Source organism: Somniosus microcephalus, chromosome 14 (genome assembly GCF_052327205.1).
Source record: "Somniosus microcephalus isolate GS21.2 chromosome 14, FLI_Smic_1.0, whole genome shotgun sequence".
NCBI classification, from domain to species: Eukaryota; Metazoa; Chordata; class Chondrichthyes; order Squaliformes; family Somniosidae; genus Somniosus; species Somniosus microcephalus.
The window spans coordinates 95,273,942-95,533,560 of record NC_141000.1 but is presented as its reverse complement, the minus strand read 5'-3'; the positions used below and the strand labels follow the sequence as shown (position 1 = coordinate 95,533,560).

Below are 259,619 nucleotides of genomic sequence, written 5' to 3'. Positions count from 1 at the left end.
ATGTAAATATTTCTTAGGGAGTCAAGTGAAGTTTTAGTTTAGAAAAGTTTAATTTTCTCCCTTCAGAACAGGTATATTAAGCAAGGCTGGGGTGGGTTATACTATCTTTGGTTGATTTACCTGCGCCAAAATAGTGCTGGTTGAAACAATAGCCACACCAGCAATTGGCATCATGCCAATGTGAATTCAATTGCATGCTGCTATAAGCTGTTAGTGGTTTGTACACAAAAAGTCCCTGTGCTACCCACCATACCTATGTGTTAGTTGCTACAACTGCCTTTTTCCATGCTCTGTATCCCATTCTTTCTGCCAAACTGACCCCATTTCATTCTTAACAAAAGGTGTCTGTCAATAAGCTGGCATGGACTAGTTGGGCCGAATGGCCTGTTTCTGTGCTGTATATTCTAAGTAATTCAATAAGTAACTCTGAAAACTGCAAATCACAATGTTATTAATCTCTATCTTTCTCTCAGATATTTTAGTCAGCTATTATAATCTTTGAAGAATCTTATTGTGGGACTGCTTCCAATTGTGATCATTGCACTTCTCCCTGCACAATTGTTACGGTATTAGTTACTGATTAAGGGGTATATTTTCTTCCTTTTAATTATTAATAATCCTATTTCTGTAGATATTAATAACTGCTAATCAAAATGATTGGAAGTGCAATTATTCTGTGGCTAATTTTCTGAGACACCTATTCAAAAATGGGAAAGAACATATGCATGTACATCTGTAGTAATACTCCTTTCAGTTTCTCAAGTAGTTTAACAGGCATAACTGATGAAAAGTCTGATAATACAGCCTTGAAGTGTAAAAAGCTTGCATTTAATGGTTCCTTGAAATGTAGAAAATGCCACAAAGCTCAGTCTTCACAAACAGGAAGTTAAGGCAGTTCCAGGCCCCAAAACACAGCAGGCCTGAATGTCCGGGGAGGGGGCACAGTAGCCTGTGACCTTCGCCGATGACTCCGCCAAAGTTTGCGGAGTCAGGAGAGATCCCATTTTGCATGGTAATGACAGGCACCCATGCCACCAGGGTTTGCATCAAGGGCACCCACCTACAAAAGAGACTGGAAAGTCTGGCTGAAGAGTGGCCGGTGCGGGGTGGGGGGCTGCCGGTGTACCGGGTCCCCTCCAGAAACATTAAAAAGCTGCCTCCTGTGGATGCCTTTGTAAAGGGTCCATGAGGAAAGGGTATGGCAGTTTATGTCAGGCCCCTCCAAGAGCCAGAAAAGCAAGAACTCCTGACAGAGGGAGAACCCAACCCGGACCATTCACCCCAACAGGCCATGCCTGAAACTGCAGTGCAAGACCAGCATATCTGAGTCTCGGCCTAATTTGTGGTCTTTTGGAGGACTCCCTCTGAGTGTACCGGAATAGCCTCAGATTTTCCGCCCCAGTGTATATTCTCCCGGCTTAGGAGATGAGAAGCAACAGCTGATAAGAAATGCACTTTTCTTCTTCCGCACTATGATATTTAAATGCTAAGTCTCCCTCCCCTTGTCTGCCCTGTTTCCACCACTGATTTAATATGGGGACAACCAAGGAAAAAGGGAAAATGGATTTAAAAAGAAAGAAAGATTTGCATTTATATAGCGCCCAGACATCTCAAAGCGCTTTCCAGTCAATGAAGTACTTTTGAAGTGGAGTCACTGTTGTAGTGTGGGAAACGCGGCAGCCAATTTGTGCACAGCAAGCTCTCACAAACAGCAATGTGATAATGGCCAGATAATCTGTTATTGTTGGTTGAGGGATAAATATTGGCCAGGACACCGGGGATAACTCCCCCGCTCTTCTTCGAAATAATGCCATGGGATCTTTTATGTCCACCTGAGAGAGCAGACGGGGCCTCAGTTTAACGTCTCATCCAAAAGACGGCACCTCCGACAGTGCAGCACTCCCTCAGCATGTCACTGGAATGTCAGCCTAGCTTTATATGCTCAAATCCCTGGAGTGGGATTTGAACCCACTAACCTTCTGACTCAGAGGCGAGTGTGCTACCCACTGAGCCACAGCTGACACTTAAAACAAATCGTAAGCCTTGGAAGGAAAAGTTGTCATTTAAATATCACAACGTTAGAGGACTGAAATTAAGCAACAGCTGGTAGGAATGAACTCCAGACACATACATCTTGTAACCCAGCAGAGTAGGGCATTTGCCACAGGTGAGTCATGGGGTCCCCACTGAGAAGCAGCAACGTGATACTGTACTTGCTCCTTCCATTTAGGTAACATTCAGAAAGAGCAGAAGGTTAAAAAGTACAGAACATGCATCTTGCAATCTCACCAAGGGAAAGCACTGAGGAAGCAAACATTGATGCAGGGACACATATATGGAATGGTGAGTTAAGATGGTTGGAGCTTCATTGGAATGCTTTGTGATCATTTATTGGTAAGAAGTAACATATGACTGTTGGTGTTGGGGGAAAACATATAGATATGGTAGTGAAGGCAGACTGGATTTGACCAGCATGTTGGGACCAGGAGAGGCCCATAAGACTGCTCCTGCAGGGGCACTGGGGCTGCTTTTAATTAAAGTCTCATCAATCATTCTTTGGCACACCAAACTGCTTGGTCTTGCATTCACTGGGGCCACTCCCCCTTCCTTCTCTTTCACTTCCTTCTTCTCTTTGTAGGTTATCTTCCACCTTCCAGTATTTCTGGCTGCATGGGTTCCATTTGTCCAGTAGCAAAGTTGTGCAGAACACAGCAGACACAAATGTGATTGTAGAGTAGGGCCCCACCTGATCTGTCCAAATCAGCACCGCGATGATAAACTCCAGAAAAATCTGGTTGGAGGCACGACCCCTCAATATGTGTTCTTTTGTCCTCAGTTTTACATCTGTCCCGATTTTTATTTTTCTTGAAGTCAATGGAAATAAAAATTGGGAGAGATATAAAACAGTGCGTCGATTCGCTATCACCCATTTTACACTATCGCACAAAGTCATCATCTAGCCCATCGGTGATCGGGAGTGGCAGGGATCGGGGATTGGGACTAGGAGTGGTGATCAAGAATCAAGGGTTAGGAGCGGGGGAAATCGGGGGTCGAGGGCCGGGAGCGGTGGAGATCGGGGCCGAGAGTAGGGGTCGGCAGTGGGGCAGATTGAGTGTTGGGGCGGGGTGTGGGGCAGATCAGGGTCCGGGAATGGGCGGAGGTTGGGGCCAGGAGCAGGGGTCAGCGGTGGGAGTGGGGGAGATTGGGGGTTGGGGCCAGGAGCAGGGGTCAGGGGCGGGTGTGGGGGAGATTGGGGGTTGGGGCTAGGAGCAGGGGTCAGCGGTGGGAGTGGGGGAGATTGGGGGTTGAGGCCAGGAGCAGGGGTCAGGGGCGGGTGTGGGTGAGATTGGGGGTCGGGGCTGGGATCGGGGAGATTGGGGGTCGGGGCTGGGATCGGGGAGATTGGGGGTTGGGGCCAGGAGCAGGGGTCAGGGGCGGGTGTGGGGGAGATTGGGGGTTGGGGCTAGGAGCAGGGGTCAGCGGTGGGAGTGGGGGAGATTGGGGGTTGAGGCCAGGAGCAGGGGTCAGGGGCGGGTGTGGGTGAGATTGGGGGTCGGGGCTGGGATCGGGGAGATTGGGGGTCGGGGCTGGGATCGGGGAGATTGGGGGTCGGGGCTGGGAGCGGGTTGATTGGGGGTTGGGCTGGGAGCGGGGGAGATTGGGGGTCGGGAGCGGGGGAGATTGGGGGTCGGGGCCGGGAGCGGGGAAGATTGGGGGTCGGGGCTGGGAGCGGGGGAGATTGGGGGTCGGGGCTGGGAGCGGGGGAGATTGGGGGTCGGGGCCGGGAGCGGGGAAGATTGGGGGTTGGGCCGGGAGTGGGGGAGATTGGGGGTCGGGGCTGGGATCGGGGAGATTGGGGGTCGGGGCTGGGAGTGGGGGAGATTGGGGGTTGGGGCTGGGAGCGGGGGAGATTGGGGGTCCGGGCTGGGAGCGGGGGAGATTGGGGGTCGGGGCTGGGAGTGGGGGAGATTGTGGGTTGGGGCCGGGAGCGGGGGAGATTGGGGGTCGGGGCCGGGAGCGGGGGAGATTGGGGGTCGGGGCCAGGAGCGGGGGAGATTGGGGGTTGGGGCTGGGAGTGGGGGAGATTGCGGGTTAGGGCTGGGAGCGGGGGAGATTGGGGGTTGGGGCTGGGAGCGGGGGAGATTGTGGGTTGGGGCTGGGAGCGGGGGAGATTGGGGGTTGGGGCTGGGAGTGGGGGAGATTGGGGGTTGGGCCTGGAGCGGGGGAGATTGGGGGTTGGGCCTGGAGCGGGGGAGATTGGGGTTTGGGCCGGGAGCGGGGGAGATTGGGGGTTGGGGCTGGGAGCGGGGGAGATTGGGGGTCGAGGCTGGGAGCGGGGGAGATTGGGGGTCGGGGCCAGGAGCGGGGGAGATTGGGGGTCGGGGCTGGGAGTAGAGATTAGGGTTTGGGCCGGGAGCGGGGGAGATTGGGGGTCGGGGCCAGGAGCGGGGGAGATTGGGGGTCGGGGCTGGGAGTAGAGATTAGGGTTTGGGCCGGGAGCGGGGGAGATTGGGGGTCGGGGCCAGGAGCGGGGGAGATTGGGGGTCGGGGCTGGGAGCGGGGGAGATTGGGGGTCGGGGCCAGGAGCGGGGGAGATTGGGGGTTGGGGCCAGGAGCGGGGGAGATTGGGGGTTGGGCCGGGAGCGGGGGCGATTGGGGGTCGGGGCCGGGAGCGGGGGAGATTGGGGGTCGGGGCCGGGAGTGGGGGAGATTGGGGGTCGGGGCCGGGAGCGGGGGAGATTGGGGGTTGGGGCTGGGAGTAGAGATTAGGGTTTGGGCCGGGAGCGGGGGAGATTGGGGGTCGGGGCCGGGAGCGGGGGAGATTGGGGGTCGGGGCCAGGAGCGGGGGAGATTGGGGGTCGGGGCCGGGAGCGGGGGAGATTGGGGGTCGGGGCCAGGAGCGGGGGAGATTGGGGGTCGGGGCTGGGAGCGGGGGAGATTGGGGGTCGGGGCCGGGAGCGGGGGAGATTGGGGGTCAGGGCCGGGAGCGGGGGAGATTGGGGGTTGGGCCTGGAGCGGGGGAGATTGGGGGTCGGGGCTGGGAGTAGAGATTAGGGTTTGGGCCGGGAGCGGGGGAGATTGGGGGTTGGGGCTGGGAGTGGAGGGGATTAGGGGTTGGGCCTGGAGCGGGGGAGATTGGGGGTCAGGGCCGGGAGCGGGGGAGATTGGGGGTTGGGCCTGGAGCGGGGGAGATTGGGGGTCGGGGCTGGGAGCGGGGGAGATTGGGGGTCGGGGCCGGGAGCGGGGGAGATTGGGGGTCGGGGCTGGGAGCGGGGGAGATTGGGGGTCGGGGCTGGGAGTGGGGGAGATTGGGGGTCGGGGCCGGGAGCGGGGGAGATTGGGGGTCGGGGCCGGGAGCGGGGGAGATTGGGGGTCAGGGCCGGGAGCGGGGGAGATTGGGGGTTGGGCCTGGAGCGGGGGAGATTGGGGGTCGGGGCTGGGAGTAGAGATTAGGGTTTGGGCCGGGAGCGGGGGAGATTGGGGGTTGGGGCTGGGAGTGGAGGGGATTAGGGGTTGGGCCTGGAGCGGGGGAGATTGGGGGTCAGGGCCGGGAGCGGGGGAGATTGGGGGTTGGGCCTGGAGCGGGGGAGATTGGGGGTCGGGGCTGGGAGCGGGGGAGATTGGGGGTCGGGGCCGGGAGCGGGGGAGATTGGGGGTCGGGGCTGGGAGCGGGGGAGATTGGGGGTCGGGGCTGGGAGTGGGGGAGATTGGGGGTCGGGGCCGGGAGCGGGGGAGATTGGGGGTCGGGGCCGGGAGCGGGGGAGATTGGGGGTCGGGACCGGGAGCGGGGGAGATTGGGGGTCGGGGCCGGGAGCGGGGGAGATTGGGAGTTGGGGCTGGGAGTGGAGGGGATTAGGGGTTGGGCCTGGAGCGGGGGAGATTGGGGGTCGGGGCTGGGAGCGGGGGAGATTGGGGTTTGGGCCGGGAGCGGGGGAGATTGGGGGTCGGGAGCGGGGGAGATTGGGGGTCGAGGCTGGGAGCGGGGGAGATTGGGGGTCGAGGCCGGGAGCGGGGTAGATTGGGGGTCAGGGCCGGGAGCGGGGGAGATTGGGAGTCGGGGCTGGGAGTAGAGATTAGGGTTTGGGCCGGGAGCGGGGGAGATTGGGGGTCGGGGCTGGGAGCGGGGGAGATTGGGAGTTGGGGCTGGGAGTGGAGGGGATTAGGGATTGGGCCTGGAGTGGGGGAGATTGGGGGTCGGGGCTGGGAGCGGGGGAGATTGGGGTTTGGGCCGGGAGCGGGGGAGATTGGGGGTCGGGAGCGGGGGAGATTGGGGGTCGAGGCTGGGAGCGGGGGAGATTGGGGGTCGAGGCCGGGAGCGGGGGAGATTGGGGGTCAGGGCCGGGAGCGGGGGAGATTGGGAGTCGGGGCTGGGAGTAGAGATTAGGGTTTGGGCCGGGAGCGGGGGAGATTGGGGGTCAGGGCCGGGAGCGGGGGAGATTGGGGGTTGGGGCTGGGAGTGGAGGGGATTAGGGGTTGGGCCTGGAGCGGGGGAGATTGGGGGTTGGGCATGGAGCGGGGGAGATTGGGGGTCAGGGCCGGGAGCGGGGGAGATTGGGGGTTGGGGCTGGGAGCAGAGATTAGGGTTTGGGCCTGGAGCGGGGGAGATTAGGGGTTGGGCCAGGAGTAGAGGCGATTTGGGGTCAGGGCTGGGAGTAGGGGTGGTTGGGGTCAGGTCCATTAAAATGAATGGTCAGAAAATGACAAGCAGTGCACGCCCATTTTTCTGATTTGCACTGTTAGGCTCCCCACTAGTAGTGCAACCTTATAACATTTCTCCATTGCTTCTTCCAGGTGTATAATTAAGTTGTGGGGTCAGGTTGAGCTGGGACATGAGAAGGATGGAAATTGACAGCTGTCAATGTTTTATGCAGAATTTGTTCATCCCAGTTTGGCATAAAAATAAAGCAAAAAAGGTGACTCAACCGTGGCTAACAAGGGAAATTAGGGATAGCATAAGATCCAAGGAGAGGGCATATAAATTGGCCAGAAAAAGCAGTAAACCTGAGGATTGGGAGCAGTTTAGGATTCAACAAAGTAGGACAACGGGATTAATTAAGAAGGGGAAAATAGAATATGAAAGTAAGCTTTCAGGGAACATAAAAACTGACTGTAAAAGCTTTTATAGATATGTGAAGAGAAAAAGATTGGTGAAGTCAAGCGTAGGTCCCTTGCAGTCAGAATCGGGGGAATTTATAATGGGGAACAAAGAAATAGCAGACCAATTAAATACATATATTGGTTCTGTCTTCACAAAGGAGGACACAAATAACCTCCCAGAGATGTCGGGGCACATAGGGTCTGATGAAAGGGGGAAACTGAAAGAAATCAGTATTTGTAGGGAAATGGTGTTAGGGAAATTGATGGGATTGAAGGCCGATAAATCCCCAGGGCCTGATAATCTACATCCTAGGGTACTTAAGGAAGTGGCCCTAGAAATAGTAGATGCATTGCTGATCATCTTCCAACATTCGATGGAATCTGGAACAATACCCATGGATTGGAGGGTAGCTAATGTTACCCCACTATTCAAAAAAGGTGGTGGAGAGAAAATGGGGAATTACAGACCAGTAAGCCTGACATCGGTAGTGGGGAAAATGCTAGAGTCCATTATAAAAGATGTAATAGCAGAGCACTTGGAAAACAGTGACAGGATCGGACAAAGTCAACATGGATTTACAAAAGGTAAATCGTGCTTGACTAATCTACTGGAATTTTTTGAGGATGTAACTGGTAAAATAGATAAGGGAGAACCAGTGGATGTGGTGTATTTGGACTTTCAGAAGGTATTCGATAAGGTCCCGCATAAGAGATTAGCGTGTAAAGTTAAGGCACATGGGATTGGGGGCAAGGTATTGACTTGGATAGAGAACTGGTTGGCAGACAGAAAGCAAAGAGTTGGAATAAACGGGTCTTTTTCCGAGTGGCAGGCAGTGACTAGTAGGGTACCGCAGGGATCGGTCCTTGGACCCCAGCTATTCACTATATATATTAATGATCTAGACAAGGGAACTAGATGTAATATCTCCAAATTTGCAGACAACACAATGCTGGGTGGGCGTGTGTGCTGTGAGGAGGATGCCGAGAAACTCCAGGATGACTTGGATAGGTTGGGTGATTGGGCAGAAGCATGGCAGATGCAATATAACGTGGATAAATGTGAGGTTATCCACTTTGGTGGAAAAAACAGGAAGGCAGATTATTATCTGAATGGCAATAGATTGGGAGAAGGGGAAATGCAACGAGACCTGGGTGTCCTTGTGCACCAGTCGCTGAAGGTAAGCATGCAGGTGCAGCAGGCGGTTAAGAAGGAAAATGGTATGTTGGCCTTCGTAGCGAGAGGGTTTGAGTACAGGAACAAGGATGTCTTACTGCAGTTGTACAGGGCCTTGGTGAGACCACATCTTGAGTATTGTGTGCAGTTCTGGTCACCTTATCTGAGGAAGGATGGTCTTGCCATTGAAGGAGTTCAGCGAAGATTCACCAGGCTGATACCTGGGATGGCAGGAATGACATATGAGGAGAGATTGGGTCGATTGGGCTTATACTCGCTGGAGTTTAGAAGAATGAGAGGGGATCTCATTGAAACTTATAAAATTCTGACAGGACTGGACAGACTAGATGCAAGAAGGATGTTCCCGATGGTCAGGGAGTCCAGAACTAGGGGTCATAGTCTAAGGATAAGGGGTAAGCCCTTTAGGACAGAGATGAGGAGGAATTTCTTCACCCAGAGAGTGGCGAACCTGTGGAATTCTCTACCACAGAAGGCAGTTGAGGCCAGTTCATTGAATATATTCAAGGAGTTGGATATATTTCTTAAGGCTAAAGGGATCAAGGGATATGGGGAGAAAGCAGGGACAGGGTACTAAATTTGGATGATCAGCCATAATCGCATTGAATGGCGGAGCGGGCTCGAGGGGCCGAATGGCCTACTCCTGCTCCTATCTTCTATGTTTCTATGTTTCTATGCAAACTTGCACAGACAACAGAAAATGAACTGCACGCTGTGGAAGTACAGTTTCTCACTTAGACATAAAATGGCTTCCTGGGCATAGAATAAAATTCATTTAAACTTTAAATGGCCAACAGCATGATTCACTAATCGTGTTTCAAGGGAACGAGACAATTTAGGAATGCTACATACGTACTCCTTGTCTGTGATAAGCGTAACAAGGAGCCTCAATTACCAAACAAACAGCCAAGGACATGATAAGGTAAACATCGGCCCACAGGCCCAGTTGGTACAGGGAGAGAACAGAGGGAACAGAGAGATCCCATAATAAAGGATTAGTTAATCTTGTCCCAAGGTATTTCTGTTCGTTATTCTAACGCAGCCCAGAATACGTTGTTTCAATAATTCGCAAGGTCTGTGCCTTTGTAATCAGTTATGATTCAATACTATGTCATGTGGCATAGAAAGCCTGTTTTGCTTCTGTACTGTATAAATATGTTACAACTTCTGTATTACTTTGAAGAGGTCTGATGTAGCCCTTGACTACACAACCCTTCCCTTGCAAGCAAATAAAGCCTGTCTTTAACGATACTTTGTGTTTAAGAGTCTTACTCGGGAGTCGAGACTTCGACAACGCACATAACTATAAACTGTGACTTTTCCCTAAATTTACAATTAACACCGGACAAATATAATTTAAAAATAAAACCTTTATGCCATGCAGATCCGGAATGTTTCAGGTTCGATCTACAATATGTTCAGTAGTTAGCTCGGTAACCCCGCAAACCGTGACTGCAGTCTGTACCGCCTGCAGGATGCATTGCAGCAACTTGTCAAGGCTTCTTCAGCTGCATCTCCACCACCTAGAAGGACAAAGGACAGTAGGTGCATGGAAACCTCCAAATTTCCTTCCAAGTCACACACCACCCTGACTTGGAAATATATTGGCCGTTCCTTCATCGTCGCTGGGTCAAAATCCTGGAACTCCCTCCCTAACAGCACTGTGGGAGTACCTTCACCACACGGACTGCAGCGGTTCAAGAAAAAGTCCCACCACCAACTTCTCAAGTGCAACTAGGAATGGGCAATAAATGCCAGCTTTGCCAGTGATGCCCACATCCTGAAGAATGATGTAGAAAAGAGCTGATCACAGTAGGCGTAGTGTGGGACGGGCGTTGCAGTGATCTCAGCGCTTCTGGTTTAGGGAGAGATAGACCAGCTAGGGCTTTCACTTCTATCCAATAACCCCAGCTGGAAGTGCGTGCGTGCGTGTGGATGTCAGCTGAGGACAGGATCAGGCTTAGCTGTGACATCCCCTGTGTCTGAATAGCTTGCTGTCACTCACCGGATTGACACCTGAATAAATTGACCCTTGGGTGAGATACCAGGGGCAATCTACACCAGGAAATAGGCAACACTTTCAGAGGTTGTGAGAAAACTGGTGAGAGAAAAGTGTATCGTATTTTCAGCTGTCTCCTGGGCCAGTGAAAAGCATCAGCCAACAGGTAGGAAGCTTAAAATATGCCAGCAAACATATGTACCCGTTTATCATTGCAGTAAAGCCCCTGCTTTGTAGGAAGTTTGGGGGATTTAAACACTGTTCTCAGGAGTGCATTCTCTGCCTGCTGCTACAGTACAAACATCTTAACATTCCAGCTCCTCTGAACTTAATCACTTTCACGTTGGCAGAGGGTAGTATGACCTTTTGAACTTCCATTGATGTATAGCTTAAAGCTACCATTTCTTTTGGTGAGGGGGTGAGGGGGGGGTGGATTTCAATTTGGTCTGCAGCATATTGTCCTTATTTTATTACAGTTGGCACAACATTTTTTGGCTTGAATCACAAAGATGAAGCAAATAAAGTTTTGCTTTTCATTAAGTAGCCATTAGAACCAGCAAAATAACCTACAATAGCTGAATACTCAGCAATAGCGAGCAAAGACCATCTATCATACAAATAGCCAGGCAATTACTTGATGTACAACCACAAATGGTTCACTGTAGAGTCACGGAATATCTAATCCGGGGAAGTAATGTAACAGTAAACTGTAAAATGTAAGTATTTACTGCAGCACGATTAAATATGATGGATTTTTAACTTAAAACCAAGAACCAAATAATTTTTCACAATGTCGGATGGTGTGAACAGATATCAGGCTTTTATGGAAAAAAAATCACACAAATGTTACTAGGCAAAATCAGTGCAGCTTTTTACAAGATAAAAACAATCCTTTTACATGCCACTAAATGGAAAATGTTTCATTGAATCACCACAACACTGTCTGGCTGCTTGGATACACACACCACATTGTATATCAAAGCAGAGTGGGAATGCCATTGAATGAGTGCAGGAAAAAATATTGGAATTCTAAATAGATGGGTGCAGGAATCATGCACCGACACAAAAAAGAACTGAACGAGGTTGTGCTCCACAAATATACTTTCTTGCAAACAAGTGAGGGTCTCCCATAGTTTTCCACTTCAGCCCTTTTAAACTTCCCGGACCTGGAGGCTGCTTCATCCAAGATTGCCAGGGTCTACGCAGTGGGCTCCTCTACACTCCTGACCTTGCAGGGCATACTCCCCAGACATGCGTTCCTGCTCGGGTAGCAAGCTCCGTTTGTAAGCAGCCCCTGTAAGGTCTGATTATCCATGTGCTGCAGCAGGGCTGAGAACTGTGCTGCTCCTCCAGCCAGTGGGTGTCTGGTCTTGAGCTGCCTACACTATTTGCTCATCCTTACCTGTGCACTATGAATCATTCTGTGTTTCCTCCTCAACCTTGCTGTCTAACTCCTCCAGAATCCATGTACTGTAGCTGTTTATTGAAGGTTATAGCCTCACAATCTGATAGCCCTTCCCATTGTGTGATACGGCCAAAGGTAGTCCAGGGCTTCACTGATTGAAACCATTTTACCTTGAGCCCTTCATCCGCCACATATATAAGCTGATTTTAACCCCCACTCCCCCCTCCCCTGGTGTGAACGGTGCAGAGTTAAAGTAGCCTCTTTGGTTGCCCTGCACCCTTTTTCAGCATTTTATGAACATAAGAACATAAGAAATAGGAGCAGGAGTAGGCCATTCGGCCCCTCGAGCCTGCTCTGCCATTCAATAAGATCATGGCTGATCTGATCTTGGCCTCAACTCCACTTTCCCTACGCTCCCCATAACCCTTGACTCCTGGGTAGCTCAAAATCTTATCAATCTCAGTCTTGAATATACTCAATGACTCCGCCTCCACAGCTCTCTGGAGTAGAGAATTCCAAAGATTCACGACCCTCTGAGAGAAGAAATTCCTCCTCGTCTCCATTTTAAATGGGCGACCCCTTATTCTGAAATGTCTGTGGCTGCGTGTCAGGTGCCCATCCCAGGCAAGTTGGTATCTGAGACCTCCTGGGGACTCTCAGCTGCAGGTCACTACATCACAGAATTATTCGCTGCCTGGATTCCCCGGAGTGTTTCCAGACCGTGACCTTGGTTGCATTACAAACCTTTAGTCAAGTGTTTCTTATTATGGGAACCGTTTTAGCTTCTATTTTCTGGATTCAAGAAGACTTGGCGGAGGAGGAGCAGCAGCCTCAGCAAGTGCCAATCGCCAGCGGCTGGCTGTCTCAGAATATACCAGGTGAGGGGGGCTATGCGCAGGAGGCCATACCCAGCACACAGGGCCGACAGACCAAGACTCACCGTCCCGGACCTAACTGAGGAGCAGTGAAGGAGAAGGCTGTGCTTCTCCAGGTAGGCTGTCACAGATCTCTGCAACCTCCGATGGCACAACCTGCTGCTTGATGGGCATGGCGGGGCGGGGGGGGGTTATGTCCTGCCAGTGGCCCTCCAGGTCACCACAGTCCTCAATTTTTACACCACTGGATCCTTTCAGTCTGCAACAGGGAAGTATCTCGCAGTTGGCAGTTCACAGCTGGATGAAGCAGGTGATTGACGTGCTATGTGCCAGGGCCGGCCAGTACATCACCTACGCCACTGACCTCAGAAGTCAACAGGACAGAGCTCGTCGCTTTGTGGCAGTTGATGGCTCCCCTTGCGTGAAGGCAGTGATTGACTGTGCTTACGTGGTCATCAGGGCACTGGAACACAAGCCAGCCACATTAATCAACAGAAGATTGTATCACTCTATCAATGTACAACTATCACTCTATCAATGTACAACTATCACTCTATCAATGTACAACTATCACTCTATCAATGTACAACTATCACTCTATCAATGTACAACTATCACTCTATCAATGTACAACTATCACTCTATCGATGTACAACTATCACTCTATCTATGTACAACTATCACTTTATCGATGTACAACTATCACTCTATCGATGTACAACTATCACTCTATCAATGTACAACTATCACTCTATCGATGTACAACTATCACTCTATCGATGTACAGCTATCACTCTATCAATGTACAACTATCACTCTATCAATGTACAACTATCACTCTATCGATGTACAACTATCACTTTATCGATGTACAACTATCACTCTATCGATGTACAACTATCACTCTATCAATGTACAACTATCACTCTATCAATGTACAACTATCACTCTATCAATGTACAACTATCACTCTATCAATGTACAACTATCACTCTATCAATGTACAACTATCACTCTATCGATGTACAACTATCACTCTATCTATGTACAACTATCACTTTATCGATGTACAACTATCACTCTATCAATGTACAACTATCACTCTATCGATGTACAACTATCACTCTATCGATGTACAACTATCACTCTATCGATGTACAACTATCACTCTATCGATGTACAACTATCACTCTATCGATGTACAACTATCACTCTATCGATGTACAACTATCACTCTATCGATGTACAACTATCACTCGATCGATGTACAACTATCACTCTATCGATGTACAACTATCACTCTATCAATGTACAACTATCACTCTATCCATGTACAACTATCACTCTATCCATGTACAACTATCACTCTATCGATGTACAACTATCACTCTATCGATGTACAGCTATCACTCTATCGATGTACAGCTATCACTCTATCAATGTACAACTATCACTCTATCGATGTACAACTATCACTCTATCGATGTACAGCTATCACTCTATCAATGTACAACTATCACTCTATCGATGTACAACTATCACTCTATCGATGTACAGCTATCACTCTATCAATGTACAACTATCACTCTATCAATGTACAACTATCACTCTATCGATGTACAGCTATCACTCTATCAATGTACAACTATCACTCTATCAATGTACAACTATCACTCTATCAATGTACAACTATCACTCTATCAATGTACAGCTTTCACTCCATCAATGTACAACTATCACTCTATCGATGTACAACTATCACTCTATCGATGTACAACTATCACTCTATCGATGTACAACTATCACTCTATCGATGTACAACTATCACTCTATCGATGTACAACTATCACTCTATCAGTGTACAACTATCACTCTATCAATGTACAGCTATCACTCTATCAATGTACAACTATCACTCTATCAATGTACAACTATCACTCTATCAGTGTACAACTATCACTCTATCAATGTACAACTATCACTCTATCAATGTACAACTATCACTCTATCAATGTACAACTCTCACTCTTCAATGTACAACTATCACTCTATCAGTGTACAACTCTCACTCTATCAATGTACAACTATCACTCTATCAATGTACAACTATCACTCTTCAATGTACAACTATCACTCTATCGATGTACAGCTAGACGCTGATCACAGGAACAACATCATGCAGGTTTATGCAAGGTATCCAGGGAGGTTAAATGATGCTTTTATTCTCAGACTCTCCACCCCACTATTCGATCCTAGGAGGAGTGTGACAGGATGGCTGCTGGGGTCAAGGGATACCCCTTGCAGACCCGGCTGATGACACCCCTGTCCAACCCCACCACACTCGAGCAGCACTGATACAATCGAAGCCAGGGCACAACCGGGATTCTTATAGAGCAGACAATTGGACTGCTCAAGCAGAGGCTGAAACATCTGGACTGCTCGTGGGGGGGTTCTCTGCAATTTGCCCCAAATAAGAGTGTCACACTTCGTTGTGCTCTGCTGTATATTGCACAACACTGCATTGCAGTAGACCTGCCTCTGGAGGAGGAAGAGCAGCAGCAGCAGTTGTCATCAGATGAGGAAGACCAGGAGGAAGGAGGGGAAGCAGCAGAGGAAGGGGGGCCTCATCAGGGCCTTGCAGCAAGAGATGTCAGAGATCAGCACATAGCTCAGTAATTCCACTGAGCCTGTTACACCCCTGCCTTGGGAACTTAGGCAGAACCCCTCTGCATAACAGTCCTTGATACATTCTTCACCACTCCCTTCATCCTGTATTGAGGAGCATTCAAACTATTCAGGCAAAGTCTCGATTTATGACATTCTAACCATTCGGACTCAGAAGATGCTACTAAACCACTCTGCAGACCAAAGTCCCAAAGACGATCAATTTAATGCCAAACATAATAAATACCTTCCGTTCATTTCTCATCCAGGTGATAAACCCATAATGCTTCTTTAAAAAAGGTTTCATAACTCCACTGCTCCTATGACGTGCTCCCCTCATGTGTCGACCCATGAGATGCACAATGGCTGGTGACTTCTGAATGCTTTTGAACCTGTGAGGGCTTAGCCGCAAGTTGCTGGAACTGGGCTACTGTTGGAGCCGTCTGACCCAGCTGTCCCGATGGCAGCATGGTGGCTACTGGTTGGGGGGTGGGGGGAGTGGGGGTGGCGGGGAGAATGTGCAGATGTGCTGACATCCTGAGAGAGGCCAACAGGTACTGCACCCATAGCACCACTGCCACTCCCTTGGATTCATCATTTCCAGTCATCTACGGGAAAGCAGATTGCAGATAACCGACCCCTCCAAAGCCCCTATCCCTTCCCTCCATTGTTGTTGAATATAAGATGAAAGTACAGGATGGAACTTCACTTTAAGGGCAGTTCGCCTCGCCCCGCTTCCCCAAACGCACGATACCTGCCCCGAATTAAAATTAGCCCTTTAATTCCAGATCTCAGCCAGGATATGTCATGAGGTGCTGAGCAGAAGGCAGGTAACTGTAAGGAAGGAGGGAACATTGGAGATAGAGTGCTAGTCAGCACCTCTCGTGTATTTAGTAGCACAGATTTCAGTGCAGCCTTGGGAGAGACCTGGCAACAGGTTGCATGGATGCCTTCTTGGCCACTGATAGCGGTGAAGGAAGGTCCAAGGTAGGAAACGGGGAGAAGATTCTTATTTAAAGAAGTAAATAACCATATAATCAATATATTTTCTAAAGCTATTTTTGGAAACCATACAAATTTCTAGTTTCATTTTATTGTATAGCCAATAAAATCTCTCCTGTGTGCATTTCATAAATGAAGAACACATGAAACAAATGTTTAGCAGACTCCACCATTTATTTTTAAAGTTGAACTAAACTTAAGTGGTAAAATAGGTACTTTTAATTACTGTATGTATTTCTCAGCTGTTTCTTATTCTATTGGTTAAAGCACACTGTGCTCACTTACTTGGGTTACTCTTATGTCTAGTCCCTGCTAAGAATTATGCACAAATTAACTAACTGACAACTTGTTTACTATGTAAAGCCCATGTGATTTCCCCCCCATTGTTTCAATGAGCGCGATGGCACATGGAGAATTGGCTTACACAGGAAGTATGATGTCAAATTATATCACTTGCCCATTTAAACGGCACCTAATTATCCAGAATTCTCCAATAACTGGCAAAATTCAGGAGTAGGTTTTGAGGCTTCCGTATACTGTATAATTGCGGCTGTGTAACTGGGGATCTCGTATCTTTTGCCGTATAACCATGGCTCCTGCACCTCTGGTTGTGTAACCGGGTCCCCTGTACCTGTGCTACAGGGCTCCAGCACTTCTGGCTGTGCTACGGAGCTCCAGCACTTCTGGCTGTGCTATGGAGCTCCAGCACTTCTGGCTGTGCTACGGGGCTCCAACACTTCTGGCTGTGCTACGGAGCTCCAACACTTCTGGCTGTGCTACAGAGCTCCAGCACTTCTGGCTGTGCTATGGGGCTCTCGTACCTTGGGCCATTGTCACTCCATGTCCCTTCTTCCTTATCCGGAATTTTTAATCAACCGGCACCATCCCGGTCCCGTCAGTGCCGGATACCAAAGAGTTTCCTGTAACAGAAAAAAACAATTCTAGTAGTCTTCAACTACTAAGCATATTAATAAATATTCTAACAATGTTTAAGAATAATGTAATTGTACCTTTAGAATTGTCCATAATAATATAATCTGGTACAGGGAATACTTCATTGGGATTTGACAAAGACTGTGATCTCCAGCTTAGGCAGGCAGTTAGTCATTACTGAAATACACATGCACAAAGATACCACAGGAATGTATTACTGTACAACTGTACCATCAAAATGCAGCCAATTTGGTTGAGAATGATACTGAACTGGAAACCTAATCTTAGTTGATTCCTTTAGACTTTAGCCTTTATCTACCACAGGATTTCTACCCATATTTCCCACAACTCTTTGTTTGAATCTCTCCAATCAGGTTTCTATCCCAGCTACAGCACTGAAATAACCCTAATCAAAGTCACAGATGACATCCTCTGTGACATGGACCATGGTGCATTAACCCCCCTCGTCCTCCTCAACCTCTCTGCAGTCTTTGACACGATCGACCACATCATTTTTCTCCAACACCTCTCCTCCATTGTCCAACTCAATGGGATTGCCCTCATTTGGTTCCACTCTTACTGATCTCATCGTAGCCATAGCATGTGCGGCAATGGCTTCTCTTCCTGTCCCCGCACAATTACCTCTGAAGTCCCCCAAAGATCTGTCCTTGGCCTCCTCTTCCTCATCTACATGCTGCCCCTTGACAACATCATCCAAAGACATGGGGTCAGCTTCCATTTGTAGGCTGGCGACAGCCAGCTCTATCTCTCTCTTAAAGTTGAAGTGGAACATTTATATTTGAGAGTGAGGGAATGGCAGAGATTCTTAATATTTGCATCAGTGTTTACAGAACAAGGTGAAAGTGAATGTGGAACCATCAGAGTACCTGAGGAGGATTTTGGAGACACTGAGGTAGATTTTGACTTTGTGCAATAGCTAATATGGGTGATAGCGAATCGGCAGCATTACACATAGGTTGGATTGTGTTCCAAGAAAGTAGCACATCTACTCTGACGTGTGTTACAGTTGACTTGAAACATAGGGCTAGAAATTCATCATAGCCCAGGAATGGGCAGTAAAATGAGAAAAGCTGAAGAATTAGCGCCAGGCGCTAATGCTTTAGACTGCACGCAAAATTCATTCTCACTGCTCAATGAAATGATTGGGGTGCTAAATCAAGTCTTAAAGTCCTAGCTCAATGGTGTTACACTCAAAGGGTGGACCAATATCTGGTGCAGTCTAATCTCAACTCATCATTGCCACAGGCTTTTCCCAGTACTTAAAGGGGAGGTTCATTGATACTGCAGCACCTCATTCTCAGCATTGCTGGCTGTGCAGCTGCCTCAGCAAGGAGAAGCACAACAAGGAGAAGGAGCCGGAGGACTGAAACAGGTGTGCTCATGGCAGATCCACCTCAGTCGGGTGGTCAGGGTGATTGAATGCTTCAACAAATGCTACATACCACCATCTGTACCACAGTCTTCACACATTGCCCAAAGCACCACACCCCCAGCGCTCACCCACCAACAATCTCTACCTACCAACACTCACACCCACATCTCACACCTTGCAGACAATTACAGCTATTCAACTATGGCAGGCACAAAGGTTATTAGAATGAATATGATATGTGTGATATGTTTATGCATAAATTTAATAATGGAGTTTGCAATATTTTGTGGTCTCTCTCATTTCACCTTGGCACCCAGGAGGATGCTGTGATATGGCACGGCACAGGGATGGTATGATGGGCATGTGGTGAGCAAAAGGGATCTGGGGTTTAAGTCATCCTGGTGTGAGGCTGGGGGTCTGTTTGGAGGAGGTGACAGAGTTCTGTGACCACCACCGTGGTGATGCGGAGCCATCTAATACACCGCTCCTCGCTTAACTGAAGGTAGGAGAAGTGCTCTCGGAATACCCTCGGAGGGTAAGGCCTCCTGTTGAGAGCCCTGATGGCCCTCTTCCTCCCTCTGGCCACATGTTCCAGTCTTTCTCGCTGCCTCCGCTCCATCTGCCGTAGATCCTAGAGGGCCAGGTAGACTGCCAGTACAGCCCCCATTAATGTAAGCCAAGTGTAGCACTTTGATATTTTTAAAGAATATATGTAACTACTTTTTAGTTACCACAACACTCCTGATACAAAAGAACCTTAAAATTCCTGAATTAAACTGTTGCACAATGTCAAACTGACAAGAAAGCACTGAAACTCCACTAACCTGACAACTGCGACTCATTACTCATGATCCCTTTAAATAACATCCCTGGAGCCGGCTTCCATCTGCTTGACGCCTTCTCTCTCTGTCAATATCTGGTTGAGGTGCTAAGGTAGGTGGCGAAAAATCAGTTTTGCAGATTGGGCGTCCAGTGTGCGTTGCATGCTCACTGATGTCACGATCTGCCTGGCATTGTAGTTGCTCGTGGTACCTCATACCGGCGGCACAATGGGGGGAACCAGCTTTGCCCTGCTGCTGGTGCTAACAGGAGGCGCGAACCAACTGAATTTTTCCCCCCTACTCTCTAGCCCGTGTGTTATTCATAGTGAGAATTAGTGGAACAGTTTAATTCAATCTTTTTTTTGCAACTGACAGATGTCATTGGTGGCAGACACTCATTGACAACATGCTGCCATAATTGAATTAATTGATGTAAATATAATATTGGGTTTTATTGTAGCGTTTGTTGCAGTGAACTCTCATATCAGTACACTGCCTCCATCTAGTGGTCATTGTGCAAAAAGCATTTTTACTTTGATTATCCTATTTGATGCCATAATATAGTTCTAATAAGTGACTGTCTCCTGGGTGCACCTTTTGTTTGTGATTATAATACCATAAAAGTTTTTCACCTATTCAAAATTAAAGGTAGTTAAGGTACACCTTTCTAGTTTCAGGATTTATAAAGATTTTGAAAAGATTCGACAGATACAGGTAGGAATATGTATTCACACAAAAGCAAAATACTGCAGATGCTGGAAATCTGAAATAGAAACAGGAAATGCTGGAAATACTCAGCAGGTCAGGCAGCTTCTGTGGAGAGAGAAACAGAGTTAACGTTTTAGGTCGATGACCTTTCGTCATCATGTCCTGTCTAATGCAGATTTCCAAAACAATTAGCAGCAGAAGGGAATAAAGCAGATTTATTTTCATAATATGAAAAGTGAACTTCATTCAATATATTTCAATCAAATCTATTTCTAGTGTGATTTCACAGAGTCACCAATATAATTCTGCTGAATCCCTGGGAAGGAGTTGCCCTTGTGGCACTGGGAGTGTAGAGAGGATTATCTTCATCAAAACGTGTTGGACAAACTATTTGACTCAATAGAAAGTAAAATCGAGCAGGGTGTAAAATGGACGGGCCGATCCAATCCCGTCGGAGCGATTTGGGTGTCCTTGTACACGAATCACAGAAAGTTAACATGCAGGTACAGCAAGCAATTAGCCTTTATTGCAAGGGGGTTGGAGTAAGGATGTCTTACTGCAATGATATAGGGTTTTGGTGAGACCACGCCTGGAGTACTGTGTACAGTTTTGGCAGCACTGCTAACGCCTCCTGCGAAATTCAGTGGGAGGTTAGCAGTGGCGGGAGCCAGTAGCACCCCGCAGCGCTGCGCCTCTGGCGATGACGTCATCGCCGTGCGCAGCGCCCCGCTTGAGCTCCGGCCGCAAGCTTCGGGCGCGCCCCTGACCTACCGCCGGACGATATGTCCGACAGGGTCAGGGTGCCGTTTTTGCAGCTGCGGCGGCGCTAATTAAAGGGCAGGTGCCGGGCGGCCATTTTTTTTGGGCCGCCTGCCAGCACCTGCCCCCTTCTGCTTCTTTATGTGGGGTACCGGCCGTGATCGGTCAGCCCGGCACTCCTCTTGAGTGCCGGACTGTTTTCCCAGCACCCCGCTCCCCGGTGGTCCAGCAGGGCCCTGGTGCGCGCAGCGCTAGGTCCCTCCCCTTTAATCAGGTGAGGGAGGCCTGTAATACCGTGACGCTACGTGCCAATGCGCATGGCGCGGTTGCACGTAGTGCCATGATATTAAACGGTAGTGTCCCAGGAAGGAGGGGGAGCGCTTCCAGTAGCACCCCGCCCCCTGCTTGGGTCGCTACCACTCAATTTAAGGCGCGGGTGTGCTAATTTTTTCATGGTGCTAATGGGAGCGCTCCCCCTCCTTCCTGGGGCGCTACCATTCAATATCACGGCGCTACGCGCAACCGCCCCAAAGGGGGCGCAACCAAATTTTTCCCCCTTGGTTTCCTTACCTAAAGACAAATATACTTACCTTAGAGGGGATGCAACGAAGGTTCACTAGATTGATTCCTGGGATGAGAGGATTGTCCTATGAGGAGAGATTGAGTCGAATGCGTCTATATTCTCTGGCGTTTAGAAAGAAAGACTTGTATTTATATAGCGCCTTTCACATCAGGATGTCCCAAAGTGCTTTACAGCCAATTAAGTACTTGTAAAGTGTAGTCACTGTTGTAATGTAGGAAACATAGAAGAATGAGAGGTGATCTCTGTGAAACATATAAAATTCTTAGAGGGCTTCACAGGGTAAATGCTGAGAGGCTGTTTCCCCTGGCTGGAGAGTCTAGAACTAGGGGTCATAGTCTCAGGATAAGGGGCCGGCCATTTAGGACTGAGATGAGGAGAAATTTCTTCACTTAGAGGGTGGTGAACCTGTGGAATTCTCTGCCTCAGAGAGCTGTGGATGCTCAGTCATTGAGTATATTTAAGACAGAGATCCATAGATTTTTGGGCACTAAGGGAATCAAGGGATTTTTAAAAATTTGTTTATGGGATGTGAGCGTCGCTGGCAAGGCCAGCATTTATTGTTCATCCCTAATTGCCCTTGAGAAGGTGGCGGAGAGCCGCCTTCTTGAACCGCTGCAGTCCGTGTGGTGAAGGTGCTCCCACAGTGCTGTTAGGGAGGGAGTTCCAGGATTTTGACCCAGCGACGATGAAGGATCGGCGATATACTTCTAAGTCAGGATGTTGTGTGACCTGGAGGGGAACTTGGAGGTGGTGGTGTTCCCATGCGCCTGCTGCCCTTATCCTTCTAGGTAGTAGAGGTCGCGGTTTTGGGAGGTGCTGCCGAAGAAGCCTTGGCGAGTTGCTGCAGTGCATCTTGTAGATGGTACACACTGCAGCCACGGTATGCCAGTGGTGGAGGGAGTGAATGTTTAAGGTGGTGAATGGGGTGCCAATCAAGCGGGCTGCTTTGTCTTGGATGGTGTCGAGCTTCTTGAGTGTTGTTGGAGCTGCACTCATCCAGGCAAGTGGGGAGTATTCCATCACACTCCTTACTTGTGCCTTGCAGATGGTGGAAAGGCTTTGGGGAGTCAGGAGGTGAGACATTTGCTGCAAAATACCTAGCCTCTGACCTGTTCCTGTTGCCACAGTATTTATGTGGCTGGTCCAGTTAAGTTTCTGGTTAATGGTGACCCTCAGGATGTTGATGGTGGGGGAATTGGCGATGGTAATGCTGTTGAATGTCATGGGGCGGTGTTTAGATTCTCACTTGTTGGAGATGGTCATTGCCTGGGACTTGTGTGGCGTGAATGTTACCTGCCATTTATCAGCCCAAGCCTGAACGTCATCATGGTCTTGTTACATGCGGGCATGGACTGTTTCTTTATCTGAGGAGTTGTGAATGGCACTGAACACTGTGCAGTCATCGGCGAACATCCCCATTTCTGACCTTATGCTGGAGGGAAAGTCATTGATGAAGCAGCTGAAGACGGTTGGGCCATTGAGGAACTCCTGCAGCGATGTCCTGGGGCCACACTCGGTAAAATGCTGCCTTGATGTCTAGGGCAGTCACTCTCACCTCACCTCTGGAATACAGCTCCTTTGTCCATGTTTGGACCAAGGCTGTAATGAGGTTGAGAGCAGAGTGGTCTTTGCGGAACCCAAACTGGGCATCAGTGTGCAGGTTATCGGTGAGTAAGTGCCGCTTGATAGCACTGTTGATGACACCTTCCATCACTTTGCTGATGATTGAGAGTAGACTGATGGGGCGGTATTTGGCCGGATTGGATTTGTCCTGCTTTTTGTGGACAGGACATACCTGGGCAGTTTTCCACATTGTCGGATAGATGCCAGTGATATAGCCGTACTGGAACAGCATGGCTAGAGACGCAGCTAGTTCTGGAGCACAAGTCTTCAGCACGATAGCCAGGATGTTGTCAGGGCCCATAGCCTTTGCTGTATCCAGTGCGCTGAGCCGTTTGTTGATATCACGTGGAGTGAATCGAATTGGCTGAAGACTGGCTTCTGTGATGGTGGGGACCTCAGGAGTAGGCCAATATGGATCATCCACTCGACATTTCTGGCTGAAGATGGTTGCAAACGCTTCAGCCTTGTCTTTTGCACTCACATGCTGGGCTCCCCCATCATTGAGGATGATGATATTCATGGAGCCTCCTCCTCCCGTTAGTTGTTTAATGGTCCACCACCATTCACGACTGGATGTGACAGGACTACAGAGCTTTGATCTGATCCGTTGATTGTGGGATCGCTTAGCCCTGTCTATAGCAAACTGCTTCTGCTTTTTAGCATGCATGTAGCCCTGTGTTGCAGCTTCCCCAGCTTGGCACCTCATTTTTAGGTAGGCCTGGTGCTGCTCCTGGCATGCTCTTCTACACTCTGCTCAGACAAGGAGGAACGCGATGGACACATACAGACACTGAAAGATGCCCTCGTAAGAACGGGACATGACGCTCGACTCATCGATCGACAGTTCCGACGGGCCACAGCAAAAAATCGCATAGACCTCCTCAGAAGACAAACACGGGACACAACCAACAGAGTACCCTTCGTCGTCCAGTACTTCCCCGGAGTGGAGAAACGACGGCATGTTCTTCGCAGCCTTCAACGTGTCATCGATGACGACGAACACCTCGCTAAGGCCATCCCCACGCCTCCACTACTCACCTTCAAACAGCCGCCTAACCTCAAGCAGACCATCGTTCGCAGCAAATTACCCAGCTTTCAGGAGAACAGCGACCGCGACACCACACAACCCTGCCATGGCAACCTCTGCAAGACATGTCAGATCATCAACACAGATACCATCATCACACATGAGGACACCACCCACCAGGTACATGGTACATACTCATGTGACTCGGCCAACGTTACCTTCCTCATACGTTGCAGGAAAGGATGCCCCGGAGCATGGTACATCGGCGAGACCATGCAGACACTGCGACAACGGATGAACGGACACCGCGCAACAATCGCCAGGCAGGAGTGTTCCCTCCCAGTCGGGGAACACTTCAGCAGTCAAGGACATTCAGCCTCCAATCTTCGGGTAAGCATTCTCCAAGGCGGCCTTCGAGACACACGACAACGCAAAATCATCGAGCAGAAACTGATAGCCAAGTTCCGCACTCATGAGGATGGCCTCAACCGCGATCTTGGGTTCATGTCACACTACATGTAACCCCACCTGACGTAGGGTCACCCAGACTCGAGTCGTCGTTGGTTTGTTCTCTCTACACAGATGCGGCCGGACCTGCTGTGATTTCCAGCAAAAAAAAATGTTTTTTTGTCTGTTTTTGTTTTTCATACAGACCCCAGCATCTGCAACATTTGACCCCTTGTGACCCCACCTCATTGTTCTTTGATGTAATGTTTTCCTGACTAACCTGTTTGGACACCATTCACACCTTTGATCGCTGTGATTATCTCTCTGCCGAGGTGTGATAAATGGCAGTTAGAAAGATTACCTGTAAACATCTGGCATTATTCTCTGACTATATAAGCCGTGTCTTTATGCATCTCTCCACTTCACCTGACGAAGGAGCAGCGCTCCGAAAGCTTGTGATTTCAAATAAAACTGTTGGACTATAACCTGGTGTTGTGTGACTTCTTACATTTGTACACTCCTTATTGAACTAGGGTTGGTCCCCCGGCTTGATGGTAATGGTAGAGTGAGGGATATGCCGGGCCATGAGGTTACAGATTGTGGTGGAATACAATTCTGCTGCTGCTGATGGTCCACAGCGCCTCATGTTCTGAATCTATCCCATTTAGCATGGTGGTAGTGCCACACAGCACGATGGAGGGTGTCCTCAGTGTGAAGAAGGGATTTCATCTCCACAATGACTGTGCGGTGGTCACTGTTGGATCCGTGGTTCAGTGGATATGCTGTTATTAAATAATCACACGGATGCTGTACATTAACAATAAACAGGTCTTTACTGGAGGAGGGTAGTCTCAAGACTGGGGGTACAGAGGCATGCGCAAAGCTTATATACCGGTGTGGTCACTGCCGGCACTACAGTATACAGGAGCTGTAAAAGTATCACAGAATCACAGAAACCCCACAGTGCAGATAGAGGCCATTTCGGCCCATCGAGCCTGCACCAACACATACCCCACCCGATCCCCGTAACCCCACGTATTTAATCCCCCTAACACTAAGGGTCAATTTATCATAGCCAAATCAACCTAACCCGCACATCTTTGGACTGTGGGAGGAAACCGGAGCACCCGGAGGAAAAGGCACATACACTACAATTCCTCCCCTTTTAGATTAGTAGTACCCCTAATATTCAAATAACAATTAACATTTCAACATGTACATTAAACAACAGAAGTCCATTTATAGATTCAGTCTTTGGGGCGGCTTCCTGACCCTTTCGGGATAGCGCCTTTCCGGAGGTTCTTGTTCTTGGTGCAGAGGCGATCCTGACCCCTTTTCATCGGGTAGTTCATCGGGTTCCACTGCTACTGGGTCTGAAGTAGATGCTACCGGTATGTCGGGTTCATCCCCAGGTACTCGAGACATGGGGTTGACGCGTTCCTGTGACGCTAAGATCTGATCGACGTGGCATCTCACAATGTTCTCCCCGACATCCACTGTGTACATTAATGGCCCCTGCCTTGTACATATCGTTCCGGGTTGCCATTTCTCTGTTCGATAGTCACGGGCCAAGACTGGTTGCCCTACATTGAAGCTCCTTGTCGGCTTCTCATTGATGTGCTGGAATTGTTTGTCCCCAACATTTCTTCGCACATTTGGTCTGAGCAAGTCCAGACGAGATCTCAACCTTCGGTTAAAGAACATCATGGCCGGGGTCTGGTTGGTAACTGCATGTGTCGCGTTTCGGTAGGCTAATAAGAAATTGTCCATCTTATGCTGTAGTGGAATTTCATCGTCGCACATGGCCTTTATCGCCTTCTTAAAGGTTTGTACGAACCTCTCAGCCAATCCATTTGTGGCTGGATGATACGGGGCGGATGTGTAATGCCTTACCCCATTCCTTCTCATAAATTTTTGGAACTCGTCGGACACAAACTGTGGTCCATTATCAGAGCAAATCTGCTCTGGCAAACCGTTTCTGGCAAATATGGTCCGTAGGACTGCAATCGTTTTCTCTGTAGTGGTTGAAGACATTTTTATCACCTCAGGCCACTTTGAATGAGCATCCACTGCTATTAAGAACATTGAGTCCATGAATGGACCAGCAAAATCAATATGCACCCGTTGCCATGGAGAGGAGGGCCACTCCCATGGGTGTAGAGGGACATGTGGTGGTGCATTTTGGACCTACTGGCATCCTAAGCAGCTCTTAGTTAGGTCTTCGATTTGTTGATCGATTCCCGGCCACCACACATAAGCCCTAGCAAGACTTTTCATTTTCACTCCCCCCAGATGACCTTCATGTAGCTCATTTAGCACTCTCTCCCTTAACTTGGGTGGAATCACCACTCTGGATCCACGCATCACTGTCCCCTGGCATACTGACAGCTGTTCTCTTCTGGATGAGAATGCTGGCAACAGTGAGTCGCCATATGTTGGCCATCCCCTCACCGTCAATTCATATACCCGCGACAGCGTCGGATCATTGCGGGTCTCCTTCTCTATATCCGCGTTTGTTACTGGCAATCGTTCAATTATTGACGAATAAAATATCTCGATAGGGTCCACTGCTGGTGCTTCCTCCACAGTAGGCAGTGGCAGGCGCGATAGCCCATCAGCGTTCCCATGCTGTTTCGTGCCTTTATATTCCATTTCATATTGATTCGCCCCTAGAAACAGGGACCATCTTTGTAACCGCTGTGCAGTCATCACTGGAATGCCCTTCTTAGGATTAAAGATGGAGACAAGTGGTTGGTGGTCAGTCAGCAAGGTGAACTTCTGCCCATGCAGATAGTGGTTGAATTTTTTTACTCCCCATACTAGGCTGAGGGCCTCCCTGTCAATCTGGGCATAGTTCCGCTCGGCTGAGGTTAGTGACCGAGACGCAAAGGCTACTGGCCTCTCCAACCCGTCTGGGAATTTGTGCGACAGCACCGCTCCAATACCATAGGGTGATGCATCACATGCCAAATGAATTGGTAGTGCTGGGTTGAAATGGGCCAACACCTCTTTTGATGTGATCAATTCTTTACACTTCTGGAAAGCTCGTCTACGTTCGTCATCGCACTTCCATGGTACCCCTGTTTGCAGTAGGGTGTTCAGTGGGTGTAATACCATAGACAAATTTGGTAAGAACTTGTGGTAGTAGTTTACCAGCCCGAGGAACGACCTCAGTTGTGACACATTTTCCGGTGCTGGAGCCTTGACTACTGCCTCAATCTTGTCAGGGGACTTATGTAACCCCTCTTCATCGATGACGTGGCCACAATACGAGATCTGTTTCTGGAAAAACTCGCACTTGTGGCGATTAGCTCGTAGCCCATACTCCTTTAATCTGGTGAGCACCTTCTCCAAGTTGGCGAGGTGATCACCGTCATTTTCGCCCATGACCAAGATGTCGTCCAAATAACACTGGGTCCCTGGAATCCCTTGCAGGACCTGATCCATCGCCCTTTGCCAGATAGCCAGAGCCGAGGCTACTCCAAACACCATCCGGTTGTATTGATAGAGACCTTTATGAGTGTTGATCGTAAGGTATTGTTTCGAAGTTTCTTCTACCTCCATTTGCAAGTACGCCTGGGCTAGATCAATTTTGGTGAAGCGTTTACCTCCAGATAGCGAGGCGAAAATATCCTCAATTCGTGGAAGCGGATATTGTACCGTGTGAAGGACTGGGTTCACTGTCACCTTAAAATCCCCACAGATGCGGACCTTCTTTGGTTCCCCAGGCGTATTACTCAACGACCTCTTCATTGCAGGAACGATGGGTGTAGCCCACTCGCCCCAGTCCACTTTGGACAGTAATCCTGAACGTTCCAACCTTTCCAGCTCTGCTTCAACAGCTGGTCTGATCGCATAAGGCACTGGTCTGGCCTTCAGAAACTTTGGGCTTGCATTTTCCTCTATTTTAATCATTACTGTTATTCCTTTTAGTGTTCCTAGTCCCTCCTGGAACACTTCTTTTGCGTCAGTTAGCATTTTTGACAGTCGTCCAGGTGTGACGTCGTCATCCTTTTTGGCCTCAACCTTCAGTGCCTGTATGGAATGCCAATCTAATTGTATCTTCCGGATCCATTCACGTCCTAGCAGTGGTGGTCCTCCATCTGGCAATACATATATATCCATTTTAGGTATTTCCTGGCCTTTATATGTCACTTTCACCCTTAGTTTTCCTTTGGGGTAGACTTTTTGCCCCGTATACATCTTCAAGACAATCTCTGTAGCTTTCAAGAGTATGTGTGAAAATAGCCACTTGTAGTCTCTTTGATTTATGACTGTTAGAGCTGACCCTGTGTCCAATTCCATTTTCACTTGGACTCCGTCTATCTTGAGTGTAACCCAGATAGTCTGGTGATCCTCCATTTCTGTTACCTTATGTAGTTTCAGACAACCCAGCTCCTTGCTTCCGGAGTCTGTCACTTTTCTGTTCGTCTGAACCACTGTCCATCACCTGGTGTACCTTTTTGTACTTCTCCTGTGGAGATTTCTTACTGTTGGTTTTCTTCCCAGACCTGCAGACTCTTGCTATGTGTCCTGCTTTCCCACACTGTCTGCACACTTGGTCCTTGAACCAACAATCTTTCTGGTCATGTGTTGTTCTGCCGCAGCGATAGCACTTCCCTGTTCCATAGGGTGCCATATTCTTGCGGTCTCCGTTGTATCTCTGCAGCGCCCCTTGCGGCTGCTTCGTGTGATACTGCCATATTGAAAGCTTTGTCCAGCGTAAGGTCCTTTTCTGATAGAAGCCGTTTCTGGGTTCCTTCACTTTGTAGCCCACACACAAACTTGTCCCTTAACGTGTCTGCTAGTCCCGCTCCAAACTGGCAGTATCTCGATAGCTTGCGTAGTTCCGTTAGGTACTCAGCATTGCTTTCGTCTTTGTGTTGGTTCCTTTTATGGAACTTAAATCGTTCTGCTATCAGCAGTGGTGTGGGGTTTAAGTGGTCCTGTAGGATTTCTACTATGCTTTCAAAATTCTTGTTTACCGGCTTCTCTGGGGTTATTAGATTTCGCAGTAACCCATAAGTTTTTGCACCCATGGAATTTAACAGAACCAGTGCTTTATTAGCATCTGGCACTTCATTCGCCCTGCAGTACACCTCAATATGTTCCACATATGTCGCCCAATCTTCGACTTCATTGTCGAACGTAGAGATACTGCCACTCTTCGGCATCCCTGGGTGTGAGTTAACTGTCAAAAATGGCGCCTCCCGCGCTTCTCCTTCTTCTCCGCTGGCACAAAATGGCGTCTCCCGCGCTTTCCTTCCTTCCCGCGCTCGCCCTTCTTCTCCGCTGCGGCTTCTAAAAATGGCGTCTCCCGCGCTCTTCCTTCTTCTCCGCGGCTCAATGGCATCTCCCGCGCTCCCCTTTCTTCGCCCCGCGGACCCTGTTCAGCCCGTGAGCCCTGGCTGTGCTCTGCGCGTTCTTCTTTTTATATTTTTCAACGCCGCTCAGTCTAGAACCCGGCTGTTTCTTTACCCTCTCTCTCTCCGGTTTGTTTTCTTTTTCTCGACGCCGCTCGGTGCTCAACCCCCGGCTGCGCCCTGCGCTCTTCACCCTCTGTCTTACCCCGCCGGCGCTGCTTGGCTTTCTCTCCGCCGTCGGTCGGCTCCAGCCGCCGCTGCTCGGGAAGGGTCTGCGCTGGACCTGTCGTCGGTCTCTTGCTGCTTGTCGTGGCTGGGGAACCAAGCCCGGCTCACCACAGCCTCCCCTGCGAAGTTCAATCTCTGCCTGACTGCTGGGCGGTTGCTCGTGGTCGACGCCCGTGTTCCTGGCCTCGACTATTTAAATTTTTTTTTTTATGTTGCAGGTAGATTCGAATTGACACTCGTCGCCACTGTTGGATCCGTGGTTCAGTGGATATGCTGTTTAAATAATCACACGGATGCTGTACATTAACAATAAACAGGTCTTTACTGGAGGAGGGTAGTCTCAAGACTGGGGGTACAGAGGCATGCGCAAAGCTTATATACCGGTGTGGTCACTGCCGGTACTACAGTATACAGGAGCTGTAAAAGTAGTTCTGACTTAAAGGCACATACACTACAGTCACTGCTACCAATACTGTCATGGACAGATGCATCTGTGATAGGTAGATTGGTGAGGACGAGGTCAAGTAGGTTTTTTCCTTGTGTTGGTTCTCTCACCACCTGCCACAGGCCCAGACTGGTAGCTATGTCCTTCAGGAATCGGCCAGCTCGGTCAGTAGTGGTGCTACCGAGCCACTCTTGGTGATAGACATTGAAGTCTCCCACGGAGTACATCCTGTGCTCTTGCTATTCTCCATGCTTCTTCCAATTGATGTTCAACAGGGAGGGGTACTGATTCATCATCTGAGGGAGGGCGGTAGGCGGTAATCAACAGGAGGTTTTCTTGCCCATGCTTGACCTGAAGCCATGGAACTTAATGAGATCCGGAGTCAATGTTGAGGACTCCCAGGGTCCCTCCTTCCTGACTGTATACCACTGTGCCGCCAGCTCTGGTGGGCCTGTCCTGCTGGTGGGGCAGGACATACCGAGGGATGGTGATGAAGGAGTTTGGGACATTGGCTGAAAGGTATGATTCTGTGAGTATGATTCTGTCAGGCTGTTGTTTGACTAGTCTGTGGGACACCTCTCCCAATTTTGGCACAAGTCCCCAGATGTTGGTGAGGAGGACTTTGCAGGGTCGACTGGGCTGGGTGTGCCATTGCCTTTTCCGTAGCCGGTGCCGAGGTCGATGCCGGGTGATCCGTCTGGTTTTATTCTTATTATTGTGCTTCGTAGCGGTTTGTTCCAACTGAGTGGCTTGCTAGGCCATTTCAGAGGGCAGTTAATAGTCAATCACATTGCTGTGGGACTAGTGTGTGAAAATGGAGTTGATGTAGAAGTTTAGCCATGGTCTTACTAAATGATGGAGCAGGCTCAAGGGGCCATATAGCCTACTCCAGCTCTTATTTCTTATGTCAGGTTCAAACCACTCATCTAGCACTTAGCACCTCTTTTCCCCTCTGCTCCGAATTCCCACTCTCACCAAATTCCCATTGCCAATCTGTTTAGCAAGCCACTGCGTTTAGTAGATTCTCCCAGCTCTGTGCACATATATTCAGAGTATATTTATATCTATTCATTTAAATATAGTTACATGAGTGGACAGTAAAGATTTTTCAACGTTTGGTCTTTTTCTTTGTTTTTACAAACTAGAATCAGCATTATCTTTGCCGACCATAAGGGATAATTCAAAGTTGTCCTGCCATCCAGTGGTAGGACGGAGCAATTGCAAGTATTGAAGCACTTACCATAAGCAAGCACTTCCTTTACTAGAAAGCAGTTCCGTTTATAGGACACCATTGCTCCAATGTGCAATTATCATCGTGGAAATTAAAATAAAAAATCTGTACACATGAACGTTCAAGTTTTGCTTGTACATAAGTCAGCAGTGCATTCAAATTCACCCACGTGAGTTTGTGCATGATAGTCTTTATGGCTTATAATTAGGGATACACCAACTTTGCAGACAATGTCCAATTTTATTTGCATGCTAATAAGAACTAAAAGAACCAGGTCTTAGGTATCTGCTTAAGCTCGCGATATTGACCAGTCATTTTGCGGTGGGGCTAAACACTACAGCCACGATCTCCTGTGTCAGTCGAGCGTGCAACGCCCCGGTAGCACGCGGACCGGATAGTGAGTCGTACCTTAGTGCCTGCCGCTAGGAACGACAGGTAGAGGGGAACGTTTTCAAGTCGGGAAGGGGCTGGGGGAGCGCTATTTAAAGGTGGGCGCTTCCTGCCTTTTCTTGTTGGCAAAATTTTTGGTGCATGCAGGTTGCGAGGGAGAGAGACGTCTGGAAAGATTTAACGCTATCCTAATGAGTTTTGGCCCTCAGTGCCACTTTTGAGGTTCCTAAGCGCCGAGCTCTTTCCCTGGGCCTATCCATTAGTGCTTCCAACACAATTGCTTTAGAGGTCTCTCCAGGCTGAGATTCAAGGCTGCAATGAGCAGGAAGTGGCTGGCCAGCAAGATGGCCCCTCCCCTTTAAGAACTGGACGGCGCCAGTCTGTCTGGCTTCCATGGTAACTGACATCGCCTGAGCTTTGGTAGCGTTCTGGGGTAGCGACTCGCTCCCTGACGTTTGCGCCTTAAGAGAGGTGTGTAGTGCGTGACTTAGCGCTCAAATCACCTCCATGGGCGATAGAGGCGAATTTTGCGGTTGGAGGTGATAATTAGCGCCGGGCGCTAAATTTTGCGCCCGGCCGATATTAGCGCCCCAAATGGGCGATACCGAATTTTTCCCCCTTTAAATCCGTCACAGAAAAATTGCATCTGGATTCTCCTGCCAAAAATTTGGCAGTACTCATGATAAAGGCCTGCCAGAAGCTCATTCCGCCACATTTAAATGAGGTCAAGAGGCTATCGCAAACATCTCTGCCCCTATTCCCCTCCGTTTCCACCTCAACCCTTCCCCGACAAATAATTATTGTCACTCTATCAGTGGCAGCAAGAGCTGCTGCAAGGTATCCCCGAGGCACATACCTCATCGAGGAGGGCATTCTGTGTACTGCTACTGAAGGTTGGTGTTTCTCTGCCTGCATAGCAATCATTTGATACTTTGGGGGTTCAGTCAGGCCTTTTGCTGCTACATTTAATCAGCTCTGCTCATAGTACTCCTTCGCACTCTAGACATGCGTTTCTCAATGGCATTATCTTTATTTTGATGTTATGAGGAAGATGGACACATGGAAGAGACTAGCGTGGAGGCTCTTAGTCGGGCTTTACCTCGAGATCTCTTCCCTACATGTAGACCCTCACTCACCAGTATCCACAGACCAAGAAGGTCTGAGCTTCCGGTCGCCTGTCACTTTAATTCACCGCTTCACTCCCACTCTGATCTCTCTGTCCTCGGGCTATTGCATTGTTCCAATGAAGCTCAACGTAAGCTCGAGGAACAGCACCTCATCTTTCGATTGGGCACTTTGCAGCCTGCCAGACTCAACATTGAGTTCAACAATTTCAGATAATTATCCCTGCCCCCATTTTTCATGCAGTATGATTTTTGCCATTCCCATTTGCAACGTTTTATCTTTCCTGCCTCTTACAAAAGTACAGGGTGTTCTTTCAATTCCTTCCTCCCCTCCTAAACACCCCCCCCCCGCATCTCTGCACCTGCTTAATGGCCCAGAAATTAGGCTCGGGGGCTTGCCGCGCGTGCAAGCCCCCGATGTGCACTTACCCGGCGCGCCGGCCGTTCTGCTCCCGGGACGCGTGGAATTCCTTTTTTCAGATGATGACTCCCGGGCAGCGTCTGACGTCACGCCGCCCAGGAGTGCAGCCAGCGTGAAGCACCCAGCGCGGAGTGTAAGTGAGACACGCCCCGTGAGGTCTCATTACCATAGGACACGCCCCCAATCTTTCTCACAAGCTGCAAAGCATTTTTACATGCAGAGCAGCATTATAAATAGGTTCTTTGTATTTTTATGAATCTTTTGGTAACTTTTATAAACTTTTAAATACTTTTACATTATTTTTAAGAATCTGAAGTAGTTTTAAACAGAATTAAAGCAATTTAAAGAGTTATAAAAGCCCTGAAAGCATTTTTTTCATTCAATTTATTTAATTAGCAACGTGAAATGGCTGGAATGAGCACAATTCACGTCATTAAAAGAACTCACAATTTAACTGACGATGACCTCAGCAATCTCCTCAACGAGGTGGAGGCGCAGCGCCTGCGCATCATTGGGAATGAGAACTCCAAGGCGCTGTGAAAAGGACAGATGATAGCTTGGTCTTTCAAGTGGCAGCATAGGGCTCCAATCACGGGGAGGGAAAAGGCGCAGGAAATGTATGGGTGTCACCTTGTGCGTGGAATGGGCCTTTGGCGTAGCAGTAAGCATCCCCGCCGCTGAGCCAGAATGAGTAGGGTTTCGAACCCCACTCCAGACAGTCCCGGCAAGTGGAGTGGGAGCTCCGACTATAAATTCTGGCTGGACATCCAGCGGGATACTTGCGTCCGTGGGTGTGGGTGGCCCCCCCCCACCTCGTATGGGTTGTGGGAGCCCGTAAAACCCTCCCGCCATAGGACTAACCACCCTAATGGCTGGTATGAAGATGGTTACGGTCACGGAAGGAGTGTTAACGTGGCCAGAAATCCTTCCACCACTTCATACAGTTCCCCAAAGGGAACAGTGTGATGACACGTACGACGATGACCTCTTGCGCAATGCACCTCCTTGGACCCTCAGTCGCAGATGCGAGGGGGCAAATCGTTCAATTGTTAAATTTTTCATTTTATTGACATGTAAAATGTTGTGTTTGCTGTTTTCATTGAAATGTTTATTTGTGACTGAAAGGATATGTAACCTTTTCCTTTAAACAGTGCAGCCTGTAGTCACTTTGAAAAAAATTTGCAACTTTTATTGGAGCCAAAGTATTTTTACAACAACTGTTTGAAAATTAGAACATAGCTAGTTTCCACCTTGAATGTCTTTATTGCACTAAGAAACCAGAAAAAGTCAATTTAAACTGTTAACACATTCTTTTCTGAACTATTCATGTTTACAAATGTTTGAAAAGTAGGAAATAGCTGTTGTGTATGTACCTTTAAGAGAGAACTGCTTTTATACTGTAGTACTGGCAGTGACCACACCTGTATATAAAGCAGTAGCAGGCTTCTGTACTTAAGTTCCAGCATACCCTCTGTTCAGTAAACACCTCTTATTACCGTTCTCCTGCAGTCCGTGTGTTATTGATACGCGGACACTACAGTGGCGATGAGCAGGTTCGAACTCACCTGCAGTACTGCATCACATCACGGGGATCCATCCCTGGGAAGAAGCTTCTTGGAGGTCAAAGCCAGAGCAACGGGCGTCGACCGTGGGCAACCGCCCAGTGATCCATCAGAGTCCAGAGAACCGCAGGGGAAGCTGTGGAGAGCTGGGCCTGGTTCTTCAGTCAAGGTGTCCCAGCAAATCGGGCTGGTAGCAGGTAGTGCGCTGACCCTTCCCGGACTGCGGCGGGCTAGAGCTCGAGCGAGCGGCTCTGTAAGGGGGCCGAGCAGCGTCGTCGGGAAGAAAAAGAGAGAGAGAGGGTGGAGCGCACAGGGCGCGGCCGGTGCTCAAGAGTCGGGCAGCGTTGAAAAAAAAAGGGGAAGGAAAGAGACGCGCAGAAAGCCGCGGGGCGCCGCCATTACCTGTTAGAACACGAGGAGCAGCATTGGCAGCAGGGGGAAGAAGGAAAAGCGCGGGAGGCGCCATTTTAATCCATTGGGGAAGAAGGAAAAGCGCAGGAGGCGCCATTTTAAACCACCCAAGATGCCGAAGAGTGGCAGCATCACTGTTTTCGATAACGAAATAGAAGGCTGGACCACGTATGTGGAAAGAATTGAAGTGTACTGCAGGGCAAATGAGGTGGCCGCTGAAAAGAAGGCGTCGGTATTATTAAATTTGATGGGTGCGAGAACGTACGGCCTATTGCAAAATTTAATTACCCCAGCTAAACCAATGGAGAAAAGTTTTGAAGAGATTGTCAATATCTTACAGGAACATCTAAACCCTACACTGCTGCTGATAGCAGAAAGATTCAAGTTCCATAAACGAAACCAGCACAAAGACGAGAGTAATGCTAACTATCTTACGGAACTACGCAAGTTATCGACACACTGCCAGTTCGGAGCAGGACTGGCAGATACCTTAAGGGATAAGTTTGTCTGCGGGCTCCAGAGTGAAGGAACCCAGAAATGACTACTTTCGGAAAAGGACCTTACGCTAGAAAAGGCTTTCAGCGTTGCAGTATCCTACGAAGCAGCAGCACGGGGAGCTGCGGAAATACAACAGAAACCGCAAGAATATAGCACCAATGAAATGGCATATGGAGCAGAAAAGTGCTATCGCTGCGGCAGAACAACCCACGACCAGAAGGATTGCTGGGCTAAGGACAAAGTATGCAGGCAATGTGGAAAAATGGGACACATAGCACGAGTCTGCAGGTCGGGAAAGAAAACCAACACTAAAAGAACTACTAAGGAAAAGTACAAGAAAGTACAAAAGATGACGGACAGTAGTTCAGAAGACCAGAAGAGTGATAATGACTCCGGGAGCAGGGGACTAAGTTGTCTAAAGCTACACAACGTGATCGCAAAGGAGGATCACCGAACCATTTGGGTCACCCTCATGATAGCAGGGTCCCAAGTAAAGATGGAGTTGGACACAGGATCAGCCCTAACAGTCATGAATCGACGAGACTACGAGCGGCTATTCTCACACATTCCCTTGAAGGATACGTCCATTGTCTTGAAGACATATACGGGGCAAAAAGTCTACCACAGAGGAAAAATAAGGGTGCCTGTTAAATACAACGGCAAGGAAACACAGGAACTGTATCTATATATACTACAAGATGGAGGACCACCATTATTGGGACGTGAATGGATCCGAAAAATACAATTGGATTGGCATTCCATTCAGGCGCTAACTGTGGCTGACAAAAAAGATGACGACACCACACCTGGACGACTGTCAAAAATTCTAACTGATGCGAAAGAGGTGTTCCAGCAAGGACTTGGGACTCTAAAAGGCGTAACGGCAACGATAAAAATTGAAGATAATGCAAACCCAAAATTTTTTAAGGCCAGACTGCTACCGTATGTGATCCGCCCAGCCGTCGAAGCAGAGCTGGAGAGTCTGGAGCGTTCGGGTGTGCTGTCCAAGGTGGACTGGAGCGAGTGGGCCACACCCATCGTTCCTGTAATGAAGAAATCATTGAGCAGCACGCCTGGGGAACCGAAGAAGGTTCGCATCTGTGGGGACTTTAAGGTAACTGTGAACCCAGTCCTTCACACAGTACAATATCCACTTCCGCAGATAGAAGGTATTTTCGCCTCACTATCTGGGGGGAAACGCTTTACGAAGATTGATCTGGCCCAAGCGTATCTACAAATGGCGGTAGATGAATCATCTAGAAAATACCTCACGACAAACACTCACAAAGGTCTTTACCAGTACAACCGACTGGTATTCGGGGTAGCATCAGCTCCGGCTATTTGGCAGAGGGCGATGGAACAAGTCCTGCAAGGGATCTCGGGGACCCAGTGTTATTTGGACGACATCCTGGTTACGGGCGGAAATGACAGTGAACACCTTGCCAACCTGGAGCAGGTGCTCACTAGATTACAAGAATATGGACTACGAGCCAACTGCCCCAAATGCGAGTTTTTCAGGAAACAAATCTCGTATTGTGGCCACGTGATTGATGAAGAGGGGTTACATAAGTCCCCAGACAAGATTGAGGCAGTAGTCAAGGCTCCAGCACCGGAAAATGTGTCACAACTGAGGTCGTTCCTCGGGTTGGTGAACTACTACGATAAGTTCTTGCCGAATTTGTCTACAATTCTGCACCCGCTGAACACCCTGCTGCAAACTGGAGTAGCATGGAAATGGAGTGATGAGTGTAAGCGTGCCTTTCAGAAATGTAAATGGGTAATCACTTCAAAAGAAGTATTGGCTCACTACAATCCATCACTACCGATTCGGTTGGCATGTGATGCGTCTCCCTATGGCATTGGAGCGGTGCTGTCGCACAAATTCCTTGACGGTTCAGAGAGGCCAATAGCCTTTGCGTCACGCTCGTTAACATCAGCTGAGCGTAACTACGCCCAGATTGACAGGGAGGCCCTCAGCCTGGTGTGGGGGGTGAAGAAGTTCAATCACTATCTGCACGGGCAGAAATTCACCTTACTGACTGATCACCAGCCTCTTGTCTCCATTTTTAACCCAAAGAAGGGCGTTCCGGTGATGATGGCGCAACGGCTGCAAAGATGGTCCCTTTTTCTAGGGGCACATCAATACGACATAGAGTATAAGAGCACGAAACAGCATGGAAATGCTGATGGGCTGTCGCGCCTGCCGCTGCCTACGGTGGGGGAAGCACCTGCAGTGGACCCTGTTGAGATATTCCATTCGACCACAGTCGAATGTCTACCTGTTACAAACTCAAGTATAGAGAAGGAAACCCGAAATGACCCGACACTCTCTCGGGCCTATGATTTGACGGTGAAGGGATGGCCAGCACATGGTGACTCACTGTTGCCAGCATTCTCGTCAAGGAGAGAACAGCTGTCAGTGTGCCGGGGGACCTTGATGTGTGGATCCCGAGTGGTAATTCCACCCAAGTTGAGAGAAAGAGTGCTCAATGAGCTTCATGAGGGTCATCTGGGAGGGGTAAAAATGAAGAGCCTAGCCAGGGCGTTTGTGTGGTGGCCGGGAATCGATAAAGAAATCGAGGAAATGACCAAGAGATGCACAGGATGCCAGAAAGTCCAAAACGCTCCATCACAGGCCCCGCTATACCCATGGGAGTGGCCCTCATCTCCATGGCAACGGGTACACATTGATTTTGCTGGTCCATTTATGGACTCAATGTTTTTAATCGCCGTGGATGCACATTCGAAATGGCCAGAGGTCATCAACATGTCCTCCACCACCATGGAGAAAACTATTGCAGTCCTACGGACCATCTTCGCCAGGAATGGCTTGCCAGAACAGATTTGCTCCGACAATGGACCACAGTTTGTGTCCGAGGATTTCCGGAGGTTTTTGAGGAATAATGGGGTAAAGCATTACACATCCGCCCCATATCATCCAGCCACAAATGGATTGGCTGAGAGGTTTGTTCAAACCTTTAAAAAAGCAATAAAGGTGATGTATAATGACAACATACCACTGCAACACAAGGTGGATAATTTCTTGTTCGCTTACCGAAATGCGACACATGCAGTCACCAACCAAGCTCCAGCCATGATGTTCTTTAACCGCGGGTTAAGATGTCGCCTGGACTGCTCAAACCAAACATAAGACGAGATGTTGAGAATAAGCAATTCCAGCACATCAATGAAAAGCCAACCAGGAGCTTCAAGATAGGGCAACCAGTCTTGGCCCGCGACTACCGAACAGAAAAATGGCAGCCAGGAACGATATGCACATGGCAGGGACCACTAATGTACACAGTGGACGTTGGAGAGAGCTTCGTGAGACGCCATGCTGACCAGATTCTAGAGTCACAGGAACAAGTCAAACCCATACCACGAGCATGCGCACCTGGTGATGAACCCGAAGTACAGATTGCGTCTACCTCAGAATCAGTGGTATTGGAAGCTGACGAACCAACCAATGACAATGAGCCAGAATCGACTCCGCCGCAAGAACAGGATACTCGAGAAAGGCGCTATCCAGACAGGATCAGGAAGCCTCCTCAAAGACTGAATTTATAAATGATTACTTTCAGCTGATGTATATAGTACAAAGAAAATTGTAATTGTAATTAGTTATTATTCAATTGTTAAATGAATGTTATGTACTGTTTATCTAAAAGGGGAGGAATTGTTGTGTATGTACCTTTAAGAGAGAACTGCTTTTATACTGTAGTACCGGCAGTGACCACACCTGTATATAAAGCAGTAGCAGGCTTCTGCACTTTCAGTTCCAGCATACCCTCTGTTCAGTAAACACCTCTTATTACCGTTCTCCTGCAGTCCGTGTGTTATTGATACGCGGACACTACAATAGCTAGTTAACATTTAAAAGTTATAAACTATCTACATCAAAACTGACCCTGATAACTGTTTTATGATGCAATAAAAGGTCACTGTTTCACCTTAATATGTGTCTGCTTCTGTCTTTGCCTTGCGGGGGGAGGGGTAGGTACAAGGCGACACTACCTCGTGAAGGTGTTGTCTACCAGCAGTTCCCGAGCAGCCTTATTTTCGGCAACACTTGGCTCCACCCCATGAGGCCTGGCAACATGCACATTGCCATCGCCTTCATCCTCCATTTCAACAGGCAGCTGTTCTGCAGTGTTAAGGGTCAGTCCTTCCTGCAGGGCAAGGTTGTGCAAAGCACAACAGGCCAGCACAATCCTTGCCACTTTCTGGTGAGAGTACTGCAAGGTCCCCCCTGACCTATCCAGGCACCGGAAGCGTGATTTCAGAAGTCCTATTGTCCTCTCCACCACTTGACGTGTGGACACGTGTGCACGGTTGTATCTCTCCTGAGACTGATTGTTGGTCTTGCGGTAGGGGGTCATCAGCCATGGTCTTAGCGGGTAGCCCTTGTCGCCCAATATCCATGCGGTTCCTGTAGGCAATTTGCTGAGAGCATCATACAATTTAGAGTTACGGAGGACGAAGGAGTCATGATTACTTCCCCGGTGCCCTGCATTCACGTTTAGGATCCTGAGGTGCGCATCACATAATATCATTACATTCAATGAATGATACCCCTTCCTGTTTATGTATGTCACAGGTGCATCCATTGGTGCCTTCAATGCAATGTGGGTTCCAGCGACGGCCCCAATCACTTTGGGGAATCCAGCAATGCGATGAAATGCTAAGGCCATCTCCTTTTGATGTCGAGTGGACAAGTCATACTTAATGAAATCTGAAAGCCTATGGCAAATGGCTTCTGTGACCTGGTGAATGCAGACCCTCGCAGCATTCTTGGAGATGTTGCTTATGTCACCGGTGCCTGCTTGAAATGACCCACTTGCAAAGAAGTTCAATGCTGTGGTTACCTTCATGTTCACTGACAAGGCAGTGCGGGTCTTCGAGCGTGGTTCCAGGTCTGCCTTCAACATGTCACATAGTCGGCCAATTGCCTCTTTACTGAAGCGCAGCCTCCTGACACACAACTCCTCTGACAGCATCTCAAATGATCACCTCTCCCTGTACACGCTGTGGGGTGGGTAGTTGTTCCTTCTGATCAGGAGACGGTTATGGTTCCTCACTCTTCTACGTTGTTCCCTGGCGTTCCGATTTCTTTGAAGCAAAACCACACAGAGCATCACGGCAACATTTCTATAAGAGGGCATGTTTCTCGCTCACAGGACTCCTCTTTACACAGACGTACCTGTAAGGAGGAAATGGAAATAGTTGTTACAGTTATTTTACTAAACTGAGTGGCTATAAAATCAACTCGGCCTATGCCAGGAAACATGCTTTAACGGCTTGCGAACACGTCTTACCCGCCTGATGAATATCACAGGCCGAGATCCTTTTCCAATAACTTACATTTTCAGAAAGTCATCATTACATACATACATTCATCCACATACTGAAAGGAATACATACATAAATGCACATCCTTCAAGGAATATATACAGACATACATACAATCATACATACATACTTACTAAAAATAAGATATATTACTGATGAAAAGTTCATTTTTTAAGCATTTTATTCATTTTTAAACAGTCATTTTCACATTTAATAAACACATCAAATTCAATTAGGCCTTGCACACAGCCACAATTGCTCCTTATACCTACATTACTCAAAACCCGTTTAAAAAAAAAAATTAAAGTTTAAAACTTACCTCACACTTTCTTAAAATAACTTTCCTCCCTTTCCCAACCAAAAATGTGCCGTTCAGAAGCTCCACTGATGAAATACTTCTTCCTCCGGAGCTTCTCGGGGGCTTTACTCATCCTTTTTTTATGTGTAAAATGTGTGGACTAACCCTCACTCAAACCATTCATGAAAATGCTGAAGTTTACTGCGCACGCGCTGCCTGAAACGACGCACGCGTTCCGCCTCTTAACCCCTTGGTTCCGAGGACAGGAAATGCCGGTTTTCAGCGTATGCGCTGTGCATCCTGAAAACCGGCACTTCCATCGGGCCCACGCGTGAGTACCCCGTCCGTACTCACGCGTTGGGACCCGAATTACTGGGCCAATATTTATTACATCTCCAGCTTTTTCCAGTTCTGATGAAGGGTCCCAGACCTGAAACGTTAACTCTGTTTCTCTCTCCATAGATGCTGCCTGGCCTGCTGAGTATTTCCAGCATTTTCTGTTGTTATTCCAAGAAGGTCTCACTTAGGCATCCCCGCAGAGGGAGTACAAGAAAGAGAGGAAGTGGAACAAGAGAGCATAACTGATAACCTATCACCTAAAATAAATGAATATTGACTCACAAAATAAGTTAGTTTGGATGGAACAGAATACATTTTCTGCATTCACCTCTATAATGAAGAAGATCTACATGATGGCTTGATCGAGACTTCATACATAGCACCGCTTAATTGAACAATTTTTTCCTTTAGTATACTGGAATGTTTCTTTTCTTTTCTCTCATTTTAAAATGTTTTTGAGTAATCAGTTTTATTTTTTTCTCTTATACCTCTGTGAATTGTCTTGGGGCATTTTTCTACATTAAAGGCTGTCCTCCTCCATGACTTACCCGTGCTGGCGCCCGTGTCTCGGGTGTGCAGGCAAGTTGATTTGTTTTTGCTCTGGGAGGAGAGTGAGTGTAACATTACAGGCTGGATTTTTCCTCAGGAAAACTGACCATTTCCAGGTGACCCCAGCGTGAAGAATGTAGAAGAGTGTGGTGATTGTGCTTGTGGTTATAACACCATAAAGGTTTTTCATTCTCAGTAGCCATAAGCAAGTTAATCACATTGCAATGAGCCGGAGGAGCAGGCGGGGAGGACTAACCATTCCTCCCACTTTATTATTCTCAATGAACACCGGTTAGGTGCCCATTTATAGCCAAAAGAAACAGGAGAAACCTGTGGAAATTCATTCCCTGGGATATAATAAGATTATTGACTGAGATGTTGCTTTGGCATCAAGGGCACATTAGAAACCTCTTGGGATTTGCCCAAAGCACAGAGCTGCGGCCTGATTAGTAATAGTTATTGTTTCACATTTCAGTTGACCAAGTTATGGATGTGGCTTGCATCAGTACTTTATATACCCGTTGCAAAATTCCTCTCTCTCCCATAAAGTAAGTTAAGGAGCGGGACTAGCTGAAGTGCTCTTGCAGAGAGCCGGCACGGGCTTGACGGGCCGAATGGCCTCCTTCTGTGCTGTAACCATTCTATGATTCTATGAAATGATATTTCAGCATACCTTTACATGCTATGTTCCAATTCTTAGGCTCTCATCCTTGGTATGATTGTTTTATGCTCCCAGCAGCTCACTAACCATTATATTGCAAACAAGACTAGATCAGCTCTATCACTGCTTAAGTTCACAACCTTGACTCCTGCTCCTAACCAGATATTCTTCAAGCTCTTTATTTTGAGAACAAGTTACAACACGAACTGCAGATTTATATAAATGCTGGGCTGCCAGTCATCTTCCTGCCCAGTCAGTCTGCATTTGCTGTGTGGTGGAGAGGAACAGGGTACTGTAATATAATTGTATAATGGGGAAATCAAGAAAACAAATTAAATATTTACAGAAACTTTTCTGACATGAATAAATAGGAATTGATGTAAATACATGCATTATTTCAAACGCTACAGAGCAATAGAATTCTAAATTTGCAGTGGAATGACTGCTTCATTACTGTCTAGACAGATGGCTGCCACATTGTGCATGTTACAGACAGATTAATATCCTTGCCATTTGCTTTCTTTCATTATTTAATTTTCTCATACAGAGTTCAGCTCACATGGAAATAGCTTTAACAAAGAGACCAATATCATTCCTACAACATGACATAAATAACCTGACATGCCCAGCTTCTCAGAGCATGACCCAGTCAAAGGTGAGCCTTGTTTTTCATTTCTTGATAAACAGTTCTTAGTAATTACAACTTTAATGAGGTATGATCTGGCAACGAGAAAACTTTTGCTTTTCTTACGTTTTTAGAATTTCTGCAAAGTCTCTGGAATGAAGGCACGGACCCTGAAACCGAATAAAATTTAAGGTGTAGATTAGAAAATAGATGCGTAGCAATGTTACCACTTCTGACTGTATGGGCAGGATTTTCATTGGGCCGTGTAGGCGGGATTGGAGGCGTGTGTGGGGGTTAAAATCCCAAAATCAGGGGGGCACGAACCCATCCTGCCCCTAACCCGCTTGCATGCCAGTTTCAAAGGAGGCGGGTACCCGCCCTGCACTGGGACCCGCCTCCCCGAGGCGGGAAGGGGATTAGTGCCAATTAACTGCCTGTTAACAGGTAGTTAACAGGCAGTTTTTAGCCTAATCCCTATTTTCATTGTTGAAATGTGGGATTCCCGACGGCTCCAAACCACGCCAAGTTAGCGAGGCGGGCCGTCGGGATGAAGGGCTTGGAGGGGTCGAGATGTCCAGTGTTCAGGTGAGTGATGGGTGCATGAGTGCAGAAGTAAGTGTGTTTGGTCTGTGTAAAGTGTTTAAAGAAGTTCTACTAACCTTTACTTACCTTTACAGCCTTCCTTCCTTCAGGTCTCGGGAGTCCCTCATCTCACCGGCACAGAAAGCAGAATGGCCACCAGCTGTCAAAATCTGCAGCCTCTGCTTTCTGTTCCGGGGAGATCTCTAAATCATCCTGAGAGGAAGGAATTAACCTGGAGTACAGATTGTCAGTGTTTGACAGCTTCAAACAGCTGTGAAACGCTGATATTTCATCTGTCAAAAGGTCTTGACAGATGAAATATCAATCTGTGACATCACCTGTTGCCGGGTGGCCTTAATTGGCCTGCTGAGCCCGCTGGGCGGACTCAACAAGGTCAATCAAGTCAAAATCGCGTGGGTTGGCTAGAACCCGATAGAGGCGGGACTACAACCCCAAAAGTTGTAGTCCCGCCTCCTATCCGACTCCTCAATGAAAATCCAGCCCAATAAGTCTAGAAATGATTTTTGAGGATATTAGCAGATAAACGCCTGATGCGGTTAAATGACATTTCACCGTCTACTATTTTAACGCAGGCGTTCACACCTCAGACAGAGGAATGTATAATGAACATGTTAAGTGTTTACCTGCTAAGATTGGTAATTTCGAGGTTTATGTTGTTGAAAAGATGAATGTTATCTCTAGCTATTTTCCTATTGGAGTGAAGAATTCCTGTGTGCCAGCAGCTGGGCTGTTGTTTCTTTGTTTTGGAATTAACATGAGGCCGCTTCTCCTTCCTCTTTCCTCCAAATCCAGACAACCATTAGCAAATCCAATGGAATGCCCATGCTGAGTAGTGTGTTTGCAGCTGCAGGGGACAAGCTGATGGGTAGCACGAATGTCAAGTTTGGAGGCTTGCACCAAAGGAGCACTGAACTGCAGAAATACAACTGCGGGGAACAGAAGAAATATAGAGGAATGATAGGAACATTGGGGCAGGAGTAGACTGCCCTGCCCCTCGAGTCTGTTCCGCCATTCGGTTAGATCATGGCTGATCAGTGTCTCGCCTCTAGCTGCCTGCCAAAAATCCCGCTGGCCAACTTCCCGCCAGGAATGGAAGAGAAATCCGACGGAAGCAGCAGAAAATTGCACGGGCCAGAGGCAGTCCACCGATATCAGGTAGATGGCAGTATCGGCTTTGGGGGCTCTCTCGTGACAAGGGTTGGGGGGGGGGGAAATCCACAGCAGGGGAAGCCTAAGCTTTCCTTGTGGGGCCCGGAGGAGCACTTCTAATTGTAATGTATATACCTTTAAGGGGGGGACTATGTTTTACAGCTCATGTATACTGCAGTACCGGCAGTGACCACACCTGTATATAACACTGAATAGTAATCTGTACAGATCAGTTGCAGTTTGAGCCACGTTGAGTAAACACCTGTTGTACCGTTCTCCGCAGTCCGTTTCTTATTATACACGGATGTAACATTGGCGACGAGGCAGGTTCAAACCTACCTGCAACTCTGCATCACCTCCCGGGGATTCGATCCTGGAGATCAGTGGATTGGAGGTCAAGGCCAGAGACTCGGGCGTCGACCACGGTCAACCGCCCAGTCATCCAGCAGAGACTCGAGAATTGCAGGGGAGGCTGTCGAGAGCCAGGCTTGGCTTTCCAGTCGAGGTGGTCCAGCGAAACGGGCTGGCAACAGGTAGTGCGCAGACCCTTCCCGGATGGCGGCGGGCTAGAGCCCGACCGAGCGGCACAGCAAAGGGCCGAGCAGCGTCGATGGGGAGAGAGAGAGAGGGCAGAGCGCATAGGGCGCAGCCGGAGTTCAGGGGCCGAGCAGCATCGGAGAGAGGGAGAGAGAGACCCGCAGAAACCCGCGAGGCGCCGCCATTGCCACGAGGACCGCCAAGAGCGGCGTTGGCAGCAGCGCAGGAGAAGCGCGCGAAACCTACAGGGCGCTGCCATTGCCACGAGAACCGCCGGGAGCGGCGTCGGCAGCAGCGGGGGAGGAAGGAAAGCGCGGGAGATGCCATTTTAAGCCATTGGGAGACGCCATTTTAAACCACACCCAAAATGCCGAAGAGTGGCAGTATCACCGCATTTGACAATGAAGTCGAAGATTGAATATGTCGAAAGAATAGAGGTGTACTGCAAGGCAAATGAGGTGTTAGATGACAAGAAAGCGTCGGTATTGTTAAATTTAATGGGTGCAAAGACATATGGTTTATTACGAAATCTAGTAACCCCAACGAAGCCAATGGAAAAGAGTTTTGAAGACATAGTAACGATACTAAAGGAACATTTAAACCCCACACCGCTGCTGATAGCAGAAAGATTAAAGTTTCACAAACGGAACCAGCATAAGGATGAAAGCAATGCTGATTATTTAACAGAACTGCGCAAACTATCGAAACACTGCCAGTTTGGAGTGGGACTGGCAGATACCTTAAGGGACAAGTTTGTGTGTGGGCTTCAAAGTGAAGGAACCCAGAAACGGCTTTTATCTGAAAAGGACCTTACGCTGGAAAAGGCTTTCAGCATTGCGGTATCATATGAAGCAGCAGCACGGGGCGCTGCAGAGATACAACAGAGACCACAAGAATATGGCACAAACGAAATGTCATATGGAACAGAGAAGTGCTATCGCTGCGGCAGAACAACACACGACCAGAATGATTGCTGGTTCAAAGACAAAGTGTGCAGACAGTGTGGAAAAGTAGGACACATAGCACGAGTCTGCAGGTCGGGAAAGAAAACCAGCAATAAGAAACCGACCAAAAGGGAAGTACAAGAAGGTACATAAGATAACGGAGAATAGTTCAGACGAACAAAAGAGTGATAACGACTCCGAAAGCAGGGAACTGAGTTGTCTGAAACTACATAATGTGATCACAACGGAGGATCACCGAACCATTTGGGTCACTCTCAAGATAGCAGGAGTCCAGGTAAAGATGGAATTGGACACAGGATCAGCTCTAACAGTCATAAACCGACGGGACTATGAGCGGCTATTCTCACACATACCCTTGAGAGACACAAAAATTATTTTGAAGATGTACACGGGGCAAAAAGTCTACCCCAAAGGAAAAATAAGGGTGACCGTTATATATAACGGTAAGGAAACACCAAAACTAGACCTGTATGTATTGCAAGATGGAGGACCACCATTACTGGGACGTGAATGGATCCGGAAAATACAACTGGATTGGCATTCCATACAGGCACTGACTGTGGCTGACAAAAAGGATGACGACGTCACACCTGGGCGACTGTCAAAGATCCTAACTGACGCGAAAGAAGTGTTCCAGCAAGGACTCGGAACACTAAAAGGCATGACAGCGATGATTAAAATTGAAGAAAACGCAAGCCCAAAATTTTTTAAGGCCAGACCAGTACCTTATGCGATCCGCCCAGCCGTCGAAGCAGAGCTGGAGAGCCTGGAACGTTCAGGTGTACTGTCCAAGGTAGACTGGAGTGAGTGGGCTACACCCATCGTCCCTGTGATGAAAAAGTCATTGAGCAGCATGCCTGGGGAACCAAGGAAGGTTCGCATCTGTGGGGACTTTAAGGTAACAGTGAACCCAGTCCTTCACACCGTACAATATCCACTTCCGCGGATTGAAGATATTTTCGCCTCGCTATCTGGAGGGAAACGCTTCACTAAGATTGATCTGGCCCAGGCGTATCTGCAAATGGAGGTAGAAGAAGCATCAAAAAAAATACCTCACAATCAACACCCATAAAGGTCTCTACCAATACAACCGGCTGGTATTCGGGGTAGCATCAGCTCCGGCTATTTGGCAGAGGGCAATAGAACAAGTCCTGCAAGGGATCCCAGGGACCCAGTGTTATTTGGACGACATCCTGGTCACGGGCGAAAATGACAGTGATCACCTTGCCAACCTGGAGCAGGTACTCACCAGATTGCAGGAATATGGGCTCCGAGCTAACCGCCCTAAATGCGAGTTTTTTAGAAAACAGATCTCGTATTGTGGCCACGTTATCGATAAAGAGGGGTTACATAAGTCCCCAGAGAAGATTGAGGCAGTCAAGGCTCCAGCACCGGAAAATGTGTCACAACTGAGGTCGTTCCTCGGGCTGGTAAACTACTACCATAAGTTATTGCCAAATTTGTCTACAATACTACACCCACTGAACACCCTACTGCAAACTGGGGTACCATGGAAGTGGAATGACGAATGTAGACGAGCTTTCCAGAAGAGCAAAACACTAATCACATCGAAAGAGGTATTGGCCCATTACAACCCAGCATTACCAATTCGGTTGGCATGTGATGCGTCACCCTACGGCATTGGAGCGGTGCTGTCGCACAAATTCTTGGACGGCTCAGAGAGGCCAATAGCCTTTGCGTCATGATCACTAACCTCAGCCGAGCGTAACTATGCCCAGATTGACAGGGAGGCACTCAGCCTAGTGTGGGGAGTGAAAAAGTTCAATCACTATCTGCATGGGCAGAAATTCACCTTGCTGACTGATCACCAGCCTCTTGTCTCCATTTTTAATCCGAAGAAGGGCGTTCCGGTGATGACTGCGCAACGACTACAAAGATGGTCACTTTTTCTAGGGGCGCACCACTATGAGATTGAATATAAGGGCACGAAACAGCATGGAAATGCTGATGGGCTATCACGCCTGCCACTGCCTACTGCGGAGGAAGCACCAGCAGTGGATCCTGTCGAAATATTCCATTCGACTATAGTTGAATACCTACCGGTAACTAACGCTTGTATCGAAAAGGAAACCCAAAATGACCCGACACTGTCTCGGGTATATGATTTGATGGTGAAGGGATGGCCAGCACATGGCGACTCACTGTTGCCAGCATTCTCGACAAGGAGAGAACAGCTGTCAGTGTGCCTGGGGACCTTGATGTGTGGATCCCGAGTGGTAATTCCACCCAAGTTAAGGGATAGAGTGCTCAATGAGCTTCATGAGGGTCATCTGGGAGGGGTAAAAATGAAAAGCCTAGCCAGGGCTTATGTGTGGTGGCCGGGAATCGATAAACAAATCGAGGACCTGACCAAGAGCTGCTCAGGATGCCAGAAAGTCCAAAATGCACCACCACAGGCCCCTCTACACCCATGGGAGTGGCCCTCATCTCCATGGCAACGGGTGCATATTGATTTTGCTGGTCCATTCATGGACTCAATGTTTTTAATAGTCGTGGATGCGCACTCGAAATGGCCTGAGGTCATCAAAATGTCCTCCACAACCACGGAGAAAGCTATTGCAGTCTTACAGACCATTTTTGCCAGGAATGGCTTGCCAGAACAGATTTGCTCCAACAATGGACCACAGTTTGTGTCCGAAGAGTTCCGGAGGTTCTTGAAAAAGAATGGGGTAAGGCATTACACATCCGCCCCGTATCATCCAGCCACAAATGGATTGGCTGAGAGGTTCGTACAAACCTTTAAGAAGGCAATAAAGGCTATGTACAATGACAACATTCCGCTGCAGCACAAGGTGGACAATTTCCTGTTCGCCTACCGGAATGCGACACATGCAGTCACCAACCAGGCCCCGGCCATGATGTTCTTTAACCGAAGGTTAAGATCTCGCCTGGATTTGCTCAGACCAAACGTACGAAGAGATGTTGAGAGTAAGCAATTCCAGCACATCCATGAGAAGCCAACAAGGAGCTTCAATGTAGGGCAACCAGTCTTGGCCCCCGACTACCGAACAGAAAAATGGCAGCCAGGAACGATATGCACACGGCAGGGCCCACTAATGTACACAGTGGACGTTGGGGAGAGCATCGTGAGACGCCGTGCTGACCAGATCCTAGAGTCACAGGAACATGTCAACCCCATGCCTCGCCCATACGTACCTGGTGATGAACCCGACGTACAGGTCGCATCTACCCCAGAAACAGTAGCATCGGAAGCTGATGAACCAACCGACGACAGGGGGCCAGAATCGCCTCCGCACCAAGAGCAAGACACTCGGGAAAGGCGCTATCCAGAAAGGATCAGGAAGCCTCCCCAAAGACTGAATATATAAATAGACTATTTTCAGCTAATGTTGCATGTTAAAGTGTTAATTGTAATTAGTTTGATATTTAATTGTTAAATGAGTGTTATGGTACTGTTAATCTAAAAGGGGAGGAATTGTAATGTATATACCTTTAAGGGGGGGACTATGTTTTACAGCTCATGTATACTGCAGTACCGGCAGTGACCACACCTGTATATAACACTGAGTAGTAATCTGTACAGATCAGTTGCAGTTTGAGCCACGTTGAGTAAACACCTGTTGTACCGTTCTCCGCAGTCCGTTTCTTATTATACACGGACGTAACACTGGTTCCACAAGGAAAACATAAAATGTAAAAGGTCTTACCTTTTTGGGCCTCCTCTGGCCCCGGCTCCTCTTCCTGCTATTTTCCACCTGGCCTGTAAGTCACAGCGGCATCACCACTCAGGTCACCTGTTCAAATTACAGTCTGGTCCCGATGACATCATCAGAACTCGGCATGCATTTGTAAAGAGGGACTCTGCCGGCTTTGGGCGGGTGGTCTTGTTGCCTGCTCAGCAGGATCCTGGTGACTTTCCGGTGGGTAAGTAACCTGGGCAATTTTAACTGCCCACCCGTCCAGTTTCCACTGGGCAGGTAGGGTTAAAATCGCCCGTCAAGTGTCAGATATCAGTCAAGCTAGCTTTAAATAATATATTTCCGGAGCAAATAGCTTGGTGACCTCCCAACACCCTTTTTACGTGCATGCTCAGCAAATCAGGAGCTGCCCTGCAGAAACCCACAGGGAAACATATATAATGAATTAACATAATTTTGTAGCCATTATTGAGGCCATTGCACAATAGAAGCGCTGCCTCAAAAACCGCCAAAACTTTTCCTCTCCCAGAATGGTTAAGTGCCAAATGCCAAATGTGCAGAGGCCTACCCATCCGATTCCACGGGCATTGCATACTGCTGCGAAGGCAATATGTAATCGTTTTCCACCGTCATGATCTCATACAGAAGGCACATCGGCCCTGGAACTCTGGCTGTTCTGATGTACTCCTGCTGCAACTTCAACAGAAGTCCGCTAGAATGGCCGGAAACTAGGCCTGGGCCTAGATATGTTGGGTCCAGGCCTTCTGCTGAAGTATCCAGGATGGCCTGTTGGGGGCCGAGTACCCGGCACACCAAACATGGCCATTGACTTAAGGCGGGTGGGCGGGTAGGAGCGGGGGTTTGCTGCTGCCAGGGTGAAGATTTCCTATGTCAGGAGCTCTCACACCCTGGGGCTTTAATGGGACTCGGCATATGGTCGGTGGAATAGGCCTGGTCAGACCAAGTGCACCTCCCCAACAACCGATGATTGTGTGGCCCACCCAGTGTCCAGACAGGATTAGAAAAGGAGACTGCAGGGTACAGCTTTTTTCTGGGGTGGAAGGAGAGCACCTCCCCTGTCTCGGTCACCTCCGATGTAGTTTCAAGCCCGGTTGCTGTGGGCACCCAAATGCACCTCTAGTGGCACAGGCATGCACCAAGGCTATTCAAAACAGGGGACCTGCTTTCAACCCAGCAATCTTTGGTGGGTTCCACAGCAGAGGTCCTAGGTGGGCACATCTTGGCATTTAAACCCCATGGATTTTCGGGGCAATTCATATTAGATTGATAAGGATTAACACTTCTTCATGATAAAGCTGCACCTACAGACAAATATGTTGTTCCTTGATCCTAGTTTAATGTAATTTGGCTATGACTGTGCTACATTATTATTCCAATCCACCACAATTATTTTTCACAATAATTAAGCAGTGAATTAAGCTAACCTGACCATAATGACATTTAGGATTTCCCCATGATTTAAGAAGAACTTAGTAGGGCTTGACAAACCAGTGTCGTTACCTGGAAATACATTAGAGTAGCTATTTAGAGGGCAGGATTTTCATTGGGCTGTGGAGGCGGGATTGGAGGTGTGTGGGGGGTTAAAATCGTGAAATGGGGGGGCATGAACCCACCCCGCCCCAACCCGCCTCCATGCCAGTTTCAAAGGAGGAGGGTACCCGACCCGCACTGGGACCCGCCTCCCCGAGGCGGGAAGGGGATTAATGCTAATTAACTGCCTGTTAACAGGTAGTTAACAGGCAGTTTTTAGCCTAATCCCTATTTTCATTGGTGAAATGTGGGATTCCCGACGGCTCCAAACCACGCCAAGTTAACGAGGCGGGCTGTCGGGATGAAGGGCTTGGAGGGGTCGAGATGTCCAGTGTTCAGGTGAGTGATAGGTGCATGAGTGCAGAGGTAAGTGTGTTTGGTGTGTTTAAAGTGTTTAAAGAAGTTTTACTTACATGTACTTACCTTTACAGCCTTCCTTCCTTCAGGTCCCGGGAGTCCCTCATCTCACCGGCACAGAAAGCAGAATGGCTGCGATCTGTCAAAAATTGCAGCATTCAGCTTTCTGTTCCGAGGAGATCTCTAAATCATCCTGAGAGGAAGGAATTAACTTGGAGTACAGATTGTCAGTGTTTGACAGCTTCAAACAGCTGCCGAACGCTGATATTTCATCTGTCAAAAGGTCTTGACAGATGAAATATCAATCTGTGACGTCACTTGTTGCCGGGTGGCCCTTAATTGGCCTGCTGAGCCCGCTGGGCGGGCTCAACAAGGTCAATCAAGTCAAAATCGCGTGGGTTGGCTAGAACTCGATGGAGGCGGAACTACAACCCCGAAAGTTGTAGTCCCGCCTCTTACCCGACTCCTCAATGAAAATCCAGCCCAGAGTGTTTGAGCTCCTCACTGAATCCATTGCTAACAGCATGCGTGCCGAGACCCTCCCAATTATCTTTAGGACACTGGCCGCATGTTATCAGATTATGGTAGAATGCTTTGTGGTTGAAGACTTTGGCTGACTGATTCCAGAGATGATGATCTGCTCTGATCGTATCTGTTCTCTTTTGGATTTTATCTTCTTTGAGTTTAAGCTTATCATTGTGTCAAATCAGGACATGAGCTAGAAAGTATTGAATTTCCTGCCCAAAGCACATACCTGATATATCAGACAGAACAGGAAACCACTAGAGGTTCCAATAAAATCAAACGGTTTATAACAACTTGGGTGTAACTGAAATGTTTTAGACTCTAAAGCCAATTTTTATGTCAGAATAAAAACTATTTCTTCCAACTTACCATTAGTTTAAACTGTTTCATTATGCTTCCCAAGAAGCAGCCACTGCCACTTCAAAGAATCATAGAATGGTTACAGCACAGAAGGAGGCCATTTGGCCAATCGAGCCCGTGCCGGCTCTCTGCAAGAGCACCTCAGCTAGTCCCACTCCCCTGCTCTTTGCCCGTAGCCCTGCAATTTTTTTCTTTCAGGTGCTTATCCAATTCCATTTTGAAAGCCATGATTGAATCTGCCTCCACCACCCTTTCAGCCAGTGCATTTCAGATCCAAACCACTTGCTGCGCAAAAAAGCTTTTGCTCATGTTGCCTTTGGTTCTTCTGCCAATCACCTTAAATCTGTGTCCTCTGGTTCTCGACCCTTGTGCCAATGGGAACAGTTTCTCTCTATCTACTCTGTCTCGACCGCTCATGATTTTGAACACCTCTATCAAATCTCCTTTCAACCTTCTCTGCTCTAAGGAGAACAACCCCAGCTTCTCCAGTCTATCCACGTAACAGAAGTCCCACATCCCTGGCACCATTCTTGTGAATCTTTTCTGCATCCTCTCTAAGGCCTTCACAGCCTTCCTAAAGTGCGGCGCCCAGAATTGGACACAATAATCCAGTTGAGGCCGAACCAGTGTTTTATAAAGGTTCATCATAACTTCTTTGCTTTTGTACTCAAAGGCTGAGATCTTACCTGAGGAGGCGCGTTGGGGGTGGGACTGCTGGTTTCTGGGTTCTAGTCCCGCCCCCAGCGACGTCTGATGACCTGACGCTATTTTCCCTTGATTGACCTTGTTAAGCCCACCCTGCGGGCTTGCTGGCCAATTAAGGGAAAGCTGATGTCAGATGACGTCAGTGCATGACGCTTCATCTGCCGGTTTTGTTAAAGTGACAGGCACCATAATTTTTTGACAGATGAATTGTCAGTGTTTGACAGCATTGAGGTGCTGTTGAACACTGACAGTCACTGTCCAAAGTTGAACCCTTGCACCAAGGCTCACCAATGACTCTCTCCTTAGGAGAAAACAGATGGCAGCAGCATGTGAGAGTGCAGAAGCCATCTGTCAATTCTTCCGAACAGATGAGGCTTCATAGAAACATCAAATTTTGTCACCTGCAGAAACATATAAACAAAATAAAAATATTTCTCACTACATTCTCTCACCTGTCATACTTACCTGTGCAACATTGCACCCATCACACTACCTCTGCAGCTGTCATTTGCACACTTACACAGCAGCAGACCCACAGTTCGCCTCGCTGACCCTGGCAGGGTTCCCCGATGTCAGGAAGCCCGCATCAGCAGGCATAAAATGGTGAAAAGCCTCTTAACTGCCTGTTAACTACCTGTTAACAGGCAGTTAATTGGCTCTAATCCCCTTCCCGCCGCTAGTAGACGGGTCCCTGCGCAAGTTGGGGATCCGCCTCCCGTGAAAGATGGTTCGGAGGCGGGTTGGGAGCAGGGTTGGGACCTGCTCCCAATTTTTCCCATTTTCCCACCAGTCCCGCCTCCTCGGGGCTGGGAAAATCCAGCCCTGTGCCTCTATTTATGAAGCCCAGTATCCCGTAAGTTTTTTTAACCGCTTTCTCAATCTGCCTGCCACCTTCAATGATTTGTGCACATATACCTCCATTTCTCTCTGTTCATTCACCCCCTTTAGAATTGTACCCTTTAGTTTATATTGCCTCTCCTCGATCAGGCCATCTTAGACTGGGTATTACGTAACGAGAAAGGATTAATTAGCAATCTTGTTGTACGAGACCCTTTGGGTCGGAGCGATCATAATATGATCGAATTCTTCATTAAGATGGAGAATGAAGTAGTTGACTCAGAGACTAGGGTCCTGAATTTAAATAAAGGAAACTACGATGGTCTGAGGCGCGAATTAGGTAGGATTGATTGGGGACTGTCACTCAAAGGGTTAACGGTGGATAGGCAATGGCAAACATTCAAAGACCGCATGGATGAACTACAGAATTTGTTCATTCCAGTTTGGCATAAAAATAAAACAAAAAAGGTGACTCAACTGTGGCTAATGAGGGAAATTAGGGATAGCATAAGATCCAAGGAGAGGACATATAAATTGGCCAGAAAAAGCAGTAATCCAGAGGATTGGGAGCAATTTAGGATTCAACAAAGGAGGACAAAGGGATTAATTAAGAAAGGGAAAATAGAATATGAGAGTAAGCTTGCAGGGAACATAAAAACTGACTGTAAAAGCTTTTATAGATATGTGAAGAGAAAAAGATTGGTGAAGTCAAGCGTAGGTCCCTTGCAGTCAGAATCTGGGGAATTTATAATGGGGAACAAAGAAATGGCAGACCAATTAAATACATATTTTGGTTCTGTCTTCACAAAGGAGGACACAAATAACCTCCCAGAAATGTTGGGGAACATAGGGTCTGATGAAAGGGAGGAACTGAAAGAAATCAGTATTTGTAGGGAAATGGTGTTAGGGAAATTGATGGGATTGAAGGCCGATAAATCCCCAGGGCCTGATAATCTACATCCTAGGGTACTTAAGGAAGTGGCCCTAGAAATAGTAGATGCATTGCTGATCATCTTCCAACATTCGATGGAATCTGGAACAGTACCCATGGATTGGAGGGTAGCTAATGTTACCCCACTATTCAAAAAAGGTGGTAGAGAGAAAACGGGGAATTACAGACCGGTAAGCCTGACATCGGTAGTGGGGAAAATGCTAGAGTCCATTATAAAAGATGTAATAGCAGATCACTTGGAAAACAGTGACAGGATCGGACAAAGTCAACATGGATTTACAAAAGGTAAATCGTGCTTGACTAATCTACTGAAATTTTTTGAGGAAGTAACGACTAAAATAGATAAGGGAGAACCAGTGGATGTGGTGTATTTGGACTTTCAGAAGGCTTTCGATAAGGTCCCACATAAGAGATTAGCGTGTAAAGTTAAGGCACATGGGATTGGGGGCAAGGTATTGACTTGGATAGAGAACTGGTTGGCAGATAGAAAGCAAAGAGTTGGAATAAACGGGTCTTTTTCCAAGTGGCAGGCAGTGACTAGTGGGGTAACGCAGGGATCGGTCCTTGGACCCCAGCTATTCACAATATATATTAATGATCTTGACAAGGGAACTAGATGTAATATCTCCAAATTTGCAGATGACACAAAGCTGGGTGGACGTGTGTGCTGTGAGGAGGATGCCAGGAAACTACAGGATGATTTGGACAGGTTGGGTGATTGGGCAGAAGCATGGCAGATGCAATATAACGTGGATAAATGTGAGGTTATTCACTTTCGTGTCAAAAACAGGAAGGCAGATTATTATCTGAATGGCAATAGATTGGGAGAAGGGGAAGTGCAACGAGACCTGGGTGTCCTTGTGCACCAGTCACTGAAGGTAAGCATGCAGGTGCAGCAGGCGGTTAAGAAGGCAAATGGTATGTTGGCCTTCATAGCGAGAGGGTTTGAGTACAGGAACAAGGATGTCTTGCTACAGTTGTACAGAGCCTTGGTGAGACCACATCTTGAGTATTGTGTGCAGTTTTGGTCACCTTATCTGAGGAAGGATATTCTTGCCATGGAAGGAGTTCAGCGAAGATTCACCAGGCTGATACCTGGGATGGCAGGAATGACGTATGAGGAGAGATTGGGTCGATTGGGCTTGTACTCGCTGGAGTTTAGAAGAATGAGAGGGGATCTCATCGAAACTTATAAAATTCTGGCAGGACTGGACAGACTAGATGCAGGGAGGATGTTCCCGATGGTTGGGGAATCCAGAACCAGGGGTCACAGTCTAAGGATAAGGGGTAGGCCTTTTAGGACAGAAATGAGGAGGAATTTCTTCACCCAGAGAGTGGTGAGCCTGTGGAATTCTCTACCACAGAAGGCAGTAGAGGCCAATTCATTAAATATATTCAAGAAGGAGCTGGATATATTTCTTAAGGCTAAAGGGATCAAGGGGTATGGGAAGAAAGCAGGTACCGGGTACTGAACTTGGATGATCAGCCATGATCGCATTGAGTGGCGGAGCAGGCTCGAGGGGCTGAATGGCCTACTCCTGCTCCTATCTTCTATGTTTCTATGTTTCCTACCAAAATGTATCACTTTGCACTTTTCTGCATTAAATTTCATCTGCCACGTGTCTGCCCATTCCACCAGCCTGTCTATGTCCCCTTGAAGCCTATCACTATCCTCCGCACTGTTCATTATACTTCCAAGTTTTGTGTCATCTGCAAATTTTGAAATTGTGCCCTGTACACCCAAGTCTAAGTCATTAATATATATCAAGAAAAGCAGCGGTACTAGTACCGACCCCTGGGGAACACCATTGTGCAACTTCATCCAGTCCAATAAACAACCGTTCACCACTACTCTTAGCCAATTTCTTATCCATGCTGCCACTGTCCCTTTTATTCCATGTATTCAACTTTGCTGGCAAGCCTATTATGTGGCACTTTATCAAATGCCTTCTGGAAGTCCATGTACACCACATCAACTGCATTGCCCTCATCAACCCTCTCTGTTACCTCATCAAAAAACTCAATCAAGTTAGTTAAACACGATTTGCCTTTAACAAATCCGTGCTGGCTTTCCTTAATTAATCCACACTGTTTGGTCTCTTATCAGCCCTTCCCCTCCTCTTACTACCCATTTATAATTTTATATGCCTATAGAAGACTTTGGATTCCCTTTTATGTTAGCTGCCAGTTTATTCTCATACTCTCTCTTTGCCCCTTTTATTTCATTTTTCATGTCCCCTCTGAACTTTCTATATTCAGCCTAGTTTTCACTTGTATTCTCCACCTGACACCTGTCATATGCACCCTTTTTTTGCTTCATCTTACTCTCTATCTCATCCAGGGAGCTCTGGCTTTGGTTACCCTACCTTTCCCCTTTGTGGGAATGTACCTCGATAGTACCCTAACCATCTCCTCTTTAAAGGCAGCCCATTGTTTGATTACAGCTTTCCCTGCCAATCTTTGATTCCAATTTACTCGGACCAGATCCATTTTCAACTAATTGAAATTGGCCTTCCTCCAATTAAATATTTTTACTCTAGATTGCTCCCTGTCCTTTTCCATAGCTAATCTAAGCCTTATGATACTGTGATCACTGTTACCTAAATGTTCCCCTACTGACACTTGCTCCACTTGACCCACCTCATTCCCCAGAACCAGATCCAACAATGGGCCGGAAACATACTGATCAAGAAAGTTCTCATGAACACACTTCAGAAATTCTTCCCCCTCTCTGCCCTTTACACTTTTACTATCCCAGTCTATAATAGGATAGTTGAAGTCCCCCATTATCACTACTCTATAGTTCTTGCACCTCTCTGTAATTTCCCTGCAAATTTGCTTCTCTATATCCTTCCCACTAATTGGCAGCCTATAGAATACACCTAGTAATGTAATGGCACCTCTATTGTTTCTCAACTCTAACCAAAAAGATTCTGTCCTTGACCCCTCCAGGACATCCTCTCTCTCCAGTACTGTAATATTCTCCTTAATAATCAATACTGCCACCCCACCTCCTTTCTTTCCTTCCCTATCTTTCCTGAACACCTTATATCCAGGAATATTTAGTACCCACTCCTGCCCTTTTTTGAGCCAGGTCTTCGTTATTGCCACAACATCATATTCTCATGTGTCTATTTGCGACTGCAGCTCGCCACACTTTGTGCATTCACACACATGCACTGTAAACCTATCTTAGACCTCCTTGTATTCTCTCTTAGTCTGACCCCACCTAAGCAATTAGGAAAGCAAATGGTATGTTAGCTTTTTTACAAAGGGATTAGAGTATAAGAGTAAGGAAGTCTTCATACAATTATACAGGGCATTGGTGAGGCCACTGGAGTACTGTGTACAGTTCTGGTTGTGGTAAACCACTGTTATACCTGCCTGTGTGGGTGTTTGTATTCCACTGTGTACATGTCTGTACATGCCTCGGCTGACTCCTCCCACGAGTCCAGGTATAAAGGTGACTGCTCCACAGTCCCTCTGTATTCTGGACTGGTCGACCACTCGAGGCACACCTTCATTCTCTTGTTAATAAAAGCCTGTTAGTTACTCGCTTAACCTCAGTCTTTTGAGTAATTGATAGCGCATCAATTTTATTAACAAGATTTTTTTATAATGGAGAAGATCCTCACACCAGCATGCCTGGACTTAGACCATCGGGAGGTGGACGCATCCACCAAGTTTGCTCACTGGCTTAAGTGCTTTGAAAGATTCCTGATCGCCTCCGCTGCAACGGTCAAATCGGATGAGGACAAACTGGATGTCCTGACCTCCAAAGTGAACCACCGAGCGTACTCGGTCATCCAGGACGCGACCTCGTACACGGCTGCTCTCAAGCTCCTCAAGGACCAGTACACGCGCCCAGTGAACGAGGTGTACGCCAGGCACCTCCTGGGGAGTCGTAAACAACAACCTGGGGAATCGACCGACTGCAGGGCCAAAGCCACCCCGAACCCCAGCAGCGCCACGTGTGGGCCGTGCGGGCCGCCATCTTGGGCCTCCCCAGCCATGTGCGAACCACCAGAACAGCAGCCATTTTGGACGCCTCCAGCCACATGGGGATCATGGACGCCGCCATCTTGGACGCCAGCCGGGACGCAGCAGGCCCCCAACACCGCCTCATCTGATACCCGCAGCGACACACCGACCCCTACGTTGGCCTCCGTTACGCTGGACCAAGCAAGACCGCACCAACTGGCCCGGTCCACAATGGACATTAAGGTAAATGGTCACGAAACAACCTGCCTTTTTGACTCTGGGAGCACGGAGAGCTTCATCCACCCCGACACGGTGCGGCGTTGCTCTCTCCCAGTCCTGCCTGCGCACCAGCGGATTTCTATGGCCTCCGAGTCCCAGTCGGCGGACATTGGCAGCTACTGCGTGGTGACACTCTTAGTAGATGGGACTGTGTACGATAATTTTAAACTTCTGGTCCTGCCCCACCTCTGCGCTGCCGTTCTACTGGGGTTAGATTTTCAGTGCCACCTTAAAAGTGTTACGATGGCGTACGGTGGACCCCTCCCCCCACTCACAGTCCGCAGCCAGCAGCTTCCAAACTGCCCACCGCGCACCAGGTGCAACCTCTCCACACTCAGAGTCACCCCCCCCCCCCCCACTGTTTGCTAACCTCACCCCCGACTGTAAGCCCATCGCCACAAAGAGCAGGCGATACAGTGCCGGGGACAGGGTTTTCATTAAAACCGAAGTGGAGCGGCTCCTGAAGGAGGGGATTATTGAGGGCAGCACCAGCCCCTGGCGAGCCCAGGTTGTGGTCGTTAAGACCAGCGAGAAGCAGCGCCTGGCCATCGACTACAGCCAGACAATAAATCGCTACACCCTGCTGGATGCTTACCCACTCCCCCGCATAGCTGATATGGTCAACCAGATCGCGCAGTACCGCGTCTTCTCTACCATTGACCTGATATCAGCGTACCACCAGCTCCCTATCCGCCCTGAGGACCGCCAGTATACTGCCTTTGAGGCAAACGGCCGCCTCTATCACTTCCTTAGGGTTCCCTTTGGCGTCACCAACGGGGTCTCCGTCTTCCAAAGGGAGATGGACCGGATGGTCGATCAAAATGCGTTGCAGGCCACTTTCCCATATCTGGACAATGTGACCATCTGCGGCCATGACTTGCAGGACCATGACGCAAACCTCGAAAAATTCCTCTGCACCGCCCAACTCCTGAACCTGACGTATAACAAGGAGAAGTGCATATTCCGCACAACCCGCCTCGCCATCCTTGGCTGTGTTGTGGAACACGGAGTCATCGGTCCCGACCCCGACCGGATGCGTCCCCTTATGGAACTCCCACTGCCCCACTGCCTCAAGGCCCTGAAGAGGTGCCTAGGGTTTTTCTCCTATTACGCCCAGTGGGTCCCCTACTATGCGGACAAGGCCCGTCCGCTGATCAAGTCCACCTCTTTTCCCTTGACGGCAGAGGCCCGCTTAGCCTTCCACCGTATCAAGGAAGACATTGCCAAAGCCACCATGCACGCAGTGGACGAATCCATCCCCTTCCAGGTGGAAAGCGACGCATCCGACTTTGCCCTGGCCGCTACCCTTAATCAGGCGGGGAGACCCGTGGCCTTCTTTTCACGAACCCTCCAGGGCCCGGAGACCAGACACTCCACTGTTGAGAAGGAGGCCCAGGCTATTGTGGAGGCTGTGCGTCATTGGAGGCACTACCTGGCCGGAAAACGATTTACCCTGCTCACTGACCAGCGTTCAGTTGCTTTTATGTTTAACAACAAGCAGAGGGGCAAAATCAAAAACGACAAGATCTTGAGGTGGAGAATCGAATTTTCCACCTACAATTACGAGATCTTGTACCGGCCCGGGAAGCTCAATGAACCCCCGGATGCTCTATCGCGTGGCACCTGCGCCAGCGCGCGGATCGATAGACTGCGGGCCCTCCACAATGACCTCTGCCACCCGGGGGTCACCAGGTTCTTCCACTTCATCAAGGCCCGCAACCTGCTTTACTCCATTGAGGAGGTCAGGACCATGACCAGGAACTGCCAAGTCTGCGCTGAGTGCAAACCGCACTTTTATAGACCAGACAGGGCTCACCTGATAAAAGCCACTCGCCCCTTCGAGCGCCTGAGCGTTGATTTTAAAGGGCCTCTCCCCTCCTCCGACCGCAATGTGTACTTCCTCAACATTATTGACCAGTACTCCCGTTTCCCGTTCGCCATCCCCTGTCAGGACATGACCAGTGCCACGGTCATTAAATGTCTGAACGACCTCTTCACCCTGTTCGGTTTCCCCAGCTATATCCATAGCGACCGGGGCTCATCGTTTATGAGCGACGAACTCCGCCAGTACCTGCTCGCTAGGGGTATTGCCACAAGCAGGACCACCAGTTACAACCCCCGGGGGAACGGACAGGTGGAAAGAGAGAATGCGACAGTTTGGAAGGCCGCCCTGCTAGCCTTAATGTCTAGGGGCCTTCCGACCTCCCGCTGGCAGGATGTGCTCCCCGATGCGCTCCACTCTATTCGGTCACTGCTCTGCACTGCCACTAATGCCACCCCTCATGAGAAAATGTTTGTCTTCCCAAGGAAGTCCACATCGGGGACATCGCTACCGCCATGGCTGACGTCCCCAGGGCCGGTCCTACTGAGAAGATACGTGAGGACCCATAAAACAGACCCCCTGGTCGAGAGGGTCGACCTCCTCCACGCCAACCCCCAGTATGCTTACATTGCATACCCGGACGGGCGGGAGGACACAGTCTCCATACGAGACCTCGCACCCTCGGGGGCCCCAGTAACCCACTACCCACTACCACCCCCCCCACGATCCAATATCCAACCCCAGCAGACGGCACGCCTGTGCCCCGCGACCCGCTCGACACCCACGAGGACTACACACCAGTGCCCCAGCCTACGCGGGACTCGACGCCGGAAGCTTCACTACCCCTGCTGTCGCCACGTCGATCACAGTGGCAGACAAGACCTCTGGAGAGACTCCAATACACAAACTTTTAATACACTTCACCCCGCCGGACTCATTTTTAAACAAGGGGTGAATGTGGTAAACCACTGTTATACCTGCCTGTGTGGGTGTTTGTATTCCACTGTGTACATGTCTGTACATGCCTCGGCTGACTCCTCCCACGAGTCCAGGTATAAAGGTGACTGCTCCACAGTCCCTCTGTATTCTGGACTGGTCGACCACTCGAGGCACACCTTCATTCTCTTGTTAATAAAAGCCTGTTAGTTACTCGCTTAACCTCAGTCTTTTGAGTAATTGATAGCGCATCACTGGTCTCCCTACCTAAGGAAAAACATACTTGCCTTAGAGGGCGTGCAACAAAGGTTCACTAGACTGGTTCCTGGGATGAGGGGATTGCCCTATGAGGAGAGATTGAGTAGACTAGGCCTACATTCCTTAGAGTTTAGAAGAATGAGAGGTGATCTAATTGAAACATATAAAATTCTTCAGGGGCTTGACAGGGTTAATGCTGAGAAAATGTTTCCCCTGGATGGGGAGTCTAGAACACGGGGTCACAGTGTCAGAATAAGGGGTCGGCCATTTAGGACTGAGATGAGGAGAAATTTCTTCACTCAAAGGGTTGTGAATCTTTGGAATTCTCTACCCCAGAGAGCTGTGGATGCCCAGTCATTGAGTATATTCAAGACAGAGGTCAATCATTTTTTGGGAACTAAGGGAATTAAGGGTTAAGAGGATAGTGCGGGAAGGTGGAGTTGAGGTAGAAGATCAGCCATCACCTTGTTGAATGGCGGAGCAGGCTCGAAGGGCCAAATGGCCTACTCCTGTTCCTAATTCTTATGTTCTTAATACCATACTATTTCTTACTCTAGTGCTATCTGTCTCTTCCAATCCTGTGTGCACCTTGTTTCTCCTTTCTAATGCTACATCCTGGTGCCCATCCCCCTTCTAGAGCTGCCTATCCTCAAACTTCATCACCAACTTCATCGTAGCATCTTATCCTGCAAGCACCTGCACAGACACACTGGGCGCAAAATTCGGACCCTGAGCACCCATTTTTTTGGTGCTACAAGTGCCGTTTTGGTTCCAAAATGGCATCTGCGGTGCACACTTGTGGGGTGAATTGCGGCAGATGCCATATTTGTGAAGGCGTTAGTGTACACGCAGAGAACGTCCACTGGAAGTTGCAGAGTAGGCAGATCATAACGTCAATCAGCGCGCAATGCTGATTTGACACCAGCAGTGCCATTTTGGAGCTCAATGTTCCAGCCAATATCCTCTCTTAACCTCGCACAGCTGAACAAGTGTTCAGCAGCAGGAAGGACAGCCCACCAGCGCTATTTAAAGGGATCATCACCTACTTGCAGGTTAGTTGCTGAGTCTACAAGTGTTTGATGCTTTCTATAGTTGTTTAAAGTTGCTAAAGTCTACAGGGTAGGGTGTGGTGTGGCAGGTGCTGAAGGACTTTTTGCTGATTTCAAGGCTTCTGCACAAACCACTTGCTGCCAGAATGGGTGCACTAGTAGGCATTCCCCTTGGAATACAGCATGACTTGGAGAATGAATAGAGGGCACGCAGAGCAGAACAAGCTGCTGGAAGAGGGTGGAGGAGGAGAGGCAGAAGGGCTCTCAGCAGGAGACCATATCCACCCAGGATGTTCAGGGAGCAATTTTCCTACCTCAGTGAGGAACAATGGGGGCGATTTTCCCAATGGAGGCGGGTTTCGGTTTGGGTGGGTTCCAAACCCGCCTCCACTGAGAGGTGGGAAAAATTTGCGATTTTCCTCTAATTGGCTAGTTGATTTCAGAGGTGTGGGTTCCCCTGGGCCAATTAGTGTTTTGGGACTGAAACTCGCCTCTGCTGATGTCATTTATCCAGCTTCATTTAAGGGCTGCTTGCTGCCTTGGCTCATTCCACTGGTTTTTAGTCGATGCTGCACCACCTCCAAGCTGTTATCTCCTTGAAGAATGGCCAGCTCCAAGGCAAGGGCCTCCCCGAGCTTCTCAGATGAGTCGCTGGGTATGCTGGTTGAGGGGGGCGATAGCTAGCAGGGAGGTGCTCTTCCCCTTATCTGGGAGGAAGAGGCCTCCCAAAGAAATCAAGGCTGTGTGGGTCCAGCTGGCAAGGGATATAACCTCAAGATCTGTGTGCAGATTGGGTGATTGTTTCTGTTTATTGATGAAATGCCATCCCTGTGGGAATGTATTAAAATTAAGTGATGGCAAACTGTTGGCGTGATGGCATCTGTTATTTTGGCTTAGGCAGCTCCACATTGTGGGCTCCGCGACACTTGCGTGGTCAGGTTGGTGGTCAGATTGAAAAGAGGCCAGAAAGTCATGTTCTTTGTCTATCATGTGTTAAGAAGGAGCCAAGCACATGTGCCATAATGGGCAACCTATGTAAATCTGGCCAGGATGAGTGCATTCCTTGCACGATGTGCTTCCATGTGCTGGCGCCTCCTGCCCTGTGCAGCATCAGATGGGTGAGCAGGAGGTTGGGGCTCCTGCTGCTGTTGCTGCTGAGCTGCCTGGTTCTGCTGCTGCCGTGGCTGTTCCTCGTCTGAATCGGAGGTCCATGGTGAAAGGAAATAAATGGTTCCCATGCTGCTGGCAGATACCGCCGTTGGGGAAGTGCTCAGTCCAAGCGGATGAGGGTCTTCCAAGGAGGTCCCACAGTTGAGAGATAGAAGCTGCAGCACCTCCGACTTCGGTAGGCCTGCTAAAGGTGCTGAAAGACCTTTGGAACCAAAGTTCTGCCACCTACAACTGCTCCCTGATGAAAGCTCCGTTTTAATGCTGGAGCTGCAGCTGTGAGGAGGTCACCCACTAGTCAACCCGCCAGGATTAGCTGGCGTGGTTTAGGAGGGTCGTGCAACATGCTGAAAATGTGGTAAAATAACAAAGGCCTGTCCAAATAGGATTATAGAGGCTCTTAACTACTATTTAAGGGTCTTAACTACTTCTCCCGACTGATGGAGGTGGGACTGAATCACACCCATCAAACCCGCCTCTGGCAAAATTGCGCGGCGGCGGGTTCCGAACCCGCCCTCAGTTTTTGCCATATTGCCAACTGTCCCACCTCCAAACCCACTTCCTTGGGGCTGGGAAAATCGCCCCCAATGTGTGAGACGTCTGTGCTTCAGTAAGGACGTCCCCACTGAAATCTCCCACCTGCTGCAGCCACAACTGCAGCCTCAGAGCAGGGCAAGGACCGCATTGCCAGTAACTGTGCAGGCGACCATGACCATGAACCTTTATGCATCTGGCTCCTTCCAGGCTGGAGCTCGAGTCTGTCCACTGTTGCTCTCTATTCCAAGACAGCTAACTACATTTCATTCTCTCTTGCCAGAGACCAGCAGGTGGAGCGAGAACACGGCTTTGCTAGGGTTGCAGTCTTCCCCATGGTGCAGGGCGCCATTGGCTACACGCACATCACTTTGTGGCCGCCGCATGTCAACTCTGTCATGTACCGGAACCAAAAGGGATTCCACTCCCTCAACATCCAGCTGGTGTGCGACCAGAGGCAGCGAATCATGCAGGTCAATGCCCGATATATTAGCAGCAGTCATGATGCTTTCAGTCTGTGGCAGTCCGCTGTGGCAGTTGCATTTTTGGCAAATCAAACCAATTGAGCGACAAGGGCTATCTGCTGACGACATGGGTGATGATTGCGGTGTGCAATCCACGCACACATGCGCAGCATGCATACAATGAAAGCCATGCTGCCACACGAAATGTGATAGAGCAGACCATTGGCGTGCTGAAACAACGCTTCTGCCGCCTGGACCGCTCTGGAGGAGTCCTGCAGTACTCGGCAGAGCAGGTGCCAAGATTCGTGGTGCTCTGCTGCACGCTGCGCAACCTCGCTATCATGAGGGCATAGCCCTTGCCTCCAGCTGAGGAGTAGGAGCAGGAGGAGGAGGAGGAAGAGGAAGGGAGGAGGTAGTCTTGACAGTCCCTCTCTGCCCGGACTGTTCATGATGAACTCATCCGAGTGCAATACAAGTAACAGGCACCCCAACTCCGCACTCACCAACAGTCCAAGACCTTACCTTGCCTCTGTCATTGACCATCACAGCATCCGCTTGGGCATAATGCAAAAATAAAGCCACCACAAAATAAATATTCTAAAACAAATTTATAAATGCAATCATGCCTTATTACATACAAAAGTCAGCTAATCAGCCTTGTGCATTCCCTTAGTGCCTGTCTTCCATGTGCCTTTGCCTGTCCTAGTGCTCCTACGCAGTGCTACCCCAGTGGTTGCAGCATGGCTGGTGGAAGGCTGCTGAGTTTCAGTGGAGGAGACTGCATATGGGCTTGGAGGATGACCTCGAGCAGCTCTGGGCCTAGAAGGCCCGGCTTCAGACTGTTCCATCTTGGCATGGGTGGCAGCAGTCTAGGCTGGCTGCAGTCTAGGCTGGCTGGCTGACAGGCAACAGCAAGGGCATAGGCAGAGTGGCAGTGGTGGTAGGACGAATGCTGTCACTCAGAGAGGACAGCAGGTTCATGCTCCATGGAGCCACTGCCATGCCCCTGGGGCAGCGCCTCAGCAATCCTATTAATCTGTTGGAGGACAGATTGCCGGACTGCTGCGACACCGTGCAAGCCCCTTTGAACACTATAATCCACAGCCATGATGACAGCAGTCTGAGCTTCCACTGCAGCACCCAGATGTTGGGTGGCTGCTGCTTGATCTGCAATGGAAGCTGAGCCACCAGCCATCAGACGTTGCATCATGGTTGGGTCCATAAGTGCGCTAATGGAGTTGGCCACCACTTCCATGCTTGAAAGGACGGGTTCCAAGCTCTGTGCAAAACCCTGTGCCAAGTTGGTGTTGGACCCCTCCATGCTCCTCGACATTGCAAGTGGGGTTTCTGGCAGGCCTCCCAATACACCAAGCATTTCATTGTGCATATTCATCAGCCTACTTCTGTGGCCTGCCCCATCAAAGCCCTCATCTGAGTCCTCGGTAGCAGAAATCGTGTGCGACCTTGCTCTCCGGCGAGCTGGCACCTGCGCTATCCTTGCCCCCTGCCCTTTGCCCTGGCCACTCATGCTCAGGGTCTCACCAAGTTCAGACCCCACCTCTATTCTATCCTCTAAATTACATGCAGTAGCAGTATCTGAGCTGGTGGCTGCGAGTGTGAAATTGAGTGATGGTGCGTCCTCATCATTACTATCTTCTTGTTGTTCCTCCACTGACTGGCCAGGTTGCACTTCTTGGGTATCTGAAAGGAGAAAGGAACAAGGGTAAGGTTGTGGTGAGGGGAGGGGGGGAAAGTAAGTGGTGCATGCTTACACCACCTGCAGCTTGTAAGTCAGAAGAGATTGTGGGATGAGGAGGAAGTGGGATGTGAGAAGGAAGATTAGGTATGAGGATACTGTCATCCTCAATTGATTCAGACCCACCGCTGGCCATGGGCTCAGCAATGCCCATCTCCTCCATGGGGGTTAGGACATGCAGACACGTCTGGTTGGCTCCTGCTGCCTCCAGTTGTGCGGCACCTTGTCCTGCAAGGGAGAAGGGAATGTGTCAGTAAGTGTCATGCAATCTGTTTGGGTGATGTGGCTGTCATGGTTGACTAGCTGGTAGTGTGTGCAGTGCTGAGTGTGTGAGGTAGAGGTGAAGCATATGAATGTTAGGTATGAGTCGTGATTGCTAGAGATTGTTGGTAGGTGAGTGATGGGGGTGTGGTGATTTGAGCAGTATGTGAGGCTAGTGGTGCAGTTGGTGGGATATGACATTTGAAGATTCATTCACTGAACTTAACCACTCGTGTGAGGTCATTGAACTTCTTACGGTACTGCATCCATGTCCTCGGGGGCATGACTCCTGGCATTGACCTCTGCATTTATCTGCTCCCACTGCCTTCTGACTGTGTGACTGAAGAGCCTTCTTCCCCCCTGTGGAACAGGACACCTCTCCTCCTTTCCACCTCCTCCACCAAGGCCCCCAGTGCAGCGTCCGAGAACCTTGGAGCCTGAGCTCTCCCCTTTTGTGTCATTCCTCACTCTTTCCCAGATCAGAATCTCTTCAACCACGGCTCCCAGCACCTGCTGCAGCCACAATGCACCTCCCCTTTAAGAGGTGCAGGCTAGCTTTAACTGGGGCTAGCCGCTCACGGTATTGGCCCCCTGCTCATGCATCCAGCCAATGAATAGCATGGTTAATGCTGGCTGGACGCTAAAATCATTCAAATTTAAAATCACAAAATTGGTGTGCTGCCTGCATCGGAATCAACGAGCGTGGATTAATCGCTCATCGCAATCTCCGCGTCTGTTTTCGGCGGCTATCAAATTTAACGGCCTCTCACACACTTAGTGAGTCAGAAGGGTTGTCACTGGGTGAAGCCAGGAAGAATCTCTAAGGACATTGGTGGCCTCCAGTGTGGCTGCAATCACTGTTTCCATTGTGCTGTGTTGTGTTCTTCTTGCTCTGGCTGGGCAGCTGGCTATCCTGTTCCCCATCCTCTCCTTTCTGGGCACCATCCTCATGTTGTGGGGATGCAGGTGCTTCCTCCCTTCCTGTCATCAGCATCATCATTTTCGGGTTCCAGAAGCAGCAAGCCTTCCTCCATGGCAAAGTTATGAAGCACAGAACATACTTCAATGATCCTGGAGGTTCTGGCTGGGATGTATTGCAGTGCTTCACCAAATTTATCCAGGTGCATAAAATGAGACTTCAGGATGCCATGTTCTCTCCATCTGTCTGTGGCAGCCTCACTGGAATCAGTTGTGAGTGGAAGGGTTAGTCCTGGTCACCAATTAACCATCTTGATACATGGCTTTGGGCCATGAGGGCTGGAATGGTGGATTGTCGCATTCTGGGAGAGTCATGGCAGCTTGCGGGTATCTGGTGTATATGTGTAGGATCATGTGATTAACATCGCACACTATCTACATGTTGATGGAAGGAAAGCCCTTTCTGTTCATAAAATAGTGGGGGTTTTCATAGTTGGCTTTGAGTGGCATATGAATTCAATCAATTGCTCCCTTCACTTGTGGGAAGCCAGCCAGCCTATGGAACTGGATAGCTCTCTCTCTCTTTGCTTCTCTGAATTTATTGGGAAGGAAATGAATTGTGCAGGCTCTCCTGAAGAGAGCATCAGTGACCTTGATTCTGCAGCGGTGAGCTGCTGACTGTCTAATGTGACACAGGTCATCTGATATCACCTGGAAGGATCCAGATGTAAAGAAGTTAAGTTAGTGGTGACCTAGACTAGTACAGATAATGCTGTTCTCCTTGTGGAAATAGGATGCACCTATTTGGCCAGTACTTGGCATATTTCTTCAATTGCCCCAGGGAGGAGAATCACAGCTTTCTGAGGCACAGACATTTAGAGGAGTCGAAGTAAGACCATCTTGGTGACTATCTGTCCATATGTAGGGAAGAGATGCCTTTTATGATGTCTGAATCTAAGAGCTATTAATCTGGCCTCTTGCATATCCTCTACCTCTTAATAATACAAAAATAAAGGCAACCTCAAAGGGAAATCCATGTCTAGAGTGCTAAGCACTTTGAGCCGAGCGAAGTAATAGTTACTATGCAGGCAAAGAAGCACCAACACTTAGTATGAGCACACAAAATGACCTCCTCCAAATTGTATCCACCTCAGGGATACCTGCTGCTGCCTCTACCACCATATTTATAGTGGCATTCATTATTTGGGAGGGGGAGGGGTGGGTGAATAGAGGGGAGTGGGCCAGAAGGGCTGAGCATATGCCCATGATCCTATTTACATTGGATCGTAAGCACTTCTAGCAGATCTTAAGGGAACTGTTGTTTTTTTGGGAGGAGAACGCAGGTGCACTTTTTCGGGGCAGATTTGAGGCAGTTCATTCTGCTCTCCCGCCGCACTAAATCCGCCCCCAAAACAGGCGGCAACTCAGTGTAGAATTCCTGCCCACCCCACATTTATGCTGCCGTCTGCTTGGCAGAATAACGTCAAGTATTCTTCTTTTCTTAACATTTATTATATATTTTAGTTTGAGTATGTAGATATGTCAGCAATCTAGGGCTGGACTTTATATCCTTCCATGTCTCTTGGTAGACTTGTTCTAGAAACACAGACATGTATTCACTCTTTAGCTCTGTTTTGTTTTAATTTCTTTACCTTGATGACTTGTCAGAAAAATTAAATCTTAAGAGAATGATACGGGAATATGTGCTTACATTGAAACCCAATTGAGGTCCTAGGTCATATGCATTGAAGGAGAAAACCTAAAGAGATGAATTCACTGTCTAATATTACAGAAAATGCCTTGCTGTCTGGGTTGGACCTATCACTCTGTGTAATCAGGTGGCTTATATATTTAAGAAGTCTGAAATGAAATGACATGGTAGATTTTTTAGAAGAAAGTGCCTCTTGTCAGAGTGTTGATGCACCATAATTAAATAGCTGCAGGGCATCTGTACCAGAAGAAAAGGAGCTTGAATCCAACAGAAGCTATTAGGTTGGTGCAATTCCTGTTAAATGTTATGTTATTTATACATGTTGTCATTGGACGTAAAAGAGTATCTAAACATTAGGCAATGCCTGTATCAGAAATTTGGCATACAGTCATACATAATGTGGTGTATTTACACAGTGTGATTTAAGGATCTGAGTGCACACAGTCAGTGTAAAGTCTGTAGGTATTATGGCGAATTAATACACAGACTACAAGAGTAACTTTAACAGGACTTTACTATTCGAAGGTCAGGGCGAATCTGCCCAATAAATCCTGACACAGCACTTATATATACGGTGTGGTCACCGTCGGTATTACAGTATACAGCAGCCAAGATAAAGTAGTGCCACACCTAAAATAGTTCTCTTAAAGGTGGACGTTACATACAATAGTTCTCTTAAATGTAGAACAGTTACATACACTACAATCCTCCCTTTTTAGCTTACAACATACTTATTCCCCATTAACATAACATCATAACATATATACAACTTATGCAAAACAGTTCACAGATTCAGTCTCTCTGGAGGCTTTCTGACTCTGTCCGGATAACGCCTCGGTGGTGTAGTAGTTTTCGGCGGGGTAGTAGGCTCTTCTGGCAAGGTCGATTCGGCTTGAAGGACAGTGTCAGGTTCATCTGATTCCAGTATTACCAGATCGGAGGTAGGTGCTCTGGGTATCTCTGCTTCAACATTAGCCGTGTAAGGTTGTGGAGTAGGTTGGTCCTTTGTGGATGACCCTATGATCTGGTCAACATGGCGCCTTATTATGCTGTCACCAATGTCCACGGTATACATCAGCGGCCCTAGCCTTTTCCCAATAGTTCCAGGCTGCCATTTCTCGGTACGGTAGTCCCGGGCCAAAACTTGTTGACCTATCTGAAAGGATCTAGTTGGCCTTTCATTCATGCCCTGAAATTGCCGGTTCTCTACGTCCCTTCTGACGTTTGGCTTAATCAAATCCAGCCGGCATCTTAGTCTTCTATTGAAAAACATCATGGCGGGAGTTTGGTTTGTGACCGCATGTGTTGCATTCCTGTACGCCAACAAGAAGTTATCTACCTTATGTTGTAGGTTGATGTCTTCATTACCCATGGCCTTTATGGCCTTCTTGAAGGTCTGGACAAACCTTTCAGCTAATCCATTGGTGGCGGGATGGTATGGGGCTGACGTGTAGTGCTTGACCCCATTCCTTTTTAAGAACTTCCTGAATTCTTCGGACACAAATTGCGGTCCATTATCAGAACAGATCTGTTCCGGCAGCCCATTCCTGGCAAATATGGTCCTTAATACTGTGATGGTTTTTTCCGTGGTGGTGGAGGACATCTTTATTACCTCCGGCCACTTGGAGTGTGCATCCACCGCGATTAGAAACATTGAGTCCATAAATGGACCAGCAAAGTCGACGTGTACCCTTTGCCAAGGAGATGAGGGCCACTCCCATGGATGCAGAGGAGCTTGTGGTGGCGCGTTTTGGACCTTCTGGCATCCTAGACAGCTCTTGGTTATTTCTTCGATGTCTCCATCAATACCTGGCCACCACACAAACACTCTTGCTAGGTTCTTCATTTTCACTCCACCCAGATGCCCCTCGTGAAGCTCCTTTAGCACCTTATGCTGAAGTTTGGGTGGAATCACCACTCTAGATCCACACATCAAGGTTCCTCGGCACACTGACAGCTGTTCTTTTCTTTGCGAAAATGCGGGCAGCGTTGGTTCGCCATGTGCTGGCCATCCCTCCACTGTTAAATCGTAGACTCGTGAGAGAGTCGGATCATTTCTTGTTTCATTTTCGATCATCGAATTTGTTACTGGTAGACATTCCACTATGGATGAGTGGAACATCTCTACCGGGTCCACTGTAGCCGCCTCTTCTACTACTGGCAACGGTAGGCGCGATAACCCATCAGCATTTCCATGCTGTTTGGACCTTTTGTATTCGATGTCATATTGGTGTGCCCCAAGTAACACGGACCACCTCTGTAGCCTTTGCGCTGTCATAGTGGAAACAGCCTTGTTAGGGTTGAATATGGACACCAACGGCTGGTGGTCTGTCAGTAATGTGAACTTCTTGCCCTGCAGGTAATGATTGAATTTCTTTACTCCCCACACAAGGCTGAGGGCCTCCCTATCTATCTGGGCATAATTTCGCTCAGCGGAGGTCAATGATGGGGACGCAAATGCGACTGGCCTTTCCGAGCCATTTGGTAACTTGTGTGAAAGTACTGCTCCAATTCCATAAGGGGAAGCATCACAAGCTAGACAAAGAGGTAATGATGGGTTGAAATGAGCCAACACTTCCTCAGAGGTAATCAACGCCTTGCTTCTGCGAAAGGCCTTCTTACAGTCCTCGCTCCACTTCCATGGTACTTCTTTCCGCAACAGAGCATTCAGCGGATGCAGCACCGTGGATAGATTTGGCAGAAACTTGTGGTAATAATTAATCAACCCCAGAAATGATCTCAACTGTGATACATTTTCCGGAGCGGGGGCCTTCACGACAGCTTCTATCTTGTCAGGTGACTTGTGCAGCCCCTCTTGGTCAATGACATGACCGCAGTACGAGATCCGTTTCTGGAAGAACTCGCATTTCTGGCGATTAACTCAAAGGCCATATTCCTTCAACCTGGTGAGCACCAGTTTCAAATTTGCGAGGTGTTCCTCCTCGTCCTCTCCTGTAATCAGGATATCGTCCAAGTAACACTGAGTGCTTGGAATACCCTGTAAGACCTGCTCCATGTCCCTCTGCCAAATTGCTGGAGCCGAAGCTACTCCAAAAACCAGTCTATTATAACGATACAAGCCTCTGTGCGTGTTGATTGTGAGATACTGGCGCGACTCTTCCTCGACTTCCATTTGTAAGTATGCTTGTGCCAGGTCTATCTTGGTGAAGTGTTTCCCGCCAGACAATGAAGCAAAGATATCCTCAATCCGCGGAAGCGGGTATTGTACCGTGTGAAGCACCGGATTAACTGTGATCTTGAAGTCTCCGCAGATGCGGACCTTTCCCGGTCCCCCTGGCTTGTTACTTGATGAAGACTTCATGACGGGAACAATGGGCGTGGCCCACTCACTCCAGTCCACCTTAGACAGTACCCCTGAATGTTCAAGCTCTTCCAGTTCTGCCTCCACAGCAGGTCGTATCGCGTAAGGTACCGATCTGGCTTTGAAAAATTTTGGGCTTGCATGTTCTGCAATCTTGATTTTTGCTTTAATTCCTCTCAGTGTTCCCAGTCCTTGCTGGAATACCTCTTTAGCTTCGTCCAATATTCTGGACAACCGTTCAGGTTTGACATCTTCCTTTCCGGAATCTACCGTCATTGTGTTTAGTGAATGCCAGTCTATCTTTATTTTCCTGATCCACTCCCGTCCCAGAAGTGGTGGACCTCCCTTGGGCAGCACATACATGTCCATCCCTTGGTGACCTTTGTCCTTGTATCTCACCTTGACTTTTATCTTTCCGATGGGGTATACTTTGTGCCCCGTGTATGTCTGCAATACTATCTCCGTATCCCGTAGGGGAATATGTTTGAATAACTTTTTGTAATCTTGCTTATTCATGACCGTCAACACCGATCCGGTGTCCACTTCCATCTTCACTTGGACTTTTGCAATCTGTAGTGTGACCCAGATAGTTTGTCGGTCAGCTTCTTTACTCACATTGTGAATCCTCAGACTACCCAGTTCCTTGCTGTTGGAGTCTGAGTCCGAATTCTGTTCATCTGGACTCTTCCCAGTCACCTTATGTACCTTTCTGTACTTCTTCTGCGGTGACATATTATTGCTGGTCTTCTTTCCTGACCGGCATACCTTAGCTATGTGACCAAGCTTGCCACATTTTCTACATTCCTGGTTTTTAAACCAGCATTGGTTCTGGCCGTGTGTTGTCTTCCCACAACGATGACATTTCGTTGTACCCGAAGTCATTTGATCCACACTGAGTACCGCTGTCTTCCGCTGCATTTCCGCCGTGCCTCTCGTTGCGGCTTCGTGCGATGCTGCAATAAGGACAGCCTTATCAAGTGTAAGATCGTTCTCTTCGAGCAGTCGTTTTTGTGTTCCTTCCTTCGACATCCCGCACACGAACTTGTCTCTCAGTGCCTCTGTCAGATTTACCCCAAACTGACAGTATTTTGCTAGCCTACGCAGTTCAACCAGGTACTCCGCGTTGCTTTCCTCTTTTCGTTGCGTTCTCACGTAAAATTTAGATCGTTCCGCTAACATCAGCGGTGCGGGGTTAAAATGATCCTTCAGGACAGCAACAATATTAGCGAAAGACTGATCCGTCGGTTTAGCTGGTGATAGAAGATGCTTCAATAACCCGTATGTCTTCGCACCCATTGAGTTTAGTAAGGTTAGAGCTTTGTCATAATTTGCTATCTTATTGACCTTACAATATATCTCGATGCGTTCTACATACGTGGCCCAATCTTCCACATCGGAATCGAAACCGTTGATGTTACTACGCTTAGGCATCTTCACACTCTTCCTGAGAAACAACAACGAAATATTTCTTTAACTTTTTTTTTCTCAAAATGGCGGTTTCCCGCGCTTGTCTTCTTTCCCCGCCCACTTTCAAAATGGCGGTTTCCCGCTTCTGTCTTCTTCCCCGCCTACTGGCGGCTTCCCGCGTTTCTTCCCCTGGCGGGAGGGGTAAGCATTTCCCTCGGGCGACGACCGCTGGCTTTCGGGGTTCGCAGCCTGCGCGTCGGCTTCAGTGCGTTCCTTGTTCCCTTTTCTCGGCAGGGCAACCAGCGCTGGGTACAACCCGTTGATGGCGAACAGTTTCAGCCGCTGGGCTGGATCTCGCTCAGTCTCCCTCGCTCGGGCTCTGTCTCTCCCGCTCGCTCGGGCTCTGTCTCTCCCTCAGCGGCTTCCAATCGCGCCTCCCAGCCCTCTCACAGTCTGGTGCTTTCCTCCCCGGCTGCGGCTGAGTTCACCGCGGTTTATTTATTTTTATATCTTCCCGCGCCTTACGATCCCGGTCGCAGCGCCTCGTGGCCTCGGTAGCTGCCCGGCCTTTTTCGCCGGTCGCGGTCTAGCTGTCTCACAACGCCGTTGCGTCTCCCAGCCCGCTTGTACCGCGGCTTCCGTGCTCCACGCTGCCCCAGTCTCAGCGCCTCTGGGCCCGACTTCTGTCCGGCTCCTTTCCCCCGACCGTGGTCGAGTTCACCGCCCTTATCCTCCGTTTATTTTTTTATTTTCCCTTCACTCACAGTCACCGTGGCCGACTTGCTTCTCGTGCTGATCGGCTCACTCACCACCGTGGCAGAAGGGACAATCAGTGCCTGTTGCTGATGGAAGGCTTCGTGTCTGAATTCTTTCTTCTTCCTTGCTCTGCAGACTCGAGTTTTCTCTCAGCAGAACGACGAGGGCGGGTGCCTCTTCTCGACGCTCGTTAACGGCTTCGGAAGTATTGTTGCCGCAGGGTAAGATCGAACTCGTCGCCACTGTAAAGTCTGTAGGTATTATGGCGAATTAATACACAGACTACAAAAGTAACTTTAACAGGACTTTACTATTCGAAGGTCAGGGCGAATCTGCCCAATAAATCCTGACACAGCACTTATATATGCGGTGTGGTCACCGTCGGTATTAGAGTATACAGCAGCCAAGATAAAGTAGTGCCACACCTAAAATAGTTCTCTTAAAGGTGGACGTTACATACAATAGTTCTCTTAAAGGTAGAACAGTTACATACACTACAGTCAGCAGACACAGACATTCTTTACAGTGTCCTCCAATCAATAAGCTGACCCCTATTGACTCGTTCACATAATTAGTGTGATTCCAGCACAGGTCAAACATGAAAAAAATCTCTTGTAGTAAAGGCGGGAAGATGCATGGCTCCAATGTGAATTTTTTGAATGTCGTGGAAAACCAAATTCCTTATGGAAGCCTCTTGAGGACAGTCTCTACGCCATTTACCTCTTCCTAGTTTTATTTTTTGCTACATAATGATAGTAAACAGTGCACTAGTTTAAGCCTGCTAATTGTAAGTCCCACATGTGTACGATGATATGATTTAGGTTTCAATTTCAGTCCAAATGGAGAGAGAGGTCAAGCAAGTGATCAATTTTTTAAAAACTGCTTAGAATGGTAATATTTCTGACTTGTCAATTCTCCAGATCCACAACAATGATAATGACTTCTGAGAGTGCTAGCACTGTCACAGTTCCTTGACATCTACCTTACATTTATTAATTTTGTCCTTCCCTCTTTCTGCACCCAGTGTTAATTAATGAATTATGTGAATTTTTGCTTGTCCCTTCAGTCAGTCACTTACAGTTACATTCTTCAAAGAAAATAATGAGGCTATTAGTAAACATAAATTTCCTACTACCAATTTTACCTGAACATTGTCCTGCATCACTTTCACTCTTTCAACTTTCTTGCAATCCTAAACCGTTTGGTCTACAATTATTACATCTAGTATGACTGCAACCTTGGTCCTCTGCTTCTTACACTATTTATAAATGATATTTAGAAAAGTACTTCTTATTATAAAATAAGAACATAAGAACATAAGAAATAGGAGCAGGAGTAGGCCATACGGCCCCTCGGGCCTGCTCCGCCATTCATTAGGATCATGGCTGATCTGAATCTAGACTCACGTCCACTTCCCTGCCCTCTCCCCGTAACCCCTAATTCCCTTATCTGCTAGGAAAATGTCTATCTCCATTTAAAATTTATTTAATGTTGCAGCTTCCACAGCTCTCTGGGGTAGCAAATTCCATAGATTTACTACCCTCTGAGTTTTGATGTTTTGATGATGTCTTGTTTTGCACACTTTGTACAAAAATAATAAATTGCAGGACAACGGAGTGTTACAGTTTAAACTCTTTTAATGAAGCATCAGGTCTGTAAACTTTCATATAGCACCATGTGGACAAGATGGAGTCTGGACCCCTGGGTCTTCTAAACAATAGCAGTCCTTACAGATGCCTGCAGGCCAATGACAACTCAGCATGTGATCACATGTGAATATAATAGGTATTCCTTACAGATGCCTGCGGGCCAACGATAATTCAGTATGCAAATGTTACATCCCCTTTCTTTTAAAAGAAAAATATTATGCATTACTTTTGAACCTTTCTTCGACATAATGTTCTCAGTAGCATCAAAATATAAGTAAACTCAACATTTAACTAGCACTGAAAACATCTCAATGTTTCAATAACTATGTACAGTTTTTTTAGGGCAGCGATCCGCCTTCACCCTTTGACAGTTCACAAGTCAAGGATAACTCTATTGTGCAGCGGCGGCAGTAGTCTAGCTGACCTGTCATAGTATCTCTTTTGGTGTTGCTGTCTCTGTACACGTTTTGCATGCACTTGCTTGCAGCTGACGACCTCTGGCTGCAGCTGCTGGTTGGTGCTTGGAAGGATTGAGCGAAGTCTGCGGCTCATCAACAGCTGTGCTGGTGACTTGAAGTTGTCAACCGAGTGTTGCGGTACTCAAGGAGACTGATGTAGGGGTCTCTTTTGTCCGCTTTGGCTTGGTCCATGAGTGCCTTTGCAATCTGGACAGTTTTTTTAGCAAGGCCATTACTTTGAGGGTAATGTGGGCTTGATGTGACATGTGTGAAATCCCATGCCTTGGCAAACGACTCGAACTCTTTCGATTTGTATTGGGGGCCATTGTCTGAGACTAAAGTCTCTACAATGCCATGCCTGGCAAAGGCTGCCTTTAGCTTGTGGATCACAGCTGCAGATGTGGTGCTGTGAAGCTTGTCCAATTCAAAAAATCTGCTGTAATAATCAACAGTCTCTATGTAGTCCTCGTTGTTCCATGTGAACAGATCCGTTGCAGCGACCTGCCAGGGCCTGTCTGGGATACGGTGAGGTATCATGGGCTCTTTGACATTTGATGGGCAGCGTTCTAGACAAATGGAACATTTTCCGACAATGTCCTCAATGTGTTTGCACATTCCGGGCCAAAACATAATGTCACGTGCTCTTTGTTTGCATTTTTCCATGCCCATATGTCCAGCATGAATTTTTGTCAACATCTCTTCTCTGAGACTGGTAGGAATTATGATTTTCTCCCCTTTGAAGATGATTCCGTTGATTTTTGACAGTTCGTCTCTGTGGTTCCAGAATTCAGATATGCTCTGAGGGCCTTTCCTCCTTTCCTCAGGCCATCCTTCATGTATGACTTTGCTCAGCAGTGTGAGTTGTGCATCTTTCTCTGTTTCTGCTCGGATCTCCTTCAGCTTTGAGTCACTCACAGGTAAGCTGTTGTACACCATGTGCACCTGCACATCCATGCCTTCACTGAGGCTGCTGTCCTGGTAGCTAAGAGACTTTCTGGCGAGCGTGTCTGCGACAGGAATGTCTTTGCCTGGACGGTGAATGATTGTGAAGTCATACTTCTGTAGCTGAAGGATCATTCTCTGTAGCCTTGGTGGGGCTGTGGCTAGTGGTTTCCTCATGATTGACTCGAGGGGCTTGTGGTCGGATTCCACAATGACTTGTCGGCCATAGAGGTACTGGTGGAAACGCTTACATCCAAACAGAATTGCATATAGCTCTTTCTCGATTTGAGCATAGTTGATTTCACTATCTGTGAGAGATCTGGAAGCGTAGCGGATGGGCCTTCCTTCTTGCAGTAATACTGCGCCTAGTCCGTACTTTGATGCGTCCACTTGTAGTCTGAGCTCTTTGTTGGGGTCGAAGTAGGCAAGAACTGGTCCTGGTTCTCTGGTGATTAGGTCTTTCATTTTCTGAAATGCTGTGTCGTGTTGTTTGTCCCACAGGAACTCATTGGATTGTTTGAGCAACTGACGCATAGGTGCGTTGATTTCGGAGAGGCTCGGGGCAAACTTGGCTAAGTAGTTAACCATGCCTAGTACTGTCTCTAGCTCTGCGCGGTTCTTTGGCGGCGCCATCTTCTTGATGGCGGAGATTTTCTCTGGATCCAGCTTAATGCCATCAGTTGAGAGGCGATGCCCGAAATAACTGATCTCGGTGGATCCGATTATGCTTTTCTCGGGGTTGAGCCGGATACCTTTCTCCCGTGATCTTCGTAGCATTGCACGGAGGTTCCTGTCATGTTCCTCTCTATTCCTGCCATAGATAAGGATGTCGTCTATGATTGCGACTACTCCGTCGAGGCCGTCATAGGTTTCGTCGATCTTCCGCTGGAATTCATCCTGAGCTGAGATAAGACCAAATGGTAAACACAGAAATCGGTAGCGTCCAAATGGTGTGTTGAACGTTGTTAGCTTAGATGACTCTTCTGTGAGCTTGATATTCCAGTATCCTGATCGTGCGTCCATTACACTGAAGTAACGTGCTCCCACTAGCTTGGGTGTGATGTCATCTAGCATTGGTAGAGGGTAGTGAGGGCGTTTGATAGCCTTGTTCAAATCTCTGGGGTCGAGACAGACTCTGAGCTTGCCTGTACGTAGTTTCTCAACCACTACTAACTCGTTGACCCACTCTGTCGGTTCTGTTTCTCGGACGATGATTTCTTTATGCTCCATGCTCTGCAGCTCCTCCTTCAGGCGACTACGTAGAGCAAGGGGTATCCTTCTCGGTGGGCAAACCACAGGGGTTGCTGCTGGGTCAAGGTGAATAGTGCATTCACCTGGGAATAGTCCGATCCCTTTGAAAACGTCAGCAAACTCCTCCATGACTGTCTGCTTCTCAACTGGTGCTGTCAATGATAGCACTAGCTTGACGAGGTCCATGTCTAAACATGCCTTTAGACCTAGCACTGGAGGTGCTTGAGTGTCAATAATGTAAAAGTCCAACATCATGTCGCTTTCTTTGTACTTGCATTTCATCACGCATGTGCCTTTTACATTGAGCTGCTCACCCCCATAGCCGGTCAGTCTGTGTGAGGTGGGCTGTAGCTCACACTCATCCTTCAAGCTGTGATACTCAATCAGAGGAATTACGTTAACCTGAGATCCAGTGTCTAGTTTAAACTTAAGCTCTTTGCCCTGTTTTCCTATCTCAATATCGGCATAGGCTTGCTCAGTCCCTGAAATCTGTTTTTTCTGTGACACAGAATCAATAAACAGTTCCTCTGCATTTGGCTCTCTATCTGGCATTTGGCCATCACTCACTGTGTGTACTGCTTTTATGAAAACAGTCCTGCAGACTTTAGCAAAGTGGTTCCGTTCACCACATTTAGCACATTGCCTTCCTTTGGCAGGGCAGTACTTCTTTTCTCCATGCCAGTTGTTTCCACAATATCCACAGTTTTTGAAGCGTTTTATGTCTGTGTCGCCCATTTTTAGAACTCTCTCTGTTCTTTCTGTTCTGAAACACGCTCTCTGGGCAGTGTTCTTTGGTGTGTGTCTATTGACTGCATGCACTGTCTGTTCACGCGAACTGCTCGTGGCGCCGGTTATGGTTTTCAACTGTGCTTGGGCTATCTCGTGCGATCTAGCTATGTCCATAGCTTTGTCCAGCGTTAGCCCGGACCCAACATTCAAAAGTTTCTCTCTCACTTTAACTGAATGTATTCCAAACACGATACGGCCTCTGACCATCTCATCTTTATCTGCATATACACAGTCTTTTACCAGGAGTTTTAACTCAGTCACAAACTGTTCAAACGACTCACTAGCTCCTTGTACTTTCTCCTGAAACTTGTACCTAGCGAATATCGTATTTGTCTTGGGCATCACATATGCTTCAAAACAGTCAAAATAACTTTTCAATACCTTTGCTTCATCTGCGGTGAGAGACCATGTGTTAAAAATGTCTCTCCCTTTTTCTCCGATCCACAGGAGTAGGTAGCTGCATCTTTCTTCCTCCCCTTTACTTTTCAGTGGACCCGAGAACATTAACTCCACGTGTTGCTTGAACTTGCTCCATTCTCTAGCTAAGTTCAAAGATTCCCAATCCATTCAAGGTAAGGGAGCTCCAACGGTGTCCATTTCAAATCCCTGTTCTGACACCATGTCTTGTTTTGCACACTTTGTACAAAAATAATAAATTGCAGGACAACGGAGTGTTACAGTTTAAACTCTTTTAATGAAGCATCAGGTCTGTAAACTTTCATATAGCACCATGTGGACAAGATGGAGTCCTGACCCCTGGGCCTTCTAAACAATAGCAGTCCTTACAGATGCCTGCAGGCCAATGACAACTCAGCATGTGATCACATGTGAATATAATAGGTATTCCTTACAGATGCCTGCGGGCCAATGATAATTCAGTATGTAAATGTTACAGATGACACTAAGCTATATGGACAGGTCATAGAAGATTGAATACATTGAAAGGAGAAATTTTAAATTGATTGGTAAATGAATGACAGATAGTCTTTAATATGGATAAATGTAGTGTAATGCACATTTGTACATAATGAATAGGTGTCCATTAGCAAAGGTGGAAGAGGACTTGATTGTGATTATTAACCATTTGCTGAAAGTATCCAGTAAATATTAAGCTCTTACCAAGAATGCCAATGAAGTACTGCGATATACCATGAAGTCATTTCATTCTAACTCAAAAAAGGCTATGTTAACCCTGTATGACTCATTGTTAAGGCAAGATTTAGAGTACTGGACAGTTTTTGGCATCTTCAAAGAACACTGATGCATTGCAAAGGATTCAGAGAAGAGTTGTCAGATTCTTTCTAGGACATGCAACCTTAAGTTACAAGGATAGGCTAACCAAATTCAATTTGCTTTTATTTGAGAAAAGAAGATAGTAATGGAACACAATTTAGGTTTTTAAAATGTGAAAATGCATTAATAATGGCTTATACTGTTGTGGGCTTATCAATTTAAAGGACGTGAACAACCACAGGCAAAACTTTCAAGAAGATAAAATTGTAACATTTCTTCATATAAATTGGCCAGAAAAAGCAGTAAACCTGAGGATTGGGAGCAGTTTAGGATTCAACAAAGGAGGACAAAGGGATTAATTAAGAAGGGGAAAATAGAATATGAGAGTAAGCTTTCAGGGAACATAAAAACTGACTGTAAAAGCTTTTATAGATATGTGAAGAGAAAAAGATTGGTGAAGTCAAGCGTAGGTCCCTTGCAGTCAGAATCAGGGGAATTTATAATGGGGAACAAAGAAATGGCAGACCAATTAAAATATATATTTTGGTTCCGTCTTCACAAAGGAGGAAACAAATAACCTCCCAGAGATGTCGGGGAACATAGGGTCTGATGAAAGGGAGGAACTGAAAGAAATCAGTATTTGTAGGGAAATGGTGTTAAGGAAATTGATGGGACTGAAGGCTGATAAATCCCCAGGGCCGGATAATCTACATCCTAGGGTACTTAAGGAAGTGGCCCTAGAAATAGAAGGTGCGTTGCTGATCATCTTCCAACATTTGATGGAATCTGGAACAGTACCCATGGATTGGAGGGTAGCTAATGTTACGCCACTATTCAAAAAAGGTGGCAGAGAGAAAACGGGGAATTACAGACTGGTAAGCCTGACATCGGTAGTGGGGAAAATGCTAGAGTCCATCATAAAAGATGTAATAGCAGAGCACTTGGAAAACAGTGACAGGATCGGACAAAGTCAACATGGATTTACAAAGGGTAAATCGTGCTTGACTAATCTACTGGAATTTTTTGAGGATGTAACTGGTAAAATAGATAAGGGAGAACCAGTGGATGTGGTGTATTTGGACTTTCAGAAGGCTTTCGATAAGGTCCCGCATAAGAGATTAGCGTGTAAAGTTAAGGCACATGGGATTGGGGGCAAGGTACTGACTTGGATAGAGAACTGGTTGGCAGACAGAAAGCAAAGAGTTGGAATAAAAGGGTCTTTTTCCTAGTGGCAGGCAGTGACTAGTGGGGTACCGCAGGGATCGGTCCTTGGACCCCAACTATTCACAATATATATTAATGATCTAGACAAGGGAACTAGATGTAATATCTCCAAATTTGCAGATGACACAAAGCTGGGTGGGCGTGTGTGCTGTGAGGAGGATGCCGAGAAACTCCAGGATGATTTGGACAGGTTGGGTCATTGGGCAGATGCATGGCAGATGCAATATAACATGGATAAATGTGAGGTTGTCCACTTTGGTAGCAAAACCAGGAAGGCAGATTATTATACGAATGGCAATAGATTGGGAGAAGGGGAAGTGCAACGAGACCTGGGTGTCCTTGTGCAACAGTCGCTGAAGGTAAGCATGCAGGTGCAGCAGGCAGTTAAGAAGGCAAATGGTATGTTGGCCTTCGTAGCGAGAGGGTTTGAGTACAGGAACAAGGATGTCTTACTGCAGTTGTACAGGGCCTTAGTGAGACCACATCTTGAGTATTGTGTGCAGTTTTGGTCGCCTTATCTGAGGAAGGATGTTCTTGCCATGGAAGGAGTTCAGCGAAGATTCACCAGGCTGATACCTGGGATGGCAGGAATGACGTATGAGGAGAGGTTGGGTCGATTGGGCTTCTACTCGTTGGAGTTTAGAAGAATGAGAGGGGATCTCATTGAAACTTATAACATTCTAACAGGACTGGACAAACTAGATGCTGGAAGAATGTTCCCGATGGTCGGGGAGTCCAGAACCAGGGGTCACAGTCTAAGGATAAGGGGTAGGCCATTTAGGACAGAAATGAGGAGGAATTTCTTCACCCAGAGAGTGGTGAACCTGTGGAATTCTCTACCACAGAAGGCAGTAGAGGCCAATTCATTAAATATATTCAAGAAGGAGTTGGATATATTTCTCAAGGCTAAAGGGATCAAGGGGTATGGGGAGAAAGCAGGGACCGGGTACTGAATTTTGATGATCAGCCATGATCGCATTGAATGGAGGAGCAGGCTCGAGGGGCCGAATGCCCTACTCCTGCTCCTATCTTCTATATTTCTATGTTTCATGATTACTGAAGGTGATTAAATTAAAACCCCAAATATTAGTTTAACATCTCAATATGTATTATTCAATGGACAACATTCCAAAAGGCTCTGCAGAATATTCTATGTTGGGAAAATGCTGTTTGAGGATAACTTTGGGTATTTGCAAGTTACAAACCCTGCTAACTAACGTATCTGCTCAAAAGGCACTTGCTTCCAATCTCCAGTGTAGGGATGGCATTATAAGTGGCAACTGAGGTCATCTCTTCCCTCAACTTTTGTGTTTTTAACTCCTTTCAGCCTAACATAGGGATCATCTGTGACATTTGCCAATTTTCTGTCTACAGATGTATCAAACAAGCAATTGATATATTCTTACGTAGGGCCAGCATGTTCATCTCTTTTCCCACTGACTAGCTACAGAAGCATACCACGGTTGCCCAATTTCACCGCTGTGCCACATTTCCCAAAATATCCCGAAATTTCCCCCTGTAGTGTATGTACCTTTAAGGGGAGAACTACTTTTTACAGCTCCTGTATACTGTAGTACCGGCAGTGACCACACCTGTATATAAACCCTGAGTAGGGATCGGTACTGTTAGTTTTAGAGTAACCCTCATCCAGTAAACATCTGTTGATTGTTCCTCTGCAGTCTCTGTCGATTTATTGAAGGACACCATACATCAAGATTCACGGATTTAACACCCCCCAAATCCATGTGCTTCCTGCTCCTCCTAACACCAGGACTTGTTTCTCTCCACCTGTGTACTGTGCCTCACTCAGTGCTAATACCTTAGCTCACCAACTTCATCCTCTGGGATGCGTATAGCTGCTCTGCTGCTTGCAAACATTGGTGAGAGAAACACAATTGTTATGAGGCGCTATCTTGTTCTGGGCCACTGGCGGTGCTGGTAGGCTAGACTTTGAGGCCAACAATAACAGAGGAAGAATATATGTTAGAATACTTACTCCAAGAGATACTTTCAAACAAAGCTTGCATTGCAAAATACTGTGTGTGGTGTTTTTATGTAATATACCTACCCGACACTGTGTGAGTGAGCGAGAAAAACGACAAAACATAAGAGGAGGATGGTATTAGCCCTGAGTTTGGGAAGGGCCTCAATTTTAATTCCTCCCTATTCCCTCAATGCGCTTATAGACAAGAATGTTTAGGTTGATCCAAAGGAATCAACAGCTTGTCCAGTTGGTCAATTTGTGGTCCATCCTATATGTCAGTTAAGTGATTGTGCGTCATGCAGCTAAGCTGTGTTATCATGATTTATTGTGTGAATCCCTTTTAAGATGTCAGTGTGCCAATGTAAGTTGTAGCTTCAATGTGGGCCCTGCTGCGTGGGCATGCATGGTAAACAACAAAAGAGCTTTAAGGTTGTTTGAGGCTTCGGTATAGACCTGCATTAAATGTGTAGCAGATTGTCGGGCAACACTTTATGGTATGCATATTTGTGACATCCACCGGATACACAGTACTGTTGACTAGCCTTACTTTGGTAGTTTGCTTTCAAGGCACACATCCTAACTTGGACATATATCACCATTTCTTCATTACTGCTGAATCAATATCCTGGAATGATACTAATTCTAATGTCACTGAAGTAGTACTACCAGTGTCTGATGGTATAGCAGATGTTTCAGTTCTTCACTTTAATTAAAGGCACTTTATTTAATGTGAAAATAGTACAGCTAGCTTTTAAAGTCAAAGGACAAGCGCACCAAAGAAAGTGCACCAGATAACATGCGCTTAAAGAAACAAGTTAAATCCAAACAGTGTGTTCATTCCTAATATCAGCAGTCATTCTTGTGGTCTTGGTTAGATGCCAGTGAAACTAAACTCAGTTCAGTTGGCAAATACTGAAAATATAGCCAAAACTAACAAGTAATAGAAAGGGAATGAATCCTGAAACAGTCTGCTTTCATTGAATAGTGTTTAGGGGTCATAGTCTCCTTTTGTCCTGTACTTGATGTCTGCTGTCTTGAAGGCTGAGAATCCTGGCAGATTTAGAACATTGCTTGTTTTCAGAAACGCTATCACTGTTTGGCATCATGTCCAAAAACCAAGACTAGACACTTCAATGTTTTCAAAGTGCACGATAAATGTTCAATGCGCTCTGTCCCGTCCGCAGTTTTACAGAGTGATTTCCCCATTATCAAATATTCCTTTCAGTGATGTTACATGAATAGAAACTAAAAGATCCCCAACTATTTCTAACTATTATATTTCTAACTATGCTTGTATATATTTCTGGTGACTGGCTATTTGTTTTCTCAATAAGTTAAACTTTACCTAATTTACACCTTTAATCATTTTACTGCATCACAATCCAAGTTTAACAATCATTTCCTGTAGGGTCTTCTAAACTTTCATTACTTCAAAAATTAACCAAACGACAGTAATTTAGAAGTAATAGCAGCGTAAGATAGCTCGCCTCTTGGGAGATTAAACACAGCACCTCAGGTTGATCACACTAATAGAATTCTAGGTTTTATCTCAAGAGGTATAGAATATATAAAAAATGAGGTACTGATGAGCCTATATTAAACCTTAGCAAGGCCTCAGTTAGAGTACTTTGCCTCAGAGGTAATTGGGGATTTATACCGACCCCTGGCCACAGACCTGCAGCCCAGATTAGCAAGGGGCAGTGCTTTGTCTTAAGAACATAAGAAATAGGAGCAGGAGTAAGCCATTCGGCCCTTCGAGCCTGCTCCGCCATTCAGTAAGATCATGGCTGATCTTCTACCTCAACTCCTCCTTCCCGCACTATCCCCATATCCCTTAATTCCCTTAATATCCAAAAACCTATCGATCTCTGCCTTGAATATACTCAACAGCTGAGCATTTACAACCCTCTGGGGTAGAGAATTCCAAAGATTCACAACCCTTTGAGTGAAGAAATTTCTCCTCATCTCAGTCCTAAATGGCTCAGTAGCTGTTAAAGTGACCATGTGTTGAATTATCATGCCTCTAGATTGCCTCAGGTGACCTTGGTCACATCAATCAATTCATCGTGCACTATTGTGTTAAGATGCGCTCTTCAGGTGGGCATCTCAATTTATCACTTTCTCAATGGACTCTGCCAAGCAGTGAGAGCAAGTAGTCAACATTTATAGACTAACAGGATTCCCTGTGATACATTGGTGGTACTCATGGCATCGAAGGCACTGTATGAAAACCTGCTCAATTTTATTAACAGGAAGGGATTTCATTCTAGTACAGTAATGTGCAGCTAGTATGTGATGCCAATTACATAATTGCACATGTGGATGCACGCTACCCAGGAAGCTCCATGATTTATTTGTAACTCAGAAAGTATGATATCTGATCGTTAAGCCAGAGCATTATTTCAGGTTGGTTGACTGGAGACCAGGGATACCCCACTGCGGTCCTGGCTGATGACACAACATTGGTATCCAAGTTCAGCAGTGGAGAACGGGTATAATGAGGCCCTTGAAACCATTTGCATTGTAATAGAGCAGACATTTGGGATTTTAAACACTTGTTTCAAGTGGGGGATAAATGTGGGGGATCCCTGCTGTACAGCCTGGCAAGGATTATTATGGCCTTTCCAGTAGTTCAAGAGAGACATTAGCAAATTATTAACAACTGTTTTCAAGAAATATCACTCATGGTATACGTCTAGCATAACCCCCTGGATGAGGCCTCATGATTACAATACTGACCACTATTCCCTAAAGCAGTAATTGGCCTTTACAGAGGCTAATCCCCCCTCACAGTATAATCATTAGGATAAAAGATCTGCATCCTCCAACAGAAAAATGCACCAGCACACTCATTGACAGGCTATTTTCCTGTTTACTTACAACAGAATTACTTACTTCTACTTCTTACAACTGTATCTACCTTTGTGCTTAAAACCTTGCTTACTCATGTTCTTTTACTCCTTTGTGGTGTTCACTGAGTGTCAGGCGATTGAGAGATGGGTGGCTGGGTCTTTACTGTTGGAGCCTTAAAGGACTAACGTGACACTGGTCTCAATGAAGCTGATGTCCTTGAAGGACCTGCTTCTGGCAGAAGCTGCCTTTCACTTACAAGGGTGGCCTGGCATCAGAGGGAGCTGCAAGGATGGAACTAAAATGTCACTGTCCTAAGAGGTAGTGGCATCTTCAGTTATCATACCTGATAGCCCACCGGTGCTGTTCAGTGCCTCGACAGAGAAGGAACAGACAAAATAGTTCCAATAAAGTCTTGTCCCTGAGTTATGGTTCAGTTGGTAGTCACACAATGAATCAATGAAAACAGGCATCGCTGCCAATCAGGAGGCCACAACTGTCCTTAGACCCTCTTCCTGGTGCATTATAGTCATAGATCTTTCCTGGATTGCCATATGTTTCAGAGTGATCTGCACGGCCTCACAATTTGTTTTCATTGTATAACAAATGCAAGTAGTGAACTCCTTCAACGTATCCACCTTTTGTAGCATATTATCGGAAACTGTCTTCACTGCCTGCACATGAGTTCTAAGCACATACCATTTTCCCTTTGAAAATCAGACCTCTGAAGCCTCATTCTGATCTTTAGGCCCATTTAAGTCCCTCGTTGCATCTTCAGGTGCTGCAGTGCATCCCCACTGGCAATGGTGGACTCGCTCAGTGGCGAAAATCTCACTGCATGTCTAATAAGCCTTGACCCAGGAAAATGAGTTGGGACTGGGGCAGACACAGAGGGGCTATTGTGGAAGTTCTGCCCTGCCAAAATTCTATCCCGAAATGGACAATGAGTCACTGTGCTTCAAAGTAATTCAATGTATGTGAAGCACTTTGTGACGTTTCTGAGAGATGTAATAAGATGCTAAATAAATACAATGCCGAAAAAAAAGACAAATTGGCTTCCCACTCCTAGTGAACAGAAGAAACAAGCCAAGGCTCATAAAGATTAAATGTATGCACTCTTTCATTGAAGATAAATAGGGATCTTGCTCTTAGGCCTATGTCACGTTTGCTCGGAGGTGCATGAGCGCAACCCAGAGTACCTACCTTTGAGTGTATCAAATGACGTCTTGGTCTGTTATAGGCCTACACACCTGAGTTCTCCATCTTTCAGTATTGTACATGATAAACATCTCAGCCTCAGGATAACCCATGTACAGGTGTAATTGGGTAAGATTACACTGTACATTTGAAGGGAATCCAACCAGGATCTGATTTCTAATCAGTTCAAACAGGATTCAACATTCTACTCTAATGAAAAAGTTTTAACCTTCTCCCCCCAACTATTTTCTATACTTTTTATTTGCCACAACAACACGTCTGAGGTCTTTTACTATTTTGAAACATGGAACACAAGTTATTCTATTCATCTATGCTTTTGATATTTCACAGTTTTGTGCTAACTGAAAGCAATAGAATTCACCATTCTATTCCTGGTCAGGACACCTTGGTGTTAGTAACATTGATTTCTTCAAAGCCCTGCATTACGTGCTTTTCCGGCCTAGTCTTCCTCCAGGTTCTTGGAATTTTAGGAATGGTGCAATTACATTAGGTAAGACAGTTTGATGGATGAAGGAGTTGAAAGACTAGTTCTGTGGGCAAGTATATGGTTTGAGATTTGTTGAAAAGCCTGTTACAACCTTCTGACCTCTTTACAGTTGTAGTGAGAATGAGGCATTTTTCTAATTTAGTTAATCTAGCTGTGTAAGCTTTGTAAATCTTTATTGCTGCAGTTGATTATCATATTTACCAATTAGAGGAAAATGTTTCTGATCACAGATTCCTTGATAATCCTTTCCTAACTCAGGCTAGTCTGAGGTACCCGTTAAAGTATATTATTCCATGCTTTCATATAACATGAAAGCTACATCACCAGCAAATTCATGACATAGCTTCTACTGCTACATATCCTGCAAAGGTCAATGGCCAAAGGGAAGACTGTTTATGAGTGTGCTACTGCTTCAGTCAGGCACGAGGTACTACTTCAGTTAAAGGTCATAAGCCCTCCTGTGGACAAGGTCGGAGGCAGCACAATTGTGTTAACAGATCCACGTAACTGCTGCTGAAAGGGACAAGTAATAGTGGTGGGAAGTTTGTGCATCATGAGATTTGTAAAGATAATGGGGGAGGAGGTTCAGGTGAAGGTAGACTATGGCCCTGAAATTCCAGGGTTGAGGGAAGGTGCAAGTTGGCTATTAATCTTTTGCAGAGCTTAAAATTTCTGACGAGGTTGATTTACATCAGCGTTCTGTTAGAAAAGCATTAGGAATAAATTCCATTCAGTCTCAGGGTGCAATTAAGAACAGCCAACACTCACAGTGGCAGCACATGAAAAAAAGACTGTTTGCTCCATCAAGCATGCTCCATCCAAAGACAATTACATAAAACATAAGACGTAGGAGCAGGAATAGGTCATTTGGCCCCTCGAGCCTGCTCCGCCATTCAATAAGATCTTGGCCTCAACTCCATTTCCCTGCCCACTCCCCATAACCCTTGACTCCCTTACCTTTCAAAAATCTGTCTAACTCCACCTTAAATATATTCAATGACCCAGCCTCCACAGCTCTCTGGGGAAGAGAATTCCAAAGATTCACGACTCTCTGAGAGAAGAAATTCCTCCTCATTTCCGATTTAAAAGGGTGCCCCCTTATTCTGAAATTATGCCCAATTGTTCGAGATTCCCCCATGAGGGGAATCATCCTTTCTGCATCTACCCTGTCAAGACCCTTCAGAATCTTATATGTTTCAATAAGATCCCCTCTCATTCTTCTAAACTCCAATGAGTTTAGGCCCAATTGAAGCTATAAACCACATACACTAAAATACATTACTTTCACCAAAACACACCATATGCACTGACAGAGTTAGGATGGGATGACATCTCCTATCCCAAAGTTGATAACTTCTGCCTTCATATCTGCCTTTGAGAATGAAAAGGCGGAAGTACTTGGTTAAAGAGAAACTGCTCAACTGAGATTGCTTGTGGAGACTTGACCATATCTTGGGACTCATTGCAGGTATTGCAAAAAACAAATAATTTTCACCCTCAGGAAGCCTTCCCCTACTTACTGCATTAACCATGCATTCTCTTCACTCTCTTTCAATTCAATAACTGTGCTAGGTTCTGAGGACTGCACAATGGGCTTCCCAATGGGAATCCTACTTCACATGATCTATATGCTGGAGGAGGAGGAAGAAGAGGAGCAGATAGAGGAAGGCAGATTAATCAGGTCATGCCAGAGGAGAACCAGACCATCCCAGCACAACCCATCCAGCAGGAACTTTAGATCCAGGTGCACTTTCTAAGACGTTTTCCACATTTTGTTCTATTCTCCTATTTTATCAATATCCCTTTGGAGTTTCCTTTGGTCATATTAACTATACTTCCCATTTTGGTATCATCTGCAAATTTCGACATCACTCCCTCTAGACTTACATCCAAATCCTTGATATAGATGGTGAACAGAAATGGCCTCAGAACCGAAGCTTGTGGGATACTATTTCCTACTTCCAACCACTCTGAAAAACTGCCCTTAATTCCTAGAGGGTGATTTTAACCCTACCCACCTGGCAGAAACCGGGAGGGTGGGAAGTTAAAATGCCCCGGGTGACTTAACTGCCAATTTCCCGCCTGCCTTGAACCAATCCTAATTTTAACCTGCTCATCTGAGCAGACGGCAAAGATACTCGCCCGAAGCTGATGGGGCCCTTCTTTAAATATGCAGATCGGGGTCCGTTGACGTCATCCGGCTCAGACTCCAATTTTAACTTGGGCCTGAGCAGGGAAACCAGTATGGTTTTCCTACCAGGATGAAGCTGGTCAGAAGAGGATCGGGTCGAGAAGAGGCGCTGAAAGGTACGTTCTTTACTTTTCTCTCTGTGGTCAGAGGAAAAGGAGTGCTCCCCCGGGCCCCACAAGGAAAGTTTAGGCCTCATCTACCCATATCAGGTGGGAAGTGGACCGGCGGCGTGGTAATGAGACCTGGCGGATAAAATAGCCATGGCCTCTTGCTGACGCAAAATATTTATTAAGTATTTTGCATCAGTCTTTACTAAAGGATATTGGAGAGTAGGTGCGTTCTGAAATGGTTGAAAGTGAGGTCGATTAAAGGAAAAGTTTAGATAAGTTAATTAGGCCAAAGGAAGACAAAGCGCCAGGGCCTGATGGCTGATGGGATATATTTATGATCCAGAGGGAGGTGAGGGAGGAAATTGCCGAGGCCCTAGAAATTATATTTTCGGGCTCTATTAAGTTGGGGTGGAAACCCCGTTAGGACGTGGAGTTTGTGCCGCAATTCCGGCAAAGTTATGGAGGCCGAGTGGGAGCAGCTCTGAGGAATTTGCTGACCAATATAAACTACATGCTAAACTTTACTATATCTTTGATCACATGCTTCAAATATAGTTTATGACATATTAATTTACAAGAGGTTCTATAAAGTTAGAATTTTTAAATAAAAACGTCTAAGACAAACAGAAAAATGCTTGTCTGTTTAGAACAATGTAAAAGCTGCAGTGCTGACATTGTTGTAGCTTTGAAAGTATTGAAAAGTTGTTTTACTATTCGCGATGAAATCTGTTTCCATACCTTATTAGATATTAGTGCAGAGCAGGAAACTAACAGCTCTGTAAACCTACTTTAGACTGGTTGCAAAAAGCATCTGAAGCAGACTTCACACATGGGGGCAGTGTTGAACATCTGTCCTGCTCACCATTGCAGTCACATTATCAATGGGGCAAAGTGGGCTTAAAGGAAGTACATGATGGCTTAAACATACACGTCTCACATTCATATTCTAATGTATAAGTGACATACCAGTAAAACAAAATGAGCAAAACAGTCGTTATTCCAAATTGACAGTTTTTTTTTACATAATTCATCACCAGACAGTACCAAATTATATAATTATTCTGTTTTGGTACAGGAAAGTCTTTTAATAAACAACTTACAAATTGTTTGTCATCACAAATTGCTGAGTGAGCAATATTTCATATAAATGTATTATGTATTTACCCTGGAAAACTCAACTGAACAAATAAAAACATTGGTCCTGTCAACAGAAAATTAAAAAATTTGCAAACAGGAATTTTGCTTTTCAATTTGTGCTAAGTGACCTCAGCACTTGTTTATCGGGGTAAGTTGTTTCTCAAATGTGGGCTTAATTTGATTCAGTTTGCATTGTGCAAAATTCCGCTTACTATGCATCTAGACTGCAGAAATATTTTTTTACTCTATCCACTTCTATTTATGTGGTGTGGAGATGCCGGTGTTGGACTGGGGTGGACAAATGTAAGAAGTTACACAACACCAGGTTATAGTCCAACAGTTTTATTTGAAATCACAAGCTTTCGGAGCGCTGCTCCTTCGTCAGGTGAAGTGGAGAGATACATAAAGACACAGCTTATATAGTCAGAGAATAATGCCAGATGATTACAGGTAATCTTTCTAACTGCCATTTATCACACCTCGGCAGAGAGATAATCACAGCAATCAAAGGTGTGAATGGTGTCCAAACAGGTTAGTCAGGAAAACATTACATCAAAGAACAATGAGGTGGGGTCACAAGGGGTCAAATGTTGCAGATGCTGGGGTCTGTATGAAAAACAAAAAACAGACAAAAAAACATTTTTTTTTTGGCTGAAAATCACAGCAGGTCCGGCCGCATCTGTGTAGAGAGAACAAGCCAATGACGACTCGAGTCTGGGTGACCCTACGGCAGGTGGGGTTACATGTAGCGTGACATGAACCCAAGATCCCGGTTGAGGCCGTCCTCATGAGTGCAGAACTTGGCTATCAGTTTCTGCTTGACGATTTTGCGTTGTCGTGTGTCTCGAAGGCCGCCTTGGAGAATGCTTACCCAAAGATCGGAGGCTGAATGTCCTTGACTGCTGAAGTGTTCTCCGACTGGGAGGGAACACTCCTGCCTGGCGATTGTTGCGCGGTGTCCGTTCATCCGTTGTCGCAGTGCCTGCATGGTCTCGCCGATGTACCATGCTCCAGGGCATCCTTTCCTGCAACGTATGAGGTAGACAACGTTGGCCGAGTCACATGAGTATGTACCATGTACCTGGTGGGTGGTGTCCTCACGTATGATGATGGTATCTGTGTTGATGATCTGGCATGTCTTGCAGAGGTTGCCGTGGCAGGGTTGTGTGGTGTCATGGTCGCTGTTCTCCTGAAAGCTGGGTAATTTGCTGCGAACGATGGTCTGTTTGAGGTTAGGCGGCTGTTTGAAGGCAAGTAGTGGAGGCGTGGGGATGGCCTTAGCGAGGTGTTCGTCATCATCAATGACATGTTGAAGGCTGCGAAGAACATGGCGTAGTTTCTCCGCTCCGGGGAAGTACTGGACGACGAAGGGTACTCTGTTGGTTGTGTCCCGTGTTTGTCTTCTGAGGAGGTCTATGCCATTTTTTGCTGTGGCCTGTCGGAACTGTCGATCGACGAGTCGAGCGTCATATCCCATTCTTACGAGGGCGTCTTTCAGCGTCTGTCACGCTACATGTAACCCCACCTGACGTAGGGTCACCCAGACTCGAGTCGTCGTTGGCTTGTTCTCTCTAGACAGATGCGGGCGGACCTGCTGTGATTTCCAGCCAAAAAAAAAATGTTTTTTTGTCTGTTTTATGTTTTTCATACAGACCCCAGCATCTGCAACATTTGACCCCTTGTGACCCCACCTCATTGTTCTTTGATGTAATGTTTTCCTGACTAACCTGTTTGGACACCATTCACACCTTTGATTGCTGTGATTATCTCTCTGCCGAGGTGTGATAAATGGCAGTTAGAAAGATTACCTGTAATCATCTGGCATTATTCTCTGACTATATAAGCTGTGTCTTCATGCATCTCTCCACTTCACCTGACGAAGGAGCAGTGCTCCGAAAGCTTGTGATTTCAAATAAAACTGTTGGACTATAACCTGGTGTTGTGTGACTTCTTCTATTTATGTGGCATGTCTATTTTGTTCTGTGCTCTGAAGGAAAGGTAGATACCGTATTAATTCACTGGAAGCAGTGGGGCTGATTTTTCTGCTTCCTTCCACCTCAGCGTAGGTTGGGCAGCGTAATGCTGGAAACCGCACAATTTGACCATACCTGGACCTGCTTGTATTTCTAAGTTCCAGTCATTACCATGTTGTGGGCAATCACTGGGCGGGCCTGCTGCCTGCGATTGAGTGCTCACTCAGTAGGGTGAAGGAATAAGTGTGCCGCTCAGGCCTTTAAGGAGAGGGTAAGCCATTGACTTCAGCAATGTGATTAGTGTCATGGGGGCTGCAAACCCACACGTCAGGGGGCACTATGACACAGAGGCTGGGAACAGAAGCGCCTGGCAATGAATGATGGTGTTGTGTCTCCCTATGTCAACACAATCACACCAATGACTTCACATGTGCCAGAAAGCAGGCAGGACCAGACTGTCCCCACAGCTGCAGGAGGCTGTCGCAGGCCCATTTTGGAACCATACTCATGGAAGTTGAAAGCCACCTCGATCCCAGGAGCTTTTCACAGATATTTAGCTGCCAGCCATCCCACAGGCTTTAGCTATGGGGGTTGCACTGAGAAGAAGCACCAGATTATGCAGTTGAGCATAACACATACAGACTGCCCGGATGTGGAACCACCATTCTAGCAGGCAATAAATTCAGAGACATTTCACATTTTGATCAATGAAATATACGCACTTACGAACACATGAAATTGACGGGCAGGAAAAGACCAGCTGGTCCATCAAGCCTGCCCCACACCATGATGATCAGACCATCGTGCCTAAACACTTCTTCCCTCTCCCCCACTTCCCACTCACCCCCGCAGCCATGCAATCTCCTGGGAGAGGCACAAAACCAGAGAAAAAAAACGAGGCCAACAAGGGGAAAAATACTCTGGAAAATTCCTCTCCAACCCCCTCAGGTGATCAAAGCCAGTCCAGGAGATCACATGGACCAAATATTATCGATAAAGACACTTACCTTTCATATGATGCACTCTCTGCCCCAGTCAGGAACTAGTCTAGCTCCCTCTTGAAGGCTGCAGAGTCAGCACCCTCCGCACCAGCCGGCAATGTATTTCAGAAGCTCACATTTCTCTGGGAAAAGAATAACCACTTAACATCTCATCTATTCCTGCTCTTTCATAGTTTAAACCCGCGTCCCCTGGTCTTCCACAATCTGTTAAACTGGAATATTTTTAGACCTCTATCAGGTCACCTCTAAGCCTATGCTGCTCTAAAATAAATAGACCAAGATCCTTGAGCCTCTCTGAGTGGCTGAGGTTCTTTAAGCTAGAAATATGTTGGCACAGGAGATGCAGTATGTGCACAGAGTTTGACTTGGCCCCGGTGACTCGTGTTGGGCACAGTGTTTTGGGCAATGGCGTCCCTCCAGTTACTGGCTCAAGTGACTGTGAGTATAGAGTGTTAGTCGGCTACTTGGCCTTGGTGGAGGAGGAGCATCACCAATGGTGTAGTGGTAATTTTAGTAGTGTGCAAATTGTATATCATGCACAATATTTCCTTTCTAGGAAACACTTTATTTGTTGCATTTTCCAGAATTGTGGAGTACACTTTTTTACACAAGAACACACAGTACAGTTAAAACACACCAAAGATGCACTTCTGATGGCTGAGTGAGATTGTCCAGTGAGTAGCTGAGCTGTACAGCCCAAGAAAGCCAGTCAACCTATCATCCCAACAGCTTACAGCCAGCCACCAGAAACCAGCTAGTAACCACCAGCAACTTGGTACGTCCAAATAAACACTCATATTGGTGTGATAATATCTAACTGCTTTTATGTTCCTGTCCTCTTGAATATTTCATCAACGGATAACTAAAGCAGTACAAGAGAAACCTTGGAATGTAATTGCAACAATGTGCTTACTCCCATCAGGGGGCCATCTAGTGGTCAGTTAACAATATGCAAGTACCATATGCCTCACAACCAACTGCCAGAAGCCAGGCATCAGAAACTGCCTCGGGCTCGCTTGGGCGTTCAGAACTCTTAGTTTGGATCTCTGAGGGACGCCGGATTCTTCCAGGTAGGATTCGAAGCAGCCCAGCCAGTGTTTGAAGTCGAGGGCTGAGTTTGCTGCCTGTGGGTTTAGATCCAGGTACGGTGGTTTGAGGGCTTGCAGCCAAGCCGGCTGGTGTGGCTGGTGTAGCCCGGTGTCTGAAAGCTGCTGTGGCTGTGCTTCTGGGAGGGCTTCTGGCTGGCCAGTAGTAGACATCTTTAAAATTTAGTCAATAAAATTGATATACCTATCAATTCGTCCAATAAAAAGCGACGAGTTAGGAACGTAACTAAAGGTTTTTATTGACTAAATAACAGAGCCCACCCTCGTGGGTGATCGGGTCCAACAAGGAGGAATACCAGCCAGTCGACTACCTTTATACCTGGGCAGGTAGGTGGAGCCATGGGCGGAGTCGGAGGTGGTCAGCCCAGGTATAACAGCGCGACAAGAGGCGACCTCGTATAGTGATACAACAGTGAGAACAGTGATAACAATACAACAGTGATAACTATAGTGTAACGATAGTGAACGATACAAGTGGTTTACCACACTGACCACCAACCAGGCTACACTCCGGCAGCCAGCCAGCCATGACCATCCGCCACCAGCATCCAGCCACTACAAGCCACCCATCCACCACTAGTTCTCAGTCCACCGCCAGCAGCCAGTCACCTGGGGCAGAATAAGTGGGGAAGGGATTCACGTGCCCCAGGTTACAGGAGCCATGGTGTTAGAATTGGGAGAAGGGAGGGAAGGGGTGAGAGAGCTGCAGAAGCAGGAAATGACAGCAGTGATCATACAGTTGACTTTCACAGTAAGTTTCTGAGTTAATACAGAAGTGTTCCGGGAGCAGAAGAATCAATGTAGTGTGAAGAAATAGCCATGATTCAGAGAAATACACGATACTATGAACAGAATTCTGATATTATTAATACAGAATATACTGAGTTTAAAAATCTAAAGCCTCAAAGACACAAGTCTCAGCAGACAGGCTGCAAACAGAAATACAGGCTTCTGAGATAAGATCAGTTGATAACAAAGTTGTAAACAAGCTTTGAAATGGGAATTAGTTAAATATACTAAAACAATGAAAGATTGAAGCAAACCATTGATGCTTCCGAAAGGTCTACGGTTTGCAACAAACACAATGAGAAGACCCAGTTTAAAGTGTGAAGAGCTAACACGTAAAACAGAAATACAAACATTAAAAGAGGCATGTGCCTTTGAAACATGACATCAAGTAAAGAAACCTGCTGGTCAAATAGTTTTATGTTAAACTTGGAAAACAGGAACCATAAGATTAAATATGCAACCAATTGAGATAGCTAGAAAACAAGTAAACACACAGTTAAAGTGGTTTTGATTTACATATTGTAAATATAATACCAACAAGAAGGCTTTGAAAATATGACTTCAATGGAGACACTAAGCAATTGCATTGTATTTGTATTAAACTTGGAGCAGAACGGAGTCACAGGGCAGGATTTTAACTCAGGTGCGGGATGGTGTTGTGTTATCCGCATTTTGTGTTATCCACCTGAATCTAAATGGATGTGGGAGATTGATGCAATTTTAACTTAATTGTCCAATTGATTTCCAACGTGTGGGAACCCTTGGCAAATGGGTTTTTCCTGACTGAAAGTCGCCTCCGATGATGTCATCATTACTGCTGCATTTAAGGTCTACAACAAGCCTTGCTTCTTCTGCAGGCTTCCAAGCTTTCTCCATTTGGTGTGAGAGGGACCTACAGGAAACATGACAAGCGGGAGGCCCAGATCAGCTCCTCGTTTCGACGAGGTGGCCCTGCAGGCATTGGTGGATGGGGCTAGGGCCAACAGGTGCTCTTCCCTTCCTCAGGGAGGAAGAGGCCTCCCAAGCAGACTAAGGCAGTGTGGTTGCAGATGGCTGAGGAGGTCAACTCCTTGGGAGTCACACGACGAACCTGGATTCAGTGCCGGAAAAGATTTCATGACCTTCAGCGCACTGGAAAAGTGAATATGAATTTCCCATCACCCTCAATCTGACCCCCATTGCCTTTCCTCACAGCACTCAGCTTTAGCAATCTCTTCCTCCACATCCCACTTGACACTGACATCCATGCACCCTTACCCATTCCCTCTCTCTCTATGCTCACATTCACATAACTATTCAACTATGCAGCCCTCACACTCCCTATCACTGTGATGCTATGAAAACAACTGACAACACACAGGGAGGGACCTTGGTCTTGCCACCTCACTCCATCTTTGTCTCCTTCTAAGTATCTATGCTATGCAATCTCTACACTCACGCCTTCATTCTCACTCAACCTCCACTTGTCTCCCTCATTGCAGGAAAAGAGAGCTCACAACAAAAGAGAGCGAGCCAGGACAGGAGGAGGGACAGCCTCAATAGTCCACCTGACCCCCTGGGAGGAGGCGGCACTCGAAATAGTGGGACTGGAGGATGATGCGCATGTGGGGGACGGACAGACGGGTGCAACACAGCAAGCTGGTGACAGAAAAGTTTCCCATCTCTCTCTTTGACATTCCATGAGAGGAAGCTGCAACCTCTGAGGACGCAGCGTCACCAGAAATCTGCGCACCCAGCACCAGCGCAGACACTCACACCTTGGTGGGACCTTCGGGACATAGAGTAGTGTTGTCACCTGGTGTATCACAGCTCACAAGTGAGCATCAGCAGATTGCGGAGACAGGGACAGCAGTGGAGAGTCCTAGTCGGAGGGCGCAGGACTCTGCCAGCTCGGCTCAGCAGCATGTCAACCCTCTGCCTCTGGGTCCATCCATGAGATCAGCGGTGATGGAACTCCAGGCACAGATGCAGGAGTCTCTGGCAGGTTTTGTCTCTAGGGCCGCTGCGAGTGTGGGGCGAATGGAGGAGTCCATAGCGAACATGACCAGAGCCTTTGTGGAGTCATTGGCGCATGAATGCATCACCACGGAAAGGATGGCTACATCTGTGGAAAGGACGGCTACCGTAGAGGAGAGGATGGCTACGGTAGAGGAGAGGATGGCTACGGCCATGGAGGAGCTTAGTCGCCAGGGTATGGAAAACATGGTCATTGTTCAGAATAGAATGACATCTCTTGAGGAGCGATGGGCATCTATTGAACAGAGAAACCAGACCTTCATGGAAGTCCTTCTGAGTAGGACTGCCATTGCAGATACGGGTCCCCATGGCCCCCCTGATGTGCAGCAAGGTGCTCTCCAGCCACTTGCAGGCGCTGAGGGGGACCTGACCCATGAGAGTGAGGTTGGTGGCAGACCTTAAGGAAGTGGGGGCTCCTCTCCAAGCGCTCACATGACCATGCCACTGCAGAGCCCTCGGTCAGAGCCCCACTGGAGTCCACACCCAAGTGAGATAGGCGTCTCAACCCCTGCACAGCCGCAGGAGCAGCAGACTGTTGATGAGCCCTCACAGGCTCGCCACCCGAGAGGACGCCCGCCAAAGGTGTCGAGACAGGAGCAGCAGCAAAGTGAGCAAGGGGCCTCCACATCTGCTGAAGCCACATTGGAGGCACCACGTAGGAGCACGCATAAGAGGAAAATTCTGCACAAATAGTCACAAGGGTAGTCACTTGGGTGCAATTTTGTGTTTACTGTAAAAATGCCATCACTTCATTATTGTATATAAAAATTCTGATGGCAAATGTTGCAGTTGTGGCGTCTGTCATTTCACTATTGGGACTTCCACATTGAGGGCTTAGGCATACTTGCAACTGTCAGTATGGTGGTCAGAGTGCTAGGAATCCTCTGGTTCTTGGCCATTGTCAATGCTCTGGTAAGAAGCTGCGCGGCAAAAGTGTTTGATTGACTAGGTTAAGCATCTGGCCAGGATGAGTGCGTTCGTTGCATCCCAGGCAGCAATGTCCTCGCGTAATGCTGCCGCTGGTTGATGGACCTCTGCAGGATGTTCGTTTTCGCACTCCTCCTCCTCCTCCTCCTCCTCATCTGAGGAGGATATGTGAGTAGCCACTTGGTCCTCAGGAATCTGCAAGCCACGACGCTGTGCCATGTTGTGAAGTGCACAGCAAACCACGACGATTCTGGAGACCCTGGCTGCTGAGTACTGCAGGGCTCCACCTGATATATCCAGGCATCTGAAGCGCATCTTCAGCAAACCGATGGTTTGCTCGTTATGGCTCTGGTGGACATGTGGCTGGAGTTGTAGCTCTCCTCAGCTTCGTTGGATGGTCTCCTCAACGGCGTCATTAGCCACATCCTCAGGGGATAGACCTTGTCTCCAAGTAGCCATCCGTTAAGTTGGTCTGGCGGACTGAATAGCGGAGGCACACTAGACTGGCGTAGTATGAAGGAGTCATGGCAACTGCCAGGGTATTTGGCACAAACATGCAAAATTTCCTTCTTGTGGTCACACACCAGTTGAATGTTAAAGGAGTGGAAGTCCTTGCGGTTGACAAAAATACCTGGATTGTGATGGGGTGCCTTAAGGGCCACATGTGTGCAGTCAACGATGCCCTGCACCCTTGGAAAGACTGACAGATGAGCTAATCCAACCGCTTGACACTTGCTCGATCTTTGGTGAAATGGATGTGATTGTGCGCGAGGGCAAAGAGGGCATCGGTTACCTGAGTGATGCAAGTGTGTGCAGCCGCCTGGGAGATGCCGCTGATGTCTGCTGCTGATCCCTGGAATGAGCCTGAGGCAAAAAAGTTGAGTGCGATGGTGACTTTGATGGCCACTGGTAATGCTTGTCCACCTGGTCCTCTGGGCAGCAGGTCTTGCTGTAGCATTGTGCAGATGTCACTCACTACCTCTCGCGAAAGTCGGAGCCGCCTTTGGCACTGCTACTCAGACATGTTGAGATAGCTGACCCTGTGTCTGTAGACCCTGTGCCGACGGGCTTCCAGGTGCTGGCCCCTTCTGGCCTGTGCAGCTTCAGGTGGGTGAGCAGCAGCCTGGCGCTCCTGCTGCTGCTGCTGTTGTTGGTGCTGCTGTTGTTCCCGGTTCTGCTGGTGCCACGGCTGGTGCTCGAGCTCCTCTAATGCCCAGATGGGAAGGAAATAGATGGCTCCCATGCTTCTGGTATATGCCTCAGTTGAGGAAGCACTGAGGGAAGGTGGCGAGAGGGGTTTCCCAGGCGGTCACACTGGAGATGGGTGTCAGGCTCCAACCTTCCACAGGTGTGGTTAAGCCTTCTAAAAGTTGCCCCAGACCTGAGACCACTAAGTCCTGCCACCTGCAAATGATGGCTGATCAAATCTCCTCTTTAATGGTTGACCTGCAGTTGATAGTCAGCAATCCAATAGTGCTCCCGCCAGGTTTCACCGTCGTGTTTCCCACCAGGTGTGTTTCACGTGGGAAAAGGGTTAAAATCACAAGGGCCTTTTAAAATAGGATTATAGAGGCCATTTAGTGCTTGTTAAGGGCCTTAACGACCAGTCCCGCCTGTTGGAGGCGGGACGGAGTCGGGACCATCAGACACGCCTGAGCTAAAATTGCTCGGAGTCGGGAACCAGGCGGGGGGGGGGTCCCGCATGCCAGTTTTTGCGATTTTAACCCCACACACACCTCCAATCCCGCCTCCATGACTCAATGAAAATCCTGCCCACAATGTCTGCAAAAAACCAGTAAGACCAATATTAAGAATTGAATGAAAGCATTTTGTAGGAATGACACCAAACAGAAACCATTGCTGTCATTGTTTTTATGATGGTTTTTTGAATACCTAAAGGTAGAGAAATAATTATGCATGCAATAGTTGAATTGATAGTAAGATAGAAAGCATTCGAAAGAGGTATCAATAAAGACAATTAGCTGACATCAGCAGAGAACATCAAAGAAGAAACCACTGCCAAAAGGGTATAAAAATAAGACCTTTTTAACAGAAGGTCAGAACTCGCTGAACAGGCAAAGCGTTTCTCAACTCTTCAGAGGCATCTCTGTAAGTCTTTAACTATGAGTCTCGGGAAGTCAAAGTGATTGATTTTGGTGGATGTTCTGGATTTAGAAATAAGTAAGAAATAAGAAATGTAACGAAGTAAAGATTTGAGAATAAGGATCGCTGAGAAATAAGAAATGTAAGCTAATTGTATTTTGAATTGTTAATGTTGCGACTGATTCAACAGATGTTAACTGAATGTCGGCTCTTAAATAAAACTATATATTTTTAGAATTGTCTCAAAGAGTAATTCTGTATAGACTTGCGAACCCACATTTCTGTACACTCTTTTGTAAGGAGTGCAGAATTCTGTGGGGTATTCCGGACCCTCATAATATCCGGAAGGTTACAGTCTATTTCAACTTATTAAAAGTACTATCTGGAGGATGGTAACATCTTCAGTCATTCCATTCCTTTAGGGAGAGATAGCCTGAACCTTTAGACCGATTTAAGCGTCTTATGGAATTCGGCTATCTCTAACTTAAGTTGAAGGTGAACGTCTGGGGAATACGCCTGACCTGGGATAGCCCAAAAGGGCTAGGACTGTAATTATCCCTTCAGTAGTACATCCATATTAACTCTGAAATTTATTGTAAAAGCTGACTGTTCTTGTGTTGATCCCTCTTGAGCTCCTGATTCTAGCAGTAAATGTTGTCCATTTCAGTCAAGACGATAATTTGAGGCGAGTGTATGTCAGCATTCTCAGCAGCAAAAAAGTGAATACACATACACGCTTACAAAAATTTAAGTGGATATATTTACCCCGTGCTTGCGTAGACCTCAAATACACCACTGGCAATCACAGCTGAGTTTGATTCTGTTTTTGCCCAACACCCACACACTTGAATGTCCCAGGAGAGGTCATTGGATAGCAGTTAGGAACATGAACCTCCTTAATGTCCAGTCCACTGACATCAAAGCTCATTACAATCCTGTGTAATTTTTTTTTGAATATCTGGTGTTGCAAAGCAATGTTGTCACCAGTAATTCTTCAAGCATTCTTCTAATGCCCTGTTAAATGTTGTGATTGACTTTGCTTCAGGAACCACTTGGGGTAATGTACAATAAACTCTTGTTTAAACGGCACTTAACTATCCGGAATTCTTTAATAACCGGCAAAGTAGATAACCGGCAATCTTGCCGAATCCATTCAGCACTCGTTTTGCCGAGTCCGAGTCTCCTGCAGTGGCCGAGTTAGTCAGTGGTTTTTATTTTTGTTTGTGTTAAATATGCCTACCTCTCTGTTATCCAGAATTTTTCATCAACCGGCACCATCCTGGTCTCGTAGGTGCCGGGTTAGAAAGAGTTTACCGTATTACATATTTTAATTACTGTTAATACTTCCCAATTATTATCCTAAATTTATTCCCCTTGTTGCCAGTTAAGACCAGCACCTGTTTAAGAGCAATGTGAGCCAGCAGTACTGAGTTATACTGCTGAATAGACACGACTCTGTTCTTGGGCAAAATGGAGCTCAGCACAGGCACATGTTTAAGATCAGACACAGACCTTAATTCCTCAGTGTTGGAACGCCAGTGAGATTTTCATGCTAGTGAAAAGCTGACTGTCCTAATAACTGACTTCCAACATTAAAGCCATGATTGTGGCCTGATGGATTGTGTAAGGAGATAGTTTTGCACAGGTTGCAGTTATACTCCAGTCTGCATGAAGCCCATGTGATGATCTCACCTCACTGGTCAAAATTCAAATTGCCTTTTGATCAACAACTTTAGACTACAGTTGTACTGTATTTTGTGTATCAATGTCCTATAATTGGTGAATCTAGATAAATGTTAAAATCTTTGCATTTTGCCTGTATTATTTTCTGTGCCACACTTTGGCATCACATTGTGTAACTCATGCTAATTTCTGTGACATATTTGCACTTGATTGGCTGAAATTTCATATTCATAAAACAGTAACAAATCACAACACAACGGAAAATACTAACGAACATGTAGCAAGTGCCACTGAGAGGCAATAAAAATGACCAATCAGCAATTTGTAGGAACTTCCAACCAAATATCAGCAGTCATTAGACAGCTACCAATACTTGAAGGAGAAAAAATGTCAGGGATATGGAGAAAGAGCGGGGGAGTGGGACTAACTGGATTGCTCTTCGAAAGAGCTGGCGCAGACTCGATGGGCCGAACGGCCTCCTTCTGTGTTGTACTATTCTATGATTCTATCATTCTAATAGCAAGGAACAGAAGGTTAAGCAATGAAATAGCTCCAAATACTTTCTGAAAATCCATTCAGATGTCATGGTGGGTTGTTGGTATAAATGGCACACATTGAGGTTTGTTCATAAACTATTGCTATGCTGTAAAACTATCCACAGTATTTCCAGTCAGTGATTACAATCAGGCTGGCTGCAAACACTACAAGACCTTTCCATTGCACTCTCCCCTGTGCCAGCTCCAGCAATGGTCAGCTCATTGTTACTCTTCTAGTCAGCCCTTCCTGCATACAACCCCATCCACATGGTCCTTTTCCAGCTGGGGCTCCTCCCAATACTCTGAGAAGGCACAGTTTTGGTCCCTTTGACCTTCCAGCTGATGCACAACATCCTTCTTGCTCAATGCATTCCAAAAACATCCAGCCCCTGCTATATGGCTTCCTCAGTGATTGTACCATTAAAGGGATTGACAGGATAGTAGCCTCACGTGCTCTCCTTTTCACAGCTCATAATTTGTTTCTTCTCTTCCAGAGTGGTCCTCACAATCCATGAAAAACAGTAGCAGTCGGACCAATGTATCTCTGCATTTCCTTCTTGTTGGCAGCCCTCATCATGAAGCATACCTCAAGTATATAAACTTACCCATCAGTGGGATGGGTCATCGGCCTGGTGGTAGGGCAGGTGGGCTTTCCACTCCACATTTGCACTGGTGGAGCAGACCCTTGAAATTTCGGGCCCTAAGAAATAATATAATAATGCATATATAGTAAAGAGTGCAAATCATATCCAAAATATTTTGTAGCTTTTTAATTACAAATAACAAAAACACAGACCAAATTTCCTTGGAATGCCTGTATATTTACAGTCCACATGCAACAATCTGTTGTGAAACATTCCATGCAGCCAATTCTAGCTGTTTAATAAATATTTGAAAGAGAACAGCAATTTTTAAAGTTAAACTAAACACCAAAATAAAAGCTACCTGTAGAATCAAAGGTTGCACTCTTGTCTGATTGAGGTGCAGCTTCAATGCACCAAGACTAAATATTGCACTGGCGATTGAGCTGCTCATGTAAATTGTCACCTCCTGTTTACTACTGTATGTTAGAGAAGCAAAAGACTGAGTGAAAACTATAAACCACGACTTGAACGCTTCAATTCAACTGCTCTTAACAAATTTGCCTTCAAAAGTTCAGAGGGACTCAGCTGACCATATGATGGCAATTTAAAAAACTTAACTATTTTTTGATTTCTTTTTGCACACATTGAAGTTATCCAGTCCTTTTGGAAAAAAATGATGAAAATTTGGTTATTACTTCAAAATAATATTAAAAACAACAGGGTAGATTTTCCGATGTGCCTTACTGGCAGTGTCACCATTGGAGGCTTTCGCTATTTGTTTGCTGGAGCCCCATTAAGAGCTCAAAATTGTGACTAAGGGTATGCTGTTAGCTATGTAAGCTTACTTTGAATGGATTTAAAGAAAATACCACTGGTGAGGTGGAACTTAATGAGAACAGTCTTGGGTTGTTTCTTTCTTCTTCTTTGTTCTCATGGATTTTATTACTAAGGGGGAGAAATTCGGTTGGTTGCGCCACCGATTAACGCCTAAAGAGGCCGAGAAGTGGGGCGCTAGCCAATTTCCGGGCGGGTGCAGGGTGCCTAGCACCTCGCCCCATATTGCCCATGCATTTAGCACCGGCGCAAACTTGTAGCGCCCGCCCATGGGCGCAGGCAGATTATGACGTCATTTCAGTGTGCAACGCCTTTTGGGCACCCCAGATCGGAAATTCAGTGGCGCCCCCCTCCGTAGCGCCTGGCGCTATTAGTGACAGCTTACAGGGAACCTTACCCAATCGCTCTCGGCCTGGGGGGGCGTTATTTAAAGGGGATTGGTGTGGTTTAAAAACAGCAGCCATTTCTGGAGCACAACTTCTTCGTGAGTTACAAAGAGTTGCTGAGCTGCACACAGAGAGCCTTTTGACCACTGAGCCCGCGCAAGCAGAGGAACTTCTGCCTTCTGACCATCGCCTTGCTGCTGGTGAGCTTTTACAACGGGGCCACTTCCTGTGCGCGCTTATTATGGGGGCTGCATTGGAGGGGAATGTCCTGCTGCAGCATCATCTAGAAAGGGCACTGAGATGCAGGGAGAGGGGGCCGGCCATGGCCAGACGGAGGAGGGCCAACAGCCGTCGCCACACCAGACCTTACGCTGCCAGGGTTTTCCGACAGCAGTTTTCCTACATGAACATGTTGGAGGAGCAGTATCTCAGAAGGCTGCGCTTTGAAAGGAGGTCGTGAGTGAGCTGTGCCACCTGCTTCGGACAGATCTGCAGCCTCAGATAAGGTGCAGGACATCTCTGTCGGTGGCTGTGAAGATGACTGTTGCCCTGAACTTCTACGCGACCGGCTCTTTCCAGGCCGCATCTGGGGACATAGCCAACATCTCACAGTTCGCGGTGCATTGCTGCATCCGTCAAGTGACTGATGCCCTGTTTCGAAGGAGGTGGCAGTACATCTCCTTCCCAATGACCCCAGACAAGCAGCGGGAGCACGCAGAGGGCTTCGCAGCAATAGCGGACTTCCCCATGGTGCAGGGTGCCATTGACTGCACGCACGTGGCTTTGCGGGCACCTGTTTTCAATCCGGAGGAGTTCCACAACCGCAAGGGGTTCCATTCCTTGAATGTCCAGCTGGTCTGTGACCACCGGCAGCTGATCCTCGCAGTCAATGCGCAGTTTCCAGGCAGCAGCCACGACGCCTTCATCCTGCGCCAGACTTCTGTTGCTGACCTTTTCGAGGCCCCGGCTCACCCAGAAGGCTGGCTTCTCGGGGACAAGGGCTATCCTCTGTGCCCGTGGCTGATGACCCCACTCCGGATCGCCAGAACCCCTGCTGAGGAACACTTCAATGCAAGCCATCTGGTAGCGAGGAACATTGTGGAACACACAATCGGCGTGCTGAAGCAGCGGTTCCGCTGTCTCGACCATTCCGGGGGAGCTCTGCAGTATTCGCCCGAGCAAGTCTCGCACTTTGTCGTTGTTTGCTGCATGCTCCATAACCTCGCCATCCTACGTTCCCAGCCAATGCCAGCAGACATTGACGCACCAGCAGAGGAGGAGGAGGAGGAGGAGGACCAAGATGGGAGGGAGGGACTTTCTGGAAGGGCCGTGCGTCAGGCTCATCAGAAGTCGCTTCTAGGCCCCTCTGATGGAATGCTTGTGGCCATTCCAGGAGCAGGATTGGAGCCGCCCTCATACCCCCAAGCCAGTGAGGGGCAAAAATCATGTAAAAACCAGACTTGGCCTTTGCAAATGAATAAAGTGTTTTAATACAAAGAAATTGCTTCATTTCAACATGAAAAAGGAATAACAACAGAAAGCTTAAATAACACAGACACATTATTGTCTCTCCCTCGCGTGAGACTGTCCAAAACATGAGGTTCTCTCATGGCATCCTCTATGGCCTTGATTCGACCTCAACAGAGGCTTCATCACCCCCCTTTACTCTTTGCCCCCGGATGGGGATCTCGGTCTCTTGCGGCTCTGGCCCCTTCCCTCCCTGCAGCTCCTCCTTAATGTGACCCCAGTGGCTGCAGCAAGGCTGGGGGAGTCCTGCTGACTGTCCCTGAGCGCAGATGCCCCTGAGGTGTGGCCTGGATGACCTCTGTGCCTAGAGGGCCCAGCTGCTGACTGCTCCACCTGTGCATGGGTGGAAGCAGTCTGTCCTGCAGGTGGTGGCAGCTGCAGTGGGGAAGTGCCAGTGGTGGCAGCAGGAATGCTGTCATCTTGAGAGAGGACAGCACCCCCCTGCTCCAGCAACACACTGGCACTCCCACGGGGCAGCGCTTCAGCATCCGGAGCAATCTGCTGGACCACAGATTGCTGGCCTGCTGTGGTGCTCTGAGGGCCCCGGGTAACCCTGTCTGAGCCATCGAGGGTGGCAGCAGTCACTGGTCGCCTGGCCTCACTCTGCGAATGCAGGACACCAGCGAGTGATTGCATGGCAGCACTCAGCGCTTGCGTTGCAGGTGCCAGTGCTTCGGCGAAGCCCTGGACATCCCTTTCCAATGCTGACCCGAAGTCCACCGTACTCCGGGCCTGTGCTGCGCCAATGTCTTGGACACTCCGCGCCAGTGTCCCGATGGTTTCAGACAACCTTCCCACTGCAGCCATGAGCTCAGTGTTCCTCCCGCCAGCCTGGGCACTCATTTCTCTGAGGGCACGCACCTCCTCTGCGCTCTGTGCAGCAGCACTGGCGGCCTGACTCGCCCTCCGGGGAGATGGCACCCAAGCTTCCCTCACCCCCCTGCGCTGCTGTAGCCCGCTGGTGCCTGGAACTGCCTCCTCCTCAGAGCTGGTCCCCCCGCCCCCCTCCAGGGAAGTTGTGCCCCCAGTCTGGTGTTGGGCTCGCTCGCCTGAGGGTGGTTGGGATGGTCCGGCATCCTCCTGGTCATCGCCTCCAGAGTCACTCAGAGTGGCAGCTTGAGGGCCCGCAGCATCACCTGGCGATTCACCATCTGAAAGCAAGGAGGTACAGGAGTGGCTTTAGCGTGAGGACAGGGTGGCAGCGAGGGAGGCATAAGTGCTGCAATGTACTGTAGTGGCTCGGCAGTGGAGAATCATGCTGGTGGGGGGAACAATTGGAAGGAGAGAGATCCAAAAGGTGAGAGCCTTACCATCGCTGTCCACTCTGGGATCGGCAGCTCCAGAGGCGACTGGTCCAGTCAGCCGGTGTCCCACTATCCTCTGCACTCTCAGCTCCAACTCGCTTAGGTTCTGCAGGTGAGGCGGGCCTCCACCGGTGGCCAGCTGCTCTTGGCGGTTCCTCGCCAGCTTCGCCTGCAGGAGTAAGAACGGGAAGTGTTGAAGCATTATGCAATGAGCTGACATTACAAGCCCCCCATGGTAGATTAGCCCTTTCATTATGCAAGGGCTGACATTACATGCCCCCCATGGGAGATTAGCCCTTTCATTATGCATTGAGCTGAATGTGTGTGTGTGTTTCCTGGAAGGGCCATGGGTGCTGGCTGACAGATGGCCTTTGGGGGTTCGGGCACTCTCCAGCCATTAAGTCAGGTGCAGATGGAGGGATGAGGATGATCGTGGAAAAGGCACTCACCCTGACGACAATAGTGAGGTCGTTGAACTTTTCCCGGCACTGTACGGCGCTCCTGGGCACCACGCTTCTGCAGGTCACTCTGGTGGCCACATCCCTCCATGCTCGCTGGTAATCTGCATGTTGAGCCCTCCTCCCATCCTCAGGGTAGAGAATATCACGCCTGCGGTCCACAGCGCCTACCAAAGCTTCAAGGGCCTCCTCGGTGAAGCGCTCTACCCTCTGTCTCGCCCTCTCCATGTTTTGACAGGATGGAGCACCTCAGGTAAGTTAGCGCCGAATTTAAGGCGTGCCAGGAAGTGCTGGGTCTGGTGATCCTAATTGACCCGCCCCTTTAAGAGCTGGCCGGCGCCAGTGTGTCTCGGGGTCAGTGATTATTGAAAGCACCTGCGCTGCGCCCCGCCACCGCTAAATTGGGTTGCGCCCCCGGGATAGCGCCTTAAGAGCCTCGTGCAGCGCCTGATTTAGCGCCACAATCACCCCCAGGGGCGCAACGACCCAATATCGCGCCAGGTGGCGCTAAATCGCAACTGGCGCTAGGCTTTGCGCTTCGCCAGAACTAGCACCCCAAACGGGGCTATACCCAATTTCTCCCCCTATGTGTTTTAAAGCAGAGTATAAGTCAGGCATTGAAAGCTTCAGTGTATTAGGAACACAAGAAGAAAGAGGGCAGACAAAAAGAACCTCTAGCATTTCCCTACATTACAACAGTGACTGCACTTCAAAAGTACTTCATTGGCTGTGAAGTGCTTTGGGTCATCCTGAGGTTATGAAAGGTGCTTTATAAGTCCAACTTCTTTCTTTCTGCATGATACTAACTTTCACAACTAAATGCAAGCTTCCGAGCCTGTGGCAGTGTGCTTGTTAAGGTCAAATTCATGCTGGAGGTTGGTCTGGATTTTCTCCCTTGAACTGATCTTAGAGTATCATGAGGTTGGCCTCCTCAGAAGTCTAGTGCTTGTGGTTTGTAAGCTGTCTCTAGTAAAAGTCTGGCCCCTTGAGTTATAAGCTATCTTGTAACGTAAATAAATTGAAGGAGGGCATGGCACAGTTACAGACATGTGCCTAAACTGCCGGCCAGCCTGGGTGTCATTAAGTTACGGTGCATCATGCAGCTAGATTGTGTTACAATGACTTGAGGTGTGAAGCCCTTCGAAGTTGAGTGAGACGAAGCTTTCAATTGTACATTGAATCTTGAAGGTCTGCCCTGCTGTGGTATGAGTATGTATGTGATGAAGGAACTGTATGCTTGAGTAAGGGTTTGGTATGGGTGACCAATAAATAAAGAACAGATTGCCAGACCACACTTTGAGTCATCTACTTGGTAAATGGTGCTGCTACCTTGCCACATTACTAAATGTATGCTGTATTCCGCTCTTTATATCTCCCACCTTATTGAGGCTGCCACCCTCTTCACTGTTTTTTTCTTGCCTCCCGATCAGTGCACAACTCTTACTTTCTTTCTAAACCCACCCACTGTTCAGTTTGCTTCTGTATGTCTTCTGTGTCAGTTTGGCTCAGTTATTGCACCTTTGCCTCTGAGTCAATAAGGTTGTGGGTTCAAGTGTCCCTAAGGACTTGAGTCCCTAAGGAGCTCGATCAGCTCCGATAGACGGGTCACATCGTCCGCATGCCCGATACAAGACTCCCAAAACTAGCGCTCTACTCGGAGCTCCGACACGGCAAGAGAGCCCCAGGTGGGCAGAGGAAACACTTCAAGGACACCCTCAAAGCCTCCTTGAAAAAATGCAACATCCCCACCGACACCTGGGATCCCTGGCCCAAGACCGCACAAAGTGGAGGAGAAGCATCCGGGAAGGTGCCGAACACCTCGCGTCTCTTCGCCGGGAGCAAGCGGAAGCCAAGCGCAAACAGTGGAAGGAGCGCACGTCAACTCAAGCACCCCACCTGCCCCTTCAACCACCGTCTGCCCCATCTGTGACAAAGACTGTAGGACACGCATTGGACTCACCAGTCACTTGAGAACTAATTTTTAGTGTGGAAGCAAGTCATCCTCAGTTCCGAGGGACTGCCTAAGAAGAAGACATTCTCCAAGGCGGCCTTCGAGACACACGACAACGCAAAATCGTCGAGCAGAAACTGATAGCCAAGTTCCGCACCCATGAGGACGGCCTCAACCGAGATCTTGGGTTCATGTCACGCTACATGTAACCCCACCTGACGCAGGGTCATCCAGACTCGAGTCGACATTGGCTTGTTCTCTCTACACAGATGCGGCCGGACCTGCTGTGATTTCCAGCCAAAAAAAATGTTTTTTGTCTGTTTTTTTGTTTTTCATACAGACCCCAGCATCTGCAATATTTGACCCCTTGTGACCCCACCTCATTGTTCTTTGATGTAATGTTTCCCTGACTGACCTGTTTGGACACCATTCACACCTTTGACTGCTGTGATTGTCTCTCTGCCGAGGTGTGATAAATGGCAGTTGGAAAGGTTACCTGTAAACATCTGACATGATTCTCTGACTATATAAGCTGTGTCTTTATGCATTTCTCCACTTCACCTGAAGAAGGAGCAGCGCTCCGAAAGCTTGTGATTTCAAATAAAGCTGTTGGACTATAACCTGGTGTTGTGTGACTTCTTACATAATAATAAGAAGAAGAAGACTTGAGTACAGAATCCAGACTGACCCTTCAATGAGGGATTGCTGTATTGTTGGAGGAGTCGGTTTTCAAATGAGATGTTAACCTGAGTCCCCAGCTGCCAGCTCAAGTGTATGTAAAAGATGTCATGGCACTAGTCAAAGAAGAGCAGGGAATTCTTCTGGTGCGCTCCCCATCAATTTTCTCTCAAAACAACACCATCAAAAACAGATTATCTGAGCATTCATTCATTTGCTGTTTGCTGGACTTTCGTGTGTGCAAATTGGCTGCCTTATTTGTCTGCATAAGAACAGTTACTGCACTTCAATAGTAATCCATGGGTGTGAAGCACTTTTGGACATCCTGCAGATGGGATAAGAACCTATATAAGTAAAAGTATTTTCTTTCCCTCCTTCATTCACCTTCCTGCCAGGTCTCCCTTATTTTGCTTTGCGTCTTTACAGCCTGGACGCTAAACATCACCTGGGCAGAAAGCAAAATCTGGTGGGGAGGATTGCATGCTTTTAACAGGATTCACCTGAGTTTCCTTCCATTGAAATGAATGGAAGGAAAAGCCAGTGGCTTCTGTAAGTGGGTGCGATACTCCCTTCCAGATTTTTATTTATGAGCTCTACTCAGCGATGCCCAATGCCCAGGTGATAAAGATGAAAATCTATCCCAAGCAGTTTTATATCTTTTATGGCATGTGACATTGATTGTAGTAAGCAAACAGTTCCTTATTATAACAGAAGTAATATACATTTTACATAGTTCCATCACTAATTGAGAAATAATGTAATGCACCTTCCATATAGCACACCTCTGGCAATAATTGTTTTTATATGTTCCCAAAGACAGTCATAGATGTTTCTACAGAAAATGCTGGAAATGCTCAGCAGGTCAGGCAGCATTTGTGGAGAGAGAAACAGAGTTAACATTTCAGGTTGATGACCTGTCATCGGCCTGAAACGTTAACTCTGTTTCTCTCTCCACAGAAGCTGCCTGACCTGCTGAGTATTTCCAGTATTTTCTGTTTCTATTTCAGATTTCCAGCATCTGTTGTATTTTGCTTTTGTATAGATGTTTCTACTGTAGTTAATATACAATCTTGCTGATTTAATTGATTAAATATGCTTGGTGAATTAGGGGACTATAGCCAAGAAATTTCTACTGGTGGTAATAGCAGATGAATGTTTAATGCATTTATATTTAACGAACAGGTTAACAACTCCGCTCAAATAGCAAACAAAATAATATCATGCGAGCATGTTAAGGTTAATCCACTAATGTCCTAACAGAAATATGTGACTTGGAACAACACTCAGGTCCGGTGGCCATACAGTGTACAGTTCAATCCACCTGCCTGGCTTCTGAAGATGTACTGTCATTCTCACTCAATGTGAAAAGAAACAGTCATACAACAGAGCTCCCATTGGAATTTTGAAACATAAATTACAAAATACTACTAAAAATGGACAGGTTAGGTATCAGTTGCCATGTTAAAGGGTGCCAGATAATAAATATCCCAGACTAAACATTTGCAAACTGTCTGCCCAGTAGGAAAGAGCTCTTTAATACTGTCAAATTGTAGAGCTTGACCTCTTTCGGAAGTCCTATAGAGGTTTGGCTGTAAAATGTTAGACCTGCATTGGATCTTTCACACAAAATGCAAGAAGTACACAGCAGGTCCTTCCACATCTCTAAAAAGACAGGTTAATGTTTTGGATATAACCCATCATCAGAACTGTAATCTGAAAGTTTTTTATCTTGTAGTTTCAGTTCCACCTTTACAGATTGTGACAGACCTGTTGTGTATTTTAAGTATTTTACATTTTTGCTTTAGATTTTCAGTCTCTGGTTTAATCAGACAGATGAGTGTTCCATTTTGGTGCAAGGGAAAACTGACAAAGCTCATCACACCTTCTTATGCAGCATAGAGTGCTGGTGACTGTTATCAATTTTCTTTGAGATATTGGTGACTTTGTTCTCCCAGTCTATGAGGTGTTGGTGACCTATATTGCTTTGTGGTCTCAGTCTCTGAGGTGTTGGTAAACTGGACTGATCTACTCTCCCAGTCTATGAAGTGCTGGTAAACTGGACTGATCTATTCACCCAGTCTATGAAGTGCTGGTAAACTGGACTGATCTATTCACCCAGTCTATGAAGTGCTGATAAACTGGACTGATCTATTCACCCAGTCTATGAAGTGCTGGTGTATTGATTTCTTGTGGGTTCAATAACGACTCATTTATGAAAGAGATGTCTTTTTAATCTAAGTATATTCAACTCTTTTTAACAGCCTTTACAGAACACACCATGCTGTGATGCATCTAGAATCAAACTGAAAGTAAAAAACTCTGCCTTGCTTCTCTCGGTCACATGACCTCTGCTGGTCAGGCATAAGTAATCAATACCTGCAATCATGCTATTAAGGCATCATAATCGAACAGGCAAATAACATCACTATTTGCTGATATCATTACATCTCCCTTTCTTAAAACAAAAGTATTTTACTTTTAACTAACAACATGTTTTCTTTGTATTAATCTGCATTTTAACTGTAACACTTAATGAACTTACATTATCATTATCATGATCAAGGTTTTTTAACCTTGCTTTGTGTGTTCACATGAAATATGTCAATACACTAGAACTTGAAGAAAGAATAAGATAACATTACTTCCTTCTATAACAATAGTCCTTAAATTTGCTCAATGAGTCTCTCAGGAGGCTTCACGTGTCTTGAGGATTTTCTGATTGATTGTCCTTGAATCTGAGTTGTTGCCTCAAATGATTGGTTCTCAGCTGTGTGATCAGGTTGTTCTTTGAACTTCCTCACTTTCTCCCCCTCTTTTGTTTTCAGGAGGTTCTCCGGGATGGGTAGGTTTGACCTTAGCCGACGTCCCATCAGGAGTTGGGCTGGTGACATACCACACTCGAGCGGCGTTGTGCAGTATACAAGCATGCTCTGGTCGAAGTCAGTTCCACTGTCTTTTGCCTTGTACTTCAGTCTTTTCACTGTGTTTGCGGGCTCTCCTGGGTCAACAGCTCTGGACAACGTGTCTGCTGTATACATCAGCTTACCCGGTGTGTACGCAACATTCAGTTCATCATAGACTGTCTCTCTTTCACTTTCCACAACGAGGACTCTCTTTACCAGGTTCAGTCTCTCACAGGCTTTTAAACCTAGTATGGCTTGCACATCCTTTGGCACGACGATTAATGCTAGCGTGTGCTCTCTGTCCTTGTGTGTTACTTTGACAATGCATTTTCCTTTCACTGGTATATCAGTACCTGAGTATCCGGTCACTTTCACTTGTATTCCATGTATCTTTGGTCTGGGTCTAATTCTCTTAAAATCGGTCTCTGATATCACATTAACTTGTGCTCCAGTATCCAATTTAAATGGAATGTGTATGTCATTCACTTTTAGTGTCAACATCCAGTCTCTTTCTTCTTTTTTGTTTTCAGACACAACATCTACATTGAATTCCTCTATCTCGCATTCATCTACTGTATGGACCTTGCTTTGCTGCGCTTGGTTCTTACAGCAACGGGCATAATGGTTGTTTTTGTTGCATCTATTGCATGTTTTACCATATGCTGGACACTTTCTTGGTGGATGCTGTGTACCGCATCGACTACATGACTTCCGATTGTCCCTTTCATTTTCGTTTGCTGGCCACGTCTCTTTTTTCACATTGGCGCTCTTTGTTAAACGGTTTGTATCCGTTCTTTCTCACTGCATCCACGTTGCAGCTACTGTCACTGAACAGCTCCTTTGCCTGCAACTTCACAGTCTCTGTAGCCCTACACAGTGCTATGGCTTTTCCCAGGTCTAGGTCTTGCTCTCTTAGCAGTCTTTCCCTTAGACCATTATCTGGAATACCACACACCAGTCTGTCTTTTATCAGTGAGTCTGTCAGTCCCCCAAATTCACACGATTTGCTTCGGTTTCTCAGTTCAGTCACATACTGATCAATAGTCTCGCCGATTTTCTGTACACATGTGAAAAATTTGTGCCTCTCAAAGGTCACGTTGTGTTTAGGTATGCAGTAGGCCTCAAACTGTTCCATTATTTTATCTAGCTTCATTTTGTCTCCATCAACAGCAAATATGAAATTATTATATACCTCCAGCGCTGCATCACCCACGACATGTAAGAACAGTGACGATTTCTGTTTATTACTTTTCTTGTCAGCTCCGATTGCCGCTAAATACAACTCTAAACGTTGTTTGAACCTTCTCCAATTTTCAGCCACATTACCTGACAACTGAAGCGTCGCCGGTGGGAGTAAACCTTCCATTTTTCACTTTGTTAGCTATTCTCTAATGGTAAGCAACGATGTTCTCTTCTGGCTTGCTAATATGTGGAGAGCTGATTTCGCTTACTTGCCACAACTCCTTTCACTGTCCCATCGAGTTGCTAACTTCTTTCAGCCACTTCTGACATCATGTATTGATTTCTTTTGGGTTCAATAACGACTCATTTATGAAAGAGATGTCTTTTTAATCTAAGTATATTCAACTCTTTTTAACAGCCTTTACAGAACACACCATGCTGTGATGCATCTAGAATCAAACTGAAAGTAAAACTCTCTGCCTTGCTTCTCTCGGTCACATGACCTCTGCTGGTCAGGCATAAGTAATCAATACCTGCAATCATGCTATTAAGGCATCATAATCGAACAGGCAAATAACATCACTATTTGCTGATATCATTACAGCTGGTAAACTGGACTGATCTATTCACCCAGTCTATGAAGTGCTGGTAAACGGGACTGATCTACTCTCCCAGTCTATGAAGTGCTGGTAAACTGGACTGATCTATTCACCCAGTCTATGAAGTGCTGGTAAACTGGACTGATCTATTCACCCAGTCTATGAAGTGCTGATAAACTGGACTGATCTATTCACCCAGTCTATGAAGTGCTGGTTGTGATGAAATATGTCATTCATCAGACTCTGTATTTAACTACATATATTGTATTGCCTGCTCCGGTGTTTTGCCTTGTATTGTATATAGTGCACCGCCCCCTTTCTCCCCATTGGATGTGTCGGCTCTGCCCATACCTGGCCCTACTTAAGACAAGCCCAGGCTTGTCTTGCAGCAGAACAGCAGAATGCTAGGTGAAGCTAGGTGAAGACACAGGCATCTTTCTTTGCTAATAAAAGCCTTGTTTTATTCAGTTAACTTTGAGCCTTGAAGTTATTGAGGCGCATCAATTTTATTAGCAAACTTTTAACGATGGATCAACTTTTGAAACTGGAACGCTTGGATTTGGACCCGCATGTTTCGGATGCATCGGCACGGTTTGGACACTGGTTCCAGTGCTTGGAATTTTTTATGGCCAACTCCGAAGCCGTCACAGCCTCTAAAGCCACCGGAGATGTGAAACTCGGGATCCTGCAGAATCGGGTAAGCCACCGGGTTTTTCCACTCATCCAAGACGCTGCCACCTACCTGGATGCCTGCAACATTCTAAAGGCCCACTATCAGCGGCCTACCAACGAGGTTTACGCCAGGCACCTGCTTGCTACCTGCACACAGCGACCCGGAGAGTCGCTAGAGGACTTTCTAGTCACCCTAAAAGTGCTTGGCAAAGACTGCAAATGCAAAGACGTGAAAGCCACGGTATACACAGACGAGCTTATTCGGGATGCCTTTATCGCAGGCCTTAGCTCTAATTACATCCGGCAGAGACTGCTAGAGAAAACGGGCCTAGATCTGACACAGGCTGTGGACACAGCACGATCGCTGGATGCGGCTCAGAAGAACTCTGACTCCTACTCGTCAGGCCGCGCGGCCCATGCCGCCTCTGCTTCCCCGCCCGGTAGCCCAACACCGTCGGGGCCCTGCTCTCCCCCCAGAAGCCCTACGACCGCCGCGACGCATCGGGGCCCCAAATGCTACTTCTGCGGGCAGCCGAAGCACACCAGGAACCTGTGCCCGGCGAAAGGCACCACCTGCTGTAAGTGCGGTAAGAAGGGGCACTTTGGGAAGGTGTGCAGAGGGAACCCCGCAGGCAAAACCGCCACCGCCGCGTGCGTGCCGTGGGAGCGGCCATCTTGGACGCCATCTTGTCCGACCTCATGGGGTCTGCCATCTCGCGAGCAGACATCGTGGACGCCATCATACCCGGCCTCGTGTGGCCCACCATCTTGTCCCGATCAGGGCCCTACAGTGGCGTCGATCACAGTGGACCAGTCCAGACCGCACCCACTATCCAAATCGATGGTGGACATCGAGGTAAACGGGTGCAAGGTTAAATGTTTAATTGACAGCGGGAGCACGGAGAGCTTCATTCACCCTGATCTGGTACAACGACTCTCTCTAACTATAGTCCCTACTCAGGGCACGATCTCTATGGCCGACAAAACCCAGATATCGACTATTGCGGGTTACTGCGCGGTACGATTGTCCGTTAAAGGCACTGTATATAATAATTTTAAACTGTTAATTATGAAGGATTTATGTGTGAGCGTGATCTTGGGCCTGGATTTTCAGTGCCACCACCAAAGCATCACGCTCAATTTCGGTGGGACCCAGCCGCCCCTCACAGTGCCATCCGCCTTCGCTATTCGCGAACCTTGCCCCTAACTGCCGGCCAATAGCGACCAAAAGCAGGAGGTACAGCTGGGAGGACAGGCGGTTTATCGCGACCGAGGTAGACAAGCTCCTGAGGGAGCACATTATTGAACGCAGCAACAGCCTGTGGCGCGCCCAAGTGGTGGTGGTGAGGGGTAGCGAGAAGAAGCGGATGGTGATTGACTATAGTCAAACAGTCAACATCTATACCCAACTAGACGCCTACCCGCTACCCCGCATATCCGAGATGGTGAACCAAATCGCCCAATACCGGGTGTTCTCCACCATCGACCTCAAGTCAGCGTACCACCAGCTCCCTATCAGGCCAGAGGACCGTTCGTACACCGCCTTCGAGGCAAACGGACGCCTCTACCAGTTCCTCAGAGTCCCCTTTGGGGTGACGAATGGGGTCTCGGTCTTTCAGAGGGAGATGGACCGCATGGTCGATGACCACCACTTGCAGGCAACCTTCCCCTATCTCGACAACGTCACCATCTGCGGCCACAACCAACAGGACCACGACTCAAACCTCGCAAGGTTTCTGAAAACCGCACAAAAACGCAACCTCACCTACAACGAGGACAAGTGCGTTTTCAACACCACGCGCCTCTGCATACTAGGCAGCGTGGTGGAGAATGGAGAAATCGGACCAGACCCCGACCGATTGCACCCCCTACGGGAGCTGCCCCTGCCCAACACTCCCAAAGCCCTGAAAAGGTGCCTGGGGTTATTCTCGTATTATGCCCAATGGGTCCCCAGCTACTCCGATAAAGCCCGCCCCCTCTTGAAAGCATCCTCTTTCCCGCTCTCTGCTGAGGCCCATGCTGCCTTCAAAAGCATTACGCAGGATATTGAGCAGGCCACGCTACAGGCAGTGGACGAGAACACTCCCTTTCAAGTGGAAAGTGATGCGTCTGACTTTGCCTTGGCGGCCACCCTCAACCAGGCGGGGCGGCCCGTAGCTTTCTTCTCGAGGACCCTCCAGGGGCCCGAGATCAGACACGCCTCCGTGGAAAAGGAGGCCCAAGCCATCGTGGAGGCAGTGCGCCACTGGCGGCACTACCTAGCCGGCAAACGCTTCAGCCTACTTACCGACCAGCGGTCGGTAGCGTTTATGTTCAATAATAAACAGAGGGGGAAGATTAAAAATGATAAGATTCTTAGGTGGCGGATCGAGCTCTCCACCTTCGAGTACGACATCATATACCGGCCGGGGGCCCTTAACGAATCCCCCGACGCCCTCTCACGAGGGATGTGTGCCAACGCCACCGGGGATCGGCTACAGACCCTCCACAATGACCTCTGCCACCCAGGGGTCACACGGCTGTTCCACTTCATAAAGTCCCGCAACTTACCCTACTCGCTTGAGGAAGTTCGGTCCCTGACCAGGAACTGCCGCACTTGCGCTGAGTGCAAGCTTCAGTTCTACCGCCCTGATAGAGCCCACCTAATCAAAGCTACACGGCCCTTTGAGCGGCTTAGCTTAGATTTCAAGGGCCCCCTCCCGTCCGTCGACCGCAATGTTTACTTCCTGAACATTGTGGACGAATACTCCCGTTTCCCATTCGCCTTCCCCTGCCCAGACATGACCAGCGCCACGGTCATTAAATGCCTCAACAGCCTGTTCTGTCTGTTCGGTATGCCAAGCTATATCCACACGGATAGGGGGGCGTCCTTCATGAATGAAGAGCTACGCCAGTACATGCTGTCCAAGGGGATTGCCACGAGCCGTACCACCAGTTACAACCCCCGGGGTAACGGTCAGGTGGAGCGAGAGAACGGGACAGTATGGAGGGCAGTCACCCTAACTCTAAGGACCAAGGGCCTCCCTATCTCCCGCTGGCAGGAAGTCCTCCCAGATGTGCTCCACTCAATACGGTCACTATTGTGTACCGCCACTAATGCCACGCCTCATGAGCTAATGTTTGTGTTTCCCCGGAAATCCACCTCAGGCGTATCCATACCGTCATGGCTCTCCACCCCAGGTCCGGTACTTTTGCGGAAGCATGTGAGGGGCCACAAGACGGACCCTCTCGTGGAGCCAGTGCACCTGCTCCACGCCAACCCACAATATGCGTATGTCCGGCACGCCGACGGACGGGAGGACACTGTGTCCATAAAAGACCTCGCCCCAGCCGGTAACAACAGCAACAACGACAACGACTACAACAACAACAGCAACAACGACAACAACCACAACAACTATTACTCACCCACTCCACCCACTATTCTTTCATCACCCCCGGAAGAACACCAGCCAACGGTACCCCCACCACCTACTCCTTCAACAACCCCAGTGACGCCCCCGGCAGAGACCCAGGAGGTCACCTGGGACACCCAGCCGGCACCCGCGGCACCGCAACCGTTACGTCGGTCACAGAGGACTATCACACCCCCGGACAGACTAAATCTGTAGAAGGGGTGAATGTGATGAAATATGTCATTCATCAGACTCTGTATTTAACTACATATATTGTATTGCCTGCTCCGGTGTTTTACCTTGTATTGTATATAGTGCACCGCCCCCTTTCTCCCCATTGGATGTGTCGGCTCCGCCCATACCTGGCCCTACTTAAGACAAGCCCAGGCTTGTCTTGCAGCAGAACAGCAGAATGCTAGGTGAAGCTAGGTGAAGACACAGGCATCTTTCTTTGCTAATAAAAGCCTTGTTTTATTCAGTTAACTTTGAGCCTTGAAGTTATTGAGGCGCATCACTGGTAAACTGGACTGATCTATTCACCCAGTCTATGAAGTGCTGGTAAACTGGACTGATCCACTCTCGCAGTCTATGAAGTGCTGGTAAACTGGACTGATCTATTCACCCAGTCTATGAAGTGCTGGTAAACTGGATCACTTTGTGGCTATCGAATGTTAGTGTCTTGGGTAGCCTTGTTTTCCAGTTAAAGGAAAGTGACATTAATTTAATGGATAGTATGAACTTGGCCATTTCAGCTTCCATTACTAATGTCTAAAATGTGTCAATGTGGAACCTCAGGATCAAAGTGGCTTGCCATCTTTTTATATAAGTTTCAAGCAAGTTTAAAGTGCTGTTTTCTTTATCAGAAATGTGTTTGACAAATCTTGATTGGTTTGTTTACAAACGCATGGGGCAGGATTTTCATTGGGCCGTGGAGGCGGGATTGGAGGCGTGTGGGGAGTTAAAATTGCATAAACTGGCGGGCGGGCCCAAGCCCGCCTCCATCCCGCCTCCAAGCAATTTTAAATAATTCATGTCTAGTAGTCCCGTCTCCGTCCCGCCTCCAAGAGGCGGGATAGGCCGTTAAGGCCCTTAGCAACTACTAAATTGGCTCTATAATGCCATTTTAAAAGGCGTTTGTGAGTTTAACCCTTTTCCCATGTGAAACACGCCTGTTCTGAAACACGACAGTGAAACCTGGCGGGAGCACAAGTGGATTGCTGACTATCAGCTGCAGCTCAAACATTAAAGAGGAGATTTGATCAGCCATCATTTGCAGGTGGCAGGACTTAGTTGTCTCAGGTCTGGGGGAACTTTTAGAAGGCATAACCACAGCTGTGGAAGTTTGGAGCCTGACACCCATCTCCAGTGTGACCTCCTGGGAAACCCCTCTCGCCACCTTCACTCAGTGCTTCTTCAACTGAGGCATATACCAGAGCATGGGAGCCATTTATTTCCTTCCCTTCTGGGCATTAGATGAAGAAGAAGACCAGCCGCGGCACCAGCAGAACCAGGAACAACAGCAGCACCAACAACAGCAGCACCAACAACAGCAGCACCAACAACAGCAGCAGCACCAACAACAGCAGCACCAACAGCAGCAGCAACAACAGCAGCAACAACAGCAGCAGCACCAACAACAGCAGCACCAACAACAGCAGCAACAACAGCAGCAGCACCAACAACAGCAGCACCAACAACAGCAGCAACAACAGCAGCAGCACCAACAGCAGCAGCAACAACAACAGTAGCACCAACAACAGCAGCAACAACAGCAGCAGCACCAACAACAGCAGCACCAACAACAGCAGCACCAACAGCAGCAGCACCAACAGCAGCAGCACCAACAACAGCAGCACCAACAACAGCAGCAACAACAGCAGCAGCACCAACAACAGCAGCACCAACAACAGCAGCACCAACAGCAGCAGCACCAACAGCAGCAGCACCAACAGCAGCAGCACCAACAGCAGCAGCACCAACAGCAGCAGCAACAACAACAGTAGCACCAACAGGAGCGCCAAGCTGCTGCTCACCCATCTGAAACTGCACAAGCCAGAAGGCGCCAGCGCATGGAAGCCCGTCGGCGCAGGAGGTACCCCCCGAACAGGATCTACAGACACAGGGTCAGCTACATCAACATGTCTGAGCAACAGTGCCAAAGGTGGCTCTGACTTTTGCGAGAGGTAGTGGGTGACATCTGCGCAATGCTGCAACAACACCTGCAGCCCAGAGGACCAGGTGGACAAGCCTTACCAGTGGCCGTCAATGTCACCACCACAGCAGACATCAGCGGCATCTCCCAGGTGGCCACACACACTTGCATCACGCAGGTAACCGATGCCCTCTTTGCCATCGTGCACAATTACATCCATTTCTCCAAGGATCAAGCAAGTGTCACGGCGCGTGCGGTTGGATTAGCTAATCTGGCAGGCTTTCCAAGGATGCAGGGCGTCGTTGACTGCACACATCACAGAATCACAGAAACCCCACAGTGCAGATAGAGGCCATTTCGGCCCATCGAGCCTGCACCGACACATATCCCACACGATCCCCATAATCCCTACACCAACACATATCCCACCCTATCTCCGTAATCCCACACATTTTAATCCCCCTAACACTAAGGGTCAATTTATCATAGCCAATCAACCTAACCTGCACATCTTTGGACTGTGGGAGGAAACCGGAGCACCCGGAGGAAACCCACGCAAACACGGGGTGACTGTCTGTGTGGAGTTTGCACAGTCACCCGAGGCCGGATTCGAACCCGGGTCCCTGGCGCTGTGAGGCAACAGTGCTAACCACTATGCCACCGTGCTAACCACTATGCCACATGTGGCCCTTAAGGCACCCCATCGCAATCCAGGTATTTTTGTCAACCGCAAGGGCTTCCACTCCCTTAACGTTCAACTGGTGTGTGACCACAAGAAGGAAATTTTGCATGTTTGTGCCAAATACCCTGGCAGTTGCCATGACTCCTTCATACCGCGCCCGTCTAGTGTGCCTCCGCTATTCAGTCCGCCAGACCAACTTAACGGATGGCTATTTGGAGACAAGGGCTATCCCCTGAGGATGTGGCTAATGACGCCGTTGAGGAGGCCAGCCAACGAAGCTGAGGAGCACTACAACTCCAGCCACATGTCCACCAGATCCATTATCGAGCAAACCATCGGTTTGCTGAAGATGCGCTTCAGATGCCTGGATAGATCAGGTGGAGCCCTGCAGTAATCAGCAGCCAGGGTCTCCAGAATCGTTGTGGTTTGCTGTGCACTTCACAACATGGCACAGCGTCGTGGCTTGCAGATTCCTGAGGACTAAGTGGCTCCTCACTTATCCTCCTCAGATGAGGAGGAGGAGGAGAAGGACGAGAGCAAAAACGAACATTTTGCAGAGGCCCATCAACCAGCGGCAGCAGTACGTGAGAACATAGCTTCCCGGGATGCAAGGAACGCACTCATCTTTGCCAGATTTGCTTAGCCTAGCCACTCAAGGACTTTTGCCTCGCACCTTCTTACCTGAGCATCAACAATGGCCAAGAACCAGCTGACTCCTAGCAATTTGACCACCATAATGATAATTCCAAGTAATCCTAAGCCCTCAATGTGAAAGTCCCATTTGCGAAATGACACACGCCACAACTACAGCAGTAGCCATCAGATTTTTTATTAACATTATTGATCTGATGGCTTTTTCACATAAAAAATCAAATTTCACCCAAGTGACTACCCTTGTGACTATTTGTGCAGTATCTTTCTTTTACGCGTGCTCCTATGTGGTGCTTCTCCTGTGGCTTCAGCAGATGTGGAGGCCCTTTGCTCACTTTCCTGCTGCTCCTGTCTCGATACCTTTGGCGGGCGTCCTCTGGGATTGCAAACCTGTGTGGTCTCGTCAACAGTCTGCTGCTCCTGCGGCTGTGCAGGGGTTGAGACGCCGATCTCAGCTGGGTGTGGACTCTGGTGGGGCTCTGACTGAGGGCTCTGCAGTGGCATGGAAGTGTGAGTGCTTGGAGAGGAGCCCCCACTTCCTTGATGTCTGCCACCAACTTCCCTCTCATGGGTCAGGTCCCCCTCAGCGCTTGCAAGTGGCTTGAGAGCACCTTGCTGCACATCAGGGGGGCCACGGGGACCTGTATCTGCACTGGCAGTCCTACTCAGAAGGACTTCCATGAAGGTCTGGTTTCTCTGCTCAATAGATGCTCATCGTTCTTCAAGAGATGTCATTATATTCTGAGCACTCACCATGTTTTCTGCACTCTGGCGACTTATCACCTCCATGGAGGTTGCCATCGTTTCCATGGTGATGCGTTCATGCGCCAATGACTCCACAAAGGCTCTGCTCATGTTCGCTATGGACTCCTCCATTCACTCCACACTCGCAGCGACCCTGGAGACAAAACCTGCCAGAGAATCCTGCATCTGTTCCTGGAGTTCCAGCACCACTGATCTTGTGGATGGACCCAGAGGCAGTGGGTTGACATGCAGCTGAGCCGAGCTGGCAGAGTCCTGCGCCCGCTGACGAGGACTCTCCACTGCTGTCCCTGTCTCCATAATCTGCTGATGCTCACTTGTGAGCTGTGATACACCAGGTGACAACACTACCCTATGTCCCGAAGGTCCCACCGAGGTGTGAGTGTCTGCGCTGGTGCTGGGTGCGGTGAATTCTGCTGATGCTGCGCCCTCAGAGGTTGCAGCTTCCTCTGAGGAGTCTGGAAGCTCAGGCTTTTCCTCCTGGCTAGTGGGGACGGGGGCTCTCGATGGTCCTGTGGGGGAGTAAAGGAAAGAGTTAGAGATGTGAGGTCAAGGTTACATGCACATTGCATATTGCAGATGATCATAAGTCCATCTGTTAGAGCTTCAGCATCATTATCAGCGACTCATGCAATGTCAATGAGAGAGATGTAAAACTATTCCGTCACCAGCTTGCTGTGATGCACCCGTCTGTCCGTCCCCCACTTGCGCATCATCTTCCACTCCGACGATTTCCAGGACCGCCTCCTTCCAGAGGGTGAGCTGAGCTACTGAGGGTGGCCCTCCTCCTGTCCTCGCTCTTTCCCTTTTATTGTGAGCTCTCTTTTCCTACAATGAGGGAGACAAGTGGAGGTTGAGTGAGAATGAAGGAGTGAGTGTAGAGATTCCATAGCATAGATACTTAGAAGGAGACAAAGCTGGAGTGAAGTGGCAAGACCAAGGGCCCTACCTGTGTGTTGTCAGTTGTTTTCATAGCATCACAGTGATAGGGAGTGTGAGGGCTGCATAGTCGAATAGTTAGGTGAATGTGACCATAGAGAGAAAGGGAATGGGTAAGGGTGCATGTATGTCAGTGTCAAGTGGGATGTGGAGGAAGAGATTGCTAAAGCTGAGTGCTGGTGAGGAAAGGCAATGGGGATCAGATTGAGGGTGATGATAAATGCATACTCACTTTTCCAGTATGCACAAGGTCATGAAATCTCTTCCGGCACTGTATCCAGGTTCTGCGGGTAACCGTTAAGGAGTTGACCTCCTCTGCCACTTGCAGCCACGCAGCCTTGGTCTGCTGCGGAGGCTTCTTCCTCCCCGATGAAGGGAAGAGCACCTCCTTATGAGATCTAGCTCCCTAAACCACAGCCTGCAGGGCAACGTCGTCGAACCTGGGAGCAGCCCTAGGTGTGTCGCTGGCCATTGTGGCTCTAGGTTCCTCTAACAGTAAATGCCAAAAGTTTGGCAGCCTGCAGAAGAAGCAAGGCTTGTTGCAGACCTTAAATGCAGCAGCAATGATGACGTCATAAGATGCGACTTTCTGACTGGAAAAGCTCATGTGCCAAGGGTTCCCACACGCTGGAACTCAATTGGACAATTAAGTTGAAATAGCATCAATCTCCCACATTGATTTATATTCGTGTGGATAACACAAAATGCGGATTTCACGACACCAACCCGCCCCTGAATGAAAATCCAGCCCATTAACTCTGATATAAATCATGTCAAAGCACATCATTGCAGTAGGTTAGATTTAGATGAATTTCCAGATATTAGCGAGCGATTGGCAAAGGAATTCTTTGGGGCTATCAGATCTATAGACCATCAAAAAAGATAGAGTGACTTTATAGATAGAGCTTTTTTCTCCAACCAATTGCCTCATAGTCTTCATATTTCTTCATGGTTACTCAACATTTCAAGTAATCACACAAGCCTGATACCTTCAAGTAATGGGGATGGGGCGTACGCTAAATCCATTAAAAAAAAATAGGTGAGGATTTTAATGCTATCTGCTGAGCAGGGTGGACAGTTAAAATCACCTAAGTTACTCACCCTCGAGCTCGGATCCCACCGACCACGATTTCTATGCAGGTTTCTGGCTAATTTTAACTCAGGCCTGAGCGGGGAAGCCGCTGTGGCTTTCCTGACAAACTGAGGAGAGTCGGGATACTTACCAGAAGTGCTGGCGAGTGGCCCAAAGGCCGCTTGATTTTCTGGAGGCTGGCAGCTGCTTTCCATCTATTTTCCCGAGTTCCGGGCCATCATTAACTTACCGCCGGTCCATTTTCCGTCCCCGTTACAATAGCCCAGGCCTGATTTCCACAGCAGTGGGTGAGTTTCCAACTCACCTCACCACCCACCTGCCCGAAACCCACCCAGAGTTAAAATTGGGGCCTGTTACATTGTAGTCATTTTCTGAGTTACATTTACCTTTGATACCTTTTCTCAATTGGTAGAACTCTTGCCTCTGGTTCAGCAGATTTTGGGATTGAGCCCTACACCAGTACGGGAGGACCTTGAGATGAGATGAATAAACATTTAATCTGTTTTCTTTTGGTGGTATTGAATGAGGGAGAAATGTGGAGAAAGACATTTCAGTGCAGTATTGAGGGAGTCCTTCAGATAAGTGTAAAGTCCCATCTGCATTAAAGCTGCCATGGCACTACCTGAAGATCATCAGCAGGGAGTTTGCCCTTTGTCTTGCTCAACGTTTCTCCCTCACCCAATACCACCAAAAGAAAACACATTCAATGGTTATTCATCTCATCTCAAGTTCATTCATCGCATATGGGATGTTCCTGATGCAGATTGGCTGCCACGTTTATATCTACATAAAAACAGCCACCGCACTTCAAAAAGTACGTTGTGTGAGGCATTTTGATGTGAAAGGCACGACATAAATACAAGAATAATTAATAGCACCTGAATGGATTTTACTTCTGTTCTTCTAATAATCCAGCGGCCTAGAAATTCAGTTGCGTTCGCCAGCCGTTAACGCCATAAGAGGGGTATATTTCCAGCGCTAAGCACTTAGCGCCCGGGCGCAGGCCGATCTGCGCCTACGCCCAAATTCAGTAGACATTTAGCGCCGGCGCAAAGTGTTTGCGCCCGCTCAGCTGCGCGCGCAGCTTATGACGTCATTTCGTCGTGCAACGCTGTTTGTGCGCCCCAAACCGGAAATTCAGTGGCGCCCGCCCAATGTGGGCATGGCGCTGTTAAGAACTGTGAAGTGGAACGCAACAGAGGCCCTGTGGGCCTCGGGGAGTGCTAATTAAAGGGCACTTACACTGACCTATAAAGCCCAGCCATTTTGCTGCAATGACTTTACTGCTTTGGATTTCTGGACAGAGACCAAGGAACAGAGCTTACTGATTTGGGACAACATAGGAGAGGTATTTTTGGCTTCTGGCCAGAGCTTTGACATTTGAATCATTGTGATTTCACTGTTTGCAAGTTTATTATGGGGGCTGTATGGGGTTCCAACCCTCAGTTGCAGCATTATGTGTGAAGGGCTCGCAGACACTGTGTGAGAGGGCCAGCCATGCCTAGACGCAGAGGGGCCATCAGGCGTCGGCAACGTAGGCCTTACCCACTCAGGCAATACCGGCAGCAGGTGTCCTATCTCACCATGACTGCGGCGCATTGTGTTAAGAGGCTGCGCTTCAGAAGGGAGGTGGTTGCAGAGATCTGCCAGCTGCTTCACAGATATCTGCGTCCACAGCTGATGTGCAGGACGTCTCTCTCGGTGGAAGTGAAGGTCACGGTGGCTCTGAACTTTTATGCAAGCGGCTCCTTCCAAGCCGCTGCTGGGGACATGGTGAACATCTCCCAGTTCGCCGCGCATCGCTGCATCCGGCAGGTCACCGATGCACTTTTCGCGAGGAGACACCAATTCATCTCCTTCCCCATGACCCTAGAGAGGCAGGAGCAGCGTGCAGTCGGATTTGGCAGGATCGCGGACTTCCCCATGGTGCAGGGCGCCATTGACTGCACGCATGTGGCTATGCGGGCACCTATCGACAATGCCGAGGATTACCGCAACCGGAAGGGCTACCATTCCCTCAATGTACAGCTGTCAATGCCCGCTTTCCAGGAAGCAGCCACGATGCATTTATCCTGCGCCAGACTACTGTGGCTGACATGTTCGAGGCACAGCCTCCACCAAGGGGATGGCTTATTGGGGACAAGGGCTACCCTTTGTGTACATGGCTCATGACCCCGCTCCGCGCGCCCAGGACCCCAGCGGAGGAGGCATACAACGAAAACCATCAAGCCACAAGGAACATCATAGAGCAAACGATTGGCGTCCTCAAGCAACGGTTCCGCTGCCTGGATCGTTCCGGCGGATCTCTACAGTATTCGCCGGATAGAGTCTCCCAGTTCGTCGTCGTGTGCTGCATGCTGCACAACCTGGCTATCCGCAGGACTCAGGCACTGCCACCTGACATTGCACCACCACCTCAGGAGGACGAGCAGGAGGACCAGGAGGAGGAGGAGGAGGAGGAGGAGGAGTACCAGCCCAGGAGGGAGCCACAAGGTCCAAGGGCCGTCCGCCGGCGGCTTATTGAACGACACTTCTAGGCCCCCTGTCAGGGAATGGCCTGTGGCAATGAATGCACCTGAATGCAGCCGCTCCGCAAGCCCTCAGCCGGTTAACGCAACAACCACTTGAAACATGACACCTGGACATGCTGAATAAATAAAAAGCTTTATTTTACAAACTCAGGGCCCTTCCCACATGAAACAGAAAAACAGACGAGACCCCCAAAAAACAGTCAAAAACATCTGTCACTCCCACAACCTGGGGAGGAATAACAAAACTTGCCCATCCAATTGGCCTTCATCATCGGCCTTACAAAAATAAGCCCCCCCCTCCACAACACAAACACCCCCATAAAAACAAAAAATGCCTTCATCTTCGGCCTTACCAAAATAAGCCCCCCCCAGAACACAAACACCCCCATATAAAAAAAACCGCTATCACCACACTCTACTAGGTGTGCCGAGAGGGCGAGTCCTTATGCAGGCTTCTCCGGCCCCTGCCCGACCTGCTGCTCTGCCTCAACCTGGGCCCTGTGGGTGTGGCAAGGCTGGGGGAAGGCTCATGAGGGCCACAATGCGTGACGGCAGATGCCCTTGGGGGTCGGCCTAGACGAGGCCCGGCCCGGGAGGGGCCGGCTGCTGACTGCTGCAGCTGTGGCTGGCCAGCATCAGTCTCAGCAGCAGCTCGTCGCACCTTGGCTGGGGGAGTGGCAGTGTCGGCTGCACCAATGGGGGCAAGCTGGCTGATGCCAGGCGTGCGCTGTTCGCCAGAGACACTGGCACTCGGCCGGGCTGGCAGTGCAGCAAGCGCAGCAATCTGGTGGAGGCCAGACCGCTGTGCTGCAGCAGGGCGGCGGGTGCCCTGGCGATGCTTCCGCGCCACAGCGAGTGTGGCAGAAGTGAGTGCCCGAACTGCCCTGGTATGTGCCCGCATCAGATCTGCCAGTGTCTGGACGGCACCACTCATGGACTCGCGACTCGCGTCCTGCGCTGCCGCGAGTTGCTGGACACCCCTGTCCTGCGCTGCCGCGAGTTGCTGGACACCCCTGTCGTGTGCTGCCGCGAGTTGCTCGACCCCCCTGGCCTGTGATTCCCCGAAAGCGACCACACTATGAGCCAGGGACTCAATGGCCTGAGGCAACTGTCCCACAACCCCCATGAACTCCTTGTGGCGCCGCTCCGACGCCGCGGACATCTCATCAAGGAGGCGCACCTCCTGGGCGAGGACCGTCTCCGGACTGGAGGGCGGACTCTCCCTCTGGGGAGAAGGCCGCCGAGCTGCCCGACCCTTCCCGCGTGCCTCGACCCCACTGGGCCCAGGAACTGCCCTCCCCTGCAACACTTCCCCCCTCTGGGGAGAAGGCCGCCGTGCTGCCCGACCCTTCCCGCGTGCCTCGACCCCACTGGGCCCAGGAGTTACACCCCCCTGCAACACTTCCCCCTGCCTCTCCTCCAGGCCAGACGTCTCCCCTCCATTGCCATCCCCTGGCGCGGATGAGGGTTCCCCCGATGTGCCGCCTTCCTCCTGGTCCTCGTCGTCCTCCTCCTCCAAGGGCCTGGCACTCTGAGCTTCAGGGACCACCTCCTCCTCACCAGCTGAAAGCAGGAAGGCACAAGAGTAGCTTTAGAGTGAGGACAGGGCGTCAGCGAGGGAGGCATGAGTGGTGGCATTATGCGCATTGGTCGGACAGTGGGAAAGGATGTAGATCTGAAGCGCAAGGGCAACGAGAGAGGTCCAACCGGTCATGTCCTTACCAGTGGGTCCCAGTACAGGGTCCGCATCTCCAATGGCAACAGGGCCAGTCACCCGGCCACGCATGAGTCGAGCCACGCTCTCCTCCAGCTCACTGAGCGCCTGGTACTGGGGACGGCCTCCCCCGGTGGCAGACTGGCTCCTCAAATTCCGCGCCAGCTTGGCCTGCAAGAGAAAGGACGGCCTCTAAGTACAGTGTGGTGCCCTGTTGCTGTGTGCACTGCCTCCCATGGTCGAATAGCTTGGCCAGTGTGGTGCCCTGTTGCTGTGTGCACTGCCTCCCATGGTCGAATAGCTTGGCCAGTGTGGTGCCCTGTTGCTGTGTGCACTGCTTCCCATGGTCAAATAGCTTGGCCAGTGTGTTAAGTGCAGAAAGTGCTATTGATGATCATGCCAGTGCCATAGCTGCGGGAGGAGGGCTGGCCATTAGGCCTTTGAGGTCCCTTTGCCCATAATGTGAGGTGCACATGCAAGGATGAGGAGGACACTGGAAAGGGTACTCACCTTCACCATCCGAGTGAGGTCGTTGTACTTCTTGCGGCATTGGTCCGCACTCCTGGGGACATCGCTTGTGGATGACACCCTGTGGGCGGTTTTCTTCCAGGCTCTCCTGTGCTGCCTCCTGGGAGCCTTCTTGCCACTGTCCGGGCACAAGATCTCTCTTTTCTTTTCCACACCATTAACCAGCACCCTCAAAGCATGCTGGGAGAAGCGCTGCGCTCGTTCACGGGCCTTCTCCATGGCTTCAGGCGCTATTTGGGTCCGCCAGCAGTGTTGAGGCCTAGCTGCAGGGCTCCACTATGCAGGGCGTGGCAGCAGTCAAAGTCGACCCTTCCCCCTTTAAGAGCTGGCCGGCGTCAGGGTGTCTGCTGTCAATCAAAACATGACTGCACCTGCGCTGCGCCCGGCCTCGGCGTTATCAGTCCGCATCGCCGGCTTAGCGCCTGAAGATAGCAGTGCAACGCCAGTTTCAGCGCTCGCCCAAACTCTTGGCCAAATCTACTGAATTTCGGCGAAGTGGCCTACACTTTCCGGCGGGCGCTAACTTTAGCGACCGCCCGACTTTACCGCCCCAAAAGTGGCCAGACTGAATTTCTAGGCCGCGTGTTCGTTGCAGATCTTGTTCTGTCATGTATCCTCACCCAGCAATAACAGACTTTGGGGGAAAAATTCAGTCTTCCTGATCTGTTTGAGCACGCGGGACATTGCGTTACCTGTGAAGCCATAGGGGGAATAATTCAGTATCGCCCCATTTGGGGCGCCATTATCGGCAGTGCGCAAAGTTTAGTGCCTGGCGCTAATTATTGCCTCCGACGGCAAACTTGGCTTTTATCACCCCCGGAGGAGATTGGAGTGCTAAATCAGGCGCTTCACACCTGTCTTAAGGCGCAAAGTCCGAGGAGCGAGGCGCTACCTCAGAGCGTGGGCGAAGCAAGGAAGTGCATATCAAAATGAACCTGCAATGTGCTGCTCAGTACCCAAAACTCCTTCACACAGCGTTGAATCTCTCCAGAAGTCTCTCTCGCTCGCTCTCAGAATGCGTGGTGCACAAATGTCACCAACAAAAAAAGGCAGGAAGTGGTGGCCTTTAAATAGCGCTCCCCCAGTCCCTTTCTGACTGCAAAACGCTCCCCTCAACCTGTCATTGCTAGCGGCAGGTGGTAAGGCACAGGAGATCGTGGCGGTAGTGTTTAGCGCCACCGCAAAATGTCTAGTTAATTTCGTGAGCGGCATAAACATCACCGCGCCCGGGCGCTAGTTGCTTTGCGCCCCATTTGCATCCTCTTAAGGCACTAACGGGAGGTGCAAACAACTGAATTTTCCCCCCTTTATTCTTTGCCTCTTACTCTAAGAATAGGGCGCAAATTCTCAAATTCCGCTGTACTTACTGCACACTGTGCTAAATCACTAAGGTTGCAGTATCCACGCAGAGAATGCTGTTTCAAACCATTATGAGAGCAATGATTTGACCTATTCTTAAAAAGATATTTAAATGACTATTTAAACCAATAGCAGTTTGATCAAATGTATTATCAGGATTTAGCCATTTCATAAGAATGTAGCTTTAAAGTTTTATTTAAGCAAAAGATGTGTTAAATGTTCAGCAATGTTTTAGTTACTTTATTTTTATGTCCCCCCCACCAACCCCCATTAGCTGAGAGGGTGGCCAGGCAGCTCACTCCCAGACCTCTAGCCGTGCTTCTTTTGATCCAGTTGCAAGGACTTGTGGAAGAGTGCACCGGGGTAAATCACCCAATGATTTTTCTCCTCCTACAATTAAGTACCTGGCCTCCACCTTTTTCTTGATGGCATGCTTGAGAACGAGAACTTGAAATAGTGGGTGCCAACGTGCATCCGACTAGTCTATGGGGCAGCACACTGGAGCACCATTGCACTGTTCTATCAGTCTGTTAACATTTAAAACCAACACTCAATCTGCTCAGCGTTTGTTGCTCAATTTTGAGCAACAGTCTGTGAAGAGCTTTAAAAGGGTGCAGTGTCTGTACACAAAATGGTTGGGATTGAAACATCTATTAGAATGACAGCCTCTCCTGTAATGAAGTATTCGTCTGTTTTTTGCACTCCAACCAAAATAAGCCATTTTCTTCAGGTTGTATATTTTTGATTTGATGAAAATATGGTAAAAGACCATCTGCAGCAAAGGATGTTTAGAAATAAGCAGATGGAGCTGGAAAAATGTTCCATTTTAAACAAACTTATTTCAGCTCTAGCTACAATATTCCCATCTGACACCTAAAGAAAAACAACATAGCTCATAACATTCATCAGTGCCATTTAATGTTCATTTAGCAATTGGAGTAATGGAACTGGCTCCAAATGATTATTTCTGAGTTATTCAAATTGCTCTAAGATATACTGTAAGTTTTCTTTTAAATCAGAACTGTGCCAGTCTAAAAGATGCCCAAGACTCTGGGATCATCCTGGGGGCGCGGGGGGGCGGGGGGAGATAATCACCGTCTGCTTTTCTCTACTACCAACCACCCCCTTAAACAGTTCTCCTCTGCCCCTTCCACTCTCATCTCTAACAACAAGTGTGAAGAGCTCATGAATTTCTTCGACTCCAAGACAGAGATCATCTGTTCAGCTGCCTCTCCTGCTTCCCTCTCTTCTCTTTCCAACCAGGCCAAACTTCCACTCAGCCCCATCCCTGAACCCACATCTCTCTAGTTTCTCCTCCATTTCTCTCCCTGCCCTCTCCAAGCTCATCTTACCCATGAAACATACCTCCTGCTCCCTCATCGATTTCCACTAAACTTTTGATCACCCAACTCTCCTTCCTGGTTCCCATTTAAGCCAATATTGTAAATGGCTTCCTCTCCTCAGGCAGTGATGCCATCCCCCTCCCTAAAGCCCACTTTGACCCCTCTGTCCTCACTAACTATTGTCCGATCTCCACCCCCTCCTTTCCCCTCCAAGTTCCTTGAGTGTTGTCACCTCCCAGATCCGTGCCTATATCCCACAACTCCCGATTTGAATCCTTTCATTCAGATTTCCCCGCCCACAGCACTGTGTCAAACCCAAACCAAAATCAAGAATGACTTTCTTCATGACTGTATCTGTGGTTCATTATCTCTCCTTGACCTCGCTGCAGCCTTTGTCACAGTTGATCCTACAATCCTCCTCCATTGCTTGTCCTGCATTGTCTAGGGACTGCCTTTGTTTGGTTCCACTCTTAACTATCCAATTGTAGCCAAAGCATATCCAGTAATGGCTTCAATTCCCATCCCCTCACCATCACATCCGGAATTCCTCGAGAATCTATCCTTGGCCCCATTCCCTTCCTAATCTATAAACTTTCTCTGGGAGACATCATTTGATGTAATGTGATCAGCTTTCACATGTACCCAATGACACCCAGATCTATCTTTCCACCACCTCTTTCGACCCCATCCGTTCTGTCCAACTGCTTGCCTGAATGAGCCATAACTTCCCCTGGCTAAACATTAGAAAGATTGAAGCCATCATCTTCGATCCCTTACAACAAGCAGACTCATATTCTCTCCATCACAAAGATTACAATGAGTAGCCTTTTACTTCAGCCCATATGCCATTGAAACCCTCAAACATGCCTTTGTCACTTCCAGAATTGATTACTCCAATGCTCTCCCGGACGTTATTCCGGAGTTTCTGCATCTCTTATGCCAAAGTTATGGCAGACAAGTAGGAGAAGTGCTGTGGAAATTCACCCCTGTTGCTTCTTATGTGTGAATCTATACAGCAAGTGTTGGCCAACTTGTTGATTATGAGGAGCATCAAAACTAAGCTCAATTATGTCTTCGCCTGATATCCACACTTGCACATTTTCCAGCAGGGGGCATGATATAGCAATAAAGAGCAGCAACTGTGCCTGATGTTTCTTCCTGTGCTGAGCCCATGAGCACTAAGGCCAATTGTAATTCACCTACTGGTGCCTTGGCTGAGTTCAGAATAAATCAGCATTGTCCAGGAATCGAATCGCTAACCTTCCTAGTCTGCATTGGCCAGTATCATATTGAAGTGGTGCATTTATCCACTAAATAATATTCCTTGGTGGAAGCTTTTGCAAAAAAGATCAAATTTAAATATGAAAATGAATAAGCACACTTGTTGTAAGTGTAGAACTCAGTTTCCACATTTTTCAGCATGTATGGGGTGATAGCGAGATCAAAATCTCAATAGTAAACTTACCACCTCGTTCTCGCCGACTTTCACTTTGCCACCAGATGGAGTCTTGATACACGAGGCCAGGGCTCACGCTGGAAATTGGCAGGATCCCAGCGGAAGTCTATGTAGAGCGACCAAACCAGTGGTCCTTAAAGGGGACGCTGGAGGCCACTCCAAAAAACATTAAAGTTAAGTTTGCTTCATGATTTTTTGTGGGACCAGGAGGAAGATTAATGCTGGCCACTATTGGAATCTCTGTGCACCCCCCTCCGCCCGGATCACCTCCCCCTCTAATCGGAAACTGCCCACTCGACTTCATGGAGGTGCCACTGGAATTCCCTCCTCTCGATTGGCGAGCTTTCTGTCAGCACCCCAAACTCGTGGGCAGCTCATCGTGAATATTAAAATGAGGTCCTACCATGAAGAATGTTGGGGCACCTCATTGGTGCCATTAGGCGGGCGTCCCACATGTTCCCACCCACTGCCCACCCCACGGGCACCACGCATGAAAATCTATTACGAGATAAATTGTAATGCAAAGTTAATTTTCTGGATAAAAATCCAATTTTACTTTCACAACAAGAGCAGTTGACCCTAATTGAAACAGACTGTAGTCTCCGTATCTGCCACCCCTCATTCATGGTAGATAGAGCAGCACGAGATTTCAGTACAAATAAATTACAGCTGTCTTTTTAATGCAATCCTGCATCCCATAATAAAATTGAATTGAATAAACAAGTGAGTTGCATTAAATGTGGTGTGAAAATGTGTTATATATTGCAACAGAGGTTTATTTTTATTGCAATACTCCAAAGAGCTTTAATTTGATAAACAATGTAACCTTTACCATAGCAATACATTCTTGGAATTAAAATATTTCCATTTTCATTAGATGAAAGTTCATTTGTTTTTTGTGAAAGTTCATGTTTGAAGCATAATTCACTGTGACATAAACTATGAAACATAAACACAATTGCTGGGAATGCACAGCAGTTTGGTAACTATCAGCGAGAGTTTTTTGGGTGGGACCCTCCATCTTTCTCTCATTGACGCTGGTGGATTTGCTATGCATTTTTAGCATTTTTTAATTCTTATTTCCGATTTTCAGCATTCATGGTTTTTATTAAAGAAATGTCCTGTGTCACACTGACCTTAATAAATATTGATTCACAGATGTTGCAGTAATATGATATTATAAGAAAGGAAAAGTGATTTCCCCCCCCCAAGAACCAGGCAGTAGTCGGGGGGGGGGGGGGCATTGGTGGAGGGGGTGATCCTTAACAATTCAGGCTTGGCAGATGAGAGACAACAGCAGGGCTTTTTATATATTCAGCCACAGATGGAGGAGAGGCCATGGTGGTGAAATTTATGCATTCTTATGGATGGTGAAGAAACAGCAAGGGCTGGTGGAAAACTAGGCCCTAATCGTTGAAGAAGTAGGAATCCATACAGTTGGCACAATAAACACAGTGGCCCTGATTTTAGCAGGTTTGAGCGGGTGAGTAGGGGGGAAATCAGAGAAAAATTGAATGGTCACCTCATGGGGGTCTCGTGTTCGGGAAGCAAGGCTGTAGGGGTGGGGGAGTCTGCTGCAGGGGAGGTGTAATGTGTGGTGTATGTAACCTGTACCACCTTAAGAGACTACCTTAAGAGATGGACTACTTTCTCTTGGCTACTGTATATTGTAGTACCGGTGGTGACCACACCGGTATATAAACTCTGTGTAGTAATTTGCTCAGCAGTTCAGCCCTGACCTTCGATTAGTAAAGACCTGTTTAAGTTATTCTTGTTGTCTGTGTCCAGTGATTTAGAATAAGCATATCTGGGACACTCAGATTCAACAGTGGCGACGAGTCCGATCTTACCCTGCGGCAGTTTTGCATCCAAGGCAGCTTCGTCCTCAGAACGGGCGTCGAGAAGAGGCATCCGCCCTCATCATCCTGCTGAGCACCGCATCGCACGGGAGGCATCGAGAACCTGGGTTGAAATTACTGACCACGAAGTCCTCCATCAGCGACAGGCAGTGATCATCCTTCTACCACGGTGGTGGGTAAGCCGATCTAGCGACACGGGCAGAAAGTCGGCCGCGTTGTCAGTGGAGAAGGGGAGGGAAACCGGAGGAAAAAGGGCAGAGAACTCGACCGCAGCCGGTGAAAAGGGCCGGGCTGCAATCGGGGCCGAGAGGCGCAGCGACAAGGGCAGCATTAATGGCACAAGAACCGCGGAGAGCTCGACCGCAGCCAGTGTAAAGGGCCGGACTGCAATCGGGGCTGAGAGGCGCAGCAACGAGGGAAGCGTTAATGCCCACGAGAACCGCGGGGGAGCAAAAGCAGCATCGGGGAAATTAAGAACCACTGGGAGGCGAGAACGGCAACAGCGCGGTCATCGCCATTGTAGCCAGCGGGGGAAGAAGACAAGCGCGGGAAGCCGCCATTGTAGTCGGCGGGGGAAGAAGACAAGCGTGGGAAAAGCCGCCAAGCGCGGGAAGCTGCCATTTTAGTAGGCGGGGGGGAAGAAGACAAGCGTGGGAAGCCGCAATTTTGGAAAAATAAAATATTTAAAGAAACTCTCAAGGATGCCTAAACACGGTAACATCACTGCTTTTGATAGCGATGTTGAAGATTGGGCCACGTATGTAGAACGCATTGAAGTTTATTGTACAGCAAATGAGGTACCAGATGATAAGAAAGCACTAACCTTATTAAACTCAATGGGTGCGAAGACGTACGGGTTATTGAGGCACCTTGTAACACCAGATAAACCGGCGGATCAGACTTTCGCGAATATTGTTACTATCCTGCAAGAACATTTAAACCCCACGCCGCTGCTGATAGCGGAACGATTTAAATTTTACAGAAGAACGCAGCTGAAAGAGGAAAGCAACGCTGAATTCTTAATTGAACTGCGCAAGCTATCAAAGTACTGTCAGTTTGGTACAGGACTAGCAGATGCTCTGAGAGATAAATTCGTGTGTGGATTATTAAAAGAAGGAACACAAAAGCGACTGCTAGAGGAAAAGGACCTTACGCTTGATAAAGCTGTCACCATTGCAGCATCGCACGAGGCCGCAGCAAGAGGCACCGCGGAAATGCAGCTAAGGTCATCGGAACTCAGCAACAATCAAATGGCATTGGGTGCAGTAAAGTGTTATCATTGCGGAAGGACAACGCACGATCAGAACCAGTGCTGGTTCAAAAAATCAGGAATGCAGAAAATGTGGCAAGCTCGGTCACATAGCTAAAGTAGGCCGGTGAGGAAAGAAGACCAGCAACAAAAAGTCACTGCAGGAAAAGTGCAAAAAGGTACACAAGGTGACAGAGAACAGTTCGGATGAACAGAAGACGGAGTCAGACTCCAGCAGTAAGGAACTGGGTTGTCTAAGAATACATAATGTGGGTAACACAGCAGACCACCAAACTATCTGGGTCACACTTCAGATAGCAGGAGTCCAAGTGAAGATGGAATTGGACACTGGATCGGCATTGACAGTCATGAATAAGCAAGATTACAAAAGGTTATTTCCACACATTCCCCTAAGGGATACGGAGATTGTATTGAAAACATACACGGGGCAAAGAGTATACCCCATTGGGAAGATAAAGGTAAAGGCGGTCCACAAGGGTAAAGAAAGCTGAGGAATGGACTTATATGTGTTACCTGAGGGAGGTCCACCACTACTGGGACGGGAATGGATCAGGAGAATAAATATGGACTGGCATTCCTTAAAAGCACTAACTGTAGATTCCGGTAAAAAGGACGATGTCAAACCTAAACGACTGTCCAGAATATTGGACGATGCTAAAGAGGTGTTCCAGCAGGGACTGGGAACACTGAAAGGAATTACGGCAAACATCAAGGTTGAAGAACATACAAACCCGAAATTTTTCAAAGCTAGACCGGTACCTTATGCGATACGACCTGCTGTGGAAGCTGAGCTGGAAGGACTAGAACGTTCCGGAGTACTGTCAAAGGTGGACTGGAGTGAATGGGCCACACCCATTGTTCCCGTCATGAAGCGTTCATCGAGTAACAAGCCGGGGGAACCGGGGAAGGTTCGCATCTGTGGCAATTTCAAGATCACTGTTAATCCGGTGCTTCACACGGTGCAATATCCGCTTCCATGGATTGAGGATATCTTCGCTTCGTTGTCTGGCGGGAAACACTTCACCAAGATAGACCTGGCGCAGGCGTACTTACAGATGGAAGTTGATGAAGCGTCACGCCAGTATCTCACGATCAACACGCATAAGGGCTTATATCGGTATAATAGACTGGTTTTTGGAGTGGCATCGGCTCCAGCGATTTGGCAAAGGGCCATGGAGCAGGTATTACAGGGAATTCCAGGCACACAATGCTACCTGGATGACATTCTGATTACAGGAGATGATGATGAGGAACACCTTGCAAATTTGGAACAGGTGCTCACCAGATTGAAAGAATATGGACTTCGAGTTAATCGCCAGAAATGTGAGTTCTTTCAGAAGCAAATCTCGTACTGTGGTCACGTCATTGACCAGGAGGGGCTTCACAAGTCACCTGACAAGATCGAAGCTGTTGTGAAGGCTCCCGCTCCGGAAAATGTATCCCAGTTGAGGTCGTTCCTAGGGTTGATTAACTATTACCATAAGTTTCTGCCAAATTTATCCACGGTGCTACACCCGCTGAACGCTCTTTTGCAGAAGGGAGTGCCATGGAAGTGGAGCGAGGACTGTAAGCGGGCCTTTCACAAAAGCAAGGCATTGATCACCTCTAAGGAAGTGTTGGCTCACTTTAACCCAACGCTGCCTATTCGTTTAGCTTGTGATGCTTCTCCATATGGTATTGGGGCAGTGCTCTCACATAAGTTGCCAAATGGCTTGGAAAGACCAGTCGCATTCGCATCCAGATCATTGACCTCCGCTGAGCGCAACTATGCTCAGATAGATAGGGAGGCTCTCAGCCTTGTGTGGGGAGTAAAAATTTTTAATCATTACCTGCAAGGGCAAAAGTTTACGCTGCTGACAGACCACCAGCCGTTGGTTTCCATTTTTAACCCTAAAAAGGGTGTTTCGGTGATGACAGCGCAGAGGCTCCAGAGATGGTCCCTTTTTCTAGGGGCACATCAATATCAGATCAAATTCAAAGGTACAAAGCAACATGGTAATGCTGATGGGCTGTCGCGCCTGCCACTACCTACAGCGGAAGAGGCACCGACAGTTGACCCTGTTGAGTTATTTCACTCGACCATCATCGAATGTTTACCAGTCACCAATGCAAGTATTGAGAGAGAAACCAGGAACGACCCGACACTGTCTCGGGTCTACGAATTGACAGTGAAGGGATGGCCAGCTCATGGTGAACCACTGTTACCGGCATTCTCAGCCAGACGAGAACAACTGTCCGTCTGTCAAGGAACATTGATGTATGGAACAAGGGTGATTATTCCTCCTAAATTAAGGGAGAGAGTTCTAAAGGAACTGCATGAAGGTTATCTGGGGGGAGTCAAGATGAAAAGCCTTGCTAGGGCTTATGTGTGGTGGCCAGGTATCGACCAACAAATAGAGGATCTGACTAAAAGCTGCTCAGGGTGCCAAAAAGTTCAAAATGCACCTCCAATTGCACCGCTGCATCCATGGGAATGGCCTTCAACCCCATGGCAACGTGTACATATTGACTTCGCAGGTCCATTCATGGACTCCATGTTTTTAATTGCGGTAGACGCACATTCTAAATGGCCAGAAGTGATTAAGATGGCGACCACTACCTCGGAAAAGACGATCGCAGTTCTAAGAACGATATTCGCAAGAAATGGATTGCCAGAACAAATATGTTCAGACAACGGACTGCAGTTCGTGTCAGAAGAATTCCAGAAATTCATGAAGAAGAATGGGGTGAAACATTATACCTCTGCCCCATATCATCCGGCTACAAATGGGTTGGCCGAGAGATTTGTACAAACGTTCAAAAAGGCGATAAAGGCCATGAGCGAAGACCAGATTCCACTACAACACAAGGTGGACAATTTCCTAATGGCATATCGAAACGCCACTCATGCAGTGACAAATCAAAGCCCTGCCATGATGTTCTATAACAGGAGGTTGCGGTCCAGGTTGGACTTGTTAAAACCAAATGTGCGGAGGGAAGTCGAAAACAAACAGTTCCAGCATATAAATAACAAGACCACTCGGAGTTTCGAAATAGGACAACCAGTGTTAGCCCGGGACTATAAGAATGAGAAATGGCAATCTGGAACAATTCGTGCCAGACAAGGACCCCTGATGTACACGGTAGATATTGGTGAAAACGTAATACGACGTCATGCTGACCAACTTGTAGAATCGAGAACAAGGGTCGAACCCATGACTATGACAGAGACACCAGTGGAAGAAGTTAGTGAACCTGAAGCATCTACCTCAGACGCCAATGTATCTGATGATGTCCAATCCATAAGAGATCAACTAGATGAGTCACCCCAGCAACGAGAGTCAGAGACCCCTGAAAGGCGTTATCCAACTCGGATCAGGAGGCCTCCTCAGAGACTGAATCTTTGAACAGTTTTGCATGAAGTTGTATATATGTTATCCATGTTATGTTTAAATTGGGATGTACACTGTTAAGCTAAAAAGGGAGGAATTGTGGTGTATGTAACCTGTACCACCTTAAGAGACTGCCTTAAGAGATGGACTACTTTCTCTTGGCTACTGTATATTGTAGTACCGGTGGTGACCACACCGGTATATAAACTCTGTGTAGTAATTTGCTAAGCAGTTCAGCCCTGACCTTCGATTAGTAAAGACCTGTTTAAGTTATTCTTGTTGTCTGTGTCCAGTGATTTAGAATAAGCATATCTGGGACACTCAGACTCAACATAATGTATGTACCTTTAAGGGGGGAACTACTTTGTACAGCTCATGTATACTGTAGTACCGGCAGTGACCACTCCTGTATATAATGCTGAGTAGTGATCTGTACAGATCAGTTGCAGTTTGAACCACGTTGAGTAAACGCCTGTTGTACCGTTCTCCGCAGTCCGTTTCTTATTATACACGGACGTAACATTGGCGATGAGGCAGGTTCGAACCTACCTGCAACTCTGCATCACCTCCCGGGGATTCGTTCCTGGAGATCAGTGGATTGGAGGTCAAGGCCAGAGACTCGGGCGTCGACCACGGGCAACCACCCTGTCATCCAGCAGAGACTCGAGAATTGCGGGAGAGGCTGTCGAGAGCCAGGCTTGGCTTTCCAGTTGAGGTGGTCCAGCGAAACAGGCTGGCAACAGGTAGTGCGCAGATCGTTCCTGGACAGCGGCGGGCTAGAGCCCGACCGAGCGGTACAGCAAAGGGCCAAGCAGCGTCGATGGGGAGAGAGAGAGAGAGGGCAGAGCGCACAGGGCGCAGCCGGTGTTCAGGGGCCGAGCAACGTTGGAGAGAGGGAGAGAGAGGCGCGCGAAACCTACAGGGCGCCGCCATTGCCATGAGAACTGCCGGGAGCAGCGTCGGCAGCAGTGGGGGAGGAAGGAAAGCGCGGGAGATGCCATTTTAAGCCATTGGGAGACGCCATTTTAAACCACACCCAAAATGCCAAAGAGTGGCAGTATCACCGCATTTGACAATGAAGTCGAAGATTGGACTACATATGTCGAACGAATAGAAGTGTACTGCAAGGCAAATGAGGTGTTAGATGACAAGAAAGCGTCGGTATTGTTAAATTTAATGGGTGCAAAGACGTATGGTTTATTATGAAATCTAGTAACCCCAACGAAGCCAATGGAAAAGAGTTTTGAAGACATAGTTGTGATGAAATATGCCATTCATCAGACTCTGTAGTTAACTGTATATATTGTATTGCCTGCTCCGGTGTTTGTACCTTGTATTGTGTATAGGGCACCGCCCCCTTTGTGTGTCGGCTCCACCCATACCTGGCCCTACTTAAGACAAGTCCAGGCTTGTCTTGCAGTAGAACAGCAGCACGCTAGGTGAAGCTAGGTGCAGACACCGGCATCTTTTCTTTGCTAATAAAAGCCTTGTTTTATTCTGCTAATTTCGAGTCTTGAAGTTATTGAGGCGCATCAATTTTATTAGCAAAGTTTTAACGATGGATCAACTTTTGAAACCGGAACGCTTGGATTTGGACCCGCATGCTTCGGATGTATCGGCACGGTTTGGACACTGGTTCCAGTGCTTGGAATTCTTTATGGCCAACTCCGAAGCCGTCACAGCCTCTAAAGCCACCGGAGATGTGAAACTCGGGATCCTGCAGAATCGGGTAAGCCATCGGGTTTTTCCACTCATACAAGACGCCGCCACCTACCTGGATGCCTGCAACATTCTAAAGGCCCACTATCAGCGGCCTACCAACGAGGTGTACGCCAGGCACCTGCTTGCTACCTGCACACAGCGACCCGGAGAGTCGCTAGAGGACTTTCTAGTCACCCTAAAAGTGCTTGGCAAAGACTGCAAATGCAAAGACGTGAAAGCCACGGTATACACAGACGAGCTGATTCGGGATGCCTTTATCACAGGCCTTAGCTCTAATTACATCCGGCAGAGACTGCTCGAGAAAACGGGCCTAGATCTGACACAGGCTGTGGACACAGCGCGATCGCTGGATGTGGCTCAGAAGAACTCTGACTCCTACTCGGCAGGCCGCGCGGCCCACGCCGCCTCTGCTTCCCCGCCCGGTAGCCCAACACCGTCGGGGCCCCGCTCTCCCCCCAGAAGCCCTACGACCACCGCGACGCATCGGGGCCCCAAATGCTACTTCTGTGGGCAGCTGAAGCACACCAGGAACCTGTGCCCGGCGAAAGGCACCACCTGCTTTAAGTGCGGTAAGAAGGGACACTTTGGGAAGGTGTGCGGAGGGAACCCCGCAGGCAAAACCGCCACCGCCGCGTGCGCGCCGTGGGAGCGGCCATCTTGGACGCAATCTTGTCCGACCTCGTGGGGTCCGCCATCTCGTGAGCAGACAGCGTGGACGCCATCTTACCCGGCCTCGTGTGGCCCACCATCTTGTCCCGATCAGGGCCCTACAGTGGCGTCGATCACAGTGGACCAGTCCAGACCGCACCCACTATCCAAATCGATGGTGGACATCGAGGTAAACGGGTGCAAGGTTAAATGTTTAATTGACAGCGGGAGCACAGAGAGCTTCATTCACCCTGATCTGGTACAACGACTCTCTCTAACTATAGTCCCTACTCAGGGCAGGATCTCTATGGCCGACAAAACCCTGATATCGACTATTGCAGGTTACTGCGTGGTACGATTGTCCGTTAAAGACAGTGGCCTAGAAATTGAGTGCCCTTAGCGCCGATTTTGCGGCGCTAGAGGGCCTAGCGCTGCATTTGGCGCCGGCGCCGAAATTGCCTGGGGCCCTTACGCCGCGGTAGACCGGTAGCGCTGCGCCGGCACCGATGACGTCATCGGTGTGCGCAGCGTCCCGGTTGCCATGCCGACGGGCCCCAGCGCCGAAATTCAGTTGCGGCCGCCTCGCCCGTGACAGCCGCAACTAAGACTCTGGCAACAGAGTCTTACGAGTCTTTGCGCCGGCGCATTAAAGGCCCCGCGGCGGCCGGCCGCTTTCCCGCCGGCCGCCTGGCCGCAGCTCCCTCCCCGGACTTCCCCCCCCCCCCCCGCCCCGGAACAGAAGCAAGCCCGGCACTTGTCCGAGGTGCCGGGCTCATTTTTTAAAAGATTTTCGCGGGCCGCGATCGGGTGCAGGCAGCTCCTCCTTAAGGGAAGGAGGAGGCCTGCACTTCCCGAGCCTGCCGCACCGCATCGGGTGCCGCAGCGCCGGAATTGCGGCGCGAAACGGCAGTTAGCGCCGATTTACCGCCGCAAAGACCCTTCAGTAGCGCCGGCAGCCGTTTGGGCGCGGCCCTGCTGAATTTTTGGCGCGCGCAGGGGGACTTAGCGCCGGCACTAACTTCTGGCGCTAAAGCCCTGGCTAAGCCAAAACTCAATTTCTAGGCCACTGTATATAATAATTTTAAACTGTTAATTATGAAGGATTTATGTGTGAGCGTGATCTTGGGCCTGGATTTTCAGTGCCACCACCAAAGCATCACGCTCAATTTCGGTGGGAGCCAGCCGCCCCTCACAGTGTGCGGTCTGGCTACCCTGAAGGTAAAGCCGCCTTCGCTATTCGCGAACCTTACCCCTAACTGCCGGCCAATAGCGACCAAAAGCAGGAGGTACAGCTGGGAGGACAGGCGGTTTATCGCGACCGAGGTAGACAGGCTCCTGAAGGAGCGCATTATTGAACGCAGCAACAGCCCGTGGCGCGCCCAAGTGGTGGTGGTGAGGGGTAGCGAGAAGAAGCGGATGGTGATTGACTATAGTCAAACAGTCAACATCTATACCCAACTAGACGCCTGCCTGCTACCCCGCATATCCGAGATGGTGAACCAAATCGCCCAATACCGGGTGTTCTCCACCATCGACCTCAAGTCAGCGTACCACCAGCTCCCTATCAGACCAGAGGACCGTTCGTACACCGCCTTTGAGGCAAACAGACGCCTCTACCAGTTCCTCAGAGTCCCCTTTGGGGTGACGAATGGGGTCTCGGTCTTTCAGAGGGAGATGGACCGCATGGTCGATGACCACCACTTGCAGGCAACCTTCCCCTATCTCGACAACGTCACCATCTGCGGCCACAACCAACAGGACCACGACTCAAACCTCGCGAGGTTTCTGAAAACCGCACAAAAACTCAACCTCACCTACAACGAGGACAAGTGCGTTTTCAACACCACACGCCTCTGCATACTAGGCAGCGTGGTGGAGAATGGGGAAATCGGACCAGACCCCGACCGATTGCGCCCCCTACGGGAGCTGCCCCTGCCCAACACCCCCAAAGCCCTGAAAAGGTGCCTGGGGTTATTCTCGTATTATGCCCAATGGGTCCCTAACTACTCCGATAAAGCCCGTCCCCTCTTGAAAGCATCTTCTTTCCCGCTCTCTGCTGAGGCCCATGCTGCCTTCAAAAGCATTAAGCAGGATATTGAGCGGGCCACGCTACAGGCAGTGGACGAGAACACTCCCTTTCAAGTGGAAAGTGACGCGTCTGACTTTGCCTTGGCGGCCACCCTCAACCAGGCAGGGCGGCCCGTAGCTTTCTTCTCGGGGACCCTCCAGGGGCCCGAGATCAGACACGCCTCCGTGGAAAAGGAGGCCCAAGCCATCGTGGAGGCAGTGCGCCACTGGCGGCACTACCTAGCCGGCAAACGCTTCAGCCTACTTACCGACCAGTGGTCGGTAGCGTTTATGTTCAATAATAAACAGAGGGGGAAGATTAAAAATGATAAGATTCTTAGGTGGCGGATCGAGCTCTCCACCTTCGAGTACGACATCATATACCGGCCGGGGGCCCTTAACGAATCCCCCGACGCCCTCTCACGAGGGATGTGTGCCAACGCCACCGGGGATCGGCTACAGACCCTCCACAACGACCTCTGCCACCCGGGGGTCACACGGCTGTTCCACTTCATAAAGTCCCGCAACTTACCCTACTCGATTGAGGAAGTTCGGTCCCTGACCAGGAACTGCCGCACTTGCGCTGAGTGCAAGCCTCGGTTCTACCGCCCTGATAGAGCCCACCTAATCAAAGCTACACGGCCCTTTGAGCGGCTTAGCTTAGATTTCAAGGGCCCCCTCCCGTCCATCGACCGCAATGTTTACTTCCTGAACATTGTGGACGAATACTCCCGTTTCCCATTCGCCTTCCCCTGCCCAGACATGACCAGCGCCATGGTCATTAAATGCCTCAACAGCCTGTTCTGCCTGTTCGGTATGCCAAGCTATATCCACACGGATAGGGGGGCGGCCTTCATGAGCGAAGAGCTACGCCAGTACATGCTGTCCAAGGGGATTGCCACGAGCCGTACCACCAGCTACAACCCCCGGGGTAACGGTCAGGTGGAGCGAGAGAACAGGACAGTATGGAGGGCAGTCACCCTAACTCTAAGGACAAAGGGCCTCCCTATCTCCCGCTGGCAGGAAGTCCTCCCAGATGTGCTCCACTCAATACGGTCACTATTGTGTACCGCCACTAATGCCACGCCTCATGAGCTAATGTTTGTGTTTCCCCGGAAATCCACCTCAGGCGTATCCATACCGTCATGGCTCTCCACCCCAGGTCCGGTACTTCTGCGAAAGCATGTGAGGGGTCACAAGACGGACCCTCTCGTGGAGCCAGTGCACCTGCTCCACGCCAACCCACAATATGCGTATGTCCGGCACGCTGACGGACGGGAGGACACTGTGTGCATAAAAGACCTCGCCCCAGCCGGTAACAACAGCAACAACGACAACGACTACAACAACAACAACCACAACAATTATTACCCACCCACTCCACCCACTATTCTTTCATCACCCCCGGAAGAACACCAGCCAATGGTACCCCCACCACCTACCCCCCCACCACCTACTCCTTCAGCAACCCCGGTGGCGCCCCCGGCAGAGACCCAGGAGACCACCCGTGACACCCAGCCGGCACCCGCGGCACTGCAACCGTTACGTCGGTCACAGAGGACTATCACACCCCCGGACAGACTAAATCTGTAGAAGGGGTGAATGTGATGAAATATGCCATTCATCAGACTCTGTAGTTAACTGTATATATTGTATTGCCTTTTGTACCTTGTATTGTGTATAGGGCACCGCCCCCTTTGTGTGTCGGCTCCACCCATACCTGGCCCTACTTAAGACAAGTCCAGGCTTGTCTTGCAGTAGAACAGCAGCACGCTAGGTGAAGCTAGGTGCAGACACCGGCATCTTTTCTTTGCTAATAAAAGCCTTGTTTTATTCTGCTAACTTCGAGTCTTGAAGTTATTGAGGCACATCAATAGTAACGATACTAAAGGAACATTTAAACCCCACACCGCTGCTGATAGCAGAAAGATTCAAGTTTCACAAACGGAACCAGCGTAAGGATGAAAGCAATGCTGATTATTTAACAGAACTGCGCAAACTATCGAAACACTGCCAGTTTGGAGCGGGACTGGCAGATACCTTAAGGGACAAGTTTGTGTGTGGGCTTCAAAGTGAAGGAACCCAGAAACGGCTTTTATCTGAAAAGGACCTTACGCTGGAAAAGGCTTTCAGCATTGCGGTATCATATGAAGCAGCAGCACGGGGTGCTGCAGAGATACAACAGAGACCACAAGAATATGGCACAAACGAAATGTCATATGGAACAGAGAAGTGCTATCGCTGTGGCAGAACAACACATGAACAGAATGATTGCTGGTTCAAAGACAAAGTGTGCAGGCAGTGTGGAAAAGTAGGACACATAGCATGAGTCTGCAGGTCGGGAAAGAAAACCAGCAATAAGAAACCGACCAAAGGAAAGTACAAGAAGGTAAATAAGATAACGGAGAATAGTTCAGATGAACAAAAGAGTGATAACGACTCTGAAAGCAGGGAACTGAGTTGTCTGAAACTACATAATGTGATCACAACAGAGGATCACCGAACCACTTGGGTCACTCTCAAGATAGCAGAAGTCCAGGTAAAGATGGAATTGGACACAGGATCAGCTCTAACAGTCATAAACCGACGGGACTACGAGCGGCTATTCTCACACATACCCTTGAGAGACACAAAAATTATTTTGAAGACGTACACGGGGCAAAAAGTCTACCCCAAAGGAAAAATAAGGGTGACCGTTATATATAACGGTAAGGAAACACCAAAATTAGACCTGTATGTATTGCAAGATGGAGGACCACCATTACTGGGACGTGAATGGATCCGGAAAATACAACAGAATTGGCATTCCATACAGGCACTGACTGTGGCTGACAAAAAGGATGACAACGTCACACCTGGGCGACTGTCAAAGATCCTAACTGACGCGAAAGAAGTGTTCCAGCAAGGACTCGGAACACTAAAAGGCATGACAGGGACGATTAAAATTGAAGAAAACGCAAGCCCCAAATTTTTTAAGGCCAGCCGAAGCAGAGCTGGAGAGTCTGGTACTGTCCAAGGTAGACTGGAGCGAGTGGGCTACACCCATCGTCCCTGTGATGAAAAAGTCGTTGAGCAGCACGCCTGGGGAACCAAGGAAGGTTCGCATCTGTGGGGACTTTAAGGTAACAGTGAACCCGGTCCTTCACACCGTACAATATCCACTTCCGCGGATTGAAGATATTTTCGCCTCACTATCTGGAGGGAAACGCTTCACTAAGATTGATCTGGCCCAGGCGTATCTGCAAATGAAGGTAGAAGAAGCATCCAAAAAATACCTCACAATCAACACCCATAAAGGTCTCTACCAATACAACCGGCTGGTATTCGGGGTAGCATCAGCTCCGGCTATTTGGCAGAGGGTAATGGGACAAGTCCTGCAAGGGATCCCAGGGACCCAGTGTTATTTGGACGACATCCTGGTCACGGGCAAAAATGACAGTGATCACCTTGCCAACCTGGAGCAGGTGCTCACTAGATTGCAGGAATATGGGCTCCGAGCTAACCGCCCCAAATGCGAGTTTTTTAGAAAACAGATCTCGTATTGTGGCCACGTTATCGATAAAGAGGGGTTACATAAGTCCCCAGAGAAGATTGAGGCCGTAGTCAAGGCTCCAGCACCGGAAAATGTGTCACAACTGAGGTCGTTCCTCGGGCTGGTAAACTACTACCATAAGTTCTTGCCAAATTTGTCTACAATACTACACCCACTGAACACCTTGCTGCAAACTGGGGTGCCATGGAAGCGGAGTGACGAATGTAGACGAGCTTTCCAGAAGAGCAAAACACTAATCACATCAAAAGAGGTATTGGCCCATTACAACCCAGCACTACCAATTCGGTTGGCATGTGATGCGTCACCCTACGGCATTGGAGCGGTGCTGTCGCACAAATTCTCGGACGGCTCAGAGAGGCCAATAGCCTTTGCGTCACGATCACTAACCTCAGCTGAGCGTAACTACGCCCAGATTGACAGGGAGGCCCTCAGCCTAGTGTGGGGAGTGAAAAAGTTCAATCACTATCTGCACGGGCAGAAATTCACCTTGCTGACTGATCACCAGCCTCTTGTCTCCATTTTTAATCCGAAGAAGGGCGTTCCGGTGATGACTGCGCAACGACTACAAAGATGGTCACTTTTTCTAGGGGTGCACCACTATGAGATTGAATATAAGGGCACAAAACAGCATGGAAATGCTGATGGGCTATCACGTCTGCCACTGCCTACTGCGGAGGAAGCACCAGCAGTGGATCCTGTCGAAATATTCCATTCGACTATAGTTGAATACCTACCGGTAACTAACGCTTGTATCAAAAAGGAAACCCGAAATGACCCGACACTGTCTCGGGTATATGATTTGACAGTGAAGGGATGGCCAGTACATGGCGACTCACTGTTGCCAGCATTCTCGACAAGGAGAGAACAGCTGTCAGTGTGCCGGGGGACCTTGATGTGTGGATCCCGAGTGGTAATTCCACCCAAGTTAAGGGATAGAGTGCTCAATGAGCTTCATGAGGGTCATCTGGGAGGGGTAAAAATGAAAAGCCTAGCCAGGGCTTATGTGTGGTGGCCGGGAATCGATAAACAAATTGAGGACCTGACCAAGAGCTGCTCAGGATGCCAGAAAGTCCAAAATGCACCACCACAGGCCCCTCTACACCCATGGGAGTGGCCCTCATCTCCATGGCAACAGGTGCATATTGATTTTGCTGGTCCATTCATGGACTCAATGTTTTTAATAGCCGTGGATGCGCACTCGAAATGGCCTGAGGTTATCAAAATGTCCTCCACCACCACGGAGAAAACTATTGCAGTCCTAAGGACCATTTTTGCCAGGAATGGCTTGCCAGAACAGATTTGCTCCGACAACGGACCACAGTTTGTGTCCGAAGAGTTCCGGAGGTTCTTGAAAAAGAATGGAGTAAGGCATTACACATCCGCCCCGTATCATCCAGCCACAAATGGATTGGCTGAGAGGTTCGTACAAACCTTTAAGAAGGCAATAAAGGCTATGTACAATGACAACATTCCGCTGCAGCACAAGGTGGACAATTTCCTGTTCGCCTACCGGAATGCGACACATGCAGTCACCAACCAGGCCCCAGCCATGATGTTCTTTAACTGGAGGTTAAGTTCTCGCCTGGATTTGCTCAGACCAAACGTACGAAGAGATGTTGAGAGTAAGCAATTCCAGCACATCCATGAGAAGCCAACAAGGAGCTTCAATGTAGGGCAACCAGTCTTGGCCCGCGACTACCGAACAGAAAAATGGTAGACAGGAACGATATGCACACGGCAGGGCCCACTAATGTACACAGTGGACGTTGGGGAGAGCATCGTGAGACGCCATGCTGACCAGATCCTAGAGTCACAGGAACAAGTCAACCCCATGCCTCGCCCATACGTACCTGGTGATGAACCTGACGTAGACGTAGCATCTACCCCAGAAACAGTAGCATCGGAAGCTGATGAACCAACCGACGACAGGGGGCCAGAATCGCCTCCGCTCCAAGAGCAAGACACTCGGGAAAGGCGCTATCCAGAAAGGATCAGGAAGCCTCCCCAAAGACTGAATTTATAAATAGACTATTTTCAGCTAATGTTGCATGTTAAAAGTGTTAATTGTAATTAGTTTGATATTTAATTGTTAAATGAGTGTTATGGTACTGTTAATCTAAAAGGGGAGGAATTGAATGTATGTACCTTTAAGGGGGGAACTACTTTGTACAGCTCATGTATACTGTAGTACCGGCAGTGACCACACCTGTATATAATGCTGAGTAGTGATCTGTACAGATCAGTTGCAGTTTGAACCACGTTGAGTAAACACCTGTTGTACTGTTCTCCGCAGTCCGTTTCTTATTATACCTGGACGTAACAGGAGGCCTAAGCTTTCATTGTGGAGCCATGGTGGAGTACTCTTGCTGCTCCTTGCCCCACAAGGAAAGTAAAGAGAACTTAGCTGTTTGAGCCTCTTCTGGCCCTGGCTCCTTTGACCGCTATCTTCACCTGGTGGAAAAGCCACAGTATCTTCTCATCTCAGGCCGCCAGTTAAAATTACAGTTGGGTCTTGCTGGCATCATCAGGACCTGACATGCATGTGTAAAGAAGGATCCTGCTGGCTTTGGTTGAGTGTGTCCATCCCGCCTGATCAGTAGAGTAGGTTAAAATTCGGAACAAAGGTATCCTGGTGCCGTTCCGGCGGGTAATTAACCTGGGCGATTTTAATTGCTCACCCACCTGGATTGTACCGGGCGGATAGGGTGAAAATTTCCCCCAATGAATAGCAGTGTAAATGCTTGATAGCATATGCCCATTTAGAAACTGGAATAGGTTAAATGATAGAGTAGCGGTATTCTGAAATACAATTATTCTAGAACAGAATATTTTCGCAGTATTCTATTCATAGAATGTTCTGTTATGTAGGGAAACAGATTGGCACACTGGCAAATGACTTCAAAAGCTTTACAAGAATTCCAAAAGCATGGTATAACAACCAGATTATCTGAGCACTGACTTTAACATTGCACTTTGTTCCAACTTCATCACTGTTGATAAAATGTATTTTGATAAATGCTCTGAATTTTCAGGGATGTCCCAAAAAATATACATTGTCTAATTAAAATTAACTGTAGAAATTATTTACATTGCTACTGGTTCTTTCCAATTATCTACAGAAGTTATCCCACGCCCAATTGGTGGTGTCAGGAGTATTTTTTAAACTTTTGCAACTTTACAATCTATGCAATGTTTCTTCTTTATTGGAAGATTCCATTTATCTTGGATGATACCTTTACGGTTATGAAGTCCCTTTGGTGGAATGTGCTATAATCCTCTTTAATAGTGTCATACCATGATCTGTCTTTTATTGACGTCCTACATTTTTGGTTCTTGATTTAAATTCTTCACCTCTGCTATGATGCAATGGTCCTTGTTTAGGTTTAATTGCACATGCACTTTTGGAGCTCATACACTCTGGCTTCATTCTTTCGTGAGTTACATAGCAACATAAGAAAATGACAGGCAGGAAAAGACTAGCTGGTCCAACACTCATCATGGCTGGAGCATCATGATCAGAAACTCCCTCTCCCACTCCTCCACCTGTAGTTGTAGGTTTCAGGATCCATGTTCAATTCTCTCCCATTTTCTTTCCTTCTTTCTGGCACTGACTCTTGCTGAGGTACTGTTCCATGGGGGATCAGCAGCCCTCTGGCACCTCACACAAGTGACATTCCTTAAGTATGAGCCTAGACAGCAAGTGTCAATAGGCATCGCAGTCCAACTTGGCCCTGCACTATTCTGACATTCACACGTGCACTTTCCAGCAGGTAAGACTGGACAGCAATTGGGAGTTGGAACCCTGGCTGATTTATTTTTCCTTCTTTAGAATAAGAACATTGAAGGCAATTGTAGTGCTCCCAAATGCTACCCCAGTTAACTTAGCACAGACTAAAATCAGGATTGATCATTTATCATTTCTATCACCATCATCATTAATATGCAGAGTGAAAATTTAAGTATGATTTAATTCTGTTTGCATGGACTCTAATTCCTACTAGGCCTGGTACGTGCTTAGTATCTTGCTACTTTCTGTTCCATAGCTCACTTCACTCGTTGGTTCTTTTTGGCTTAACAATCAGAATGTACAGCCAAGCATAGTCTCCATTTCTATATTTCACTAGAAAAGCATTCCTATCATAACATTCCTTGCATTTAGTTTGTACCTTGGAAGCTGTTGGTTAACATCTGTTCGGACTTGCTCCAACAACATCAGTATTTTTTGTGAATAGTTGCCTTTGTCAGCATAAACTTCTTTAGGAGCATGCATCAATATGTAAAGTCACCTTGTGCCTGTACATCATGTAAAAGAAACTTATGTGGACTTGTGAACTGCAGGTCCATAAGCATATGCCAAAAGTATCCTAAATGGTATGGTGTTACTGATGTACAGAGTGTTAGAAGAATGCCTTCAAATATTTGGTTAAATCCTTCTACTGAGCCATCTGTTTGAGAATGTTATGACGTGGTGTGTACTCTTTCAATATCTAACAGTTGATCATTTCCCCCAGTGCTGACAAAAGATACATATTGGTCAAACAGTGTTGGCTATGGTGCCCATATCTTTATTTATGTCCTTTACTGAAAGTTTAGCAATAGTTGGCTGATTGGCTTGTCTTCCTGCAAATGATTCAGCCATTTTGTCACGTAATCTGCAGAAATAACCAACTATCTCGCTCTTCATTACATAAACATTTGCAACTATTCTTATCCACTAGAAGTGGCTCCAAAGTACAACAACAACAAGATAGGTACCGACGAGGAAAGCCATTGACGCAACTTAGCTCATCCATCCAGAAAGACCATACACATCTCCCACCAACAGCATCAAACAATTTCTTAAATAATTCCAGGGTTTTCAGCCCTACTACCCTACCTAAAAGTTCCTTTCATGAGTTGATCACTGTTTGTGTGAATAAGAGCTTCCTAAAATAAATTCTAAATTTGTCTTTTATTAGTTTAAACTACTATCATGGTTTAGTTTGTAATAGTGTTCCAGAGTTACCTTCTTTACACTGTTTACTATCTTAAATGCATCTAGCAGATCATCCCTTAGCTGCCTAATTTCTCAGTTGCAAAGCTCCTCAGTCTTTCCTCATAATTTGGACCTCTGCTGCTGAATATCAGGTTTGCGGTTTGTCTCTGAACTGTCTCCAGGGCATGAATGACTCCCTTGTTTCTTGGTGACCAGAATGCACAGTGTGGTCTGACCAAAGCACTATACAGTTTGAAGGTGACCTCCTCAAACTCGTACTCTACTAATTTGGCTATATAGTGCAGCATTTGATTGGCTTTGTGATTGTTACTCTGCAATGATTGGATATGTTGAGCGTGCAGATCACTTTTGACTTCATCTTTAGCTATTTCAACACCATTCGTGAGTACTTATGTTGGCCATGTTATTTTTTCTATTTATAGTACTTAACACTTGTCCATATTAAAGAGGCACATACTGTGCATTACTATTACAACTATTAGCTTTATACAGTTTATGTCATCAGTTTGGCTGATAATCTTTCTTCCCATGTTTCAGTCAATTATACTCTGGGAATGTTTGCAATAAAATATGTTTTGTTGCATGTGAAATGATCTGGGGCTTGAACCCCTGAGTTTCCCCCTTTCCCCCAGGACATAGCTGGATTTCCTTAAACAGAGTTAAATAAAGTAGGTTGTGGGATTGAACTAATGTCATTCAATTTCACTTCAGGTATAAGGAGGAAAACAAATCACTGGACTTTATCTCTCGGAAGTTAGCATGCAGGTGCAGCAAGTAATTAGGAAGGCAAATGGAATGTTGGCCTTTATTGCAAAGGGAGTGGAGTATAAAAGTAGGGAAGTCCTGTTACAACTGTACAGGGCGTTGGTGAGACCACACCTGGAGTACCGTGTACAGTTTTGGTCTCCTTATTTAAGGAAGGAAATACTTGCATTGGAGGCAGTTCAGAGAAAGTTCACGAGGTTGATTCCGGAGATGAAGGAGTTGTCTTATGAAGAAACGTGTAAGGTTCGCAAGAATTTTGGAAAATTTCTACAGTCCCTGAAGATTATTTTTTTGATTAAAGAAAACCTGGGTGGAATATACCTTAAAAACCCAGGGTATCAAAATGGCTGTCAGGCCTCATGGCAGAAGACAAAGGCAGCCTGCCTGAATATCTCCCATTGCTAGCTGACAAAAGGATTTGAAAACACCAGCCTGTGTGAATATGTTGAAGTACTTGAAACTGTCAATCAACTGCAGTTTAGGAAGTTTCACTCACAGGACAAAGGGTTGTTTGTTTATAGGCCCTCTACAATGTTGACTCAAGGGCTTAAGTACGTAAAGCTGTCAATCAGTTGCGGTTGGGCGGTGACCGCAGGACAATGGATTGTTTACAAACCACTTGAGTGCTGTTGACTGAACACTTAAGGATTCAGTGGGACATTTCAAACTGGTCGCAAACCAGTTAAAATGAATGGGTAACACATTCAAACCCATTACAGTCAATGGGGACAGTTCGGCCCCTTTTTTATAGCCCAGATACATCCAGATTTGGGCGCGAAGACAACGGCTCCCAATGGGGTATAAAGATAGCCCCTCAGGAAGCCATTCTCTCTCTTTCTGCCGCCTCACCTCTGTGCCCTGCCTACAAGGGGAACAGCTCAACAGCCCACCCAAAGAAGTGGAATACCAGCAGTTACTTTTGAATTACTGGGATATCTCTACTTCGGGGCGGTGAAGAATCCAAGACAGACCGCAGGGGCATGGGCAGGCGTTTACTGGTGAGCATAAAACTTTCTGGCCCCTTTACAAGGCAACCTAGATAGGTATTAGGGGTGGGAATTAAAGGGGAATTTTGTTAAATCGTAATTTAGTCAATTTTCTCTCGATGTGTCCGTTTCTCCTCCCATTAAGCAAAAATGTGCTGTATTAAGTAAAAAGTACGCTGTATTAAGTAAAGGTGTGCTGTATTAAGTATAGGTGTGCTGTATTCACTATTATTTTCACTGTACAGCAATTTATTCTTTATTTCAATAAATACTGGTCTTCTTTGCACCCAACCACGAGTCTCGTTTTGTCTACATCGCTACTGAAATAAGTCCGGCGGTCAGAACCAGAAAGGGGAGCGATTCGAAACCGCACGGGGCTCTGGAGCAGCTCAGATACTTCTGACTGGCCAGAGACAATAACCCCATTACACCAAAAACACCCCCCACCCCCCGTATTTTCTACAAACGTTAAGCAGGTTGTGCCTATACTCATTGGAGTTTAGAAGAATGAGAGGGGATCTCATTGAAACATATAAGGTTCTGAAGGGTCTTGACAGGGTAGATGCAGAGAGGATGTTTCCCCTCGTGGGAGAATCTAGAACTAATGGGTATAATTTCAGAATAAGGGGGCAACCTTTTAAATCGGAAATGAGGAGGAATTTCTTCTCCTGTCGTGAATCTTTGGAATTCTCTTCCCCAGAGAGCTGCAGAGGCTGGGTCATTGAAAATATTTAAGGTGGAGATAGACAGATTTTTGAAAGGTAAGGGAGTGAAGGGTTATGTGGAGCGGGCAGGGAAGTGGAGTTGAGGCCAAGATCAGATCAGCCATGATCTTATTGAATGGCGGAGCAGGCTCGAGGGGCCAAATAATCTACTCCTGTTCCTATGTCTTATGTTCTTACTCCTGTGATGGTTAGTTGCCTCCCTCAATGGATTGAGTAGATTGGGTACAGACTATGACAGGCCAAGTTGGACATGGTCAATGGAGGGAATGGGCTTGATGGGCAGAATGGCTTTGACCTTGTTCATACTTTGAATTACTTGTGTGAAACTCTTCCCCATGTTTTTAGAACCTTAGAAGAGACATTTGAGTCATTGAATCCCTCTGAATATCATCAGAAAACTTTACTGAGAATTGCTATGACATCTATACTAGGGTTAGGATTAGAGAGCAGCCACTCTCCACTCAGTGAGTTGCCTAAACATAGAAAAATCCATCGATTAGTCAGGTATACCACGGCAATTTATAAATAAAATATTATTTTATTAACTAAAATGTTGAAAAAGAAAAGGATTATCATGTGTTCATTTATCATGAGTATTTTTTGACAATTCATTATGATTGATATGTATGAACCCTGTGTTGCATAGAACAGTTCACTGGCACCATGGATCAATGTACCAATGTGGTGGGGCATGAGCTGTCACCTTCAATTACCCAAATGCTGGGTTAACTAGTGAGTAATTAAACAAAGTGGCAAATAAAGGTGAGATTCCTCACATATAAAGAAGATAAATAACTGGTCGCATCACTTCTGTTGGTCTTCCAAGTTCCACTAGCATTGCATTATCACTGCAGTACGTGGTTTCCTACCTTCTTTCTTGGATGGAATATTACGGAGTGCATGGAGTCCTGAAACAAAGGAAAATATAAAGTAAACTTGTGCTTTAAAAATGTCTTTCTACTTCTCTGCCTTCTCCCTCTCCCCTCTCTGCTGACGAAGGTGCTGACTCTGTTCTGATGCAGCTCTCCAGGCACCAGAAGTTTGTTAAGAAGCCAGAGGTGGGGGATGTCAAGGGGCCATGATCCCCAATCATTTTGAGGTCAGCGAAGGTAGCTTTGGAGGTCCACCTCCATTTCGCTCACCAATCTTCATCCTCCAGATACGGCCTTCGGACTAGGTAAGTCGGCATTCCCCGTTTCCCAGCTCGGTCCTCTTCCTGCCAAGTAGGCCAAAATCTTGAGTTCAATTCCCCCAGTCAGCCAAACCTAGCTCTGCCACGAGTCTGATGCTTCACTCAAGGGGCCATTCTACACGTGTGAACATGCAAGTGTTGCCGTCAATGGAACTGCATATCAAGCGCTGCGTATAGCATGTGACCAATCCGATACCGCCCGTTTTGTGCCACCACCCGACATGAATTTCTAGGCCATTGATGTGCTGTATTCACTCTTTCGCTGCCTGTAATAGAAGGGGGATATATTATTGTAAAATTATAATGCTCCTTATTGTCAGGAATGACCCAGGTTCTGCCTCGCCTCGCCACCAGAGGGCACCATGAACTCTTAATTGTTTCCTTCTTTCTTCCTAATCGTACTCACCTGTGCATTGTTATATGCCTGCTATTTAAGTGGTGCTTAGTTTTATGTCCGGTGCTCAGTCTTGAGTTTCACACTGCCTTGTGATCCCCTTGCTGGCCTGCTAGCCTGTATCTGTGCTGTTGTTAGTTTGTTTGTTTCTAGTAAAGTCTATCTTTGTTTATGCAACCTAACCTCTGCCTCAGTTTGCCTTCCTGCAGTTGGGTTCACCCAGTGCCACTCGTCACACTTATAAATTATGCCAGGGTTGAGGAGAGGTCCAGTTCTCAAAATGACTAATTTTGAAGAATAGTTCTTCTGTCACAGCAGCAGTAAAATTACTTGCCCTTATTTCTACCAGCTGGGTGTGTTTTTCTCAGAATTCATGTTTAACAAGCTACTGGGAATTTCCAGCTATAAAATGCCAAACAATTTGATATCTTGCAAATTAAAGTTAATAATTGAGCTCTAAAGTTTTCAGTTATGGCACACACACAAAAATGAAAGACCATTTTTCTGAAATTACAAAATAAACATTCTTCACCTTGAATAACTTGTGTTGAAACCATTCCTAATAACATACAGATGCATGCTTGTCTGAAGGATATGTACAACACGTGGATAATCTCCTTGGCTTATCACGGATAAGGCACAGCACCATGGGTGTTTTCCAAACAGCATGCTGTTTTAAGTGACTCCTTTTATTTTATTTTTTAAACCCTTCAAAGCCCCGATTTTTAACCCTATCCACCCAACGGGAACAGAGGGGGTGGGTGGTTAAAATATCAGTAAAGTACTTATTGCTACCTTCCTGATGCATCCTGCTCGGCGCCATTTTAACTGCGCATTTTTCAGAGGCGGCTGAGGCACCCGCCACAGGCAGGTGGGGGCCTCATGAATATATTAAAATCGGCGTCCTATAACGCAATTTGGACCCCAATACCATTTTAATTGCAAATCACGAAGTTTTCAGCGCCTAACCTGCCAGTTAAACCAAGCGGGATTGGTTTCTAAGAGCCACTGAAACAATATTTAAAGGGTCAGTCACCTGCAGCAAATTGGATCGCATCATCTTTGTGCTATTTGGATTGCCAGGAAAGGTTCCAGCTTCCAGATTGTTTCATTCTCTTTTTTTTTGTTTATCTGCTTATGATGGGTACTATTATTTCTAGTTGCATTTGGATGGATGAATTCCTACAGGAAGAGGAGGAACTGCAGCAGCGGTCTGAGCAACCATCAGTAGCAGCTGGACCTAAAGGAAAGCAGCAGGTGAGGGGTGGGTGGGGGGCAGCTTGTAGGAGGCAGTACCCAGTACACAAAGTGTACAAGCCCAAAGTCACTTTCTTGGATCTATCAGAAGAGCAGTGCACCAGGAAGCTGCGCTTTTCCAGTCAGGGTGTTGAAAGTTGTAATGTATTACCACATGGTTTGATATGAGCATGCTTAATTCACTCTGGCCTAATAAACAAGCATATGGACTAGCTGAAGGGATATTTAGTAGTCCGAGCCCCTTTAGGGCTACCCCGGATCAGGCGTATTTCTCAGACGTTCACTTTCAACTAAAGTTTGAGGTAGCCAAATCCTAAAGATGCTTAATTGGGTCTAAAAGTCCGGACTATCTCTCCTTAAAGAAAAGGAACAACCCGAGAATGTTACCGTCCTCCAGATAGCGCTTTTAATAAGTTTAGCTCGACTGTAATGTCCCGGATATTATGAGGGTCTGGAAAACTCCCTCAGAATTCTGTAACTCTTCACCAAAGAGTGTACAGAGATTGAGTTCGCGAGTTATTGATACAGAAGACTTATGTGAGACAATTCTAAAAATATATAGAGATTTATTAAAAGAACTGACATGCAATTTACAGTTGGTGAATCAGTCAATCGCAACGTTAACAGTTCTAAAAAGAGAAAAAATACTATCTTATTAACAGAGAATCTTACTTTTAAATCTTAACTTCGCTACTGTATTACAGATCTTAAAGATTTCTATACAGGATATCCATCAATATCAAATACCTTTGATCCCCAAGGTACAAAGAGTTGGAAGACCACAGAGCCTGCTTCTGTAGCTGAGAATCGCTTTGCCCGATTAAAGCGAGCCTGATATCCCATTTGAGAGTTCAATGTTTGTATCGTTTTTCAGTGGTATTTCCTTTAAAGTTTCTGCTGACCCAAGTTAATTATTCCTATTCATCTTTCTGCCGACCTTTGCAATTCTTACTGCTACATCAGCTTGTAATATTCCAGAATCTTGTCTCATCTCCAGGTGTTCTGAGTTTACGATATAGAATGGTGTGAATGGCAGGTGTTCCTTATTTTATGTCACCTGTACGAGGGCAGATGTTCCTTATCTTATGTGCCATCTTTACGAAGTTTAAATTAGAACACCTTATCCAGGGTGAACCATTGTTTTTTTCCCAAAGGTCAGCCTGTCGGAGCCATGCACCTTCTGTTTCAATAAGGTTATTTATTCAGGGTCAACAACTGTCTTAGCTCAATAGCCAGAATTCTTTCATAGCTATTTCATAGTTAGGTTTCTAAATTTCCAAACCCAGTTTGTCATGTTTTAATAAAGCCAGAATACTTTCATAAGATAGTGTATTTTTCTGAATAGGTTATATGGCTTATTCCTTCACACAGCAACCCATCATGTCTCTGTCCTTCATTTGTTCTATTCAGATATATTACATTTGGACAATGAGGATGGGATCCCAAAGCCATTTTTCGGGATCATGGAAGGACAGTGTTCAATCTTCGAGTGGACAAGTTTAAGGTGAATTTGTGACATCTAAACTGAATTTTTGTGATGTTTTACACGCAGAATAGCCTGTGCTTCACCTTTGCGCGTATGTATACACAACAACAGCAGTGTTGATTCTCATAGGTACACAGGTAGTGTGCTGAGTCACTGTTCGATGGGATCGGGACAATCATGGCCACACCTACGGGATTCATCGGAAGCCTCGGCATGTATGACCGCGCTCGCAAACCATTCAATTCTTACATTGAGCAGATGGAGATTTTTTTAGGGCCAATAACATTATTGAGACCAAAGGTGCAGATGAAAATGTTCAAGCTCAAAATAAACTCATTTGTGAATGTAAAAAAGCTATTTTTCTAACGGAGGTCAGGCCAGATGTCTATGGAACATTGACAAACCTGCTCGCGCCAAAGACATTGGGCTGAATTTTGCCGGCACTCAGAGTGCGGGTTTGGAGGCGGGTCTGCTGTCAAAATCACAAAGATTGACAACGGGTCGGTATCCTGCTGTAAAGCCGCCTCCTTGTCAGTTTCCCAAGTGTCGGGTCTGTCACCCCTGAACAGACCCTACACCTAACGGCGGGTCAGCCAATTTAGATACTTAAATGCTTATTAAAAGGTAGTGAAGAACCATTTTCCCATGTACTTACTGACGTAAGAAAACTACTAGGTACTTGGTCTGAGTATTAAACAAGGCTTTAATCAACTGGTTTTCAACATGGAGATCTAGTTGTGTCCTTCACTAGTTCCTGTTAAAGAATGTCCTGAGCAAGCTGGGCCCATGCCCAAGTATTTATACTCTCCCTGGACAGCGCCACCAGCAGGCCGCCCAGTATTACTTCATAAGTCATTTCCACATGAATGACAAGATTCATGTCACTTACCATTTTACCAGGTTTTCAACGAGGTTCCTGGAGAGCAGCTATCACGACAGGTAAGTATGTTGGGTTCTCAATGACTGTGGATTACTGTGAATAGGTGAAAGCTGCAAAAGCGGTCTAAAACCTACCATTTCACAGCTGTTCACTTCCCAATCTTAGAAGCTGGAGTTTTAATGATTTGGAACCAACTTTTGAGCTTTATGCACTTTTGAAGTGTTTGGAGTAATCTCTCTATCCACTGTCGCCTCCTAGGAACAATCTATCTCAACATTGACAGATTACTTCTGTCATCTCAACATCACCTACCATCTATTCCATTAGCATCGGTGCCCCTGAAAAAATCTCACCTTGGTCTTCAGAATCCCAACACGATCAACGCCAACACTAGCATCACCGGGCACAGCAGCAGCACCAACATCCACACCAACCTTCTCCGCAATCAACTAATGCTGCACTGGACACAGGGCATCATCACCCATGCACATTTCTGCCCGGGATGCCAGCGATGGCCTCACCGTGTCCAGATTTGCTTCACTTAACACTGTACACCTTGGCTGCCACATGATGCATCAGGTTGGCACCACCCCACACCAGCACCATAAAGCATCCCTACAACGTCCAAGCCATTCCTTTCACACTCATCACCATTGGGGGGGAGACAGGGATGTTATGTCTCACCATTCACTGGAACTCACTAAGACACTTTCAAAGGTGCACACAAATCTGTCCAAGAAGGCAAAGTGGAGACAATAAAGATTTCAATGCTTGACAACATAGTAACAGAAAGTTTACACGAACATTGGCTAAAACACCCAAGTGCCTACCCTTGTGTGTTGGTATCATTGGACTAGGATGAGGGTGAGTATGAGGTGTGGCTAGTGAGATGGGAAAGTGATAATATAGCTAGAGAGGGATGGGTGGAGGTGCAAGATAAGTTGGTGTGAGTAAGGATGTGCAGGAGGGTGGGAAAGGCAGAGTGATGGGGATGTGATGAGTGGCACAGGAGGATGAGGTTGAGTGTGGCTTTGCAGTCACGTTTTGTGACCTACTGAGATCATTGAAAGGTTTGTGCCACTGCAGCCTGGTCCTCTTGATGACATCCCTGCTTGTGTCCTTCTGTGCAATGTGCAACCAGGCTGTGTTGCTGGCCTGGGGAGGTCTCTACCATCCATTGGAAGGGAAGAGAACATCCCTGCGTGCTGTGGCTCCCTCCATAAGCATATGGAGGGAGTCATGGGAGAGCTTGGGTGCAGCCGTGCACCTTTGTGCAATGCTTGTCAGTGTTTGCAGCACCTCAATGCTGTAGAACACTGACAGCACAAATGTCAAAATGAATGTGGACATGGCCCCTTTAAGGAAACCATCTGATGACGCGTCATCAGATGACGTCATCAGACCCGCTTCATTTTAATTGTCTGGGAACCTTGCAGGGCGGGCTTAACAAGCCTAATCAGGGCAAAATCACTTGGAGGAGGCGGGATGAAGACAGGTGAAGAGTTTGAGGCCGTTGTCTGCTCCGGCCGCACCGGACTCGCCACAGCTGGCGAAATCGCGGACATTGTCGAGAAACTCAAGGACCATTTCAACCCAAAGCCGAAATAGCAGAGAGCTATAAGTTTGGTACCAGAAACCAAAAACAAAGTGAAACCTTCAGTGAGTACAGTGTAGCTCTTAAGAACCTGTCTTTGCATAGGAATATAGGAACATAGGAACAGGAGTAGGCCATTCAGCCCCTTGAGCCTATTCCGCCATTCAATGAGATCATGGTTGGTCTGCAATCTAGCTCCATATACCTGCCTTTGCCCCATATCCCTTAATACCTTTGGTGAACAAAAAGCTATCAATCTCCAATTTAAAATTAACAATTGGTTTAGCATCAATTGCCATTTGCGGAAGAGAGTTCCAAACTTCTACCACCCTTTGTGTGTAGAAGTGTTTTCTAATTTCACTCCTGAAAGGCCTGGCTCTCATTTTTAGACTATGCCCCCTAGTCCTAGAATCCCCAACCAGCAGAAATAGTTTCTCTCTATCTACCCTATCTGTTCCCTTTAATATCTTGAAAACTTTGATCAGATCACCCCTTAACCTTCTAAATTCTAGGGAATACAACCCTAATTTGTGTAGTCTATCCTCGTAACTTAACCCTTGAAGTCCGTGTATCATTCTGGTAAATCTACGCTGCACTCCCTCCAAAGCCAATATATCCTTCATAAGGTGTGGTGCCCAGAACTGCTCACAGTACTCCAGGTGTGGTCTCACCAGGGTTTTGTACAGCTGCAGCATAACTTCTACCCCCCTTGTATTCTAGTCCTCTAGATATAAAGGTCAGCATTCCAGTAGCCTTTTTGATTATTTTCTGTACCTGTTCATGACATTTTAATGTTCTATGTACCTGAGCACCCAAGGCTCTTTGGACATCCACTGTTTTTAGCTTTTTACCATTTAGAAAGTACCCTGTTCTATCTTTTTTAGGTCCAAAGTGGATGACCGTATAATTGCTTACATTGAAATCCATTTGCCATGGTTTTGCCCATTCACTTAATCTATCAATATCCCTTTGTAATTTTAGGCTTTCATCTACACTGCCTACAATGCCGCCTATCTTTGTGTCATCGGCAAATTTGGATATGTGACTTTCTATGCCACCATCTAAGTCGTTAATAAATGTTGTGAATAGTTGAGGCCCCAACACAGATGCCTGAAGGACACCACTAGTCACATCCTGCCAATTTGAGTACCTACCCATTATCCCTACTCTCTGTCTCCTGTCGCTCAGCCAATTACCTAACCAGGACAATAATTTGCCCTCAATTCCGTGGGCTTCTACCTTAGATAACAATCTCTTATGTGGGACTTTATCAAATGCCTTCTGGAAGTCTGAAAGACCTACATCACAAGATTTGTATGCAGCACTCTCTGGGTCAAAGGTTATCTCCAAGCTTGACCTGTCGCACGCTGACACTCAGCTGAATGTTGACAAAGAGTCAACAGTGTCTCACCATCAACACACACAAGGGACTGGACTCATACACCAAGCTGCTGTAAGGTGTAAAGTTCTCCCCCAAAATCTTCCAGGCTACGATGGATAAGATTTTGAAAGGAGTTCCAAATTGCTTATGCAATCAAGACGATGTGCTGATCGCAACAAGCAGCAGGGAAGAAAATCTAGAAGTGTTAGATTTAGTGCTTCAACGGTTGAATGACCACAATGTCAAATTGAAAAGGGGCAAATGTGCTTTTGTGCAGCCCCTTTTTTGTGTACCTTGGTCTGAAGGTTGATGCAAATGGCTTGTAACCAGTTAAGGAAAAGGTCGATGCTGTCATCAATGCTCCAAAGCCATAGAACGTGTCTGAGTTAAGATCTTTCCTTGGAATGGTCCAGTACTACGCACGTTTCTTATCTGAGTTAGCGACCATGTTAGCTCCATCGCATGAGCTCTTCAAGAAGGATGTCCAGTGGAAGTGGATGAAAGCGTAACAGGAAGCTTACGACGCTTGTAAGAGAAGTCTCTCTAGCGATGTCCTACTTGTGCACTACGACACAGAGCGTGAGATTAAGTTAGTGTGTGATACTTCCAGCTACAGTGTGGGAGCTGTCATAAGCCACATAATGGATGACTGCCAAGAGAAACCAATCGCATTCGCATTGTGAACCCATACAAAGAGTGAAAGAAGCTCGGTGCAAATTGAAAAGGAAGCACTCGCCATAGTAATTGGAATCAAGAAATTCCAACAGTTCCTGATCGGCAGAAAGTTTACCCTGATAACCGATCACAAACCGCTCCTAGCAATATTGGGGCCCAAATCTGCCATCCTTGCAATGGCCACATCAAGAATGCAACATTGGGCAGTGTTGTTGTCACAATATGACTACACGATTGAATGTCACACTTCAAAACAAAACACAATCGCAGCTGCCTTGTCCAGGTTGCCACATGAGGATTCGTGTTGGGAATGAGGGTGAGATTTTCACGCTAGGTGCAGTTGATAAAGACATTCCTGTGAATGCAACTGAGATTGCAGATGAGACTCAAAAGGACTTGGTACTGAAAAGAGTGAATGAAAACAACTTGAATGGATGGACTGATCAGTGTATGGACATAGAATTGAAACCATTCCATAACCATTGTACTGAATTGTCCTTTGAGCAAGCTTATGTCAAGTGGGGAAACTGAGTGGTGATACCTACTTCTTTGAGAGATAGAATTCTGGCTGACCTTCATACTGAATATCCAGGGATCGTCAGTATGAAATCAATTGCAAGAAGCTTAGTTTACTGGGCTGGATTGGACAGTGATCTTGAAACATTTGATCATGAACACATACATGAGTTTGGCTCAGTTCAGATCTCAGTAACTGAAGTACCAGGTTCAAACAAGTCTGAGATAGAAACAGGATCACCTTTGAGTTCAGAACCACAAAAAAAAACCGATAATTGGATCAACACCAAAACTTTCTGTAAGGAGATCAGGACGGCTCCACAAACCTGTTATTAAACTGGATTTGTAGTTGATTTAAAAGAAAAAAAGCCAGGGGGTTTTGTTATGTGGTATATGTAATGTTGGGAAAAGTGGGACCATAGTTTTGTTGTATTTGAGAGGGGAATACATACTTTTTTTTAAGGGGGAAAGCGGTGTATTATCACATGGTTTGTCACATGATTTGGTATGAGCATGCTCAGTTCGCTCTGGCCTAATAAACAAGCACATGGACTAGCAACTCATCGTGTCTCTGTCTTTCATTTGTTCTACCCACATATATTACAAAAGTCCTCTGCAGCCTCCTGCAACAGGGCCTGCTGTCTGCTGGACCAGGGGGTAGTGCTTTGCCAGTAGCGCTCAAAGTCACCACAGCCAGCCCTTAACATCTTTGCCACTGGCTCCTTCCAGTCTGCTACAGGGGACATCAGCCGCATCTCTTAGTCTGCAGCACACGGCTGCATTAAGCAAGCTACCAAAGCGCCAAATGCGATAAAGGTGAATTTAATGGCAGGCATAATAATTTCCTTCAATTTTGTTTCTCACTCAAGTGATCAACCCATAGTGCTTTTGTTAAAAGAAGGTTTGCTAACTCTGCTACTCTTACAAGGTGCTCCTCTAGTGGCCTCAGCAAAGGTGGAAGGCTGTTGTTCATCATGTTGGGACCCTTCAGATGCATGCGGCTGGTGATTTCTGTGTGCTGGAGCCTGTGAGGATCCGGCTGCAGAATGCTGCATCGTGGCTGCTGCTCTCAAGAAGTCCGTTCCAGCTGATTTGTTGGCATGATGACAGGTATTAGCTGAGGGGTCACAAAGGATCTCCTGAGAGAGGGCTATATTGCATCACTGCCACTCCCGTGGGGCTGGGCTCATTGCATCCACTGATCTGCAGGAGAGGAGACTGCAGAAGATGAGTGACTCCTTGAAATTCTCTATCTATTCAATGTGGACACATGTCGCTCCAATGTGGAGCCCAGAGACTGTATGGCAGCATGTTTGAGCTTCCACCAAAGCTGCAAAGCCTAGTGACACTGACTCCCTTTGCGAGGGTCTGGCTACAGCATCCCTAGAGGAGGCCTCACTCTCCATGGTAGATTGTAGAGTGGTGATACCATGCAAGATCACACCACAAAGGCTGGAAGCAGATGCCTTCACATTTTCAGCCATGGTGCTGAAACTCCTTGGCAGGCCTTCCAATACCTTGTGTAACTGTTTGTGGCCAGCAGTTTTCTTTTCATGGCTGGGCCACTGACATCCTTATCTGTGTCCTGCTCAGCAGAGCTGGAAGAGGATCGAGCCCGCTGGTGAGCTCTCTCCTGACTGTCCCTGCCACCGATACTTGCTGGGTGTTTCACCACGTGTGTACCCCTCTCACTCACTATCTAACCCACGCAATGTGCCAATGTCTGAGCTGATGCCTGGGAGGGATGGAACGTGTGTCAATACATCCTCAGGAGGATTGTTACCTCTGTGGGGTGTCTTCTGCAGGAGCCTCTTGCTGCCGAGAAGGACCTAGAGGAAAGAGGAAAGGGACAAGCGTTAGGATGATACAAAGAACCTGGACATTACATAGAATTACATAGAATGTACAGCACAGAAACAGGCCATTCGGCCCAACCAGTCCATGCTAGCGTTCATGCTCCACTCGAGCCTCCTCCCATCCTTCTCACCTGACTCTATCTGCATAGCCCTCTATTCCCTTCTCCCTCATATGTTTATCTAGCTTCCCCTGAAATGCATCTACACTATTCGCCTCAACTATTCCCTGTGGTAGTGAGTTCCACATTCTCACCTGAATTACACATTTTCTTCTGAATTCCCTATTTGATTTCTTGGTGACTATCTTATATTGATGACCTTTAGTTTTGCTTTTCCCCACAAGTGGAAACACATTCTCTGTGTCTACTCTATCAAAAGCTTTCGGGAGAAAACTTCGGTTGCTTTGCGCCTCCCGTTAGTGCCCTAAGAGGGCGCTAACGGGGCGCAAGGCAACTAGCACCCGGGCGCGGCGCCTCCAACACCTCCCGTGAAATTCAGCAGGAGGTTAGCGGTGGTGGTAACCATTAGCGTTCCGCGGCGCTGTGCCACCAGCGATGATGTCATCACCGTGCGCAGTGCCCCACTCGTGCCCCAGCCGCGATCTTTGGTAGCACCCCCTGACTTACCACCGGACGCTATGTCTGACGGGGTCAGGGGGGGCCTACCTGTGGCCGGGGTGGCGCTAATTAAAGGCAAGGTTCCGGGCATCCATTTTTGTTGCTGGCCGCCTGCCAGCACCTGCCCCCGTTGCCGTCCCCGGCCTCCTGAGCAGCCTCCCCGCGGAGTGCCGGCTGCGCTCCGTGAGCCCGGCACTTCTCTTGACTGCCGGGCTCTTTTCCAGCACTCCGATCCCTGGTGGCCCAGCTGGGCCCCGGGTCACGCTGCGCAAGACCCCCTCCCCTTTAAGAAGGGAAAGAAGGCCTGCAGTACTGAGGCACATAGCACCACGATATTCCCTCGCAGAGCCCCAAGAGGGAGACAGGGCGCTTCCAGTAGAGCCACACTTCCCTCTTGGGGCGCTTTTGATGAATTTCGGCCGCGGGGGTGCTAATTTTTACTTGTAGTGCCCCGGTGAAGTTAGCGCCCCAAAGGGGCGTGACTCCATTTTTCCCCCTTCATAATTTTAAATACCTCTATTATCTTTTCAAGAGAAAAGATACCCAGCTTGTTCATCCTTTCCTGATAGGTATACCCTTGCAGTTCTGGTATCATCCTTATAAATCTCTTTTGCACCATCTCCAGTGCCTCTATATCCCTTTTATAATATGGCGACCAGAATTGTACACAATACTCCAAGTGTGATCTAACCAATACAAATTTAGGATTACTTCTCAACTTTTCAATTCTATCCCACTAGAAGTAAACCCTAGCAGGTGCCAGTCTTGAGAATGAAGCTTGTTGCATATTTGTTGAGGTGACTGAATATGCAGACATCCTGCTCAGATAAGCCACCAGCTGAAACTTCCCTGATGCTCATGGCTCTGCCTGGGCCACTGACCTCCAGGGCTTCTTGCTCTGCTCTCATGAGGACTATAATGACGGGTACTCCTCCCCCTGTCTTGATCCTCTCCCTGGCATTAGAATCATAGAAATTTACGGCACAGAAGGAGGCCATTCGGCCCATCACATCTGTGCCGGCTGAAAAAGAGCTATCCAGCCTAATCCCACTTTCCAGCTCTTGGTCCGTAGCCTTGTAGGTTACAGCACTTCAGGTGCCTATCCAAGTACTTTTTAAATGCGATGAGGGTTTCTGCCTCTACCGCCCTTTCAGGCAGTGAGGTCCAGACTCCCACCACCCTCTAGGTGAAAAAGTTCTCCTCAACTCCCCTCTTTTCCTTCTACCAATTACTTTAAATCTATGCCCCTGGTTATTGACCTCTCTGCTAGGGGGAATAGATCCTTCCTATCCACTCTATCTAAGCCCCTCATAATTTTATACCCCTCAATCAGGTCTCCCCTCAGCCTCCTCTGTTCTAAAGAAAACAACCCCAGCCTCTCCAATCTTTCCTCATAGCTAAAATTCTCCAGTCCTGGCAACAGTCCTGAGAGTGAGTGGCTGTTGAAAAAGTGAGTGGGGATTTGAGGCACTTGTGCATGAGAGCTGGGGAAGAAGCAAGATGGAATGAGGATGGGGAGGTGATGAATGGAAAGCCATGTGTGAGTGCATCTATCACAGAGATGGTCCTACTCATTGGAGTCAAGGTCACGATCACCGTGAACTTTTTTACCATTGGCTCTTTTTAAACAACCACAGGTGATAACTGCCGGCCAGTCAGTCATCCGTACATTGCTGCAACAAGCAGGCCATTGAAGCCTTATTTGCCAGGGGCAACTCATGGAAAGGAGGGACAAACTGGAGAAGGCCCAGCATTTCTACCAAGTGGCTGGATACCAAATGTGCAGGGTTTCACTGAAGTAGCCATTAGAGCACCAAAGAACAACTACATGGTGTAGGAGCCGCTGGAAATCAACAGACTGCGAGACTTTCGTAGCAGCAAAGAAAAATGTGTGTTCCTTTATTAACTCTCCGCATGGACTGAAGGACTCGGCCTCGTCGCAGGGCTATGACGTCATCACACAATCGACGACTCTTAAAGGGACCCTGCCCCGATAACCCAACCAAGTTCCGTACAGAATGTGGAGCGATAACAACATTGGCTATACATAGTGAATTGTGTTACTGTCCCTATGTGGTCTCCACCACATACGTCCCCCCAGAATTCACTAGAACTGGCAATGTCAGTCGTTGAGGGGCCCGGATCACACGGCCGAAACGGCTGCTTAAGTCCGGGGCGGGGACCGGGAGGGGTCGCAAGAGGGTCCCCGGGCGCTCGGTGGTGGACTGAGGGTGCAGAAGCCGGAGGTCGGCCCCGCCGCGGGGGCTGAGCCAACCCAATGGGTTGGTCCAGGTCCAGGTGGGCCGGCTTAAGACGGTCCACAGAAATGTAGTCCGGCTTACCGCCGACATCCACCCTGAAGGCCTTGCCCCGGCTTCCAGGACGCGGAATGGTCCATCGTAGGGTGGGTGAAGAGGTCCCCGGTGGGTGTCGTGGCGGATGAAAACGTACTCCGCCGCACGAAGGTCGGGCAGAACGTGGGACTGAGGGAGGCCGTGCTGCGATGTGGGCACCGGCGCGAAAACCTTGGCGTTGTCCAGGAGGGCGGACCGCTGACGGGCTGCGGACCAAGGGTCCGTGGCGTTGGGGACGAAATCCCCGGGATCCCGCAGCGGCTGCCCGTAGACGAGCTCGGTGGACAATGACTGGAGGTCCTCCTTAGGGGCGGTCCTGAGTCCCAGCATGACCCACGGGAGTCTGTCGCTCCAACTGTCGTCCCAGAGGCTGGCCCGGAGCACGGCCTTCATGGAGCGATGAAACCGTTCACACAGCCCGTTAGCCTGAGGGTGATATGTGGCGGTGCAGTGGAGTCTCAACCCGAGGCCTTGGGCGACAGCGTTCCAGAGCTCCGACGTGAACTGGGGCCCCCGGTCGGAGGAGACGTTAGATGGGGCGCCGAACCGGGCGACCCAAGTGTTGATGAACACCCGAGCCACATCGGCGGACGTTGTTGATGACAGCGGGACGGCTTCCGGCCATCGGGCGGTTCTGTCGACCATCGTGAGGAGGTGGGTGAACCCGCGGGAGGGCGGCAGGGGCCCCACCAGGTCCACGTTAACATGGTCGAACCGCCTCTCGGGCACCGCGAAAGGCGCCAATGGGGCCTTAGTATGGCGATGCACTTTCGAGCGCTGGCATACCACGCAGGTATTGGCCCAGTCGCGAACGTCCTTCTTGAGCCCGTGCCAGACGAACTTAGCCGCCTCCAGCTTCTGTGGCGGCTTCCTGCCCGGGTGGGAGAGGCTATGGATGGCGTCGAAAACCTGCCGTCTCCACCCGTCGGGCACGACGGGGCGTGGCTGCCCAGCGGAGACGTCGCACAGGAGCGTGGTGCCGGCATCGTCAAACGCGACGTCCGTTAACTGAAGGCCCGTGACAGCCGTCCTATAGGCCTGGACATCCGGGTCGGAGGCCTGGTCGGCCGTCATGCGGGTGTAGTCGATGCCGAGGTGTACAGCGCTGGCGACGGCCCGGGAGAGACAGTCGGCGACGGGGTTGTCTTTCCCAGCCACATGCTGGATGTCCGTCGTGAACTCGGAGATGACGGAAAGCTGGCGCTGCTGACGGGCGAACCACGGCTCGGAAACTTTGGCCATGGCGAAGGTCAACGGCTTGTGGTCCACGAATGCCGTGAACGGGCGGGCCTCCAGCAGGAAACGGAAGTGTCGGACGGCGAGGTAGACGTCGAGAAACTCGCGATCGAAGGTGCTGTACTTCCGCTCGTTGGGGCGGAGCTGCCGGCTGAAGAAGGCGAGCGGCTGCCAGGTGCTGTTGACCCACTGTTCGTGGACAGCGCCGACAGCATAGTCCGAAGCGTCAGTGGTGAGAGTGATCAGCGCATCGGGCAACGGATGCGCCAGCATTGTCGCGTTAGCCAGGGCCCTTTTCGTGTCCGTGAAAGAATTGGCCATCTCTTCGGACCAGTCGACGGCAAGCTTGGCGGGCTTGCCTTTGAGGGCCTCGTAAAGGGGCCGCATAAGCTGGGCTGCCCGGGGAACGAAGCGATGATAAAAGTTCACCATGCCCAAAAACTCCTGCAGGGCCTTCACGGTGAGGGGTCGCGGAAAATCCTTCACGGCCTCCACTTTCGACGGCAGTGGCACCGCCCCGTCCTTCGTGATGCGGTGCCCGAGAAAGTCGATCGAGGACAGCCCGAACTGGCACTTGGCCGGATTGACGATTAGGCCGTGCTGGCTGAGGTGTTCGAAGAGAGTCCGGAGGTGGGTCACATGCTCCGTCCTGGAGGCGCTGGCGATGAGAATGTCGTCCAGGTAGACAAACAGGAATGGCAGGTCCCGTAACATGGTGTCCATTAGGTGTTGAAAAGCCTGAGTGGCATTTTTGGGACCGAATGGCATGCGGAGGAATTCGAACAGCCCGAACGGGGTGATCACCGCGGTTTTCGGGACGTCCTGCGGCCGGACGGGGACCTGGTGGTAACCCTGAATGAGGTCCACTTTAGAGAAAACAACTTTCCCGGCCAGGTGGGCGGAAAAGTCCTGGATGTGTGGAATCGGGTAGCGGTCGGGGGTCATAGTGTCGTTGAGGCGCCGGTAATCGCCGCACGGGCGCCAACCGCCGCCTGGTTTCGGTGCGATGTGGAGGGGCGAGGCCCACGGACTGTTTGACCGGCGAATGATGCCGGGGCGCTCCATCGTGTTGAACTCGGCTTTAGCGATGGCGAGTTTCCCCGGGTCGAGGCGCCGAGCGTGGGCGTAGACAGGCGGACCAGTGGTCGGGATGTGGTGTTCTACCCCGTGCCTGGTGGCGGCGGATGAGAAAGTGGACTTCGTGAGGTCCGGGAACCCGGCGAGGAGGCGGGAAAACTCGTCGGAGGCCGAGAGTGCGCTGGACAACTTCGTCGTGCCAGAACCACTGAGTGAGCACGGGAGCAAACTGAAAGTCTCAGCGTTGACGAGACGTTGGTTCTTGACGTCCACCAAAAGGCCATTGGCGCAGAGGAAGTCAGTGCCGAGAAGGGGGTGGACACTTTTGCTGTAACAAAGTCCCAAGCGAAACGCTGCCCGCCAAAACACAGCACCACGCTCCGTTTCCCGAAGGTACGGATGGAACTGCCATTGGCGGCTTCGAGGGTGGGGCCGTGGTTCCCCCTCTGTATGTCTATGGTTGACACGGGCAGGATGCTCACCTGGGCACCCGTGTCGCAGAGGAAACGACGTCCAGAGTCGGTGTCCGTAATGAATAACAGACTACCTGAACGGCCGACAGCCATGGTAGCTAATGAGTGGGCCTTCGTGTTTCCCGACACGGTAAAGCTGCACGGGGGCCGGCACCTCTTAGCTGTGGGGCCGAACTGCGCGTGGTAGAAGCACATGCTTGGGGGCTGCCGCCGTTGGGTTGTGGCGGTGGGGGCAGGGCCCCACATGGCCACGCAGTACTGTTGCCCGGCGGAGAAAAATTTGTCGGCCTCCTTGGCCAGGTCGCGGAAATCACTAATATGAGAGTTGGCTAAAGCCGACCGTACCTGCCCTGGCAGCTGTTGTAGGAACAGTTCTCTGAAGAGGAAGCACGGCCTGTGCTTGCCCAGGAGGGTTAACATGTGGTCCATCAGTTCTGAGGGCTTGGAGTCGCCAAGCCTGGGTAGAGAGAGAAGCTGGCGTGCGCGCTCGGGTTCAGTTAGTCCAAAAGTCTCTAGGAGGTGCGTTCTCAGCGTCGCAAATTTGTGGTGCTCCGGGGGGTCCTCAAGCAGGCTCACGACTCTGGCTGCGGTGGAGCTGCCGAGAGCAGAGACGACGTAATAATACTTCGTGTCGTCCGCGGTGATGTCCCGGAGTGCAAACTGAGCCTCGGCCTGGACGAACCAAGCGGCAGCCTGTCGTTCCCAAAACTCTAGTAATTTGAGAGAAACGGCGTTCGTCGCCATCTCGGATAAAGTCATTGGAAACGTCCAAAAGAGAAACGGGGTCACCAATGTAGGAGTCGAGACAGTCATAACAGACTGCGAGACTTTCGTAGCAGCAAAGAAAAACGCATGTTCCTTTATTAACTCTCCGCATGGACTGAGGGACTCGGCCTCGTCGCAGGGCTATGACGTCATCACACAATCGACGACTCTTAAAGGGACCCTGCCCCGACAACCCAACCAAGTTCCGTACATAACGTGGAGCGATAACAACATTGGCTATACATAGTGAATTGTGCTACTGTCCCTATGTGGTCTCTGCCACAATGGCATATATAAATCACAATGGATTTCATTCAATCAACCCCATGTGGTTTTGGATCAGCCATAATGCTTTCATTTGCAACAGTACATGGTGCCACAATGACTTAAGGGAGCAGGCAGAATGGACGGATTGATTGACAGCAACATTCAAGCTCTCCATGAACAATCCTATGATCTTATCTGTAGTACACTGGCCCTGTATGAACATGCCTGAAATCCCCCGTGCTTTCATTACTATTCCTACATTTTAGCACCCAATGCCAACATTCACATGTCTGCTGTACAAGAAAATCACCCTGAAACATTCCAAAGAAGGTGCAAGTGTTTTATTTCTCTACTCCACGGGCCAATTTTCTTTGCTTTGTGCCAAGATAATAAAAAGCACTGAAAAAAGGAGCAGACACTTGTCATTGCCAGTCCTCTGCCTCCTTTGCATTGCCCTGGGATTTCTCCTGGGTCAGGGGGCAGACAGAGTGCTTGTGCCTGGATCAGGCGCAGACATTCAAATCTCATAAAAATGAGACAGGAGTGATGTGACAGCATTTCTCGCCTCCCTTTCCTCTCTCAGCGATGGGTGGGTGCCCATTTGGAGAAGTGCCCAGAAGAAAAGGGCCTTAGGCTCCGTGCCCAGCCTATTCAGATCAGATGATCTGAGCACGGCCTGGATGTCGCCAGTTGGAGCCAAGCAGAATGTATGTATCTTTTTTAGCAGGTGCAGGAAGAAAAGAATCAGGGCTGGAGTTCTCTTGGTTGCTGATTTTGGACAGCAGCTAGAAGGTTCTGGAGGCAATGGCCATTACTGATGCTGCAGGCTTGTCAGACATGAAGCAGTAGTTGAATTTATACTGCTGTTTCCAAGCGCAAGGTCTCACCAAGAGGCGGGCAAATGCCTGCGTTGCATTGGGCCTAGGATAATGATCAGTGAGTTTGAAAACACTGTAGGAAATTTAATTTATTATGTTCCTATGGAAATCTACTTGTCTGTGAACTGTGTGTACTACATGCATAGACTTCTCCAAATCTGTAAGTATTTGCTTTTCTATTTATCTTCACTTTTATTTGCATTTCAATCAATTTCCTTCCTTTTTGAACTTTTGCTCTTTCCTATTTTAATGCCAGAACTTGCTGTAAAAATAATGGTGAATTCATGGCACTTGCCGTTAATAGTGCATCAAAAATTTGTGGCAAGGAAGAGCTATGCCGTGAGTTGCGAATCGCTACAAATTGCTGGACGATTTGCACCACTCCATCGCTAGCCTCACAAAAAACGGATCTCGCTGTCAACTTCCCCATGAATGTTAAGAAGTTGTTGGATTTGCACCATAAATACGAATTAAACTCACCAGAAAAAGTTAGGGCTGCTATTTCATGGTGTAAGGACCCTATTAATGGTCCTGACATGACACTCAACCTCTCTGGCCCAGAAAAGGAACATTTGAAACTATGGATTGTCATTCCTGCAGGCAGTAAATTGTTCCTGTAGGTTTTTTGGCCTAGAAATTGGGTATAGCCCCGCTTGAGGCGTTAGAACTGGCGATGCGCAAAGTTTATAGCCAGACGAAACTTATCGCCGCCTGGCGCGATATTGGGTTGCATCGCCCCCAAAGGGGATTGAGGCGCTAAATCAGCCGTTGCACGGTGCTCTTAAGGCGCAAAAGGTCAGGCGCTACTCAATATCGACATGGACGGGCGCAGCGCAGGTGAACTCAATTACGGGAAAGCACGAGACCTACAGGCACCGGCCGGCTCTTAAAGGGGCGGGTCAGTCAGACTGAGCTTCAACACCCAACGCCCTGTAGGCCTCAGATTCGGCGCTCGCCCTTGTCTGGCATTAGAAACTTGTGCATTATGGAGAAGGTTAGGCAGAGAGCAGAGCGCTTCAGCACTGAGGCTCTGGACCACTTGGTGGCTGCAGTTGAACACCGTCGAGAGGTCCTGTATCCGGATAATGGCAAGAGGCCAAATCAGAAGACTTATCAACGATCTTGGAGGGAGGTTGCTGTGAGGGTGAATTCCAGCAGCATGGCGACCAGGACCCCTGTTCAGTGCAGGAAGAAATTCAACAACCTCACACGGATCGTTAGGGTGAGTGATGGTTTACCAAACTTGTGCTTCCCTCCATCTGCAGCTGACTTCGGGCACCCTGCTGCAATGATGCGCCAATGGCCATCTGTCAGTATGCACCCATGGCCCTTTCTGGCCACACACATGGACAGATGTCTCAAGGCCTCATGTAAGGGCCCTTGCACCATGGGGGGCATGCGATGAGGTCTCAAGGCCTCATGTAAGGGCTCTTGCACCATGGGGGGCATGCGATGAGGTCTCAAGGCCTCATGTAACAGGACCTCCCCTTCTTTCCCCTGCAGTCCAAGATGGCACAGATTAGAAAGGAGCAGCGTCGAACCGGTGGCGGACCTGCACAAGTGGTCACTCTCACGGATCTGGAGGAGAGAGTGCACCAGATACTTGGAGGACGTCTGTCTGGTCCAGTGACCACTGCATCTGCCGACCCCATTACCGACAGCGAGGGTAAGACTCTCACCTTTTCCACCTGTTGCCTTCCACTTGGTCCCCCCGCCAGCATGCATCCTCAGTGTGCAGCCATGTCAGAGCCTTGCCGCAATCTGGCATGCCTTTCAGCAAACCTGTCCTTTTGCTAAAGCCACTCTTCCACCTCCCACTTTCAGATGAAGCAGCACCAACTCGGGCTCAACGCGCTGAAGCTGCCAGTGCCAGTGCCACCGGAGGCGAGGACCAGGAGGAATCCGGACCAGCCATTGCAGAATCCGGGGAGCGGAGACATCTGCAGACTGGGGATAGTAGTCCCCTGGAGGGGAGGGGGGGTGGCTCTGAGGATGAACCAGTTGCCGGACCAAGCAGCATGGAGCAACGCAGGGGGGATAGGCAAGTTCGGCCACCGTCTCCCCGCAGGGCAAGGCAGGTCGTCATGACTGCTGCACAGAGTGCAGATGAGGTCCGTCGCCCTCCAAACAAGCTCCCATTCCGATGCCAGTTGGTCAAAAGGCTTTTAGGTGTAGTGGTGCAAGTGCTTCGGACAGGGTTGAAGGTACCAAGTACTGTAAAGCTCAAATCCCAGAACTCCGCTCCACATTAGCTTGCCAACTCTCTCTAGCAGCGAGCGCAATGAGCAGGCCAAGTGGCAGAAGATTCTGCAGTAGAGCTGTCCCCTTTAAATAGCGCCCCCCTACTCCGAGAAGGGCCTGTTAGCCCTCCCTCGAACTGTCACTAATAGCGCTGGGCGCTAAGGCTCCGGACGCCACCCAATATGCGCTCAGGCGCTCCTAAAAGGCGTTGCACACTGAAATGACGTCATGAGCTGCTTGCGCTCGCGGGCGCGCGCAAACACTTAGCGCAGGCGCTAAATGTATAGTCAATATCTGAGTTGGCGCTATCTTCATAGCGTCCGCCCCAACATAGCGCTTCGCCCCAATTCTAGGTCTCTTTAGGCGCTCAGCGCCGGTGCTACCAACCCAATTTCTAGGCCTTTAAATTTTAAAGTTTAGCTAGGGCTAGAAATTCGTTATAGCCAAGGAATGGGCGGTATTTAGACTAAAGATGGTTAAGTAGCGCCAGATGAAAATTGTCTAGACTGCACACAAAATTCATACTCACTCCTCATTAAAATGATTGCAGTCATAAATCTAGTCTAAAAACACAAGCTCATTGGTGTTATACTGAAAAACTGGACCAATAGCAGGTGCAGTCTAATTGCAAGTCATGATTGCCACAGGCTTTTTTCACTACTTAAAGGGGAGGCCAATTGATGCTGCAGCACCTCATTCTCATCATAGGAGGAAGGGGAGCCTCGGGAGCCTCGAGGTTCTCTGATGAAGCTTTGGGGGCTTTGGTTTTCACAGTGGAGAGAAGGAGGGCGGTCCTGTACCCACCAACTGGCAGGAGGCCCTCGCCACAAGTGTTCCACATCATGTGGAGGGAGATAACACAACACGACACTGGCAGCACTATGGTCCCCAGGACCCACACACAGTGCAGGAAGAAGTTTAACAACCTCATTTGGGTGGTCAGTGTTGTGTCCATCAGTAGTAAGACACAGACTGCAGGGCAACGGTACAACAGGTGTTTACTCAACGTGGCTCACTCTGGAACTGAACTGTACAGATTACTACTCAGTGCTATATACAGGTGTGGTCACTGCCGGTACTACAGTATACATGAGCTGTAAAAAGTCGTTCCCCCCTTAAAGGTATATACATTACAATTCCTCCCCTTTTAGAGTAACAGTACCATAACACTCATTTAACAATTAAATATCAAACTAATTACAATTAACACTTTTAATATACAACGTTAGCTGAAAATAGCTTCCGATGCTACTGTTTCTGGGGTAGATGCGACCTGTACGTCGGGTTCCTCACCAGGTACGTATGGGCGAGGCATGGGGTTGACTTGTTCCTGTGACTCTAGGATCTGGTCAGCATGGTGTCTCACGATGTTCTCCCCAACGTCCACTGTGTACATTAGTGGGCCCTGCCGTGTGCATATCGTTCCTGGCTGCCATTTTTCTGTTCGGTAGTCGCGGGCCAAGACTGGTTGCCCTACATTGAAGCTCCTTGTTGGCTTCTCATGGATGTGCTGGAATTGCTTACTCTCAACATCTCTTCGTACGTTTGGTCTGAGCAAATCCAGGTGAGATCTTAACCTTCGGTTAAAGAACATCATGGCTGGGGCCTGGTTGGTGACTGCATGTGTCGCATTCCGGTAGGCGAACAGGAAATTGTCCACCTTATGCTGCAGCGGAATGTTGTCATTGTACATAGCCTTTATTGCCTTCTTAAAGGTTTGTACGAACCTCTCAGCCAATCCATTTGTGGCTAGATGATACAGGGCGGATGTGTAATGCCTTACCCCATTCTTCTTCATAAACCTCCGGAACTCTTCGGACACAAACTGTGGTCCGTTATTGGAGCAAATCTGTTCTGGCAAGCCGTTCCTGGCAAAAATGGTCCTTAGGACTGCAATAGTTTTCTCCGTGGTGGTGGAGGACATTTTGATGACCTCAGGCCATTTCGAGTGCGCATCCACGGCTATTAAAAACATTGAGTCCATGAGCGGACCAGCAAAATCAATATGCACCCATTGCCATGGAGATGAGGGCCACTCCCATGGGTGTAGAAGGGCATGTGGTGGTGCATTTTGGACTTTCTGGCATCCTGAGCAGCTCTTGGTCAGGTCCTCGATTTGTTTGTCGATTCCCGGCCACCACACATAAGCCCTGGCAAGGCTTTTCATTTTTACCCCTCCCAGATGACCCTCATGAAGCTCATTGAGCACTCTATCCCTTAACTTGGGTGGAATTACCACTCGGGATCCACACATCAAGGTCCCCCGGCACACTGACAGCTGTTCTCTTCTTGTTGAGAATGCTGGCAACAGTGAGTCGCCATGTGCTGGCCATCCCTTCACCGTCAAATCATATACCCGAGACAGTGTCGAGTCATTTCAGGTCTCCTTTTCTATATGAACGTTAGTTACTGGTAGGTATTCAATTATAGTCGAATGAAATATTTCGACAGGATCCACTGCTGGTGCTTCCTCCGCAGTAGGCAGTGGCAGGCGTGATAGCCCATCAGCATTTCCATGCTGTTTCGTGCCCTTATATTCAATCTCATAGTGGTGCACATATAGAAAGAGTGACCATCTTTGTAGTCGTTGCGCAGTCATCACCGGAACGCCCTTCTTCGGATTAAAAATGGAGATTAGAGGCTGGTGGTCAGTCAGCAAGGTGAATTTCTGCCCGTGCAGATAGTGATTGAACTTTTTCACTCCCCACACTAGGCTGAGGGTCTCCCTGTCAATCTGGGCGTAGTTACGCTCGGCTGAGGTTAGTGATCGTGACGCAAAGGCTATTGGCCTCTCTGAGCCGTCCGAGAATTTGTGCGACAGCACCGCTCCAATGCTGTAGGGTGACGCATCACACGCCAACCGAATTGGTAATGCTGGGTTGAAATGGGCCAATACCTCTTTCGATGTGATTAGTGTTTTGCTCTTCTGGAAAGCTCGTTTACATTCGTCACTCCACTTCCATGGCACTCCAGTTTGCAGTAGGGTGTTCAGTGGGTGTAGTATTGTAGACAAATTTGGCAAGAACTTATGGTAGTAGTTTACCAGCCCGAGGAACGACCTCAGTTGTGACACGTTTTCCGGTACTGGAGCCTTGACTACTGCCTCAATCTTTTCTGGGGAATTATGTAACCCCTCTTTATCGATAACGTGGCCACAATACGAGATCTGTTTTTAAAAAAACTCGCATTTGGGGCGATTAGCTCGGAGCCCATATTCCTTCAATCTAGTGAGCACCTGCTCCAGGTTGGCGAGGTGATCACTGTCATTTTCGCCCGTGACCAGGATGTCGTCCAAATAACACTGGGTCCCTGGGATCCCTTGCAGGACTTGTTCCATTGCCCTTTGCCAAATAGCCGGAGCTGATGCTACCCCGAATACCAGCCAGTTGCATTGGTAGAGACCTTTATGGGTGTTGATTGTGAGGTATTTTTTTGATGCTTCTTCTACCTCCATTTGCAGATACGCCTGGGCCAGATCAATCTTAGTGAAGCGTTTCCCTCCAGATAGCGAGGCGAAAATATCTTCAATCCGCGGAAGTGGATATTGCACGGTGTGAAGGACTGGGTTCACTGTTACCTTAAAGTCCCCACAGATGCGAACCTTCCTTGGTTCCCCAGGCGTGCTGCTCAACGACTTTTTCATCACAGGGACGATGGGTGTAGCCCACTCGCTCCAGTCTACCTTGGACAGTACTCCTGAACGTTCCAAACTCTCCAGCTCTGCTTCGACAGCTGGGCGGATCGCATAAGGTACCGGTCTGGCCTTAAAAAATGTTGGGCTTGCGTTTTCTTCGATTTTAATTGTTGCTGTCATGCCTTTTAGTGTTCCGGGTCCTTGCTGGAACACTTCTTGCGCGTCGGTTAGGATCTTTGACAGTCGCCCAGGTGTGACGTCGTCATCCTTTTTGGCAGCCACAGTCAATGATTGTATGGAATGCCAATCCAGCTGTATTTTCCGGATCCATTCACGTCCCAGTAATGGTGGTCCTCCATCTTGCAATACATACAGGTCTAATTTTGGTGTTTCCTTACCGTTATATATAACGGTCACCCTTATTTTTCCTTTGGGGTAGACTTTTTGCCCCGTGTACGTCTTCAAAATAATTTTTGTGTCTCTCAAGGGTATGTGTGAGAATAGCCGCTCATAGTCCCGTCGGTTTATGACTGTTAGGGCTGATCCTGTGTCCAATTCCATTTTTACCTGGACTCCTGCTATCTTGAGAGTGACCCAAATGGTTCGGTGATCCTCCGTTTTGATCACATTATGTAGTTTCAGACAACTCAGCTCCCTGCTTTCGGAGTCGGTATCACTCTTTTGTTCATCTGAACTATTCTCCGTCACCTTATGTACCTTCTTGTACTTTTCTTTTGGAGATTTCTTGTTGCTGGTTTTCTTTCCCGACCTGCAGACTCGTGCTATGTGTCCTACTTTTCCATACTGTCTGCACACTTTGTCTTTGAACCAGCAATCATTGTGGTCGTGTCTTGTTCTGCCGCAGCGATAGCACTTCTCTGTTCTGTATGACATTTCGTTTGTGCCATATTCTTGCGGTCTCTGTTGTATCTCTGCAGCGCCCCGTGCTGCTGCTTCATATGATACCGCAATGCTGAAAGCCTTGTCCAGCGTAAGGTCCTTTTCAGATAAAAGCCTTTTCTGGGTACCTTCACTTTGAAGCCCACACACAAACTTGTCCTTTAAGGTATCTGCCAGTCCCGTTCCAAACTGGCAGTGTTTCGATAGTTTGCGCAGTTCTGTTAAATATTCAGCATTGCTTTCATCCTTATGCTGGTTCCGTTTGTGAAACTTGAATCTTTCTGCTATCAGCAGCGGTGTGGGGTTTAAATGTTCCTGTAGTATCGTCACTATGTCTCCAAAACTCTTTTCCACTGGCTTCGCTGGGGTTACTAGATTTCGTAATAAGCCATACATCTTTGCACCCATTAAATTTAATAATACCGGCGCTTTCTTGTCATCTGACACCTCATTTGCCTTGCAGTATACCTCTATTCATTCGACATACGTAGTCCAATCTTCGACTTCATTGTCAAATGCGGTGATACTGCCACTCTTCGGCACTTTGGGCGTGGTTTAAAATGGCTTAAAATGGCATCTCCCGCGCTTTCCTTCCTCCCCCGCTGCTGCCAGTGCTGCTCTCGGCGGTCCTCGTGGCAATGGCGGTGCCCTGTAGGTTTTGCGCGCTTCTCCTGCGCTGCTGCCAACGCTGCTCTCGGCGGTCCTCGTGGCAATGGCGGCGCCTCGCGGGTTTCTGCGTGTCTCTCTCCCTCTCCTCGACGCTGCTCGGCCCCTGAACACCGGCTGCACCCTGTGCGCTCTGCCCTCTCTCTCTCTCTCCCGTCGACGCTGCTCGGCCCTTTGCTGTGCCGCTCAGTCGTGCTCTAGCCCGCCGCTGTCCGGGAAGGGTCTGCGCACTACCTGTTGCCAGCCTGTTTCGCCAGACCACCATGACTGGAAAGCCAAGCCTGGCTCTCAACAGCCTCCCCCGCAATTCTCGAGTCTCTGCTGGATGACTGGGCGGTTGCCCGTGGTCGTCGCCCGTGTCTCTGGCCTTGACCTCCAATCTACTGGTCTCCAGGAATGAATCCCTGGGAGGTGATGCAGAGTTGCAGGTAGGATCGAATTTGTCTCGTCGCCAATGTTGTGTCCGTCAGTAGTAAGACACAGACTGCAGGAGAACGGTACAACAGGTGTTTACTCAACGTGGCTCACTCTGGAACTGAACTGTACAGATTTCTACACAGTGCTATATACAGGTGTGGTCACTGCCGGTACTACAGTATACATGAGCTGTAAAAAGTAGTTCCCCCCTTAAAGGTATATACATTACAGTCAGGGTGAGTGAAGGCTTCAACAAATGCTACATACCACCATCTCTACCATAAGCTTCAAACACTGACAAAACCCCACACCCCCAGTCTACGAGCTTGACGTGGTGGCTGGAAGACTGCTGGCACACTAGTCTGGCGCTGGATGAAGGCATCGTGGCTGCTGCCATGGTAGCGGGCATTGATGGTGAGGATTCGTTGTGTGTGCTCGCACACCAACTGCACATTACGTGAGTGGTAGCCTTTGTGGAATCCATGGGGAATCCCAGTATCCTGGCAAAGCCACATGTACATTTGTCCTGCTTTCTCTCTGGTGATGGGGAAGCCAATGTAATCCCTTCTCCTACTGTAGAGAGCTTCAGTGACCTCCCGGATGCAGTGATGGACAGCGAACTGCGAACTGTTAGCTATGTCTCCTGCTGCAGACTGTAAGGATCCGCTGGCGAAGAAGTTGAGGGCCACGGTGACCTTGACTGCCACTGGGAGAGCTGTGGTCACCCTGGTCTGAGGCTCGAGGTTTGGTTGCAGGAGGTGGCAGAGTTCTGTGGCCATCTCCTTGATGAAGCGGAGCCTTCTAATACACTGCTCCTCGCTTAATTGAAGGTAGGAGAAGTGCTCTCAGAATACCCTCAGAGGGTAAGGCCTCCCATTGAGAGCCTTGATGGCCCTCTTCTTCCCTCTGTGCACTTCTTCCAGTCTTTCTCGCTGCGTCTGCTCCCTCTGCTGTAGACCCTAGAGGGCGAGGTCAACTGCCAGTACAGTACCCATTAATCTTAGCAAGTGTTGTAGTTCAAATCTTTCCAGAAATAATTATGCAGTTTTGCACTCCTGATACCAAAGAACCTTAAAATTACTAAAGAAAACTATTGCAGTAGCAAGAACTAACACGCAGTCACTCAAACTTCACAAACCTGTCAGGTGCGATCCCTTTAAATAGCGTCGCTGGAGCCGGCTTGCTGCTACTGCACGCCACCACAAATTGTCGTTGTTAACTCCAGCCGGTAAGTTCATTGGCTATAAGGAAGTTGGGAGTTCGGGCATCCAGTGAGCGTTGCACACTCACTGACGTTACGATCTCCATGATGGCGAGGTCCTTGGCGAGCGGGTTTACCGGCAGTGCTACCGGTAAGACCGATATGGCGTGTGGCGCTGGAACCGGCATCAGCTATCAACGCCGTTTTAGCGCCATCTTGGGGCGCTAACGTGAGGCGCAAACCACACAAATTTTTCCCCCTATATTTTTAATTTTTTTTTGTTACTTTTTCTTTCTATCTCTCTCTCTCTCTCTCTCTTTTAATCCAATCATTCCTTCCCTCCTTTTATTTCTCTTTCTGTATCTAATTTGACTCTAATTCACCCTAATTCCTTTTCTGTCATTTACTATTGGAAAATATTCACACAGAATCACAGAAACCCCACAGTGCAGATAGAGGCCATTTCGGCCCATCGAGCCTGCACCGACACATATCCCACCCGATCCCTGTAACCCCTACACCAACACATATCCCACCCTATCCCCGTAACCCCACGTATTTAATCCCCCTAACACTAAGGGTCAATTTATCATAGCCAATCAACCTAACCCACACATCTTTGGACTGTGGGAGGAAACCGGAGCACCCGGAGGAAACCCACGCAAACACGGGGAGAATGTGCAAACTCCACACAGACAGTCACCCGAGGCCGGATTCGAACCCGGGTCCCTGGCGCTGTGAGGCAACAGTGCTAACCACTATTTGACTAAATTAAAATTTGACTATTTTAAACAGCATTGAACGTTCTGTTCCATTCTAATTGTTTGCTACAATTTTTTTTGCCACTTGATAAGGCAATATTGGATTCCTATTATAGTTTATGCTTTTACCTTGTTCTAAATTGTCCGATTATTTATATCTTTGTAGGAGTGTAGCTATTGACTGCAATCTGCCTTTAAAAGATCGAAAGAAAGAGCTAAAGCTTTCTTTGTTCTTAACATCAAAAATGTACTTGGCAAATCTGGATGCATTAGAACACAGGTTATATATTGATGGCTGTTATTGGAAGGAAACCATTTCAAAGCCAGTCTCCAAAAGGATACATTTGCACAGCTCTGTTTGTAACAGATGTCTTTCGCAGTGTCTGAAGAAGCCTCAGTTCAACCATGCACCTATGTGTCTGACCTGAGGAGATGATCATTTGGACACTGACTGGCGATATGGCAATATTCAATCACGGAACAAGGCTGTGTTTCGCTGTTTCTTTAAAAGAAAACAAAAAAAATCCTGGAGAACCATGTGCCAATCAAAACTTTATTCCCAAGCACGGATCTAATGGATTGTGCAATTAATCAAAACTTTGCAAATATCAAATAGCAGTTTTATGACAGTTAAAATAATCACCGCTGGAGGCAGTGGGTAGTGGCCCATGCAGCCTGAATGTTTGGCTCTTTCTTTGTCTGGATCCTTGTCTGTTAAACTTTAGTATAAGAATAAAAGCTCAGTCAGTTAGAGCTCTCCATTTAGTGTTGAGACGTGGGGTGTGGCAGTCTCTGAATTAAATCATATGAAAAACTGGGCAATAAGGTATGCAAGTTGAGTTCAGTCTGTTGCAACGTGGCAGTTTTTAGTCTGCATTTATACAAAGGCTGTTGATTCATCAAATATAAATGAGCTAGAAGCAGAAAATATGGAAGAGATCTGAAACTACTGATGGATCATTTGCAGAATTGGATGCATTCTGAGGCTGAATTGACCTGAAAAGAATTCTGATTAAGACTAGCTAAAGATATTACAAATAAAAGATTTTATTTCCGATTTCCAGCATCCGCAGAGTTTTGGTTTGGTAAAGATATTACAATGATGGCATCGTATAATACATTCTGATGTTTCACAAGTTAAAATCAACTGTTATAATACATGAACTGATATGAACTTGAAGTGAAACAGTTTCATTTAGATTTATCTTGAGCTAACCTCAACTCTTGAAGGCTTGATGACAATAAGAGTTGATACTGTAGTCCAGCAAAGAAATTAAGATCAGACAAGTTGTAAGGCGAACTACTGCATTCATGTTCTAATGCACTGTGCCGTGGAGCCTTAGGATGCTCCATGCCTGCTGAGTTGTCTGTCTTCATCATGCCATGAGAAGGAAATACTTTCCCATGTGGACGCTCACAAAATCAAAGAGTGGCACATTCACATACTTCCATTTTCCAGTTCAAGAAAACTGTCTAGGGGAGCGTCTGTGTGCTATGTCCGAATGTGACTGATGTACTGTACAACCTAACAAGAGACAGGCAAATACATAAAAAAACAGGCTACTCTCATAACAATTTGGGCTAGAAATTCATTATAGCCCAGGAATGGGCTGTAAAATTAGAAAAGCTGAAGAATTAGTGCCAGGCGGTAATGCTTTAGACTGCACACAAAATTCATTCTCATTGCTCAAAGAATTGATTGGAGCGCTAATTCAAGCCTTAAAACCCAAGCTCATTGGCATTACACTAAAAGGGTGGACCAATATCAGGTGCAGTCTAATTGCAAGTCATCATTGACACAGGCTTTTTCCAGTTCTTAAAGGGGAGGTTCATTGATGCTGCAGAACCTCATTCTCAGCATTGTTGGCTGTGCAGCTGCCTCAGCAAACAGCAGCAGGACAAGAAGAAGGAGCCAGAGGACTGAAGCAGCTGTACTCATGGCGGATCCACACCCCAGGGAGAGAGCCCAAAGATTCAGTGATCAAGCATTGGAGGTGTTGGTGTTCGCTGTGGAGAGACGGAGGGCGGCGCTCTACCCGGCAAGTGGCAGGAGGCCCTCGCCGCTAGTCTTCCGCACCATGTGGAGGGAGGTAACACAGCACATCTTGGGCAGCACTGTAGTTCCCAGGACCCACACACAGAGCAGGAAGAAATTTAACGACCTCACTCGGGGGTCAGGGTGAGTGAATGCTTCAACAAATGCTACATACCACCATCTGAACCACAGTTTTCACACACTGCCCAAAGCACCACACCCCAGCACTCACCCAGCAACAATCTCTACCTGTTAGCACTCACACCCACATCTCACACCTTGCACAAAATGACAGCTATTCAACTATGGCAGGCACATCACCCAAACACATTGCTCCACACTCACACACTTTCCTCTCTCTTGTAGGCCAAGGTGGCTCACAACAGGAGGGAGCAGGAGCGCACAGGCGGGGGACAACTTGACACCCAACCACTGTCTGAGCTGGAGGAAAGAGTGCTGCAGAGTATTCGGTGCGAGGAGGTGGGCGTCGTGGCCATCGGTGATGTTGACGGGTCAACAACGGTCATCCCTACTCCTTCTTCTCACACCCCACTTCCCCCTCACCCCACAAGCCTTTCTCACTTTCCAGCTAATCATGCTGTATGTATGCCTTTCTCCCTTCCTGCCCCCTTTCCCTCACCTTAACTTGACTCTTGTGCCTTTATGCTTTCAGATAATGAGCAAGCACCTGAGCAGCCTGTCCCTGAGGGCACTGTAGAGAGCGAGGCGGGAGAAGAGGACGAGGAAGAGCACACCGTGTCACTGCATCTCTCACCTGCAGACACCAGCTCAGGTACTAGCACTACGCGTTCTTTAGAGGCTAGTATAGTAGCGGGATCTGCACAGGGTGAGGCATCGGGGACGAGTGGGCTGCAGCAAGGCCAGGGGGAAAGGGTAGCTTGGGAGCCAGCTCCTCGAAGGGCAAATTTGCACGCTAGTTCTGCTGCACAGGACTCAGATGAGGATCTCGATGGGGAGGCATTTTAGAAGAAGGGTGATGGGCATGCACACGGAGGTGATAGGCGCAATGGCAAGGGTGCCCGAGAGCCTCTCGACAATGATAAGGAGCGTAGAGGAGTACATCTCCAACATTGCACAAGGCTCTGCGCATACCATGGAGTCCATCATTTCCAGTCTATAAAGGATGGTAGACTCCCAGAGAGACCGTGGTGACCCAGACCTGATGCCACGTGTGATGGACATCTTAGGGCTGTAATGCAGCCTGTGCTTGGTGGCATCCAATCTCAGACTGCTCTCATGCAGTCTCAGCTTGATGCCACGCAAGCTCTGACTACTGCCATCATGGCTGGGTCTACCACCGTTGACCAGGGCTTTCACGGTGTCGCAGCAGGCCAGCAATCTGTGCTCCAACAGATTGCTAGGGATGCTGAGGTGCTGCCCCAAGGGAGTGGCAGTGGCTCAGTGGAGCAGGAACCTGCTGTCCTCTCTCAGAATGACAGCATTTCTGCTCCCACCACTGCCACTCTGCCATTGCCCTTGTCGCTACCTGCCATCCAGCCAGCCCAGACTGCTGCTGCCCATGCTGAGGTGGTGCAGTCTACAGCCGGGCCTTCCAGGTCCAGAGCTGGTCGAGGGCGTCCTGCAAGGCCATCTGAAGTCTCTCGCACGGACACTCAGCAGCCTTCCACCAGCCCTGCTGCAGCCACTGGGCCAACACTTCGTAGAGTAGGCAAAGGCACTGTACCAAGAGGCACTAAGGGATTGCACAAAGGTGAATAGTTACTATTTTTGTTGTAAATATGTGTTCACTGATTATTGATAAATGTATTAATTCTGTTTGGATTCTTTTGTGGTGTGTCTCATTTCAGCTTTGCGCTGTGATATGGCCTGCAACAGGGATGGAATGATGGGAATGTGGTGAGCAATGGGGATCTGGGGTTTAATTTATTGGAACCGCAGTCTGATGAGGCGGTCATAGACCGCCCTTCTGGAAGGCCGATTGATTGGCTGCCTCCTCCCTCGCTCCTGTTTGTCGTCCTCCTCGTCCTCCTCGTCCTCCTCATCTTCCTCGTCTTCCTCGTCTTCCTCGTCCTCCTCATCTTCCTCTTCCTCCTCATCCTCCTCCTCCTCGTCCTCCTCTCCCTCGTCCTCCTCCTGAGGTAGTCCCGCAATCCCTGGTGGCAAGGGCTGTGCCTTCATGATGGCCAAGTTGTGGAGCATGCAGTAGACCACCATGAAATGGGACACCCGCTCAGCTGAGTACTGGGGGGCTCCTCCTGAGCGGTCAAGGTAGCAGAACCGTTTCTGGAGCACCCCAATGGTCTGCTCGATGATGTTCCTGGTGGCAGCATGGCTCTCATTATGAGTGCTGGGCACGAGTGTTGTGGTTGCGGAGGGGAGCCATGAGCCAGGTGGAGAGCGGGTAGCCCTTGTCTCCGAGCAGCCAGCCGCGAGGTGGCTGGAAGAGTGCTGGCATACCGGTCTGGCACAGGATGAAGGCATCGTGGCTGCTGCCAGGATAGCGGGCATTGACATTGAGGATTCGCTGTGTGTGTGGTCACACACCAACTGCACATTAAGTGAGTGGTAGCTTTTGCGGTTACTGAAGATCTCAGGATTGTTACGCGGTGCCCGCAAGGCCATGTGGTTGCAGTCAATGGCGCCCTGCACGATGGGGAATCCCGCTATCCTGGCAAAGCCACATGCACATTTGTCCTGCTTCTCTCTGGTGATGGGAAAGAAATGTAGTCCCTTCTCCTACTGTAGAGAGCCTCTGTGACCTCCCGGATGCAGCGATGGACGGCGTACTGCGAAATGTTAGCTATGTCTCCTGTTGCAGATTGGAAGGATCCGCTGGCGAAGAAATTGAGGACAGTGGGTTTTATGGCTACTTCTACAATGCAACATCACCACCATCAGATCAGTGAGAAGTCGCAGCACAAAATGTACTTCATGGGGAATATTGTCAAAACAGGGTCAGTGTACTTCAAACACACTAATTTAAAGTTGAACTATAGTTATATTGCAGCAATGATTTAATTTAGTAATTGTTCTCTTTTTGGTATATAGTAATACATATGACAATTAATTGGACTAAATTCATTATAAAAATCTGGTCTGAGCTGGAAAGACCTATTGCACACTGAACAATTTTAGATATAGAATTGCTACTTCTGTTCCTGTAAGTTTGATTTTATCTTGTGAAACATTTTACCTAGATTTAACTATCATTGTAAAGCTAAGACTTGTCTTCTCCAGAACAGGATGGTAAGCCGGTGGAATAGTAAAGGGCTTCATTGTTTGTGAATGCTTAACTAAATGCAAATAGCATGTTACTGGAATTTCATAGACAGCAAATTTGAAAATAATATGTGACATTTTTCTCTTTGACAAGATACTCGGAAACCCGATGATCTGCTGTGAGAAAAGGAGGCACTTGTGGGTATGGGTGTAGTCATTAACAAAGTATCGGGTTTTCGGGCAAATCATTTACTTTTTGTTTTTCATTGCAATTCTGAGATAACAAAGAAAGAAATATAATTTCCCTTTTCTGCCACTGCACTGCCCAACTTTGGGCAGTGTAGCAGAGGAAAATCCAGGCCGTTGAATCCTGTAACACATGTTTACAAATATCTACAATAAAGTCATAGGCCTAGAAATTCAGTTAGGGGCGCCCAGCTCGCCTGGGCGCCGGAATTACCGCTGCGTGCGGAGCCACTTGCGCCAGCGGGATATTCAGTTTCAGCGCCCCAAGTGGAAGCCGGCCGCTAAACAAGGGTTTCGGCGCCCCGCTTGGGGCGCTGAAACTGAATATCAGCGTGCAAAGTGCCGCAGCGCCACCCGCTGCGGCACGGCAGCCTGAGGTACTGCAGGCCTTCCTCTCACTCTTAAGGGGGAGGTGCCTGCAACAGCGCGATCCCCGCTCGCGAGTGCCGGCAAATGAGCCCGGCACCAAGGAGAAGTGCCGGGCTCTCTGGAAACAGCCGGCAATGCCGCGGGGGGGGGGGGTGTAGGAGGCCGGGGATGGAGGTGCGGGCAGGCGGCCGCCGAAAAAGCGGCCGGCTGCACCTCCACCTTAACTCGCCCCACTACCGGCACAGGTAGGCCCCTGTGTACTGGTCGCTGTTTGCGGCCGGCGTGGAGGAGGCGACAGCAACCAAATATGGCCAGCGGGGCGATAGCGGGGCGCTGCGCACACCGATGACGTCATCGGTGGCGGCGCAGCGCTACAGGCTAACGCCGCCATTAGCGCCCCGCTAAATATCGCGGTAGGTTTGGACAATGGCGCAAAAGCCCTCTTTGGGCGCAAACTGGTGGCGCAGGCCACTGAATTTCTAGGCCATAGACTTTTGATTAGTATCTCCTGGATTACAGAAAGGGAATGTTTTATGCATCTGATTGGTTTTTTCAAGCTGAAATTATTTTTTCCATAGAATTTGTAGTGGCGCTTCTTAGTTTCCAAACAGGCAGCCACTGAGCTGTGGGGCTTTTAACAACGAGTAGACGCGTGTCGAAATAAAACGTTCCCAAACGTAGCTTTGTCTTTTAAACTGTTTACTATAACACTTCACAAACGGAATTACAAAGCAAACACGTATAAACGAACACGGTCAAAAACTGTATTGCTCCAAACCTCACAACTTCTGCCTCCTTCAGCCACGTGGAGTTTAAACTGTAAAATGGCTGCATACCATGTGTGGCTTGTACCATTGTGGCAAGAATGAAGGGGGTGTCTCGGACTATACTACTGGAGCAAGAAAATAGGGGGTTTCTTAATACAATAAGTCAATCAGGTAAATTAACTGTATTATGCTATTTAACCAATATTTTAAAGTATTTTCTTAAGCTTTTATGGCTCTTACATTCCGGCCCCTAATTGACTAGGCACATGAAGCGTATCAATTACTCAAACATTAAGAGTCATAAACTAATGAGTTCAACATATTTACAATATAAGTGTCCACTTTTTTCATTCAGGAACTTTTCACGCTGCTTCTTGTAGCAGGCAGAGCTTTGTGATCGGTCTTTCCAGGGTACTGGTCTTGGTTTGCAAACAAACGCGACGAACGACGCCTCTGGAGTCTGGCATGGTCTTAATTATTTTTCCCATCAACCAAGAATTTCTAGGGGCTGAATCATCCACGATTAAGACAATGTCTCCGACAATGAAGTTCCTCTTTATTTTGGACCATTTTTGACGCTCCTGTAGCAGAGGTAAGTATTCTCTTGTCCATCTGGTCCAGAAAAGGTCTGACATATACTGAACTTGCCTCCACTTCCGACGGGCATACAGATCTTCCTTTTTGAATACTCCCGGGGGCATGGCTGGCTGTGTTTTCAACAACAACAGGTGGTTCGGAGTCAGGGCTTCGAGGTCATTGGGATCATCTGATGTCTTAGTTATCGGTCGGTCATTAATGATGGCTTCGACCTCGCACAGAACGGTTTGGAGTCCCTCGTCGTCGAGCGCTTGCTGCTTCAGTACAGAACTGAGTAGTTTTCTTACGGTGCGTATCTGTCTTTCCCAGACACCTCCATGGTGGGATGCAGCCGGAGGATTGAAGATCCACTTAATTCCTGTTTGCATCATGGCTTCCTGTATTTTAAGCCGATTCCAACCTTCAATAGCTTCCCGTAGTTCTCTCTCCGCTCCGACGAAATTAGTGCCATTATCAGAACGCATAATGGACACCTGACCTCTTCTACAGACAAAGCGCCGCAAGGCGTTAATACAGGAATCAGTGTCAAGCGTGTGTGCCACCTCAATATGAACTGCTCTGATGGTCAAACAAGTGAAAAGCACACCATATCTCTTGACAAGGCTCCGTCCTCGCTTTACCTCGAAAGGCCCAAAATAGTCCACCCCTACGTTTGTAAATGGGGGCTTGTCTGGTAACAAACGGTCTTCAGGCAGGTCTGCCATTTTCTGCTCCCCAGCTCTAGCGTGTAACCGTCTGCAAACAATGCATTCAGAGAGTATTTTTCTTATTACAGAATTAGCTCCTGGAATCCAGTATCTTTGTCTTAGCTTCGCAAGCACGTGATTCCTCCCACTGTGTCCAATACTCTGGTGTATATGCTGAAGAATGAGAGTAGCAACCCGGAGGTCCTTAGAAAGGATAGCAGGATGCTTGGCCTCCTCTGGCATAGCAGATTTGTTTAGTCTCCCTCCCACCCTCAGTACTCCATCTTGCAGTGTAGGGTCCAGCTTGTAGATATGACTACCTTTCTTGATTGGAGTATTTCGCTGTAAAGCTTCGATTTCTTCTGGGTATCTTTGTCTTTGACTGAAGCAAACTATCTCCATCTCAGCCTTGGCCAAATCCTCCACGGTCAATGAATTCTTACCCAATGTGGTCTTGTGCTGATGCATATACTGCTGTAGAAGCATTCTCTGCTTATCGGGGTTACTTTCAGACTGACTGATAGTGGCTCGGTACTCTTTTCTCTTACCGCTCAGGTGTAGCAGCAACTCTTTCAACCTTAGAAACCATGCAACTGCTTTCCTCAACTGGTGCCATCCTGAGAAATGGTTAACAAGCTTGTTCACTGTGTCAAAGTTCTCTTTCGTAGTTATGAGATTTACTGTGACTGATCTCTTGACTTCGACGTCGTCTTCAGCAATCTGACTTGGCATATCTGGTCTTTCTGGCCATGATCTCTCTGTTTCCAGCAGATAACTTGGGCCTTGTATCCAAGTTTCACTCCTCATGAAGTTTTCAGCCTTCAATCCCCGTGAGGCTTGATCTGCTGGGTTTAATGAGGTGTTTACATACCTCCATTGAGATGGTTGTGTAGCTTCTCTAATGGATGAGATTCTGTTTGCTACAAAGGTCTTGAAGCGTATCTTCTCATTCTCTATATACTTCAGCACCATCGTGCTATCCGTCCAGAAGACAGATTCTTCTAGTGGGAGCTGTAACTCTTTCCGCATCGCCTGGTCAACTTTAACTGCAACAACCGCTGCCGTCAACTCCAGTCTCGGGATGGTGACCTGCTTCAGCGGAGCCACCCTGGATTTCCCCATGAGGAAGGCACAATGTTTCTGGCCCTGTTGATTTGTCAGCAAGAGGTAAGTAGCCGTGCCATAGCCGTCCTCACTGGCGTCCGAGAAATGATGTCGTTGAGCCATCTTTGTAACTCCAAAACACACGGGCTTGATGCATCTACTGACGTTGAAGCTAGAAAGTTGTTGCAAATCTGTCAACCATCTGTGCCATCTCTGAGCTTGACCTTCTGGGATATCTTCATCCCATCCTCTCTTGTCTCTACACAGCTCTCGTAGCATCAGCTTCACCGGCAGAATGAGCGGTGCCAGGAATCCAAGAGGGTCGTAGATGGAACTGACCACGGAGAGAATCCCTCGTCTTGTGGATGGTCTTTCGTTCACCATTATCCTGAAGTTGAACGTGTCTGACTCAATGCACCATTGTACACCAAGAGCTCTCTCGATAGGAAGGACATCGTGGCTCAGGTCCAGATCTTTGACTTCAGTGGCTCTTTCCTTTTCTGGGATAGAAGCTAGAACTGCTCTGCTGTTGCTTATCCACTTAGTCAGATGGAATCCTCCATTCGAACACAGAGTTCTAAGGTCTCTTGACAGTGCGATGGCATCGTCTTCTGTTGACACGGACTTCAGACAGTCATCGACATAAAAGTTTCTGAAGATTGTCTCCACAGCCTCTGATGGTGCTTTGCCTTTGCCATCTTCTGCAGTTTTTCTGAGAGCGTAGCTTGCACAGCTGGGAGATGATGTGGCTCCGAACAAGTGTACAGCCATTCTACATTCCACCATCGCTTGACTAACGTCGCCATCTGGCCACCAAAGGAAACGCAGGAGATCAGCATCTTCATCAGGGATTCTGACTTGGTAGAACATTGATTCTATGTCTGCCATCATGGCAACGAGCTCTTGTCTAAACCTAGTCAAGACGCCAATGAGGGTATTAGTAAGATCAGGACCTTGAAGCAGCTGGTCGTTCAGTGAAGTTCCTCTGAATGAGGCGGCGCAGTCAAACACTACACGGATCTTTTTCTTCTTTGGGTGATACACACCGTGATGAGGAATGTACCAGACCCTTCCATCGTCTCTGTTCAACTGTTCCTCGGGCACTTTTACAGCATAGCCTTTCGCTATGATGTTTCTCATGAAGCCTTTGTAGTCTTCGTGAAAGTCGGGGTTCTTGTTCAGCTTTCTCTTTAGACTGATGGCGCGTTGCTCTGCTATGCAGCGATTGTTCGGCATCTTCGCGGTCTGTCTTCTCAGTGGCAAACCAATGTGATAGTGGCCATCGATGAACTGTGTAGACCTTGTAATCAAATCCATGAACTGATGGTCTTCTTGTGACATCTCTGTCTTTTCCTCGCAGCTGCGTTCTGAAAAGTCTGCGTTGAACTGCTGTATCAACAGCTCTTCAATGCTTGCGATAGAGATGCGATTAACTGTGACATTTTGTCGTTCCTCCTTGTTCGACTTGTTGCCATCATCTCTCCTTAACGGTCCATTGACTACCCATCCAAGGGCTGTCCTGACGGCGTAGGGTCCGTCATCCTTGCTGTTTATCACCTGCCATGGCTCCATAGTTTTGTAGGCATTGGTTCCAATTAATAGGCCAATTTCTGCTTCAATGTATGGGAGACGCACCTTTTCTAGGTAAGGCCATCTATCCACATCCTTCTGCAGGGCTAAGTTCCCTATTCTAACAGGAATCTCCCTCTGTGTGAAAACATTAGGCAGGTCTATGAAGTCCTTCTCTTCAAGTCCACACACTTCTAGGTCTGACAGGATATAACTTTGCATTGACTTCTCATGACCCATGGTGCGTAATAGGATTTCTGTTCTTCTGCCTCTAACGTTCAGCTGTCACATGAGTGATTCTGTGCAGAACGTTGCTGAACTACCTGGATCCATGAAGGCGTAAGTCTCCACAAGCTTCTCGCTCCTCTTAGACTTGATCTTTACTGGTACGATGGCAAGAATACAATCACTGTCACCGGCCCCAGTGAGTCCACAAGTCTCTGGTTCTAGCGACACCAGAGCACTTGAAACAACCTTCTCGTCGGTATTGTTTTCTTCACTCTTCTTAGAGACTTGTTCTTCTTTATGGATATGCAGCAGACTGGGATGTTTCCGAGTGCACTCTCTGCATGTTGTTCTTTGCTTACAGTTTCTACTCAGGTGCCCCTGAGAGAGACATCCAAAACATAGGCCGTTGTACTTCAGGAATTCAATTCTGTCCTTATGTGGCTGTGCTTTGATGTCGCTGCAGAAATCCAATGTATGATTCTTCTGGCAGAATAAGCATGGCTTCTGAAAGGCATTAGCAGGCGTCACTGTGCTGCTCTTTTTGGGAGATGAGTTCTGGGGCCTTTCTTCCTCGGCCTGAGTGATGATAGTTGCAAAGCTGCTTCCCCTGGAACCACCTTTCCTGAGAGTCTTTGATTCAACAGGCTTGGCTTTCACTCTTCCATCGGTGGTCGGGCTGGCGTCCTGGATGTTTCCAAACAATGGGTCCCTAGCAATTTTAGCCTGTTTGTCTATGAAATTCACTAAGTCTGCAAACCTGGCTCTACTTTTCCGTCTCTCCATTATCTCAAAGGCTGTTCTTCTCCATTGTTCTCTCATCCTGTAAGGAAGCTTAGAGATGATGATTCTCATAGTCGTAGGATTGTCCATCTCTTCCATGAATTCAACATCCTCCATGGTGTTGCGACATCCTATGAGGAAAAGAACATATGCGTTCAATGCCTCTCCGTCCTCCGATCTGATCTGTGGCCACTTGGTAGCCTTTTCAATATATGCAGTGGCTATCTTCAGCTCGTTACCATAGTGCTCCTGCAGCAACTTCCTGGCTTCTATGTATCCCCGGTCCGGTCTCATGTGTTCACAGCTTCTGACCAGGTCTTGTGGTTTACCACTGGTGTACTGTCCCAGGTAGTACAACTTATCACTGCTGCTCTCTGTTTTGGAGTCAATGGCTTGTTCAAAGGATCTGATGAAGGGCTTATACTTGAGTGGGTTGCCTTGGAACACTGGTATGTCTCTTTGAGGGAGTCGAAACAGATTCTGTTGTTTTACAAGCATCTCTGTAATTTCGTTCTGACGTTGCATCACTCGGTATAGGCTTCTCCCTGTGTCTTCAGGCCTCTGATGGTCATCAGCAGGGTCCAGTCTAGACCGTCTGACGTCTGGGGTAGCATCACGTGCTCCTGTTAGTGGAGAGGCCACTCTTCCACGCTGTAATGCCAGGGGATTGCCTTCGGACTCTCTTGTAACTCTTGAAGGTGCCCTGGATCCAACTCTATGTGACAACATTGACTGGCAGTATTCGCTCCCGCTGTCCCGTGAGCCTTCATAATCTTCATACGCACTCAACCTGGCGTCTGAGACCGCGATAGCTGTTTTTATCTCCAGCTGTTCTTTCTTTGCCTGCACCTGGGCCTGCACTTGGGCCTGTTGGGCCTGCACTTGGGCCTGCAGTTGGGCCTGTTGGGCCTGCAGTTGGGCCTGTTGGGCCTGCAGTTGGGCCTCTTCCCGTTCAAGAGCTTGCTTCTCCGCTAAAGATGCTGCGTGCGCCATCAACGCCGCCCGTTCAACCTCCTCTCTCATGCGTCGCGACGAGCTTGTGGTAGAAGCGACTGACCTGCGTCCAGAAACAGAGCTACCTTCTTTTCGATTTTTTTGCTCGGTCTGGCGGAAGTCTCTGAAATGCTATCGTCTGGTCCGACTTCATCGTCAACTTTATCTTTCTCTGCTGTATCAGCATCTTGACGAATCTTTAACATCCACTGTTCTGTGGCCTTGATATAGTCCTTAATGCTGGTTGATTTAAGATCAAACCAGTTGTGCTGATCAGCGTTTCCCTCTTCTTCAGACAGAAGTGCTAATATATCTTCATTGAGTACATTAAATTCTTCCATGCAGCTTGGAGAAATCGTAATACATTATGTCTTCAGCTTTCTTAATATTAGCATTATCTTCCATGAGACGATCAATTATCTTCATTTTTCCAGTTATCTGAGCTAATTTAGCCTTCCTTGCACCTATGCTTCTATGTAACTTCTCTTCCATTGCCTTTGGGGGGAGCTTTATTTCCCTCTTTTGGCCAGCAATCCTTCTGGCTGGGGGACGCTCCTGGCTCCGTAAGGCCTCGGCCATTTTACCCGCAGCTCTTATTTAGCTTCTCAATAGAATGAACAAAGCAAGTAACAGTCACTGTACCTTCGCTTTCTTATATTGTCGTCTGGCTCCGTGACCATTCATGTATACGTTCGCCGACAATTCCGTCCTTTCCTTCTTAGGGAGCAAGTTTTTGACTAATGTAGTGGCGCTTCTTAGTTTCCAAACAGGCAGCCACTGAGCTGTGGGGCTTTTAACAACGAGTAGATGCGTGTCGAAATAAAACGTTCCCAAACGTAGCTTTGTCTTTTAAACTGTTTACTATAACACTTCACAAACGGAATTACAAAGCAAACACGTATAAACGAACACGGTCAAAAACTGTATTGCTCCAAACCTCACAACTTCTGCCTCCTTCAGCCACGTGGAGTTTAAACTGTAAAATGGCTGCATACCATGTGTGGCTTAGGGACTGTACCATTGTGGCAAGAATGAAGGGGGTGTCTCGGACTATACTACTGGAGCAAGAAAATAGGGGGTTTCTTAATACAATAAGTCAATCAGGTAAATTAACTGTATTATGCTATTTAACCAATATTTTAAAGTATTTTCTTAAGCTTTTATGGCTCTTACAGAATTCGTTGGAATTCATACTGGCTCCACACAATTTCAGGAGTTAATGTAGAGAACAGGGGGGTAAATAGAATGTTTTTAAAAACCACTAAAATTTATCATTACAAAATATTCTGTCAAATTCGGTTCCGAACTATGTAGAACTGTGAGGCTGAGCTATTCCCGGGCAGTCGGAGGAATGCTGCTGTTAATTTACATGTCATCCCTGAAGAATGCAAGGAACTGTTTGCTCTGTCTGTCTGTGGCACTTTTGGGTCATTCGTGTTTTGTGTTCCACTTGGGTTCATCCAGAAATGTATAAATTCATTCACATTTTATCTTGTCCATCACTCTTGCATGTAAAATGGAGCTGGCAATAGCCAAGACTTAGAGAGATTTGTCTGCAGAATAAAAAAAAAATCCTGAAGTGACTATGGGTCTTTGTTGTCTTTCTCAGACACAACACTGAGACACTTTTATTCCACTTTATTCAAGCACATGCATTTTCGCAGATTTCTTAGCACTTACTACTGTTCTGCCCTATAGTATTTTGTTACCTCATTATCTGATTTGTTTCTGTAAAAGCTCTAAATTTCTATCATGACTAGATAAGGGTCCTTGTCATAACACTCCATCCCATTTTGATGGATGTGGATTTGTAGATTTCTGTCCTATGTGAATTATGGTTAAAATAACATGAAGTATTTTTATGTGCAAAGGAACCTCAAGGTTAAATTACATACTTTTTAATACCCTTACTAATATTTTAAAGAAGATTTGGAATATTTTAATAAGTAGTTATGTTAAGTATGAAATATTGGCCTGAATTTGCTGTCAGAGGTGTACCTCTGGAGTATGCCTCTGACTCGTGAAAGATCTACGAACTTACCTCCTGGCTCGAAAGCTACGGAGACTTCGGGTCCTAGGCCTGCAGGCCTACGCTGACATAAAGGCCCAAGGATCCCAGGGGCACAGGCGGTTCGGAAGCATCCCATGGGTCACGTGGGCCAGGTTCTCCAATGAGAAAGGAGGATTCCATTTATGAACGGAATCTCCATAAACCCTAATGGAATCCCGAAATAATTAAAAAATTCAGACAACTGCAATAAAAATAAATGTTCTCATTTTCAAATGTAATTAAAAGTCCCTTCAATACAGCAAATACAATAAAAATTTAATTTTTTGTAAAATAATTTTAAACATTATAATCCGGGCCCAAATTTGCATAAACATATTTTAAGGGCTGGATTTTACTCACCGAGACATGTTGGGGGCGGGACTGCTGCCTTCCAGGTTCTAGTCCCGCTATTTTCCCCTGATTGGCCTTGTTAAGCCCGCCCTGCGGGCTTGCCGGCCAATTAAGGGAAAGCCGGTGTCAGATGACATCAGTTGATGACGTTTCATCTGCCGGTTTTCTTAAAGGCACATGAACCATAAATTTTTGACAGATGATTTGACAGTGTTTGGCAGCATTGAGGTGCTGTCCAACACTGACAATCACTGTACACAGGTGAGCCCTTGAACCCAGGCTCTCCAGTGACTCTCTCCTTAGGATAAAACAGATGGCAGCTGCAGGTGAGGGCACAGAAGCGATCTGTCACTTCTCCCATTGAGGTGAGGCTACACAAACACTTCAAAGATTGTCACCTGCAGAAAAATTGAAACACATTAAAATTGACTTTCCCAACATTTCCTTACCTCTGATACTCACCAGTGTCCCATTGCATCCTTCTCACCACTTCTGCAGCTGTCATCCATACACCAACATTACAACAGACCCACAGCACACCTCACTTACCCTGGTGGGGTTCCCCGACATCGGGAAGCCCACAGCAGAAGTCTAAAAATTGGAAAAATCCTCTTAACTGCCTGTTAACTACCTGTTAACAGGCATTTAAGTGGCTATAATTCTCTTCTTGCCACTAGGGGTCGGGTCCCTGCGCAAATCGGGGACCTGACTCCTGGGAAGATTGGTTGGAGGCAGGTTGGGAGCGGGCTTGGGACCCGCTCCCATTCTTTTTGACTTTCCCAGCAGTCCCGCCTCCAAACCCACCTCCTCAGGGCTGGTAAAATCAGTGTTTGTGCATAATTTTTAATTTTTTAATTTTTAATTTAAGATTTATATTAACTCTTATGCTGGTGAAAGCAGGCCCTACGCCTGCTCTTAGCAGGTGTAAGAGTTTTGTGGGCATTTGCTGGGCGGTAGTTGGGCAAATAGCCCAACTCTGCGCCAGCAAAAGTGAATTTCTAGTCGGTTCAGTAGATCTGTCAAGGCATGCAAAAAACCAAAACTTGCAGGGACTTTCAGCAGGCTTACGACACTGTATGCTAAGCGTACGCCATCATCGGGACCGCAAATTCTGGGCCAATGATCTGATACAGTATTTGCTCACCTAGTTCCCAGGCGGGCATTCTTGAATTATTATCAGTGCACTTTACCTATGGGACACCTGCCAGTGGGGGAGAATTTCAATTTGATTTCACTTATTCTTTGGCGTAAAATAGTAGGGAGATGTATTTCGGGTTCTGATCTCCCGTGCCCAATCTCCCCTGGAAGTGCACCGGCCGCCATATTGGATCGGGTGACCTTTAGTCATCCCGGGTGACTGCCTGAAAACGGTGAGGGCCTCATTAAAATATTAAAAAAGGGCCCTGTGCCTGTCTCAGGACCGTTTTAACAAATTGAACTATGGGAGCTCTGGATTTGTTGATTCTTAAGCCTGCCCAGTAATTCTTGGTGCATCCACTGGAAAGTGCATCCGAACTGCCCAGGAACTCCAGCTTTTCTTCCCTGCCTGTGGGGAAGGGCACAGCCTGCACTGAACCCTGCTGTCTTGAGAAGTGCAGTTATGAACCCTTATCCTATCCGCTCTACAGCACATGTATCCTATCGAAATGAAAAAGTCTGCAATTGCAGAAACATCAGTTTAATGATCATACCTGTGCTTTTAAATTGTTTGATCAATCTCTTCAATATGATAATGTTGTTTGTGATTTCTGTCTGGAAGTCATAAAAATCCTTTAAATCTTTAATAAATTGTGTGCAGATCTTTCCGATGTTTCTTAATTTAGGTTATTTTTAACTTAAAAAATGTATTATTTGCTACATCACCACAGTACCTGCAACGAATATTTGTTTTAGTATAGTCAATCTGTCTCTTACACTATTGAATGAAATTAATTTCTCCCCAACATTATTGAATGCTGTCCAACTCTCCCTTATATTTTGCATTGTGTCAATCTCTCCAGTACATTATTGAATTGGCCCCGATTTTAACTCCAGGTAGATTCCCCTATTAGGCCTGAGTTAAAATTACAGTTGGGTCTCAATTATGTCATCGGGCCCCAATATACATACGTAAAGAAGGACCCTGTTGGCTCCGGGCGCCTGTCCTTGCTGCCTGCTCAGGAGACCAGGTTAAAATTGCAGATGTTGCGATCATGGCGGCTTTTGGACAGGTAAGAGCCAGGGCGATTTTAACTGCCACCCGCCAGGTTTCTGCTGAGCGAGTAGGGTTAAAGTCGCCCAATCATCCCAACTCACTCAGCTACTTTGCATTATGCCATCAAATTGCATGAACTACTTAAGAATTTTTAGGAAAAGGAAGGCCATTTTTAGGCCATTAGACTAAACAATTCCATTCCTTTTTCATAGAAGGACTCCACCTACTCGTCTTCTCAGCATTCCTTAAATCCTTCCTTTCTTCAGAAACATATTGGTCCCTTTGGTTATATATCGCTTCATACAATTTATGAATAGGGTAGAAGCAGGAGACCCAGAATAGACCTTAATGGAATGGCACATAAACATTCCCATCACGAATCAATACTAAATCTAATTTAGCAATTGTTCTAATATTTATTCTATTTTGTTAGGTTCTAATTACATTCTAAATAATATGTACAGAATAATAAGTGGGTGCATATTTGATATATAACGCAGAAAGTACAACAGTTGGGACAATTGATGGCCCAGACCCTCTCCTGCTCCAAAGACCACCAGCAGTAGTGTTGCCCATGATCAAATATACTCATTTGTTATGAAATGCAGCGACTATGAAATTGACTGTAACTAATGTACATAGTTCAAACGTGTTTTAGCTTGCTCCAACCCAAGCATCAAAGCATGTTGAGATAATGTTTCTTCAGCGTTATAAGAAAACAGTCAGGCATTATGTAACTATGTTCAACTGTTTTCATTAACTACTGTTCATTTATCAACCATGCTGTGGCTATGGGTGACAGGGTCCCACTTGTTTGACCTGCCCCTTTCCCCCCTATTTAATTTAAAAAGTAAAGCTATGGGATACTCTGCTAAATACATATTATTTAAAGAAAGCACTTATCTGCTATCTTCTAGAACATTGGTTCAACTTAGACTCATTTTCCCTCTCTTGCGGATGTAACATTTTCATTTTCTAGTCCCACTTCAAGCTGCTCTGCTTATGTGGTTTGGTGAAGCTGCCCAGCGTACCTCTATTTATCATAGCAGACCTAAGTGCATTTGGCACCTGACATGCTGTGGTAAAGGCATTCAAGCCAGGAAACATCAGCATTGACTGGGTAGGCAGTGGTGCCCTGCAAGTATACGTATCCCAACATTGCTGCCTCCAAGTTTGCCCCCTGATTAATCCTAAGCATTGAATTTCATGTCATTCTAGAGTGTAAGTGGATGCCTCTGTAAATCACATCACAACATGTGAGAGAAAATTAGTCCTATATTGAAGATATCTGCTACTACAGGTATTTTATTAATTTCTTTTAATAAATAATATGGATAGGGCAGAATCCTTTGAACTGAAAGAACTCTACTTCAGCTTTCTTCCTTCTTCAAGAATCAAATAAGATTGTGCTCAGAATCCTTACAGGCTACCTGTGCAATTGAACAGTATTGCCATTTGCATTTTAAACATTTATATATTCCATTGTGGCAGGGATAGCTTGCACTGTAGACCCATGTCCACTAGGAACTAGATTGAGACTACGCAAACCCACTCCACAAAGAAACCAACAGACAGAGGATACTTCCGTTCCATCAGTTGGGGCTGGATTTGAATTCAAGGGGGTGATTTTAATTGCCAGTGGGTTTATAGAATGGTAGAATTATATACCGAAGGAGGCCATTTGGCCCATCGGGCCTATGCCAGCTCTTTGAAAGAACTATCCAATTAGTCCCATTCCCCTGCCCTTTTCCCATAGCCTGCAATTCTTTCCCCTTCAAGTATTTATCCAATTCCCTTTTGAAAGTTACTATTGAATCTGCTCCTGCCACCCTTTCAGGCAGTGCATTCCAGATGATTACAACTCGCTGCTTAAAAGAATTCCTCCTCATGTTGCCTCTGTTTTTTTTGCCAATTACCTTTAATCTGCATTCTCTGGTTATCGACCCTTCTGCCATTGGAAACAGTTTCTCCTTATTTACTTGATTAAAACCCTTCATGATTTTGAACACCTCTATTAAATCTCCCCTTAATGGCATGTTGGTCTTTATTGCAAGGGGGTTAGAGTGCAAGAGTAAGGGGCCTAGAAATTCATTATAGCCACTTTTGGGGCGGTAAAGTCGGGCGGCCGCTAAAGTTTGCGCCCGGCGCAAAGTCGAGGCCACTTCGCCGATATTCAGTTGCATCGCCCTAAGAGGTTGCTGCTGCGCTAAAACAGGCGATGCACGACTATCATTAGGCGCTAAGCCGGCAGCCTGGGGCGCTAACACCGGAAGTTGGGCGCAGGGCATGTGCGGCGAGCTGCTGATTGCCGGCAGACACTCTGGCTCCGGTGAGCTCTTAAAGGGGGAGGGTGGATTTGATTTTTTGACAGGCCGAGACTAGTGTATTTGTCTCCTCCTCCTCCTCCTCCTCCTCCTAAGGAGTGTTGCAAAACGGCTGCCTTTTCTACTGCAGGAGTGCCCTTTAATTTGCGCTCCCCGCGGCCCGCCTCGGCTGTGTACCGTTCCACTTCACAGTCGTTCGGGCCGCCAGGCGCACAATGGGGCGGCGCGAGTGAAGTTCCGGTTCTGGGCGCACAAAGGGCGTTGCACGACGAAATGACGTCATGATCTGCGCGCGCAGATGAGCGCGCGCAATGACTTTGCGCCGGCGCTAAATGTCTACAGAAGTTGGGGCGAGGCGCAGATCGCGCTGCGCCCGGGCGCTAAGCGCCTAGCGCTCGAGATCTACTCCTCCTAAGGCGCTAACAGCTGGCGCAGCCAACTGAATTTCTAGGCCAGGAAGTCTTACTACAATTGTACAGGGCTTTGGTGAGACCACACCTGGAGTACTGTGCACATATTTGGTCTCCTTATCTGAGAAAGGACATACATGTCTTAGAGGCGGTGCAATGAAGGTTCACTAGATTGATCCCAGGGATGAGAGGGTTGTCCTAAGAGGAGAGATGGAGTAGATTGGGGCTATACTCTCTGGAGTTTAGAAGACTGAGAGGTGATCTCATAGAAACATATAAGATTCTAAGGGGGTTTGACAGAGTTGATGCTGAGAGGTTGTTCCCCCTGGCTGGAGAGTCTAGAACTCAGGAGCATAGTCTCAGGATGAGGGTCGGCCATTTAAGTCTGAGATGAGGAATTTCTTCACTCAGAGGGTTGTGAATCTTTGGAATTCTCTACCCCAAAGGGTTGTGGATGCTGAATCATTGAGTATATTCAAGGCTGAGATAGATAGATTTTTGGACTCAAGGGGAATCAAGGGATATGGCGATCAGGTGGGAAAGTGAAGTTGAGGTCGAAGATCAGCCATGATCTTATTGAATGGAGGAGCAGGCTCAAAGGGCTAATTCTTATGTTCTTATGCTCTTATGTTAATTTTCTCTGCTCTGAGGAGATCGGTCCCAGCTTCTCTAGTCTCTCCACATAACTGATGTCCCACAGCCCTGGTACCATTCTAGTAAATCTCCTCTGCACCTTCTGGTGGGAAACCACTGGTTTCAGTTAGATTTCAGCCTGCCTGTGGCCGTATTTGGATACGACAATTTTAATCACTGGGCTTCATTAATATGCCGCTGGTCCACTTCCCGGTGGCACTTGGGTAAGTGTGGGGAAGAAGGTTCTGGCGGGGGGGGGGGTTCTTGCAGTAAGGAAGGGGAGGAGCCTGAGGTTGGAGAGCCCCAAGCTTTCCTTGTGGGACCTGGAGGAGCACTAGCCCCAGAAAGGAAAGGGAAAAAACTTGCCTGGAGGGCCTCTTCAACTTCCTGATCCCCTTGACTCTGGCCTTCACCTAGCGGGAAAGCCGCTTTACACTAATATTTAAAATATCTGGGCATTTGGAAGGCTTTTCCTCCCTTAGCTATCCAAATATTGAGAGATACGTGTTCATGGCGTGAATGGAAGGTGAATGATTTGGGTAAGAAGGCAAGTTGCAGGGTGTTAACCTGCCTGGACCAAGGATGTCAATTCCTGTCTCCACAGAAGTCCAAAGTACATTCTTTAAACAGATGCTGTGTATTTTTATTTCCATACCGTGTAAATTCTTCTTATAAACTAATGTGCCAATAGAATAAATAACCAAAATGCTTGTAGCATGCTTCATTCCTTGTAAAAACAATAAGGAATAATACATATAGGGGGAGAAATTCGGTATCGACCCGTCTGGGGCGCAATTATCGGCTGGGCGCAAAGTTTAGCGCCTGGCGCTAATTATCGCCTCCGACTGCAAACTTGGCTTTTATCGCCCCTGGATGTGATTGGAGCGCTAAATCAGGCGCTACACACCTCTCTTAAGGTGCAAAGGCCGAGGAGCGAGGCGCTACCTCAGAGCGCTGGCGAAGCTCATGTGATGTCAGTCAGCAATGGAACACAGACACACTGGCACCAGCCAGTTCTTAAAGGGGAGGGTCGATCTTGCTCTCGATCCACACCCTGCTCATTGCAGTACATCAATTCTGCTGGAAAGAACAATGGAGAGGCCCAGGGAAAGAGCTCAGGGTGCAGCCCCCATAGTCTCTTCTAAATCAATGCAAGGAAGGTCAAATCAAAATGAACCTGCAAAGTGCTGCTCAGTACCCAAAACTCCTTCACACAGCATTGAATCTCTCCAGAAGTCTCTCTCTCTGTCTCAGAATGCGTGGTGCAAAAATGTCACCGACAAAAACAAGCAGGAAGCGGCCGCCTTTAAATAGCGCTCCCCCAGTCCCTTCCTGACTGCAAAACGTTCCCCTCTACCTGTCGTTGCTAGCAGCAGGTGGCGCCACTCAATATCCGGTCTGGGGCATTGCACGCTCGACTGACGTCACGATCTGTGGGCGCAGGAGATCATGGCGGTAGTGTTTAGCGCCGCCGCAAAATGTCTGGTCAATTTCACGAGCGGCGCAAACATCGCCGCGCTCGGGCGCTAGTTGCTTTGCGCCCCGTTAGCAAAGAAACCAAATTTTTCCCCCATATACTTTTAAATATTCTCTTCTCATTGTTTTTCAAAAAGATGACTATAAGGGAATTAGAGCTAGTAACAAGATATACCAGCTGTGAATTCTGTTTGATCAATCAGGGAATAACAGGTCTAACTTTCTAGTATCTACTCAAATCTAATTTTGTGTAAATTAAGATCTGATGTAAAATATGAATTATTGGCAGTATCAATATTGCTAATATTGAAGACCTTTCGAAGCAGTTTGATTAGGTCGCCCAGAGCCACAAATGTCACAGCAGGGGCTACAGAAATCTCCATTTCAGTGAAGTAATCAATCATTCCTGCAGCCACTGACCGTTCCAATGAAGGAAATCTTTCAAGAATCCATCTAGTTATGAACCGTTAATTAAAATTTAGCTGAAGCCATCGTTATGCTAAGACCATTCCTGTACTTTGGATTGCTGCGGGTGGATTGGACAGAGGCGTCTTGTTATGGATATTCTCAGTGAGACAACTGTACTGAACTCTTGCTGGTGTTGTTCTCTACCATAAACGCATCTGAAAGGGAAAAAGAATGTGTGTTTCTTTAAAAAAATATACAGCAAGCATATATTACAAAGCTCAGAACATGATGGATGATATGAGCTGTGAATATAGCATTCATTAGGTGGAATGAGCAGGGTGGAATAATTCAGTAATGAATCTGTTGCATGTTACACAGTAACAATCTGTTCTGGCATGAAATTGGACGCAGTACCTATGATTTGGTGGCTCGTCAAAGGTCCAATATTGGCTGACCTTGCAGCTGGTCCCTCTTCTGCATGCCAGAATAGATAAGGCATAATAGACTGCTTAAAAGGTTTCTAAACATCTATGGGAGCTACTTTTTAAAAATTGGATGCAGCTTTCGCTAACTATTTATGCTAACTAACAAAAAGATGCACAAAAGCTATTTTGCAATTACAGGTAGACACCACTAACTAAAAGCTATGAAATTCTATCCAATAGCTAACATCTCTTTAACAATTAAATGTAATGATTCCCATTCATCCAAATTTCTGCCGGTCATTGCACTCAGTGTAACTTATGACCAGATAAATGAGCCGTAGTGGCTTGCCAGGTTCATCTGATTCTGACGGAGCAGCTGCATTTAAAGGTGTTTACTGTCTGGACAACTTTTCAATCTGATCTGCAAATTTGGGGATGATTTTATTTTGCTGTGTGGAGCCACTGAGATGGACATTACATTGACAGAGTGAGGGAATCTCTCGTCATTCACAAATTTGTAACCCCCACCCCCACAGTAAACAATACCATAACGCAACATGAATTTCCCTATGGGAGCAGAAGCGAGCAAAGGAAAGTCTGGCAGCATCGAAAAAGGATAAGCCAAGGCTGCAACTATCCTCCATATGAGTCTATAGGCCCAAGAAATTTTAAGAGGGGATGAGTGAGGAGCTGTGCCTTCACAGACTTTGATTCACAAAGGAAACTCTGAATGACCTGAGCCAGGTTCTACACACAGGCCTACAATCCAGATCAACTGCCTGAACAATTCTGCCAGTTACCATCAAAATGAGCACAGCTCTCAACGTTTATGCCATTGGCTCATTCCAGGCTGGAAAAGGGGACTTCTGTAACATTACCCAGGCTGGGGTTGTCTAATCCTACATTCGCCAGGTCACAGATATAATCTTTAGGAGTGTTACCATTTTCGGATGATTCCAAGGTAGCAGCAGTTCTACAATATTGCTGGTTTCCCCAAAGTACAGAGGGCAATAGATTGGCCCCACGTTGCACTGTGTGCCCTTAATTTCATCCCAGTGAACTTCTTGAATAGCAAGGGATTGTTATTCCTTGACCATTCAAATTGTTTGTGACTAGCAGCAACAAATTCTCCATGTCAATGCCAAACTTTCAGGCTGTTGTCACTTTTGTACAGTCTCCCAGTTCTATGCAGGGAAGGCATGTGAAGTGTCAGGATGAACTCTGTGTGGCCATGCACATCTTGCTTCCATGGCTCATGATTTCATTATAAGTGCCATCCTCACAAGCTAAACATTGGCACATGAGGCACATTCAGCAACCAGAATGGTCATTGCGAGGACTATCTGAAGGGAAGGTGTTGGCGCCTTGATAAATCTGGAGTTTCCCATCATAGTTGCTTGCTCTGCCCTGCACATCTCGACAATTCAAAAAGGAATGGGAATCCCCAGAGGAGCTGAGTTCAACTGTTATGAAAGCAGAAGAATCAGGAACTCAATATCATGAGGATCCTAAATTGGAAGAGGCTAATGACCCGGCTACCAGGGAGTTCGTAGGAAGATTATTAGTAATACATTCTTCTTAGATGAAAGCGCTCCTCTGACTAAACGTCCATCAATATATTTTCTTAGCCAACATGCCTATTCCAATCCTTCTATGGCAAAACATCTGTGTCTGTGTCTCACTAAACAAACATGCCACTTCACACAACCAGACCTCATGAGACATAATATATGATCTCATTAAACAACAGAGCCAAATTGAAATGTCTACATCTGTTTTATTATCTTCCTCACAGTGGCACTGCAATATAAGGCCCTATTTCTTATCACCGTGTTTCCCTTAATGCCTGGGTATTATTTTCTATGATCTTTTCTGGTGTTCTTCTATGTGCTACTTAAAGGCCAATGTTGTGAGAGGTGGTTGGCTGCTCAATTGCAACAATAGCCTATTGGGATTAAGGTGGCCCTCATCTCATGACAGTGGAGTCCTGGGACTGTAGGCTGTATCTCTTGTGTAACTGCTAGTTTCTCAGACAAGGGCAACCACCTCTGAAGCCTCAACCGAGGAACAGCCAGGTCCTCTTCCACTCCCCACTTTTTTGACTCCCTCATTCTCTGTGAATCAGCTAGTACTGATTCCACAGCCCCACTTTCTTGTTACCTCCAGGTGAATGTTTCTAAGCTGGTGAATGGAAAAGCGAAGACAAATCACACAGGGGGGTGAAGCAGATCTAAAGGGGCAGAAGTAGATGGGCCAGGCTCTTTGTTGCCATAATCGTTATAATTCACCAACAGAAAGTTCTCTTCCTCCTCTTCTTTCGCCCTTGTGGCTGTGAAAGATCTTGTGGACGAAGAGTAAACTAACAATTGGTGTGCAGCAGCCAGAGAAAGTGACAAAATAGAGACAGCTCTGGACACTTCTGGCAGCTGGGTTGTTTAAAGTGCAACTACCTGCATTTGTTTGTAGCCACTCACCTGCAACTGGCATTGGCCTACCAAACTAGCCTGGCTGGAATTCCCGGGTCGCACCCGCACTCCACAGCGTGTGTGCAACATCAGGGGCGGGTTCCCTGCCCGGAAGTCATCCTGATTGAACATAAGAACATAAGAAATAGGAGCAGGAGTAGGCCATTTGGCCCATTGAGCTTGCTCCATCATTCAACAAGATCATGGCTGATCTGCTACCTCAACTCCACCTTCCCGCACTATCCCCACATCTTGAGTATTGTGTGCAGTTTTGGTCGCCTTATCTGAGGAAGGATGTTCTTGCCATGGAAGGAGTGCAGCGAAGATTCACCAGGCTGATACCTGGGATGGCAGGAATGACGTATGAAGAGAGATTGGGTCGATTGGGCTTGTACTTGCTGGAGTTTAGAAGAATGAGAGGGGATCTCATCGAAACTTATAAAATTCTAACAGGACTAGACAGACTAGATGCTGGAAGGATGTTCCCGATGGTCGGGGAGCCCAGAACCAGGGGTCACAGTCTAAGGATAAAGGGTAAGCCATTTAGGACAGAGATGAGGAGGAATTTCTTCACCCAGAGAGTGGTGAACCTGTGGAATTCTCTGCTACAGAAGGCAGTAGAGGCCAATTCATTAAATATATTCAAGAAGGAGTTGGATATATTTCTTAAGGCTAAAGGGATCAAGGGATATGGTGAGAAGGCAGGAACGGGGTACTGAATTTGGATGATCAGCCATGATCTCATTGAATGGCGGAGCAGGCTCGAGGGGCCGAATGGCCTACTCCTGCTCCTATCTTCTATGTTTCTATGTTTCTATCCCTTAACTCCCTTAGTTCCCAAAAATTTATTGGCCTCTGTCTTGAATATACTCAACGACTAAGCATCCACAGCCTTCTGCGGTAGAGAATTCCAAAGGTTCACAACCTTCTGAGTGAAGAAATTTCTCCTCATCTCAGTCCTAAATGGCCGACCCCTTATTCTGAGACTATGACCCCATGTTCTAGACTCCCCAGCCAGGGGAAACATCCTCCCTGCATCTACCCTGTCAAGCCCCTTAAGAATTTTATATGTTTCAATGAGATCACCTCTCATTCTTCGAAACTCTAGGGAATACAGGCCTAGTCTACTCAATCTCTCTTTATAGGGAAATCCCCTCATCCCAGGAGCCAGTCTACTGAACCTTTGTTGCACTCCCTCTAAGGCAAGCATGTTTTTCCTTAGGTAAAGAGAACAGAACTGTCCACAGTACTCCAGGTGTGGCCTCACCAATGCCCTGTATAATTGTAGTAAGACTTATACTTGAATCCCTTTGTAACAAAAGCTAACGTACCATTTGCTTTCCTAATTGCTTGCTGTACCTGCATGTTAACTTTCTGTGATTCATGTACAAGGACACCCAGCTCCCTCTGAATACAAACATTTCCCAGTCTCTCGCCATTCAAAAAATATTCTGCTTTTTTGTTTTTCCTACCAAAGTGGATAACTTCACACTTCCCCACATTGTATTCCATTTGCTATGTTCTTACCCACTCAGTCAACCTGTCCATATTTCTCTGCAGCCTCTTTGCATCCTCCTCACAGCTTACTTTCCCACCTAACTTTGTATCATCAGCAAACTTGGATATGTTACACTCAGTCCCTTCATCTAATTCATTAATATAGATTGTAAATAGCTGAGGCCCAAGCACTGATCCTTGCGGTACCCCACTAGTTACAGCCTGCTAACCCAAAAAAGTCCCGTTTATTCCTACTCTCTGTTTTCTGTCCATTAACCAATCCTCAATCCATGCTAATATATTACCCCCAATCCCATGAGTCCTAATTTTGTGTAATAACCTCTTGTGTGGCACCTTATTGAATGCTTTTTGAAAATCCAAATACACTACGTCCACTGGTTCCCCCTTATCCATCCTACTAGTTACATCTTCAAAAAACTCCAACAGATTTGTCAAACATGATTTCCCTTTCATAAAACCATGTTGACTCTGCCTAATCATGATTTTCTAAGTGCCCTGTTACCACATCCCTAATAATAGATTCTAGCATTTTGCCTACTACTGATGTCAGGCTAACTGGCCTGTAGTTCCCCATTTTTTCTCTTCCTCCTTTCTTAAATAGTGGGGTTATGTTTGCTACCTTCCAATCCTTGGGGACTGTTCTAGAATCTAGGGAATTCGGGAAGATTAATACCAGTGCAGTCACTATCTCTGCAGCTACCTCTTTTAAAACCCTAGGGTGCAGGTTGACTGAGTGGGCAAGAACATGGCAAATGGAATACAATGTGGGGAAGTGTGAAGTTATCCACTTTGATAGGAAAAACAAAAAAGCAGAATATTTTTTTGAATGGTGAGAGACTGGGAAATGTTTGCATTCAGAGGGACCTGGGTGTCCTTGTACATGAGTCACAGAAAGTTAAGTGGATTTGTCGCCACTTCGTCCCATTAATTTCTCCAGTACTATGGCCTAGAAATTCGCTATCGCCGCGCCAGGTCGTTAGCGCCCGAAATTTAGCGCTCGCCCGGATTCCCGTAGCGCCCGCCTGAAATTCAGTTGCAGCGCCCCAAGACGGAGGCGGACGCTATTGCAGGGTTTGGCCGCCTCGCTTGGGGCGATGAAAGTCAGTTTCAGGCGTCCAGCTGCCGCTGCGCCACCCGATGCGGTGCGGCAGGCTGGGGTACTGCAGGCCTCCTCCTTCTCTTAAGGAGGAGCTGCCTGCAGCCGTGAGATCGCCGCTGGATTCCCCCGGCAAATGAGCCCGGCACCACGGAGAAGTGCCGGGCTCGCGGGAGTCAGACACCAATGCCGCGGGGGGGTAGTGCAGGAGTCCGGGGAGGGAGGTGCGGCCAGGCGGCTGCCGGGAAAGCAGTCGGCCGCCCCTCCACCTTTATGCGCCGGCCTCTCGGAGCTGCAAGGCCCCGTTTTTCAAACGCTGTTTGCGGCCGCTACGGGCGAGGCGGTCGCAACTGAATTTGGCCTTCGGCACGGAATCGCGTTGGAACCGGGGCGCTGCGCACACCGATGACGTCATCGGTGCCGGCGCAGCGCTAACGGCTAACGCCGATTTTAGGGACCAACTGAATTTCGGGCACTAACAAACTTCCGGCGCAAACCACTCTTTAGCCAATAAGTGGGCGCAAACGCGACTGAATTTCTAGGCCTATGTCTTTACTTGTACTGATTTCTTTAAGTTCCTCATTCTCTCTAGACCCTTGGTTCCCCACTATTTCCAGAATGTTTTTTGCGTTTTCTACCATGAAGATAAAGGGGGAAAAATTGGGTCGCGCCCCCTCTGGGGTGCGAACTTCGCCGGGGCGCTACTTTTAGCGGCCCGAAAAAATTAGTGCCCCCGCGACCGAACTTCACCGGTAGCGCCCCAAGAGGGAGGCGGGGCTACTGGAAGCACCTCATCTCCCTCTTGGGGTGCTGTGAGTGAATATCGCGGCGTTACATGCCGCGGTACTGCAGGCCTTCCTCCCCTTATTATGGGGGAGGGGCCTAGTGCAGTGTGACCCGGGGCCCAGCGGGGCCACCAGGGATCGCAGTGCTGGCAAAATAGCCCGGCACTCAAGAGAAGTGCCAGGCTCATGGAGCACAGCCGGCACTCCACGGGGGGGCTGCTCATGAGGCCGAGGACGGCAACGGGGGCAGGTGCCGGCAGGCGGCCAGCAACAAAAATGGCTGCCCGGTACCTCCCCTTTAATTTGCACCGCCCCGGCTGCAGTTAGGCCCCCCTGACCCTGTCGGACATAGCGTCCAGTGGTAAGTCAGGGGCGCTACCGAAGATCGTGGCCGGGGCGCAAGCGGGGCACTGCGCACGGTGATGACATCATCGCTGGCAGAGTCGTGGGGCGCTAACGGTTACCGCCGCCGCTAACCTCCCGCTGAATTTTGCGGGAGGCGTTGGCGGCGCCGCACCCAGGCGCTAGTTGCTTTGCGACCCATTAGCGCCCTCTTATGGTGCTAACAGGAGGTGCAAAGCAACCGGATTTTTAGGCCAAAGTATTTATTTAATGTCTCTGCCATTTACTTATTGTCCATTATAATTTCTCCTGTCTCTGCCTCTTACTTTCACTAATCTCTTCCTATTTACATACCTATAGAAATTTGTTTTTATGTCACTTGCTAATTTACTCTCATCTTCATTTTTCTCTTTCCTTATCAATTTCTTGGTCCTTGATTGACAGGCTGGCTTCCAGTCGGGTGGGGAACTCTGAGAAGGAGGCCGCAGGACCAGGTTATGTGCTGGGCCCAGGATGGTAGAGGGGGGTCCGATCGGAGTCGCGATTCCCGGAGGGAGGGGTCCAATCTCTGACCCCGGGGCCAAGTTGCGATCCAGGGTGGGGGGGGGGGGGGGAGTGAGTGTGCCAGGGCCCGGGGGGTGGGGGGGGGTCTGATCTTGGAGGGTCCAAACCCGGGGGCGGTGTTGGGGAGGGTTCTGAACCCTGACCCCAGGGAGGGGGGGGATGCGGGCTGCTGGCGGGGGAGCTTTGGGGGACCGGGGAGGAAGCACTCCTCCTCCTCCCGGCCCACAAGGATTGCTCCCCGAGGCTGAGGCCGCCTCGTTGCAGCCACCGGGAATCCCGAGCCCTGGGATCCCCGGCCGCCTACAGTAAAACCTGCACAGCAGGTTAAAGTCGAGGCTTCAGGCTTCATTATTATCATATATAAATTGCCAACCCGCCTCTTGGCAGCGGGGTGGCTGCCTGTCCCCCCTGTCCCGCCTGAGTGAAAGGTGAAAGTGGGTGGGTTGGAGGCGGGTTGGGGTCGGGGTTCACATTTTTTCAACTTTCACTTCCCCCCGCCGCCTCCAACACACCCGTTGTTACTTCGTAAAATTCCGGCCGCCATCTGTGGCAGCCAAGGTGGAGTGCCATCACAGCAGCTCCATTGCGTGCTCTTCATATTGTGTGAGCTCCTTTATGGTTGGGATCCCGCCACCACTCCGAGGTATTGTGCGCCAGTGCTTCCTGGAATAAGATTATCAATTGGACAGACTAAACAGTGAGCTGCAATAAAAAAAACTCTTCCGAGAACAAATGATTTAGAGTGCTGGATAAGTGCTAAGATAGCCTATGTTGAGACTGATGGATATCATCATGCTTATAATTGGCAAGTTGCTGAGATTAGTGAACAGAATTAAGAGCTACATGATGTTGGTAAAAACCAGTTTATAGTAACTGAGAGATTGTTCTCCTGAAAGATTGATCACTTTACTCTTCTTGCTTGATAAATACAAGCAAAAGATACAACACTGATCATTATTTGAAACAGCTAGTGGGCTCCGGTTTATACAAGCAAAGGGAGCAAGCATTCCCAAGCATTATATCATTAAATGGGGTGAATGTTTTCTTTCACAAGCACTCAATAATTTCCTTTAAAATGTCATTGGAGTTTGGAATTTTGGAACTGGAAGCATTCCCTCAGGACTCGCCACAAGGACTTGATCCAAGATAAGTAGCTACTGCTGGGAGTCAAGAAAAAACACAACCAAATTCACAATAGAAAAAAAGTAAGGGCCAGGGAATTAACGCTTCATTGAAAGATCCTTTAGATGTACCTTAGTAAAACAGTGATCTGTGAAGCACACAGTCAGAAATATATTACTGGAAGGGCAAGCGTTAAAGAATGTGAGAAATCTCCTAACAGCAGGAAGCAGAAACTGAATAGAAAACACAAACAACAGTCCAATCTGTCTAATCCTCTACACAGGATCAATTTAAAACTAAGGGGGAGAAATTCGGTATCGCCTCATTTGGGGCTAACTTTTAAAAGTTGAAAAAATTAGCGCCAGGCGCTGCCGCGTTGGAAGGCTCCTTCCTCCCTTAAAGGGAAGGGCCACCGCTGCAGGCTCTGCAAGAGGAAACCTTACCTGGTCCCCGACGGCAGCCGTGATCCGGCCCAATCAGCCCAATGCACTGCAGCAGACGGCCGGGCTGATTGAGCGCTGGAAAAGACAAGGAAAAAAAATGAGAAACAGCATTTCAGAATTTTTTCCACTTACCTTGGCCAGCTCGCCTTTAAGTATTGCCCCTGAAGTGCCCGGCCTTCCGATGAATGCCTCCTGCAGCTGCTGGTGTTTTTGCCCGGCGGTGCTGCAGGGGGCGGAACCGAAGTTCGGGTCTGGGGAGTTACGGGGGGGGATGTGCACGGCGATGAGGTCACGATCTCCGGGCGAAGGAGATCGGGGCGTAACACCATACCGCCACCACCGCAAACCTCCCGCCGAATATAGCAGGAGTCGATCTTCTCGCCGTGCCTGGTTAGCGCTAACGGGAGGCACTAAGGTGCCCAATTTCTAGCCCAGTATATTTTTTAAGTGATTGACCTGTTTTAAAGCAGGGAGTGGAAGAGGATCTGGCTGTTCCTTGGTTGAGGCTTCAGAGGTGGTTGCCCTTTTCTGAGGAACTAGCGGGCTCAGATCTCGAGCCAGTTACGCAAGAGATTCAGCCCACAGTCCCAGGACTCAGCTGTCATTTGGGACACATGGTAACAAAGAAAGGAGTTTCTTGAAATAGTGTGCTGGGGATTAGATTTGCACATGCCAACACAGCGCTCTGAAGTATTGACATGATTTAGTGTGTGGAACAAGACAAAGATAATGGCCTGGAAATTCCTGTGTCCCTGATGTAACAACTGAAGTGTGCTGGACACAACATGTCACCATTTAAATAGGAGGAAACTGACCCCGTGAGGAATTCTTGGATCAGCTAATTTAAATAATGCTGGTGGGACAAAGGCTAGAGTGCCACGAGCAGGGGGCCAGTTACGTTGTGGGGAACCCAGAAAAGTCAGGAAGGGGTGGAGCAAGGGCACAACTTCCATATTTAAAGGACCGCGTGTAGTTACATGGCTGAACAGTCTTTTGGAAGAGGGAATGAAATTCCTGTAGCTAATGAAGGGAAAAGACAAGCTTCCCACTTCACTGAGGCTGATATGGAAGTGCTGCTGGCCCAAATAACAGGAAGGAAGGATGCAGTGATTAGACTACCAGAGAAGAGGCCATTACATGCAACAGCATGGGCCACGTGGAAGGAGGTAGCTGTAGCTTTGAGTGGGACGTCCATAACCCCAAGAAGCTCCCTGCAGTGTTGGATGAAGTTTAATGACCTCACTAGATCAACAAAGATAAGAATGTTTTCAGCTGAATAGCAGGACAGATAACTGAATCACAGAGAAGCGCATGGGTATTCCCAAGAACAATCGTCAAGCATTGCCCTTTGCGTATCACATGACACCAAGTTCCTTCCCCAGAAGCAAAGTCACATGGCAACACTCATGTCAAGTGTCTCATATCTTGTAATGCATGCTAGCACACTGAACTCTCACATCCTAGGTCCGTGCTCCCTTATACTTAATGTTGCTACCATTCATTCCACAAATCCTGACTGATTGTGACTGCAGGATCTGGAGCCTGCAGCAGCCAATTAACGCTATGCCTTCCTTCTGCAGGAGAAGACAGCACACCATGCCAGGAAATGCCAGGCTACTTGAGGTGGATGTGCCAACATCCGGCATTTGACAGCACATGAAGAGGAAGCAAAGGCCATAATACTACTGAAAATGACCACCTACTGATTTGTACTGCCCCCGGTTTGTGGGCGGGTTGAGGAATTGGCAATGACAAATGGGTAAAGATGAAAATGGCATTGGGGTGTTAACTGTATGATTTGACTCTGATTTGCATATATCAATGAGGGCCCCACCTGTTTCTGGTGGGAGCTCTGGCCATGTAAATCAAGTCTTGAAAATCAGAATGATCACATGCTAGTTACATAAATAAATAATGCTGTGGGTTTATCACAGAGTGAAGGTACATCCACATTTTACTTTGAAACCAAGTATTTGGTCTGTGATGCTAGCACTCTGTCTTGTGCTTCTGTGGTTTTTATTCTTGTTCTGAGTGCACAGACACATCTCACACAAGCACACGCAAACACACACTCATACACACATACACTATCTTAGGTATCATAATCAGAGACGTATGCTTAAAAACAACTACAGGAAACTCTCGATTTACCGGCACCTAAATAACCGGAAATCTCTGTTAACCAGCAAAATTCAGGAGTAGGTTCAGGTAAGTTTTACTTCATATTAGTGGTAGTTCCTGGATCTGTTGTGGCTGTGTAACTGGGGCTCCTACACTTGTTGCTAAGCAACAGGGACGTTTGGTCTGTGGCCGGAGTTCCTGCACATGTTGCTAAGCAACAGGGAAGCCTGGATTTGTTGCTGTCTACGGAGCTCTTGTACCTTTTAACTATACCTTTCTGTAATCCAGACTTTTTGATAAACCGGCACCATGCCGGTCCCGTCGGTGCCGGATAAAAAAGAGTTTCCTGTATTATTATTCAGCCACAAGGATAGTTTTATCAAGGCTAGTTTATCACTGACAACTACAATATAATTGGGCGGATTGTTTCCATGTTTCTAAAATTAAGTTTTCCCTGTTAAAGAAAAATCACAGATAACAGCCCGCATTTTGCAGGGCCGATGATGGCGTAGGCTGTCATAAGCCTTGTAAAAAGCCCCGCAAGTTTGGGGTTTCTGCATGCGCTGTGCATGCGCGAAAACATGGAACTTGCAATGTGTCATGGCTCGCCTTGACAGAACTTCCGAACTGAAAGAAAAATCACTTTCGCTGGCGCAGATCTGGGCTATTTGCCCAACTACTGCCCAGCAAATGCCCATAAAACCCTTACATCTGGTAAAAGCAGGCATAGGGCCTGCTTTCGCCAGCGTAAGGGTTAATATAAATGTTAAATAAATTTTTTTTAAATAAAAATCATCCACAAACATTTAAAATTAGTTCATGTAAATTTTGGCCTGGCTTAAAATATTTAAAATTATTTTTCAAAAATTTCAATTTTTATTGTAAATACTTCATTAAAGGGACTTTTAATTACATGTGAAAATGGGAACATTTATTTTTATTGGAATTGTGTAAATTCTGTAATTATTTGGGGATTCCATTGCTTGTCATTAGGGGATTCCGTTCGGAAATGACAGCAATGGAATCCTCCTTTCTGATAGGAGGATCTGGCTCACGTGATCCCAGGGATGCTTCTGAACTGCCTGCGTCCCTGGGATCCGTGGGCTTTTACACAGGCGTACGCCTGCAGGCCCGGGACCCGAACTCTCCGAAGCCCGGGAGCCAGCAGGTAGGTTCGGATTTTTTTTCGGGTCGGAGGCGTCTCCAGAGGCACTCCTCCGACCGCAATTTCCGGCCCATAATATAAACATCCATCTAACTTGTTTAAAAATATTAAAGCACAGGAACCACTTTATGGCTTCCTGTTTTAACCAATGGATTTCATTTCAAATCTGAACACAACTTTAGACATTAATATTTTGCCTCCCATTCCTCAACATTTCCTTCATGGTTTGAGGTATTAAATTTAACATTTTGGCAAAAATAATACAAATGATAATTCCTTTCAAAAGTTTCCTTGAGAGAGACTGAATACTGCAAATCTTTACCTAGGAGACCAAATGGGCAGATTGTTCTATTTGTTTAATGTGTGGGCTTTTATAGCGAAGATCGAGAAGTATAAAATTTAAGAAAAGATTAAACTCATTTTAATCTACTCTTTATCAAATATTTCTTTGCCAATACTTAGTGTTACTCAGACAGCTTTCATGTATTCAGAAATATAACATGATTTATGTTGTTGACAAGTTGGCTAATGTTTTGCAGTGGTAACAGAGCAAAATCTAATCTGTTGCAGTACATCAAAGGCTTTTTCAAGTAACAATATGCTTGAATATAAGAAGACATTTAATCCATTTAAGATAAGGTAGTAAACTAAGTTCTTCGCGGAAGACGCACTAAATACCTAAATCGGGACTGTCTGACAGAAATAAAAAATGGCGCCTGCTTTATCCAGAATATGCCCTGATTCAATATTTTAAGGGCATTTTAATAGTGTCTGCTCCAGTCAGCTGGAAGGGAACAATATTGGAGAAAGAATTACACACTGGCAAGTTACTGTTCTGTTTTATTCACAACACAAGCTTGTATTTGTTGTGTACAGCTAACTAACCATTGCACTTGTAATAACTGTACACCGTCAGCTAAATTTTCTGCTTGGGAATATTCCAGCATCCTTAATGTTCCAACATGGCAAGAGCAAGCATAACTGTTTTATAACCAAAAGCATGTGGATTGGTTGGCAACGTCAGAAGCTCAAAAACTAAAATTAATTTAAACCATTGAACACAAATTACTGATTAATTACTCAATTCCCGATCACATTATTTGGAGAATCTTTCAGTACATTCACCTCAAAAGGTTAGTGTATCATTTGAAATAAAAATCCTTCTTAATACATTTTACTAAACTGCCATGAGAACAACTTAAGTCTGGAGTGGGCCATTGATCCTTTGGAATAAAGATAAACATTTCCATTCATAAAGATTTATTCAATAATTCGAGTCCAAAATTTCTCATGATATGTTAGTCTGCATAATCTTTCTGTTATATTTATAATTTTAGAAATGAATAGAAAAAATGCAAGAGAATGATTATAGTCTTGAAATCATTCTCTGTTGTCTTATTATTTGTAACATATGCTAAACATTGAAGAACTGGGTGGCCAGTTGATTGCAACACTATTCTATCTCCTCCAGAGTCTGGCATTCAAACTAGTGATTTTCTCATTGTTATTCTTACCAACTGACGCTTAGAAATATACACACATCACTCATGCATGTTCTTCCCTTATTAAGCTGATATTTTGCCTTATCCTGGTATGCTTTTTCAAGTAAAACTGTTTTTCTGGATCTTCTCAAGGCCCTTGTAATAAACTTCTGTGAGTTGACCAAGTCGGTGATGTCCTATTACCTCTTTGGATCTGGTGCAAGCTTTTTGGACCCCTCTTCAGGCCCAAAAAGTGAAACCCATTTTCCGAAAACATTGTTAATCAAGACTTCCATAACCCATCAGTGAAACAAAACCCAGTTCTTTGTTGCGCCATTTTGTAAAAGTTCGTACTCCACAGCCGGGTGAATGAAATATTTGACCTTTGTACTAGTTAAATAACAATTTAGTTGCTTGAGAAACGTGGAAGGAGCATTGCTGCAGGTGCAGTCTTACTTTTTCTTTCATTCTCAGTTAATGATTTGTAGTGCACAAATTCATTCAAAACAAAACTGTGCGCATCTACCATTCTGATTTGGATTTGCTAAATTCTACAATGTGACGGGAATGAACTCTTCACAAAAAGACAGAAATATAGCCCTACGGTTCTGAAATATGTTGTAGGCAGTTGAATTCATGAATAAAAAAGAGAAAATGCTGGGAATGCTCAGCAGATCAGGCAGCACCTGTGGAGAGAGAAACAGAGTTAACAGGCTGGATTTTCCCAGCGGAGGCGGGTTCGCGGCGGGAGTGCTGGTTGGCGGATTCCGGTCCCGCTCCCAGCTGCAGCCGCTCTGTCAAAAATATTTTCCATTAATAGGGGTTGTTAAGCCCGCCCTGCGGGGTTCCCGGCCAATTAAAAAGAAGCGGGTCTGATGACGTCATTTGATGACAAGTCATTAGTCGATTTCCTTAAATGGACCATGGCCGCTTGACAGTTGTTCTGTCAGTGTTTGCAGCATTGAGGTGCTGCAAACACTGACAATCACTGCACAAAGGTGCACGGCTGCACCCAGGCTCTCCCATGGAGAGCACATGCACAGCACGCAGGGAGATTCTCTTCCCTTCCCATGGGCGGAAGAGACCTCCCCAGGACACCAATGCAGCCTGGTTGCACATTGCACAGGAGGGCAAAAGCAGGGATGTCATCAGGAGAACCAGGTTGCAGTGGTGCAAACCTTTCAATGATCTCAGTAGCTCATGAAACATTACTGCAAAGCCACACTGAACCTCACCCTGCTGTGCCACTCATCACATCGCCGTAACTCTGCCTTCCATACCCTACTCCTGCACATCCTTACTCACACCAACTTACCTTGCACCTCTACCCATCCCTCTCTATCTATATTATCACATCCCCATCTCACTAGCCACCCCTCACACTCACCTTCACCCTAGTCCAATCATTCCAACTAACAACACACAAGGGTAGGCACTTGGGTGTCTTATGCAATGTTCATGTAAATTTTCTGTTAATGTGCAGATCTGTGCTCACCTTTGGAAGTGTCTTAGTAAGTTACAATGAATGGTGAGACATAACGGTACCCCCGCAATGGTGATGAGTGTGAAAGGAATGGCTTGATCATTGTAGGGGTGGTGTTAACCTGGCGCATCATGTGGCAGCCAGGGTGTACAGCGTCAAGTGAAGTAAATCTGGCCATGGTGATGCTATCGCTGGCCTCCCGGGCAGTAACGTGGTCGGGTGCTGATGTCCTGTGTCCTGTGCAGCATCAGGTGATTGCGGAGAAGGTTGGTGTTGCTTTTGCTGATGTTGGTGTGCCTGGTGATGTTGGTGTTGGGGCTGATCGTGGAGGGATTCAGAGGACCAAGGTGAGATTTTGTCCTAGGGCACCGATGTTGCTGGAATAGATGGCAGCTGAAGTTGAGATGACAGAAGCGATCTGTCAATGGTGAGAGAGCTTGCTCCAAGGAGGTGACAGTGGATAGAGAGTTTACTCCAAACACTTCCAAACTGCATACAGCTCCAAAGTGTCTTCCAGGCCCTGAAGGCTGAAGCTTCTGACATTGGAAAGTGACCAGCTGTGAAATGAAAGCTTTCATACCACTTTTGCAGCTGTCACCTAATCACAGCAATGGGGAGACATAGAGAACCCGACCTACTTACCTGACGTGATCCCCGAGCGATGGGAACCCCATTAAAAATGTGGGAAAATAGAAAAAGGCTGGAAAAATAGCAGTTAACAAGCACTTAACAAGCAGTTAACTATCTTAAATGCCTCATCCGCCGCTTGGTGTCGGGTCTGTTCTGAAATCGCAGACCCGACACCTTGGTTCCCAATCCGCCGTCAATCATTTTGAATTTAACAGCTGACCCGCCTCCGAACCCGCCCTCTGAGCGCTGGCAAAATCACGGCCAACGTTTCAGGTCGATTACCTTTCATCAGAACTCAATTCTTGAGTAGTTTGCGTGACCAGGATTCAGTATTTTGAAATATAAGGAATCTATGTTCGGCTCCAAATTTAGCATCTCTGGATCAGAGATCCTTACTTAAGAAGTTTAACTTCAAATTTATTAACAGTATTATGCCTCTGGCCATAGTCTTTCCAACTTTGTCTTCTTATTGGAAGATCCAATATATTTGTAATTAATTAAATAACTGCTGGACGGCTTTTGAGTTAGCATTGTGGCATAGAACAATGAAGGAAAACATAATATTATCATTCCTTGGAAGACTCCTTAAGATTAATATCATTTTTTAAGTAATCAGATAGTCTTCAAGTGTCACACCATGAAATACCTTACCAAGCTTTTACTGATCAAGCCAGCACTAGCATGATGTTTTTATGTACTGGTACAAGACCAAGTTTCAATCTGGAATTTGCAACTTCCTAAGGAGCATGTAGGGTTGGCAGTTCCTAATTGTAAATATTATGATTGGGTGGCATAGTTCGAGGCTTTAATATTTTGGAATGGTGCCTCCGATAATTGTTCTTAGCAGCCAATGGAAACAGTCACCTGCCATCATTTACCACTTTTCTTCCTCCGCACTCAACAAGCTCCAAATTACTTTCTAAACATTCACTGGTGGTCCTTAAAGGAAATCTATAGAGAAAAATTAAGCAGCATTTGAAATACTGGAAGGTCATTCAGATTCATCATCCATATGCCAAAGTGCTGAATGTCCTCCATTTGTTAAACATTAAGTATTAAAAAGACAAAAGGATGAATTGTCACTTTTCATACAAAATGATACTTTGAAGACTTTAATCAGCTTTAAAAAAAATTGCTTGTTAATTAAGATGTTAATCAGCTTTAAAAAAAGATTGCTGCTTAATACACAATTTGCTATGTTCTAGATATAGAAACTTTCTCCACTCTCAAACTGAGGAATTTCATTAATTGTAAACTGACCGTACAGAGGTCTTTATACATAATACAAAGAATATGAATTTTTTTGACAAGGTTCTGCTGGTCTTGATGCTTATAATTAGGTGTCTAAATCACAGAAGTGAGAAGGAGGATCTTTATTTTCCTTAAAGGAGACAGTATTCATTAATGTTTAAAACCCCCCAGCTATTTGATTTAATATCCTGCCAGTGAAGTAGCTGATTTTAAAGTTACAAAGATTCTTTTAGAGAAACATAAATGTTCAATGCAGTACTATGGGAGTGCTGCATTGCCATCTTTTGAATGAGACGTTAAACTGAGGCACTATCTACCAGCTCAAGTGGAAGTAAAGATCCCTGGCACAATTTGAAAAAGAGCAATGAGTTCTCCTGGTATTTGAACAAAATTTTTCCCTCACCCAACATTACCAAAAATAGGTTATTTGGATATTTATTTTTTAAGTTTTCTTATAGGTTAGAAGGTTCAAGCACACCAGGGCTTGACCACATATTTAGGCTGACACTTCAGTGCGGTTGCATTGTCAGGTGAGATGTTAAACCAATATTTTACCTGACTGTTCTAATGGGAATTAAGATGTAATGGGAACACAGCTGAATTGCTTTACTGGAAGGATAAGATCAAATGGCCTAAAGGGCGTTCTTCATCCAAACTTAAAGTGAAAAGCTGAGTAAATACTGCTACTTTAAAATTTTCAGACTAACTGCTGAGGTGGGCACAAGATCAAAAAGCTTTGTCTAAAAGTCATTGATGCTGTGCAATGTGCAGGCATAAATGAGTGCCCAAATGTCAAATAGGGCAGGTGGCATGTGCACTCTCCACGCTGGAAGTGCCCACCATATTGGTAAAGGCTGAATTATAGGGGTCCAGGATCCACGCCTGAAACAGGCGCCAGACCCTTTGCGTATACAAATAGGGGGCCTAATGCCCATTGCAGGACCACTTCTCGAAATCGGTCTGCCCTGAATGCACCCGGCGCCGGACCTGCTGCCTTCAGAATAACCAAGTCTAAATGCGGCTTAACCAGCGATCCTTAAAGGAACTGCTGAAGGCCACCCCCGAAAAGGTATATTAAAAAAAAACTTTGCTGAATATAGAGCTGGAAGGATCATCTCCCGACTGTCTCGCCCCTCTCGATCACCTCCCTCATCCTGTTTGCGTCCCCTCCCAATCGCTTCCCTCCTGCTGCAGCCCAAAATTTAAAACTGCTTCACCGGCGAGCTGCCTGGGGACATGAACAACAACAGCAATAATAACAACAACAGCGCGCATTTATATAATGTCTTTAACATAGTAAAACATCCCAAGGAGCTTCACAGGAGCGTTATCAAACAACATTTGACACCGTGCCACTTAAAGAGATAACAGGACAGGTGACCTAAAACTTGGTCAAAGAGGTAGGTTTTAAGTAGCGACTTAAAGGAGGAGAGAGGTAGAGAGGTGGACAGGTTTAGGGACGGAATTCCAGAGCTTAGGGCCTAAGCAGCTGAAGGCAAGGTCGCCAATGGTGGGGCGATGAAAATTGGGGATGTGCAAGAGGCCAGAATTGGAGGAGTGCAGAGATCGCGGAGGGTTGTAGGCCTGGAAGAGGCTATAGAACATAAACATAAGAAGTAGGAGCAGGAGTAGTCCATATGGCCCCTCGGGCCTGCTCCGCCATTCAATAGGATCATGGCTGATCCGAATCTAGACTCACGTCCACTTCCCTGCCCTCTCCCCGTAACCCCTAATTCCCTTATCTGCTAGGAAAATGTCTATCTCCGTTTTAAATTTATTTAATTTTGCAGCTTCCACAGCTCTCTGGGGTAGCAAATTCCATAGATTTACTACCCTCTGAGAGAAGAAGTTTCTCCTCATCTCAGTTTTGAAAGGGCAGCCCCTTATTCTAAGATTATGCCCCCTAGTTCTAGTCTCACCCATCAGTGGAAACATCCTCACTGCATCCACCCGATCAAGCCCCCTCACAATCTTATATGTTTCGATAAGATCGCCTCTCATTCTTCTGAACTCCAATGAGTAGAGGCCCAACCTACTCAACCTTTCCTCATAAGTCAACCCCCTCATCTCCGGAATCAACCGAGTGAACCTTCTCTGAACCGCCTCGAGAGCAAGTATATATTTTCTTAAATATGGAAACCAAAACTGCACGCAGTATTCCAGGTGTGGCCTCACCAATACCCTGTATAACTGCAGCAATACTTCCCTGTTTTTATAATCCATCCTCCTTGCAATAAAAGCCAAGATTCCATTGGCCTTCCTGATCACCTGCTGCACCTGCATGCTAACTTTTTGTGTTTCATGCACCAGGACCCCCAGATCCCTTTGTACTGTAGCACTTTGCAGTTTCTCTCCATTTAGACAATAACTTGCTCTTTGATTTTTTCTGCCAAATTGCATAACCTCACACTTTCCAATATTATATTCCATCTGCCAAATCTTTGCCCACTCACTTAGCCTGTCTATGTCCTTTTGCAGGTTTTTTATGTCCTCCTCACTCACTGCTTTCCCTCCCATCTTTGTATCGTCGGCAAACTTGGATATGTTGCACTCGGTCCCTTCCTCCAAATCGTTAATATAGATTGTAAAGAGTTGGGGTCCCAGTACTGACCCCTGCGGAACACCACTAGTTACTGATTGCCAGCCCGAGAACGAACCATTTATCCCAACTCTTTGTTTTCTGTTAGATAGCCAATCTTCCACCCATGCCAGTATATTACCCCCAATCCTGTGATTTTTTATCTTGATCAGTAACCTTTTGTGTGGAACCTTGTCAAATGCCTTTTGGAAGTCCAAATACACTACATCCACTGGTTCCCCTTTATCCACCCTGTATGTTACGTCCTCAAAGAATTCGAGCAAATTTGTCAAACATGACTTCCCCTTCATAAAACCATGCTGACTCTGTCCTATTAAATTATGTTTATCCAAATGCTCTGTTACTGTTTCCTTAATAATGGACTCCAACATTTTGCCAACCACAGATGTTAGGCTAACTGGTCTATAGTTTCCAGCTTTTTGTCCACTTGAGATAAGAAGGGGCAAGGAAATAAAAGGGATTTGAACACAAGGATGAGTATTTTATTGCCGGACCAGGAGCCAATGTAGGTCAGCGAGCACAGGTGTGATGGGTGAACGGGATTTGGTGCAAGTTCAGATACGGGCAGCAGAGTTTTCGTTGAGCTCAAGTTTATGGAGGGTGGTAAGTGGGAGGCCAGGAGAGCATTGCGCGCAGAAGGCATCCACCGCTTGCTGGTCAAATTTAAATCAAGCCTCAGGCCCAATATCGATTGTGCTTTGGGCTTTCCCGTTCCAGCGCTGGGATATATCCCGATGCCCAGTTCGCAGAGGTAGGCCGGCACTATCCAATTTTATCCCCCTTGCGGCAAGTAGGTAGATGTCAAGTTCAAACAGCTGGGCTTAGTTTTATTTCATCTGCTACTTATATAATAACCAAGGTCTTTATTTACAAACATGGTAGGATGTGTAATTTTGTACAGATCCTTTAAATGTAATAGTATGTTCTACACCTAGAGGGGGAGATTTCCTATTGTTGCTTTTACGATACTATTACAAATAGCAAACAAAAGGAAACCTTAACAGCTGAACATTTATTCCACGCATACTATAGAATATTTGTGGCAGTGGTTGCCTTGCAGTTTTTAAAAAATATTTCTAACCAATACAGATTTTTACTGACAATTGGCAGGTAAGTCACTGGAACACTGCCAATAGCTAAGATGGCAGGGTAAAACCTCAATAGATGCCAAATGGGCTAGCCAGGAAATGTTACACTTCTCTGAGAGTCCTGTTTGTGCCATGATTTCTATACAGTGCAATTAATCAACTTACTGATTTTTATTTTTCAATGTGATTACATAAATTAAAAAACACTTCACTGAAATCCTAGGCAGGAAGGTGTGGTTGTATAGAAGATCAAATTTTTAACATGCTGCGCTCTGATTCGGCTTTGCAGTTTTCATTATGCTAAAATCATGGATAATTGAAAGTGGTTTTCCGTGGGTCAATTTATGCACAGTGTTGGGCTTGGATCATGAATTCCATAAGAGCCAATGGGAAGTGACTTAGTAGATTGGAATTTCATACTTACCTCATGTTTGGTATCTATTTATTTGGAGTAAACTGGAATGCTATTGAAGTGATTAATTAAAAGGTAAATGTTTCCATTGACTACTTGTGCTTCTGTTAGTGAGGCACCGGTTTTGGTGCCCAAATTGCAATTAGCACAGACTTTATTTAAAAAAATCAAATTCTGCTTCAGTTCGAGTTCCGTGTTTTTTAAAAATTAAGGCTCCACTTCTCTTTTTGTACACACTACTCACCATTCTAAAATATTTGCTGCAAGTCTTGCATCACTTTTGCATTAGACCCAGTTGGATTGGGAAATATACAAGAGCAGCTTGGGGTAAATTAACCCCTGATTTTACTTCAACCCCATTGGCAAAATGCCTTGACACCATTTAACGTCTCTCTTGAATGACCTGGTTGAACTCTGGACTTTGCTGTGTGGTAAATCGTGGGCGTGAACCCATTTCTATCACTACGTGATTTAATCCATTAGTATACCTATCTGCTATGTCACTGGGCTGCACTCAATTAATGCTATTTCGTGTAGTTTGAACACAGTACCTTAAAGTTTGAAATTTAAAGTTGTACATCATTTTTAACGTTATTATTCAACAGCAAACTTTTCCCATCAAAATATACATGGAAGTACATTGGAAAGCTTGAGTGCATAGTTCTGGGAAGGAGGGTGAATTATTCATAAGTGTGTCAACATATATTACAGGCACCTCAATAATGAATTTCAGTTGAGTGCAATGATGTTGATGTATGTTGAAATCTCCTAAAGAGGGTGCTATTTCCGTTTTTATTAATGCCAGCAGTGAATTTTTCTACATACTGTGATAGACTTCATCAAAATTGTAAAAGCTTTCTACACTGATAAATTTGCCATTCCGCATGTAAACAGCTTGAGGTGTAATTTGTTCCGTACGCTATTTTAGCATGCTTGTTAACATGTTTGTGTTAGGTTCCTGTTTGGGCTATTTATTTTACAGGGTTAATGACTTACTTTAACAAATCACAGACAGGAATTTAACATAAATGCATTAAGCAGAGCACTAAAAATAGAGTGCAGAGGAAATTAAACTACTTCAAGTTGGCGAATTTGTAAGAAATCTTAAAAAAAAAAGTCCATGGCCTAGAAATTCGATCGTGCCATGCCTGTTTGTCAGGCGTTAAATGGCCGCGTAAGTGTTCCATATACCTGGCAGTAAGCAGCGCTCAGTTTGAGATGAAAGTGCACCACCCGCCATATTGGATCGGGCTGCTCCATAGGCGTCCAGGGTACATGCCAGAATTATTAAAAGCAATGACTATAATATTCAAATTCGGGTCCTACATTTGTTGCAGCAGTGATATTGGGTTGCCGTAGCGCCCGACTCGCCATGTAACAAACTCACCCAACAACTTGTGGCACTAACAAATTTTGCTGGTGTTGCACTGTTATTGGCTACCTTCTAAACTATTTGACTGCAGTCATAGAGGGGCAACAGCAAGGAAGACAGCAGAGAGCAGGAGGGGGAGGAGGGCACTGCGCAGGGGGCCATGCCGCAGTGAGCACTTCTCCTACATCAACTTTTTGGAGGAACAATGCATGAGGCACATTCCCTTAACAAAGGAGGCTGTGTCACCTGCGGCAACCACAAATCGAGCCTTGCACCAGCACTGCTTGTGGTTGTCAAGGTAACCGTGGCCATTAACTTTTATGCCACGGACTCCTTTTAGGCTGCAGCAGGTGACATCAGCGACATCGCACAGTTTGCAGTCCATTGCTGTACAGAGAGGCCATCGAGGCTCTCTACACCAGGAGGAACAGCTATATTACTTTCTCCGTGGACAGAGAGAAGCAGGATGAGAGAGCACTAGGCGTCGCCTGCATGGCAGGCTTCTCTATGGTGCAAGGTGCCATAGACTGCACTTACATTGCCTTGCGTGTTCCCCATCACCAGCCTGGCATCAAACGAAAGGGATTCCACTCCCTCAATGTTTAGCTGATTGACAACCACGGGCTGCACATCATGCAGATTTTTGCCCAGTTTCCTGGCATCAGTCATGGCTCTTTCAACCTGCGCCAGTATTTTGTGCTGCCTTTACTCCAACCAGGCCATCAAGCTACAGCTGGCTACTGGGTGACAAGGAGAACCATGAAACGTCATCAAATTAAAAAAAAAATTTAATTCACTTTTGGGATCTGGGCGTCACTGGCAAGGCCAGCATTTATTGCCCATCCCTAGTTGCCCCTGAGAAGGTGGTGGTGAGCCGTCTTCTTGAACCGCTGCAGTCCGTGTGTTGAAGGTACTCCCACAGTGCTGTTAGGTAGGGAGTTCCAGGATTTTGACCCAGCGCCAATGAAGGATCGGCGATATACTTCTAAGTCAGGATGGTGTGTGACCTGGAGGGTGTTGTGTCGGTACCTTTCTACCTAGACACAATTTAGGACTCAGAACTCAGAGATTCAAACATGAAGTGCTTTATTGGAAGGAAAGGAAGTTCTGGCAAGCTCCGAACAAAGAGAACTAAACTTAACAGAGAACACCCAACCATTTATCTCCTGTGACAGCGCCACCACAGGTGGGCGGAGAACACAAAATACATAACGGGCCAGAAATTCGCGGCCAAAGGCGTGAGTGCGCTCGGGGTACTCACGCATCTGGCTGTTGGAAATGCCGGCGTTCAGCATGAACAGTGCATGCGGGGAACGCCGGCATTTCCAGACCTCGAGCGCGTGCGACTGCACAGGCAGCGCTTGCGCAGTGAACTTCGTAGATTTCATTCATGAAATCCGTGAGGGTAAGTCCTCAGAATTTACACTTGAAAAAAGCAAGTGTAAAGTGGTTCATTGGCTGCGGAGGAAGAAACATTTTATCGTGGAGCTTCTGAAATGCAATATTTTTGTTTGGGAAAGGGAGGGAAGTTATTTTAAGAAATTTTAAGTAAGTTTTAAAGTTAATATTTTTTTTTTTTTAAAAGGGTTTTCAGAACGGTAGGTAGAAGGAGCAATTGTGGCTGTGTGAATGGAATGTGAGAATGAGTTATGTATGTATGTCCACATATATTCCTTTACGTATATGTATGTATGTTTTATATTCCTTTACTAATGTGTATGAATGTATGTTTTTAATTATGATTTTCCAATAAGTTACTTTCTCTGAAAGTCATAATTAAATAATACATTCATACACATAAGTAAAGGAATATATACATAACACGCAAACGAATATATACAGACATACATACTTTCAGAAGCTCCACGATAATAAATATCTTCCTCCGCAGCCTCTGGAGCAACTGTACCCATGCTTTTTTCATGTGTAAGTTGTAATGACTTGACCTCACTGAAAGCATTAATGAAAGCGGCGAATTATACTGCGCACGCGCTGCCTGTGCAGTCGCACGTGTTCTGCCTCTGAACCCCTTCGTTCAGAGGACAGGAAATGCCGGTTTTCCCCACATGCACTGTGCATGCTGAAAACCGGCATTTCATCCAGCCAGATGCGTAAGTACCCCGACCGTACTCGCGCATTTGGAAGGGAATTACTGGGCCAACATTTTACATGTCAATAAAATGAAAAATTTAACAATTGCACGACTTGCCCCCTCGCATCTGCGACTGAGGGTCCAAGGAGGTGCATTGCGCAAGAGGTCATCATCGTACGTATCCTCACACTGTTCCCTTTGGGGAACTGTATGAAGTGGTGGAAGGATTTATGGCCGTGATTAACGCTCATTCCGTGACCGTAACCATCTTTGAACCAGCCATTAGGGTGGTTAGTCCTATGGCGGGAGGGTTTTACGGGCTCCCACAACCCATCTGAGGGGGGGGGGGCCACCAACACCCACGGACGCAAGTATCCTGCTGGATGTCCACCCAGAATTTAAAGTTGGAGCTCCGACTCCACTTGCTGGGACTGTCTGGAGTGGGGTTCAAAACCCTACTCCTTCTGGCCCAGCGGCGGGGATGCTTACTGCTACGCAAAAGGCCCACTCCGCACAAAAGGTGACACCCATACGTTTCCTGCGCCTTTTCCCTCCCCGTGACTGGAGCCCTATGCTGCCATTTCACGTTGCTAATCGGATTGGGCCTTTGTCATAGCGGTAGGATCCCCGCCGCTGGGCCAGATCAGGGTAGGGTTTCGAACCCCGCTCCAGACAGTCCCGGCAAGTGGAGTCGGAGCTCCGGCTCTAAATTCTGGGTTGACATCCAGTGGGATATTTGCGTCCGTGGGTGTGGGTGGCCCCCCCTCCTTGTATAGATTGTGGGAGCCCGTAAAACCCTCCCGCCATAGGACTAACCGCCCTAATGCCTGGTTCAAAGATGGTTACGGTCACGGAATGAGCGTTAATCATGGCCATAAATCCTTCCACCACTTCATACAGTTCCCCAAAGGGAACAGTGTGAAGACACGTATGACGACGACATTGCTAAATAAATAAATGGAATTAAAAAAATTCTTTTAGGGCTTTTAAAAGTCTTTAAATTGCTTTAATTCTGTTTAAAACTACTTCAGATTACTCAAAATAATGTAAACATTTTAAAAAGTTTATAAAAGTTACCAAAATCTTCAAAAAACTTCCAAAAACCTATTTAAACTGCTGCTTTGCATGTAAAAATGGTTAGCAGCTTGACAGAAACATTGGGGGCATGTCCAGTGAAACTGAGACCTCAAGGGGCGTGTCTCACTTGCACTGCACGCTCCTGGCTTCGCGCTGGCTGCACTCCTGGGCGGCGTGACGTCATACGCTGCCCGGGATTCTTCTTCTGGAAACACCAATTCCAGGCGTCCCTGGAGCTGATCGGCAGTAGCGCGGGGTAAGTGTAAATACGGGGCTTGCACGCGCTGCAAGCCCCGTTCTGGAATTTCTGGGCCAACATTTCCTCCCCTCTTAAATGGAAGGTCCACATTATTCCTCAACAGGTAAGTTACTTTCAATGCACTCAACGAACCTAGGGTAGAGGTAGACTGCCTCAACCCCTGACTTTACCCTGGGGTTTATTCTGCCCCAGTCTTGTGGGTAAGTCACTAAGCCTACAGATCCAAGCGTCTTGGAGGCCGCCGCTCTCTGACAGGATACCGGCGGTCATCGCTGGCTTCCACAGCAGTAGGCATTGACACAGGCCTGGATGGAGAAGGTGCCTGTGTCAGTCAAAAGTCAGGAGTTTGCACAGGTGGAACAGTCTCTTTGACTTCCTGTGTTGGAGAAGAGCACTGTGGCAAAGGATGCTGGCTTGCGGTATCATCCGGAAACAGTTCAGGCCAACCAGCCGTTGGAGCCTCTGTGGCTGTCTCTGCTCCTAGCAACAGTTGAGATCTGTGTGTCTTCTCCAGACGACATCCTCAGCAGTCTCAACCGTGTAAGACACAGGGCCCGTCTGCGCGATCACCGTAGCAGGAACCCATTTTGGTCCAGTGTTGTAGTTTCGAGCTAGGACGTGCTCTCCCGGATGAAACCGGCTTTCCTTGGCTCTTTTCTCTCTCTTTTCAACTTGAGCTTGTTGTTGATGATGGACAACCTGCTCTGCCCTTGAGGTTTGAGTAAGTCAAAACTTGTCCGCAACTGCCTCTTCATCATGAGCGAAGCGGGGGAAGTTTTGGTTGTGGCATGCGGCTCATTCCTGTAGGACAACAGGAAGCTGTTCAGACGTTGGTGGATTGAGCCCTGACCTTGCGATGCCTTCAAGGCGTGCTTCAAAGTTTGCATGAACCTTTCTGCCTGGCCGTTAGTAGAGGGATGATAGGGCGCAGACCTGATGTGTTGGACACCATTCACATGCAGGAAGGTTGCAAACTCCTGTGATACAAATTGTGGACCGTTGTCACTTACGAGTTGTTCCGGTGAGCCATAACGGCTGAACATCTCATCAAGTTTCTCAATTGTTTTCTCTGCCGTGGTAGACCTCATCACAGCGACCTCCGGCCACTTGCTACGAGTGTCTACAACCACCATAAACATCTTCTCTTCGAAAGGACCGGCGAAGTCCACATGTACCCGCTGCCACACTTCTGCAGGCCAATCCCAGGGGTGTAGGGTTGCCAGCTGTGGAACATTCCGGACCCTTTGACATGGGGAACATGTTTTGGCTTTCTCCTCAATATTCCCATTGAGACCTGGCCGCCAGAAGTAGCTTCTTGCCATTTCCTTCATCCGAACCATCCCACTGTGGCCTGTATGAAGTTGTTGCAGTATAGGTTCCCTCAGAGGTGGCGGAATGATGACACGGCGTCCCCAAAGAAGACAACCTGCCTGGGTGGAGAGCTCATTTCTTTTTGAAACGTAAGGTTTCAAACGAGGAGAATCTCCTATAGCTCTCCCTCGAATGACATCGTCCATTACCTCAGACAGGACTGGATCGTTGCGGGTGTACCTTTGCACCTGAACTGCAGTGACAGGTGCTCCCTCCACTTGTCTAAAGTAGAAGATGTCTATCTGACGAGGCTCTGGGGGAGTAACAGGCAAGGGTAGCCTCGAGAGACCGCCTGCGTTGCCGTGCAAGTCTGATTTGCGATATTTGATGTCGTATGTGTGTCCTGACAACAGTAAAGCCCACCTTTGCATCCTGCTTGCAGCAAGAGACGGAATTCCGGTGTGGGGCCCGAAGATTGAAGTCAATGGACGGTGGTCTGTCAGGAGTGTGAACCTTCTCCCAAACAGGTACTGATGAAATTTTCGAATTCCAAAAACGATTCCCAAGGCCTCGCGCTCGATCTGTGCATAGTTACTCTCGGCCTTGTTCAAGGTGCGTGATGCGAAGGCGATAGGTTTCTCTTCACCCGAAGGCATGATGTGGGATATGACTGCTCCCACACCATATGGTGATGCATCACATGCTAGCTGCACGGGTAGCTTTGGGTCGAAGTGTGTCAGGACCTCCGATTTCAGCAATGCTTTCTTTGCTTGGGCGAAAGCTTCGTTGCACAGTTCAGTCCATTTCCATGTTTTGCCTTGACATAGCAACTGATGTAACGGCTTCAGCAATGTTGCTAAGTCTGGAATAAACTTCCCATAGTAGTTAAGTAGCCCCAGAAATGAACGTAACTGGCTCACATTCTGGGGTGCTGGGGCCTCCACGATCGCCTTGACCTTTGACGGCACCTTATGCAGGCCAGTAGCGTCAATCACATGCCCCAGGTACTCAACTGAAGACTGAAAGAATTCACATTTGTCTTTACGAACTCTGAGTCCGTACTCTTTCAGTCGTTGTAGTGTCGCAGCCAAGTTCAGAAGATGATCCTCCTCATTTGTCCCAGTGACAAGGATGTCATCCAGGTAGCACTGGACTCCTGGCAGTCCACTCAAAATCTGATCCATTGCCCTTTGGAATAGAGCAGGGGCTGACGTAATTCCAAACGGAAGGCGGCAGTACCTGTGTAGCCCCTTGTGTGTCACAATTGTCAGCAGCTCCTTTGATTTGTCATCGACATGCATTTGTAGATAAGCCTGGCATAAGTCTATTTTGCTGAACTTTTGCCCTCCGGCCAGGCCCGTAAAAAGATCATCAATGAGGGGAAGAGGGTACTGTTCCGCAGACAGCACCGGGTTAATAGTCACTTTAAAATCCCCGCAGATTCGAACAGATCAATCCTTTTTCAGGACAGGAACAATGGGTGTGGCCCATTTGCTCACACTCACAGGCTCCAGGACTCCATTCTCGACTAAGGCCTCCAAGTTAGCCTCAACTTTTGGCCTAATTGCATAGGGTACAAGTCGGGCTTTGTGAAACTTTGGCTTGATGTCCAGTCTCACACTGATCTTTTTCGTGCTCCCAAGTTCCCCATTGAAGAGTTCTGCATGTTTGTTTAACACTGCAGTCAGACCTGACTCCCCTTTTGACATCATGCGGACTGCAGGCCAGTCCAGCGTGATTTTCTCTAGCCACGCACGTCCCAGTAGCGATGGGTAATTTCCCTTTACCACATATAGTGGCAGTTTTGCAGTCTGTCCGTTCAATTTAACTGTCACCTCAATGACGCCTCTCATGGCCACAGGTTCGCCGGTATACGTCTTTAGCACAATATTTGTTGGCTGAAGGGTAAGATGCTTTAGCATTTTGTTGTAGACAGTGTCTGAAACAAGGGACACAGCCGCGCCTGTGTCCACCTCCATCCGCACTGATTGTCCCTCCACCAGTGGTGACACCCAGTAGCCATTTGAATCACCTGCAACCGTCAGTATGTGCACCTCTTCCTCCTCAGAGGTGTCGCTCCCCTCTGTTTTGCTTGTTTCATCATACTGCACTGAATGAACACTCTTTTTCCTCTCTTGTCCAAATACAGACATTTTGCTTCCATGCTTCCCAGCTCTGTCTGTTCTTTTTTTTACCTCTACAGGCGCGTTCAATGTGACCCTTTTTGCCACAATTTCGGCATTCCAGCTCCGTACACCAGCAGTCATTAGCGTGATAGCCCGTTTTCCCACAACGGTAACATGTGCCATTCCGCGCACCTTTAGGCTCAGACGACACCTTGTGAACTCTCCCTGTTGAACTCAACTGGTGAGCCTCCTTTTCCGCCATCTCCATGGAGACACTAACTTCAATGGCCTTTTCAAGAGTAAGGTTGTCCTCAGTAAGAAGGCGCTTCTGTGTGGCTGCATTTTGCAGACCACACACGAGTCTGTCTCTAATGGTGTCCTTCAGCACCTCCTTGAACTCGCAGTGTTCTGATAACCTTTTTAAAGCAGTAATAAACATCGTCACTGATTCCCCCTCCTCTTGATTCCGTTTGTGAAATCTAAATCTCTCAGCAATAACCAGAGGTTTTGGTGAAAAATGTGCTCCAAGAATTTCCACTAGTTGCTTATATGTTTTAGTTCCTGGCTTATCTGGCTGCACGAGGCTGCGAAGTAAATTGAATGTCTTCGGCCCGATTACACTCAAAAAGGTAGGCACGACCTTTTTATTTGCCACCGCATTCGCCAATACAAAATAGTCAAAACGTTCCGTATATGCGCTCCATTGCTCCACATTTTCATCAAAATCACCGATGTTTCCTAATATAGTAGCCATCTCACGTTTCAAATTAAAATTTCTGTTTACTCACTGCACCCGTAATGTACACAGATTCATCCGCTCCTCGTTGCCACTTGTTGTGTTGGTACCTTTCTACCCAGACACAATTTAGGACTCAGAACTCAGAGATTCAAACATGAAGTGCTTTATTGGAAGGAAAGGAAGTTCTGGCAAGTTCTGAACAAAGAGAGCTAAACTTAACAGAGAACACCCAACCATTTATCTCCAGTGACAGCGCCACCACAGGTGGTGTTAGATCCGTGGTTCAGTGGATAAAGAATTACACGGATGCTGTACATAAACAAACAACAGGTCTTTACTGGAGGAGGGTCATCTCTAGACTGGAGTGCAGGGGCATGCGCACAGCTTATATACCGGTGTGGTTACTGCCGGTACTACAGTATACAGGAGCTGTAAAAAGTAGTTCTGACTTAAAGCACATACACTACAATTCCTCCCTTTTTAGATTAATAATACCCCCTTAATATTCAAATAACAATTACATTTTTACATGTACATTCAATAACAAAAAGTCCATTTATAGATTCAGTCTTTGGGGCAGCTTCCTGACCCTTTCGGGATAGCGCCTTTCCGGAGGTTCTTGTTCTTGGTGCAGAGGCGATTCTGACCCCTTTTCATCGGGTAGTTCATCGGGTTCCACTGCTACTGGGTCTGAAGTAGATGCTACCGGTATGTCGGGTTCGTCCCCAGGTACTCGAGACATGGGGTTGACGCCTTCCTGTGACGCTAAGATCTGATCGACGTGGCGTCTCACAATGTTCTCCCCGACATTCACTGTGTACATTAATGGCCCCTGCCTTGTACATATCGTTCCAGGTTGCCACTTCTCTGTTCGATAGTCACGGGCCAAGACTGGTTGCCCTACATTGAAGCTCCTTGTCGGCTTCTCGTTGATGTGCTGGAATTGTTTGTCCTCAACATTTCTTCGCACATTTGGTCTGAGCAAGTCCAGACGAGATCTCAACCTTCGGTTAAAGAACATCATGGCCGGGGTCTGGTTGGTAACTGCATGTGTCGCGTTTCGGTAGGCTAATAAGAAATTGTCCATCTTATGCTGTAGTGGAATTTCCTCGTCACACGTGGCCTTTATCGCCTTCTTAAAGGTTTGTACGAACCTCTCAGCCAATCCATTGGTGGCTGGATGATACGGGGCGGATGTGTAATGCCTTACCCCATTCCTTTTCATGAATTTTTGGAACTCGTCGGACACAAACTGTGGTCCATTATCAGAGCAGATCTGCTCTGGCAAACCGTTTCTGGCAAATATGGTCCGTAGGACTGCAATCATTTTCTCTGTAGTGGTTGAAGACATTTTTATCACCTCAGGCCACTTTGAATGAGCATCCACTGCTATTAAGAACATTGAGTCCATGAATGGACCAGCGAAATCAATGTGCACCCGTTGCCATGGAGAGGAGGGCCACTCCCATGGGTGTAGAGGGGCATGTGGTGGTGCATTTTGGACCTTCTGGCATCCTAAGCAGCTCTTAGTTAGGTCTTCGATTTGTTGATCGATTCCTGGCCACCACACATAAGCCCTAGCAAGGCATTTCATTTTCACTCCCCCCAGATGACCTTCATGTAGCTCCTTTAGCACTCTCTCCCTTAACTTGGGTGGAATCACCACTCTGGATCCACACATTACTGTCCCCTGGCATACTGACAGCTGTTCTCTTCTGGATGAGAATGCTGGCAACAGTGAGTCGCCATGTGTTGGCCATCCCCTCACCGTCAATTCATATACCCGTGACAGCGTCGGATCATTGCGGGTCTCCTTCTCTATATCTGCGTTTGTTACTGGCAATCGTTCAATTATCAACGAATAAAATATCTCGATAGGGTCCACTGCTGGTGCTTCCTCCACCGTAGGCAGTGGCAGGCGCGATAGCCCATCAGCGTTCCCATGCTGTTTCGTGCCTTTATATTCTATTTCATATTGATTCGCCCCTAGAAACAGGGACCATCTTTGTAACCGCTGTGCAGTCATTACTGGCATGCCCTTCTTAGGATTAAAGATGGAGACAAGTGGTTGGTGGTCAGTCAGCAAGGTGAACTTCTGGAAAGCTCGTCTACGTTCGTCATCCCACTCCCATGGTACCCCTGTTTGCAATAGGGTGTTCAGCGGGTGTAGTACCGTAGACAAATTTGGTAAGAACTTGTGGTAATAGTTTACCAGCCCGAGGAACGACCTCAGTTGTGACACATTTTCCGGTGCTGGAGCCTTGACTACTGCCTCAATCTTGTCAGGGGACTTATGTAACCCCTCTTCATCGATGACGTGGCCGCAATACGAGATCTGTTTCTGGAAAAACTCGCACTTGTGGCGATTAGCTCGTAGCCCATATTCCTTTAATCTGGTGAGCACCTTCTCCAAGTTAGCGAGGTGATCACCGTCATTTTCGCCCGTGACCAAGATGTCGTCCAAATAACACTGGGTCCCTGGAATCCCTTGCAGGACCTGATCCATCGTCTTTTGCCAGATAGCCGGAGCCGAGGCTACTCCAAACACCAGCCGGTTGTATTGATAGAGACCTTTATGGGTGTTGATCGTAAGGTAATGTTTCGAAGCTTCTTCTACCTCCATTTGCAAGTACGCCTGGGCTAGTTCAATTTTGGTGAAGCGTTTACCACCAGATAGCGAGGCGAAAATATCCTCAATTCGTGGAAGCGGATATTGCACCGTGTGAAGGACTGGGTTCACTGTCACCTTAAAATCCCCACAGATGCGGACCTTCTTTGGTTCCCCAGGCGTATTGCTCAATGACCTCTTCATTACAGGGACGATGGGTGTAGCCCACTCGCTCCAGTCCACTTTGGACAGTACTCCTGAATGTTCCAACCCTTCGAGCTCTGCTTCAACCGCTGGTCTGATCGCATGAGGCACTGGTCTGGCCTTCAGAAACTTTGGGCTTGCATTATCCTCTATTTTAATTGTTGCTGTTATTCCTTTTAGTGTTCCTAGTCCCTCCTGGAACACTTCTTTCGCGTCAGTTAGCATTTTTGACAGTCGTCCAGGTGTGACGTCGTCATCCTTTTTGGCCTCCACCTTCAGTGCCTGTATGGAATGCCAATCTAAATGTATCTTCCGGATCCACTCGCGTCCTAGCAGTGGTGGTCCTCCATTTGGCAATACATATATATCCATTTTAGGTATTTCCTGACCTTTATATGTCACTTTCACCCTTATTTTTCCTTTGGGGTAGACTTTTTGCCCCGTATACATCTTCAAGACAATCTCTGTAGCTTTCAAGGGTATGTGTGAAAATAGCCGCTTGTAGTCTCTTTGATTTATGACTGTTAGAGCTGACCCTGTGTCCAATTTCATTTCCACTTGGACTCCGTCTATCTTGAATGTAACCCAGATAGTCTGGTGATCCTCTATTTCAGTTACATTATGTAGTTTCAGACAACCCAGCTCCTTGCTTCCGGAGTCTGTGTCACTTTTCTGTTCGTCTGAACCACTGTCCATCACCTGGTGTACCTTTTTGTACTTCTCCTGTGGAGATTTCTTACTGTTGGTTTTCTTCCCAGACCTGCAGGCTCTTGCTATGTGTCCTGCTTTCCCACACTGTCTGCACACTTGGTCCTTGAGCCAACAATATTTCTGGTCATGTGTTGTTCTGCCGCAGCGATAGCACTTCCCTGTTCCATAGGTCATTTCGTTGGTGCCGTATTCTTGCGGTCTCCGTTGTATCTCTGCAGCGCCCCTTGCGGCTGCTTCGTGTGATACTGCCATATTGAAAGCTTTGTCCAGCGTAAGGTCCTTTTCTGATAGAAGCCGCTTCTGGGTTCCTTCACTTTGTAGCCCACACACAAACTTGTCCCTTAACGTGTCTGCTAGTCCCGCTCCAAACTGGCAGTATTTCGATAGCTTGCGCAGTTCCGTTAGGTACTCAGCATTGCTTTTGTCTTTGTGTTGGTTCCTTTTATGGAACTTAAATCATTCTGCTATCAGCAGCGGTGTGGGGCTTAAGTGGTCCTGTAGGATTTCTACTATGCTTCCAAAATCCTTGTTTACCAGCTTCTCTGGGGTTATTAGATTTCACAGTAACCCATAAGTTTTTGCACCCATGGAATTTAACAGAACCAGTGCTTTATTAGCATCTGGCACTTCATTCGCCCTGCACTACACCTCAATACGTTCCACATATGTCGCCCAATCTTCGACTTCATTGTCGAACGTAGAGATACTGCCACTCTTCGGCATCCTTGGTTGTGCGTTAACTATCCCAATGGCGCCTCCCGCGCTTCCCCTTCTTCTCCGGTGGCACAAAATGGCGTCTCCTGCACTTTCCTTCCTTCCCGCGCTCGCCCGTCTTCTCCGCTGCGGCTTCGCAAAATGGCGTCTCCCGCGCTCTTCCTTCTTCTCCGCAGCTCAATGGCGCCTCCTGCGCTCTCCCTGCTTCTCCACGGCTCAATGGCGCCTCCCGCGCTCTCCCTGCTTCTCCGCGGCTCAATGGCGTCTCCCCTTGCTTCGCCCCGCAGACCCTGATCAGCCCGTGATCCCTGGCTGTGCTCTGCGCGTTCTTCTCTTGATATTTGTCGACGCCGCTCAGTCTAGAACCCGGCTGTTTCTTACCCTCTCTCTCTCCGGTTTGCAGTATTTTTCCTCGACGCCGCTCGGTGATCAATCCCCAGCTGCACCCTGCTCTCTTCACCCTCTTTCTTACCCCGTCGACGCTGCCCGGCTCTCTCTCTCTGCCGTCGGTCGGCTCCAGCCGCCGCTGCTCGGGAAGGGTCTGCTCTGGACCTGTCGTCGGTCTCTTACTGCTTGTTGTGGCTGGGGAACCAAGCCCGGCTCTCCACAGCCTCCCCAGCAAAGTTGGATCTCTGCCTGACTGCTGGGCGGTTGCTCGCGGTCGACGCCCGTGTTCCTGGACTTGACTGTTTAAAAAAAAAATTTTTTTCTTTGTTTAATGTTGCAGGTAGATTCGCATCAACACTCGTCGCCACTGTTAGATCCGTGGTTCAGTGGATAAAGAATTACACAGATGCTGTACATAAACAAACAACAGGTCTTTACCGGAGGAGGGTCATCTCTAGACTGGAGTACAGAGGCATGCGCACAGCTTATATACCGGTGTGATTACTGCCGGTACTACAGTATACAGGAGCTGTAAAAAGTAGTTCTGACTTAAAGCACATACACTACAGGTGGGAGGAGAACACAAAATACATAACAGAGGGGAACCTGGATGTGGTGGTGTTCCCATGTGCCTGCTGCCCTTGTCCTTCTAGGTGGAAGAGGTCGTGGGTTTGGGAGGTGCTGCCGAAGAAGCCTTGGCGAGTTGCTGCTTTGCATCTTGTCGATGGTACACACTGCAGCCACGGTACGCTGGTGGTGGAGGGTGTGAATGTTTAAGGTGGTGGATGGGGTGCCAATCAAGTGGTCTGCTTTGTCCTGGATGGTGTCGAGCTTCTTGAGTGTTGTTGCAGCTGCACTCATCCAGGCAAGTGGAGAGTATTCCATCACACTCCTTACTTGTGCCTTGTTGATGGTGGAAAGGCTTTGGGGAGTCAGGAGGTGAGACACTCGCCAGGATGTTGATGGTGGGGGATTCGGCGATGGTAATGCTGTTGAATGTCAAGGGGAGGAGGTTAGACTCTCGCTTGTTGGAGATAGTCATTGCCTGGCACTTCTGTGGCACGAATGTTACCTGCCACTTATCAGCCCAAGCCTGAAGGTCGTCCAGGTCTTGTCGCATGCGGGCATGGACTGCTTCATTATCTGAGGGGTTGTGAATGGTGCTGAGCAGTCATCAGCGAACATCCCCATTTCTGACCTTATGTTGGAGGGAAGGTCATTGATGAAGTATCTGAAGATGTTTGGGCCTAGGACACTGCCCTGAGGAACTCCTGCAGCAATGTCCTGGGGCTGTGATGATTGACCTTCAATCACCACAACCATCTTGCTTTGTTCTAGTTATGACTCCAGCCAATGGAGCGTTTTCCCCCGATTCCCATTTTCTTCAGTTTTACTAGGGCTCCTTGATGCCAGACTCGGTCAAGTGCTGTCAAGGGCATTCACTCTCACCTCACCTCTGGAATTCAGCTCCTTTGTCCATGTTTGGACCAAGGCTGTAATGAGGTCGGGAGCCGAGTGGTCTTGGCGGAACCCAAACTGGGCATCAGTGAGCAGGTTATTGGTGAGTAAGTGCTGCTTGATAGCACAATCACTTGATAGCACTGTCGATGACACCTTCCATCACTTTGCTGATGTTTGAGAGTAGACTGATGGAGCGGTAATTGGCCGGGTTGGATTTGTCCTGCTTTTTGTGGACAGGACATACCTGGGCAGTTTTCCACATTGTCGAATAGATGCCAGTGTTGTAGCTGTACTGGAACAGCTTGGCTAGAGGTGCGGCTAGTTCTGGAGGACAAGTCTTCAGCACGATAGCCGGAATGTTGTCAGAGCCCATAGCCTTTGCTGTATCCAGTGCGCTCAGCCGTTTCTTGATATCACGTGGAGTGAATCGAATTGGCTGAAGACTGGCTTCTGTGATGGTGGGGACCTCAGGAGTAGGCCAATATGGATCATCCACTCGACATTTCTGGCTGAAGATGGTTGCAAACGCTTCAGCCTTGTCTTTTGCACTCATGTGCTGGGCTCCACCATCATTGAGGATGGGGATATTCATGGAGCCTCCTCCTTCCGTTAGTTGTTTAATGGTCCACCACCATTCACGACTGGATGTGGCAGGACTGCAGAGCTTTGATCTGATCCGTTGATTGTGGGATCGCTTAGCCCTGTCTATAGCATGCTGCTTCCGCTTTTTAGCATACATGTAGTCCTGTGTTGCAGCTTCCCCAGGTTGGCACCTCATTTTTAGGCACGCCTGGTGCTGCTCCTGGCATGCTCTTCTACACCCCTTATTGAACTAGGGCTGGTCGCCTGGCTTGGTGGTAATGGTAGAGTGAGGGATATGCTGGGCCATGAGGTTACAGATTGTGGTGGAGTACAATTCTGCTGCTGCTGATGGACCACAGCACCTCATGGATGCCCAGTTTTGAGCTGCTAGATCTGGTAGTGCCACACAACATGATGGAGGGTGTCCTCAGTTTGAAGACAGGACTTTGTCTCCACAATGACTGTGAGGACGAGGTCAAGTAGGTTTTTGCCTCATGCAGGTCCTCTCACCACCTGTCGCAGGCCCAGACTGGCAGCTATGCCCTTCAGGACCCGGCCAGTAGTGGTGCTACCGAGCCACTCTTGGTGGTGGACATTGAAGTCCCCACCCAGAGTACATCTGTGCCCTTGCTACTCTCAGTGCTTCTTCCAAGTGGTGTTCAACATGGAGGAGAACTGATTCATCAGCTGAGGGAGGGCGGTAGGTGGTAATCAGCAGGAGGTTTCCTTGCCCATGCTTGGCCTGAAGCTAGGAGACTTAATGGGGTCCGGAGTCAATGTTGAGGTCTCCCAGGGCCACGCCTTCCCGACTGTATAGCCTGCCGGTAGGACAGGACATGCCCAGGGATGGTGATGGAGGAGTTTGAGACAGTGGCTGAAAGATATGATTCTGTGAGTATGACTATGTCAGGCTGTTGCTTGACTAGTCTGTGGGTCAGCTCTCCCAAATTTGGCACAAGTTCCCAGATGTTGGTGAGGAGGACTTTGCAGGGTTGACTGGGCTGGTTGTGCCGTTGCCGTGACAGTAGCCGGTGCTGAGGTCGATGCCGGGTGGTCTGTCCGGTTTCCTTCCCTAAAGGACATTAGTGAACCAGATGGGTTTTTACGACAAACCGATAGTTTCATGGTTACCATTACTGATACTAGCAATTATTCCAGATTTATTTAATTAACTGAATTTAAATTCCCCAGTTGCCGTGGTGGAATTTGAACTCACGTCTCTGGATCATTAGTCCAGGCCTCTGGATTACTAGCCCAGTGACATTACCACTACGCTACCGTTCCCTTGAGTAATGTTCTGGACCATTTGGGAAGAGCTTTGCAGTACACCCATGGGTGGGAATCTAGATTTGTGGTCATATGCTGCAGGCTTCATAACTTTGCCACCATGACAAACCAGCCCTTACATGCACCTGGGCAGTAACAAGTGCAGCAGGAACAGCAGGAGGAGGAGCTAGGGGGAGCTGGCTGCAGTCATCCTGAGAGAGAACAACAGGTGCCTATCCCATGCAGCCACTCTCCTGGGACTGCACCTCAGCACACTTGCAGCTCTGCGCGAGAAGAGTGCAGGAGTGAGGGGATACTCTGGAAGGCCCTGTCAACATAGCTCCCAAAGCCAAGGTGGCAGTGTCGTGTTGATGAAGCTGACCACTCTCTCCATGCTCTGCGTGAAGCCTTAATACAAATTGGGGCTGGATTCCCTCGTGCTGCTGTCGGAATGCACATTACCTTTCAGAGGTGCTGGCTGCCTTTGCATTGCATCAGAGACGCACAATTTCCGGCTCTCCCAAACAGGCATGCAGCCAATGAATAGCGCGGGTAGAGCTGGCTGCACGCCTGACATGATAATGAGCTCACAGCATGAATATTATGTGCTGCCTGGGACAACACTAAGGCGCGTGCAGTGCATGCCAAACCCTCATTGCGCCCGTTTTACAGCACAATTAAATTTCTAGGCCTTAGACTTTTCAGATTTAAAAGGAAACTGAGAGTTTTCTTATAAAGTTAAGAATGATAATAAATTGTATAAAAAAGGTAGATCCGAACACCACCACAAACTAAATCATTACACGAGGACAAAGGGACACACGTTCAAAATAGCAAAAGGTAAATGTAGCGCTGATGTCAGGATGGTCTTCATAAAAAGTGACCAGTTCTTGGGATGGACTTTTAGGTAGTGGAGGTCAAAACTCTGGAACCATTTCTGAACAAGTTACATGTTAGGATGATCTTTCTGAAAGGCTAATTTTAAATGGGTGCAATGGCCTTCATCATCTGTATTTATTTTGTGAATTCATGCGAGTGTGAATATTTCAGAATAATTAACTGCTTCACTTTTAGAAATGTCCAAATGGTTGGTCTTAAAAAAACATGAATAATAGTTATATATGTAGTGAAGTTTTTTTTACTACATTGATTGGTATTTATATATGACGTTAACTGGAATCTTAGGCTGCGAATTTAATAGAGCTCACAGGGCGGGTTTGGAGGCGGGTCGGTAGCGAAAATCTAAATGATCGACGGTGGGTTGCGAACCCGCTGCCATCCCACCTCCACGCTACTTTGGAAAGTGTCGGGTCTGCAAGTCCCGATCTGACCCAACCAAATGGCAGGAGAGGCACTTAAGGCAGTTAACAGCTTATTTTAACTGCCTGTTGCGATTTTGCAGCTTTTTCTGCACGTTGCCCACCATCAGACAAACACGCCAGCTGCATTGTGCTGGGTTTACCAAGGACCTGGATTGTTGGCAGCTGTTCCAACAGCTTAAAAGCTCCTGCAACATCTCTGAGTTTCAGCTGCCACAATTTAATGCTTTGAGGTTTTGGAACACATTTTGCAGCTCTACTGATCTTGTGAGTGTTCAAGCTGAAATCCATCTGCAGTGTGACCTCCTTGGAAAACCCTCTGGCCACTTTGGCTGAGCGTAAACAACCTCTATTCCTCGACTGAGATATATACCAGCGGAATGGGAACCATTTATATCCTCTCATCCTGGTCGTCAGATTCGGAGGAAGAGCAGCTGCGGCAGCAGCAGAACCAGGCACAGCAGCAGCACCAACACCAGGAGCGCCAACCTTCTCCTCAGCCACCTGATACTGCACAGGGCAGAGGGCATCAGCGCAGGGCTGCATGCACCGCAGGAGATACCCCCAACACAGGGTTTACAGGCCGAGGATGAGCTTCCTCAACATGAGTGAACAGCAGTGCCAAAGGAGACTGAGACTTTCGCAAGAGGTAGTCGCTGACATCTGTGCAATGCTGCACCAACACCTGGAGCCCAGAGCAGAATGTGAACACCCCTTACCTGTGGCTGTCAAAGTCTCCACCGCACTCAACTTCTTTGCTTCGGGCTCCTTCCAGGGATCAGCTGCAGAAATCAGCGGCATCTCCCAGTCGGCCACACACACCTGCATCACGCAGGTCACTGATGCCCTCTTTGCAAAGTCGCACAATTACATCCACTTCTCCACGGATGAAGCAAGTGTGATCGCATGTGCGGTTGGCTTTGTAAATATGACAGGCTTCCCAAGGGTGCAGGGCGTCGTAGACTGCACACATATGGCCGTTAGAGCACCCCATCACCACCCAGCTGTATTTGTCAACCGAAAGGGATTCCACTCCCTTAACGTCCAGCTGGTGTGTAACCACAGGAAGAACATTATGCATGTTTGCGCAAAGCTCCCTGGCAGTTGCCATGACTCGTTCATCCTGTGCCAGTCTACTGTGCCTCAGCTCTTCCATCCATCAAACCGGATGGCTACTTGGTGACAAGGGCTATCTCCTGAAAAAGTGACTCATGACACTGATGAGGAGGATATCAAACGAGGCTGAGGAGCGGTACAATGTGAGCCACAATTCGAACAGAAGGATCATAGAGCAAACCATTGGCTTGCTCAAAATGTGATTCAGATGCCTCAACAGATCTGGTGGAGCCCTGCAGTGTGCACCAACCAGGGTGTCCAGAATCATCGTGGTCTGCTGTGCCCTGCACAACATCGCACAGCAGCGTGGCTTAGTGCTGCCTGAGGAACAAGTGGCTCAGCGCACAGCCTCCTTGGAAGAAGAGGAGGAGGAGGACGATGAGGAGGACGAGGAAGAGGACGAGGAGGAGGATGAGGACGAGGAGGAGGATGAGGAGGATGAGGAGCCCGAGGAGCCATGCTTTGCAGTGCCGGATGTGGCCAATCCAGCAGCACGCGACCACATTGCTGACCGTCAGGCAAGGGATGTACTCATCCATGCCAGTTTTGCGTAGGTTACGCTTCAACCACAGGTGGCTGGCAAATGGAGATGAATATCAGGATGAGCTGCTTAACACACCACACATCACCTGTTCAATAAACAGTGCTTTCCTATCACTCTCACCACCATCATTACAAATGCAAGTAGCCCTGAGCCCTCACTGTGCAACTTCCATTTCTCAGCACACATAGGCCAAAACTTTAAATCTTTGCCATCACTTTTGTTTAATGCAATCACAATCTGGATGACAAGTGGTACTTCTTCACACATTAAAACACCCAAGTGATTACCCTTGTGATTATTTGTGTGTTAACTTCCTCTTACGCGTGCTTCTACGTGGTGCTTCCCCTGTGGCTTCAGCAGATGTAGAGGCACCTTGCTCACTTTGATGCTGCACCTTCTTAGACGGCTTTGGCAGGCGTCCTCTGGGTTTGGGAGCCTGGGAGGTCTCCGCAACAGTCTGCTCTTCCTGCGGCTGTGCAGGGGCTGAGACGGCCATCTCATTTGGGTGTGGAATCTGGGGCCCTGACCGAGGGCTCCCCGGTGGCATGGTCATGTGAGCATTTGGAGAGTAGCCCACACTTCTTTGTTGTGGGCCACCAACATCCCTTTCATGGGTCACCTGCACTTTACTGCTAGCAAGTGGCTGGAGAGCACCTTGCTGCACAACAGTGGGGCCATGAGGACCCATCTCTGTACTGACAGTCCTCATAACGGGGACGTCCATGTACCCCTGGTGTCGCTCCTCAATAGATGCCCATCTATCCTCCATAGCAGACCATCGATTTAGAAGAGTCACCATGCTCTGTTGAGTCTGGCAAGTTATGTCCTCCAAGGAGGTTGCCACCCTCTCCATGGCGGCACGTTCATGCGCCATTGCCTCCACCATGGCAGTGCTCATGTTTGAGATGGACTCCTCCATTCTCTGCACACTCGCAGTTACCGTGGATGCAAACTCTGCCAGAAACTCCTGCATTTGTTGCTGAAGTTCCAGCACCGCTCTCTTTCTAGATGGCCCCAGAGGCACAGGGTCTACATGCAGCTGAGCAGAGCTAGGAGAGTCCTGCGACCTCCGACAAGGACTTTCCACTGCTGTGGCTTTCTCCACCATCTGCTGATGCTCACTTGTGAGCTGCGATACACTAGATGACAACACTATTCTATGTGGCGAGGGACCCACCGAGGTGTGCGTCTCTGTGCTGGTGCTGGGTGCGCTGAGTTCTGGTGACGCTGCTCCCTCAGAGGCTGCTGGCTCCTCTGAGGAGTTGTCTTCCTCTTCCTCCTGGATCGTGGGGAGGGGCATTCGATGGTCCTGTGGGAGAGTAAAGGCATGAGGTAGACATCTGATATTTAGGACACATCCTATTGTGCAGATGATCAAAAGTCAATCTCTATGAACATCATTTGCCATTTCAGTCAATCATGAAATATAAAAGAGAGGGGTTAAAATGTATTCTGTCACCAGCTTCATCTAATGCGCCCGTCTCTCCGTCCCCCACTTCCAGCTCCTCGCCACCTCCAACTATCTCATGAACAGCCTCCTCAGCACTAGTCAACGTTGCAAGGGATGGTGGCCCTCCTTCTTGTCTTCGCTCTCTCCCTCTTAAAGTGGGCTATCTTTTCCTGCAAGGGGGGACACAAGTTGAGTTTCATCGAGATTGATGGAGTGAGTGTGAAGAATCCATAACATAGAAGCTTAGAGGGAGGCCAAGATGGAGTGAGGTGCCAAGAGGAAGGAGCCTCCATGTGCATTGTTAGTTGTTGTCATTGCATAACAGGGAGAGCAAGTGTGAGGGGTGCATAGTAGAATGGTGAAGTGATTCAGTACAGAGAGAGGGATAGGTAAGGGTGCAAGGGAAGTAAGGGTAAGGTGGGATGTGGAGGAGCAGGCTGACAATGCAGAGTGCTGGTGATGAGAAGTGAAGGGAAGCAGGTTGAAGTAAAGTGTGATGTGATACTCACTTTGGATGAGCGCAGAAGATCATTGAAGCATTTTCGGCACTGGACCCATGTGCATGAACAAACTGACCTAGCGCTGACCTCCTCAGCAATTCGCAGCCAGGCTGCCTTTGTTTGCTGAGGAGGCTTCCTCCGGCCATCGCGAGGGAACAGAATGTCCCTGCGCCCTCTCACTCCCTCCACTAGAGCTTGGAGGGAGTCTTCAACAAACCTTGGTGAAGCCTTTGCCCTTGCAGCAGTCATAATGAGCTGGACGATTCCCAGAGCAAAAGAAAGGAAATGAGAAGCTCGGGCTACATGGAGCCCTTTAAAAACAACTGAGTGACGTCAGCAGAGGCGAGTAGCAGACCCGCTCCCACTCATTGGGCCGGGTAGCGCGCACGGCGGGATTAATGAGCCCACTTAACTTAAAATCTAGATTAGGGAGCGGCTGAAACTGGCAGCGGGACTGGAAGCCGCCCACCAGGCAACCCGACTCCAATCCGCCTCCTCCATTAAGTTCGCGGCCTTATTATCATTTCAGTTTAAAACAGTAGTTTAGCAAAGTATCTACCCTTAGTTTTCCGCTCATTGTGGAAACTGAAGGAGCACTTCTTTTTGGATGAGACTTTAAATCGAGGCCCTGTCTTCCCTCTCAAGTGGACGTAAAAGATTCCATGGCACTATTCCAAGAGAAGCAAGGAGTTCTCCCGCTGCCCTGCCAAATATTTATCACTCAATCAACGTCACTAAAACAGGTCATTATCTCATTGCTGATTGTGGGACCTTGCTGTGTGCAAGCTGGCTGTTGCCAACATTACAACACTTCAAAAAAGTACATTAATTGGCTGTAAAGTGCTTTGATCGTGAAAGGTGCTATATAAATGTAAGTCCTTTCTTTCTAACTAGTTTGTATTAATATGTGAACTTGCCAACTGGGCTAATATTTGTTTTGCAGTGAGACAGACTAGAATAAAATTTGAAATAATACCTCATGCTGAACGATCTAATAAACCCATCCATCTTCAATCGCCTTATCCCAGGCCATCATGCACAAGCAAGATACTACATGTGATCCATATTTCCGGGACATAACTTGGCAATAAGTAGCAGCTTTCCCATAAGCATTGTTATCCTGTTTTGGCTGTAGAACTTCTTTTTAATTATGTCATAAGGATTTGTTGCAGCGAGATGCATTGATATATACCGAGGTTTTCTTTCTCCAGTCTCGAGGGGTCGCCACAATGGGGAATTCTTGGCTTAGTTCTTCAGTCAACCAGAAATATCCTGTTCTGAAAATGCAGTTCAAACATAAGCCTATCGGCCTTTACAGAAAGCTCAGATCGAAGCCGCCACTTCATCTGCTGGGGCGCATTCTTCTGCAATGTGGTTTTGGGGCTTTTTTTTTATTTCCATTTTTTTTTAACTCAAACTCATATATAAAGAATTTAGTGACATACAGTCCATAACTTCACATGACAGTGTCATTTCCTCTGTACAAAACTGTAACAAAGCCCACTGCCCCCCCCCACCCTTTAAAAGGACAGCTTCTTTAATCTTCTGTCAGGTCCATCTGCCTTCTTCAGCATATAGTTCTGCCGAATAAGCAGAAAAATGTAAAGGCTACACCAAGGTAATCAGTTCTATTGTCTGTAAGCAGAGCAGGTATTTAATGACCAGAATCTCCTAAACATTTAGTATTAACAGAGTATGAAAATTATGTAAGTTGTTGCTGATTTTACTCAAAATGCAAATGGATGGAAGGTACAGAAATGAGAGAATATAGCCTGAAATTACTTCTGATGATATTAGTAGAGGGACACTTAACGTGCTTTTATGACATTCCTTATCCAGTAGTTTAACTCAGTTGTTAACCCATTTATTATAAACTAGCTGGAGTGCCCGGCGGTGCCGAGGGTTTTTTGAGGGCATGTTGTTGTTGGAAGAGAGACTGGGGGGAGAAGAGAAAGACTGGGGGGGAGAGAGTGACTGGGGGGAAGAGAGAGAAAGAGAGAGAGACTGGGGGGAGAAAAAGAGAGAGAGACTGGGGGGAAGAGAGAGAAAGAGAGAGAGACTGGGGGGGAAGAGAGAGAAAGAGAGAGAGACTGGGGGGAAGAGAGAGAAAGAGAGAGAGACTGGGGGGGGAAGAGAGAGAGAGAGAGAGACTGGGGGGAAGAGAGAGAGAGAGACGGGGGAGTGAGAGAGAGAGACTGGGGGGAGAAGAGAGAGCCGGGGGGGAAGAGAGAGACGGGGGGGGAAGAGAGAGACGGGGGGGAGGAGAGAGAGAGAGAGAGAGAGACTGGGGGGGGGGGGAAGAGAGAGAGAGAGACTGCTGGATTTAGTTCGGGATTAGCCTGGAGAGAGAGGGGGGGAAGGAGCGCCTCAGGCCTGGACCGATGGACCCCTGCGAAGGAAGGAAGGAAGGAAGAAGGTGAGCTCTCCCTCCCTCTCCCACCCCTCACTCGTTCCCTCCCTTACCCTCTCTCTCTCCCTCCCCGTCTCTCCCTGCTTTACTCTCTCTGCCTCCCTCCTCTCTCCTCTCCCTCCCCCTCTCCCTCCCCCCTCCTCTCCCTCCCCCCTCTCCTCTCCCTCCTCCTCTCCCTCCCCCCCTCCTCTCCCTCCCCCCCCTCTGCTCTCCCTCCCCCCCCTCTCCTCTCCTTCCCCCTGTCTCTCCCTGATTTCCTCTCTGTCCCTCCCTCCCCCTCTCTGTCTGCCTTTCCTGAGAGCCCGGCCGGTGCGCGGCCTAACGCGTGAGGCCCAGCCGGACTCACCTTAGCTGAGGTCGCGCTCCGGGCCGCCACCGATGTTGATGCGCGTGCTGACTCCTGCCCCGCCAGCCTTTACTAAGATGGCGGCAATGGCTACGCTCGGCTCAGTCCCGCGCCGCCAGCCTTTACCAAGATGGTGGCGATCGCGGGGCGGGCCCAGCGGGACGGGCGGTGCCTAGCTCGGGCGTGGCTGGTGAGGAGAGGCCGAGGCTTCGAGGCCTGAGGCCTGCAGACAGCTCATCCACTGCCGAGGGGGGGAAAGCCCGAGTGCCCTTTGGAGAAGGATTTTATTTTCTGTTAAAAGCAACTTTTTTTTGCTGGAAATCTATATTTCAAAATAAACAGGCAGAAAGTGGGAAAAATAAATTAATAGTTAGGAATCAAGATGGCGGCCACTCACCTCAGCTCAGAAGGATTAGGCCCGCCCACACACGCAATGAAACGCCCCCTGTGACGCACCGATTGGTCAACCATCAGGTTAATCCCCTGTACGATTGGTCAACCATCACGTCACTCAACGCTAATGAGCGGAATGTTGCCGTTTTTTGAACCTTTTTTGTATACTGTCCGAACAATTTTTGTCTGACCAAAAAGTAAATACACCTATTAGACTCCCCTAATGATAAGCTTTCTTTTGATATAACATATGTGTAGGTACGCTCTATAACTTTTGATTGTATAGCCGGACAGACAGACAGAAAGACAAACAGACAGAAAGACAGACATACCAACCATTTTATATATATAGATGGATTAACGCATCCTCTAAAACACTGGATTCAGGGATGTCATGCAAACACATTGGGGGAGAAATTGGAAGAAATTGGGCTCTGTAGCACCCTTTTTTTAGGTGCTAATCGGCCTAAAGATTGAAAATAGGGTCCTAGATGCGGGCATACACTTCTGATGGAAAGTGCACTGGATGGCGTCTTGGTACAGTAGTTTACACGTGCACACCTAAGTACCGCCAGCAACATGCAGAGCAGTTTGATTATGACGTCAATCAACGCTGATTTGACGCCAGCACTGCCATTTTCAAATGCCACACTCCAGCCAATGCCCTCTCTTAACCTCACACAGCTGAACACAAGTTTTCAACTGTTTTCAACAACACAAAATTAAAAGCCACCAAAAAATGCACATTCCAATCCGAATTTATAAATGAAATCATGACATAATGCATACAAAAATAGATTAATCACCCTTGTGCATTCCCTTAGTGCCTCTTCTGTGTGACTTTGCCTGTCCTCGTGCTCCTACGAGGTGCTTCCCCAATGGCTACAGCGTGGGTAGTGGAAGGCTGCTGACCTTCAATTGAGGAGACTGCAGATGACTGACAGGCAACAACAAGGGCACTGGCTGAGTGGCAGGGGTGGAAGGATGAATGCTGTCATCCTGAGAGAGGACAGCAGGTTCGTAAACCATGGAGCCGCTCCCACTCTTTCTGGGCGTCGCCTCAGTAATCCTAGTAATCTGTTGGAGAAAAGATTGATGGACGCCCTGGAAGCCCCTTTGAACACTGGTATCCAGAGCCATGATGGCAGCAGTCTAAGCTTGCATGGCAGCAGTCTGACCTTCCACTGCAGCACTCAGACCTTTGATAGAAGCTGCTTGTGCTGCAATGGAAGCTGTGACATCGGCCATCAGATGTTGCATCATGGTTGGTTCCACAGGTGTGCTGATGGAGGTGACCACCCATTCCATGTTGGAAAGGATTGGCTCCAAGCTCTGCACAAAGCCCTGTGCCAAGTTGGTGCTGGACTCCTCCGTGCTCCTTGACAGTGAGCGCAGACTTTCTGGCAGGCTTTCCAGTGCACCAAGCATATAGATGGGTACACCTTATTCTGTAGCCTGGCCCACTGAAGTCCTCATCTGAGTCCTCAGCAAGAGAACAAGTGTGAGACCTCACCCTCTGGCGAGCTGGCACCTGCGCTATCCTTTCCCCCGCCCAGGATCCTGTGCACTTGTACAGTACGTACTGTCTCAGCATGTGCAGATCCTTCCTCTAACCTAGCCTCTAAAATACACGCACTGTCAGCATCTGAGCTGGTGGCTGCCTTTAAGTAGCGCTAGACACTCGCCATATCGGGCCCCCCGCTGGTGCATGTAGCCAATGAACAGCGGGGGTAGTGTTGGCTGCATGCAGAAATCATTTAAAAGTGCAGGCTACACAAATTTACCGTGCTGCCTGCAACTCAGTGTACAGGCGCGGGTTAATCGTGCACCGTGATCCTTACACCCATTTTCAAGTCATATCCAAGTTCTCCTGATTAAAATGTAAATCTTCTAATATCAATAACATTCATGCCTGGGTTTATACATGCCGACACTATTTCACCTGACTACAGTACATTAACAAAAGGTCAAGGTCAGGCCCTATGGAGTGTTTCATATTCCATGGTCACTCACCTTTATATTTTGTAATTTAAAATGACACTGTGAGAGAATTACTGATAACACCTAATATGTTCTGATATTCCTCTCTCTATCATTTTAACATAGGTGTTATTTTAAATGGGTTAACACCTCAACTAAAGTAGCAGAGAGCAATTTCAGAATGCTTTAAATGTTGATCTGCTAGTGAAGCATAACGTAAGATCTAACTTTCACATTGTTGTTCCTTTTTTGTAATTATAAAGTGGTTCAGAATAGTTGAAAAAAGCAGTTTGTTTTCATACCCAGATATGAAGGCAAATGTAAATGCTTCTTTCCTTCAGCGAGTGTATTGAAAA

The 259,619-nt window shown here is 47.7% G+C and overlaps 1 pseudogene; it reads right to left on the bottom strand.

Annotated features, from left to right (window-relative positions):
* Nucleotides 1-67,381: 67,381 nt before the first annotated feature.
* Nucleotides 67,382-258,711, bottom strand: LOC147107723 (uncharacterized; annotated as a pseudogene).
* Between the last annotated feature and the right edge of the window lie 908 nt (nt 258,712-259,619).